General features: G+C 40.8%; 7 protein-coding genes across 16 annotated transcripts; 2 read left to right on the plus strand and 5 right to left on the minus strand.

Annotated features, from left to right (window-relative positions):
* Positions 1–1,736: 1,736 nt before the first annotated feature.
* LOC134285145 (thioredoxin reductase 1, mitochondrial-like) lies at positions 1,737–18,968 on the minus strand. 3 transcript variants are annotated; one of them, XM_062845318.1, is made up of 3 exons: positions 18,596–18,968; positions 3,789–4,009; positions 1,737–3,356 (listed from the first exon to the last, which is right to left on the minus strand). In XM_062845318.1, the coding sequence occupies exons 1-3, from the start codon at positions 18,609–18,611 to the stop codon at positions 2,100–2,102; spliced, it is 1,494 nt and encodes a 497-aa protein (XP_062701302.1). In that variant the 5' UTR covers positions 18,612–18,968; the 3' UTR covers positions 1,737–2,099. The 3 variants fall into 3 exon arrangements, with proteins under 3 accessions (XP_062701302.1, XP_062701303.1, XP_062701300.1); XM_062845319.1 differs by lacking the exon at positions 18,596–18,968 and adding an exon at positions 9,112–9,462; XM_062845316.1 differs by lacking the exon at positions 18,596–18,968 and adding an exon at positions 4,208–4,395.
* Positions 16,966–28,783, plus strand: LOC134285146 (C-signal). The gene is made up of 4 exons (XM_062845320.1): positions 16,966–17,507; positions 27,256–27,307; positions 27,396–27,586; positions 28,302–28,783. Exons 1-4 carry the CDS (start codon positions 17,382–17,384, stop codon positions 28,674–28,676), a joined length of 744 nt encoding a protein of 247 aa, XP_062701304.1. The 5' UTR covers positions 16,966–17,381; the 3' UTR covers positions 28,677–28,783.
* A 14,315-nt stretch (positions 28,784–43,098) lies between these two features.
* On the minus strand, positions 43,099–59,641 carry LOC134285147 (uncharacterized). Its single transcript, XM_062845321.1, has 3 exons — positions 59,373–59,641; positions 59,122–59,301; positions 43,099–44,097 (listed from the first exon to the last, which is right to left on the minus strand). The coding sequence occupies exons 1-3, from the start codon at positions 59,555–59,557 to the stop codon at positions 43,200–43,202; spliced, it is 1,263 nt and encodes a 420-aa protein (XP_062701305.1). The 5' UTR covers positions 59,558–59,641; the 3' UTR covers positions 43,099–43,199.
* An 11,444-nt stretch (positions 59,642–71,085) lies between these two features.
* On the plus strand, positions 71,086–90,301 carry LOC134285621 (uncharacterized). Its single transcript, XM_062846759.1, has 3 exons — positions 71,086–71,510; positions 89,078–89,790; positions 89,853–90,301. Exons 1-3 carry the CDS (start codon positions 71,131–71,133, stop codon positions 90,044–90,046), a joined length of 1,287 nt encoding a protein of 428 aa, XP_062702743.1. The 5' UTR covers positions 71,086–71,130; the 3' UTR covers positions 90,047–90,301.
* Positions 90,302–93,842: 3,541 nt separating this feature from the next.
* Positions 93,843–215,001, minus strand: LOC134285148 (armadillo segment polarity protein). Of its 8 annotated transcripts, none has more exons than XM_062845322.1 (7): positions 214,855–215,000; positions 198,701–198,763; positions 110,068–111,698; positions 109,342–109,545; positions 108,892–109,164; positions 103,785–103,878; positions 93,843–95,306 (listed from the first exon to the last, which is right to left on the minus strand). In XM_062845322.1, the coding sequence occupies exons 2-7, from the start codon at positions 198,729–198,731 to the stop codon at positions 95,041–95,043; spliced, it is 2,499 nt and encodes an 832-aa protein (XP_062701306.1). In that variant the 5' UTR covers positions 198,732–198,763; positions 214,855–215,000; the 3' UTR covers positions 93,843–95,040. The 8 variants fall into 8 exon arrangements, with proteins under 8 accessions (XP_062701306.1, XP_062701313.1, XP_062701309.1 ...); XM_062845326.1 differs by lacking the exon at positions 93,843–95,306 and adding an exon at positions 102,970–103,355 and having other exon boundaries at positions 214,855–215,001; XM_062845327.1 differs by lacking the exon at positions 93,843–95,306 and adding an exon at positions 103,369–103,546 and having other exon boundaries at positions 214,855–215,001.
* A 7,381-nt stretch (positions 215,002–222,382) lies between these two features.
* On the minus strand, positions 222,383–235,310 carry LOC109403518 (uncharacterized). Its single transcript, XM_019676339.3, has 3 exons — positions 235,152–235,310; positions 234,925–235,087; positions 222,383–222,922 (listed from the first exon to the last, which is right to left on the minus strand). Exons 1-3 carry the CDS (start codon positions 235,176–235,178, stop codon positions 222,567–222,569), a joined length of 546 nt encoding a protein of 181 aa, XP_019531884.2. The 5' UTR covers positions 235,179–235,310; the 3' UTR covers positions 222,383–222,566.
* On the minus strand, positions 222,850–232,228 carry LOC134285149 (uncharacterized). Its single transcript, XM_062845330.1, has 2 exons — positions 231,317–232,228; positions 222,850–231,040 (listed from the first exon to the last, which is right to left on the minus strand). Exons 1-2 carry the CDS (start codon positions 232,226–232,228, stop codon positions 230,936–230,938), a joined length of 1,017 nt encoding a protein of 338 aa, XP_062701314.1. The 3' UTR covers positions 222,850–230,935.
* Positions 235,311–288,358: the final 53,048 nt, after the last annotated feature.

The raw sequence follows: 288,358 nt of genomic DNA on the forward strand, positions 1-288,358 counted from the left end.
AATTTACAGCAACTAAATTGTATTGGAGAGGCTTAGACTTCAATATCCATTAGAAACATCTTTAATTTTAAAGGAACCTACAAAAAAAAAGTTTTTGAGATAAGCCTGCAAATCCCTACATGTATTTTGAAACTTTGAAGTAGCTTATATGAAACTTAGAAAAATTCATACAGAACTTCAAAGAAAATTTTCTGACTGAAACACCAACATTTGCATGTTCTACACTCCATTCTAAATCTCCAGTATATTCCTCGATGAAGAAAACTAAGTAATTAGAAATTCTGATAATTTAAAACAAATTAGTCTGTGAATCAGTACCATATTTTTTTCCCTTGAAGCAGTGACTTACAACTAAAAGACAATAGTATAATAAAATAAAATGTATGAAAGAACTGTTGAAGAGAATCTCATCAATAATGCGACATAATTTGCGACATAATTTAAATTGACATAATTTGACATAAATCGTCCATTGAGCCGCACGATTCCAGATCCGACTTGATGAGTTTGTGGAGCAAGCCAATTTGCCGGGACAGTCCTTTATCTTCAAACGCCGTTTCCAATTTGTCCCACGCGGCGCGGGCCGATTCCGCGTCTTCGATGTGGACGTAGATTGACGGGTCCAGAAGCAGGATCAGCTTCAACCGGGCTTGCAGGTCCTTCCGCTCTTCTACCGCTTCGAATGTTCCGTCGTCGTTCTGCTTGGGCTTCACGGCATCCCAGAGTCCTTCCAGCTGAAGAAAAGTTTTCGCTGCGAACTTCCATGACGACCAGTTTTGGCGTCCTGCCAGTCGTTCGATGGGCGGGAGGCTTGAAGATCCGCCGAAGCTTGATTGACTTCGAGAACTTTCCATCTTCCAGAACTAAACTTTTTTCAGCGACAGGCCCATAACCTGTAGAGAGTTAGCTTAAGACGTCTGTCTTCGGTAGTGGTTAGAAAGGAACTAATTTATTAAGCAAAATGTCATCTATAACTAGAATTATCAAGGCTTGCTGTGATTGACTTCAATATTCTGAACGCAATCCTGAGAGGATTCCGAACGGAATCCTCTGAGAGGATTCCGAACGGGATCCTGAGAGGATTCCAAACGGAATCCTGAGAGGATTCCGAACGGAATCCTCTGAGAGGATTCCGAACGGAATCCTGAGAGGATTCCGAACGGAATCCTGAGAGGATTTCGAACGGAATCCTGAGAGGATTTCGAACGGAATCCTGAGAGGATTCCGAACGGAATCCTGAGAGGATTCCGAACGGAATCCTGAGAGGATTCCGAACGGAATCCTGAGAGGATTCCGAACGGAATCCTGAGAGGATTCCGAACGGAATCCTGAGAGGATTCCGAACGGAATCCTGAGAGGATTCCGAACGGAATCCTGAGAGGATTCCGAACGGAATCCCGAGAGGATTCCGAACGGAATCCCGAGAGGATTCCGAACGGAATCCCGAGAGGATTCCGAACGGAATCCTGAGAGGATTCCGAACGGAATCCTGAGAGGATTCCGAACGGAATCCTGAGAGGATTTCAAACGGAATCCTGAGAGGATTCCGAACGGAATCCTGAGAGGATTCTGAACGGAATCCTGGGGGATTCTGAACGGAATCCTGAGAGGATTCTGAACGGAAACCTGCAAGGATTGTGAACGGAATCACTCCCAGGTAATATTACTATTCAAATATCGACTAGCAGGCAACTACTGCAGGAGAATGTTTCTTTCCGAATGAATCATCACTAAGCTAAACATTCTACTAACATTGTGATTTTATTGATCAGAGACGTGTTCTTTGTGACACAAAAAAAGTACACAAAATGATATAACCGTGCAACTCAAAGCTCTTTAAATTTTCAATGAACTTTGCTTGCTTACCTGTTTTTGAATGTTGTTCATTGCAGTCCTACAATTTAGCTTCGTTATTCTAAACTATCAGTTTGCTGGGTTTAGTGGTACGGTTCCATCGACAGAGAACGCAACGTAACGGTCCCAATTTGATTGAGACCCGTTGTCTGCCGCCGCCGCCTTAAGGAAATTAATTAATACAACAATACACACGAGCATCGAAAGGCAAAAATGTTGTTTTTCGTTCTGTTCGATTGGTGGTCTTAACTGCAGCACGTGGCCGGAGTGGGGTCCAGCCCGGAGCTCTTGGTGATCAGCAGACGGGTGAATTCTTCCGCCACGGTGGGGTGAATTCCGACGGTGTTTTTCAGAATCTTCATGGTGAGGCCGGATTTCAGTGCGGCCGCGAAGCCCTGGATGACTTCTCCGGCCACGGGTCCAAGGAAGTGCAGTCCCAGGACCTTCTGGTCGCCTTCCAGTAGGGCCACTGCCTTAAGATAGCAATACCGCACGCTTTTCTGGGGGACGAAGAATTCCGTCGGTTTGTAGTACGCGTGGTAAACTTCGATGTTGTCCTTGCCGAATTTGGCCTCTGCGTCCTCCTCGCTCATGCCGACACAGCCGTACTCCAGTGGAGAGAAAACCGTCGTGGCGACGTCCGTGTAATCCATGATATCGTTTTGGTTGTTGAAGAGTCGCCGGGCTAGCAGGCGACCGGCATGGATGGCCACAGGAGTCAATTCTGGCCGTTTGTATAGCACATCACCAACGGCGAAAATGTTCGGCACGTTAGTCGCCTCGAAACTGTCCACATCGAGCTTGTCGGACTTGCCTCCCTCGGCAGTCACAACACCGGCCTGATCCAGCTTTAGGTCGTCAGTGCACGCGGTACGACCGATGGCAAACAGAACCGTATCGTACACATCGGATCCCTCGGTTCCATCGTCGGATCGGTACTTCACCAAAAGACGACCATCAGCTTGCTTCTCCACAGATTGTGGCTGAGTTTTGTGCAGGAATTTGACTCCCTTCTCAACCATCGCATCGCCGACCATGGTGGCCATCTGCTGATCGAATCCTCGTAGCAGAATCGACCGAACCATGACGGTAGCGTCGTAGCCGAATCCTTTCAGAAACCCGGCACACTCCAGTCCGATGTATCCAGCACCGACGACCAGCGTCTTGCCGGGTTCGTTTGGCAAACTGAAGATATCGTCGCTCGTAATTCCGTATTCCATCGCTCCGGGAATGTTCGGATACCGGGGTCGTCCTCCCACGGCGATAACCACATTCTTGGCGCTCAGGACCTTCTCGGTTTGGTTCTTCATGACCGCAACCACGTTGTGGGCATCCTTGAAGTAACCCAGACCGTTAACATACTCGACCTTCTTGTCGCGAAGGTCCACCCGGGTCACCCAGTTAACGGACTTGATGTGATTCTGCACCGACTCGGTCAGCGTTGCCCAGTCGTGTTTGACCGATTCCGGTTCGGCAAACTTCCAACCGTATGGTTGGGCATCCTGTAATGCGAAAGAAATGGCGGGATTAGACAACACGCATATAGATTAAGAATACCTGAATGAAACTTTTTCCAAGTGAAAGAACCGGAAGTGATAACTGACGGAACCTCGGAAGGAGTTCAGGAGAAAATTATTGAAGACAATCGAGAGAAATGCCTGAACAAACCCCGGGTAGAATTGCAGAAAAAAAAATCTTTGAAGGAACCCTCAAGAATATTCCTGGATATAATCACAAAATAAATACTTGGACGAATACTAATTTCATCCTACTTTTTAACCCTCCTAAGATGTTAAGCTAGGCGCACCACGAGGACGTAGTGCACATTCAGCGAGCCTGTCTGAGTCATATATATTGACAACTAGGGATAAGACAAGGCTGCAAACTTTAGAATACAAGAAAAATAGCGAACTGAATACAGTGAATATACTTACATGGATGGCTTCACCCAACAGGGACGCCTGGTGCATCAACTTTTTCGGGATGCAGCCCACGTTGACGCAGGTACCTCCCAAGCCCCACTTTGTGCCGCGAGGCGATGGCTTTACAAAGTCCAGCACCGCAACCTTGGCGCCGAATTGTACGGCTTCCTTGGCGCAGGCCAAACCGCCGGATCCACCACCGATCACGACCAGGTCATAGTCGAAGTTTTCCTCTGAAATAAGAAAAGGGAGAAAGAAAAAACAGATGATTAGTGATGGTGCCAAAAAAATTCACATCACATCAAATTATCAAGAACAACTAGTTTGTGTCCAAATTTAGAGTGTCAATCGTTACCAAATAATAATCGTAATCTAAAAATACCAGACATGATAAGAGTATTGAGAAAAGACATAAAACCAGCGATAACTACCTATTGATGTGCTCGGTGACAGCGGATCTATCAGTGGGCACACATTTGTGGACAATGAAATCAGTAGCTGCTGAAGCATGAAAATCCGTACGCCAGGAGATACTGATGTTGACGTTTTGCTGGACATGGGCCCACGTTTCAACCATCCGCTAGTCCTTGATTCGCAGTGGTTCTTCGACAGATTGTTTACAATCGTACACTCCATAAATTCTTCACGTCCGATTGACGTGAAAAATCACGTAACCTCCCAATTTTGTTGTTTACAACCAATTCACATGACTCATGTGAACTTTACTTAGAGTCATGTGACTTTGACGTTGAATTCAGGTCAAAGTTACATGATTTTCCGGTCTGAAAAAAAAATAACGAGTGACTCTTCAAAGTGAGTGGACAAGATGGCGTCAACGAGAGCGTTTGTCAGTCAGCAAGTAAACAACAGAGTTTTTATCTATCAGCTAAACATAAAAGGGTAAGTTATAAATCGATCCAATTGAATGATAACTATTTTTTCATCTTGTTTGGTTTGTATTTTTTAGGAAATTTATAGTAATAACCCAGGATGATAATTTCGGCTGCGGTTTCAATAATGGTTTGGCATCGTCGCAGAAGTTTTGTTTATTATGACGAGCGCATCAAATTGAATTTAATTATTTATTTATTTAAATACATAAAACGAAATGTAAAACAGTCTCTCCTTTAATGCTTTTCATTTTCCCGGAACATAATCTTTAATTTTGGAATGGAGCGAGAAGCCCAACAGCTTCCGCAGGTTCCACATGAAAATCCGGTAGCATCTACATGAAGTTCAGGTGAACCTAAATCACTCAGCAGTGAGTACCTCCACCTGTGAATCACGTTAATGTTACATGGATAGTGTGGTGGACGAGAACTACATATGTTTTCATGTAAATCTGACGTGAAGAATTTTTGGAGTGTATTACTGTTATTGAAAAAACGAGTATTCGATATACATATCGAATTTTGAAAAACGTGTGGGTTAATTCAAAATTGTTGACAAGGAAACAAGTTATTGCGACTAAATGTACACTCCCGATCAAAAGTTGGGGGCAATCCCCTCAAAAACATGTCATTTTTTTAGGCAAATATCTCCGCCAATTTGCGTCCAATTTCAAAAGCCTAGATCTCATCCATATAATAAGTCAAAGAAAGTTTGAAAATGGTTTAATTGAAACTTTTTCAAAAATGTTCGTATGTAAACTTAAGCTAAAGTTGACTAATTTTCTAAAAAATGAATATAAACTTACGGCAGTGTCGCTGGAAATTGGGTCGACCAAATTTTAAGATGAGAACGGTAATATAATCTATTTTCTATTAGCTTTCAACTGCTTGTCATCTAGCTAAAAATCTAGAAAAAAAGTTATTTAGTAAATTAATTCTTGATTTCATCGACCAAAAGTTTGGGGTCACCCCTCAAAATGATGTATCGGCCAAAAGTTCCTTAGTAACTTTTTTCCTTGATTTTTTAGCCAAGTTCTGCAAAAAGCAGTTGAAAGCTAATAGCAAATAGATTATATTACCGCTCGCATCATAAAATTTGGTCGACCCTATTTCCAGCGACACTGCCGCAAGTTTATATTTATTATTTGGAAAACTTGGCAACTTTGGGCTAATTTTACATACAAATATTGTTGTGAAAGTTTCACATAAATCAAGTTAAAAGTATAAGTTACCTTAACTTAAATTTATTATCTTTTGAATGAGACCTAGTGTTTTGAAATCGGACGCAAATTGACTGATATATGGGCCTAAAACCCTAAGGCGACTAGAACAACCGGATGTCGCCTGAGCAGAGTCTCGAGGCCGCGTTGCCAGACGTGAGCGAGCTCGATGAGGCCCCTCTAGAGGACTGCTGGAGTACAGTGAAAACAGCCATTAACGACGCAGCCGAGAACACCATCGGGTACGTGGAACGGAATCGACGGAACGAATGGTTCGACGAATAGAGCAGAACGGTTTTGGAGGAGAATAACGCAGCGCGGGCGGTAATGCTGCAGCAAGGGACCCAACAGAACGTGGAACATCACAAGCAGAAGCGGAAACAACAGACCCGCCTCTTCGAGAGAAAAAGCGCCACCTGGAAGAGGCAGAGTGCGAAGAAATGGAAATGCTGTGCCGTTCCCAAGAAACACAGAAGCTCAATGCATCCCGCAACGGCTTCGTGCCGCATATCAGTCCCATCTTTGCTAGATTTCCTATGCAAATGGGACAGATATGCGATTCGCGGCAGTGCAGCGGAGGACAGAAATGAACCAACTCCCACGCCGAGGGAAGTTAAGTATGCCATTCATCAACTCTAAACAAACAAAGCAGCTGGTAAGGATGGTATCGCAGCTGAACTCATCAAGATGGGCCCATAAAAGTTGGCCACCTGTCTGCATCGGCTGATAGTCAGGATCTAGGAAACCGAACAGCTACCGAAGGAGTGGAAGGAAGGGGTAATCTGCCCCATTCACAAGAAAGGCGACCATTTGGAATGTGAGTACTTCAGGGCGACCACTATTTTGAATGCTGCCTACAAAGTGCTATCCCATCCCTAAAACAAATGAGTTCGTGGGAAGTTATCAAGCTACACCGTACGGCAAATCCTTCAGAAATGTCGTGAATACCAGGTCCCAACGCATCACCTGTTCATCGACTTCAAAGTGGCATACGACAGTATCAACCGCGCGTAAGGGGTTCGGGTGAACTATCCAGTTCATTCGAATCTCGCCGGGGACTGCGACAAGGTGATGGACTCTCATGTCTACTATTCAACATCGATCTGGAAGGTGTGATGCGACGAGCCGGGCTCAACAGTCGGGGAACAATTTTCACAAAATCCGGACAATTTGTGTGCTTTGCGGACGACATGGACATTATTGCCAGAACATTTGGAACGGTGGCAGAGCTGTGCACCCGCCTGAAACGCGAAGCAGCAAAGGTCGGACTGGTGCTGAATGCCTCAAAAACAAAGTACATGCTGGTAGGCGGAACCGACCACGACCGGATCCGTCTGGGTAGTAATGTTACGATAGACGGGGATACTTTCGAGGTGGTGGAGGAATTCGTATACCTCGGATCCTTACTGACGGCTGACAACAACGTGAGCCGTGAAATTCGGAGGCGCATCATCAGCGGAAGTCGGGCCTACTACGGGCTCCAGAAGAAACTGCGGTCGAAAAAGATTCACCCACGCACCAAATGCACCATGTACAAAACGCTAATAAGACCGGTAATCCTCTACGGGCACGAGACATGGACCATGCTCGAGGAGGACCTGCAAGCACTCGGAGTTTTCGAGCGACGCGTGCTAAGGACGATCTTCGGCGGTGTGCAGGAGAACGGTGTGTGGCGGAGAAGGATGAACCACGAGCTCGTTGCACTTTACGGCGAACCCAGCATCCAGAAGGTGGCCACAGCCGGAAGGATACGGTGGGCAGAGCATGTTGCAAGAATGCCGGACAACAACCCTGCAAAGCTGGTGTTTACAACTGATCCGGTTGGCACAAGAAGGCGTGAAGCGCAAAGAGCACGATGGGCGGACCAGGTGGAGCGTGACCTGGCGAGCATTGAGCGCGACCGAGGATGAAGAGCGGCAGCCACAAACCGAGTATCCACTTATCCGCGAGTGGTAATGGCGGAGGCGGGCACAAAAAACCGATTCGAATTTTGACGTTTCTTGGGGATCGCAAACGGTTGGCGCCACCAAACGGTGGGTGAAGGGGTGAGGAGTATAGACACTATAGATTCCATAGACTCGCGGAGACATGGTTGAGCAATAGGATTACCGTGAATTTAGAGTGTACCGTGCGAAAATGACGTCACGCAATCCATTGTCGCTATTGAAATCGTGACGTCATGCTCGTTTGGCTACACGAACTGACAGTTCGTTTGGCTACAGTTGTCTTCGCCTTCGCGAGTCTATGGAATCTATAGTGTCTATAGTGAGGAGGAGAGTGAAACTATTTTGACATTCCCCCAAGAAACGCCAAAATCCAAACCGGTTGGATATGCCCGCCGCCGCCATTACCGCTCGCGGATAAGTGGATATGTATGTATGTATGATTTCAGTGAAAAATTAACTAAATACTTAACGTCAAAGGAAAAGTATTCTAAAGAAGGATAATACATTAATTTTTCTAGATATAATATACAGACAAGGATGAATTGCTGGAAGCAACCATTGCCGGAATCTAGATTGCGAGAATTACAGAAATCTGACGACTGTGCCAGAAAATGAATTAGATTGATTTCTTACGACACACATAGTCTACAAAAACCAATGATTTTCTTTCGGAGATTCTATTAAATTTGACTACAAAATTGAACTAAATGTTTCTAAAAAAATTTCCGGTTGACGTCTTTTTGCAAATTCTACAAAATACAGCTTTCAGAACAACCATGAAACTCCAGCAATTATTTCAGAAATCTTGCCATGATTCAGTGTTTTTTCGAACCTAAGGCTCTACAAGTTCCATACAAAATTAAAATTCTACCTAAAATTTTATTCAAAAATTGATCTCGGGGTTACACATAACAGAAATTACTTCAAGAGTTTAACCAAGAAATTTAGAAGAGTATCTTCTCAGTTCTAGCACTTTAAGCAAGAATTTACTATTTTTACTCAATCACAATAAATTCCATAACTTTAATATGAAAATGTTCATTTTGTTCTGATAATGATGAGCTCCATGTTTAAATATTTAATTAAATGCAAAATCCGCACCACCTGTAACAGCCCTGCCATTAGCATTCTGATCATCCCTACCACACCAAAACACATCACTGTAGTAAACATTGCGTAAACGTACACACGCAGCGTGCCGGCACGGTTGCCACCCGCCGGTAACGGTATTTGTAGCAACTAACCAGTCACATCCCAACCTACCACTACTACTACTTACTCGCCAGCAACATAGTGTGCGTACTCAGCAGCCTCGTGTAGCGTACGCTAATGAGGTTTCCAACACGTCGCGCGACTAAAAGTGACATTTCGTGCAACACCCGATGGTATCTTCCAATCTCTTATGAAACTTTCCACCTTATTCTTCTAATCGATCCTTATAATTTCGCCTTATTTCAATCGTTCAAACAGTTTATTTCTATACATAACGAAGAGCTACCACCAACTGCAGTAAATAAGCAAATGTAACCACTTCCACCGCTACGACTAAACCATTTAAATGGGGAACTTTCTCCAGCACAAAATAACACTTTCCGTCACTGCGGACGCGAGCTCGACGCAAACCCGAGCAAACACACCGACCGAATGATGAAATAAACATCAGTGAGGAAGCAAGAACATCAGCGAGACAGGCGAGAAATGTTATTTTCAACAGTGTGAGTGAAACTGGCGAAGTCACCGTGATGCATCACATTCCTCCCATTCAGGGTTGCCACTATTTTTTCGAACTTATCTGGCAAGTCAGTAATAAAAAATCTGGCAAAATCTGGCGCTAGTCGCAACTTTGAAAATCTTAAATATTTATTTTTTTTTACTGAGTTCACAATTTGAATAATAAACAATGTTGTTTTTCAATAATTAAACGTTCACTTTATTAGTCCTCTCGAAAACATTTGATGACAGCATGGGATGTTGTCAAAAACAATTCCATGTGAAGTATGATAAAACATACGTATATGTAAGTTACAAAAAATTCAAAAAAAAGCGTTAGTATTGTGTTCAACGTACAAGATGTTCAAAGTTATTGAGAAAGAATTGTGCTAACTTGACCATTACCGCATTGAATATTCAAAACAAAAATGATATTGTCGATTCTCCTCTTCACCTACTCAGTTATTTCTTAGTCAATGAATGAAAATTCGATCGGGATTATCCAATCCAAAACCCAAAAACACTACATAGTAATCAAATTGAACAAAAGCTGCGTAACAAATCTTGAAATGTATATTGAACAAGTATTCATTGAGCCTTATTCAGCTGAAAAACAGGTATCAGGCAACCGATTTTGATATTTTGAATGTGCAAGAAAGCTAACGACAAAGAAGCATGGTGAATTTCAACGCACCTGCTCTAGATTTTGGCGCAATGATTGTGATGAAAAATGCATAGGTAAATAAGGTAAATTTCGTTGATCAATAATCTGTTTTGAAAATAAAAATCTGGCAAAATCGGTGGTTTCTCTTTTTGTCTTTTTGCCTCCTGAAAATCTGGCAGTGCCAGATAAATCTGGCATAATGGCAACCCTGCTCCCATTACTCACTCACGAATCATGAATGGGAGAGATGAGCTAGGATTAGGGATTCCGTGAATTGGTATTTAAATTCTATATTGATAAAAGCTAGGTCGTACGGTGCAGCTGACAACATCCACCGACCGTGAAGTTCCATTTCGCACGCTAATCCCAAAGGTGCGATTTTTTACGGTTTGTTCAAGGTCAAATGGGTACTAAAATTAGGTTTCCATTAGCATAGACAATAATAATATAGGATGCTGCAGCGACAACATAGCTTACTGACACTATTTGGTCGGAGTAGAGTACTATTGTTGTGCTGAGTACGATTCGTTCGAACTTCCTCCTATAGACAAGACAAGACTGTACGTTTGTATCTGCTTACAAGCCCTTGGAACAGATACAAGAAAACAATCAAAATGTATATTAAGCGTGACTTGCACTTTCTAAATCTAAAGCTCTTGAACCGGTTTTACAAAATAACGAGGGCCAATGGTTTTGTAACGTATACAATATGCCTATACAGCATATCAGTCCCATCTTTGCTGGATTTCCTATGCAAATGGGACAGATATGCGATTCACGGCAGTATAGGTATTACGTTTTACTATGCAATAGATCATTCACTTCAGGTTAAATAGGGATGGATATTCATATATTTTTTCTTATACTAACAATTGAACGACCTGTAACAATAATCATCTACATAGTTCCCTTACTTTGTCTCTCAACTATCCTTCTGACGAATATGCCGGCTTATTTTAATTTTGAATATTTGCGAAACCTTTGTCAAGTTTTCTACACAAGATGGCGATTTCTTGGTTAAATGTAGCACGGATTTCTTACGAGATTTTTGATAGATTTCTGGCAAAAAACAAGATTGCTGATGTCTGTTAAGATTTTATTGAATTTCGAAGGAAATTTGTCACAAATATTGCCTAAAATGCTCTGAAAATTCCACCAGGAATCCTCCAAGAGCCTTTCATCTTTTCTGGGATCTTGGAAGTACAGGTCGGACTCGATTATTCAGAGACTCGATTATCCGGAATTTTAGACTCGATTATCCGGAGTATTTTTATTGCGATATTTTTTTATTTCAATGATAAAATTTGACATGAATAAGTATTATAACATTGCGCTGAAATGATTTTGGAAGCCTCCGATTCCGTTTTCCTCCTAATTTGTCGGCTTTTGACACGATTATGTTAGCCTCTTACGATTTTTCACTCTGGTAAGCTAAGGTTTCGAAGGAGAACGTTGGCATCAGGGGGGGGAAGATGTACACGAGCGTTCGCGTATGAGTGAGAATTTTTTCGTTAGCAACGGAACAAGTTTACCCGAAGAGACCCGAAGTTGAGCCGAAATTTCTTATAGCAAACCGAGTCGGCTGCTGGTGAGTTTTCTTAAAATCTTGAAACATCACAGAAAAGTAGCAAACACCATCGATATTTGCTACCAGATCGCATCAGAGGGATGCTTGCTAGTAATTACCCTACAAATTCCTAATTTATTTGCACATTTGAAGAAATTTTCTGTTTTATGGTGCAAAAAGTTTCCATAATAAATTCCAATCGTGAACCAAAAGAACAGAAAAAGAATAAGAAACTCAGAAAGTTCACCAAAAAACGGGAAAATTCACCAGCAGCCGGCCACGTACACGACCATACTATCTTCATACCCGTTTACTTATATATATCCTGCGTTGGCATGAGTCTAGAAAGGCCTAAAAGCTATCACACACGATTTGGACGTTCGATTTCAATTATTCTCCTTCTTAAACCTCCTAGTATCAGTGAGTAGTATCGGTGTTCGAAAGTAACGCGTTCCATCTAGTCTGTTGGTTGGCCTACACGGAATGTAATACCGTATCCCTTCGCAACGATACCGTGAAACGATTGTGGGTTTCATCGTCTTGATCATCGTCGATTCATCATCGCGATAGCTGTGGACAGGAGTGCTGCTGGATTTAGTAAGTATTTGGTCTAGTCCTACCACAAGAAGAACACCACACAATCGTGCTGCCAATTGGAAGATTGTACTGACGCCCACATTTGGTGGCTCCAGAGAGGAGGAGCTACTGCCATCAACAAATTCCTTTAAAATGCCTTTAAGAAATCTCATGGAGTTTTCCTAGGTAATCTTAGGGATTTAAGCAGTAGTTAATTTGGGATCAGCCATGTAGGAGTGCTAGAATACCTCCCGAAGGCGACATCCATTTATTACGTAACACTAAATTTCGGGTCTGATCCTCCTGGACGTAGAAAAGGCATACGACTCGGTATGGCATGACGCTATTCTACACAAAATGCACCTCGGGAACTTTCCCATGCTCCTTTTGAAAATGATCCAGAACTTTCTCAAGGACAGATCTTTCCAAGTATCGGCTGATGGCTGTACTTCGGAGCGAACATCCGTGCCTTTTGGTGTACCGCAAGGCTCTGTTTTGAGCCCTGTCCTGTACAATATTTTTTCTGCCGACATTGTTCAAGTAGACGGAGTGAAGTATTACTTTTTTGCTGACGATACCGGATTCCTTGTGTCACATCGTGATGCCAATGTTGTGGTTGAGAAATTACAGCAAGCCCAGGATTCTCTTGAAGAGTACCATAGGAAATGGAAGGTGAAAACTAATCCTATCAAGTCACAGGCCATTTTCTTCACGCGTCGGCGGAGCCCAAGATACCTACCACAGGCTCAAGTTTCTTGCGGCGGAGTTGATATACCGTGGACACCAACCGTTGGTTACCTCGGTATGACCCTGGACCAGAAGCTGAACTTCGGTTGCCATGTGGCAAACAGCATTCGAAAATGTGACCTTCTCACAAAATCGCTCTACCCGCTTGTCAAGAGGCGCTCTCGGCTACATCCCACTATCAAGGTGCTCCTATACAAAACCGTTTTTAGGCCGACGGTGGCGTATGGGTTCCCCGCATGGTTCGAATGCGCGCAAAGTCACCGAAACAAAGTTAAAATCAAGCAGAACCGTATACTGAAAATGATGCTGGACCTGAGCCCGTTCCACCCGACCGACGAGGTGCACAGGCTTACTGGTGTTGAACGAATCGACGACTGGCTCCAGAGACTAGTTCCCAAATTCCTGCTAAGCTGCTCGACCTCTATAAATCCTCTTTTACAAGAGTTGACCGCATAGTTTTTGTAGTACTGTGATATTAGTTTTTAAGTTTCCTTTTCTATCCCGTTTTTCTGTAGTTATTTCGAAGGTTTTTGTTTGTATTTTCCTTCCATGTTCATTTGTAGTTGGTTCGTTATAAATACTAAATGTAGTCTTGTTTATATAATCGATGTAAGGAATTCCGTATCACGATGAAGAACTTTGTGTACAAAAATGTATTGGATAAATCTACGAAATAAACAATAAGTAACGCTAAATTTGACCTCATCCATCTGTAACGGAGTTAAGGAGTTTCACCGAGAACTTTTTTTTAAGATTCCTTCAGGAATTTATTCTTTGATTTTTATAATTCCTTTCTAGAGATGAACCAGCCAAGAACTGTGCTGAAAATCTCTTTAATAAAGATAATTAATTAATTCCTTTCTATATAGGTAATCTTTAGCGATTTTCTGGTAGTTTTCTGAGATTCCCGTCTAAGATTTCTTTGAGCATATTCTTTAGATTTCTCTCTAGGATTCTCGCTTTCTCCTGGATATTTTTTAGAAAGTGATCTACGGGATTGAAGGCCGTTCACACTAAAATCCGGACAAACAAAAATATTCTAGAAAAACAACAGTATGTTTTTGATCTATATTGTTCAATTGATATTTATAGACAAATGTGGTACTCTACACAACGGCACACAGATTTATATGGATTTGATTCCATAAGCTGCTGCGCGCACTTTCTTATTTACACCTTTCGTTTTCGTGAACTTGTCGATTATATTCTAAGCAGCATGTCACTCAGAACGAAATAAATTATTGAATCGTTGACACATCTCCACTGCTTTTTTAAGGTCGTCCTTCACCATAGACGGTTTGGTGGATAACAATCTTTGGGGATATAAACAACGTAATCGTACCAAATGATTGTATCTTTAACGTAATGGCAGCTGGCCAAATCTGACCAGAGCAAGTCCACATGTTTTTTTTTGGTCAGAAAACGTAAGAAACGCATGAATTTGAAAAAATCTCAGCGTACATGTTGTTACAAAAATTTTTTTTGGGTAAATTTCTGTGTAAAAATCCTGTCCTGTGAGATATTCGAGCTTTTTGAGGCAGCATGTTTCATCATTCATTACAACTCGACGGAATTTTGTGAGAACTTGTTAATAAAGAATACGAATTTTTCAAGCCTTTGTGCAAAATAGATTTTCTGCGTGCTAACTTAGATTGCGCCAAAGTTTCTTCTGGGGCTTTTGCCGAAGATCTTTACATTCCTCCATTTTTTTCCCGAAAATTCTTAAGCAGTTCCTCCAATCATTCTCCAGGAATTCCTTTGGGTTTCAGTGGTACCAGTAATTCCTCCATGAGTCTCTGCTTAGATTCTTCCAGGAATTCTTTCACTTACTGCTAAAGGAGTTTCTTCTGGGATACCTTAAAGAAATCTCATGGGATTTTTCAATGTGATCTCTTGGAATGGGGCACGTTCGGTGTAGTACTAGATTTGTAGTAATGAGCTGAATTTTTGTATGGTGAGAAGGTCAATTCTCCGTTTCTGCAAAGAAATGGTACAAAAAGCGTGGGTATTATGATTCCTTGCCTAATTTGATGCTGTTTGAGCAAAACATTGGATAACTATGTTGTTTATGTTACAAGAAATGGAGAAAACAACAACACTATTGCCCAACGTTTTGCTCAAACAGCATCAAATTGGGCAAGGAATCATAATACCCACGCTTTTTGCACCATTTCATTGCAGAAACGGAGAACTGACCTTCTCACCATACTAAAATTCAGCTCATTACTACAAATCTAGTACTTCACCGATCTGTCCTATTTCTCCACAACCACTTTTAGATTTTTCAGGGGTTCATCTGTGATTCTCCGAAAAACTATTTGTAATTAGCACAGGTAATTTCGACATCTCGTACGATTTGTATCGATCTCTTGGAACTCGATGGGAACTTTTTATTGATATATCTAAAGGAATTCCTGACTCATCAGATTTCTCCAGGTTCTTGTGTCATTTTGTCAGGAGTCTATTTCTGTTGGAATTAACCCAGATTAGCATTGATAAGACACTACACACCGTCTTCAACTAAAGGTTTTACGATGCACAGACTGGACGATCACTAACATGAGACAATGAACAACACAGAACATCCAATGGTCCAGAGGAGGATTTCCCGTTTGACGAAAAGTTTTCACCGAATGGAACGAGAATCTAACTTCGAGGGTTATGATACGGCCAGACGACTGACGTCCCAAACCACACTGCCACGAAGCCCATAGATTAGTATTGCGGCTGCGAGCCCCACAAATTTATAGGTGGTACAGTCCTAGACCGATGTTATGAGGGTTGACTCCTTCCCGTCCGAACCAAAGCACAAAGATTTGAAACTAATCTCTCACTCTTAGACAAGACTGACGCAATCCTCCAATGGTCGAGTGCTATCCTGGCCACGTTCTTGCGACTGCTGAAGGATGGGAAAGCATGGTTAGCTGGACAATCCTTTGGCACTAACCCAGATGCCTCTTTTTTAATTTCTCATGGTGGTTTTGTAAGAAAATCGAAAAATCCTTTATTCTCTTACTCAGTTTAGGCTTAAAGTGGGACAACTCATTGGCAATGGGTTGTCTCACTTTAAACGGAAATTGAGTAAGAAAACAAAGGATTTTTCGACTTCTGAGTAGGGTCAACTCAGCCACTGAGTAGAAATTTTTCTCGGTGTAGCATGGATTCTACCAAAAAATATTCGGAATTCTCTGACGAACTCCTCCTAACGCTTACCAAAAAGATCCTTTCGAAACTCACCCAGAGATTCCTTCTGATCTGCTTTCAAAATTCCTCCACAATATTCTCTGATGACTCCATATCTTTCTTTTGCGAATCTACCAAAGGTTCCTTCACGGAAATCCTCCAGGAACTCTTAGAAATCCGCAAGGAGTTTTTTTCAGAAAATCAAGCTGAAGTTTCTTTTGGTGCTCCCAGGAGTGTTTTAGGATTCATCTAGGAATTTCGTATGAAAAACATAAGGACTTTTTAGGTATTCGTCAGAAGCAACTCCTGGGATTTCTACAATAGTTCCTACATTGTATCTTTCAGGAGTTTCATTTGGAAATTCTTTATTCTTTCTGAGGCAACCGGAAATTTTCCTGGAAACTAAATTAGAAATTTTACGATGTATTCTGGCTCAAAGTTCTACATACTAAGAATTTCGCTAGATATTGTTCAAAAGACTAAACCATGAATTCTTTTAGAGCTTCCATAAGAAATTCATCTTAGGATTATTTTTGTAATTTTTATTACACCATTGAAAATGAGGCTCTTATCCACTGGGATATAATGGAAGAATAACACAGCGAATGCTAGATTGCTAACACTATGTACTGCATATGTTATGTACATTTACAATACGCGAGACACCTATGGATGTAGTGAACAGCTATCTGCGAGCAGACCGTGTATCGCCTGAGCATACAGCCATTCCTTGGCAACGAACAAAACGTCAATCAATAGAGTTAAGTGTTGTACACTTGAGAAGTTAAAGAACATCACATCTATTCGTGATTAGCACGACATATCTTCTGTGATCCATATTCACTGAAGACTTATTGCATTTATAGATTCCAGTAGTGGACAAATCAATCGGGTTTCATCTGAACTATTTAGATCGGTGTGAGTTTAGTTACGTCATTTCACAAACGCCTCTTTCGTAGTTTTTTTTTATTCCGTGCGACGGCGGTGTGTATTCGCAAATAAAAATACTAAATCGTCATTAACTCGCGGTGGGTTGCCTAGCGTCCGCAATATCCACCACAAAACGAAGAACATTCGCGATTTTTTTAGTGAGTGCTGAAACATGAATTCGATCCTAGTTACCGGCTGCAACCGAGGTCTCGGCCTTGGACTGATCAAAAGCTTCTTGAACCTATCGTCCCCTCCGAGGCACATAATCGCCACATGCCGCAACATTCAGCAAGCCGAGGTAAGATGTCTTATTACGATTTTCGCGAACCAAGACCGGGCACCGGAATGCGATACATTTTTCCAAGTGAAATAAGACCCTATGCGGGAAAAGTAGCTGAATCACGATTCCCGCAATTGTCTGAAACAACGTGTGGAATCGTCGAGAAGTAGGCTCTGAACGTGGGACACATGACATGCGGTTGAATCAGCCTCCTGTCACCGCAATACTGCCCCACAGGAAAATAACGAGCCAACATATCTGGTTCCCACTTCCAGCCGCCTCGTTGAACACAATAGCGGCGGCTCGGTAGCTTGGTTCCCCATGACAGCGCAAAGTTTGTAAACAAACATAATTCCAGCAGCAAAAATCAAAAACGGCGAAACTTTTTTTCACTACCAATTTTTTTTCACTTGAAAAGGTCGTTAGTTTAAGCAAAAAAAGATTTTTAATTTCGCAATTATTTATTTAAAAATGAAGTCGTAATAGTACCAGCTCGTCTTCGTCACGGGAGTAAAGCAGCCTCCTGTCACCGCAATACTGCCCCACAGGAAAATAACGAGCCAACATATCTGGTTCCCACTTCCAGCCGCCTCGTTGAACACAATAGCGGCGGCTCGGTAGCTTGGTTCCCCATGACAGCGCAAAGTTTGTAAACAAACATAATTCCAGCAGCAAAAATCAAAAACGGCGAAACTTTTTTTCACTACCAATTTTTTTTCACTTGAAAAGGTCGTTAGTTTAAGCAAAAAAAGATTTTTAATTTCGCAATTATTTATTTAAAAATGAAGTCGTAATAGTACCAGCTCGTCTTCGTCACGGGAGTAAAGTTTTCATAAAATTTATAATTGTTATTGATATGATTCAGCCACAGTCAATAATCGTTCCTGGATTTTGATGCTGACCTCAAAAACATGGCCGCGTGACAGGAGGCTGGAGTAAAGTTTTCATAAAATTTATAATTGTTATTGATATGATTCAGCCACAGTCAATAATCGTTCCTGGATTTTGATGCTGACCTCAAAAACATGGCCGCGTGACAGGAGGCTGGGTTGAATGTCCACTTATAATAGTGAAACGGAGATAATTGCACATGAGTCAACACTTACGATTGATGGGCGCCATGTTTTAATCCTTCCGTCGGTTTTTGTATGTCTTCTTCTCTTCTGTGAAGTAATTCCGTCTGTTTGTAGCAGCTGCCGCACAGTTTTACTGGTGCCTCAAAAATTCAACGAGTTATCACAAACTTTATCACTAAACTTCACACGAAAAACCTCGAGTGCAGAATCTCGGATTTTCACCACGCCAACTGGGTTGTTGTAAATACCACCGTGTATTGATCGCAGTGAGGCTTCGTCGTACACTAAACTGCGGTCCGGCTTTCGGTGACGTCTGCTCAACAGTAGTTTCTTTGCACGGGTATCGCTTCACGCAACAGAGAGACGACAAAACGTGCGGTGTCTCTCGCTTCGAACAGTGTGCTACACAATTTGGTTGAGAAGTAAATACCTTTGGTTTTATATATCCAATACAGTTACCCGGGGTTCGTATCTTTCGACGGCACGCACACATCCACATAATTTCATTCAACTTCCCGCCCGGTATGCGATCTACAGGATTGATAATGCTACCAACACATGCTCAACAATGTATTCCCTTTAAGTAGCGTCGTAGCGAGTTCCAGCAGGTTCTACGCTACACGACACTTTATGATGAGATGTATTGCCCATTGCACGGTGACGTCATCAAGAAATCGCTCTCTTTCTCTCCTACGGGAAATTAGAAAACAACAGGACCAACACCTGTCAAATTTGACAGGTACTGGACCTGTTGTTTTCAAACTCTCTGAAGGAGCAAAAGAGATAGAATTTCGCCGTGAGGTGGTCTATTTCACAATGATGTGTCACGCTACGCGCTAGGGTGGTTCCAGATCATGAAGGCCCTTTTTTATAGAACGAGAAAATCTGCTGATCAGATACCCAAGAGGTGGTTCCTCGGGTTATGTGGGGATCGACCCACTAAAAACTCATTCTCTCTCTTCCTTCGCGTTCCACCAGCTACTGCCTTAAGTTGTTCACTCTCCCCTAGAGGCTGGGGTCCTGGTTAGTACTTAGACTACCCGTTGAACTCATGCTCCCGGATGGAGAAAGGGGGATAACTCATTTAGCTGTTGTTCGGCTCGCCATTTTCTCTGTAGTTCCAAGTACGATTCGAGAAACCGTGGAAGTAACGGAATCTCACTAGTCCTCCCCCGTACAATGTTGTCAGTCGTGATATCTCTACCGCATGCCTCCTGCATACTCACCCTTTGCTCCACGAAACTTGGACATTAAAAGAGCACATGCTCCGCGGTCTCGTTGCAGTCTGCACACTCCGGACATGCGGGGAAGCCTGCATGTCCGGATCTGTGCAGATACCACTCATGGCCTGAGAGAAATTGAGTCAAGTGAAAATTCACCTCGTCATGGGGCCTGCTCGTCCACGCATGGTATGAGCCTGTGTGTCCATCTACCCTTGCCACCTCAGCATGGACGATGTTCTGGCGATTCGCCTCGCGCCTCTTATGCTGCGTCGCTCAAAGCATCGCTTCATTGAGCGCTTAGAGCTGATCGTGCATCCGCCTGTGGTGACCACTGTCTGTTGTTCAGACTTGCGGTTGTTTACCACCACCACCTCCGTTTTGTGGTGCGCGAGTGCCAAAAGTTTCGACCTCATCCAGTCCTCCACTACGCCAATTGCGTGCGTTGCTGTCAGTCCCACTTCCTCTATCAACTTGCCGTATACCACGAGGGCAATAGATATAATCGGCGAAGCCGACCAGCTTTACGCCCGGTAGAAGTTTAAGCCTCAACTCAATACGCCATCATACGCAGCGTTCCATAGTACCGGGCCCAGGATGAAGCCCTGAGGTGATGTTGTAGCTCCTCTCGCCTTCCTCGGTGTCATAGATTAGCACCTTGTTCTGGAACTCACTCTCCAGTATCCGACATAGGCTAACCGGGACTCTTAGGAGGTGTATGGTGCACTCGATGGCGGCCCAGCTGACGCTGTTGAACGCATTCTTTACGTCCAGCGTGAAAACCGTGCTATATCGGATTCTCGTTCGCTTTTTCTGGAGCGCTATCACGGCCGTTTTGGTTACAGCCCTAACAGTGTCCACCGTCGATCAACCCTACCGGAAGCCGAACCAGTTATCCAAAAGGGCAGAGTCATCGGGTGTCTCGGTATAGACCATGAGCCACGACAGAATGATCTGTTCCATTCCAACAGTTTGGGAACGTTCAAAAATTACGTCCAAGGTTTGGGGGGGGGGGGGGGGGTTCTAGAAAAGTGTGACAGTACGTGTATTAGGTATATATAAATAGCGTGACAGAGGGGGGGGGTCTAGAAATCCCAAAAAATGATGGACGTAATATTTGAATCTTCCCTTTCCTGGCGGTGTCCAGAAGGCAGATAGGTCTGTATGCCGACGGGTCGCCAGGTGGCTTCCCAGGTTTGAGCAGTCTTTTACCTTTTCCACCTCTCCGAAAATTCGCCTCTGTATAGATACATCTGCACACCTCGCTCACACTCTGTACCACAAGCGTGCTTTTTTTCGTGGTGCGAGTATTGGTCGTGCAGTTGAAAATCGGAATTTTTGACACGCGAAAATCGATTTTTCTCCTAAACCGTGTGTCGGGCACAGTGAGCTGGATAGAGGGCCAGGTCCGCTGTCCAGCGCACTACGTCCGACGTTAGTTTTCACGTATGGATTTTGAGAAAATTCGATTGTCGGGTGTGGGGAAACTTCGGGTTTCAACCACGACGACAATACACAATACACGATGCGACAGCTCCCGGATTAAGCCACTTCGCTATTGCGATGAGCTCTTCGTAAATTACCAGGGCGACCTCGCTTTGGCCGGTTCGACCATAGAGGACGGGAGCCCATGGTCTTGTATCGTGGCACCACGATCTTCTGCAGCATCTCGGAGGAGCGTTCTGGCGGAGCTGACGCGCCCTTCGTTTTGGCCATGACTACTCTGTAGGCATCGTCCCAAGGGGTCGTATTGGCTGCCTGGCAGAGATTTTCGAAACACGCTCGCTTGCGCTCCTTAATCTCTTTGTTCAGTGCCCGTTGAGTCGCCCTGTATGCCTCACTTCGCTCTATTCTACTCTCATCGGTGCGAGCTCCTTGCATCCTCCTTCTAGCTCTTAGGTAGGATGCGCGGAGTTCTGCGATTTCTGGACACCACCAGTATACCGGTTTGCGTCCATTTCTGGGTAGGCATCGCCTTGGCATTGCGGCGTCACATGCACGGCTTAGGGTTCCGACTAGATCATCGCTGGATAGATCATCGATGTTACCACAAAAAAACAGACGTATCAATTTGAACAAAGTGCGATTAAAATCATCGTCACAAAAGCATAAGCGCCCAATTACGCTGTGCTTCGCAAACTCATTGAGTAGATGGCGGTAGTGAGCAAATGTCAAACATGAGCAAAAACGGTGGGAGCGCCATGAGGGAGAGATTTGCGAACTACAGAACATTTGAATAGTCCGTTAAAAAGGAAAACGATGGGAAGTGGGTAGGTGAGACGTCTGTTTGTCTGTGATGTTACCCTCCATAAGCAATCGCTCCACAAATGCCGGCTTATCGAAGCGCGAGGTCAGTCATCCCCGATGGCGGTCGATGACCTTCGGCTGTGGCCGTTTTTCTACGTGTTCCACCCTGTATCAGATTAGGTAGAGCACTTAAACCTAGATTGAGTTTAAATAAGGGCGACCTGCTAACTGGCTATAGCTCAGTATCGAGTTCAACAGGAATTGCTCAAGAAACTTCTTGACCGATTCCTGGCAGAAACTTTCTACAGTGACTGGCATTTGAACTGTCATTGCTTCACACTGACTGCGATCAAAGAAAAAAACGGTTTCTTGAGCAATTCTGGCAAGGAATTTTCCATGCATCAAGATAGGCTGAGAAATTCCTTCTGCTCTGCAAACAGCCCTTATAATATCAGAAATATTTATTTCCTTCTTTTTAACATAGGCTATTCTTTCTAGTTTTACCATTCAGATATTAGTTGGCATTGAAACTGTCATTATTTTATCAGATAAACAGTGGCATTATCACTTGAGTTCATCATTCACTTTCGGCCGAACGGCATTCGGCCAAATGGCGTTCGGCCAAATGGCATTCGGTCTGGAAACTGGAAGGATTTCCTCACTTTTTGGTTTTTGATTTTTTATTAAATAACGAAGCAATATTTTCAAAATCGGTTTTCGTGCACATATAGAGTATGGATCAAGGTTTCTTCTGATTTTTTTTTGTAGTGGAAAATGTTTTTCGTTTTTGCAGAAACCATGTTTGAACAAAATTTCACAAAAAAATGGTTTCTGCAAAAATGGAAAACATTTTCCACCTCAAAATAATTCAGAAGATACCTTGATCCATACTCTACATGTGCACGAAAACCGATTTTGAAAACATTGCTTCGTTATTTAATAAAAAATCAAAAACCGAAAAAATGAGAAAATGCTTTCAGTTTCGCCTTAAGATCTACAAGCGTGATTAAGGACAAGGTATTTGGAGTACACAGCTCATAGATTCTCGTGCACAAATCTAGAGAACCATCAAACGGATTTGGCTGAAAATGCATATCATTATGTTACAGTTTTAGCCAGATACGTTTGTCGATTCTCTAGATTTGTGCTCGAGAAAATTGAAGCTATGTACTCCAAATGCCTTGTTCTTAATGGGTTGTTGTCTTTTGTTACCACATCGTTGCTGCGATGCAACATCCTACAGGTCCATGGAAACTGTTCTGTAGACCATCTAAGAACTCTCACGAATACAGTCCTTCAGTTCACGGTGGACCTAGAACATCTTTGGAAATTTGGACCTGTAGGATGTTGTACCGTATCAGTAAGGTAACAACAATCGATTGATTACGCTTGTAGATCTTAAGGCCTTTATTCATGTAAGTTCTTGGGGGGAAGGGGGGTTGGTAAACTATAGAACATCTTTGAAAATTAGTTCGCTGCGAAACAATGTTCCGTGGACCTGTAGGACGTTGTACCGTATTAGTAATATAACAACAATCCAACAAATTACAGTCATCCGCACCGACGCCCAGTGGCTGCTGCGTCGTAGATTTGTTTTTGTTTTCATTATCGTCTCGACAACCCATGTGCCACTCTCTGAAGTTCAAGCAACGAAAAATTCACTACCTCGCTGTCTGCTGAATTTCAACCACCCACTGATATTCAAAGTCAGCTTATTCATCTTCAATTCTAGACGAACATTTGAAAAGGGCTTCAAGCTATCTGTTAAGGGTGTTGATGTGCGTTAGTGGATGCAGATGGGCCCTACAGAGACAGAAACATGTTTGTTTACAAAAAGCAGATAGGCCCTTTTTAAATGTTCGTCTAGAATTGATATTTTTTGGTTTAGGCACGATTTAAAAGCAAAAAGTGCTGCTGGTGCATACCATTCACCTAAGGCAAGCATATTACATAAAATTAGAACAAAATATCGACAATTGCGTGCCTTAAATAGTCTAATATCACAAAAATTCATTTCCAATTTAAAAAAATCAAATTCATATTCACCGAGCCCGCGCTGAAGATCAAAACTGAACTTCAGCTACAGCTGATTACACTACGAGGCGTCGCTCTCATTGTCTTACTTTCTCTTTGTCATGTTTATTCTCGGCGTCATTCTGGTGGGTGACTGCGTTCGTATATTTGTGTTAGTTTTCGCACTGATTGAACTTCATTGGGCTGAATTTTGCAAGCACTGGCTAGTAGATCTTAAGGTATTGACTCGCGGACCTGTAGAATGCTGCACTGTAGAATGCTGCACGTAACAACAATCTTTTGATTGCCCTTGTAGATCTTAGGGCGTTCACCTGTGGATGTTCTTGGAGGACCTACTACAACTTTGAAAATTAGTTCTTTACAGGGCAATGCTCCATGGACCTGTAGGATATTGCACTGTATAAGGAAGGTAGCAACAATCCATCGATTACGCTAGTAGATCTTAAGGTATTGACTCGCGAATCTGTAGTTATGTGCCAACAATCTATTGATTACCCTTGTAGATCTTAGGGCCTTCACTCGCGGATCTTCTTGGAGGACCTAGTACAACTTTGGAAATTAGTTCTTTAGAGAACAATGCTCCATGTACCTGTATGATGTTGCACCGCATCAGTATTGTAACAAGAATACATCGATTACGTTTGTAGATCTTAAAATCTTCACTCACGGAAGTTCTTGGCAGGACCCAGAACATCTTTTGAAATTAGTTCGTTACAGAACAATGCTCGATGGACCTGTAGGATGTTGCTCCGTATCAGTAATGTAACAACAATCCATTGATTACGTTTGTACATCTTAAGACCTATTCTCGTGGAAGTTCTTGGAGGACCTAGCATATCTTTGGAAATTAGTTATTTACAGAGCTATGCACCATGGACCTGTAAGATATTGCTACGTATCAGTATTGTAACAACAATTGATCAATTACAATTTTAGATCTTGAGGCGTTTACTCGCGGAAGTTCTTGAAGGACCTAGAACATCTTTGAAAATTAGTTCTCTACACCACCATGCTGTTGGATGTTGCACTGCATCAATCCATTGATAACGCATGTAGATTATAAGGAGGAGCGAGAACATCTTTAAAAATTTGTTCTCTGCAGAACTATGCCTTATGGACCTGTAGGATGTTACACCGTATCATTTATGTAACAACAACCTATTTCTTACGCTTGGAGTCTTAAGTCCTATATTCGTCTTCAGACCTATATTAGCGAGAGTTTATGAACGACCATCAACATTTTTGGACAAAACTACTCTACTGAACCATGTTTCATAGACCTAAAGAATGTTGCGCATCAGCTCAGCAGGATAACAAAAACACATCGATAACGTATGTAGATATGCTGAAACTTTCCTGGAACATCCGTGAGCCTTATGTTCCATCCAAACAAAGTCTTATGTTCTCTTCGTGACAGTCTCATTGAGCCTTCGCTTCGTCCTCTAAACAGTCCTAAACATCCTCTGAAACTCTCCATAAAGTCACTATACAGTACTTCCTCCAAACTCTACACCTTCAACCATCCCTCGCTCCCCTCCCTACTAGCATCTTTCAACGTTGCATTCATTGTTCCCATATGAATTTTATTGGAATAGATATGATCAACTGCGTGCAGTTAAACGATAACGTATAATCACAATTGGCGCTAGAAGATATCCCGTTATATACGACGTCACCACTTTATCATGAAGCTCCGTCATGGTTATAGAGAGGGATCCACATGTACACTAGTATGGGACAAACATCAAATTCTCGCTCCAGTCGACTTTTTTGATTCCATTTAGGTCCCATATGAACTGTACAAAATTTCAGCGCAATCGGTGAAACTATAATTTAGCGCAAGCGGTTCAAAGTTTGCATAGGATTTACTAAGGGAAAAGTTACACTTTCAGATAAAAAATCCCAGAGGTCGCACCTTGTCTCCTTAATTCAAATCGATCAACGTTTCTTGTGGAAAAATCATTTATGAAACTTTCCTTCGAAGACCGCAAATCGATCAGAAGCTTGTGAAAAAAGTTATTAATTTATTACCGATTAGTGATCAAACGAAAGGCTTTTTGTTTTCTTTTATTAGCAGCACTGTAGCTGCGGCCTTGGCTGCTGCTGTTTCTGGGGGTGTTGATGCCTCCCGCCACCCCATGCAACAACGGCAGCAGCAGTGCTGCTGATAAAACAAAACAAAAAGCCGTTCGTTAGATCACTAATCGGTAATAAATCAATAACTTTTCCCACAAGCTTCCAATCGTTTTGCGGTCTTCGAAGGAAAGTTTCATAGGGGCCATCCATTAAGTACGTCACGCTCCAAGGGGGGAGGGGGGGTTGTGAAAGTGTGACAAGCAATGTATTAAGTATTGGAAAAACTCGTACGAAGGGGGGAGGGGGGTCAAAAATTCCCAATTTTAGCGTGACGTACTTAATGGATGCTCCCATAAATGATTTTTCTACAAGAAACGTTGATCGATTTGAATTAAGGTGTCATAATGCATCACGAAACTTTCAAACGAATCATTGACTTTTTGCTTTTTAATGATTGTTTGCCTCGCGTTTTTGAAGTGATAAAAAATTGTCAATTCTGCAGCAACGCAGCAGAAAAAGTATCATCGTAATCACTGCGAATGAGCAAATAGAGTGATACTTTTTCATACGAATATTCGCTTTGGTTGCAGAGAATCATCAATTTGAAATTTCGAGCCGCATATCCAACATGGCTGCCGATGCTGATGATGCCGTAAGAAGCCTTAAGGAGACAAAGGGTGACCTCTGGGATTTTTTGTTTGAAAGTATAACTTTTCCCATAGTAAATCCTATGCAAACTTTGAACCGCTTGCGCTAAATTATAGTTTCACCGATTGCATTGAAATTTTGTACAGATCATATGGGACCTAAATGGCATCTAAAAAGTCGACTGGAGCGAGATTTTATTTTTTCCATACAAGCGTGTCCCATACTAATGTACACGGTGACTTTCACTTTTCACAGTACAGGCAGCGGAGAGTGATTTTTATCAATGACGTCACTCTTAACATCTGTTTAATAAATTCACCAACCTGGTTGTGCAGTATGACGTGTACTGGGCGGAACACGTGCTCTGGATGTGCAGCATAGGAACGGCATTTTAAACACACTTGTTTACAACTATTCTCTAATTTTTAAAAATATTGAGATTCTCACTTCACTCTATCCCAACAGGAGCTCAACTCGCTGGGAAAGCAACACAGCAACTTACACATTCTGCAAATCGGTAAGGCTTAAAATGCATTCCGCGGCATTTGGCTTGGGTAGCCAGCCAGTCAGTCATCCTAACACGCTCGATTATCGCCCCTCTTTAGATTTGAAAGATGTCGACAAGTATGACCAGTTTGTCCAGGAAGTGGAAGCCATCGTACGAGATAACGGACTGAACGTGTTGTTCAATAATGCCGGCGTATCGCCCAAATCAACGCGTCTCAACTTTGTCAAGAGCGAAGATCTGATCGATACCTTCGTGACGAACACCGTTGCGCCGATAATGCTGACAAAGGTAAGTGTGCACAGATTGACTGGCGGCGGCTATAATCAGGTCAGTTGGAAGTTTTACCACAGATAGATAGACGTAGCCGTGTATTTCGATTTGAGACCGTTTGTCAAAAACGTAAGATGTGGATTCCACATGGTACCACGTGGCACTAAATAAACCACGGGACTCGAATAAACCAGGCCTGTACCTTTCTTTTTTGTTTGTATCGGTTCATGTTCTGCCGGGTTCCATGCTGCAGCAGGAATACCTGATCTGCGGGGACAAGAATGGCAACTTTTAACATGATAGCATATTTTGTTATTCTTTTGTTCTTGGTTTGTTATTCACCGCCTTTAATCTCTATAGAGCTATAGATAGCATCACCATCAATGTCGCTGTTGAAGTATCAACCTACAAACTATACACAGAAATTTAATTCATTTGGGCTTTGAACATATGTATTTCAAATTTAGTGAATTTGGAGTCTTTTTGTACGTTTTGAGTACCATTTTTGCTGGCGCCTGTTGGCGTCTGTTGCCGCGACAGTTAGCAACACAGATATAATGGATTACAGCTATCAATTCGAGTGCAAACCGGAATTTATGACATACGAAAATTGATTTGTTTCCTTATCATGCCTTAGACTAGTACATAGCGAAACAATAAAACAGAATTTGAATTAGCTAAAATATACATTTAGGGGTACCAAATTTTCAACCTTTTTCTTCCAAATCCACAGGCCTTCGTTCCGCTGCTGAAGAAGGCAGCCGAGGCGAACCCGTCGGCCCCCATGGGCCCTCTCAAGGCGTGTGTCGTTAACATGAGTTCCATATTGGGATCCATTGCTGCCAACACGGACGGAGGGCTGTATGCGTACAGGACTTCCAAGGCGGCACTCAATGCCGCAACCAAGTCGATGAGCCTCGACCTGAAGCCGAACCAGATAATGGCCGTGGCTTTGCACCCCGGATGGGTCCGTACCGATATGGGCGGTTCGAAGGCTCCGCTTTCGGTGGACGAGAGTTGTGATGGGATGGTGCAGACGGTGATGCAGCTGAGCGAGAAGCATAACGGAGGATTTCTGCAGTATGATGGTAAGGAGCTGCCATGGTGAGTGCTGTCCAATTTGGATTTTGTTGATGTAACTAATATTGTTAGAGATTAAATGTAATTCAAGAATATGTCATGAGTTGATTTAAAAATATACACAAAAATAACATGGCTGGGCTTTTTTGCTATAGAAAGAAATTCATTGTTTATAAATTTTTGAAAGAGCAATTCAAATGGCAGCAAGAATTGAGGTCTTGCTAAGATATCGGAAGTCGATGATGGCGGGCAAGCAGGACAATGATAAATTCATGGCAACAGCAGAGCCCGTGAAGCTGAAAATGCCAAAGTCCGTCCAGATTGAAGCTTTTGCATTCGCTGGTAACCCAAAGAGTAGACCAGACGGGATCGCTTATGACAAGCAATCGCAAAAGCGCGCGAAGCAGCTGTCAGGGGATGAGCTACCAAGTATCGCTCGCAAGGCCAGCAGGATATTACCCCGTGTGTGAGAGGCAATAATGCCAGTAAATCGGACCCCGATCAAGCGGAGAACAGAGAAAGTTGGGCCTAAGGCCGGCTTGTCAAGGGTTGAAGACAACAGAAACCTTTCAGTGAGTTGTTATTTTGCGTACATTCTCATCCACCATGAATTAGAGCGGATCAGGGAAAGTACCTTAGTGCAAAGGCGAAAAAAGGGTATGAAGCAAGATAGAGGAGCAGGAGCATAGACACGCAAACCCAAGGAGAGATAGGAGAGTAGGTGCCAAGCGTGACATGGGCGATGCACTCGTCATCAAGACAGACAAGGCTAAGTGCTCAACGGTCTTAAAGCGATGAGAAAGAGATACCAAAAACCAAACACACAGATCTTGGAACCGACATACGCAGTTTTCAACGTACTCGTTCAAGCGTCCGGAGGAAGAGGTGCTTGGAGAAGGTGTTGAGATGAGTGCTGTTACCGCTGAAGTGACTCGAAAGCTAAAACACCTGGATGAGATCACGGACGCCGTCATTCGTCACGGTACAGCCGTTCGTCTAAGGAAACGCCCGGCAGGGATACATGTGGCCTTGGTTCAGCTATCTATGGCGGACGCTAATAAGTCCATTAAAATAGGGATGCTTCAGGCGGGCCGGTTGGTATTCCCGATGTGATCATATGAGCCGCCGGGGGCTTGCTTCAGGTCGAGCTTCAGGTGTTTTGAACCAGGACACATGTTATGGGACTGCAAAGGCCCTAACAGGAACCAGCTGTGTAGGCGATGTGGAGGTAAAAGCACCGACGAACCGACGTGACAGCTAGAACAAATAAATTCAAATTTGTTGTCCGCGACGCCATGATGAAAAATAGCCGAACACTATCGCCACCTCTATAACGGCTCGCGATGATTTGATAGCTCGACACCAAACCCCCGTGTGTTCATATAGGAAACGGTTCGCGTCTGCGCTGATTTGACAGAAGCGATCGCTCGCTTCGCTGGCCGACCGTTAAATTAGGGGGGGGACAGTTTTGGATCGCCACTGTCACGTCGGTTCGTCGGTGGTAAAAGCTACAAGATGCAAGACTGTACGAACCCTGCAAAGTGTTATTCCGGAAAGTTATAGTTATTCCGGAAATCCACGAACACGTGCCTCCCAAGGTGCCCGGCTTTCAAGAAAGCGTTAGCTGACAAGTCACAGTGCAGATGACGCAGCTGAACCTGAACTACTGCGACGTAGCCCAACAACTGCTGTTTCAGCAGCCACTTGTCATCCAAATACTACCCCACAGTAAAAAAGCGAGCCAACATCTCTGACCCCCATTGTGCGTTGAACCCCATTTTGACAGCAAAAGTTTGTAAACAGTACACTTTTCTGGACCAACACTTGAAAAGCGCGTAATATTTTCCACAACAAAAAAGAAAATTTTCGAAAATACTAGGAGAATCATGAAAAAATCTAATTCTCTTAGCTGAAATATGTTACAATAAATAAAAACGTGTTTAAATTAGGCCGCAATTGGGGATGCAAAGAACTTTTTTGTTAAAGAAAAAATATCATTCGTAAACTACGCCTAAATCAAATGTTTGACCTGAAACAGATGATGACTTCAAAAACATGGCCGCATCGCAGCCGGTTGTGTTTCAGGCAGTCGCTGAGTGAGTGACGGATAGCGGCTATTTATATACCGAGTACCGGCCAGTGGGTTGCGGATGGGTTCATAATGGCGGCGATATGGGCAACGGCTAAATACCCAGCCCTATAGTTGGTGTCTTCAATTTACAAGGGCTTCATGGTCGCCAAAGTCAACGGAGTCTCTTTCTGTAGCTGTTATGCGCTTCCGTTGTCGTCGATCGAGGACTGTACGATGGCCGTGGTGACAGAGTGTGGGCTTCGTGGCCGTGCGGCTAGAGGCGTCAGTCATCTAGACGTTTCGTAAGCCTCGGAGTGTGGGTTCGATTCCCGCTCCAGTCGGGGAAAACTTTTCGTCAAACGGAAAATTCTCCACTGGGCCACTGGGTGTTATGTGTGTTGTCCGTTGTCATATGTTAGTGCTTGTTCAGTCTGTACAACCTCTGGTTGAAGACGGTGTAGTGTCTTTTTTTTTTTAATAGGTAGCAGGTGACTTCGATGCCTGGGCCGTGGAATGGGGAGCCGTTGCACGAACCGGTGCAATCAGATCGTTGCAGTTGCACTCAGGCTTATTCTACGCGGCGTGTGAGGTGAGACGGACGGTTTCGTCTCACGTGACGTGATACGACTAATGTAAATCAAATGGGGCGAGTCGACTTTTGTCACCTCATTCGACTCGTTTCACCTCACACGCCGCGCAGAATAAGCCTGACCGACCATAGTCGATGTCGATCTAGCTAATGGTACTAAAAGTATCTGGATACTAAAAGTATCTGGAACGGAGTTGAGTCGATCACTGTTGAGGTGCTGGCTAAACAAGCAGTTCAAACTGGAGGGTAGATAATGGCTACAGTCAGAACGATCGCCTGGCGGTTTGCTAAAGCATCGACTACAATAACACCAGGCAGCGGGCGGAGGAAAAGGCGATTAGATCAATTCCTCGCATATTCGAGCATCGACTACAACAAAAGCATGCACCTGGCGGAGGAAAAGGCGACTAGACCAAGGCCAAGTCCTCGCAGATTGGAGACATCACACTTAAGAAGAAACATCAGAGAAAACCAATATGGCTGCCACAATGGCCGACTTGGACCCCTACTCACGTTTTCAAGAGCACAAATCTTGAAAATTCGTAAACAAAATCGCTCGATTTGGAAAAGCTGCCTCTTTTTGCAAGTGAGCAAAGCCAGGATAAACAAAAGCAGCTTGGTTCGAGGCCTCATTCGTCAGATGTGTGCCTCTAAAGTTTGTATGCAAAATTGCAACGGGATTTGTTGATGTTTCACCTTAAACGATGAGGTATTTAGGGATGCGTCGCCGTGACGAAACATAATCGATCTAAGCGGTAAACAGCTCAACTAACAATCACCAGCCGCAAACAAGCATACATGCTGAATTGTTGCTCTATAATAGTAATTATAGCTGAACTAAAATTATGCTGTACACATTACTGTACAAATGCTATTTCAATTTAATAAGTAGCCAATATTCAACTTTTCGTATTTGTATTAAGAGCCAGTTCGCGAGAACCGCAACCCCTTCTTGTATCGATGTGCTCCGATTGAGCTGAAATTTTCAGGGTATGGTTTTCCATATAAAAGATGATATCTGGCCGATTTTCAGATTTTTCCGTTAGGGGGAAGTGGGGTAAAATAGCCCTCAAAGATTTCATGTCTAAAAATAGGTAAAATCACTAAAATCGCAATAACTTCCGCAAAAGTTAACGGATTCAGCTGAAATTTTGGATGGACACTCTACTCCTATGGCACTTCCATTTAAGCCAAGCGTTGGATATTCTTTGATATTTAATTTGAAGAAATAGGTTATTTTCATAATTTTTTTGACGATTTTCAGGGCGCCTGTTTTCGTACCAACAGAACTAGGATGAAAAACTGAGTACTACGTTTTGAAGGATTACCCAAGAGCTTTCATTTAATATGTGACCCAGATGCGCCAACTTAAAAACTTTCGAAAAAAAAATTTTTTTTCTCGGGTATGCATTTTACCCCATATTTTTAGCTCTCTCAAGAAGTGTTGTCGCAAATTATGACAACGTTATTCAACTTTCATGGGTTTTTCTTCAATATTAATTCAACAGAAAAATGATGACTAAGAAATGCAATTATTAGATTTTTTCATTTGGGGAAAGTAGGGTAAAACGGACTAACTCAACCTCCTTTCGAAATAACGTTGCTACGATGTTCTCTGATCGGTCTTTAATTTTCAGAGTTCTTTATTCTATTCAAGAATAGATGCTTTATCACATTTTGTTTTTCTTGAGAGGATAACGGGGTAAAACAATTCTCAGAAAAAAATGTTGAAAATAATCAAAATTTCAAAACCTACAAATGCTTTGGTAAAACTTGGCGAAATTTCATGAAATAAGAAAAAAAATCTTAATTTTTATTGCTTATTCAAATGAGCAAGTCTGACAACATTTTGACGTCGAGAAATGTCACAGATTAGCACGTGGTGTGTGATTCACCGGATTTTCTCTCGATTTTTCTTTTGGCATGTATCTCCGGTTCAATTTTCTCTTTTTTTCTCGTGAAAGTTGTTGCAGTGCACAATGGTCCACGACAAAGATTTACGAGGAAAGATGCATTTAGCGCATTCAAATGATTTTTTGGACAAATATGGTCTTCTACAAAGTTGTTCCCAAAAATCAGGCCCTCTTTTCAATGTACATAAAAATTAGGGTGGTCCATATTTTCAAAGAAATTGGGAACCAAACTTTTTTATTTGCAAAAATAACTGTATGCATTCTTCGGAAAAGTTGTAGATCTATCAATTTTGAGCAAGTTTCCTCAAGACTTTTTTATGTAACTTTGAAATTGACCGATCCAGAGATGTTTTTCTGAATAAGCTTAGGGTGGTTCAAGAAAAACCGGTTTTCTCACGTTAACTTTTTCAGTTTCGATTTTTCATCAAAGTCGCCCAAGAAACACTTGTAGAGAATTTGAAGACGCGTCGTTTCATGCGCTGAAATGGTCCTTATCTCTTTTGGTTCAAAAGTTACAGGTGTTTTTCCTAAAAAATCATTTTTTTTTAAAGGTGATATGACCGATTGGTGTGTGAAAAATGCTGGAAAAGTGCCTATTTTTTTCTAAAAAACCATCAATATATTTTGAACGGAATGACGAAGCAACATTCCCAGCGCACGAAAATGTGCGTTATTTTTGAGTTCTGTAATTGTTCTGAGACAACTTTGACGTGAAATTTGAAACAAAAAAGATAAAGATAAAGGGTGACGCTAGAACAAATCGTTTTATTGCTTTACCGTTTTTGTTTAAAATTTCTCGTTTAAGTCGCGTAAGAACCACTTTTACAGCTTCCAAAAAAAGTGCATTTTCGTTCGCTGAGAATGTTGCTTCGTCATTCCGTTCAAAAGTTATTGATGATTATCTAGAAAAAAAATAGGCACTTTTCAAATATTTTTCACTTGAGTTACAAAAAAACACTCCTCTAATTTTTTTATGTGTTTTATAACAACGTTTCTTCTTTTGAATGCGGGCAAAAGATAATTTTTATGGTTGCCCCAACCCGTCATAACACCTTTTAAAAAAAACTATGCTCTACAAGTGTTTCTTGGGTGGCTTTGATGAAAAATCGAAACTGAAACAGTTAACGCCAGAAAACCGGTTTTTCTTAAACCACCCTAAGCTTATTCAGAAAAATATCTCTAGATCGGTCAATTTTAAAGCTAAAAAAAAGTATCTTCAGGAAACTTTCTCAAAATTGATAGATCTACAACTTTTCCGAAGAAAGTATACAGTTATTCTTGCAAATAAAAAAGTGTGGTTCCCAATTTCTTTGAAAATATGAACCACCCTAATTTTGATGTACATTGAAAAGAGGGCCTGATTTTTGGGAACGACTTCGTAGAAGACCATATTTGTCCAAAAAATCATTTGAAGGCGCTGAATGCATCTTTCCTCGTAAATCTTTGTCGTGGACCATTGTGAACTGCTGCAACTTTCACGAGAAAAAAAAGAGAAAATTGAACCGGAGATGCATGTTAAAAGAAAAATCGAGAAAGAATCCGGCGAATCACACACCACGTGCTAATCTGTGACATTTCTCGACGTCAAAATGTTGTCAGACTTGCTCATTTGAATAAGCAATAAAAATTAAGAATTTTTTTTCTTATTTCATAAAATTTCGACAAGTTTTACCAAAGCATTTGTAGGTTTTGACATTTTGATTATTTTCAACATTTTTTCTGAGAATTGTTTTACCCCGTTATCCTCTCAAGAAAAACAAAATGTGATACAGCATCTATTCTTGAATAGAATAAAGAACTCTGAAAATTAAAGACCGATCAGAGAACATCGTAGCAACGTTATTTCGAAAGGAGGTTGAGGTAGTCCGTTTTACCCTACTTTCCCCAAATGAAAAAATCTAATAATTGCATTTCTTAGTCATCATTTTTCTGTTGAATTAATATTGAAGAAAAACCCATGAAAGTTAAATAACGTTGTCATAATTTGCGACAACACTTCTTGAGATAGCTAAAAATATGGGGTAAAATGCATACCCGAGAAAAAATTTTTTTTTTCGAAAGTTTTTAAGTTGGCGCATCTGGGTCACATATCAAATGAAAGCTCTTGGGTAATCCTTCAAAACGTAGTACTCAGTTTTTCATCCTAGTTCTGTTGGTACGAAAACAGGCGCCCTGAAAATCGTCAAAAAAATTATGAAAATAACCTATTTCTTCAAATTAAATATCAAAGAATATCCAACGCTTGGCTTAAATGGAAGTGCCATAGGAGTAGAGTGTCCATCCAAAATTTCAGCTGAATCCGTTAACTTTTGCGGAAGTTATTGCGATTTTAGTGATTTTACCTATTTTTAGACATGAAATCTTTGAGGGCTATTTTACCCCACTTCCCCCTAACGGAAAAATCTGAAAATCGGCCAGATATCATCTTTTATATGGAAAACCATACCCTGAAAATTTCAGCTCAATCGGAGCACATCGATTCCACTTCCTTTGGAAAGGGGGTCGCGGTTCTCGCGAACTGGCTCTTAACAATGATAATTTAAAACACTATTAAAACGTTCAATAAGATTTTTATTCGACTCGCGGTAATTTCTTTACAACATAGTTTAACAATTTTTTCTGCTTCTTGTTAAGTTCATGTAAAAATTAGCACATGTATCTGTATAATGTGTTTTTCAGAAGTCAAATAAGGGCTTTCGTTTCATCATACTTCGACTCAGAGTACATGATGAAAAACACGTGGTTTTTACTGAACAACAGCTGAATTTATCTGTTGTTCATTCGTTAACCATAATGTTGTGCTAATTCACCACTGCTGAATAGGAGTCAAAGTCTGATCATTATTAAACCGCAAGAAGTTTATGTTTTGATTTGAGCGCTGCAATTCATCATCTCTAGGATGGCGTAGATAGGAAGGCATGCGGCTGGCAATCGACGGGTCTCGAGTTCGAATCTGGATTTAGGTAAATTTGTGTGTAGTTATTATTTCACAATAATTGTTCACAGCATTAAGTTCCAATCATAAACTCTTGTGATAATGCAAAACTTTTGCATTTTTTTTATTTTTAATCATTTTTGCTCAAGTTGAATAACAGCTTTACTCTATAGTTGTAAAACGATTTAACAACAAACAGTACAGTTGGTACACAACACTATCCTTTATAGTTTCTCCAAATTTGTGTGAAAAAAACCCGAACAAAGGTTGTGCCTGAAAATTATCCAAATGTTATTCAGCATCATGCTAAATCAATTTGTCGTAAAGGTGCTTGTAAAATGAGTGATTGTTAGTTGGGAGCTCTCGCGTGCATGCGTTGTCATAATGAATAGACAAGTCCACCCTACGAATGGGAGACCACCGCCGTCCTGATTTACTCAAGCTATTGTGAATCTGCGCCGCGCCTGTCTACGGGCTAGGCTATGGATGCTGCGAGCACGTATTGATGAGGCGCGAGATGAACTACGGTTTGTGTTAGCAGCTGCCGAATTCGCACTCAACCCCTTCCAAGATAAATATGAGAGCAACAATACACGGAGCCGCCAAACTACCCAAATTTAAGTTCTTTTGACGCAACCCCATAGTTTGGCCCAATAACTCAAATTTGAGTAAATCGAATAAACTCACACTAGGTAGTTTGCCTTTAACTCCAGCAAAAAAATATACTCAAGCGTAAGTAAATTTAATCCAAACCTGAGTTTTTTCAACCCAATTTTGACAAAAACGGCATTTACTCAAAATTGGCTTATTGGGCCAAAGTACCCCCGGTGGGTCGATGCAGCTCGCTTCGTTTTTGACAACATCGGTGGGGGAGAAAGAGAAAACAACCTAATTTTGGGTAGAAAGTTTAATCGATATACTTAGTTTTGAGTAAAATAAACTCAAAAAATAGGTAGTTTTAGTTCTCCGTGTAGGCCTGCTGTGAGAGTCTCTATCAGAGCGCAACCATGAATCCGTGAGGTGACGACTACAGAGTCGCGATGGCTAAGACACGGCTTCCACTAAAAAGTTTCTAGAGATGCTGGAGAGGATCATCGAGAAGCTCTTCCCGCATCATGATCTGAGTTCTTAGCGTAGACGTCCTTGTCGAGGGTGTTGGCTCCCGCTGCCGTGCGGCTAAGGAAAGGCCCGGTATGGAAACAGATGGCCTTGGTTCAGCCATCTGTGGCGCGCACTAATAAGTCCGTTAAAATATGGAAACTTAAGATGAACCGGTCGGTGTGCCGGATGGGCATACATTGGTCAAGTTATTGGCATCATGCGTGGGGCAGTTCTATCAAAGGAAGACGAACCCACAGGTTGATTCTGAAGGTAGAAAGTGTGGGGTGTGAATAATGATTAGTGTTATTCCCCTTACGTGTCCTTCCCCTAGTAAGCATCGGTGACAGCAATCATCATGACGAGACAGTGAGTGTGTTGCTGCCTCATTGAGGAGTGGAGCTTTGGCAGAGCCAGTCGCCCGTATTGCGAGGTCCCGTATCATGCCAAGTGATTCTACTGCAGTTTGCTAAGAATGTCGGAAACGGAATGTTACAGCCTCCTGTCACGCGGCCATGTTTTTGAGGTCAGCATCAAAATCCAGGAACGATTATTGACTGTGGCTGAATCATATCAATAACAATTATAAATTTTATGAAAACTTTACTCCCGTGACGAAGACGAGCTGGTACTATTACGACTTCATTTTTAAATAAATAATTGCGAAATTAAAAATCTTTTTTTGCTTAAACTAACGACCTTTTCAAGTGAAAAAAAATTGGTAGTGAAAAAAAGTTTCGCCGTTTTTGATTTTTGCTGCTGGAATTATGTTTGTTTACAAACTTTGCGCTGTCATGGGGAACCAAGCTACCGAGCCGCCGCTATTGTGTTCAACGAGGCGGCTGGAAGTGGGAACCAGATATGTTGGCTCGTTATTTTCCTGTGGGGCAGTATTGCGGTGACAGGAGGCTGGAATGTTATATTTGTGTAATATTCACAGAAAGTTGGGTCATTAGGCGCCATGCGAAAGTTATATTCCACCTGACAATATCTACACCGCTTCGGGCTTTCTCAAGTGCACAGCTTGTGAGTAAAACCACATAATTACCATCCGATCGGATACAACTTCGGGCAATCTTGTTCAGAAGATGTGTAGAAACGCCATTTCACCGGCTATCGTAGATAAGTCGTAACCGAAGGCGAACCCTTGGTTTGGAAGTCGGCTACGCAGGACTTCTACACGCTTACCTGAAACTACCCATCGACTGGGTCGATCTTACCCGGATTTTCATGTTATTAGAAGTTGTCAAAATCCGGGTAACCGATCTCGCAACAGAAGAGTAAGCTTTACTCTGATTGTGGGTAAACGGGTCTTTGCGAAAATCCCGATACTCAGTTTATCCTGGTTGTACGTTGATGTCAGGATCTGGGTAAACATCTGGGTAAGTGGGATTTGTCAAAAACATTAACATTGTGCGCGGCGTGTATTCCATAAAGTTAGTGCTGATCGCTTATGTGTCGTAAGTCGATTTCAGCTGGCACGCATGCCATTTCATTGGAATTTCGTCTCATTTTAACAGGTAAAGGTTTTAGGTTGAAACAAATTCGGTTCCTGTCCTCACCATTGCTAGTAGTAACTATGGCCAGAGGAGAAAAAAAATTAACATTCTGTATTGGTGAAGTACGAAGCCGTTTTATGTTGTACAGTAGACGTTCGGTCGGTGCAAACGGTTTAACTGCAATGCTTTTTAACTGCAAGTCCGGTAAGTGCAACAAATTTGCAGTTATCGCACCGCTATCCGTCAAAACGGTGCGCCAAGTTAGCCCAAATAAACTGTCGAAAGAATTTTGCGTTCATTTAATGTCAATTGATGGGTTGTTGACGCTTGTCTGACGTTGCAGTTATCGAATTTTGTTCGCTAAGTGAAACGTAAACATGTTGCAGTTATCGAACGTCTACTGTACAAAATAAAACGTAAATTAAACAAAAGTGTCCATTTACCTGTTTTAATGAAATTTGTTGTGTTAAAGAAGCATGGCTGCATATTATCTTGTTGATTCACATTATTCTCACTTCTTAAACATGCTTGTGTCCCTATTGTGGTAAATTTTGTTCAAAATTTACGTTTTATGATGTTTATCTTTAACATAACGGTCATTTTCAAGGAAATCAGCCCAAGTTGAGCTTACTTGGAAATTTCTTACCATATCATCACTAAAACTGCTTAAATTTAACCTTAGTATATCCATTTGGTACAATACTGGGGATAAAAACTCAAAATTTAACCTTATGGACTCTATTTAGCTACCGTAGAATGAAGAACTTTTCGATCATTCTTCTTGCGTGCCGGAGCAAACGGATTTCAGAAAACGGAAGTGTACTGCTACACTGAGAATACTGTTCGTATGTTTTTCATAGTTTACATCTTATGAATCAGTAACTTTCATTGTTTTCATCATTTCATAGTTCTCGTATGCTTTTCATACTTTGAAATGTGAAATCCATAAGATTTGTCGTATGAAAAATCTCATAAGAAGCATCGTATGAAAATCATATGATGTGTTATGAAACACCATTGCTAAAAAAACAACAAAACTTTTATTGGCTTCTAATCACTTCATCTTCCGAAGCGTCGATGGGCGTATGAGTAACCCCACGACTCCACTAGACAGAAATGTCTTGCCATTTTGCTGCCAGAAAGAAAAAACGTAACAGAAATGATCAACACCGCTGCTTTCCATGCAAACAGCGAGAGAACATTTCTGTCATGACACATCTGTCCAGCAAAATGGCAAGACATTTCTGTCTAGTGGAGACGTCGGGTAAAGCACGCACTCGCCAACCTTGACCAGGGTTCGATTCCAGGTTGCGATTTTTTTTTTAATTTGTGCAAAATATTTCATTAAAATATGTATGATAGTCATAAGACATAGTGTCAGTTTTTATACGTTATCGGTATGATTTTCATACGTGAGTGTTATTAAATTTATACAGTAACAGTATGACAATAATAGTTGGCGCTTTGAATCCAAAATCATAGTTCGTAACTATGATTTTCGCAAGAAATTCTTGTGGCAAAAAATCATAGTTGATTCGTATGATTTTCGGAGTTACAGTATCCTCAGTGTAGGCTTCTAAAAACAAACAAAAAATATCGTTATTCTAAACCGCATGCTTTATTGAATCAGTATTATGTGGCCCTTTGATACATGCATTCATTTTGAAAATATGAATAACAGATGTGAAATAAAATTATAATTTTTAAATTTGTATTTTGTATGAGAACTTATTGGACACGGTGTAAGCGGATATAACCTTTCTTAATTACTTACTTACTTACTTACTGACTTTCTTACTTACTCACTTGATCGTAAGGAGTCATCCATTAATCACGTAAGCGTTTTTGTTGAGAGAGGGGGGTTTCAAAAATTTTACGTGCCGTACAAAAGTATTTGGGCTTTCATACAAAAAAAATCTTACCGTATGCGTGATAATGTTTGCACCATCGTTAAATAACGTTCCAGTTTTACTTGTGACTGAATACAATGTATTGGTTTGCAGGCATTTAAGCTATAACTCATGTCATAGTAGGCTGTAAATAAAAAGTGTTGATTTTCTTAGTTTAACACTTGCATAATGACTAAGTGGCAACCTAGCTCGAGATTTATCCATGCGCAAATGTTGAAAAGTGTCCGTGGTAGTGTCAACGTCAAGATTAACAATTTTTGAGTTTATTTTTTTTATTTTGACATAGCCTAATGGTGTAGACATTGACACACAAACAAAAGTTAATATAACTATTGATTCTGGAATTTGGTACGGATCGATAGTTTTCGGCGAGGTTTTCGGAAATCGAAAAAAACGAATTCAAGACTTACTTATATGGCGCTACTCGTAGCTCCTGGATGCCATTGGTAATAATGTAAGTTTTTTTTTCTATGGTCGAAGGATCATAAAGGCTACCGTACTATTCGATATGCCATGCCGTTAAGTCGTTGATTTCGCGTTTCTTTGCCATTTTTCTCATTGAGCGCATATAATTCACCCAAATCTTCTTTTTGGTGGCAGCGATAGCCTTCTTAATCCATGTTAACCTTGGACGACCAGTAGCCACCTTCGGGAATAGTTGCCCTTGCTTTTTTCGGTCTAAGACCGTTTTACGGTTCTCCTGAACACTCCTGGAATGTCTTTTTTAACATTTGCGCGTGGACAAGTCCCAACTACCGCTGCCACCCCTTCATGGTGCAAATTTTAAACTTAATAAATCGTTTATTTTTTACCCGCAACCTATAGGACAAATCGGTGAAGTACTAGATTTGTAGTAATGAGCTGGATTTTAGTATGGTGAGAAGGTCAGTTCTCTTTTTCTGCAGTAAAATGGTACAAAAAGCGTGGGTATTATGATTCCTTGCCTAATTTGATGCTGTTTGAGCAAAACTTTGGGCAACAGTGTTGTTGTTTTATCCATTTCTTGCAACATAAACAACATAATTATCCAAAGTTTTGCTCAAACAGCATAAAATTAGGCAAGGAATCATAATACCCACGCTTTTTGCACCATTTTATTACAGAAACGGAGAATTGACCTTCTCACCATACTAAAATTCAGCTCATTACTACAAATCTAGTACTACACCGAACGTGCCCCATTGTGATTACGTGCATGCAATAAAAACCAAGATATTGTGTGTGCAGGTGATATGGGTACCTTATTTGTACGATGGTGCAAACATTATCACGCATACGGTACTGTAACTCAGGATCTCTATTCATCAATAATAGATGGTCTTGAGTTCAGTCGATACCAAGGTATCTCAGTGACAAACATGTTACTGAGATAACTTGCGTACCTCACAGCAAAAGGGTAGGTATATCACAATAGTTCTAAAATCTGGACGCAGTGATTTTCACCCGACAAACGAGAGAATCGTTGCAATAAAAGACTGCAACGGTTTTTGACGAAAGTTTGCAATGATTTTAATTGACATCTGTTCCAATGTTTCAATATTAGAAATTTGATGTAACTCATCAGTGCTATACCAGGGAGGCAACTTCAGAATCATTTTCAAAATTTGTTTATCAATCAAAAATTTGTTTTTGCGACAAAGTTTTGATTTTCTATTAATAAGTAGGTATAAACACTTAATGTACTTATTGCACTTAGTTTGAATACTTTCTATGTGGTTTTTAAAAGTTAAGTTTTTATCTAGTAAGAGCCCTAGATACTTAACTTCGTCCGACCAATTTATTGGAGTTCCCCTCATAGTGACAACACGTCTACTTGAGGGTTTCAAATAAAGAGCTCTTGGCTTATGTGGAAATATGATAAGTTTAGTTTTGGAAGCATTTGGAGAAATCTTCCATTTTTGCAAATAAGAAGAAAAAATATCTAAACTTTTTTGCAATCTACTACAAATGACACACAAACTCCGCCCCTTGGCTGAGATGCCTGTGTCATCTGCAAATAACGATTTTTGACATCCCTTTGGCAAATCAGGTAAGTCGGAGGTAAGTTCTTAAACATTGAGAATATGTAGTTCCTTATCATTTTTAAGGTTTAGGCTAGGTAGCTTCAAGCCCCATTCATTGGTTCTTTGTACAATAAATTTATCTGTGGTACAACGCTATGACACAAATGTGCTTTGTTTATTTCTTATTTGGGAATTTTTACTTAAGCTAATTCTTTTTTTTTATCTGTATTAACGAGATTTTTAGCCCTAGGCTAGTTCTTCTCGGGACCCACACTTTACTACCGAAGGAAGAACCCACATTTTGTGAGTTTGTAGGGAGTGGGATTCGATCCCAGGTCCTCGGCTAAGGTAATTCTTAAAACATTGCAAAAAATGCTTTGACCCGATCTATCCAAAGTAAGGAAACTACTTTAATAAATTCGACACAACTCGCAAGTTTTTGAATAAAATCATATTTACTTTTTACTACAATATCTTTGTTTTGTCCAAAATTTAGTCAAGATCATAAAACATATTAACATATATTGTTACATTTAGACATCCAGCAGGTGCCTATCGTTGAATTGCTTCAGCAAAGGTCTCACAATCGCCTGATACTTCTTCCCGTTGTACTGGATCTTCCTTGATTGTTCCGCTTGCTTCTCGTCGACCATGCTTTCAAAGTTAACTACCATCGTGTCCGTCTTCTCCATCATAGTGATTGGTAGAATGGATACTACCGACACTATGGAAAAGAACTCCATTCGTCGGATTTCATACTGAACGTCGGCCATAGTTGGGATCCGTGGATAGTTGATCGACCCGAGCGTTTCGCTCAACGATTGGTAATAAATACCAATCAGTTCATCCACTCGGGCACGAGTTTCCAGATTGGGACAGTTGGACAGAGCATAGTTAATATCAATTCCCGGACTTGAATAGTAGCTGATTTGGTAGTCCACAAAAACAACATCTTGTAACTTGTTCGACGTTGGATCATACTTGAACAGCATGTTGTTGCACCACAAATCTCCGTGGTTCAGGACCTTGAACCCGTCTTCGAACTTCTGAGTTAAGCACGCTTCCAGCTTTTTAACGTACACCGGGTGAAGCTTTTTCAACTTCTCCAATATCGCCGGATCAAAATCGTGCCAGCTTTCCTCGATGATGGAAATCAGCGTTCCGAGGCCTTTCTCGAACACGACATTGATGCAATCGCTCCGAACGTCCACATCGGGGTTAAACATATTGAAGTTGAAATATTTCTTCATCACATCCATGTTTTCCCGCGCATATGCCATCGAGGCAGCGTGGAATTTTCCTATTTTCTTCATAATAGCCGCGCAATGATCAAAATCGAGCCCAGCGTGGCGGTTGGCCATGGTGTAGCCCAGCGATTTGAGGTCATGAAATATCAGCATGCGATTGGGAGCTTCCGTTGTGTGGAAACATCTGCAATGATAAAGAATAATTTTAAATTTGAAACAAGAAACTGTAAAGAATCAGCATTAGAAAAAAAAACAAGAAACACGACTACTGACAACATGACATGAATATAACAACCCAGTTAAAATTGTAAAAAGGGTACGCGATACAAAAATGCGGGGAATATACGTATGGTAATTAAGAAAAATGAACTGAAAGAATGAAATACTGAAAAATGCCACACTGGGAAAATTCTCAAAGGACAATGCGAGTAAATCTAGCTGGAGCCCCTTCAAGATTTTCTTGAGCCAGTTTGTTTGGAATTCATATAAGTTTTTTTCCTGGATTTTTTTTTGAAAAGTTATTCAAGGTATTGATAATGCATCTAAGAATGCCTGCAAAGATTCATCCGGACTTTTCTCAATTCTTGCAATGATTTATATGTGCTTTTGTATAAGTTTCCTACAGCATTCTCTTCAACAGATTTATCCGAGAATTTTCCGGAAATGACCTAGGTATTTCCAGTGAAACGCCTCTAGAAATATATAACGGATAATTCCGAAAATACCACCGGTAATTTGGACAGATTGTTTTTAACTTACTCTAACAACTTCTAGTGCATGAAATTTCTGAAAACAAATTTGATTTTTTAGAAATATTTCTATACTTACATACTTAATTTCACAAGGATCTGTACTCCATGTGAGGTGTCCAGGAAAGCTTGGAATCAAGAATGGTTTCGCCTTTCCGTGAAAAGAACAATAGATGTTTACTTGGATTAACCGAAAGGCCATATTGGCGACACCAACCCTCAACTACCTGAAGGGCGCTTTGCATCAGGTCGAAAATGGTGCTGATGCACATACCAACTAACAATGTTAGGTAGTCGTCGGCAAAACCATAATAAAACCGCTATTATTGAGTTGCCTCAATAGCGTATCTGCTACGAGGTTCCACAAAAGGGGTGATAACACTCCCCCTTGGGGGCATCCACAAACACTCAATTTCCTAATCCCTGCTAGACGCAATGCCGAGAAGAGATATCGGTTTTGAGCATTTGGTGAATCCAATTGAAAATCATTGGAGATATACCATGACTCCGTGCGGCTTCCAATATGGCATCGAAAGGCACGTTGTCAAAGGCACCCTCGATATCTAAGAAAACACCCAAACAAGATTGCTTTTGAGCGAATGCTTTCTCGATATCGTAAACAACCTTGTGTAAAAGAGTCACAGTGGACTTACCAGATTGGTAGGCATGTTAGTTCACATGAAGAGGCACGTTGGCCAGATGAACATCACGGATGTGATGATCCACAATGCGTTCTAAGCATTTCAGAAGAAAAGAGGTCAAACTGATAGGTCTGAAACTCTTTGCTTGTTCATACGACGCACGACCCACTTTCGGAATAAACTTTACAGTAATATCCCGCCAGGATTTGGGAATATACCCTGTAGCAAAACTGCAAACAAGTAGTTTTTTTCAAAACATGTTTGAAATAATCAAATCCCTTCTGAAGCAAAATAGGATAAATCCCATCTGCCCCAGGAGATTTGAAAGGAGCAAAGCTATTAAGAGCCCACTGAATCGATTCTATAGTTACAAGTTACAATACTCCGAGTCGAAGCGAAAGAATCATAACTACAACAAAAGACATCAGGTTCATCCGAAGATGTAATATCCACACATCCAGGGAAGCGTGTGCTGAATAAGCATTCCAGAACTTCCTCATCAGAGGAAGCAGACCGCCATTTGGTAAACGAAGTTCGTTCACCCGGAATCCTTAGATTTCGCAAGGATTTTGTTTAACCGACTGACTTTACTCAAGCCGAAAACATTTGTACAAAGGTTTTTCCAGCCGGATCATTCAGCAGACCGGAGAGCTTTCCTGTAGGCCTTGCGAGCCGACCTGAAAGCATCCGAACCAGCCGAACGTCGTCTGTTCCAACTCTTTCTACATTGTTTTCTGAGTTTCGCCAGATCAGAGTTCCACCAAGGGGTTCCTCTTGTGGTCTTCACAGACCGCAGAGGGCAAGCTTCTTCAAAAGCTTCCGTGATGAAGGCCGTTGTAGTATCAACGGCTTCATCTAAATCACTTGGAGTGTCAATTGATGGTGAGTATCCATGAAATTTGGCTGCAACCAAATCGGTAAAGAGATCCCAGTTGGTTAATCGGGGGTTCCTGAAACGCAAAGTTTGCGAAGTAACATTCACATGTTCAAACAAGATGTAGCGATGGTCAGATAAAGATTCTTCATCTGACACATGCCAATTGGTCAGCTCGTGACTAATTCTGCTAGAGCAAAGAGTTATGTCTAACACTTCCTCTCTAGCAGATACCAAGAAGGTTGGGCGGTTGCCTATGTTAAGTAATCCAAGATCTGTACTACTTAAGTATTCCAACAAACTAGAGCCTCTCAAATTGATGTCTGAGCTGCCCCAGATTATATGGTGAGCATTAGCATCACTACCAACAATTAGCGGAAGGCCTTTTGAAGTGCAGTATGCAATGACTTGCTTGAAAGCATCCGTAGGGGATGGTTCATCATGCGGTAAATAAACCGAACAATAAACGTATTTCCTGTTGAGGTTTCCAACAGATACATCGATTGTGATAGCACATACATCTCTAGTAGTTAGCTCAGAGATGAGTGAAGCAACGATTGCGTTGTTGACAAGCACACATGCTCGAGGCATGACACGTGAGTTTGCGATTTCAATTTTACTGAAAGTAGCTAACACCGGATTCACAAGGTTTCCTAGATAGAAATTCCCCTTACGAAAGTAAGGTTCTTGGACGAACGCCACTTGGGCTGTACCATTTTGCATAAGTCTACAAAGATTGGGTCTAAGTCGAAGATGGGTGCCGGTGTCATTGACCTTCATGAAGAAGTAATCATACTGCTGATAACAGTAACTTCCCAGCCTACATTTTTGCTGTATAAAAGTGGAACAAACGACTCTTAAGCAAACTTTAGCTTAAGAAACTGCTATTCAGCTAGTTCTGTTTCTTGGGTTGGCCCTCTGAAACATTTATCATAAAACGGATTTTCAATAGAATAAAGTTCCCCTTGAAGCAGTGATGATAATGCAATAATATATTCACAAATTCGGACAAATTTGGCTGATTATACTGATTTCAACATGATGTGCATTTTCGTGACGTTACAACGCGAGAATTTGAGTATTTGAAACTGAACGGGCGTTGTAACGTCACGAAAAGTAAAAGTCGATTATCCAAAAACAAATCCGAAATTTATGTGTTTTATTTCATTGAATTGACGAACAAACCAATAAATTTCAATGGTGGAAAAAAAATCAGAATAACATAAAAATCCGAGCAGATTTTTCAAGATGTTGAGAGGGTCGGGTTCTAGCGCGTTGTAACGTCACGCTACAAATATGCAATTTAAACACGTTTTTCAAATGAAAACTAAATGTTCAATAACAAGTTGTCTAAGAAATGTCTTCATCACAACCTGGGAAAAAATCGATAAAGGCATTTTCACAATATTTTTTCCGAGATCAAGTTTCTTATTTTTAAAGGTTTTCTACGGAACATCAGAACTACCACACAGTCTCTTAACTTTTCTGAGTACATTTAAGTCAAACTAATTTATTTTTTCAGCTCATTCGCCCCTTCAGATGGTAAAGCTTGCCATACCATGAAAACGAATGCAGTAATCAGTAGTTAACACATTCGTTTGCTTAACGTTTGGTGCTACTGGGTTTGCTGAGAAATTTGAAACAAAAATGTTGGCATTGAAAAGGCCCGTAATGATGCATCTTGATCAAATATTCCAGTGACAATTCAGTAACAAATTTTGAAAACGACGTAAAATCAATGCTACACCATTTATAATACGTCGTTTTCAAAATTTGTTACCGTCAAATGGGGTAACTTGCAATACTTTTCGACTTTGAAGCAATATCATTGAAAATCTAAACATTTGAAACATCCTGTGAAGCATCGTGTACGCTAATTACCCCGAATAGAATACTATGCAGCACTTGTTTTACCAAAATACGTTGCCACCTAATCAGGAGGTGCGAAATACATGCTTGTTGCAAGTTTCCCCATCTGTGGGGTAACTTGCAACATAGGATATGAAGCTAAGTTAACTATCATTAAACAGCACTTACATTCTAGTATTTAGTCGTATTGTAAATTTTTGATGTTATGCATTAAACATACCATGAAAAGATGTACACTAACCAATTGACATATAATTTTTCATGAAAGGATTGATAGTTATTGCAAGTGAGAGTATATCGTTTAGCAACAGGTCTCACGTCCCTCAAACACAAAATATATATGATTCTCGTGACTTAGCACTCATTACAAAATGTCAACAATGATTATTGTCATTTCTTGAAAAGGTAGAGTGAGTCATCTTCAAGTAGTTTTCAGTTTGAAGTGATGTTTGGCAATTTCAGCTAAATTAGCATGATTGAAACACACCTATTCTACTTTGTAAATGTCAAACTCGCTAATTTGGGTATTAAACTGAAATAGTTTACTCCATCTAGGTTCAGAATTGATGTTGGTAATTGCTTTACAGCGTTCATAAACAAAAATTGAACTTTTAACATGATGAAACATGAATGAAACTTCAAAATGTGGTATTTCCTAACAATGTTCGAAGGTCACGTGCAAAAAAATGAATTGTCATTTGAAAATGAACGCGTTACGTAATCAATAAATGATCCAATTCGGTTATTTCTGTCAAATATATCGTGAAATGAAGATAAATAATAAAAGGTTTCGTCAAATTCAACTGTTGCAAGTTACCCCATAGTGGTTGTCGAATATAAGAATGATTTTTTGCATTACTTAGTCGATAAGTTTATCAAACTTTTATCGTTTAGCTAAGCTTACTATTAGGTACCCTAACTGCAAGCAAGGTCATCAGACTTATCGCACTTACCATAAGGGAGAGTTCAAGCACGATTTTCATACTTGTTTTTATGGCATAAAATGAGAAATCCGTTTTAACAGTGTAGCTAAACCATAAACAAAGAAACAAAGCTAATTTTTATACTAAATCGATCTTTGATACACATAATCTCTATAACCGAAATAGTAGGGCATACTAGTTTTCATTATTATTAGAAAATGCTTCACATTTAGTGTATGTCATCGTGTTGCAAGTTACACCGCTGTTGCAAGTAACCCCGTTTGACGGTACTGAATTACTTTTACCAATCGAGAAATATCTTTTCTTTTAGATACAGTAACTTTTGTTGAATTTAGAAATTTAACATTTTATTTGTGAGATTTTTTTTCTTGTCTAATATGCTACATTTTTTGACCACTTTGTGCAACTTCAAATTTTAGTCATCACTTACAGAGCTCTATTTTATAACTTTTACAAGAATCATCCACAGAGTTGGTATTATTTGCTTCGTTAGAACGTTTACTACAAGAGCTTGAAGATTTTTTTTGGATAAGAGATTACTGATGGACATATACCGTTGTACATATAGAAGAATTCTAATGAGATTACTTTGTTAATTTTTTGAGTAAAGCCTGAAACATTCTAGTGGGGCATTCCTAAAAGAATCTTTAGATCATAATCCTTCAAGGAGATAGTAAATACTGACAAAATGTGTAATATTACTTTACTGCAGTTGAAACAGTTCACATAGTGTTTTTGTTTCTGGATTTTTCTTCCAAAGATTTCTCCAAGAATTGGGTTCTATAGGGGTATCCAGATTATTGCATAAAAATGAGTCGAAGTACAAGTGGTGCCCGGGAACTATTTTTTAAATGTATGCAAAGTTTGTATGAGGAAAAAATTTTGTTCAGGGTGAACTGTCACTTTATCGATTGAACTGTCATTCTATCCACGGTAATTAAAACTGTTTTGTTTATTTAACCATCAAAACAAAGGAATCGGAACACAAAAAAATCACATTATATTCAGAAAAATGAGCTCTTTCGATTGGGCCACAGAAAATGGCAATATTTAATTCACTAAACAACCCAATTCCTCCAATAATACATTCAAGAATGCCTGATAAGATTCCCCAGGCATTAGTTAGCGCGGGGGGAACGGGCCTCAATACACTTTGTGGGTCAGATGAATCGATCAATGGATGTGGAGATATTGACGAGTTTATGGGATGACCCTTAAAGTAAAACTTCCAAAAAATAAAGGAGATACATATGTATTCTTTCAATAAGAAGACAATTAAAATATTCCTTCTCAGCATACATTTGAACAAGTATTTGTGAGTGAGTTACAGTCAAATTTTCAGCTTAATCAAAGCATTAGTGAGATGTACGAAGTTAGCAACTTTGCTAGAAAATAGAACCAACATCGATTCTAAATCGTCAGCCTGGCAATGGGAAGTTTAAAAACAATTTCGCTCTTAACAAAATTCTATCAAATTGGCCTACCAGAAACAAATTTCTAGAAACTGTCAATTTCAACCTAATACGTGATTTAAAATGATTGAAATTCCTTTCATCCATGTTCACTTTGCCACCTTTGTTCGTATTATTTCATAAAATACTGCGGCAGTCACGTTCTCTACTTGCTAGCATCTACAAATCCCAATCAAGACAGTCAACATTCCTTTTGGAACGTGTTTCAATGCACGTCATATTAAAGATTCTATACAATGGCAACAGAATGCCATTGCATAGAATCTTTGAATGCTGAAACAAATGAAGATTTTTTTCTAATTACTATTTTTCATTAATTCTGTTGTTATTAAATAGAAACAGTTTAAATTTAAATTTCAGCGACACATTCTACCGTGACGTTACAACGTTTTGACATCTTCTTTGTCAGATTTTCCACTATAACTCGTAAATTCGATCGTAAACCCTCAATTTTTTTTTACATATTCTGATTCCTTGTAAAATTTCTAATAAGTATGATCTGTTGAACAGTTAGTTTTCATTGGGAAAACTTGGGAAATGGGAATGAGTTGCGTGACGTTACAATGTTGTAACGTCACGCTACCATTTCCCATTTTGAACATACTTACGATTCGTAAGTATGTTCAAAATGGGACAGTGAATCAAAATTAAACCATCGCGCAACAATAACGACAATGTCGCAACCTGAATTTGTTGCGACATTCTACCCAATGAGACATAGGTTTGTCCCAACTTGAACAGAATAGGACAAAGATCGTGCACCACTAGTTTAGAGATTTTCAAGGCTTGCATTGTGATTTTCGAGCGGTAACTTCTAGTCGGCAAACACTGCAACGCTGCTGAAGGTGTGTCATCAAAAAGATTCGATTTTGGGTTGGTAAATATTGATTATTCACGAGTTGAAAAGTACGCAACAAATTCAGCTTCCGTTTTGTCTGCAACAAAAATTTTCGAGATCATGTCATTATCTGTTACCAGTTGGGATAAAGAGTAATCGCCGCGTCTTCTTTGTTGCTTGTTTTGTGCCTCTTTTGTCTGACAATTCTCTTCACTGCTTACGATAGTTGGCCAACTATAACATATTGAAAAGACCGTTAAATCTGTGTACGATGGGAATTATCAGAGTGTTACGTCTGTTTGTCTGTGGCCCGATGATATGAAACGTGGTAAGATCTTTCAGATTATTTTTTGTACACTATATTGATGTATGTATTGTGGTATTACCATATTTCTTTATTCGCAGTTGTCACCATTCTACCATCCATTGAAGCCGATTCAGTTTTAGACGCTTTCTAAGTTGATGACAAGAATTATAAAATGCTTGCAAGGACTTGACCATGGCCAGGTGTTTGGAAATGAATGGGTCCATGTTATTGTGGAATCTATAATAGCAATGGATATGATCATCTTTGCAACTCCATCCACGATTTGTGCAAGTATTCGTGCACAAGACAATAGGATAGGCTTTTTTTATCAATTTTGAACTGCTGTAGCTTTGCGGAATATTGTCCGATTTTCAATCTTTTTGAAGCATTCAACGGGTAATATAATGTTGTTTTATGGAATGGTCTTAGAAGTGACCATGGTCAAAGGCCACCGGAGATAATACCGATATAGATAGGCCATGCCCAAGAGCCCAAGTTTGTCATGCAATTTTAGCAAAATTAACCCTTAACATTAAACAGTAAAATGATATTTTTAGTGAATATAAAGAAATCAGAATAAACTGATGATGAATCGATTGTATGATGAAATTACCTAAATGTTTCGCTACGCAGTCATTAATTGAACAAACGACGTTCTTTATTTGCCTGACGCACAGTGCTGCGACCTATAGACAAAAATGAAAAAAAAAAATCGACTTTTGTTCAATTTAGTATGCCATGCTATTCATACCAAGATTCATACATGCTTGAAGTATGTTGCTCGTCTATTAGAAGTTTGCAGATCGCGTTTATTATACAACCAAGATTATCAAACAATGTTTTCGTTGTCCATAGAAAAATAAGATTATGTAAAATAGATTCATCTTTGAACTAGCTGAATAATATTAAAGGTTTAAGTATTCAGTGAAAATCAAAATGGAGGGTCTCCAACACATCAGTAGAATCATTTTTCTCGTTTGGATCGGCAACATGTTTTGATATTTGTGAAAATAAAATATCATCATCTAAGTAATATATGGCATAGAGGAAAAGCGAACCCAAAATCCAAATAGATGAAACAAAAAAAAAATGACCTCAAAAGATCTCTCTTAATTTGTTACCATGTTTTCTTTATAGCGTCCGCTGAATACCGAATGCGACTCCAGCTGCTTTTATTTGCTAATTTGTTCGTAATCGAGCCTTTTCCGACTAGTGTATTTATAGTAAAAATTGAAGATATTTTCGATCAAGTGTTCTTTTCTGATCCATTCAAATAAAAAGTGTATCAGTTTATTTTTTACTCTCGTTTTCTTATGAAACTGCTGATTTCTACGAAGAATTTAAGGGTAAACTTCAACTATTTCTCCATGTTTAATGTGTGCAACTGGACAAGGAATGGTCAAACTCGCAATCTTCAAGAAACAAAGTATTCTTTGAAAACAAAGTTTAGTAAATAAGTAATTCTTGCAATTACCTATTTATTATGATCTATATGTTTATATAGTACCTAAACAGCATTTTAGAAAAAAAAACCAGCTAGATTAATAATAATTGGCGTTTACGACACTTAAGCGATTATGAATTATACAAAGGACATTTATGTAAATTGTAGCTTTTATCAAGTTTGACAACTCCACCGAAGACACTATTGAGAAAAAATGTATGGTATGTTAGTTATGATTTTTGTCCTGCCGTTCCACCCATTCGCAGCACTGTGCGACGTTTGGACACGGGGTTTGTGTCTTCCTCAGGGGGTTAACATTTGTATCGTTATTTAACACAAATCCTATGTCGAAACGTCGGGCAAATAAAGAACATCGTTTGTTCAAATGACTGCGTAACCAAACATAATTAGGAAATTAGAATCATTTCTTGAGACAATGGTCCATCAAGATTGAAAATCAACGGAGTTATGATAAATTGACTGGAATCGGTTCCATTCCCAACTAACATTTTTGATGTATAAGAGTTTATGCGAGCTTTCTTCCAAGAGTGTTTGCTCTATAAGCTATTATACAGCTAGTTTTTTTTAGTAGGGTTATGAGGCTCCGGAAGCGGCCAGACACATTTTTCACTCTTAACATATTGTGTGACAGCTCTTTCATCATGTTTTTACATGAATAACCGTAATAAAAAAGGCTTCTTGTGAGAAATCGACCCTGGCTACTTCTAGATCCACCTGTAATAGGCGGCAATCAGTGAAGTACTAGATTGAAAGTAGTGAGCTGGACTTTTGATTGTTGAGATGATCAAAATTTCTGAAATGAAATGGTGCAAGTAGCGTGGGTATTATGATCTCTTGCCTAATTTGATGCTGTTTGAGCCAAATTTTGGGTAACTGTATTGTTGAAGTTGCAAGGAATAAATAATACAACAACACAGCTTCCCAAACTTTTGCTCAAACAACATCAAATAAGTCAAAATCGAACAAGATCCAACTTTTGTCGTCTAACTGCATTAGTTTCCACGTGAATATGCCTAATTTGGACGAACAGCATCGATTTTGAGAGTATTTCATTGGTTTTGAGTGGCCTTGACCACCCCCTCCCCCTCAACTAGGTCACAAATTGGCGCTATGAGTGTATCCAGTTATGCACCTTTAAATTCCGCCCTCTTTTGCTCACCCTTTGACAGATACGCGTATTTTGACTACCACTAGTAATCTTCCTCAGTATCAGTTATCCACTATGTGTGTTATCCAGTGGATAACTGACACTGAGTAACATTACAACCGGTTGTCGAAATACGTGTATCTGTCAAAGGATAAGCAAGAGAGAGTGGAATTAAAAGGTGCATAATTGATTACACTTATTCAGAAATGTTGTATGTCTAATTTTTTTTTAATTATTTAAGCTTAGAGTTTAAGGCTCAATTGAAAATAGCATATTTTCCAAAACTTAAAAAGTGCTTTTCTTCAGAATGACGAAAAACCGAACATAAAAAAACGTCTATCAACCCTGTAAAGCAAGTCTGCTTCCTTTTTTCATACATTAGATAAACTTCTCTAGTAAAGGTTCCAAATGAGTTGCAAGTTTGCGAATTTTACTTGCGCAATATACAAACCACAATAACTAGCTTTGATTAACGCAGAATAACTGGGGCAGAGACTCCAATAGTTTAATCTCATTTTATATCAATTGACTTGAATTTTTGTACACAGTGAGATACCGCAATCTAAGGAGAAGTTGATCAGCGGGATAAAGTTGATCACTATGAGATCCATATGCTTCAACCTTTATTTTTTGCAAAAATCAGAGATTTTAAGAAAATTGCTTACTTTTAGTCGTTTAATGTTAGCCATTTTGTAGCTAATTGAACTTTATTTTATTACAGGTCGGACTCGATTATCCGGAGTCGGGTTCTGAACCTTCCCAAAAACATGTCTAGCGAACAGAATGTTGTACAAAGCTGAAATTTTGACTGATTACTAATCAAATTTGGTTTGACAAACTGTAAAAAATTTCAGTTTCATACATCATTCCATTCGCTAGATAGATGCTTGGAAAACTTCAGAACGCGACTCCGGATAATGGAGTCCAGGCTTGGCATTGGTCACGATACTCACAAGTGTGCTATGGTTTTGTTCTAATGATCCTTCATTAGCGGATGCGATGGTAGTAACCATAGATCGCATACGCTAATGGAAATGTCGTAACCAAGAAACCGTTGGTGACCGTAACGATTTGCTTGTTTGTTTGAAGGTCTTATACTCTGACCGTCAGCTAATTAACCGTCAGTCGTCAAGGGTTGTAAGCGTTGTAAACGTAGCTGAAGTCTACGTACACTCAGATTTTTCATGCGAAGAAAACCAGCACCACCACAAGAAAAACATTGTCCTTACATTAATGGATGAATGGATTAATAGTAAGATTTTATAAGCTACTGTCTCGAAATTCTAAATTAATCAATGTCAAACCATTATTCTAGTGGAATTAAATCTGGACCTAGATCTGGACTCATAATAATCGATAGTTGACTCTACCCTCTTGGTGTCGTTGGGTCAGATGCTCCAGCATACCGATGGAACGAACGTCTCCGAGTCAAGTTTGCCCAGATTCCACCAAATAATTATTGGATTTTTGTTTTTGCTGCTCAGTTCTATCTAGAACTGAAAGCTCCGGAAGAATGACGCCTCTCCTAGAGTAATGAATCCCTTTCTATAGATGTTAGTTACATACCCTAGTGTATTTTTACACTGCCCCACGCAATAAAATGTATGAAATAGATATTTTCCAGTGAACACGAAGCGAATAAATATTGAAGGGCAGGTTTTTGTTTTATCAATATGTAATTATATGAAAGATAAAAAAATATTTGGAAGAACCTGAGAAGATGATACGATGGGCATTACTCCGTCAGAGTTTGTCCAAGGTATCTTCCTCCCCGTCGTCCCGTTCCCGATTGTCCATCCGATTCAGGCAGCGCAATCCCTCCCGTCCAAGTCTTCGTTAGTCTTGGTTAGCCCATCAGTTCTCGTCGTTCCGTAGCTGAATACCGTGACTCAGGTTGAGAAGTCCATTCAACCCCTCCCTCAAAACAGCGCAGATGGATTCGACGTATCACATCGATTCGGAGGTACCGATCGAATGAGCGAGGTTCTGTTTGCCGTAAATATTCCTTTACTTGTGCCGTCATTTTGGGTTCAATTCCTTATTTTTCAATTATAATGTTGAAATGAAAAAGTAATTCCAAGAGCTTTTCGCGGAATTCACAGCGTCCGGGTGATTCAAATTAGCACGGTAGTGTTTAATGTAGCTGCTGCAGTGACCGTCTGACCATGACCATCAATTCAGTAACCGATGAAGTTCGTTGTTTGAAAAACTTCATTGACTTTTTCTATGGTTACTAAAGCGTTCGATTGAAGTTCGTAGCCCGAAGTGCTCCCGAGTAACGCCGTAGACGATTTAAAGAGCCTATTGCGATTGAACGACTGTGAACGCGAAAAGCTGGTTTTGGTTACGCGAAAGTGATTGCCAACGGTGATCAATGCCAAGCCTGATGGAGTCCGACCTTTATTTACATACGAAATACACAAGATGTATAAAATTTAAAAACTTTCACAGAATCAGCCATATTAGTTTGTTCAATAATTTTCCAATCTTACAATATTATATCGTTGGTTGATCAACTTCACCCCCAATTCAAAATTTTCAAATATGGCTTGCGATTTTTTCACAAAATGTTGTATAATTGATTACACTTATTCAAAACTGTTGTTTGTCTGATCTTTTTTTAATTATTTAAGCTTAGAGTTTAAGGGCCAGTTGAGAATCGCATATTTTCCAAAACTGGTAAAGCACGTTTCTTCAGAATGACGAAAAACCGAACCAAAAAAACGTGTCCAATTGTCATAATTGACTAAATGAATAATCGGACATTCTTATTTTCTTCGATTTTTTGAACATTTTGAGAAAAAAATGCTTTTTCAGTTTTGGAAAATTAGCAATTCTCGTCATTCAATAACCCATCAGCGAGATGATCGTCATTTTTCACATATTGTTTCAAGTTCGAAGCGTTATTTTTGACGAATTATAATACCTCTCACGTTGATCAATTTCACCCAAAATTACGGTATTTTAAAAAACACTAAGGATGTTGAACATGATTATACTACAATGAGTTTTAATTATGATGGTTTGTTATAATTATGTTATAATTGTGTTACAATTTTCTAGTCGGGGTAATTCTACATTGAAAATGATCTTCAGCTTCCTGAATTCAAAATGCTGTAAACTAGTTTTATAAAGAATTGGGGTCTTGCACCATTTGGGCAGGTGTACCTATTTTCGGCACTTGCCGATATAACTCAATCAATTTTATACCACCGTGTGCCAAAAATTAAGTTATAAGGAATAAAGTTGACTTAGTTACATCGGCAAGTTCCCAAAATAGGTACACCTGCCCAAATGGTACAAGACACTATGTGTAGGGTAGTGGAGGTATTTTGGACCGGGCAGGTATTTTGGCCCACCTAGGGAGTTTTATGATATTTATCACATAATCTCTACTAAATCTTGGTAAATTTTTATTGGAACACGAAAAGTATTCAACTGTGTGATGACCTTTATTTTGGAGTTGCTTCGTTTCGATTCGATTTGCGCCCTAACAACTTTTCGAAGTTTTCAGGTGTTCAGTCATCCAGTTTAGAAAAGTTGTCCTTTTCGGCAATTAGTTAATGACTAAGACACTGTGTTATCTATTATATGTTTGACAAATTATGTATCATCAAATTACTTTATTTTTGATGGCCTTTCCACTCCTTACAATATGTGTGGAACGCCTTTATATTTAGCAAAAACACTATACTTTCACACTTCCTATGAAGCGTTACGTAATTTATACATGGTGACTTACGTCATGAAATAGTTAAAAAGTATACGTTTTGCGTAACATTTTTTATGAAACATCATACTACAATGCGTAAAAACTGGCAATAGCAACAAAATTTCATCTTTTTTACCGTTACGTAACTTTTAAACGTTCCCTGCCTCAAAAAATGAATAGAAAAAATGTAATCGTCACGTACTTTTTACTATGTTTAAATTTTTGCTGAGGTGGCTTTCATTTCATCAATAAGTTGAAGTTTAATTTGGTGGGCCAAAATATGTGCACTTGGTGGTCCAAAATAAAGTCAGGTGGTCCAAAATAGAAGCCCGAGATCCTTCAGGAGTTTTGACATTTCTTGTATTTACTACAACAATTTTGAGTTCTGTTTGGCCTTTTTCGACAGAAAACATGTTGCTCTACGTAATGCCTACTGAAATTATCCATGTTCAGAAGTGGGGACCTTTTTTTTCGCTGAATTGTTCATCCACTTCCTAAAGCGGTCCAAAATACCTCCCTTACCCCACCACGCGCATTTTTATTGTTTATTAAATTCAATGAAGTACCTATTCGTCAAGATATTGTTGAAAACAATGTCTTTAGAACACACTTTATTTGTGACAATAGAAGGGAGAAGCGATCATAAATATAGGCTCTTAGGTGTACAGTACCGGTCAATACTTTTGCAACCTTTTCTATTTCTTCTTCAAAGTTATCAGTTTCGCAAGGTTTGGTTATTCACGAACTGGATTATTTAAATTTACAGAGTCTCAAATGTTATCTGTTATTTTATATGTTTCTCAAAGATTTTTTTTTTTTTCGCAAAACAAAAAACTATAACTGTATGGCCAAAATTTATTTTAAACAAAAAATTATAAACGATTTATCACAAATTTCAGAAACATATGCCGAAGGCATTTAAAAAAATGTATCAAGACAAGGCACCTTTGGGCTAGATTTTAAAATTTACAAGATACATATAGCAATATGAAGTTTTAATTAAAAATGTAGAATCGTTGTAACTTTCGACTACAAGAAAAAAAAAATCTTAAAAAAAAAATTACCTATATTAATTATAAAGTAATATCCGAGGAGCAAACCGAATCGATTATGAAAAAAGTGGCAGATGTATTGACCGATACTGTATTTGCTTGGAAGTTCAAGGATCAACCTAAAGGCTAGGTACTTACTTGGCCGCAAAAAACTCATCGCCGGCAATTTTCGACAGTTTAGGTATCACTTGGGTAAACATCTGGGCCTCCTTGTGGAATGCATTCAGCTCATCGATGACCGGGCCCCGGCTACCAGTATCAGGAAGGCACTTGACCACAAAAGATATGTGTTCACTCTTCTGCTCCGTCGGCGATAGCCTACAAAACAATTGAAATCACCTTGAGCGTGCTTTAAACAATCAACCGCCTTTTTGCTCGTCAATAAATACCGATATTTAACGGGTATTCTAAAAACATCGCTCATATAGTTGTCCCCAGCCGATGTAGCCGGAGAAACATCGAACTCTTCCACCACGATGTCCTCACTGTTAAATTCCTTGCGGAGCGTTTCCCTAATCAGTTCTTCATTCAGGTAATCCGGAATTGGACACTTGTTGATCGCCGCGGTGGACATGGTTCGGTTCTCTCGGCTGTAGGCTACTTGAGGAGGCGCGATGTTATCAGTCGAATGGCCGGTCACTTACTGAACAGTTCGCAATCGAGTCGGGCGAAAATTCGCTAGCAACACGCAGATGAGCAAATGATATTTAGAAAACGTGATTTTACACTTTTGTTATCTATATAGGTATATATATGCATACCTATTCTTATGAACGCTTGCGAGCATGACAAACAAAATACAATACTATCTACTAGTCGGTAATGCCTTGATTAGAATATATTTCAATTGAGTATTCCAAGTTACGCCTTTGCCTGACCGATTCCTACAGATTAAGAATGACAGTTTTATTACCATTGATGTGCAGCTAAGAGCAAATGGAATTCGCGAATATTAATATTCCATACGATTGTAAGCGCCACTAGGTTATATCGTAATATTTAGATATTATCATTTATCTTGACATCGCTTGATTTATATGCTATCAACCCTGTAAATAAAGTCTGCTTCCTTGTTTTATACGTTAGATAAACTTTTCAAGTAAAGATTCCAAATGAGTTGCAAGTTTGGAAATTTAACTTGCGCAATCTTCAAACGACAATATGTAGCTTTGATTAGTGCAGAATAAGTTGGGCAGGAGATCTTCTTTTGGGCCCTATCCGCTAATAACTCATCTCGTTGATTTTTCGTATACGAATAGTAGGGGAGACTGAGGAGACTTGATCCCTGGGGAGACTTGTTTCCCTCATGTTTTATCGGAATCAAAACCAGTTTTCTTCAAGCATATTTTTTAAAACTACTTTTGGACAAAAGACTATGTTTAACCCTTTAGAGTCGGAGGGGCCATACCTACATAAAGCTTGAGACCCTAACTAGAATCGGATGTATTAAGGCCCCTTAGCGTGTCATCGCGAAATGGCTTCTTAAAAATCATTGACCGAAATCAACTTTACACAACATTGTGCAACCGCCGCGCTCGAGCGATTGTACTGAAATATTAAAATATACTTTTCGGATGTGATATTTTGTGGAAAAGCTAAATGAATCCTTAAAATAAGTTATTTATTAGTTCTTATACTTAGCTGTGGTTTTCCTTGTCAGATTTCCAGGTGCTTAATTTCTACTCTTCCTGTTTTTCTCTTTTTTTTCACAAACAAAAAACAAACTTCCTAGTCTAATGCTATGTCTTCACTTTACACTTCAATATCACTTTCTAAAAACTCCCTAAATAACTTCTTAAACTCTGTTACAACTCAACTTCTTATAACAACTCTCGAAATAAATTCCTAATAACTTCCATGATCAAGGGTCCGGCAGCAGTTTTTATATCCTAAGATTTCAACCTACACATCAACTCTCATTACAATACATATGCACTACATTTTTCAATCATCCCCACTCTGGAATCAGAAAAGAATCCTGAAGTTCCTGAGCTGGAAAGAGATGTGCATATATCCTTCTTTCATTTGTGCTGTTTCCCCATATGATGTCTTTTTCAATCAGAGAGATTCATTTGACCAATCATATTCATCATATTTCCCCTTTTGGTTGATTACATGAACTCAAACGGTTCATTTGACCAATCCCATTCCAAAATTTTCCCCCGAACTTGCATGCGTTTCAGCCCCTGCGCCTAGAAAAAATCTTGAGCTCGGGATAAACTTTGATTTTTCATGGCGAGTTAAAAACAAACATTGAATCTAATGTAAACTTCGATTCTATGGGAACCCAACCCGATTCTATACACCTAAAGTATATTTTTCAAACCGATAGTTTTTCTCATCCTTAAAAACTAAACATCATTCCATATCACTTGAACCCATCATTTTATAATTTGAAGGCAAACCATCCTCATGAAGCCGACCCTAAAGGGGCCTTTTCTATTTTTCAATCCGACCACGTCCGAGATAATTATCTATGACGAAAAAAAAAGTTTTCGTTCAGGATCGGGATGATTCGGGTCCCCTAAAAACAATGGTGGGGAGAGATCGGGTCAACTTCGGAATATTTATCCGTGGCTCTCGCCTTGAACAAGTGGCTGAATCTATGCCTTGCACGGTCAGAAAATTCACTCATTTTGGAGCTAAAGTGGGACAACTCAAAAATGAGTAAATTTTATTTCCAGCGATAGCGCTGGCCCAAATGCGAAAATCTCATCTGTTTAAGTTGTATAATATTCTAGCTGATTTGAATGCAATTTACTCATTTTTTGAGCTGTTCCAGTTTAGCTCAGTTTTGTGTGAATCTTACTCATTTTAGAGTAGCTTTTTCTTAGCGTGTGTATGAATCATTGAATGGATTCCTATCTCCATCCATCGAAAAATATGCCATGTTCCATAAGTGGTAATCTGTTCTAAATGGAAGAACAAAAAGAAAACCCAAGACGGACTGTCGCTTGCAACACGCATTGCGTTTTGATCGCGCGTCCGATCGATATTTCTCCAAACATAAACAACTCTCAGCTAAGCGCCAAACTATCGGTGATCGTTCTAGAGGAAGAGTGTTTATAAATATTGTCGCATATGGTGTATGCAAAGTTTTCTACCCTTGAACTTGAAAAGTATTCAAAGTCAGGGCTATATGTGGCTTGTTATGCTCGCTGTGGCGAGTGGATCTAGGCCAAATCGATTCAATGCTAATTGATTGATCCAAAGTAAATTTGGACACTCAAAAACACTCAACTACTGCTTTTAATCAAATATGCCAACTTGTAACAAACTGCCTTTTTACAATGGGCAGTTTGTTGCAATTGCACCAATACATATTTGTAAAAAATCGAAACTTATCTTATTCTATAAAATAATCAATTTCACGCGAGATATTCGGCATAAAAATGTATTCACACTACTTCAAATACAAGCCTCTTTCCAAGTAATCACGAATAGGTACTAAGCATTATTTCAGTCGGAAGTCGAAATTTTTAACGATTTGTTTCGACCGCACTAAAAATGTGGTTGGCGGTGTTTCCACCCACCACAGTACCAACGACGACGGCGGCAGCGCGGTGATGTCTTTTGGCACGCATAGTCATCGATCATTGCACGCAGTGATGTCGATCCTGCTGGCCAAAGCATCAATGAAATTGATCGAAATCAATTAAAAAATCCAGTCAAACACATTGGTTATGCGTCATGAAATCAAAAATAATTTGTGGGGTGATTATTTTAAAAAATTTTACCACAATTGTTAGTGAAATAAGCAAAGCATTATAATTTACGAAATCTTCACCAAGCGGTCCGCCTCCGCCAGCACTGCTGTTGCAGCAAACATTAACAGTGGGAGAGCGTACCAAAATAATTTGATCATTTCTAGCTTGTTACATAAAAAATCTAACATTTTTCGTGACATTTGGATATGTTTCCTTGTTATTCATTGAAGTAGAGTACAGTAGACGTTCGATAGGTGCAACATGTTTACGTTTTAGTTACCGAATGAAATTCGCTAACTACAACGACTGACAGCCGTCAAACAGTTGTCAATTGCTGTTGGACGCAGCCAGAATGCAGTCTAAAACATCGCAATGCAGCTGTAGTGCATCCGAAAAACATCGCAACTCTGTTGACGTTTTGTTTTTGACAGATAGCGGTGCGATAACTGCAAAATTGTTGCACTTGCAGTTAAACCGTTTGCACCGAGCGAACGCCTACTTTAGTTTACTGCTTGAGTTGCTTTCAAATGATTCATATTCCCGAAATGTTTACATTGGAGATACCGAGACAAAGAGATGCTATTTTTATTTGTTTGTTTATGCAAAAGGTATAGAAAGGCTACACAACTACTATCGTGCTTGATGATTGTTTGGAATAACATTAAAATAAGAAGAGCAAAATTTGAGCTGACATGCTAAGGGGCCTTAATTCACACATTCAATAAAATAGAATACAGTCTTCGGCGAAGTTGTTGCCAAATTGAATCCTCTTAAGGAAAAATGGAAATGTTTGTATTTGAGACTTCACTGACAACTTAGAACATCCTGAACACCATAAAGTTTGGAGAAACGACATAATAGACATACTGAAAGATGAATTTTGATATGGGTTCATATGATTCATTTAACCTTCGTCAAGAATATCCAGGCCCGGATTAAGGATTATGGGGGCCCGGAGGTACAAATAAAGAATAAGGATTGTGGAGGCCCTAAAATGAGGGGAACCGAGGCACTGCCCCCCTTAGATCCGGCCCTGAAGATATCAAAGCACAAACAAACAGACGGATAGTCTGAGCTCAATTGAGGCTATTCGCTCAATGAGGCCGGTGAAGCACTCCCCGTATTTCCTAAGCGAAATTCGATCAATTTTGAGTGCTTTATCGTATCAAGCATATAATATCACCTTGGTTTGGGTCCCTTCGCATTGCTCGATCCCAAGTAATGAAAAAGCGGACTCGCTCGCCAAGGTGGGCGCTATGGAAGGCGATATTTATGACCGTCATATCGCCTTCAATGATTTTTTTTCGACTGCTCGTCAGCATGCCTTGGTCAGTTGGCAGGGGGGTCGCCGGCCTTCATCCAGGGGGTTGCGAGGGACAATAAATTACTTTACTGTAACAGACAACAAATGAGAGAATTTCTATGGGGGTCGCGAAAACTACGTCTGCTGGCAAAAGGGGGTCGCGAGACCTGAAAGTTTGGGAACCTATGATCAAGATGATGTATCGACTTATGTCCAATCACTACTCTCTGGGCTCGCACTTCTATCGAATAGGGCTCACAGATAGCAATCGCTGTAGCTGTGGTGTAGGCTATCAAGATATCAACCATGTTGTGTGGGAATGCCCCGAATACGGTATTGCCAGATCCGACTTATGTGCATCCCTCAGGGCCCCAGGGGAAACCAGAAAAGGAAGACATTAGAGATGTGTTGGGTAAACTTGATCTTGAGTACATGAAGCTTGTGTACGACTACTTGAAACAAGCTGAAGTTTTCGTTTGATACCCCCGTCTTGTTGATGCACTTGTCTACCTCGTGTCTACGTTTGATACCCAAACTCGTTGTTCTACTTGTCCACCTTGTGTCTCTCCGAAAATCGTTTGTTTGTATCGTTACAGGTTGTTTGTCCACTCTACGTTTGACCAGCAGCTATACACAACGCCATGCTGCCACGTGTCAACGAAAAGCCCCCATCATCCTATCCTTTCCTCAAATATTTTTGTTCTCCCTAACCTCGACCAAACCGCGAGTTTTACGGTTCCCCAAAACTAACATACCGTCGTGCGGGGCTTCTTTTTACACTTTTTCAACTTTATGACATTATAACTCCCAGAGTAGTTTATACTTACTTACTTTCAGTCCTGGGCACCCACGGTGGTACAGAGGGCCGAATTGAAAGATTTCCATCCCGGGCGATTGCCAGCCATCGCCTTGACCTGTGGCCAGGTCAAATTTCTGTCGACTTGCTTGATTGCGTTATTGAGGCTGCGCCGTCATGAGCCTCTGGGTCTGCCTCTGCTGCGATGTCCTGCTGGGTTCCAGTCTAACGCAGACTTCGTTTCCGCCCCTGCGTAGAGTGTGGCCGACCCACCTCCACTTTCGCTCCCGAATTTCTTTCGCTTTCGGCTTTCGATGACATCGACGGTGGAGCTCCACGTTGGAGATCCAATTGTGAGGCCACCATGCACGAATTATATACCGCAGGCATCTACAGACCTACAGCCGTTGAGTGTTCTCCACTGATACACACCAGGTTTCACTGGCGTACACGTTCGAGTTGAAAATTCGGATTCTGGTGCGTCGACTAATCTGGTTGCTTTTCCATACATTTCTTAAACTCGCAAAAGCAGCCCTCGCCTTCTTGATCCGTGCACCTATGTCGATCTTGGTGCCGCCATCGGCCGCCATTTGGCTACCAAGATATTGGAAGCTTTCAACATTCTCCACTGATTGCCCAGCTACCGTAAAGCTGGAAGGGTTGACCGTGTTTACATCCAACGATTTGGTCTTGTTGACGTTGATGGTAAGACCTGCCGCTGAAGAGCGATTGGCAAGATCATCGAGCTTGCTCTGCATATCAGAGCGCCGTTGAGCTAGGAGAGCAACGTCATCAGCCAGTTTGAAGTCATTTAGGTGCTCCATAGTAATGGGTTGCCACAGCAATCCACGATTTGGTTCACGGTCAATCGCACCTACCAAGATCTCGTCGATTACGATGAGGAACAGTAGCGGTCATATTATACATCCTTGCCTCACTCCAGCAACGACCCGGATGGGATCGGACAAAACACCGTTGTGCAGTACTCTGCACGAAAATGCTCTGTACTGTGCCTCAATGAGGCCGATGATTTTCTCAGGGACACCCTTGCGCCTGAGGGCTTCCCATGTGTTTCCGTGATTGAGACGGTCGAAAGCTTTTTCATAATCAATGAACACCAGGTAGAGAGACTCTTGGAATTCATTGATTTGCTCCAGAATGATACGGAGCGTGACAATATGGTACACACAGGATCGTCCGGCACGGAATCCTGCTTGCTGCCGTCGGAGAGTTGCGTCAATCTTCTCCTGTATCCGGTTAAGGATCACTTTGCAAAGGACTTTGAGAACGATACACAGTAACATGATGCCCCGCCAATTATCGCATACAGTCAGGTCACCCTTTTTGGGTACCTTTACTAAGACGCCTTGCATCCAGTCGGTCGGAAATGTCACGGTTTCTCATAAGTTGCAGAATAATTGATGCAGTAGTTGTGCGGATACTGCGGGGTCAGCTTTGAGCATCTCATCTGATATGCGATCTACCCCTGGGGCCCTGTTCGATTTCATGCTACGGATGGCTGTTTCTATCTCCTGCACTAATGGAGCTTCGGTATTGACACGGGTAATGCGTCGAACCCTTGGCGGATCATGCTGAGGTGTTGATGGCGTGACCGACACTTGAAAAAGGTTTCCAAAGTGCTCGAACCAGCGTTTCAACTGGTCAGCCAGGTCGGTCAGTAACTGTCCAGCCGTGTCTTTAACGGGCATCGTAGCATTCATCTTGGTCCCAATAAGGCGGCGTGAGACATCGTAGAGGAGACGGATGTCGCCTGTGTTTGCGGCTTTCTCGCCTTCGTCGGCTAGGGAGTCCGCCCACGCTCTTTTGTCCGGTCTACATGAGCGTTTCACTTCCTTCTCAAGAGCCGAATAGCGCTGACGGGCTACGGCTTTGGCTCCTCGTGTTTTCGCTCGCTCTATCGCGGCGTTGGCGTTCCTTCGTTCCTCTATCTTCCTCCAGGTATCATCTGGATCCACTGCTTTCTTCGGGTGCGTAGCTCACCCAAATTATTCTCGCCGGTGGCGATGAAGGCGTTCTTGATGGCGCTCCATTGATCTTCTGCGCTTCCACCTTCTGGAATAGGGTATCGCGCCACTTGGGCGGTGGCTTCTATATTCGTCTGTTTTCCACTATAACTCAGTCAATTTTGAACCAATTGACTTGAAATGTTGTGCACGGGTAGATACCATACCTATCTCACCACATTCCAAAAGTTTTGTCAATTGGTTCAAATTTGACTGCGTTATAGTGGAAAACAGACGAATATAGAAGCCACCGCCCAAGTGGCGCGATTCCCTATTTGCAGCACGGTTCTCTAGCTCCTCGACGATGGACCTTTTCACCGCAGCGTCTTCCAGTCGGCGTGTGTTGAACCGGCGCCCGATTTTCTTCTCCTGTCGCTGGATCCTGGCAATACGCTGTCGGATTTCGCCGATTAGGAGATGATGGTCGGACGCAATGTTCCGCACATCATAAAGGCTCCGTCTCCATTTTCGGCTGATGCAGATGTGGCCGATTTGGTTTTCCGTGACGCCATCACGGGAAACCCATGTCACTTTGTACACTGGTCGATGAGGAAAGAGCGATCCCCCAATCACCATATCATTGTTGATGATGATGATGATGATGATTCAAGTGTACCCACCATCAGCGCAAGGATTACCTATGGCTGCAGAATCTTTCCGGAAAGGAATGATCTACCTGATGGTTTGTTGTAGCAGGGTGAGTTAAAATTCCTGAATTCCTTCGGTAGTCAACAAAAAGTTGCTACCTCATGACAAAAGACTGGCTACTCCACGAACTTAGGTCCGGTCATCAGTTCATTTAACTACCTTAGGCTACCACCCCCACCCAGAGTTTCCCATTGCTCATGTGTACATAAATGTGACAGTGAGCCTCCCACCAAATTGTCTCCCAGCTCTTGAAAATCGCAGTGTGCTGCGCTGCTAGGAGGCTCACGAAAATCTGGTGGGTGCGAGCTAAGCACCTAGCTCCCGGGGAACTCGTCTCATGCGCTGCGTGAGCTGTTGGTATCTAAGGTGAAAAACAACTTCTTGGTAACGAAGAACCTCAACAACTTTTTTCCGTACACAACTCAAGTGTCTGGTTGGTCTATACGATACGACTAGGGACTCTCAATGCAAAGGTTAATGTATCAATTGGGTTTTTAAATTTTTAAAAATGTAATGATTTTTTTGATTTTATACGAAAGAGCACATTTTTCTGAGTCACAATGAATTTTTTCAGATTTTTAGAACTTTGTTTTGATACCTAAAATCAATTTCAAAGAGATTTTTTGAAATCACCTTTTGACAGGTGGGCAACTGTTTGACAGCTCCGCCCAGTACAAACCGCGACGAGGGGTGATTCGACAAATCGCTCCCATACAAACTTCAAATTGATTTTTAAATAGGTTCCCGGGCTCCAAAATCCATGAAAATTTGGATTTCGGCTTAGTTTGACATGCAGATTCAGAATATCGAATTATCTCAACACCGTTAAAGAAGCCAATTCTCGTTCGTTTAGGAAGTTTTTGTCGTGAAATTTTCTAATTTAATTAGCGCATGAGACGAAGCTCATGAGACACATCTTGAGAAAAATGAGGCACACAACTTTCAGTCTCAAAATGTGCAGAGCTCCTGGGAGCTCGCTTGCCATGTGGCTCCCGTACGTGTACATCAACCGAGACCATGGCGTCCCATGACGTGCTCATAGTCCGAGTTGTCGGAACCAACCTTCGCGTTGAAGTCGCCCATGAGGATCCTGATATCACCTTTCGGAGTCTTGTCCACGACAGCATTCAGTTGACTGTAAAAGTTCTCTTTATCTTGCAATTCGGCAGCATCGGTTGACGCGTAACATTGGATCATGGTAAGGTTTCGAACCCGTGTTCTGAATATGGCTACAATTATCCTCTCATTAATAGGTTCCCACTTCATGAGCGCAGCGTGGGCGTGAGCGCTGAGCAGGAAACCAACTCCACGGTGGCGAGGAGCGTGTTCACCTCGAGGGCCAGAGTATAGCAGAATTTGACCCGACGCCAATCTATGTTCTCCAAAATTCGGCCAACGGACTTCGCTCAGTCCTAGGATCCCAAGCTTCATACGGCATGCCTCATTGGCTAGTTGTGCCGGTTTACCCTGCTGGGCTTGGGTTAATACATTCCAAGTTCCAATTCTTGTCCGTTGTTTTGCGCTAAAAGTCGTTGCCGTTGAATCAGTTCGTAATCTTTCATTTTCGGGTTCAGTAACGTTTTTTTTTTGGGTTTCGGAGACAGTAGGTTGTTGGCCAAAGGTCCCCTATCCACCGTGGTGGGGCTGCCACCTGAGGTATAGCTTCCGGTGGAGGAGCATTTCATACTCTGCCGCTGGATGCCAGAACAGACGCTGTTTGAGCCGCTCCTCCTTGGTGAACAGACGCTCGAGACGTACATCCTCAATCTAGCTGAAGTCAGAAGGACAACAGTGCCCAGGCTGCACTACCAGCTAAGCACACAACTCTTAGCTGGCGGTCTTTGTCATCGCTTGATCCGTGGAAGCATGAGGTAGGAACTTGTGAGGATCAGAGCTATGTTGGGCGCTCTCCTTTTCGACTCACCGTTTTGCAGCCCAGACTAGTTTATGGATTTCCACAATTTTTACACACAGTAATCGTGAGTATGTATGTAGGATGTATGCAAAATTTGAACTAAATCCATCAATAAACAAAAAAGTTGTTCATACACCAATCGGACACATCTTATATAGAATTGGATGGGGGATACTTTGGATATTTTTATCTATAACAAAACTGCATTTCAAATTCCAGGGTTATTTAGAAAACTACTTTGTACCAATACTGTAGTATACTGTATCATACATAATTTCAATAAAAATATGCGTTTTAAGATGATTCTGTGCTACCTTTGATATTATGAGCAGCGTGATATTTCTTTATAGATAGCCTGAAAAAAAGGGACCATCAATCCGTTATTTAGGTGAAACGGTCATTTATAATGTATAACGATACAAATATTCGATTGTATATGCTACGGTGATATATTTTTTTTTATGAATTGACCAACCTTTTGAAATTTATGAACTGTAGAAACAATGCGTAATGCTTACAGACCAAATGTTCTGATACGTTATGTATATTTTATTGGTTTATTCGATGTTTTTTCCAGTCCTGACAAGGAATAAACGGTCTGTTTGAAAAATAATTTCAATCAGATGAAGGGAAAACTATTGCTTCATAAAAGCCCCAAGTACATCAAACAGATTTGAACCATATTCTGAATTTAAAAAATCCATATTCAAAATTGTCCAAAGCCCCTCCGTTCGACGGTAGTTTATAAGTCAAAAACATGAAATTGTAAAAAGTTTTAACTGAATTCGGCTCCGTTATGCCTGTTGGCGCATGAGCCTTAAATAAATAATTAAGTAAAAAAAAAAATATATAGTTTCACAATAACACACGAAATAATCAGGGAATCGCGCCACTTGGGCGGTGGCTTCTATATTCGTCTGTTTTCCACTATAACTCAGTCAAATTTGAACCAATTGACACAACTTTTGGAATGTGGTGAGATACGTATAGTATCTACCCGTGTACAACATTTCAAGTCAATTGGTTCAAAATTGACTAAGTTATAGTGGGAAACAGACGAATATAGAAGCCACCGCCCAAGTGGCGCGATACCCCACTTTTAGGCATTTGGCAAAACACACAACTCCCCCACCCCCTGACCCCAGTACAATCCGGAATATCTCTGGAATGGTTCCGGATACATATTACATGGCCACTTGAGTGTAATAAATTTGCACCAATTTATGTACGATTGACTCAGAGAGCGACTTTAAAAAAATCGGATGAAAATTCACGAAATGCCAGCATTAAAAAAAAATGTCGGGGGTCGGGTACGTGAAGGTTAAGTAATCCACTATCGTACCTATCTTCAAATGCCCGTACGGCAAGATTTATCTCGTATCATAAGACTCGCAATATTGCAAACTGACATTACACCGCACCTTGATGATTAAGCAGTAATGAGATAATTATACAGCATAAATAAACTATACTTTTAGCTGAATGACACAAATTAGGTAGTTATGATCGTACTTGAAACGATAATTACCATTCTGTTGGCTTATCCATTGTTCAAGCCACATAGAAATATTTTGTGAATTGCCGCCTTATCTCCGAATCCATGCAAAAACTTCGCATTTGAGTTGTATACGGTTAGCTGATTACGACCGTAATTACTAAGAAGATTTGCAACGTTTGTGGATTTCTAGGGATCGCCAGATCCGAGAATTTCCCTCCAGCTGAACAGTTCCTCTAGTTTCACTTTGACCACCGCAATGGCTGCTAGCAAACCCAACGTTCTGTTCCCGGAATACCTGAACGAAGCGTTGGTTCGCGAAGCGCTGGAATGCGGTCTCGAGTATCCCACGCGCAGCAGCGTGCACATCGATCAGTTCATCGTTCGAACGGCCACTTCCGCTGGCGATAATTATTTGAGCGATGTGTTTCGAGTGTGGGTTCGTTACAATCGGGAATCGTCGGCGAATGGGGAGCGTTCGGAAGAGGATATATCGTTGATCGTGAAGTGCATGCCCGATACCGGGTTTCGGGGACCCGTAATCGGAATGCTCAATGCATACGAGAAGGAGGTCTACATGGTGCGAAACGTGGTTCCGGAGCTGTCCCGTTTGATGAATGGGGAGAAATTTGCCGCCAAGTTAGTATAACGAGTATAGTGAAGCCATCAGACTGCACAAGAGGGTAGACCATCTGGATCACGCTAATAAAGTTCAATCTACCATGCGTCCATTGGCGTAGCTAGGGGGGGTTCCAGGGGTGCCTGGCACCCCCTAGAACAAATTTGGCACCCCCTAGAATTTTTTATTGACAGTCACCTAAAATTTAAAACTTTACACAATAATTCCAATATTTATAATTGGCACATTTGAACAAAACTTAAGCACACTCGGAATTACTTATATACCTGTTGTACGTTTTGGCTTTTTGGATATTGGTAAGAACAATCAACAGACTTCTCCCTGTATTCCTACAGAAATACCTCTCTTTAGGCTGCCTTTATGCATTCCTCCCGATATTTCAATAAACTTCTCTCAGGAGTCTCCAGGCAGTCCTGACGGGGTTGTACATACTAGAAATTTCTGCAGAGATTGATTCAACAATTTCTCCTAACATTTCTTTGGAAGTTTTTACTATGATACTTCCCGGAATTCTTCCTAGTGGGATTATTCAAGACAATCTTCCGGGAATCCTTTCAGAAGATCCTCCGGTGATTCATCTAGGAATTCCTTCAGAGATTTTATTCAGAGATTCTTCCAGACATTTCTCATGGAATTCCTCCAAAAAATCTCACTGGGGTACCTCAAATACCTCAGACAACTCCTCCTGCGGTTCTTCCAGCAATTCCTCCAATTCTTCTAGTGATTTCTATACGAAGTTATATTAGCATTATGGCTGGAATTCTTCTGGAATATCTTCCTAATATTTCTTCAGAAATTCCTCCTGCGATTCCTTCAGGGCCTTCTCTTATAGATTCTTCCAGAATACCTCTACCGGTTCTTGCAGGGACTTCTCTGGGTATTCCAAGGATTTTTTCTTTGGATTCCCCGTGGCATTCCTGATGGGGTTTCTCTAGAAATTCCTCCTAGGATTTCAGCTACAATGATTCATCCCATAATCCTTTTAAGAATACCTCCTATGCTTTTTCCTGTGATTTCTTCAGAAGCTCTCCGGTGATTCCTCCAGGAATTTTTATCTATGGATTCTCTAATAAATTTCTCATGGGATTCCTCCAGGAACTTCTCTTGGCCTTCCTCCAGGAATGTCAGCTGAATTTCACAAGTTATTCCTGCTACAGTTTTTCCAGCAATTCCTTCTAGGACTCCTCCAGAAATTCCTACTATAATGCCTCGAGAAATCCTTCTAGGGATTCTTCTAAGAATTTCTCCAGAAATTCTTTCAAAAACTTGCTGAGACTATTGAAGGCAATTTTCGTAGGAGACTTGCAGGAGTTCCTTCGGTGTTTCCTCCTGGAAATCCTGTTTTTTTTTCATGGGATTTCTTCAAATATTTCTCATTGGGTTCCTCCAGGAACTCCTCTTGACTTTCATCCAGGAACTCCTCCGGGAATTCAATAAGCTTCTAATGTTTCAGGAATGCCTCCAGAAATTCTTACTGTGATACCTGCAGAAATCCATCTAGGGATTCCTCCTGGCTTTCTTATTGGGATTCTTCTAGGTAGTTTTCCTAGGATACTGCTAGAAATGCCTTTGATGCTTCCAGGGATTTTTCTAAGGACTCATCCAGGAATTGCTCTAGAATTTTTCTCTAATAATTAATCATGGTATTACTCCTGGAGCTCCACTTGGATTTCTTCAAGGAATTCCAGCTGAAGGAATCTCAATAGAAAACTCAAGAGGAGTCCCTAAACGAATTTCGGGAATTGTAGGAATTTTCAGAGAAATCCTAAGAGGTATTACTAGACAAATCTCTAGTTAAAGCCTATAGTACGGATGCACGGGGAAACTTGTAATTGATTAGAAAGCACAGAATTTTGCTAATTGAGAGATGAATTTGTGAATAAAAAGTCGCGTTCCGGTGGGATTCGAACCCACGACTCCGTTTTCTCTAGACCAGTATGGCCATTTCATGAGGATTCCTTAGGCATGGTTGTGTCTTTTTTTTTAAACATCTGCAATATTTTCATTGTTATTTAATCAGCGGTTTCTCTGGATTTTTTTTTCTATTATTTCAATAACTATTCCTCTGAAATTATTTCAGCAATTTCTTTTTCATATATTTTGCCAATTTCTCTGGCAATTTTGTCGTGATTACTTTCGCAAGTAATGAGAAGTTTTATGATGTAATTGTATTTATATTAATTGCTTCTGAAAACTGCTAAATTGGAAATTCAGACATTCTCAACTGGGCTTGCTCAAAGAAAATCCTATAAAACTCACGAAAAACTCAATGACAAAGTCCCATAGAAATTACCGGAAAAATATCAATCAAAATTACCTTAGAATTTTCAAAATAGTTGCAAAAGGAATTCTTATACGATTTACTAGAGGAATTTCTGAAGAAAATATTAAGGCTTTTTAAAGAAATTGGCCAAATTTGATCTCAAAATAAATTATCAAAATATTATTATTTCTCCACAAACATTCACAAAAAATAAATGAAACAAATAAATCTATATAAATAAAAATGGAATGGTGTGTGTATGTCACGAATAGGCTCGGTAATGGGCCAACGAATCCACAAAATTCTTTCACTATTGCATTCGTGCAGGACTCTGACGTGTTCGTGCGGAAAAATAATTATGAAAATCGACCGGGAAAGCAAAGAAAACGGAAATATTTAAAATTGCACTTTTCTGGTTATTTCTCTCCAGAGCTGCATTTCAAAAACATAGTAGGCAGGCAGTACGACGTTTGCCGAGACAGCTAGTTTGTAAAAAAATAAATGCAAGTAACATTACCGAAGGTATTCCGAAATCATCTGCTGCAGGAATTTCTTACATAATTACTGAACAAAATTGTATAAAGAATTTTCATTAAAATTATAGAAGCGATTAATAAAAGATTTCCCGAAGGCGTTTTCGAAGAAATTGGCAAAGATAATAAAAGTCCATAGAATAAAAAAAAAATAAAAAAAATAAAAACAAAAAAGTAGAATGGCTTGCCGAAGACATTTCCAAAAAAAAAAAAAAATGCGAGGGAGTTCCCAGTCATTGTCGAATGAAATACCAAAGGATACACTAAAAAAATTCTCAAAGGAATTGGCTGAAGAGTAATTTGTGAATTTATAAAAGCAAATATTAATAGAATTACTGACATTAAATAAACAATGTTTGAAAGACTAACGGGTGGCCACTAAATAACGGGAATGCTTTGAATGTGCTCTTAAAAATATATGATCTTTAAAAATGGCAATCTGAATTTAACTATCATAAAAGTTTAACAATGTACGTCCATGGAAAATATAAAATTTAAGAAAGTTGACCGTAGTAATTTGTACAGTATTTTTTTTGCAGTGATGTTGGAGCAACTGCTTTGTACGACTTTTCAGAGTTTACTTTCACGCATTTTCTGCGTCTGTGAAATCGTTGGTCAAAATAAATGGTTTCTCAGCTACCTTTAGCATCTACACACTCAAACAGTAATAAGAAAAAATGGGGATACTGACTTGTTTTTTTTTGCTTTGGTTGTAGCCTTTTCCCGTAAATGACATTTATAGAAATTTCCAAAAAATGTTATTTTTCTGTATCACCAAAACGTGTCGATGTAATTTGTGCACTGCGGTTCATTGTTGAACTTTTTTTGTGCTATTTTTTTTTATAACGAACCATTTACATGTTGTTCAATGTGTAAATGTGATTTGATGTAAATATTTGTTATTTAACAAGGCATTCTATTGATTTATCCAGCCCATGTCACAAAAGAAGATTTTATTATGTGAAATGATATCATGCTTATTGGTTTTGCTAGTTTTCCTCTATTTCCTTCAGGATCTGTTTCTTGGGATGCCGAAATGTGGAATTCATTCAAAACCGGCAGGGTTCTAGTTTTATAATGGTTTACTATTAACTTTTTTTACGGTTGTTTTGAGCAATCAGTAGAGCCGTCCAAGGCGTTTTGGTAGTGCTTCCTGTTTCAATGTCGTTTTCTGCAGAACAGAATAAGTTGACACAAAATAAAAAATACGCTGACTTTGTGGATAGATAGACGATGGTTTTGTCTAAAAAATGTTTACTCTATGGACGCTTCTATTGTTTTTAATCAGCTGCTAAAAGCATTCCCGTTATTTAGTGGCCACCCGTTACTAAAAAATTGGCGAAGGAACTCCCAAAGAAAACATTTCAAAAGATTTTCCAATGAAATAAAAAAGCCAAATAAACTCCTAATGGAATTGGCGAAGTAATTTCCTAGATAATTGCTGATAAAATTTTCAAAGGATGCGTGAAAGGTGTTTAGTATGAAATTCCAAACATATTATTAAATAAATTCTTAAAGAAATTGCCGAAGGGGACCTTAAGATATTACCGAAGAAATTTGCCAAATCCTGATTCCTTTGGAGAGATTTACAAAAAAAGTCTTAATTGAAATAAATTGCAAAACAATTTCCAAATAAATTTCTGGGAATATTCCCTGAGAAATTACCGAAAGGTCGTTTTGTCGAAACACACATTTTTAGTATTATACGTACTAACCAGGTTTTACGTAAGTCAGAATCCCGAAGAGAAAATTTGAAGTTTGCTCGCACCAAATTGCGGGTTTTAATTGGATTGATAATATGTTCGTGAAGCTTCGAAATGGAACTCATGATAATCGAGTCCAAATTTTGGAGTTTTAGGAATAATAGTAACAATGTCTCTGTAGAATTATTTTCATGTCCACAAGGTAGTTAGTTGAACAAATGAAACAAAAACACTGTCGCCATTAATGTTGTGGTCAAACCAAAAATGCTTATATGTATCCTGATATTAAAATTTTATGTATTTATAACTCTTACAATTGTTCTTAAAAACTATTTTAATTAGAGTTGTTATCATGTAATGAAACAAAAAGAATGTCACAATGAATACAAGTTACACGCAAATTTGAGAATATTTTGTAGTTTCCAAGATTTACACTTCTAATTATTGCTCTCAAAATGTATTCTTACGGACCTGATTGTTTTCAATCCACAAAACAAAGGGGTTTTCACCAACACTGTTGAGTTCAAACTGATAATACAAATTCCATGTATTATACACAATCAAGTTATCAAGTTTTTTTAAGCCTCACATGATGGGGAAAGTGTCAAGTCAGTACAACGGTTGGGATTATCCAAAAAAAAGTTGTTCTTTAAAGTATAGCGCGTTTAAATTTGCGGACTAATTTCTCCCACGACGCAGTATATAATTATACTAAGAAAATGAGGGTGGATCGGTATTTCCTTTTACAAAAAAAGCAAAACAACCTGGAAGCTACTGAAACTGGCACCCCCTAGGCACCTAGGGAAAAATCCTAGATACGCCAATGCATGCGTCTCCACAACCGTCTTGGCGCAGTAAGATAGTGTTACGAATAATGCATTTGGGCATGGCCGGATTTACCAATGTGAGGGTCCGAGGCTACACTTTTGTGGAGCCATCTTACCAGTGGAATTATTTTTTTTAAACTATTCTTAAGAAAAAGTATTAAAAGTAGTAGAGCAAAAAATAGAAGAAAGGGCATTTCAAGTAGCTAGAAAAAATAGGTGCCCACTATGGTTTATTCATAGCAGTGGTTCGGATTTCAAATTCTAGCGTGAAAAGGATGAGAAAATTCAAAAATTTAAAAGATACATTTTCGGAAAATTTCGAGTAAAATTTTAAGCACAATCGCAGGGGTCATTTTTGCAAAAGCTTTAAAGATATTTTCTAGCGGAATTCCTGATGCCATCTCTGACCCATATTGTGCTTAAAATTTTACTGAAAATTTACCGAATATTTCTTGAAATTTATCTAGAGATTCTGTCAATCTTGCGAAAATTGTTTTTTCACTTAATATAATTTCTTTTATCATCCTTTTCACACTAGAATTTCAAATCCGAACCTTTGTTATAAATGAATCATAGTGGGCACAATTTTTTTTAGCTACTCTATTGTCCAACAGGTGGATTACCATCATGCTTTTTTGTGGAACTTAGGCATACATATTAATAAAGTGATTGCTAGTGCAGTTTCCGAAGAACTCCTAGAAGAATTTTCGATAAAATTTTGAAATGAACCTCTGGCAAAACATAACGGAGCAAAAAAAATCCGAAGCTATTTCTAGCGGAAACTTGAAAATGCAAACTGTTGAGGAAATTTTGGAAATACATAAACTGTGAAATTTCTAAGAAATTCCCGGGCGAATGTTTGATATATTTTTTTAACTTAGTAAAGCTTCCCAAATTTTCTCAAGATCTGTTGCAAATTTCTTCATCGGTTTTCTTAAGGAACCCACAGATTTTGATAGAGGTTCGTCATAAATTACATCCTTCATTCGAAAAATATCTCTGAAGAAGCCGACCATATTTTCTAACGAAACCTGGACAGAACATTTCATAATAATCTACCCTTATTTTTTGCAACAGTTACTTTTAAAAGGTTTCAACAGTTCTGGGGTTCAATTATTTATATTATAGGTCGTAATTTTGCTTATTAAAATAAAACCATAGAAATTCATAGATTCCTGCAACTCTGTAGAAAAGTCTCTAAAATGGTTCTTGCTTCCTTAGCAAATTTATACGTACTAGCTTTTATAACTAAACGCAACACTATGAAATTGAATATAATAACAAAACATCCCTGGAGAAACTCTGGAGAAATAACTTCTTGAAGGATTTCTTGAAAAAAAAAAGAATCTCAGAATTCCGGAAAGAATCGCAGGACAAATTTCCTGGAGTTCCTTTGCAGGAGCTGCAGGGGGTATTCTTGAAGGAATTCATGGATGGATTCCTGGACGAAACCCTAAAACTCCTAAAAGAGTTTTTGGAGGTAATTGTGATATAATTCCTGGATGACTTCTTGGAGAATTTTCTGGCTCCTGTATGCATCCATCTAAAATCATCTTAAAGAATTCCAATACAAATCACTGGAGGAATTTCTCTAGAAATCTTTCAATTAATTCAGAAAAATCTTTAAGTAAACCGAAAGAAATTCTTGCGTGTACCCCTGGAAAAGATGATGGAAGTTTTTCTGATTTTTTTTAAAGGAACCCCTGAATAACTTTGTGAGAAGATCCCGAAAGAAATTTCTGTAGGAATCACTAAAGGAATTCCTGAAATCATCCCTGGAAGAATTTCCGGAGCAACCCCTAAGGAAATTCCAGGATCCAGAGTCCTGGAGGATTCCCTGAAATTCTGGAGGAATTCCTGACGGAATTCCAGGAGTATACCTGGGGGAGTTTCTAAAAGTATACCTGGAGGAATCCTTGGAGAAATACCTGAAAAAAAATCCTGGAACAATTCCAGAAGGAACTCCTGGACGAACTCTCGAAAGAATCCCTGGAGGAATTCTGGAAGGAATACCTGGATAAATTTCTGGAGAAATCACTTGAGGGATTCCAAGAGGAATTTTTGGAGAAAACCCTGAAGAAATTTCTGGAGGAATTCCTGAAGGAATTCTCGGAATAATCCCTGAAGTAATTCCTGGGGGAATCTCTAGAGAAAATCTTGGAGGAATGCCTGGGGAATTTCTGGACAAATTCCTGGCGAAATCCGGTGTTCGGCCATTTGGCCGAACGCCGTTTGGCCGAAACGTGATCAAAAGAATTCAGAAGAAGTTTTTGACATTCTAACTGCCAATATGATCATCAGAAATATTACCTTCTTTTAATCCTAGGCTATTCTTTCTAGTTTTGACATTCAGGGATTAATTGGCGTTGAAATTGCCTGTTATGGCAACACTGGCGAATGATGGACCTGCAATTGTCACTTCTCGGGATGACAACGAAACGTCACTCAGAAAGTAAATAGTGATTTACAAGCTCGTGATTCAGCAAAATTATTTTCTATACGCCTTAAGTCTATATTCCAAACCAGTGTGAATTTATCATATTTCTATATACAGTGTTGAAATTCTAAAATTAACCTATAAAACTGAAATATTCTAGTGGGAATACGATCACTCTCCACTTCTACGATAAGTACACCAAATTTGTATGTTTAGTAAGTACAATTTGTTAAACACTATCTAAAATAAATTCATTATTCCAGCTAAAAGCACACACACGAAAAACACAGTGTTGCTATTTGGAGTTGGTGACATAACCCAACATAACTTTTAGAAATTTGTTCGGGTATCGGAAGCAATGTCAGATCGTGAGAGATCCCCTAGAAACTGCCAGTCCTGTTCACGGAGGGACTCAGCGGAAAGTGAGATGGTGCAGTGTCAATCCTGCAAACTCTGGGAGCATTTTGGCTGCGCCGGTGTCGACGAACAAATTCGACGGTCCGATGCCACGTACATCTGTAAGCGATGTGCACTACCAGGGGTCTCCAACGATGATCATCTCAACGTTCCCTTCGTCGATCCACGCTCCAAAGGAATGAAGGCGGGTTCGAAGGCAAGTTCCAAGGGGGGCTCAAAAAGGGGAAAGAAAATTCTCGACCCACCCGGCAGCGTTACGTCAAGCGTGCGTGTGGCAATGCTAGCGGAACAGCTTAAACTCGTCGAAGAACAGCAAGTCTTGGAGGAACAGGAACTGAAAGAACAAGAGGAAATGAAGAAACGCTTGTTGGAAGAAGAAGAAATTCAATTGGAGGAGAAGAAAAGGATCGCAGAGGAAGCCAAACAGATCCGTGAACGTAAGTTACAGGATGAACTGGAAGCAAAACGGAAACAACAACAAGTAAGGAGAGAGTCATTCGAAAAGCGTCAAGAGATTATCAGGCAAATGGCAGAAGTAAGCAGCAGAAGTGGATCGATTGTGAGCTCCGGTCAAAAAGTTCGTAACTGGCTAAATGACCAAGGTGCTGGAAGATCTGATGGGAATAATGTTGGAGAGCTTATTGATCCTAACATCAATCGGATTCCCGAAGACCCGTTGGAAGTACCCATTCAGACACGAGAACCGGTGTCACGGAAACCCGCCACTATGCAACCACTGCAACCGGTGATACAGGTTCCTGCTGCACCATTACCGACACCCGCACCCACACCTACGTATTCAGGTCGGTTGCTATCTCAGGAGCAAATCGCGGCGAGACAGGTTCTGGGGAAAGACCTTCCAATTTTCGATGGAAACCCCGAGGATTGGCCGGTTTTTATAAGCAACTATGAGCAATCAACAACCACGTGCGGATATTCGGATGCGGAAAACCTTGTCCGACTTCAACGATCGCTAAAAGGAAATGCTTTAGAGTCAGTAAAAAGCCGTCTACTCCTGCCGGCTAGTGTGCCACACGTAGTACAAACTCTGCGTACCCTTTTCGGAAGACCGGAGCTGCTCATTAGGTCAATGCTGAACAAAATCCACCAAATTCCACCGCCGAGACACGACCGCCTAGAAACGCTGATGCACTTCGGTCTGGCAGTGCAGAACCTGGTGGACCATCTAAAAGCAGCAAACCACTACACCCACCTAACGAACCCAGTGCTCATGCAAGAGCTGGTAGAAAAGCTACCTGGATCACTGCGTCTAGATTGGGCTGTTTTCAAAAACAAATATCACACTGCTACGCTTGACACGTTCGGGGAATTTATGTCAGGATTGGTGACGGCTGCTAGTGAAGTATCTTTTGCTCTTCCGGGGAGTTGTTTGAACCAGAAACATATAACGGACTCCCGAAGCGGAAAACAAAGGACTGGAAATACCGGAATACTCCAAGCTCACTCGATAGACGGACAACTCATCAGCCAGGATACCAATACCACCGCACGTTTTAAACCTGTAAAACCATGCCTAGCTTGTGGCCGAGCAGGCCATAGGGTCGCTGAATGTCAGCAGTTCATCGGAGCAAGCGTTGACGAACGTTGGGAGTTGGTACAACAAAAAGGACTCTGCCGAACCTGTTTAAACGGACACGGTAAATGGCCATGTCGATCTTGGAGTGGATGTGCCGTTGAAGGATGCCGTCAAAGGCATCATACGCTTCTCCATTCTTCTACGCCAGTGGAAACCGATAATGTCTCACCTAGCCACGTTACGTCCGGAGGATTTGAATGGCCATTATTTCGCATCGTTCCGGTGGTATTATATGGCCGTAAGTCTTCCCAGACTATCTACGCCTTCATAGATGAGGGTTCATCGTACACTCTGCTTGAAGATTCTGTAGCGAAACGGCTGGGCGTTAGTGGTAAGGTAGAACCGCTGACACTGAAGTGGACAGGCGACGTAACCAGGGTCGAAGCAAAATCGCAGATTGTACAATTCGATATATCCGGCAAGCAGGTCAACTCTCGCTATACTATTACACACGCTCGCACTGTGGATCGTTTGGTCCTGCCAACCCAAACCATGGAGTATAAGGATCTAGCACGTCGGTTCCCGCATCTACGTGGATTGCCAATTGAAGACTACGAGCTAGTTCAGCCAAAATTGCTCATTGGACTTGATAACCTCAGGTTATGCGTCCCTCTTAAACTACGGGAAGGTGGACCGTCGCACCCTATAGGCGCGAAATGCCGACTAGGATGGAGCATATATGGTTGCGTTCCAAATCAAGCAGCTCATTCTTCGGTCGTGGGTTTCCATGTGAAAGCATCTTCCGATTCAGATCAGGAAATGAATGACCTTCTTCGAGACTATTTCACCCTGGATGACGCTGGTGTCATCGACCAAAGCAGTCTCATTGAATCGGCGGAAGAAAAACGCGCCAGGTTGCTGCTGAAAGACACTACTCGACGTACGCCGTCTGGTTCTAAGTTTGAAACTGGTCTGCTGTGGAAGACCGGTAAGCCCGACTTTCCGGACAGTTATCCCATGGCTGTGCGGCGTTTGGAATCGCTAGAACATCGGCTTAAACGTGAACCCAGCTTGCAGGAGTGCGTTCGCAATCAGATTACGGATTATGAGCGCAAAGGGTATACTCATCGGGCCAGTCTAACCGAACTAACATCAGTGGAATCGAATCACGTATGGTACTTACCACTGGGTGTTGTTACCAATCCTAGAAAACCCAACAAGATACGGCTCATCTGGGACGCGGCGGCAAAGGTGGGAGACACCTCTTTCAATTCCCAACTTCTTAAAGGTCCTGACCTATTGACGCCTCTCCCAAAGGTTTTGTATCAATTCCGACAATATCCAGTGGCTGTGACCGGTGACATAATGGAAATGTTTCACCAGATTAAAATCCGCAGCCCAGATTGCCAGTCACAGCGTTTCCTGTACCGAGAAAATACGACGGACGTCCCTAGGATCTACGTGATGGACGTAGCTACGTTTGGATCGACCTGCTCCCCCGCTTCGGCACAATATGCAAAGAATCTAAACGCGGAAGAGTACGCCACAGAATACCCTCGAGCAGCGGAAGCCATTATAAAAAAGCACTACGTCGACGACTATTTGGATAGTTTCAAGACGATTTCGGAGGCAGTAACTGTTGTAAACGAGGTCAAATTGGTACACTCTAAAGGTGGCTTCACGCTCCGTCGATTTCTGTCCAACGTACCGGAGGTCTTGCAGGGTATCGGAGAGGAAGTGGAGACGGAAATGAAGGACCTAGATCTTGAGCGAGCGGGTAAGATCGAGTCGGTGTTGGGAATGAAGTGGGTTCCAGATGCGGACGTCTTTATATACACGTTTGGCGTTCGAGAAGACATCCTTCAAATCCTGCGTACCGATCACGTTCCTTCAAAGCGAGAAGTAGCTAGGGTAGTGATGAGTTTGTTCGATCCACTCGGGCTCATTTCCTATCTACTGGTTCACGGAAAAGTCCTAATTCAAGAGCTCTGGATGAAAGGGACGGAGTGGGATCAAGAAATCCCTCAAGACACCAACGTGCGCTGGCGACAGTGGGCAGAATCGCTGAAACAACTAGACCGGCTTCGCATACCGCGATACTACTTCCCCTCTAGTCCTCCGAAAAGCTTCGTATGTCTACAAATTCACCTATTTGTAGATGCTAGCGATGCAGCATATGCAGCAGTGGTATACTTCCGTCTGCAGACCGAACGAGACACGCAGGTGGCGCTTGTCGGTGCGAAAACCAAGGTAGCACCACTGAAGGCTCTATCGATACCGAGGCTTGAACTCAAGGCTGCAGTTCTAGGTACCCGTTTAATGGAAACAATCCAAAATCAACACACGTATCCAGTTACTCAACGTTTCTGTTGGACCGATGCAAACACCGTCCTGGCATGGGTTCGTGCTACTGATCATCGACGTTACCACAAATTCGTTGCAGTTCGAGTAGGAGAAATCTTGTCATCCACACAACAATCGGAATGGCGCTGGGTGCCATCAAAAATGAACGTCGCGGATTTGGCCACTAAATGGAACAACGATTCACAAGCGATGGCCATCAGTCCGTGGTTTCACGGACCAGCCTTCCTCTTTGAACCCGAATCACATTGGCCCAAGCAAAAAGTAACCACCACAACAGATGTAGAACTCCGTCCAGTCCACCCACATCTAGCCCACTTCTCAACTAGTTTTTTGCTCGAGAAATTCAACAAGTGGTCCAAATTGCTTCGCGTAGCTGCCTACGTGTTTCGTTGGATTGATAACCTCCGAAGGCGAAGAAGCGGTGAAAATCTGGAACTCGGTTACTTAACCTGTGAAGAACTTCGCGGCGCCGAAGAAGCTCTGGTCAAAATGGCTCAAAACGAGTGTTATACAGAGGAAATTTCCATCCTTAGGAGGACTCAAGGACCACCTGAGATGCGGCATCCCACTGTCAGCAAGTCCAGTACGATCTACAAGAAGTATCCATTCATGGACGATTCGGGAGTTCTGCGTAGTCGAGGACGAATCGGTGCCGCACCGTATAAGTCTTTCGATGCCAAGTTTCCTATAATTCTCCCAAAACGACACACGCTTACTTTTCTAATTGTGGACTGGTACCATTGCCGTTTTCGACACGCCAATCGTGAAACCGTGTTCAACGAAGTACGCCAACGTTACGAAATACCCACACTTCGTCGACTGCTGGACAATGTACAACGAGCATGCGTCTTCTGCCGCATTGCGAAAGCAACTCCAAGGCCGCCAGTCATGGCACCGCTTCCTGAAATGCGCTTGACGGCTTTCATTCAACCCTTTACGTATACTGGGTTGGACTATTTCGGTCCAATCCTGGTGAAGCAAGGCAGGAGCAACGTGAAACGCTGGGTGGCGCTCTTCACCTGCCTCACCATCAGAGCGGTACACATTGAGGTAGTGCATTCACTAAGTACTATTTCATGCATCATGGCAGTTCAACGGTTCGTGGCGCGTAGAGGACAACCAAGGGAGTTCTGGTCCGATAATGCTACCTGTTTTCAAGGCACGGGTAACGAGCTAGCAGCACACAACAAAGCTTTAGTCGAAAAGTTCACCACCTCTCGATGCACATGGAAGTTTATACCCCCATCGACTCCCCATATGGGAGGTGTATGGGAGAGACTTGTTCGTTCGGTGAAGGTAGCTGTCGGTGCTGTGCTGGAGAGTTCACGTAAACCTGACGACGAAACGTTGGAAACAATACTCATTGAAGCAGAAGGGATGATAAATTCGAGGCCGCTCACTTATGTACCTCTTGAGTCAGCCGACCAGGAAGCGTTGACTCCCAATCATTTCCTGTTGGGCAACTCATCGGGAGCGAAATTTCTTTCCAACAGTCCGCTGGATAATCACATGATCCTTAGAAAGAGCTGGAAAATGGCAAGACATATCGGAGATGAAATTTGGCGTAGGTGGCTCAAAGAGTATCTGCCGATGATTACTCGTAGGTGTAAATGGTTTGAGGATGTTAAGGATTTGCAAGTTGGCGACTTAGTACTAGTGATTGGTGGAACGACAAGGAATCAATGGATTCGAGGACAGATCGAAGAGGTTTACCCTGGCCGAGACGGTCGAGTGCGGCAAGCGCTAGTGCGGACATCGTCGGGACCTGTGCGTAGGGCAGCAGTGAAGCTGGCTGTATTGGACGTCAAGGAGAACAGTAAACCTGCCGCCGGCTCAACTGAAGTTTTAGACCCTCACCAAGGTTTACGGGCGGGGGTATGTTATGGCAACACTGGCGAATGATGGACCTGCAATTGTCACTTCTCGGGATTGCCTTAAGTCTATATTCCAAACCAGTGTGAATTTATCATATTTCTATATACAGTGTTGAAATTCTAAAATTAACCTATAAAACTGAAATATTCTAGTGGGAATACGATCACTCTCCACTTCTACGATAAGTACACCAAATTTGTATGTTTAGTAAGTACAATTTGTTAAACACTATCTAAAATAAATTCATTATTCCAGCTAAAAGCACACACACGAAAAACACAGTGTTGCTATTTGGAGTTGGTGACATAACCCAACATTGCCTATATTTTATCAAAGATTTTTCCTTCTTTGACTCATAGGCTGTTCTTTCAGCTGGGAACAAAAGGTATGGTCACTTAAGTTCATCATTCATTTTCGGCCAAACGGCATTCGGCCAAATGGCGTTCGGCCAAATGACCCGGAACCCGAAATCCCTAGAGGAATTTAGAGAGGCATTTTTGAAGGAACAGCTGGAAGAATACTTGTTGAAATTATTGGATGAATTACTGGAAGAATCCCTAGAGGATTACTGGGAGGAGTTCTGGAGAAATTTCCGAAGAAAACCCTTGAGAAATTCCTGGAGTAATTCCTAGAGGAATTTCTGGAGGAGTTCCTGGAGGAATCCTTGGAGAAATTCCAGAAGGAATTTCTGGAGAAATCCCTGGGGAAATACATGGAGCAATTCTTGTATAAATCTCTGGAAGAACCCCTGGAAACAATCCTGGAGGAATTCCTGGATAAATTCCTACGCAAACTCCTGCAGGAAATTCTGGAAGAATCCCCGAAGCGATCCCTGCAAGAATCTGTGGAGAAATTCCAATGGGAATGCCTGGGGGAAACCCTAGAGGAGTCTTTGGAGGAATCCCAGGCGAAATCCCAAGGGGAATCTCTAGAGCAATCCCTGAAGGAATTCCTGAGGAATGCCTGGAAGAATCCTTGAAAAAATATTCCTGGTGAAATTTCTGGAAGAATTCCTGAAGGGAGAAATTACTGTAGGAATTTCTGAAGGAAATCCTGGAGGAATTCGTGGAGACATTCATTCTTGGAGAAATTCCTGTGTGAATACTTGGAAGAATCCCTAGAGAAATTCCTGGAGGAATCTTTGGAGGAATGCCTAGAGGAGTTCCTGGAAGAATCCCTGGAAACTCCTGGAGGAACTGCTGGAGGAACTCCTGGAAGAATTCCTGGAGGAATCCCCGAAGCAATTCCTGCAGGATTCTCTGGAGAATTTTCTATGAGAATAACTGGGGGAATTCCTGGAAGAATGCCTAGAGAAATTCCTGTAGGTGTTCCTGTATAAATTCCTGGAGGAATTGCTGGAATCCCCGGAAGAATTCCTGATTTCTGGGGAACAGTTGAATAAATTTTGGAAAGAACACCTGGGGGAATTTCTGTAGGATTCCCTGAAGGATTTCCTGGAGAAATTTGTGGAAGAATTCCTGGTGTAATTCCTGTAGGAGTTCTTGAAAGAATTCTTGGATATCATGAAATAAATAGATAAATCCCTAGAGGATTCACTGACTAGAGGAATGCCTGAAGGAACCCCTGGAGGAATGCCTGGAGGATATCCTACAGAAATTCCTGGAGACATGTCTTTAGGAATTTCTGGGGGAATACCTGGATAAATCTCTAGAGGAATTCCTGGAGGAATATCTAGAGGAATTATTGGAGAAATCTCTAAAGGAATTCCCGGAAGAATCCCTGAAGGAACTCTTGGAGGAATTCCTGGAAGTATCTCTTGCGAAATTCCAGGAGATTCTCTGGAGGGGTTCCGGGTGGAATTTCTTGAAGAATCATTGGAGCAGTTCCAGGAGGAATCCTTGAAGGAAATCCTGAAGCAGTCTCTGGAGTCTCAAGGAATTCCCGGAGGAATTCCCGGAGGAATCCCTGAGGAATTCCCGGAGGAATCCCTGAGGAATTCCCGGAGGAATCCCTGAGGAATTCCCGGAGGAATCCCTGAAGGAATTCCCGGAGGAATCCCTGAAGGAATTCCCGGAGGAATCCCTGAAGGAATTCCCGGAGGAATCCCTGAAGGAATTCCCGGAGGAATCCCTGAAGGAATTCCCGGAGGAATCCCTGAAGGAATTCCCGGAGGAATCCCTGAAGGAATTCCCGGAAGAATCCCTGAAGGAATCCCCGGAGGAATCATTGGAGCAGTTCCAGGAGGAATCCTTGAAGGAAATCCTGGAGCAGTCTCTGGAGTCTCAAGGAATTCCCGGAGGAATCCCTGAGGAATTCCCAGAGGAATCCCTGAGGAATTCCCGGAGGAATCCCTGAAGGAATTCCCGGAGGAATCCCTGAAGGAATTCCCGGAGGAATCCCTGAAGGAATTCCCGGAGGAATCCCTGAAGGAATTCCCGGAGGAATCCCTGAAGGAATTCCCGGAGGAATCCCTGAAGGAATTCCCGGAGGAATCCCTGAAGGAATTCCCGGAGGAATCCCTGAAGGAATTCCCGGAGGAATCCCTGAAGGAATTCCCGGAGGAATCCCTGAAGGAATTCCCGGAGGAATCCCTGAAGGAATTCCCGGAGGAATCCCTGAAGGAATTCCCGGAGGAATCCCTGAAGGAATTCCCGGAGGAATCCCTGAAGGAATTCCCGGAGGAATCCCTGAAGGAATTCCCGGAGGAATCCCTGAAGGAATTCCCGGAGGAATCCCTGAAGGAATTCCCGGAGGAATCCCTGAAGGAATTCCCGGAGGAATCCCTGAAGGAATTCCCGGAGGAATTCCCGGAGGAATCCCCGGAGGAATTCCCGGAGGAATCCCTGAAGGAATTCCCAGAAGAATCCCTGAAGGAATTCCCGGAGGAATCCTGGAAAGAATTCCCGGAGGAATCCCTGAAGGAATTCCTGGAGGAATCTCTGAAGGAATGCCCGGAGGAATCGGTGAAGGAATTCCTGGAGAAATCCCTGGAGGAATTCTGAAGGAATCTCTAGAGGAACTTCTGAAGGAATCTCAGAAATCAAGTATTTCTAAAGGAATTAGAAATTCCTGGAGGAATCTTAAAGAAATCCCTGCAGGAATTCCTGAAGAAATCCAAGAAGGAATACCCGAGGAAATCCCAGGAGGAGAAATTCCAGGAGAAAGAACTGAAGAAATCGCAGAAAGAATTCTTGGACAATCCTGAAGGAACCCTAAGAAAAGTTCGTAAAGCAACTCCTCCAAATACCTTTTTGGTATTTAGCGGCCAATAAACTTCAACCGTACAGATCAACTCGCGTGGGTATTCAACAAAACTGTTGCTGAGGAGTATCAGGACCTTTTCATAATGGAGATATTTGAACTTCCTACAGTAAAGAGTATCTTGTGATATACCTATTAATATAAAATGGTCAACTGATACAGACAATCAAAGTTAATTACTGTGAAAGGGCTTACAGAACACTTAGGCTAAGAAGCAGTTTCTGTAAAAGAAAATAAGCATGATAACTTTTACGATTGTAGCTAAGATTAGAATATGGCATTACGGTCCAATCGAGAATTTCCCTATCGGAAATTTTCTCGACTTCCCAAGGCATAACGCATCTTCATGATAGCCACACGACTGACGACAAAGATGTTTCCATTTCAGAATATTCTACGCAACCACCGACCCGGTCCGTTTGATCATATTCCAAGATCTGAAGGCGCTAGAGTTCATAATGGCAGATCGTACGCTGGGAGGATTGGATCACGACCATTGCTGCACAATAATGCGCAAGATCGCAAAGTTCCACGCTGCTTCGATGATACTGGTTAGCAGCAGCAAATCGAAGGCCGCTGAACTTAACGAACACTTAGAATATGGCTTCCTGAATCCGCATATTCCCATAGAGGACAATACCATGCTGGAAATATTGGGAAATGGGTTGACTTCGCTCGTAACGTGTGCCGAAAAGCATTGGACAGGTTTTAGCCCAAATATCATAGCTAAGCTGAAGCAGATGATGCCAAACTACAAGTCTCGTATCCAGGCCTGTCTGAACCAGAAGTTTTCCAACGGTTATAAAGTGGTGAACCATGGAGACCTGTGGATCAACAACATCATGTTCCAGTACGATGCCAGCGGAACCCCGATCGATGTAATGTTCGTTGACTATCAGCTGAGCTGCTATACGAGCCCTGGAATAGATCTGAACTATTCGCTCGTAAATTGTCCCACCTACGATGTGCGCGAGAGCCGCAGAAATGACCTGGTAAACGTGTACCATACTACGTTGAAGGCAACGTTGGAAGCAGCTGACTACCCAGTTGTACCAACGTTGGATGATGTCAGAATGGAAATCAAAAGGATGAACTTTTTCGGTAAGAATACTTCTAACCTAATAAAAGATTTCCAAAGTGTAATTTTTTAACACTTTTCTCAGGATTCATTGCGGCGGTCTCCATTCTCCCGATAGTAATGATGGACGCGTCACCGGATGTGGACATTAGTTTCGATGCTTTGGTGGACAAACAGAAAGCGGATCAGTTGCGTCTTCTACAGTACAATGGAGAGCGGTATCGAAAGTCCATGACCGTACTGCTGGAACGGTTTGATCGGGAGGGTCTGCTTGATTAGATGCCTGTACGACGTACGTACATTACATATGCAATGTAACGAGTTGCTATTCGTACTGGATAATTATTAGGTTCCGAGACAGCTCATTACTCATAACGATCACTTATCATCTGTAGATGACAAAGCGCAAAATCACCATGATAAAAAGCTACAAATTGTTTCGATGCATGGGCGCTACTTAATTTCATTCACATAAACTGTAGATAATAAAAAAGAAGCACAGTATTCCCGGTAACTGAATGATTTGTTATAACACCATTGTTGACTCTCTTTGGTCTAATATATCACACAATATTTAGGTTAATAATTTTTCATACCTTACAGTTTGTTTTTCTTGGGGATGTATGTATAATCAAATAAAAAAACTCACAAAACCGGTTGGGGGACAGGTTTTACCTTGCTTCACTAATGGGTAATTCTTGCTGAAACCAGGCCGTCAGCAAGTAAACAAGAAAAATTCGAAATCCCAGACTTTATGTAAATCGGGTACCTTTGACAACGTTCCTTTCGCTGCCATATTGAAAACCACACGGAGTCATGGTATTTCTCCAATGATTTCCAATTGGATTCATCAAATGCTCGAAAAACCGACATCTCTTCTTGACATCGCGTCAAGCAGCGATTAGGAAATTGAGTGTTTGTGGATGCTCCCACGGGGGAGTCTTGTCACCGCTTTTGTGGAATCTCGTAGAAGATACGCTATTGAGCCAACTCAATAATAATGGGTTTTTACTTATAGTTTCGCCGACGACTACCTAAGATTATTAGTTGGTATGTGCATCAGCGCCCTATTCGATGTGACACAAAGCGTCCTTCAGGTAGTTGGGGGTTGGTTTCGCCAATGTGGCCTTTCGGTTAATCCAAGTACAACATCTATTGTTCTTTTCACGGAAAGGCGATACCGTAATGGCGTTCAACCTTTGTGTCTCTTTGATTGTTTTAGAAATCGATGTGACTGAACAGGTAAAGTACGTTGGAGTTATCCTTGATACCAAGCTTTACTAGACACCTCACATTGAGTTCAGAATCAAGAAAGCTTGCATGGCCTAAGGGCAATGCCGACGAACCTTTGGTAAAAATTGGAGTCTAAAACTCAAGTATAACAAATGGATTTACACAACTGTTGTTGGACCAGTACTGGCTTATGGATATCTTGTGTGGTGTAAAAAGGACGAAGTGAGAACGGTTCAATCAAAATTAGGCCATTTCTAAGGGGTGTGCTTAATGGCGATGTCTGGCGATGTACTCTTCAACTTCAACGCACTAAGGGCCAGAATCGCAATCTAGCGGAACTAAATAAATTACTCCAAAACGAAGCATTTCCGATACATGGTGTCTTCGACAAAGTTGTTTGACATCAGCAGGGGCATCTATTGCTTAAAACGTAGTAGTTCGCAACTCGTCCGCATAGGTGGCGCCACCATCTAACTTCTTTGTTATACGTCCTAGAGGCTTGGCGTCTTCGGCAAAATTGTTCATTTTGGCAAAATAAACAACTCTTTCTCAGACGTCAAACTTCCATGGCCTACTGTTTTCGAGTTATTTAAAAAATAAAAACCAATCAATGAAAAACAGTTTTTAAGCTTATTTTGACATTTTTACTAGAAACCTTGTAAGTTTATTTTTTTTCCTAGTGCGAATTTGTAAAACCAAACACATTGTACGGGAATATGTTGAATATTATCATTAAAAATAAAAAATAAAAATACAAATTCGAAAAAAACAGTGTGAATTTCATGCCTTAATATCTCACAAAGCGCAAAAAATCGCAACTTCAAATATTCAGCAAATACGAAGCAATACTAGGTGAACATACTGCCAAAAATTTGGAGAGGTATTTTTTGGTGTTTTTGAGATAATAACTTTTTAGTAACAGTATAAATATAAGTAGTGCCAGCATGTAACTTTTTGCTGTTACACATTAGAGAGTTTATGTCTTCGAAAAAGTTGTTCATTTTGACTAAATAAACAACTCTTTCTTAGACGTCAAAATTCCACGGCCTACTGTTTTCGAATTATTGCATACAAACTAGATTATATTGACGAAAAATGACTATAAAACACATTTTGATGCAATAGTATGAACTATTTTTATTGTTTTTACTTTTACGATACATTGTAGGTCATGAGCATGTCTGTTTCGTGGAGCTTTAGTTTCACAATCTTCTATCAATGTCCTTTACATCCAGGAACAGATCCACGAGCTTTTGACAAGATATTTCGCGCTCTAGAATTTAAAATGATTGACAAAATAGGTTAAGCTTAAAACATTTTGAAAATGACATGCAAAAAATTAAAAGATATCTTGACCCATGCTGACAATAGTAAACTGACATTTAGGTCAAGCAATGTATCGTAAAAGTAAAAAGCAATAAAAATAGTTCATACTATTGCATCAAAATGTGTTTTATAGTCATTTTCTATCAACATAATCTAGTTTATATGCAATAATTCGAAAACAGTAGGCCGTGGAATTTTGACGTCTAAGAAAGAGTTGTTTATTTAGTCAAAATGAACAACTTTTTCGAAGACATAAACTCTCTAATGTGTAACAGTAAAAAGTCACCTAGTATTGCTTCGTATTTGCTGAAAATTTGAAGTTGCGATTTTTTGCGCTTTGTGAGATATTAGGGCATAAAATTAACACTGTTTTTTTTCGAATTTGTATTTTTATTTTTTATTTTTAATGATAATATTCAACATATTCCCGTACAATGTGTTTGGTTTGACACTTATGCATTAGGGAAAAAATTAAACTCACATGGTTTCTGGTAAAAATGTCAAAATTTGCTTAAAAACTGTTTTTTCATTGATTGGTTTTTATTTTTTAAATAACTCTAAAACAGTAGGCTGTGGAATTTTGATGTCTGAGAAAGAGTTGTTTATTTTGCCAAAATGAACAACTTTGCCGAAGACGCCAAGTCTCTAAGACGTAAAACAAAGAAGTTGGGTGGTGGCGCCACCTATGCGGACGAGTTGCGAACTACTACGTTCTAAGCAATAGATGCCTCTGCTGATGTCAAATAACTTTGTCGAAGACACCATGTGTCGGAAATGCTTCGTTTTGGAGTAATTAATTTAGTTCCGCTAGATTGCGATTCTGGCCCTTAGTGAGCGCTGGAAGTTCTCTCTGACGTTGCCCCATGGGGCACTACACACCTACACATTTATCTTAATCAAGAAGCACTTTCTTGCACTTAGCGCCTATCGGTACTCGGTGTATTAGAAAAAATCCTGTGAACCACAGATCAACACACACCCCGTTTTTCCACTTTTTGTGGATTGGAACAAAGTTGTCCTGACTCCAAGTGATCTTATAATTGCAGGTTATTTTCCATATATGACATTTTCCAAGATATACACTCCCCCCGGGAAGAGTGGACACCTGCACAGAAAAAACTTGTAGTTAGAAGGCACAGAATGTTGCTAATTGACAAATCGAGAAATTATTTTTGTGGAAAAAAAATCGCGTTCTTTTGGAATTTGAACCCACGACTCCGTATTCGCTAGACCGGCGCTTTAACCAACTAAGCCACAGAACAGATAATGATTCTGCAGAATAGAAAGCCAAACTAAACCAGGGCCAACACCATGAATATTCCTTTTATTCACAAACCATCTCTCTTTCGGCTTAGGTGTCAATCCACCGCGTTTGAGGACGTCTGGTTATGGAGAGGAGAACCGATCCGAATAGGATTCGCACGACCCAAGGTCGTCTCCCTCCAGAATCTACACTTTTTTTTGTAATTCAGGGCTGTCATCAGGACCTTTCGGCACAAATTAGTTTGATCGCCGATTGTTGTATAGCATTTAATATATTTTTCTCCTCACGTTCTCTTATATACTGAAAGGAAGGTTCGTTTCATTTCATTTCATCGTCATCATCATAATGTATAATAATTTCAATATAGAATCAATTTTCAAAAAATCGTAATAGTTCACCAGTTTGCGTGATGCATTACTACAGAGCTTTCTCGTTTCTCGAGTCTAGAGGATCGCGTTTATGTCGGGTATAAGAACAGATGTTTTTCTCTTTATTTTGCGAAACAGTTGCTATCGTGAGAGTTAAAATTAAAATGATTATATGTAGAGCACAAACAAGGTCGGGTTGTTTCGTTATTTCCTCAATCAGCGTTGAAGATTCTTCAACTCGTTATGGGACTGCATTGGGTGTGTGTGTGTTTAATGAACTTGTCAACTACGCTCCAGTTTCCGTGTTACATATGTCGAAACAATCGCACAGATCGCGACGTTGTTCGATTTGTTTGTGTTACAAATTGATCAGAGTTTTCCCTTAGCTGCTTGATAACATTTATACTATTTTTTCTGAATTCTGTAGATTTCATTAATTTTTGAATCAGGTTTCTCTCTTCTATACCGCCAATACTGAATTACAAACGCGTCGAAGTTTGTCACATTGCGTTTGTTCTCGCCAATCGAAATGCTCAAATTTAGCTAATAGTTGCTGCTCCGTTGGTACGTTGGATGACCCAATGTACCATTTAATGTAATGCAGTAGTAAACATCAAAGTTTGAAAAATTATAAGAAGCTGCTGTCATTGTTTCGTGTATAAATATATGAATATAATAAAAATTCTGAAATAGTTCTAAATCGAACATTATCTTCCTAAATAATTTTAGATGCATTAGTTTGATTTCGATAGCTTTATTATGTAAAAATACATAAGATATATTAAGTTTAAAAGTAGATTTAAGAGCAAGCTTCCAACATACATTGATACGATACAAGCTGCTGTAGAATAAAGGAGGAGAGAATCTAATATTTTGTATCACAATAAACGTAAGAGATAGTCGAAAATCAACCGTATGATGTGTTAGAAGCTGCACTCTCTCGCGTTGAGAAAATCCTCTCAATATGTGTTGGAAGCACATCGTGTTACGAATAAAATGTATGTGTGTGTGTGATAAGAGACAAAAATAATACGCTACGCAGGAAAAAAGTGTGTAAAAATCAAGATCGCAAACCGTTTCTCTTACAAATCGGTATCGTACCAGGCGGCCACCTGGTTGTTGTCCTGCGGTGGCGATGGCATCACATCCAGATGGTCGAACGTCAGCTCGCTGGCGTCCATCTCGCCAACGTCCATGTCCATCGCGTACGGCGACGTTGGCTGGCCGGACGGGGGCCCTCCGGCACCCGGATTGTTGCCCGCATTCGGATTGTTGCCAGCGGGACCGGCGTTACCGCCGCCACCGATCTCCAGACCCTGCATCGAGTCTATCGGCAGTGTGTCATATCCTGTGAGGAAAGCAGGGCAATATGATAAATACATGATTATTTCAATTTATTTAATGTTCATGAAAAAAAGGATTTGTTTTTAATGTACTTTGATAAATATCTAACATTCGAAAGTAGAAGCGTAAATGTGACTAGTATGGACAGCTCAAACAGTTAAGAAGCTTCAATGCAAATAATTAAACAAATTATACATAGTTGAAATGCACGGTACCGACGTCTAAACAACAGTTTTTCGATGAATATGAATATGAATATAGGGCCCATATAGCCGAGGCGGTAAACGCACGGGTATTCAGCATGACCATGCTGAGGGTGACGGGTTCGATTCCCGGTCGGTCCAGGATCTTTTCGTAAAGGAAATTTCCTTGACATCCTTGGGCATAGAGTATCTTCGTGCCTGCCACACAATATACGCATGCAAAATGGTCATTGGCAGAGGAAGCTCTCAGTTAATAACTGTGGAAGTGCTCATAGAACACTAAGCTGAGAAGCAGGCTTTGTCCCAATGAGGACGTTATGCCAATAAGAGAGAGAGAGAGAATATGAATTATTGTCCAACCCATTAGTCTGCACAGTGGGCCTGGAAGGTACTTGTCTGCTATAGAATAGTCAATTTTGAACCAATAGTAAATCAAGTCCACTAATAACATTCGCCAGATTTTGTCCTCACTTCTACCAACACCGAATTCGGCGAATATTATTAGTGTTTTAGAAGTGGGTCCCAAATTTTTTTAAATTTTGTTTTAGACGGATTATGCTTTTACAAAGCTTTTCAGAACAAAAGCGATTAACACTTCTAATTCCCTGAAGAAGATATACTAAACATCGAAATGTGGGATGAAGTAGACTATCTGATAGTTTGATTGCAATTGCGACTGCCAGGCCGCAAATCGATCCAGGATTCACAAATTTACATGATATACCATATAAACCATCATAGCACGAAGTTTAAATGTCTATAATGAAGTTTACATAACGTGTAAATCTCATTATTTTTATTTGTGTAGGATTCTCGGAACGGAACCACGAAGAGTCACGGGAGGTGTCTCAGAAGGGATGCCTTACATAATCGGAAGGGATCCTTGTAGAAATCCCCGGAGGAACCTCTGGAGGGATTCCTGGAGGAATCTACAGGAACCCATTCAATCGGCTTTAATATTTTTCTAAGTGTCTCTACGCTTCCGTTACCTGCGGTTCATTCTGGGAATCCCACAAGAAAACCTCTAGAAATACCTCTATCGATTCTTCCAGGGATTTTTCAAAGTATCTCTTTATGGGTTCATCTAGATTATCCTTTAATAAACTTCTTTTAGGATTCCTCCAGGAAGTCCTGATCGGGTTTCACTAGTAATTGCAGAGATTTCACCAGCAATCTCTTCTAGGATTTCTCTTGAAATTGTTATTGGGATACCTTTAGGAATTCCTAGTGGGATTATTCAAGGCAATCTTCCTGGGATTTTTCTATAAGTTCCTTCAGCGATTTTCCCAGGAATTCCTTTAGAGGTTTAATCCAGGGATTTCTCGAGAAATTCCTCATGGAATTCTTCCAGGAGCTAATATTGGCCTTCCTTTGGGAATTCGAGCAACTATTGCTGCGATTTTTCCAGGGAATGCTCTAGAGTTTTCTTCTAGCATTCCTGCTGAAATTTTTTTCTAGCAGTATTCCTAGTATTTTTCCGGGAATCCCTTCTGTGATTCTTTCAGAGATTTCTGCAAGGATTTATCCAGGGCTTCCTCCTGAGATTTCATCCAGGAGTGCTCCCAGAAATTTCTGATGGGGTTTCTCCATGAACTCATATTGGTCTTTCTCCTTGTATTCCAGCTGGGATTCCTCAAGCAATTCCTATCGGGATCCCTCAAGAAATTCCAACTGGGGTATTTCCAGGAATATCCCACGAAGTATTCCTCCAGAGGTTTTTCCTGGTATAATTGCAGCAATACTCTCGGGAAATCTTACTGAGATTCTTCCAGAAATGTCTCCTGCGATTCTATCAGGTATTCTATCTATGAAGTCCTCCAGAATACTTCTACCGATTTTTCCAATGACAGGTATTCCTCCAGGTATTTATTAAAGGAGCTAGGTTTCCCCCGGTATCCCTGATGGGGTTTCCCAATAATTCCTGTAGTGATTCTTCCAGCAAACTCATACTAGGATTTCTCTAGAAATGTTGTCTATGATACCTTCCACAGTTCTACGAACATCTCCAGAAATTCCGCCAAGAATTCTTGGTAGGGTCATGCAAGACAATCTTCTTGAGATTATTCCAGAAGTTCCTCCGATGATTCTTCCATGATTAACTTCTGAGATTTAATCCTGAAAATTCCGGCTGATACTCCCTCAAGCAATTGCCACAGTGGTTCTACCATTCCTCCTGAAGAAAATCTTTGAAGGAATTCTTAGAAGCATTCTGGGATGTGTCATTGTAGTAAATTCAGCAGAAATCCTGGGAGGAAACTGTACAGTTATTTCTAGATAAATCCCATCAGGAATGCCGGGAAGAATCCAAAGAGCAATTTCTTGAAGAAATACCTAGAGAAGTCCCTGGAAGAACCGGTAGAGGTATTCTGGAGGAATGCATAGAGAAGGTCCTGAAGTAATCGCGGGAGGAATTTGTAAAGGAATCTCAGGAAGATTTCCCGGAAGAATTCCAGCAAGGATAAACTATATTATTGCTACGAGCATATTATATTGCAATCAGCCCACAAGCGCGAACGGCGCCAAACCTAAGGCGGATACATACGCTGAGGTGCTGAGGAGCAAGCGAGGCGAAAATCGTCTTTAGCCGCTGGGCGCGGATGTAAAACGTATCCGGCACCCCAGGACTGGAGAGATGATGCTAGTGTTGCAGAAGGAGGCGGCCAAGAAAGGCAGCTCCTACAAGGCACTGCTAGCTCAGAAGGTATTGAGCGAAAAAGTGCAGGTGAGAGCCCTAACGGCGGAGGCGACTCTCCAGTGAGCTCGCAGCCGCATTTAGCAGCAGTGCAGATGCACCAGTGCATCGACCCACCTGTGGAAGAGTCCTGCAGGCACGCAGATTGTCACGATCAAGGTGGACAAGGCGACTGCAGTCGGCAAGATCAAAGTAGGCTAATCAGCGTTAAACAAGTTACGCAGCTAAATCTGAACCACTGTGAAGCCGCACAACAGTTGCTGTGGCAGTCAGTCTCGAAGTCAAATCCATCGTCAAGACATCGCATTATCGGACCCATACCGCATCCCTCCCGATAACGGGAACTGGGTAGCGCAAACTTGCGTACAACAGGTCGTTTTCCGGTCCAAGCAATAATTTCCAATCATTCCGATAATCGGTGAAAACTTCAACGCCTGCGGCATTAATTGACTAACGCGAAATGCTGGGCTCTACTTAAAGCTATGGCTAGACTAAACGTGGATGTTGCAAACGTGGGCGACAAAAAAAAACCTACAGCAGGAACGGTGCAGAGTCCATCATTGATGTGACCTCCTGGAGCCCGGGTCTCAACCCTAGCTCGGACTGTAGGGTCGACGATGGATACAGGCATAGCGGCCATCTGGCGATTACAGGGTGGAACACAGGGGAAGACGGCCACAGCCGAAGATCATCGACCGTCGACCGTCGCTTCGATAAGCCGGCATTTGTTGAGCGATTGCTTATGAAGGGTAACACCGACAACTTATCCAGCGATGATCTAGTCAGTGGAGCGGACCTGGTGTGACGGTTAGAACACTTGACTATCACGCCGAGGACCTGGGATCGAATCCCACTCCCGACAAACTCGCAAAATGTGAGTTCTTCCTTCGGAAGGGAAGTAAAGCGTGGGTCCCGAGCCTAGGGCTAAAAATCTCGTTAAACAAAATGATCTAGTCGGAACCCTAAGCCGTGCATGTGACGCCCTACCCAGAAATGGACAACCGGTGGTGTACTGGTGGTGTCCACAAATCGCAGAACTCTGTGCATCCTGCCTAAGAGGTAGACGGAGAATGCAAAGAGCTCGCACCGTTGAAGGTAGCATGAAGCGAAGTGAGGCCCACAGGGCGGCTAAACTGGCACTGAACAAATAGATTGGGGCGCGTATACAGGCATGCTCCAAAAATCTATGCCCAGGCAGCCAACACGACTCCAATGGGATGATGCCTACAGAGTAGTCATGGCCAAAACGAAGGGCACGTCAGCACCCCTAGAATGCTGCAGAAGGTCGTGGAAATGCTGTTTCAGCGCCACGATACAAGACCATGGTCATAGCAAGGTCGTCCCGGTGACTCACGACAAATTCATTGCAATAGCGAAGTCGCTTAAGTTGAACAAGGCTCCGTACCCGGCGGTTTCCCGACAGTAGCTATTAAGACGGCCATCGAGGCTAGGCCTAGCATATTCAAAATGGCTATGCAGATGAGCCTAGACAGAGACGAATTTCCAGAGAGATGGAAAAGGCAAAGATTGGTTCTACTGCTCAAAACCGGGAAGCCACCTGGCGACCCATCGGCATACAGACCTATCCGCCTTCTGGACACCGCCGGAGAACTGTTGGAACGGATTATTATATCGAGGCTGATGGTCTATACCGTGAAACCCGATGACTCTGGCCTCTCGGATAACCAGTTCGGCATCCGGAAAGGTCGATCAACAGTGGGCGTTATTAGGGCTGTGACCATAACGGCCGAGATAGCGCTCTAAAAAAAGCGAATAGAAATCCGCTATTGCGCGGTCGTCACGCTGGACGTAAAGAATGCGTTCAACAGCGTCAGTTGGGCCGCCATCGTGGCCGTGCGGCTAGAGGCGTCAGTCATCTAGGCGTTTCGTAAGCCTCGGAGTGTCCGTTCGATTCCAATCGGGGAAAACTTTTCGTCAAACGGAAAATTCTCCACTGGGCCACTGGGTGTTATATGTGTTGTCCGTTATCTAATGTTAGTGCTTATTCAGTCTGTACAACCTCTGGTTGAAGTGGTAGTGTCTTTTTATTTTTTTATAAGAGCTGGAAAATTGCGAGTTGTTCAAAGTTCAAAGATGGGAGCTTTGTCTGAAACATGGTGCGTTCAAACTTAAGGCAATGCGGTCAAACATAAGGCAAGACTGGTACTGACAGGATTCCTACTAGATGGCTGGAGTCTACTGCGAAGAGACATTTGCAAAACTTGTCACCAACAGGACGATTCTCGCGATTGATGTGTAGGAAGGATTCCAAGGAAGGATGGTGTTCTTGCACGGAGACGACTTAAAGAAAAATTGTACATGACCATTCCTTGTCACTTGCTCAAGTCGCGTACGGATTCGAACAATTTCCGAAATGCTGGAACGAAATGTTCAACTATCGAACGCTACACTCCTACAGCCTCTACGTGCGGATAGTACCTAAAAGACGACCCCCGCCCCCACTCTCGTAAGATTTTTTGTATGAGAATCCAAATATTTTTGTATAGCGCGTAAGATTTGGGAAAAAGTCTGTTTGTTTCCAGAGACGGTTGAAGCAACTTAGGAACCATATAACGAGATTTTGGAAATAACGATGTATGTGATACTGTGTATCAGGCCTGACCTGTGTTTCCTCGTCGGTTTCGTGGGCCGTTACCAACAGAATCCAACAAGCACCCACTGGTATAGTACCTCAAGCGTATGGTTTGATATTTGAAAGGCACGAAGCATTTGAATTTTGTTCGTGACAACTCGGCGGAATCATTGGTTGAATATTCTGACGTGGACTGGAATTCGAATGTAGCAAATAGGAAGCCACTTAGCGGCTATCTATTCACCGTGTTTGGAAATGCTGTATCGTGGTCAAGCAAGAAGCAGATGACAGTGGCTACATCCTCAAGCGAAGCGGAGTATCGGTAATAGAGTTGTGCTGTTTCGGAAGCCATGTAGGGTCTTGTACCATTTGGGCAGGTGTACCTATTTTGGGCACTTGCCACTATAACTAAATCAATTTCAAACCGATTGATTTGAATTTTTGTACAGAGTTAGATACTGTACGTGCCTAACTCTATACAAAATTTCAAATCAATCGGTTTCAAATTGACTTAGTTATAGCGGCAAGTGCCCAAAATAGGTACACCTGCCCAAATGGTACAAGGCCCTAGTTACCAGGAGTATATGTATTATAGACAGCCATGCTGGAGTACAACAGTGCAATAAGTCATCAAAGACTACGTTCCACTTTGTGTACAAAAAACTAAATCAACGAAAAACTTGGTTCGGAAAGGAGTGTAGACAGGTTTTGGAGAAAACGAATGCACTGCGGGTGTTAATGCCTCAGCATGGTACGCGGCAGAGCAAGGAACGATAAAAACAGAAGCGGAAGTAGCAGACCTGCTTCTTTCTGGAGAACAAACGCCGCGTAGAAGAAGCTTGGAATTCCTATCATTCCTATACGGATTGGAAGTGATTGAAAAGTGGAAGCAGCACTTCGATGAACACTTGAACGGCACAGAGAACGTAGACACGGCGAAACGGGGCAACGAAAGGGACGACTACATCTGTGCAGCAGGTAATGGAAATGAAACGTGGGAAGGTAAAGTTAAAAATGATATCTACCAGCTCAAATACAACAAAGCAGCTTGTAAGGATGGTATCGCAAATTGCACTCATCCAGATTGGCCCAAGAAAGTTGGCCACCTGTCTGAATCGGTTGTTAGTGAGGATCTGGCAAACCGAACAGTTACCGGGAAAGTGGGAGGAAGCGGTAATCTGCTTCATTCACAAGAAATGCATCCATTCGGATTGTGAGAGCTTCAGCGCGATCACCATTTTGAATATCGTTTAGAAAGTACTATCCCAGATCATCTTTCGTCATCTGTCATCTAAAACGAATGAGTTCTTCAGAAGTTATCGAACAGACTTCATCAACAGCCGGTCGACAATGGACTAGATCGTCGCCGAATGGCTAATCATCCTGAAATGCCGCGAACACTGGATCCCAAAACAGCACTTATTATTGTTTGTCACTACAATGTGGAGTTAACGTTTCTCTACTTATAGAGTTTTTCAATCTTAAGCTTTGTGTTTGTGCGTATGTAGAACCAACTGAATAGCAACAGTCAATAAAAATGAAAAGATCGATCATAACAAAAATGGTCACACTAAAAAAAACAAACAGTCATGTGAAACTGGTGCAAACAACACTCTAGATATTCTAAAACACGTGAAACCATAAAAAAAAACTTTTAAAATCTAAAACAAATCATGAAAATTTGCTAGCAAACTATCAAACACCAGAACAAACTATTTGAAAAAAAAAGTGGTGCGCAAGCAGAAAGTCCAAAGAAAACGCAAACCCATCTTCTAAGCTTCACTCGTGCGAAAAGAAAAGATATTCACCTATGGGTAAGTATAGAAAGACGTTATGATGACCGATTCCGCACACACCAACTACTTCACTCACAAACGCATCCCCGTAAATAATTGGGGACTATGGTGTTGTGACGTGTGATGTTTACTACTGTTCAGCATCGTTCGGACGATTGAGTGCTGCTGCTACTACAACTCTGCTTGCCTGCTACATGTATAGATTCCCTTCTTCAGTGCTTGAAACGCATTTTTGTTATGATGTATCTCTATCCTTTGCTCTCCACTTCGCGTTTCGCTAGTTTCGTGTCACACCTCCAGAGGGGTTTTTCGTTTCATGTCGATAATTACAAAAAAAACTGACTCTACTGCGCATATCTCGACGGTTTCTTACATATTTCTGCTTTTTCATTAACAAACAACTTGCTTTATTTTGAGATTTGTTTTACACCATGTTGCTTTTAATTTATGAACTACCGTTAGGTTGTTTTTTTTCCTACCACTTTGTTCTGTTTCTACTGGTACTAGCATATAGAGATATCTGAGTAAGGGGGCGATGGGGACGCAGGGATGAACGAAACAGAAAAAGGGTCTGACTAGTTATTCAAGATCGCCCACTAGCTCGAAGTTATGCCAATGTAATGCTTTTATAAAACTTGTGAGTGTTGAGTGTTATATAAACAGTATGTTGACACTGACTAGCTGTGAAATACACCATAGAGCTAGTGGCGTCTCAATGAAGTTATTAAATTAACCGCATTTTCGAAATGTCAGGAAAAGGAACTGAACGCTAGAGAAAGAATTACGAAAAAAAGAAGAAAGGATGGTATATTACACAACTTGAAAAGGGAGAAATAATACAAACAGCGATGTTTTTGGAAGAAACAGGGAAATGAAATTAGCATTCTAACGCGTTACATCAGTATTATTTCTTGTTAGATCTTTGCTTCTTTAGTGATGATATATGTTAGGCTGGTTTAGCTGGAAGTACACAAAAGACAGAAAAAAGCAGCGATCGATGGGTTAGTATTGGATGTTCCACGGAAATGTTTCCGAATTTTTGCGCAGCATGTTTCACAGAACAATGTCAACATTATAAGATATTAGTACTCAACGGTATAAACAATCTAAGGTGGGGAGTTACAGGTTTCAGTTGTTAGTTTACACGTCTTTTTACATCATGTGAGGGATAACGAAAGATAAAGATAACTCTACATACCTTGCTGGAATGCTCGGCCACCGTGTGAGCTGTGCACACTGGGGGGACCTTGTCCGTAAAGGCCCTCATATGCTTGATCGGGCGAGAGGATGTCCTGCACCCATAAGGTGGCGGTGGTGGTGTGGAGGTAGTTGGAAGTGGTGATTGTGGTGGTAGAAGCGGTTGTGTTCGTGTTGTTGTGGATATTGTGTTTGGCCGATTGTGGTGTTGTAGATAAGTGTACATCAACGGAAAAACAACAGAAAAGAGGAAAGAAACGAAGAACGAAGGTGAGTCAAATTTCAATACTAAACTTAATCAAATTGAAATTTACTTAGAACAATTTATGTATGCCTCGACAGGCATTTACAATATAAGAAAGTTATTTCCAATCGTTTCCAATCTATTACAACAAAAAAGAAAAAAAAAACAAAATAGGAAGCCAATAAATTGTACGTCATTGCTCAGACTACAACAGTAATTGTGTCTGGTCTAAGATTATGTTTTAATGTTTAGCGTATTGATTTTCTAAAAAATGAAACGAAAACGACAAATGATATTCTAAAAAAGCCTTGCTTTGTTGAAGTTGTCCAGAGAACGTGGCAAGTATTACTCAAGGGATTTATCCAGAATTTGTGGAGTTTATAATTTTACTTCTTCCTCAAGTTATCCTGAAATACCAGCAACTACTTTCAGATAATACTAAATTAACGTGTCATGCCTCGAGCATGTGCGCTTGTCAACAATGCATTCGTTAAAACTTGTTCTATGAATTTTCGGGAATTTCCGTGTATTCTACAAAATTGATCTTTGTGATGAAGTACACCTCCGTCTGCCTTTTTCTGATTTATCTTATTGATAAACACAAGAAATAACGGGATGAAAGACAGGGTAAGTCAATCTTTTCCATCCTCCAACATCTATCTCGTTTTTGTATAGGAGAGTGCGTAAGAAAGAAGCTGATTCCTTCAGGGATTTCTACTAGGTTTACTTCGGGTTTTTTTAGAATTTTCTCAGTTCCTGTGGAAATCATATTGAGATTCCTGAAGGAATTCTCGCTAGTATTGCTCCAATTGGAATACTGCTGGGTTTTATTCAGAAATTTATGATATAATCCACCAGGAAACTTTGCTGGGATTCCTCGGAAAATTGCTGCTGGAAATCTGGAATTTCTGAAGGATTCTCAATGGCAATTACTGGAGAAATCCCAGTTGTAAATGCTTTAGACTCCAACATATCATAGTAGAAATATATGCTGATACTCTGAGAGAATTTTTAAAAGGAATCATTGAAGAAAACGCTGGAGGAATTTCTGTAGGAATCCTTGGATAAATCTCTGGATGTATCAAGTGAAGGATATCTAAAGGAATCCTTGCAGAAACCCCTGAAGCAATCTCAACAAGATAGTTTAGACTTTAGACTTTTTTTCTAGGGTTGTCTCCAGGCATGCCTGATGGGAATCTCTAGAAATCCTTGCTGGGATTGCTGAAAAAATACCTCCACGGATTCGTCCAGGAATTTCTCCTGGGATTCCTCCAGTCTTCTTGAAGTTTCTCCAGGAATTCTTCCTGTGATTTGTCCAGGGTTTTCTCCAACAATTTCTTCACGAATTCCTCCAGGGATTTTTTTCAAGAAATCCCGCCATAGTTCCTTCAGTGATTTCTCCAAGCATACTTCCAAATGTTCAGAGATTTTTTCAAGGATTCCTTTTGAGATTTATCCATAAATTTCTGCGAGCATTCATCCAAGAAATTCTTCTGGGAATCCTCTAGAGATTATTGTATGAACTACTACTGGGATTGTATCAGCACTGTTACTAAGATTCCTCTAGATATTTCTGGCAGGTATCTCCCACGATTTTTTCTGCGTTTCCCATGCAAATCATTCAGGAATTCCTGGAAGACTCTCAAGAGTAATAATTGGAGATATTCCTGGATTCCTTGAAAAATCTCAGCAAGAATTCCCGAAGAAATTCTCGTAGGATTTCCTGAAGAAATCTCAGTACATAGTAACTATTGGAAAACAAAGAGCAATTCTTGAATGAATCCTTGAAGAAATCTTTAACGTAACCATAGTAGGAATTCCTGGAAGTAGTTCAAGAGAAATCAATTGAAAAATCTCAGGAGGAATTTCCGGAGGAGCCCTAGCAGGCATCTCTGAAGGAATTTCAAGATGCAATGCTGGAGAAATCCTGTAGAAGTTCCTTCAGAAATTATTGATGGGATTCCGCTAGAAATTGCTGCTGGGATACCTCCATGAATTCTTACTGATTCCTTTAGAGATTTCATCAAAAAATCCTCAAGGAATTCCTCTCTGAATATCGGAATTTCTAGGATATGATATGTAAAGGATTTCTTGCAGAAACCTCTTAAGGCTCAACCATCCGTCATCATTTTTCGGAAAACGAAAAGCAGTTTTTTCACTGTAAATCAAAACAATGACCATGAAAATATATTCACTGTATTCCATTTCTCATGTGGAATGCAGTGAATACATTTTCATGGCAAAATCTTTTGTTTTGGACGAGAAAACTGCTTTCAAATTCTTGATGATGGCAATGATTTCAATGACGAATGGTTCAACGTTAAGCAATCTGAACAAGATTGTTTAGACTTGAGAGGAATCTAATCAGTTTTTTTTTTGACAATTTCCAAGAGAATTTCTCCACAGATTTTTCTTAGATTGCCTCCAGGTATACCTGATGGGATTATCTAGAAATCCCTGCTGGGATTGCTGACGAAAAATCTATAAGGAATTCTCCAGCAATTTTTCCTAGGATTCCTTCAGTTCTCATGAAGTTTCTCCAAGCTTGTTATTTGTTCAGTGATTTTCTTTAGAAATTCCTTCGGTTCTTCCATAAATTTCTGCGAGCATTCATCCAAGAAAATCTTGCTGGGATTCCTCCTGCTGCAATATATTCATTGATTTTTCCAGAAATGAGTGTCCCATGCAATATGTACCTGCAGGGAATTCAGGAATTCCTGGAGGGCTCTCAAGAGTAATCATTGAATATATTCCTGCTGTAAATCTTTGAGAAATCTCAGCAAGAATTCCCGAAGAAATTCTTGTAGGATTTCCTGAAGAAATCTGAGAATCCTTGAATAAAATTTTGACGGAATCATAATAGGAACTCCTAGTTGTACTTCATGAGGACTCAATTAAGGAACCCCGTGAGGAAATCCTGGAGGAATCTTAGGATGAATTTTCGGAGGAACCCCAGGCATCCCTTCCCTAGAGAAATTCCAAGAGAACTACTGGAGAAATCCTGTTGAAATTTCTTCAGGAATTCCTGATGGTATTCTGCTAGAAATTGCTGCTGGAATTCCTCCATGGATTTCTCCAAGGATTGTTCTAGGGAATCCTATAGGAATTCCTTTCGTAATATCTCCCGAAATACTTGCTGAGATTTCTTCATGAACTCCTGCCAGAATTTCTGCATCCATTCTTGCTGAAATATTTTCAGCATTTCCAGATGGTATTTCTGCAGTTATTGCTCGAAAGAGTACTCCAGAAATTCCTGGGAAATTTCAAGCAGAAATTACTTGAAGAAACCCAACAAGACTTATTGGAGGATTACCAGCACGAATGCCTGGAGATATTCCAGCAGAATTCCAGGTGCAATTTCAACAGAAATTCTCGAAGGAATCTGAAGAGCATTTCCAGTAAGAATGCGAAGAGAAATTCGTAGAAAGAAGGATCTTTAGAGGAATTCTGAAAAAAACTCGGTGAATTTCTGGAGCAACCTATACAGAAGTTCCAGCAGGGATTGCTGGATGAATCCCATCAAGAATGATTGGAGGACCCCGGCAAAAATGTCTGGAGGTAATCTCAGAGGAATTCTTGGATAAATTTCAACAGGAATACCTGGAAGAATTTCTGAATGAACTCTGCGCAGAGAAATGCGCAGAGGAATGTCAAGAAGAACTCCGGGAGGAATCCATGGAGAAATCTTTGGAAAAATCCAAATGCCTAATGGGAAATTCAGAGGTTTCTGCAAATATTCCTTTGATTCCTCCACCCTTTTGATTCACCCTTTGATTCCTCCAAGGATTGCTATAGAAAAATCTCTCCCAAATTTTCCCAATTTCTCTGTAGGAATTTCTCTTAGAATACCAACAGAAATACCTGTTAGCATTCCTTCAGATATTCCATCTAAGAGCTCGTCAGGGTTTTTTTTCAGTAATTGTTTTTAGGAGTCCTCCAAGTGTTTCTTGAGAATTCTCAAAAGGAAATTACTGATGAACCCCAGCAAGACTTTCTGGTGCATTCCACCAGAAATTCCTTAATGATTACCAGCAGCATTGCTGATAAATTCTAAGAATACACTCCAAGCAACATTTTGAAATCAGATACATTCCAGGAGTTTCGCAAAAAGAGAATATTTTTGGTTTAGTGGCTATTGTGAAACCCACTTTAGTGGAGCGGGCCTGGTGTGATGGTTAGAACACTAGACTATCACGCCGAGGACCTGGGATCGAATCCCACTCCCGACAAACTCACAAAATGTGGGTTCTTCCTTCCGAAGGGAAGTAAAAAGCGTGGGTCCCGAGATGAACTAGCCTAGGGCTAAAAATCTCGTTAATACAGATAGAAAAAAAAACCACATTAAGACTAACTAGACTTGAAATTATAAACAGGGAAGAGTTTATAACGTCATCTAGAATAAATCAGCTGTCGATATATTCATAGCGTTATTATGCAAAGGTAGATAGATAAGGCTCGGTTATAATAATTCAGGTAATGACGTACAATTCTCAGGAAAATAATTAAAAAATAATACTTGCGTTGAAGAATTTATAAAATTGCAATTTTTCAGTTATAGGATATCTGGAAATTAAGATGTATTTTATACAGGAGAACTACATACAAATTCTCGACAGAAAGCTTTAACTGTTTTTGTCAAGATATGTTCTAGCAACTGAACAATGAACACAGTACTGTACAACGGATAATAAATAGTAACATATTGCGTGAAATAAGATATCCTACCCGTTTCGAAGCGATTGGAAATCATTTAGAACTCTTCCCATGCTCACACCGGTGCTCCCAATACCACGAGAACCACGATTATTAGCTACACGCCAGAACAACTAGAGTTTGTTCAACCTTAGAGCGATCAAAGCCTTACCTGCAAGTCCGGCCCTATCCCGAGCTCGCCGTTGTTCCACATCGTGTCGTCGCGGAACACCGGCAGGGTGGTCAGTTCGCTGGAGAAGCGCTTCTTGTAGTCCATCGATTTGTCCTCGCTCATCTTGAACAGGACGGCGGCCGCATAGGTGGCGACACCCTCGTTGGCGGAATTGAGCAGTTCAGTCAGCGGTGCGGTGGCACCCTCGGCTTCGATCATCTCGGCCACCTCCTTGTCGACGGCCAGCTCGCACAGGACACCGGCAGCGACGCGCTGCAATGGAATTTCGTTTATTTATTATCACAGGATGTACATAAGCACCAACGATGGTCGATGGTGCCATACGAATGTGAGAACTGGGGAACAACGCATGCGCTTTCGGGCGAGGGACTTCAATGAATGATAGAACGAGAAACCCGAAGCAGACAGCACCACAACCCTTCATCCTACCTGAATGTTTTCGATGTCGTTGTAGAAGAGCAGCTGTACGAAGATCGAAATCACGTTCTGCTGGCGGATGAGCTGCCGGTTGAGTTCCTCCTTCGAGAGGATGTGCAACGCACCGACCGTGCCCTCGACAATCTCCTCCATGCGGACGCCATCGGCGTAGGCGCCCGGAGGCTGCGACCCGTTGGTGGCCACCGATGAACGTTGCTGCAAAGAGAAATTTTGCGATTATTTTATTGTGTAGCAAGTCTTTTACTACTAACTGACAGTTAAACAGTGATTTTAAGACCATTTTCAAGGAAATTGTGACCAAATAGTAATTTACAGATTGTGGAAGTCCAGGGAGTCCTTCCGAGATTTCCTCAGGAGTTTTCCTCGAGCTCTTCCAGAGCTTGCTACAAGGATTCCTTCTGAAATTCTTCCACTTCTTCTTACTAAGTTTCTACCCTGGAAGAACCCCTGGATTTCTCTTGAGATAACTTCAATGATTTATCTCGGGCTTAGAAATTTCGAAAACTGTCACAATTTCCGACTGGAATTCTCAATAAAAAAAAACTCCATTAAAAGCTCTTGCAGGTGTTCTTCTGGAAATCCTTAAGAAAAATACTAGATCATTGGGCACTATTTTCCCAACGAAAATGTTTTTTTTCGTTGACTATTTCATCATTATACAGCCAAAATAAATGTCCCGAAAATATGATACGAGCGTGTCAATTAAATCTAACTTACCCTCTGCGTATCCTGGAACGCCTTGAACAGCAATCGCACCAGCAGATGGATCGCTCCGTGCTCGCGCAACGGTGCCGCATTGGATGGGCAAAGAGCCAAATTACGGATCAGTCCGATGACGGCCTTGATCAGTGGCCAACGGGACGGTGGATTAAGTAGCTTCACAATCACCGGCAGTCCGTATCCATTGCGGACGATGTTCTGCGCCGACTCGGACTCTGGATGGCGCGAAGTCAGGTGACGCAGGGCGCACACGGCCGGCTCGGTGATTTCCTCGCGATCGCCAGCGTTGATGATGGTACCGACGAGAGCCTCAACGCCTCCGACCTGACATACCGTGACCTTATTGCGTTGGTTGTTGCACGTCAGATTGGACAGGATACCGGCTGCGCAGGTTACAACGTTCACATCGGACGAGCCGAGAACTGTTACCAGACCGGAGAGGAGCGTTTCCAATCCGTCAACCTTTGTAGCGGCATCCGAAAGATTGCGCAGCGTCCACAGGCAGTTCTGAACGAGACGCTGTGATGGGTTTCCTAAATGCATGGCCAAGGCTTGCATGCCACCGGCTTCAACGATGGCCGGCTTGTTGCTCGAACAAACTGACAGAACCTTCAGCACCCGTGAGGTAGTCCAGAGCAGCTTCTCATAGTCATATGAGCGCATGATGCGAACCAGCTCACTTGGGCCGGTGGAAGCAAGGATAATAAGTTTACTCTCTTGGTTTCCGTAGGCAAGAATCTGCAGACAGTCTGTAACAATGGCCAGGAATTTGACGTTGTTGCGCTGCAACAAAGCTACCATCTTCTGCAGGCCACCAGCCAAACGGACTGCCATTTTGCTGCCATCCTGATGGAGCAGCAGATTGTGAAGCGTTGTGATCGCGTAGAACAGCACAGATTCAACCGGCGACGAAAGCAGCTTTACGAGCGCTGGGATTCCTCCGGATTTGAATATTGCCAGCAAACCTTGGCGATGGTGTGACAAATTGTGCAGCGTTCCTACGGCTCCCTTAGTGGTTTCCAGATCGTTACTCTGTGACAAAGCACGCACCAAAGCGGCGACCATTTGCGGGCTGTTCATGATCGCGTGGCGTGAAGCTTCCTTCTTCGACAACTGGTGTACCATCATGGCAGCCTGGGAAACCACAACCTGATCTTCGTCGTTCAGCAGTTTGATCAACTCCGGAATAGCACGGGTTGCCAGATCGGCATCGTCCTGGTAGTTAATCAAGTTGACCACGGCATGCTTGAGCATCTGCGATGGTTCGGACAGTCGCTGCACTGCCGTCGGTTGCTGTGGATCGAACTGTGTCGATGGGATCTCGATACCCTCCTCCAGGGTTTCCGGGAACATGGCCGCTCGCACACGCTGCGAGCGGGTCTGGCTCAGCTGCTGGTTCATGTCGTCCACCTGGTCCTGGGTGAAGTTCTGCGAGAAGCCCTGATCCATGTCGAACATCAGCGGATCGTCCTCCATGTCGTCATCCTTGCCACTGAGCGATGGCACCTGTGTGACCGCACCCGAGTGGATGCCGGAATCACCCAAGTACGAGTTCTGTTGCCACATCAGCGTTTGCTCCTTCGCCGAGGGCATCGGCATATCCGATGAATTGTACGGGTTGTGGGACACTGGAGGGTGAGAGAAAGAGAGAGAAAAAAAAAAGCGAAATTAACAATTGATGGCACTGTGTGTGGGAACTACGGTGGGGATGGTGTATCATTCTAGGATTTGTTCGAGGGTTGTCACCACGTGCGAAAACACTACACATTCACAAAACGGTCACGCAACTGCGACATTTCGCATTAATTTGCTGTGAAGAACAAAGAAAGTCTGAGAAATGGTGCAACTAGTGCGAGTACAAGCACTTCTACTAATAAAGACATTAAAGGCGTTCTTTGATGTATTATTACCCTTGCGGTTTTCACCTGCCACTCATAGAGGTAAAACATTGAATTTTCAAATCAATAAGAGGTGGAAACGGGTTTGGATACCTTTTATATATTGGGGAGAAAGTTTAAGGCTATTTTAATAATTTTTATTTCACTTTATTATTGTAAAACATTTACGTTTTTTGCCCTCAACAAATCTCGCGCTCAGTATCATGCGGGCGTATCTACAATGATCGATTTCTCTTCATCGATTTTCTCTTCGGCTAATAACTTGGCCTGCAAATCATTTTTGGTTGTTTTTATTGTTTTAGATGCTAGTCCTAGTCGACCTTCACCGAAATACACCGAGAGATAATCCGAATATTGGTCGTATTTTTCGAAATAATGCGAAGAGAAAATCGACGAAGAGAAATCGATCATTGTAGATACGCCTGTATGATACTAAACGCGAGAAATGTCTAATGAGATTTTCTCTGATCTCGCTATTTAACAAAAGCCTTGGTATAGACACAAACAATATTAAATAGTTTAGAGAAACGTTAAAACTCATCACGCATAAGAACACCCGGAATCGGATCCAGAATACTAGTAGTTTACCAGTAGTCTCTAATATATTCTGAGCCTAAATTATTGCTAGCCGTTTTTCAAGTTATCAAAAAAGAAAAAAAAAAAGCGATTCGATGTGTCACGAGTGACACCCGGAAGCGGATCCGAAATGCTAAGGGTACTCTCAAATGTGTTATGAGCTTAGGAACCGTTCATAAACCAGGTAGAGTAGACCAAATGTTAGTAATCTCAGTCCCCCTCTCCCATCGTAGACTTTTGCCCATAGACTTTGTTCAGGCTCTCCCCCATAAAAGTCTGCGTGGTTTATGAACGCCCTCATTTTCTTGTTAATCGTTCATCAGGTTATCATTTTCTTGTTAATCGTTCATTAGGTTATCGGAAAAGTTCACTTTTAAGCTTGACAACTTACGGCGGGACACCCGGAGCCGGGTTCGAAGCACAAGCTGTAGTCTCAAATGAATTCTGCGCCTACTTATGTTCTTGCTAAGCGTTCGCCAGATTATCGAAACAGCCGTAATTCAGTGTATCGCAAGCATGACTGTGGCTCACTTCTATGTTTGATCACTTCCAGTGGGACACCCGGCGCCCTGCCGGACGTCTCAAACGTGCTTTGAGCCTATTTTCTTGCTAACTGTTCATCAATTCGTCAAGTTATCGATACAGCCGCAATTTCATGTGACGCAAGCATAACTTTTGTTCACCGAACACACGGAAGCGGTTCCGCAATACTACCACTAGTCTCAAAGTTTTCAAAGTCTTCAAAGTCTACGGTCCATACACATTAGGCCTGTCCACTTTTCAAAAATGTTCTCTGATTCTCAAGTCCACCCCCATATTTTGATTGGCATCCTAAAAGAAGTAACTGGTCAAAATTTCAGCCAAGTCCATTGAAATTAAGAGGTGCATCAAATCAATTTTGTGTTTTTCGACTATTTTTGAACTTCAAAAAATCATAACTACACTAAAACTTGTCAAAACTTAATTCTTTCGGCAGAAATTGAAAGCTATACTTGTTTGCTACAACTTCTCCGAACAACGTATGCCAATAATATTGAAGGAAACATGTGTAATTATCACATTTGTGATCAGAAAAACCTTAAAAAGTTGATTTTTTGATAGATTTTGTTCTGGAACACCCTAATATACGTAATAAGTTTGATGTTTTAAAACGGCATCGTATTCTCTCATGTTTTTTGGTTATTTGCTTCTTTGACACCAATGCTGTAGGAGTTGAGCAAAAAATATTAAAATTCGGGAAAGCTAAATGTGGCCTAAAAACTAGCTTTTTGGGGGCAATCACGCTGTGGCGCGAAATTGTACTGAACGTAGTAGCTTTGCTTCCTTGTAGTTTGCCTTGGCTACCCCCTATCACGGGTGATAACAAACAAGCGTAATGACAGGTGTTGGCTATCATATCAGTGCTGACGCGATGCCACTTTTTGCGCGCCAAAGCGTGATTGCACCCAAAAAGCTAGTTTTTAGGCCACATTTGGCTTTCACGAATTTTAGGAATTTTTGCTCAACTCCTACAGCATTGGTGTCAAAGAAGCAAATAACCAAAAAACATTGGAGAATATGATGCCGTTTTGAAAAATCCAACTTATTACGTATATTAGGGTGTTCCAGAACAAAATCTATCAAAAAATCAACTTTTTCAGGTTTTTCGGATTACAAATGTAATAATTACACATGTTTCCTTCAATTTTATTGGCATACGTTGTTCGGAGAAGTTGTAGCAAACAAGTATAGCTTTCAATTTCTGCCAAAAGAATTAAGTTTTGACAAGATTTAGTGTAGTTATGATTTTTTGAAGTTCAAAAATAGTCAAAAAACACAAAATTGATTTGATGCACCTCTTAATTTCAATGGATTTAGCTGAAATTTTGACCAGTTACTTCTTTTGGGATGCCAATCAAAATATGGGGGTGGACTTGAGAATCAGAGAACATTTTTGAAAAGCTGGACAGGCCTAATACACATATCAACATTTTTGTATGGACGAAAGTCTACGAGGTGGGTGGGGTGGGCGGTCGTCTGAGATGGCCAAAATTTGGTCTAAGTGGTTTTTGAACAGCCACTACTTGGGCTGATTGATGACCGCTGACGACGCCAGCAGAGAAATTCAGAAACGCATTGTGGCAGGAAATCGGGTCTACTTTGGACTCCGCAGAACTATACGATCGAATGAAGTTCGCCGTCACACGAAGTTAACTATCTACAAAACGCTGATTAGACCCGAGTCCTTTATGGACAGGAAACATGGACTATACGGGCAGAGGACCAACGCGCTCTTGGAGTTTTCGAACGTAAGGTGTTGTGTACAAGCGTTGGGAAAATTTAAATCGATGTTTGCAACATCGATGTTTTTGTTTCGATTAATCGATTTTTTCAATCGATGTTGAAGCCCCACAGAATTGACCGAATCGATTTTTTACATTCGATACAAAACTATTAAATTTTCATTTTACTTCAAAATGCATTGTCTCAACTCAACGTTATCGGACGCCTGATATGTGAATATGCAAATAGGCGTTGCAGTTTTGAGGAATCAAAATTACTGTTTTAGATTTGTTTCTAGTTTCATAAACTATATGAGTATGAGCAATTCTGTAACCGTTCGGTTCCAAAAGGTACTTGATGGCTCCGCCACAATTCCTATTTTCCCAAATTTCTTCCCCTAAATTAGACCCTGCAATAAAGGAACGCACACACTCCCTGCATGCAGGTAACGAATAGTGGTTTCTGCTTTTAGTGGTGTTGCGTGTACGAACACGTTGCATTACACGAACACTACTTGAGTTACTGGTTGAAAATAGTAAACAAAAATCAGCTGTTCCCGGCAAAATCAAATGGGTATATTTTCAACCAGTAGATTTGCATTAGTGTTCGTGACGCCGCGCTGCGAAACCACTATGAGTGCTTGTTCCACTTTCACGTCATACCGTGTCCATGAAATGCGTCCAAACTCGAGCAGTTTGAGCTCGGGCAAAACAAACACCAGCCCTGAAAGTCTTCTCCTCGTCCCATAGATGGTGCTCAACTACAACAGGATGGGCAAACATAAAATCATGAGCATAAATGTATAGGAAAAATGTTGGCTCTTCTTATAAAAGCCAAACGGAAACTGGGGAATTTCTCTTAAGGTGAATATATGACGAAGCCACACCTTGAATTTTCAAGAGCACAAATCTGAAGAACCGAATGTCGAATTGAGCTGAAAAGTTGATCGATTGGTTACCCGCTGGTGGTGACCAATCGATCAACTTTTCAGCACAAACCGACATTCGGTTCTTCAGATTTGTGCTCTTGAAAATTCGAGGTGTGGCTTCGTCATATCTTCACCTTAACTGTCAGTGATCCTCGAACAGAATCGTAGTAGCGCGCGTGTGTAATTTGTAATGTTGAGGTGAATTTTGTGAAAAACCTATTTATTGGTGAACGTTTTTTAATTGTTTGTGTTTTCTATTTCAAATTAGGATCAGTTTGTTCGTTAGAAAACCACGTTAAATGTTAAAATGTGTGTTAATAAAATGTTGTAAAAAGTAATAGTACGGACAGTTAATGTTAAAATGTGTTAGTACGGTTAGTAGTGTAAATAGTAAAATAATATGACTTAAAGCTAATTAATTGTTAAAATTATAGTAAAATCCACTACACAAAGAACAAACAATAGGACAATGAACGAAAAACAATGTGTTAACTAAAACAAAACAAGAAAAAGGTACGTAACAAAAGTGACAAGACAATGAGTGAAGTTAGAGGTTAGGTACGGTGGCGTCATAGGGTACTAATCCGTGATGATCAGGTCCAAGATTGGGACCTTTTTCTTTTCTACTCTTTTTGCTGAGTTTCCGACAGTGCGAGGAGCCGTGAATGTGTGTGGTGGAAGTGCGCGCAGTTTTCCTGTTCAGGACGCGACCCTGAACTCGGTCCAGCATTCCGAGGAGTAGCTCAGTGCCGCCATTGCTCTTGGCCGCGCGATTAGGCACTTTCGACGCAGCCAGCCTTTCTGCAGCCGCCATCTTCCCACACCTGCACGAGCCGATCAGCACCAACACCGACAATAGCCCGGCCTTTCCGAAGTCGGCATGCGTCCGTCGAACTCTCCTTCAACGTTCCCGACGCCTGCTTCCCAGACCAGCATCGATCGGCGATCCACGATCGACTAGCTAGCCACCAGCTACCCCTCCAACAACGATCCGGAACAACAGAAGAACAAATATGCATGCAAGTACCCATTTTGTGACGTCACTCAATAAATAATTGTAAATAGAAACCTCAGGTGTAGCGCGTTTTGGAAAGAGACACCAAAAGTTAAGATTTGTTCACCATTTTGTGTTTGTGTCGTTCTCCGGGTTCACAAAGGAACCTCCAAGCCTCGCTTTTCTTGGATCATAACCGTAATAGTATTCCCCCACCCCCCTTTTTAGATGATTAGTTTGCCAATTCTACGTAGTGAGACCTCTATGGGCAGGTTCCGGTTCCGCGATTGCTCCTGCGAGATTAGGCCATCAATGGCATGTGTATAGGGGTGAATGAAATGCCATCAACGACCCTGTAGATTCCCCCATCCCATGAGCTACCGAGTTACAAATTGGCGCCCAACAAAAATAACATTTCAAACCCCTTTCCTTTCTTCCCGGAAGGGGAGGTAAAAAAAAACAGTATCCTGTTTGCAATTTCTTTTCGTTCTCCAAACGAAATAGTAGTAATTTATTAAACTGTCTTAATTTGATTCTAGAACGTACGGATTCTCATATAGAATCGTCAATGAACCCTAGGAATATATGAAATGCGCGCGGAAATAATAGGTCGTATTTTTCTAATCCGATTGAACGCTACATAGAATAACAAATTTTGTTGAATTTGCAGGACCAATCCGTAATCAAAACGTAACCGCGAAATGTCTCACCGCGATGTCAAACGAACGCACAACCGTCGTGCAACGCGTTGGAAGTCTCGGTCTATCCGATGGGCTTTTGCTCATACAACCACGAAATGTCCGCGTTATGTCAGTTCCCGCGAAAATCTGGAAGAGCAATCCGTGCCCTTCCACCCCCGAACTCTATAGGACGATCTCGTCGAGCAAGATCGACCGGTCCCAACAACGATCGTTGCGGACCCTATCGAAAGTACGTCGCGATCACGGTCGAGAAACCAGTAGAACGCGAAGCCAGTTTGGCAGACATCCGGAGGTCTGTCCAAAATCCGCGAAGAAACCGGAAATTATAATACTTACCGCAGTAGATACTTACCCACGATCCGACCAACCGACGAAGATTTCCAAAACCACTACACATGCCGCGAAACTAAAGCAGACCCACCGATGTGGTGATCTGAAATTGATATCGTAGAGCGAAACGCGAAAAATTCTCCCAACCCGACGGAAATGCGCGAAAGATTACCGCGGACAGTTCCCGCGAACTGCTTTCCGATTTCCCGAACAACGATGGGGACTTTTCTTTCAAGGAAATGCACCCCAACCCCCCTAATCCAAATTTATTTGGTGATTCGAAGTGCTACCAATAAAGCACAGAAATAACAAACAAGTTTTTGCTCGGGTCTTCCTAGAAGTGCCTGAGGGTATCGGTCCGTCGAGGCCACAACAAAGTTTTGCTCGGGTCTTCTTGGAAGTGCCTGAGGTATCGGTCCGTCGAGGCCACCCAACGATCGAAGTAGGCTCGGACATTGCCAGCGAAGTTTCCTGGTGCGAGCTCTACGAAACAACTTCCAGTGGGACCAGTTCTAAGCGAAAGAACTGGCGATCTAATTTATCCCACGTCGTACGTTCCTTGGACGGTTAAGTCCTGCAACCTAGAATCAAAATAATCATCGATGAAAATCTTCAAGTCAGTCGTACTTGATTGATTGATACTCACCATTCACAGGTCCGGACCGCGCAATGAATGGGTCGCTCAATGAATGAGCCCCTCCATGAATGCACTTTCAACTAGAAATCCTATACATAGAGATGAGCGGAAGTTACATACATCGATTCGGCAACGCTGTTTGTTTTGTTTACAACAGCTGCCAACACTTGCTACAAAGCTAGATGTTCAAACTTTGTGCGTGACTTCGTTGTGGTTCAAGTTGTCTTGTTTACATTTTCTAATTATGGTAGTTTTTTTTTTTCAAAATTTTGTAGAAATAGCGAAGCAATCGAAGAAATCTGAAATTCATTGCAAAAGTGTTACGCTAATCATATCGGCAGAAGTGAAGCAAGAAGCAGCAATGGAAGTTTTTTCGACAAGTTCAGCAACAAAAGTGTCGTCATAAGCATGAGCTTTTGAAAGCAGAATTAATACATTTTTATCTTTTTACTAAACATACATATGCCGCCAATTTCTCGATATTAAAAATAAATAATTTTAATTTATTTAGTTCCGATTGCAATACCGTTCAAACGACGCCTTCCTACGAACGATAAGCATGTTCATTTGGCTCACACTTTGACAGTTCTCTCTGCACGATTGGCTCACAATGGCCGCCTCCGCAGATCTCTATAATGTAGGATTACTACTTTCAACTTCCTAGAAATGCATTAAAATGTCAAAATCAAATCAATGTTTACAATATATCTACTTACCAGGACAATCTTCCAAAACGTCTCCTGAAAAGAAATCTCTCTACGCCGACCGATTCCGTAACCGACAAATGGAACGCAACCGATAATTGATCGCGAATCGCGGTTATTAATGTGATCACTCCCGAGAGTTTTCGTTTCGCGGACATAGTTTTAATCGATTCACTCCCGAAACGCGCGATATTTCGTAGAAACTAGACGAGGAAATCGGACTCGCGAACCGTTTTACTCGTATCAAAACGTAAACATAAACATCGCAACAGCTGATAGCGATGACAGTTTTCAACACAACAGTGTTGGTAAATCATGAGTTACCACTCAAAATGAGAACCTTTTCTTCTCGCGTGAGCGACGAAGGTTAATAGGGTAGTCCCGCAAACAGAAATTTAAAATTTTTAATTCACCAAATCAGTGATGATGTTGGTTGAAATTAATAATTGAAATTGAAAACTAGTAAGTTCAAAATGAAATTCTTTCATTTTGAAAGAGGAACGATGGGGTAATGTAACCGTTCGGTTCCAAAAGGTACTTGATGGCTCCGCCACAATTCCTATTTTCCCAAATTTCTTCCCCTAAATTAGACCCTGCAATAAAGGAACGCACACACTCCCTGCATGCAGGTAACGAATGAGTGCTTGTTCCACTTTCACGTCATACCGTGTCCATGAAATGCGTCCAAACTCGAGCAGTTTGAGCTCGGGCAAAACAAACACCAGCCCTGAAAGTCTTCTCCTCGTCCCATAGATGGTGCTCAACTACAACAGGATGGGCAAACATAAAATCATGAGCATAAATGTATAGGAAAAATGTTGGCTCTTCTTATAAAAGCCAAACGGAAACTGGGGAATTTCTCTTAACTGTCAGTGATCCTCGAACAGAATCGTAGTAGCGCGCGTGTGTAATTTGTAATGTTGAGGTGAATTTTGTGAAAAACCTATTTATTGGTGAACGTTTTTTAATTGTTTGTGTTTTCTATTTCAAATTAGGATCAGTTTGTTCGTTAGAAAACCACGTTAAATGTTAAAATGTGTGTTAATAAAATGTTGTAAAAAGTAATAGTACGGACAGTTAATGTTAAAATGTGTTAGTACGGTTAGTAGTGTAAATAGTAAAATAATATGACTTAAAGCTAATTAATTGTTAAAATTATAGTAAAATCCACTACACAAAGAACAAACAATAGGACAATGAACGAAAAACAATGTGTTAACTAAAACAAAACAAGAAAAAGGTACGTAACAAAAGTGACAAGACAATGAGTGAAGTTAGAGGTTAGGTACGGTGGCGTCATAGGGTACTAATCCGTGATGATCAGGTCCAAGATTGGGACCTTTTTCTTTTCTACTCTTTTTGCTGAGTTTCCGACAGTGCGAGGAGCCGTGAATGTGTGTGGTGGAAGTGCGCGCAGTTTTCCTGTTCAGGACGCGACCCTGAACTCGGTCCAGCATTCCGAGGAGTAGCTCAGTGCCGCCATTGCTCTTGGCCGCGCGATTAGGCACTTTCGACGCAGCCAGCCTTTCTGCAGCCGCCATCTTCCCACACCTGCACGAGCCGATCAGCACCAACACCGACAATAGCCCGGCCTTTCCGAAGTCGGCATGCGTCCGTCGAACTCTCCTTCAACGTTCCCGACGCCTGCTTCCCAGACCAGCATCGATCGGCGATCCACGATCGACTAGCTAGCCACCAGCTACCCCTCCAACAACGATCCGGAACAACAGAAGAACAAATATGCATGCAAGTACCCATTTTGTGACGTCACTCAATAAATAATTGTAAATAGAAACCTCAGGTGTAGCGCGTTTTGGAAAGAGACACCAAAAGTTAAGATTTGTTCACCATTTTGTGTTTGTGTCGTTCTCCGGGTTCACAAAGGAACCTCCAAGCCTCGCTTTTCTTGGATCATAACCGTAATAGTATTCCCCCACCCCCCTTTTTAGATGATTAGTTTGCCAATTCTACGTAGTGAGACCTCTATGGGCAGGTTCCGGTTCCGCGATTGCTCCTGCGAGATTAGGCCATCAATGGCATGTGTATAGGGGTGAATGAAATGCCATCAACGACCCTGTAGATTCCCCCATCCCATGAGCTACCGAGTTACAAATTGGCGCCCAACAAAAATAACATTTCAAACCCCTTTCCTTTCTTCCCGGAAGGGGAGGTAAAAAAAAACAGTATCCTGTTTGCAATTTCTTTTCGTTCTCCAAACGAAATAGTAGTAATTTATTAAACTGTCTTAATTTGATTCTAGAACGTACGGATTCTCATATAGAATCGTCAATGAACCCTAGGAATATATGAAATGCGCGCGGAAATAATAGGTCGTATTTTTCTAATCCGATTGAACGCTACATAGAATAACAAATTTTGTTGAATTTGCAGGACCAATCCGTAATCAAAACGTAACCGCGAAATGTCTCACCGCGATGTCAAACGAACGCACAACCGTCGTGCAACGCGTTGGAAGTCTCGGTCTATCCGATGGGCTTTTGCTCATACAACCACGAAATGTCCGCGTTATGTCAGTTCCCGCGAAAATCTGGAAGAGCAATCCGTGCCCTTCCACCCCCGAACTCTATAGGACGATCTCGTCGAGCAAGATCGACCGGTCCCAACAACGATCGTTGCGGACCCTATCGAAAGTACGTCGCGATCACGGTCGAGAAACCAGTAGAACGCGAAGCCAGTTTGGCAGACATCCGGAGGTCTGTCCAAAATCCGCGAAGAAACCGGAAATTATAATACTTACCGCAGTAGATACTTACCCACGATCCGACCAACCGACGAAGATTTCCAAAACCACTACACATGCCGCGAAACTAAAGCAGACCCACCGATGTGGTGATCTGAAATTGATATCGTAGAGCGAAACGCGAAAAATTCTCCCAACCCGACGGAAATGCGCGAAAGATTACCGCGGACAGTTCCCGCGAACTGCTTTCCGATTTCCCGAACAACGATGGGGACTTTTCTTTCAAGGAAATGCACCCCAACCCCCCTAATCCAAATTTATTTGGTGATTCGAAGTGCTACCAATAAAGCACAGAAATAACAAACAAGTTTTTGCTCGGGTCTTCCTAGAAGTGCCTGAGGGTATCGGTCCGTCGAGGCCACAACAAAGTTTTGCTCGGGTCTTCTTGGAAGTGCCTGAGGTATCGGTCCGTCGAGGCCACCCAACGATCGAAGTAGGCTCGGACATTGCCAGCGAAGTTTCCTGGTGCGAGCTCTACGAAACAACTTCCAGTGGGACCAGTTCTAAGCGAAAGAACTGGCGATCTAATTTATCCCACGTCGTACGTTCCTTGGACGGTTAAGTCCTGCAACCTAGAATCAAAATAATCATCGATGAAAATCTTCAAGTCAGTCGTACTTGATTGATTGATACTCACCATTCACAGGTCCGGACCGCGCAATGAATGGGTCGCTCAATGAATGAGCCCCTCCATGAATGCACTTTCAACTAGAAATCCTATACATAGAGATGAGCGGAAGTTACATACATCGATTCGGCAACGCTGTTTGTTTTGTTTACAACAGCTGCCAACACTTGCTACAAAGCTAGATGTTCAAACTTTGTGCGTGACTTCGTTGTGGTTCAAGTTGTCTTGTTTACATTTTCTAATTATGGTAGTTTTTTTTTTTCAAAATTTTGTAGAAATAGCGAAGCAATCGAAGAAATCTGAAATTCATTGCAAAAGTGTTACGCTAATCATATCGGCAGAAGTGAAGCAAGAAGCAGCAATGGAAGTTTTTTCGACAAGTTCAGCAACAAAAGTGTCGTCATAAGCATGAGCTTTTGAAAGCAGAATTAATACATTTTTATCTTTTTACTAAACATACATATGCCGCCAATTTCTCGATATTAAAAATAAATAATTTTAATTTATTTAGTTCCGATTGCAATACCGTTCAAACGACGCCTTCCTACGAACGATAAGCATGTTCATTTGGCTCACACTTTGACAGTTCTCTCTGCACGATTGGCTCACAATGGCCGCCTCCGCAGATCTCTATAATGTAGGATTACTACTTTCAACTTCCTAGAAATGCATTAAAATGTCAAAATCAAATCAATGTTTACAATATATCTACTTACCAGGACAATCTTCCAAAACGTCTCCTGAAAAGAAATCTCTCTACGCCGACCGATTCCGTAACCGACAAATGGAACGCAACCGATAATTGATCGCGAATCGCGGTTATTAATGTGATCACTCCCGAGAGTTTTCGTTTCGCGGACATAGTTTTAATCGATTCACTCCCGAAACGCGCGATATTTCGTAGAAACTAGACGAGGAAATCGGACTCGCGAACCGTTTTACTCGTATCAAAACGTAAACATAAACATCGCAACAGCTGATAGCGATGACAGTTTTCAACACAACAGTGTTGGTAAATCATGAGTTACCACTCAAAATGAGAACCTTTTCTTCTCGCGTGAGCGACGAAGGTTAATAGGGTAGTCCCGCAAACAGAAATTTAAAATTTTTAATTCACCAAATCAGTGATGATGTTGGTTGAAATTAATAATTGAAATTGAAAACTAGTAAGTTCAAAATGAAATTCTTTCATTTTGAAAGAGGAACGATGGGGTAATGTAACCGTTCGGTTCCAAAAGGTACTTGATGGCTCCGCCACAATTCCTATTTTCCCAAATTTCTTCCCCTAAATTAGACCCTGCAATAAAGGAACGCACACACTCCCTGCATGCAGGTAACGAATGAGTGCTTGTTCCACTTTCACGTCATACCGTGTCCATGAAATGCGTCCAAACTCGAGCAGTTTGAGCTCGGGCAAAACAAACACCAGCCCTGAAAGTCTTCTCCTCGTCCCATAGATGGTGCTCAACTACAACAGGATGGGCAAACATAAAATCATGAGCATAAATGTATAGGAAAAATGTTGGCTCTTCTTATAAAAGCCAAACGGAAACTGGGGAATTTCTCTTAACTGTCAGTGATCCTCGAACAGAATCGTAGTAGCGCGCGTGTGTAATTTGTAATGTTGAGGTGAATTTTGTGAAAAACCTATTTATTGGTGAACGTTTTTTAATTGTTTGTGTTTTCTATTTCAAATTAGGATCAGTTTGTTCGTTAGAAAACCACGTTAAATGTTAAAATGTGTGTTAATAAAATGTTGTAAAAAGTAATAGTACGGACAGTTAATGTTAAAATGTGTTAGTACGGTTAGTAGTGTAAATAGTAAAATAATATGACTTAAAGCTAATTAATTGTTAAAATTATAGTAAAATCCACTACACAAAGAACAAACAATAGGACAATGAACGAAAAACAATGTGTTAACTAAAACAAAACAAGAAAAAGGTACGTAACAAAAGTGACAAGACAATGAGTGAAGTTAGAGGTTAGGTACGGTGGCGTCATAGGGTACTAATCCGTGATGATCAGGTCCAAGATTGGGACCTTTTTCTTTTCTACTCTTTTTGCTGAGTTTCCGACAGTGCGAGGAGCCGTGAATGTGTGTGGTGGAAGTGCGCGCAGTTTTCCTGTTCAGGACGCGACCCTGAACTCGGTCCAGCATTCCGAGGAGTAGCTCAGTGCCGCCATTGCTCTTGGCCGCGCGATTAGGCACTTTCGACGCAGCCAGCCTTTCTGCAGCCGCCATCTTCCCACACCTGCACGAGCCGATCAGCACCAACACCGACAATAGCCCGGCCTTTCCGAAGTCGGCATGCGTCCGTCGAACTCTCCTTCAACGTTCCCGACGCCTGCTTCCCAGACCAGCATCGATCGGCGATCCACGATCGACTAGCTAGCCACCAGCTACCCCTCCAACAACGATCCGGAACAACAGAAGAACAAATATGCATGCAAGTACCCATTTTGTGACGTCACTCAATAAATAATTGTAAATAGAAACCTCAGGTGTAGCGCGTTTTGGAAAGAGACACCAAAAGTTAAGATTTGTTCACCATTTTGTGTTTGTGTCGTTCTCCGGGTTCACAAAGGAACCTCCAAGCCTCGCTTTTCTTGGATCATAACCGTAATAGTATTCCCCCACCCCCCTTTTTAGATGATTAGTTTGCCAATTCTACGTAGTGAGACCTCTATGGGCAGGTTCCCGTTCCGCGATTGCTCCTGCGAGATTAGGCCATCAATGGCATGTGTATAGGGGTGAATGAAATGCCATCAACGACCCTGTAGATTCCCCCATCCCATGAGCTACCGAGTTACAATTCCTTCAGGAATTTTATGCTGCATTCCATCTTGAATTCCTCCAGAGATTCCTTTAAGAATTCATCTAGGGATTCCACCAGACATTTCTTCGGGAATTTGACTTGGGATATCTTTCAAGATTCCTCCAGTGATTGTTCAAGTGCTCTTTTCGAGGTTTCCTTCAGGAATTTCTCCAGAGATCCTTTGTGGTATTTCCTTCAGAGATTTCTTGAAGGATTTCTACATATATTTCTGCCGGAATTCCGCTAGAGATTGCTCATATATTCCACTTAGAATTATTTCTGCAGGAATGTGTTCCAGAAATTATTTCAGAAAATTTTACTATAAGTTATTCAATTACTCCAAATTTTATCCTGGGATTCTTAAATAAATTCTTCCAGGAATTTGCTAAGAAAGCCCTCGTGAGATTCCCTAAGGAATTCCGCATGGGATTGCTTCCGGGATTCATCATGGGGTTTCTTCACAAATTTCTCCAAGATTCCTTCAGGGATACACCTGGGAATTCCTTTTGTTATTCTTTCGGGAACAACTTCCAGGATTATTTTGAAAAATGCTCCGGGAACTCTTCTTGGGATTCCTTCAGGAATTCTTCCAGAAACTCCTCCAGAAACTGTTTAGAGATTCCCTCAGGAATTCCTTTTGTGATTGCTTTCAAGTTTCCTCCTTAGGTTTCTTCAGGAACTCCTCCAGGAACTGCTTCAGGGATTGCTCCAAAAGTTCCTTTGCGTACTCTTTTTATGATTCATTCAGTATTTCCTCTGGAATTTCAGCGATTTCTTCAGTACTTCCTCCTGGGATTTCTGGGAACAGAGAAATCTTCCTAGAACTCCCTAAGAAATTGATTCTTGGATTTTTCAGGATTTCTTCCTGGGATTCCTCCAGGAATTGCTCAAGGGATTCCTTAAGAAATTCCTCTGGGAATTACTACATGGATTCCTCTAAAAAATCTTACAGAGATTCGTCCAGGAATACCTCTGGCAATTTCTCTAGAGATTCCTCTGGGAAATTTTCCAGAAATTCCTATTGATATTGATCTTGAGATATCTCAAGGAATTCCTCTAGAGATTCCTCCTGAAAGTGTTCCAGCAGTTCTGCAAGAAAATGCTCCAGGAATTCCTCCAAAGACTTCTCTAAGGATTCCTCCAAGGATTCCCCATGGAATGTAGACAGGGATTCCTCCAAGAGTTCCTCTAGAGATTCCTCAAGGAACTTCTCTAGACATCCCAGGAATTCCTACAGGCATGTCTCCAAGGGGTTCCTCAAGGCATTCCTTCAGGGATTCCTCTTGAGATTGCTCTTAACCTACATCAATTTCTTTACGAATTTCTCCACAATACCTACGACAATTTCTCCAGAAATTTCTCCAAAAAATCTTCTAGAGATTCCGGGAGGAATTTCCCCAGAAACTCCTCCCGAATTATTTCAAGAATATCTCCAGCAATTCCTGCATGAATTCCTTCTAAGATTTTTCTAGGAATTCTTTCAAGGATTTCTTCAGAAATGTCCCTAGGAATTCCTCCCGGAATTCATCCAGGAATTATTTCTGGTATCCCTCCAGGCATTTCTCCAGGGACTCTTCCGGGAATTTTACCAAGAATTTCTCCAGGGATTACCCCAGGTATTTCTAGGAATTTCTTCAGAAATTTCTCCAGGAATTCCACCCAGAATTTCTCAAGAGATTCATTCAGGGATTTCTTTAAGAATTCCTCTAGGGATTTGTCCAGGAGTTCCAGGGAATTTGTCCAGAAAATCCCCCCAGGAATTCCTCCTGAGGTTCCTCCAGAAATTGCTTCAGGGATTCCTCCAGCGGGTTTTCCAAAAAAGTCCTCCAGGAGTTCTTCCAAGAATTCCTCCCAGATTTCCTATAAAAAAATCCTCATTCCTGTTAAATTTTCTCTTTTTGGTAGCAAAATGACAAAACATTTCGGTCGATCCCATTTTGTACATATTATGGTGTAGATCCAGGAAGAATTGAAACAACTAAAAATGCGAAAGTCATATAGGTATTCTACGAACCATCCCAAGCGAACCAACCTTTGCAAATCATTTCCCACAATAAATCACGTCATAACAAACCATACCAAATTGACGGCACGCATCATTACAATTATGAATTTTATGACAAATATTTGTCATGTTCCGGTTTGATGTTTTGACCCTCCGAATGCACTGTAACTAGGTATGTATACCATACCTACTAATAGAGGAAAATGTCGTCATAATTTACACTGCCTCCCTATGTTCCCGTGTGTCTCGATGACAGCATCATTAGAAGTGCACGCACCACAACACCCTTCTTCGCTCTCGAGTTCGACTCCGAGAGAGCAGGGATCTGTCGTCGGTACGGGCAGGACACCATTCAAGAGGGAAGAACCCCGCATGTCGTCCGATGCTCGCCTAGAAATTGCGATAATCAAGCCTAGCACACGTTCCTTTTGAAGCTCCCAGGACCAGACGCTGAACACTTCGGCCACATTACCAGTATTAAGGGTGAAATGGTATAGTTTTTTATTATCTTCTGTACAATATTTGCTTTTATCTCTTCTCTCGTTTTTTAAGCCCATAGGAAAATAACGGTGGAACCCCTTTCAAAAATTTGTCATTCGATGAGTGATCCGTTTCATGTTTGCCTATGGAATAACTCCTTTCTTGTTGACAAGATTTAAAATCCAGTCCGGTTGACCCCTCGCCTCGTGTCTATACGAACGTTGAATTCAGTACGACAGTCGTCGGAAGGGTCGTGTAATTGACGGCCAACGATGTTGGTTTTGCCGGGAGGGGTACCGTTTGAAGCTTCTGCACACAGTCCCCTGCTGGCGGTGCCAGCAGTGGTGGGTATTGTCGTAATTACTCAGTAATTGATATTTCTAATGCAGCCCATATTATCAACCATTTTAGTACAAATTGAACAATTTCGCATTGTGGCAAAAGGACACGTATATTTGTTTTTGTGACACACTCTGAACAGTGGACAGGTTTTGCGATGGGGATGATACTTTTATGTGTTGTGCAGCACTTGCAATATCACTTTTGGTAACTGTGGATGTTTTCATAGACTACTAAGCTGAGAAGCAGGCTCTGTCTTAGTTGCAATGCTACGCCAGAGAGAAAAAAAAGAAGAACATTGCTCATTGAATTATTCCTGTAAGGCCTTCCCAACAACACATGCAGAATTTTATTAAAACTAAGAAACTAAAACAACATAGAACGAGCTCACCAAACCTGTTCAAATAGTTGGAAAATCTTGACCAGTTAGCGAACCTTGTGCTTTTTATTTATAGAAATCATCCCTGCTACGCCAACCAATTCCAATCTCCTATTCAAGTCTCAACAATTCCTTCGGCCAATAACCAAACGGAGCCATGCCATTATCATTATTACCGGCAGAGAGCGTCTAATGTCCAATTTCCGGTCGTTTCCATTATTTACCGGTAAAGACGAACGTCTCAAGGAGCTCCTTCACTAATAACATCAATGAGACGCGAAAAGCTAAACATTATAACGAGAATTAGCTCACCCTCCCCCACCAACCCAATGGTAGCCGCATTCGCCGAAAAAGTCAAGAACCACAAAGAACACAAGTCCCACTGTAAGAAGGACATCCTCATTGTGGAGAGCTGTTGCTATTTGGCTACGATTAAACGCTTCGTAAAACAGACTGATGTCCTGCTGGCGAAACTGTAAGATGTTTGTTCTTTCTTTATATTCTGCTGCAGCCCTGGGCCTGAGGTCTTTCTATTGAATAGAAAGGAAATAATTTAATAACAAGGAGATTATGAAAAGGGGAGACGCTCCCAAGGGTGATTCCCACGAGATGCGATTTGGTCAACGACGAAAGCCCAAACCACACAACTCCTTACGATACTCTTCTATGTCGCATTGGCCTTTCGGGAACCCTTCAAAGCAACCCAAGGATGGATAGAGCAAATCGGCATCGACGAACGAGGAGAGAAAAGATTTATCTTCTTATCCTCGGTCCTTATCCTACTTAACTTGTTTGTGTCGCTCTTTACATTTCCGATTGAAGGCACATACAAGTGTGTTTGCCTGTCGCAATCTGTCTCTGGTTTACAATGAGCATATACAGATAGAGCGTGGTGGAACGTCTTCGTTCGCATATCGAATTCGAAGGGCTTCGGGACGTTTATTCCGAGTGCATTGACGAGAAACGATTGTTTTCCCATTTTGCGCCTCATGAAATTCAAAAGCAAAAATTTAAATAAGGTTTGCACTGGTATCGCTATGTCAGTTTTTTTTCTTTCTATTTTTTCCTAGAAGCGAAGAACAAAATGTAGATGTTGAATAAGAATGTTTGCTAAGGATTGCAAATAGCAAACATCTGTTTCATTCCAATAGTCGCAATAAATTAAGTCATTCATAGCAGAATCTTCATTATAAAATCATCATCTTTGCGGTTTATTTTACTGTGGCAGTACAGCCCAGAAAATTATGTTATCATTATATGTCACCATACTCTATCATTTGCGACGAGTTATACTTTTTGCATAATAACATATTGAAACTGCATACAATATTGCTAAAGCCGGGCAACAGCGCATCGAAACACTTGGCATTGTGTTGATGGACGAAGACAGGGTTCGGAATTTTCGCGACTCACTCAAAACAGAAGCTGGGAACACTGGAATCCCTAACATATAAATTTTCTTCAACCTTAACTTACGCTTGCTTGAGCCTCGATTAGCCACTCGTAGGTAAGGTAGATGATAGTATAGCCAGATTCGCTACACTCACAATGAGATAGTTGCATGGGATTAACAGGCATCTTCAGTGTGCGAGTATTGCTGTTGTTCTATTTTTGGCGAAAATGGCGCCTGCTACGTCAGATTGCAGGAAGCAGGAAAGTTGGCAAGGGGAGGAAAGTAATGATGGCTGCAAACGAATTACAGTATGGTGACGTCCCGGTTTTCCAAGTTTTTTGGAAACTTTCTCCGACTTTAAATTTTCGTAGCTTTAAGCCCACCCAGCCAACACAAAGTCGTATATGATGTAGAATAAGATGCTAAAGTAGAGGCCATATGTGTACATGCCTCAATTTAACCGCGTGTAAAGTAGGGTGGGGCGGGGCAAGATGGGTTACCTAGGGATGGATCACCATAACTTTGTAAATACAAATCGTATTGGTTTGTATTCGCCCGCTTCTCTTTAATGCACTAGTTAGCTATGCTAAGAATCGAAAAAAAGTTCCATAAATACAAAATGTGATGTTAAACAAGCAGTTTTAAAAAGTGATCGATTTTGCGTCGTGAAAAAAGTGCGGGGCAAGATGGGTCACCTTTTAAGTAATTCACATTTTCTCAACGAAAAACGTCAAAATATAAGATTTGTTCCGCATTCATATATGCTCCATATCCATACTGAGTAAACAAGAGCTACTAGTAAACATTTTATATATTTAGTTGGAAGATAAAAAACTTTACGATTTGAGTGGTCCTAAGGCGACTTGAAAATCGATGTTTTCACTAAAAAATTATCATAATTTTATGTTATAATTTTGAGCGTTCATTCCGCTTGATTGAAGTCATTTATGAGATAGTCTTGTAATAAAAAATAAATAACTTTTGAATGCTCCAAAAATACGTTCAAAATTGAAGGTGACCCAACTTGCCCCGCGGCTGTTTATATGGAGATTGTTACATCCTGGAGTTTTGGGTGGCCGAGACACTTGGTAGTGTATTGAAACTCCAGGTGTAAACGAAACACATTAAAACGTAACTTTATTAACATAAAAGATTACATTACAAGACGCGACACGTATGTACAAGATGACGACTACAATACTTCTAAATCTAATGTCTGCTTTTGTGCTTCAACCGATCGCATATTGAAATGCTATCGGCGAGCAAGCAGAGCGGCGAGAGACGCGAGACTGTTCAGTGGTTCTCAACAGAGATTATATGGAATGTATCGCATAAGAAAAATGGCTAAAAACCATTTTATTTTTCATTTCCAATGAGAGTGAATAATTTTTCAATCCTTGCCCCAATCTTTTGTATATTCATGCTGGTCATCTAACAAAATTATTACCATAATCAAAAAATAAGTAATGCGCCCGAAAATGACACTGACCCATCTTGCCCCGCGACCCATCTTGCCCCGCCCCACCCTATACGCATATCGCCTCCACTTTAGCATCCTATTCAACATCATATTCAATAGTGTGTTGGCTGGGCAGGTAGCCGCAACGGCAAACGCATAGATATTAAACAAAACCATGCTGAGGGTGACGGGTTCAATTCCCGGTAGTTTCAGAAACATTTCGTATGTAATGAACATTTTTTCCGCTTCCTTGGGAATAGAGTTTCTACATGCCTGCCACACACAAAATGGTCATGCTCTCAGTTAATAATTGTGGAAGTGCTCATAAATAGAATATTAACCTGAGAAGCCGGCTTTGTCCCAGTGAGGACGTGACATCAAAAAGAGCAGAAAGAGACATTAAAACTTGAGAGTGAGCATAAAATATCACGTACAGTTTAGTCTAGAATCCTACACGGTTGGTTCGGGGGTGCCGTAGGAATCCGTGTTGCGGGAATCACAGAGCTTATGGGATTTCGCCTAATTGGGGGTTTGAGCGAATATCTCAGGCGTATTACAAAATAGCAGCATACTTTCTACCCCACAATGCCAACTATCATCCATTTAGTTGGCAATTTGCCCGTTAGAGGCGCTATGTAGAAGTGGTTGCTATGTACACTCGCTAGTAGAAGCACTCTTAAGTTATCACATGCGATATCTCGAGATCTACTTTATTTGGAACAATGCTGTCTTGGGCAAAGTTGTTCAGTAGGTCAAGAACAATCTGTTGATTCAACAATTAGTTTGTGATTTCGACGCTAAGTGGCACTAGTCGTCAAGTAAAGTTTCAAAGTTCTCTATAGCTCGGGATCCAGAGCAGATAGAAGAGGGCCGTTTTTGGCAAAGTTCTTCAGGAAGTCAAGAGCTATCTGGTGATTCAACAACTAGTTTGTGATTTTGCCGCTAGATGGCGCTAGTCCTCAAGTAAAGCTTCAAACTCGCTATCTCGAGATCCAGAGCTGATAGAAAAGTATCGTCTTCGGCAAAGTTCTTCAGGAAGTCAAGAGCTATCTGATGCTTCAACAATTAATTGGTGATTTCGCCGTTAGGTGGCGCTAGATAGAAGAGGGCCGTCTTCGGCAAAGTTTTTCATGAAGTCAAGAGCTATCTGCACGCAAAAAAAAAAAACCGTTCCGATATACGTGAACTCTCAGTCACGGCAACAGGAAAAAAACGGGAATTATGCATAGCAACGATAACAACAATAAGAAATGCACACCGTGAACTAGACATCACGGTTTCTAGAACGCCCATATTGGCAGCTGGAACTAGTTCCAGTTCACGGTGTATATTTCCTTGTTCTCATATTTGCGTTTGTTTGTTCACGTTTATCAGAACAGATTTTTTCGCGTGTGTTGATTCAACAAATAGGTGGAATTAGAAGCACATTTATCAAAACAGCCAGCTTAGCAAGCAGCACAACCTTTAGAGCAATTTCTGGAGAAATTCCTACAAGAATGCCTGGATAGATTATTGAAGGAATATCAGGAGAAATTTCTAGAAAAGTCCCTTGAAGAATCTTTTGTAAAACTCTTTGATGTCATGACACATTAACAATCAGTGACTGACTATAGACATAACAGGTAAGCGTCCAGTAAACATTTTTACCGAAAAAAAATAGGAATTTATTCATACAATCACAACATATATTCAATAAAGAAAAGTAAGAACGTGAGTATAATGTTATTGCTCATATGTTAAACACCAAATTATCATTGGATGTTCTAGCAAACTTTTTTGATGGATTTTGATCAGCAATGCAATGTTTTGCTCTAGCATGTTGCTAGATATATTGCTGAAATTCAGTTTGTATTTTTGCTGATTTTGTTTCAGCAATTACTTTTCTGCTGCTAATCAGCAATTCGTTTGACATTCAGCCATTGATTTGACATATCGCCGTAAGTCAGCGAAAATGTTTGCTGAACACATGTCAGCAATCAATATTTTACTGAACGCCAGCAAATTTGTTTAATAAGTTTACTTTTCAAGCTGTCACTTGCAAACGTCAGAGACATTCATTCCATGTTTTGTGTACAGAACGCGGGTTTCTTGCTTTCTTTTTGTACATCTTGAAATTCTTAATGTTTGACCAGCAGTAATTAAAATATGCGAATTTTCGTTAAGAAGGCACAACATAAAGAGAGGAGACAGGTATGTTTATACTTGAAACCATCTGGTTTTTGTCATATGTATTGTGACTTATTTTTTAGTTATGCTCGCAAGTTTGTGGATCGACGTCAACGCCTAGATATCAGCGGCTTTACCATACTTGAACAAAATACTGCACAAATTGATGCAGAATAATGCGGAAACATGCATGAACAATTTGTTCAATAAACGGGCTTGGTGGTCTTGGTGGTCTAGTGGCTACCGCTTCTGATTTATATGCAGAAGGTCCTGGGTTCAATCCCTGGCCCGTCCCTTTCTTCCTACTTTGTATCTTTCTATATACTTTCTCTCTGCTCTCTACATATACAACTCATGTATATAAACATGTTCATAGCCGTCGCTAGAACAGAAACGGGTTGCAAAACCCGTTTCCCTTCCTTCCAAACTTTCACAGCACAGTGTCACAATCCTATTAGAAAACACCTACAAGTTATGCAATCAAGCGAACTGTGCCGCACATCTTCAAAATAATAAAAACACACAATTCTATCACCTTCCCCTGGTATCCACACACCAATGTGTGAACCTTCTGCCAACCAATTCCCACCAACAATCCAACATCCCCATGAATTTGTGCTGGCGCAGAGGTATATTCGGCCAGATGTGGATACAAACGATTGCAATCATCACTTCCTTACCCCTTCCCCACATTGACCTGCAACCTGACGTGGCAGGCGCCATTGTCGCCTAAAAATAGAAGATCACCAACGCTCACACACTGAAGATGCCTGCTAGTCCCCGGCAGTTATCTCATTGGTCCTTGTGTGAGTGTAGCTGGTCTGGCGATACTGGAGTAGTATCCACGGGCGGTCAATCAAGCTCAAGCTCTCAAGCTCAACATGCATGAACAATTTGTTCAATAAACAATTGTGAGAAACGCTAATAATATATTAAAATGGTGAACCAGCGTCTGGCTGAAAGCCTCTTTAATAAAGAAAAAAAATATATATTAAAATATCATATGAATATCCGCACATAACGTTAGCAAAACAAAAATATAAAATATAAATATATAAAATATAAAAATATTTAACTATATGACTGTATAACTATATAACTATATGATTTTATAACTGTATAACTATATAACTATGTAACTATATGACTATATGGGGTCGGGAGGGAGCATCAGGGCATCATTGAAGTTGTAACTGAGGCTTTCCACGAAGCAGCACGAAAAAAATCCATTTTTTTTAATTTTGCATTTTTGATTTGCGTAAAATTTTGCACAGCTGTTATAATCAATATAAATAACTATTTTTTCATATTAAAACTTTTTATTGAGTCTCGACTAACTTTCAAATAGGGCCTATGAAAAAATGGAACACATGCAAATGAAAAATCATATCTCTGAAACTGCTTGTTTGATCGGAAAACTGTCTTCGGCAAAGTTGTAGATTAATAAATAATGGCTCTCAGAAAAATACACATTGAAAAATTTATTTAGTTTTTCTTCTAAAAAAACTGAATTTTGTTACTAAAAATTAAATATCTCAAAAAGTTATTTTTTTACCTTCGTGATATTTTGTGAGAATAAAGTTCATTCTGTTAGCTACCATCTGTAGAAATTTCATAATGGTAAAAAAATGTACAAAAAAGTAATGGCACTATGAACATTTTCGGTTGTGTGTTTTTTAGAGTGTATGACGAATTCACGCAAACTCGCCGTAGGGGTTTGGCAAAACTGTCTCAGAATCCGATGGAATTTCTTAGTTTTAAAGACGTATTTTAAAGCAAGATTACATACGTTGTATTTTGTTTATTTACCTAGACTAATATTTGAAAAGGTCTAAAGTATTTGACCGTTTTTTACTCAATATAACTTAAAAATGACATTACCTACAAAAAAGTTATGTATGGGTGACTTTTAGATAATCATGTGAACTTTCATAACATTGAAAAATGTCAATACGCTTTAAAAGTAAAAAAAAATGCAAATAAGAAAAATTATTTCAATTTGCAAAACATGACATTTTTGTAATTATTGAAAATTTTGCCATATATCGCAAGATGCGCACTTTTGAAGAAAAGCATTTCTGAGGTGCCGTGATTTCGGGTGAAACTGATCAGTGGGGTGAAATTGATCGACGTGAGGGTCATGTTCATTTGTTAAAAATATTGCTTTAAACTTAAAACAATTTGTAGAAAATGACCATCATCCGGCTAAAGGATTATTGAATGATGAGTTACATGTTTTACAGTCAATTAGTCACATATTTCTGTATTAAATTCAATATTTTCCGTAATTGCGTGTTTGGCGAACCTCAAATACCCTTTCAAACTTTTGTTACCGTGGCTGTATCGCACATGCAATGAATATTCGAATGGATGCTTTTAGCTGCCAAGTATTTGCTAAACACGATTTCATAATCAAAAATTTTATAAATATTCAAATTTATACATAAAATTGCACTTTTCGGAAGTAATCACTTTTTCAGTATGAAAAGTGCATACTTTAAGGCGTTTTCATGAAATTTATCAAATTTAAAACTTGAATAATTAAAAATTGAGAAAACTCGTTAAACTTTTGCGCAGCATTTCGCATTCTGGGGTTGTTAATTCAGGTGGAAAACATATTTTTGGTACATGCAAAGGTATTTCATTTACTGATCAATTTCATCCCGAAAGCAAAATTATTGATTTTTTATTTTAAATGATACTTACCTATTGCAATAAAATGATTTGTAGTAAAAGTTTCAATCTCGTTGACTGATGAGAATCGTGGTCGTACTTGTTTATTGCTTTAAGTTTGACTTTTTTTGGGTGATCGACTGTACTTTGGATGATATCTTTAATTGGCAATTCAGTCTAATTTGGTCAATCAAAAAGAACTATATGTTTTCTTAACCCGACGTTTCGGTCCTTATTGGACCTTTTTCAAGGATTCTGTAATGTTTGAGTTTGACCATATCGCTGCATTCGAAATCACGGTAGCATTAGTAGAACATTTTTGACAGCTCCTCCCCTCTTAAGCTTAGTACTCAGATCGCAAGAAATGAGGTCAAGGAAAAAAGTGCATTTTTACCAAAGTAATTTTGACAGTCGATCTTGAGAGAGAAAAAAGAAAAAAAATCGACGAAACTCTTTGTTTACCAATCTGACTGACTTGGAATGGAACCGGGACAATCGGCAAGAACAAGCGAACTCCCCTCCCAGGAGCAGGCATGAATCTACTGATCTGGTCCACAGCAAACTGGAAGATTGACCAGCAATTCGAAACGCTCCAGCTCTATTTGACCGGTGATATTCTGAGCGGGCCAACTGGCTGTTTGCTGCAACCAGACACGATTTGTTTTAGAAAATATCGTGCTGCTGGAAAAATGTGATTTTGAATTCGAAAAGGAATTACTTCGGGTATTCGGAAAATCCACCGGAGCCTCCTCCAGGGATCCCTCCAGGAATTCCGTAGAGGATTCTTCCCAGAAATTCCTTCAGTGATTCCTCCAGCAATTTGTGCAAAAATAACTCCAGGAATTCTTCCGGGGATTTATCCTTAAAATCCTTCTAAACTTCCTCCAGGGGTTCTTCCGGGAATTCCTCCGAGGATTCTTTCAGAAATATATCTGAAGACTCCTTCAGAAATTCCTCCAGGAATTTCATCGGTGATTCCTCCAGGAATTCCCCGGGGATTCATCCATGAAATCCTTCTGAGATTCCTCCTGGGATTCTTCCGGGGATTCCTTCAGGAATTTCTCCAAGGATTCCTTCGGAGATTCCTCCAGGAATTCCTTCGGCGATTCATCTGTGAATTCCTTCGGAGATTCATCCGTGAATTCCTCTCCGGAGATTCCTTCAGGAATTCCATCGGAGATTCCTCCGGGGTTTCTTCCAGAGATTCATCCATGGAAGCCTTCTAGGATTCCTCCAAGACTTTTTCCGGGGATTCCTTCAGAAATTGCTCCGGGGATGCCTTCAGAAATTCTTCCAGGATTCCTCCAGGAATTCCTCCGGGGATTTCTCTAGGAATTCCTCCGGGGATTCCTCCAGGAATTCCTCCGGGGATTCCTCCAGGAATTCCTCCGGGGATTCCTCCAGGAATTCCTCCGGGGATTCCTCCAGGAATTCCTCCGGGGATTCCTCCAGAAATTCCTCCGGGGATTCCTCCAGGAATTCCTCCGGGGATTCCTCCAGGAATTCCTCCGGGAATTCCTCCAGGAATTCCTCCGGGAATTCCTCCAGGAATTCCTCCGGGAATTCCTCCAGGAATTCCTCCGGGAATTCCTCCAGGAATTCCTCCGGGAATTCCTCCAGGAATTCCTCCGGGAATTCCTCCAGGAATTCCTCCGGGAATTCCTCCAGGAATTCCTCCGGGAATTCCTCCAGGAATTCCTCCGGGAATTCCTCCAGGAATTCCTCCGGGAATTCCTCCAGGAATTCCTCCGGGAATTCCTCCAGGAATTCCTCCGGGAATTCCTCCAGGAATTCCTCCGGGAATTCCTCCAGGAATTCCTCCGGGAATTCCTCCAGGAATTCCTCCGGGAATTCCTCCAGGAATTCCTCCGGGAATTCCTCCAGGAATTCCTCCGGGAATTCCTCCAGGAATTCCTCCGGGAATTCCTCCAGGAATTCCTCCGGGAATTCCTCCAGGAATTCCTCCGGGAATTCCTCCAGGAATTCCTCCGGGAATTCCTCCAGGAATTCCTCCGGGAATTCCTCCAGGAATTCCTCCGGGAATTCCTCCAGGAATTCCTCCGGGGATTCCTCCAGGAATTCCTCCGGGGATTCCTCCAGGAATTCCTCCGGGGATTCCTCCAGGAATTCCTCCGGGGATTCCTCCAGGAATTCCTCCGGGGATTCCTCCAGGGATTCCTCCAGGAATTCCTCCGGGGATTCCTCCAGGAATTCCTCCGGGGATTCCTCCAGGAATTCCTCCGGGGATTCCTCCAGGAATTCCTCCGGGGATTCCTCCAGGAATTCCTCCGGGGATTCCTCCAGGAATTCCTCCGGGGATTCCTCCAGGAATTCCTCCGGGGATTCCTCCAGGAATTCCTCCGGGGATTCCTCCAGGAATTCCTCCGGGGATTCCTCCAGGAATTCCTCCGGGGATTCCTCCAGGAATTCCTTCGGGGATTCCTCCAGGAATTCCTCCGGGGATTCCTCCAGGAATTCCTCCGGGGATTCCTCCAGGAATTCCTCCGGGGATTCCTCCAGGAATTCCTCCGGGGATTCCTCCAGGAATTCCTCCGGGGATTCCTCCAGGAATTCCTCCGGGGATTCCTCCAGGAATTCCTCCGGGGATTCCTCCAGGAATTCCTCCGGGGATTCCTCCAGGAATTCCTCCGGGGATTCCTCCAGGAATTCCTCCGGGGATTCCTCCAGGAATTCCTCCGGGGATTCCTCCAGGAATTCCTCCGGGGATTCCTCCAGGAATTCCTCCGGGGATTCCTCCAGGAATTCCTCCGGGGATTCCTCCAGGAATTCCTCCGGGGATTCCTCCAGGAATTCCTCCGGGGATTCCTCCAGGAATTCCTCCGGGGATTCCTCCAGGAATTCCTCCGGGGATTCCTCCAGGAATTCCTCCGGGGATTCCTCCAGGAATTCCTCCGTGGATTCCTCCAGGAATTCCTCCGGGGATTCCTCCAGGAATTCCTCCGGGGATTCCTCCAGGAATTCCTCCGGGGATTCCTCCAGAAATTCCTCCGGGGATTCCTTCAGGAATTCCTCCGAGGATTCCTTCAGGAATTCCTCCGGGGATTCCTTCAGGAATTCCTCCGGGGATTCCTTCAGGAATTCCTCCGGGGATTCCTTCAGGAATTCCTCCGGGGATTCCTTCAGGAATTCCTCCGGGGATTCCTTCAGGAATTCCTCCGGGGATTCCTTCAGGAATTCCTCCGGGGATTCCTTCAGGAATTCCTCCGGGGATTCCTTCAGGAATTCCTCCGGGGATTCCTCCAGGAATTCCTCCGGGGATTCCTCCAGGAATTCCTCCGGGGATTCCTCCAGGAATTCCTCCGGGGATTCCTCCAGGAATTCCTCCGGGGATTCCTCCAGGAATTCCTCCGGGGATTCCTCCAGGAATTCCTCCGGGGATTCCTCCAGGAATTCCTCCGGGGATTCCTCCAGGAATTCCTCCGGGGATTCCTCCAGGAATTCCTCCGGGGATTCCTCCAGGAATTCCTCCGGGGATTCCTCCAGGAATTCCTCCGGGGATTCCTCCAGGAATTCCTCCGGGGATTCCTCCAGGAATTCCTCCGGGGATTCCTCCAGGAATTCCTCCGGGGATTCCTCCAGGAATTCCTCCGGGGATTCCTCCAGGAATTCCTCCGGGGATTCCTCCAGGAATTCCTCCGGGGATTCCTCCAGGAATTCCTCCGGGGATTCCTCCAGGAATTCCTCCGGGGATTCCTCCAGGAATTCCTCCGGGGATTCCTCCAGGAATTCCTCCGGGGATTCCTCCAGGAATTCCTCCGGGGATTCCTCCAGGAATTCCTCCGGGGATTCCTCCAGGAATTCCTCCGGGGATTCCTCCAGGAATTCCTCCGGGGATTCCTCCAGGAATTCCTCCGGGGATTCCTCCAGGAATTCCTCCGGGGATTCCTCCAGGAATTCCTCCGGGGATTCCTCCAGGAATTCCTCCGGGGATTCCTCCAGGAATTCCTCCGGGGATTCCTCCAGGAATTCCTCCGGGGATTCCTCCAGGAATTCCTCCGGGGATTCCTCCAGGAATTCCTCCGGGGATTCCTCCAGGAATTCCTCCGGGGATTCCTCCAGGGATTCCTCCAGGAATTCCTCCAGGGATTCTCCCAGGAATTTCTCCAGGGATTCCTCCAGGAATTCTTCCAGGGATTCCTCCAGGGATTCCTCCAGGAATTCCTCCAGGGATTCCTCCAAGGATTCCTTAGGTAGTTCCTCCATGAATTCCTTTAGGAATTTCACCACGATTTCTTCCGGTAATTTCTCCAGAAATTCCTTCGAGAATTCCTCCAGGGATCCCTCCATGAATTCCTGCAGGGTTTCTCCCAAGAATTTATTCGGGGATTCCTTCCTTAAGCTTAGTACTCAGATCGCAAGAAATGAGGTCAAGGAAAAAAGTGCATTTTTACCAAAGTAATTTTGACAGTCGATCTTGAGAGAGAAAAAAGAAAAAAAATCGACGAAACTCTTTGTTTACCAATCTGACTGACTTGGAATGGAACCGGGACAATCGGCAAGAACAAGCGAACTCCCCTCCCAGGAGCAGGCATGAATCTACTGATCTGGTCCACAGCAAACTGGAAGATTGACCAGCAATTCGAAACGCTCCAGCTCTATTTGACCGGTGATATTCTGAGCGGGCCAACTGGCTGTTTGCTGCAACCAGACACGATTTGTTTTAGAAAATATCGTGCTGCTGGAAAAATGTGATTTTGAATTCGAAAAGGAATTACTTCGGGTATTCGGAAAATCCACCGGAGCCTCCTCCAGGGATCCCTCCAGGAATTCCGTAGAGGATTCTTCCCAGAAATTCCTTCAGTGATTCCTCCAGCAATTTGTGCAAAAATAACTCCAGGAATTCTTCCGGGGATTTATCCTTAAAATCCTTCTAAACTTCCTCCAGGGGTTCTTCCGGGAATTCCTCCGAGGATTCTTTCAGAAATATATCTGAAGACTCCTTCAGAAATTCCTCCAGGAATTTCATCGGTGATTCCTCCAGGAATTCCCCGGGGATTCATCCATGAAATCCTTCTGAGATTCCTCCTGGGATTCTTCCGGGGATTCCTTCAGGAATTTCTCCAAGGATTCCTTCGGAGATTCCTCCAGGAATTCCTTCGGCGATTCATCTGTGAATTCCTTCGGAGATTCATCCGTGAATTCCTCTCCGGAGATTCCTTCAGGAATTCCATCGGAGATTCCTCCGGGGTTTCTTCCAGAGATTCATCCATGGAAGCCTTCTAGGATTCCTCCAAGACTTTTTCCGGGGATTCCTTCAGAAATTGCTCCGGGGATGCCTTCAGAAATTCTTCCAGGATTCCTCCAGGAATTCCTCCGGGGATTTCTCTAGGAATTCCTCCGGGGATTCCTCCAGGAATTCCTCCGGGGATTCCTCCAGGAATTCCTCCGGGGATTCCTCCAGGAATTCCTCCGGGGATTCCTCCAGGAATTCCTCCGGGGATTCCTCCAGGAATTCCTCCGGGGATTCCTCCAGAAATTCCTCCGGGGATTCCTCCAGGAATTCCTCCGGGGATTCCTCCAGGAATTCCTCCGGGAATTCCTCCAGGAATTCCTCCGGGAATTCCTCCAGGAATTCCTCCGGGAATTCCTCCAGGAATTCCTCCGGGAATTCCTCCAGGAATTCCTCCGGGAATTCCTCCAGGAATTCCTCCGGGAATTCCTCCAGGAATTCCTCCGGGAATTCCTCCAGGAATTCCTCCGGGAATTCCTCCAGGAATTCCTCCGGGAATTCCTCCAGGAATTCCTCCGGGAATTCCTCCAGGAATTCCTCCGGGAATTCCTCCAGGAATTCCTCCGGGAATTCCTCCAGGAATTCCTCCGGGAATTCCTCCAGGAATTCCTCCGGGAATTCCTCCAGGAATTCCTCCGGGAATTCCTCCAGGAATTCCTCCGGGAATTCCTCCAGGAATTCCTCCGGGAATTCCTCCAGGAATTCCTCCGGGAATTCCTCCAGGAATTCCTCCGGGAATTCCTCCAGGAATTCCTCCGGGAATTCCTCCAGGAATTCCTCCGGGAATTCCTCCAGGAATTCCTCCGGGAATTCCTCCAGGAATTCCTCCGGGGATTCCTCCAGGAATTCCTCCGGGGATTCCTCCAGGAATTCCTCCGGGGATTCCTCCAGGAATTCCTCCGGGGATTCCTCCAGGAATTCCTCCGGGGATTCCTCCAGGGATTCCTCCAGGAATTCCTCCGGGGATTCCTCCAGGAATTCCTCCGGGGATTCCTCCAGGAATTCCTCCGGGGATTCCTCCAGGAATTCCTCCGGGGATTCCTCCAGGAATTCCTCCGGGGATTCCTCCAGGAATTCCTCCGGGGATTCCTCCAGGAATTCCTCCGGGGATTCCTCCAGGAATTCCTCCGGGGATTCCTCCAGGAATTCCTCCGGGGATTCCTCCAGGAATTCCTCCGGGGATTCCTCCAGGAATTCCTTCGGGGATTCCTCCAGGAATTCCTCCGGGGATTCCTCCAGGAATTCCTCCGGGGATTCCTCCAGGAATTCCTCCGGGGATTCCTCCAGGAATTCCTCCGGGGATTCCTCCAGGAATTCCTCCGGGGATTCCTCCAGGAATTCCTCCGGGGATTCCTCCAGGAATTCCTCCGGGGATTCCTCCAGGAATTCCTCCGGGGATTCCTCCAGGAATTCCTCCGGGGATTCCTCCAGGAATTCCTCCGGGGATTCCTCCAGGAATTCCTCCGGGGATTCCTCCAGGAATTCCTCCGGGGATTCCTCCAGGAATTCCTCCGGGGATTCCTCCAGGAATTCCTCCGGGGATTCCTCCAGGAATTCCTCCGGGGATTCCTCCAGGAATTCCTCCGGGGATTCCTCCAGGAATTCCTCCGGGGATTCCTCCAGGAATTCCTCCGGGGATTCCTCCAGGAATTCCTCCGGGGATTCCTCCAGGAATTCCTCCGTGGATTCCTCCAGGAATTCCTCCGGGGATTCCTCCAGGAATTCCTCCGGGGATTCCTCCAGGAATTCCTCCGGGGATTCCTCCAGAAATTCCTCCGGGGATTCCTTCAGGAATTCCTCCGAGGATTCCTTCAGGAATTCCTCCGGGGATTCCTTCAGGAATTCCTCCGGGGATTCCTTCAGGAATTCCTCCGGGGATTCCTTCAGGAATTCCTCCGGGGATTCCTTCAGGAATTCCTCCGGGGATTCCTTCAGGAATTCCTCCGGGGATTCCTTCAGGAATTCCTCCGGGGATTCCTTCAGGAATTCCTCCGGGGATTCCTTCAGGAATTCCTCCGGGGATTCCTCCAGGAATTCCTCCGGGGATTCCTCCAGGAATTCCTCCGGGGATTCCTCCAGGAATTCCTCCGGGGATTCCTCCAGGAATTCCTCCGGGGATTCCTCCAGGAATTCCTCCGGGGATTCCTCCAGGAATTCCTCCGGGGATTCCTCCAGGAATTCCTCCGGGGATTCCTCCAGGAATTCCTCCGGGGATTCCTCCAGGAATTCCTCCGGGGATTCCTCCAGGAATTCCTCCGGGGATTCCTCCAGGAATTCCTCCGGGGATTCCTCCAGGAATTCCTCCGGGGATTCCTCCAGGAATTCCTCCGGGGATTCCTCCAGGAATTCCTCCGGGGATTCCTCCAGGAATTCCTCCGGGGATTCCTCCAGGAATTCCTCCGGGGATTCCTCCAGGAATTCCTCCGGGGATTCCTCCAGGAATTCCTCCGGGGATTCCTCCAGGAATTCCTCCGGGGATTCCTCCAGGAATTCCTCCGGGGATTCCTCCAGGAATTCCTCCGGGGATTCCTCCAGGAATTCCTCCGGGGATTCCTCCAGGAATTCCTCCGGGGATTCCTCCAGGAATTCCTCCGGGGATTCCTCCAGGAATTCCTCCGGGGATTCCTCCAGGAATTCCTCCGGGGATTCCTCCAGGAATTCCTCCGGGGATTCCTCCAGGAATTCCTCCGGGGATTCCTCCAGGAATTCCTCCGGGGATTCCTCCAGGAATTCCTCCGGGGATTCCTCCAGGAATTCCTCCGGGGATTCCTCCAGGAATTCCTCCGGGGATTCCTCCAGGAATTCCTCCGGGGATTCCTCCAGGAATTCCTCCGGGGATTCCTCCAGGGATTCCTCCAGGAATTCCTCCAGGGATTCTCCCAGGAATTTCTCCAGGGATTCCTCCAGGAATTCTTCCAGGGATTCCTCCAGGGATTCCTCCAGGAATTCCTCCAGGGATTCCTCCAAGGATTCCTTAGGTAGTTCCTCCATGAATTCCTTTAGGAATTTCACCACGATTTCTTCCGGTAATTTCTCCAGAAATTCCTTCGAGAATTCCTCCAGGGATCCCTCCATGAATTCCTGCAGGGTTTCTCCCAAGAATTTATTCGGGGATTCCTTCCTTAAGCTTAGTACTCAGATCGCAAGAAATGAGGTCAAGGAAAAAAGTGCATTTTTACCAAAGTAATTTTGACAGTCGATCTTGAGAGAGAAAAAAGAAAAAAAATCGACGAAACTCTTTGTTTACCAATCTGACTGACTTGGAATGGAACCGGGACAATCGGCAAGAACAAGCGAACTCCCCTCCCAGGAGCAGGCATGAATCTACTGATCTGGTCCACAGCAAACTGGAAGATTGACCAGCAATTCGAAACGCTCCAGCTCTATTTGACCGGTGATATTCTGAGCGGGCCAACTGGCTGTTTGCTGCAACCAGACACGATTTGTTTTAGAAAATATCGTGCTGCTGGAAAAATGTGATTTTGAATTCGAAAAGGAATTACTTCGGGTATTCGGAAAATCCACCGGAGCCTCCTCCAGGGATCCCTCCAGGAATTCCGTAGAGGATTCTTCCCAGAAATTCCTTCAGTGATTCCTCCAGCAATTTGTGCAAAAATAACTCCAGGAATTCTTCCGGGGATTTATCCTTAAAATCCTTCTAAACTTCCTCCAGGGGTTCTTCCGGGAATTCCTCCGAGGATTCTTTCAGAAATATATCTGAAGACTCCTTCAGAAATTCCTCCAGGAATTTCATCGGTGATTCCTCCAGGAATTCCCCGGGGATTCATCCATGAAATCCTTCTGAGATTCCTCCTGGGATTCTTCCGGGGATTCCTTCAGGAATTTCTCCAAGGATTCCTTCGGAGATTCCTCCAGGAATTCCTTCGGCGATTCATCTGTGAATTCCTTCGGAGATTCATCCGTGAATTCCTCTCCGGAGATTCCTTCAGGAATTCCATCGGAGATTCCTCCGGGGTTTCTTCCAGAGATTCATCCATGGAAGCCTTCTAGGATTCCTCCAAGACTTTTTCCGGGGATTCCTTCAGAAATTGCTCCGGGGATGCCTTCAGAAATTCTTCCAGGATTCCTCCAGGAATTCCTCCGGGGATTTCTCTAGGAATTCCTCCGGGGATTCCTCCAGGAATTCCTCCGGGGATTCCTCCAGGAATTCCTCCGGGGATTCCTCCAGGAATTCCTCCGGGGATTCCTCCAGGAATTCCTCCGGGGATTCCTCCAGAAATTCCTCCGGGGATTCCTCCAGGAATTCCTCCGGGGATTCCTCCAGGAATTCCTCCGGGAATTCCTCCAGGAATTCCTCCGGGAATTCCTCCAGGAATTCCTCCGGGAATTCCTCCAGGAATTCCTCCGGGAATTCCTCCAGGAATTCCTCCGGGAATTCCTCCAGGAATTCCTCCGGGAATTCCTCCAGGAATTCCTCCGGGAATTCCTCCAGGAATTCCTCCGGGAATTCCTCCAGGAATTCCTCCGGGAATTCCTCCAGGAATTCCTCCGGGAATTCCTCCAGGAATTCCTCCGGGAATTCCTCCAGGAATTCCTCCGGGAATTCCTCCAGGAATTCCTCCGGGAATTCCTCCAGGAATTCCTCCGGGAATTCCTCCAGGAATTCCTCCGGGAATTCCTCCAGGAATTCCTCCGGGAATTCCTCCAGGAATTCCTCCGGGAATTCCTCCAGGAATTCCTCCGGGAATTCCTCCAGGAATTCCTCCGGGAATTCCTCCAGGAATTCCTCCGGGAATTCCTCCAGGAATTCCTCCGGGAATTCCTCCAGGAATTCCTCCGGGAATTCCTCCAGGAATTCCTCCGGGAATTCCTCCAGGAATTCCTCCGGGAATTCCTCCAGGAATTCCTCCGGGAATTCCTCCAGGAATTCCTCCGGGGATTCCTCCAGGAATTCCTCCGGGGATTCCTCCAGGAATTCCTCCGGGGATTCCTCCAGGAATTCCTCCGGGGATTCCTCCAGGAATTCCTCCGGGGATTCCTCCAGGGATTCCTCCAGGAATTCCTCCGGGGATTCCTCCAGGAATTCCTCCGGGGATTCCTCCAGGAATTCCTCCGGGGATTCCTCCAGGAATTCCTCCGGGGATTCCTCCAGGAATTCCTCCGGGGATTCCTCCAGGAATTCCTCCGGGGATTCCTCCAGGAATTCCTCCGGGGATTCCTCCAGGAATTCCTCCGGGGATTCCTCCAGGAATTCCTCCGGGGATTCCTCCAGGAATTCCTTCGGGGATTCCTCCAGGAATTCCTCCGGGGATTCCTCCAGGAATTCCTCCGGGGATTCCTCCAGGAATTCCTCCGGGGATTCCTCCAGGAATTCCTCCGGGGATTCCTCCAGGAATTCCTCCGGGGATTCCTCCAGGAATTCCTCCGGGGATTCCTCCAGGAATTCCTCCGGGGATTCCTCCAGGAATTCCTCCGGGGATTCCTCCAGGAATTCCTCCGGGGATTCCTCCAGGAATTCCTCCGGGGATTCCTCCAGGAATTCCTCCGGGGATTCCTCCAGGAATTCCTCCGGGGATTCCTCCAGGAATTCCTCCGGGGATTCCTCCAGGAATTCCTCCGGGGATTCCTCCAGGAATTCCTCCGGGGATTCCTCCAGGAATTCCTCCGGGGATTCCTCCAGGAATTCCTCCGGGGATTCCTCCAGGAATTCCTCCGGGGATTCCTCCAGGAATTCCTCCGTGGATTCCTCCAGGAATTCCTCCGGGGATTCCTCCAGGAATTCCTCCGGGGATTCCTCCAGGAATTCCTCCGGGGATTCCTCCAGAAATTCCTCCGGGGATTCCTTCAGGAATTCCTCCGAGGATTCCTTCAGGAATTCCTCCGGGGATTCCTTCAGGAATTCCTCCGGGGATTCCTTCAGGAATTCCTCCGGGGATTCCTTCAGGAATTCCTCCGGGGATTCCTTCAGGAATTCCTCCGGGGATTCCTTCAGGAATTCCTCCGGGGATTCCTTCAGGAATTCCTCCGGGGATTCCTTCAGGAATTCCTCCGGGGATTCCTCCAGGAATTCCTCCGGGGATTCCTCCAGGAATTCCTCCGGGGATTCCTCCAGGAATTCCTCCGGGGATTCCTCCAGGAATTCCTCCGGGGATTCCTCCAGGAATTCCTCCGGGGATTCCTCCAGGAATTCCTCCGGGGATTCCTCCAGGAATTCCTCCGGGGATTCCTCCAGGAATTCCTCCGGGGATTCCTCCAGGAATTCCTCCGGGGATTCCTCCAGGAATTCCTCCGGGGATTCCTCCAGGAATTCCTCCGGGGATTCCTCCAGGAATTCCTCCGGGGATTCCTCCAGGAATTCCTCCGGGGATTCCTCCAGGAATTCCTCCGGGGATTCCTCCAGGAATTCCTCCGGGGATTCCTCCAGGAATTCCTCCGGGGATTCCTCCAGGAATTCCTCCGGGGATTCCTCCAGGAATTCCTCCGGGGATTCCTCCAGGAATTCCTCCGGGGATTCCTCCAGGAATTCCTCCGGGGATTCCTCCAGGAATTCCTCCGGGGATTCCTCCAGGAATTCCTCCGGGGATTCCTCCAGGAATTCCTCCGGGGATTCCTCCAGGAATTCCTCCGGGGATTCCTCCAGGAATTCCTCCGGGGATTCCTCCAGGAATTCCTCCGGGGATTCCTCCAGGAATTCCTCCGGGGATTCCTCCAGGAATTCCTCCGGGGATTCCTCCAGGAATTCCTCCGGGGATTCCTCCAGGAATTCCTCCGGGGATTCCTCCAGGAATTCCTCCGGGGATTCCTCCAGGAATTCCTCCGGGGATTCCTCCAGGAATTCCTCCGGGGATTCCTCCAGGAATTCCTCCGGGGATTCCTCCAGGAATTCCTCCGGGGATTCCTCCAGGGATTCCTCCAGGAATTCCTCCAGGGATTCTCCCAGGAATTTCTCCAGGGATTCCTCCAGGAATTCTTCCAGGGATTCCTCCAGGGATTCCTCCAGGAATTCCTCCAGGGATTCCTCCAAGGATTCCTTAGGTAGTTCCTCCATGAATTCCTTTAGGAATTTCACCACGATTTCTTCCGGTAATTTCTCCAGAAATTCCTTCGAGAATTCCTCCAGGGATCCCTCCATGAATTCCTGCAGGGTTTCTCCCAAGAATTTATTCGGGGATTCCTTCCTTAATTCTTCCAGGGATTTGTCAAAGAATTCCTCTAGGGATTCTTCAAGAGATTCCTCCAGGTATTCCATAAGAAATCCCTCATGGGATTCTTGCAGGAAGTCCTCAAGGGATTCCTCCCGGAATTCCTCCAGGGATTCCTTAGGAATTTCTCCGGGGATTCTCAAGGGAATACCTCCAAGGATTTTTCCAGGATTATTCCTCCAGAGATTCCTTAAAGAATCCTTAATGGGATTCTCTCGGGAAGTTTTCCAGGGAATTCTCCAGAAATTCCTCAAGGGAATCATCTATCAATTCCTTCAGGAATTTATCCTGGTATTTCTCTTGGGATTCCTCAGGGCTGGATCTAAGGGGGCCGGGCCCCACATCCGGGCCTCCACAATCCTTAATCCTGGCCTGAATTCTACCAGGACTTCTGCCTGATATTCCTCCATGATTTCTGCGTGGATTTTTTCCAGTTTGTTATCCTGGCATTCCAAACTATTTGTAAAATTCACCGATGGAAATCCTTGAAGAAATTTCTGAAGAAATCCCGAAAGGAGTACCTAAAGAAATCCAGAAGAAAATTTCTTTGAAAACGCCAGAAGCAATTTCTGGAGAAATCCCAGAAGCGATTTCTGCAGAAATCCCAAAAGGAATTCCAGAAAACATCCTGGAAGAGATTTCTGGAAGAATCCCCGAAAGAATTTCTGGAACAATCCACGCAGGAATTCCTGGAGGATTCGCAGAAGGAATTTCTGGAGGATTCCCAGAAGAAATTACTTGAGATACTTCCGATGGAATTCCCTGAACAACGGAAGAATTATTTGAGGCGTCTCCAAAGAAATTCGGTGAGAAATCCCGAAAGGAATTCCTGGAGGAATACCCGAAGGAATTCCTGGACGAATCTCCGAAGAAATTGGATTTTGAGAAATTCGTTGAGAAATCCCTATACGAATTCCTGGGGGAATACTCGAAGAAATTCCTGGAGGAGTCTCCGGAGGAATTCCTGGAGGAAACCCCGGAGGAATCTCCGATGGAATTCCCGGAAGAATCTCCGATGCAATTTTCGGAGGAATCTCCGAAGGGATCCTGGAAGAATTTCTGAAGGCATCCCCGGAAGAATTTCTGAAGGAATCCCCGGAAGAAGTCCTGGAGGAATCCTAGAAGGTTTCTATAGATGAATCTCTGGAAGAAACCCCGGAGGAATCTCCGATGGAATTCCTGGAGGAATCCCCGGAGAAATACCTGGAGGAATCCCCGGAGGAATTCCTGAAAGAATTCCTGGAGGAACTGCTGGAAGAATTCCTGGAAGAATTCCTTGAGGAATTCCTGGAGGAATTGCTGGATAAATTCCTGGAGGAATTGCTGGAAGAATTCCTGGATGAATTCCTGAACGATTTCCCGGAGGAATTCCTGGAGGAATCCCCGAAAGGAAATCCTGAAGGAAACCCCGAAGGAATTCCTGGAAAAATCTCCGAAGGAATTTCTGGAGGAATCCCCGAAGGAATTCCTGGAGGAATTCCTGGAGGAATTTCTGGAAGAATTACTGGAGGAATTCCTGGAAAAATTCCTGGAGGAACTCCTGGAAGAATTCCTTGAGGAATTCCTTCGGGGTTTCCTTCAGGAATTCCTTTCGGGGATTCCTCCAGGAATTCCTCCGGGAAATCGTTCAGGAATTCATCCAGGAATTCTTCCAGCAATTCCTCCAGGAATTTATCCAGCATCCTCCAGGTATTTCTCCGGGGATTCCTCCAGGAATTCCATCGGAGATTCCTCCGGGGTTTTTTCCAGAGATTCATCTATAGAAACCTTCTAGGATTCCTCCAGGACTTCTTCCGGGGATTCCTTCAGAAATTCTTCCGGGGATGCCTTCAGAAATTCTTCCAGGATCCCTTCGGAGATTCCTCCGAAAATTGCATCGGAGATTCTTCCGGGAATTCCATCGGAGATTCCTCCGGGGTTTCCTCCAGGAATTCCTCCGGAGACTCCTCCAGGAATTTCTTCGAGTATTCCCCCAGGAATTCCTTTAGGGATTTCTCAACGAATTTCTCAAAATCCAATTTCTTCGGAGATTCGTCCAGGAATTCCTTCGGGTATTCCTCCAGGAATTCCTTCGGGTATTCCTCCAGGAATTCCTTTCGGGATTTCTCACCGAATTTCTTTGGAGACGCCTCAAATAATTCTTCCGTTGTTCAGGGAATTCCATCGGAAGTATCTCAAGTAATGTCTTCTGGGAATCCTCCAGAAATTCCTTCTGCGAATCCTCCAGGAATTCCTGCGGGGATTGTTCCAGAAATTCTTTCGGGGATTCTTCCAGAAATCTCTTCCAGGACGTTTTCTGGAATTCTTTTTGGGATTTCTGCAGAAATCGCTTCTGGGATTTCTCCAGAAATTGATTCTGGCGTTTTTAAAGAAATTTCTTTCTGGATTTCTTTAGGTACTCTTTTCGGGATTTCTTCAGAAATAGTTTGGAATGCCAGGATAACAAACTGGAAAAAATCCACGCAGAAATCATGGAGGAATATCAGGCAGAAGTCCTGGTAGAATTCAGGCCAGGATTAAGGATTGTGGAGGCCCGGATGTGGGGCCCGGCCCCCTTAGATCCAGCCCTGAGGAATCCCAAGAGAAATACCAGGATAAATTCCTGAAGGAATTGATAGATGATTCCCTTGAGGAATTTCTGGAGAATTCCCTGGAAAACTTCCCGAGAGAATCCTATTAAGGATCCTTTAAGGAATCTCTGGAGGAATAATCCTGGAAAAATCCTTGGAGGTATTCCCTTGAGAATCCCCGGAGAAATTCCTAAGGAATCCCTGGATGAATTCCGGGAGGAATCCCTTGAGGAGTTCCTGCAAGAATCCCATGAGGGATTTCTTATGGAATACCTGGAGGAATCTCTTGAAGAATCCCTAGAGGAATTCTTTGACAAATCCCTGGAAGAATTAAGGGAGAATTCCCTGGAGAAATTCCGGAAAGAATTTCTGGAAGACTTCCTCGAGGAATTCCATGAGGGATTTCTTTAGGAATTCCTGGAGAAATCTCTAGAGGAATTCCTGAAGAAATCCCTAGAGGAATTCCTGGAAAAAACCCAAAAGAAATTCCTGGAGAAATCTCTAGAGGAATTCCTGGAGAAATCCGTAGAGGAATTCCTGGAGAAATCTCTAGAAGAATTCCTGGAGAAATCCCTGGAGAAATTCCTGGAGAAATCCCTAGAAGAATTCCTAGAGAAATCTCTAAAGGAAATCCTGGACAAATCCCTGGAGGAATACTTGGAGGAATTCTTGGAAGGATCTCTGGAGAAATTCCGGGAGGAATCCTGGGGGAAATCCCTGGAGGAATTCCTGGAGAAATTTCTGGAGGAACTCCTGGAGGAATCTCTGGAGGAATTCCTGGAGAAATTCCCGAAAGAATTCCTGGTGAAATTCCCAAATGAATTCATGGAGAAATTACTTGGAGGAATCCCCGAATAAATTCTTGAGAGAAACCCTGCAGGAATTCATGGAGGGATCCCTGGAGGAATTCTCGAAGGAATTCCTGGAGAAATTACCGGAAGAAATCGTGGTGAAATTCCTAAAGGAATTCATGGAGGAACTACCTAAGAAATCCTTGGAGGAATCCCTGGAAGAATTCCTGGAGGAATCCCCGGAGAAATTCCTGGAGGAATCCCCGGAGGAATTCCTGGAGGAATCCCCGGAGGAATTCCTGGAGGAATCCCTGGAGGAATCCCCGGAGGAATTCCTGGAGGAATCCCCGGAGGAATTCCTGGAGGAATCCCCGGAGGAATTCCTGGAGGAATCCCCGGAGGAATTCCTGGAGGAATCCCCGGAGGAATTCCTGGAGGAATCCCCGGAGGAATTCCTGGAGGAATCCCCGGAGGAATTCCTGGAGGAATCCCCGGAGGAATTCCTGGAGGAATCCCCGGAGGAATTCCTGGAGGAATCCCCGGAGGAATTCCTGGAGGAATCCCCGGAGGAATTCCTGGAGGAATCCCCGGAAGAATTCCTGGAGGAATCCCCGGAGGAATTCCTGGAGGAATCCCCGGAGGAATTCCTGTAGGAATCCCCGGAGGAATTCCTGGAGGAATCCCCGGAGGAATTCCTGGAGGAATCCCCGGAGGAATTCCTGGAGGAATCCCCGGAGGAATTCCTGGAGGAATCCCCGGAGGAATTCCTGGAGGAATCCCCGGAGGAATTCCTGGAGGAATCCCCGGAGGAATTCCTGGAGGAATCCCCGGAGGAATTCCTGGAGGAATCCCCGGAGGAATTCCTGGAGGAATCCCCGGAGGAATTCCTGGAGGAATCCCCGGAGGAATTCCTGGAGGAATCCCCGGAGGAATTCCTGGAGGAATCCCCGGAGGAATTCCTGGAGGAATCCCCGGAGGAATTCCTGGAGGAATCCCCGGAGGAATTCCTGGAGGAATCCCCGGAGGAATTCCTGGAGGAATCCCCGGAGGAATTCCTGGAGGAATCCCCGGAGGAATTCCTGGAGGAATCCCCGGAGGAATTCCTGGAGGAATCCCCGGAGGAATTCCTGGAGGAATCCCCGGAGGAATTCCTGGAGGAATCCCCGGAGGAATTCCTGGAGGAATCCCCGGAGGAATTCCTGAAGGAATCCCCGGAGGAATTCCTGGAGGAATCCCCGGAGGAATTCCTGGAGGAATCCCCGGAGGAATTCCTGGAGGAATCCCCGGAGGAATTCCTGGAGGAATCCCCGGAGGAATTCCTGGAGGAATCCCCGGAGGAATTCCTGGAGGAATCCCCGGAAGAATTCCTGGAGGAATCCCCGGAGGAATTCCTGGAGGAATCCCCGGAAGAATTCCTGGAGGAATCCCCGGAGGAATTCCTGGAGGAATCCCCGGAGGAATTCCTGGAGGAATCCCCGGAGGAATTCCTGGAGGAATCCCCGGAGGAATTCCTGGAGGAATCCCCGGAGGAATTCCTGGAGGAATCCCCGGAGGAATTCCTGGAGGAATCCCCGGAGGAATTCCTGGAGGAATCCCCGGAGGAATTCCTGGAGGAATCCCCGGAGGAATTCCTGGAGGAATCCCCGGAGGAATTCCTGGAGGAATCCCTGGAGATCTCCCCGGAGGAGTTCCTGGAGGAATCCCCGGAGGAATTCCTGGAGGAATCCCCGGAGGAATTCCTGGAGGAATCCCCGGAGGAATTCCTGGAGGAATCCCCGGAGGAATTTCTGGAGGAATCCCCGGAGGAATTCCTGGAGGATTCCCCGGAGGAATTCCTGGAGGAATCCCCGGAGGAATTCCTGGAGGAATCCCCGGAGGAATTCCTGGAGGAATCCCCAGAGAAATTCCTGGAGGAATCCCCGGAGGAATTCCTGGAGGAATTCCTGGAAGAATTCCTGGAGGAATTCCTGGAAGAATTCCTGGAGGAATTCTTGGAGGAATTCCTGGAAGAATTCCTGAAGGAGCTCCTGGAAGAATTCCTGGAGGAACTCCTGGAAGAATTCCTGGAGGATTTCCTGGAAGAATTCCTGGAAGAATTCCTTGAGGAATTCCTGGATGAATTCCTGGAGGAATTGCTGGATGAAATCCTGGAGGAATTGCTGGAAGAATTCCTGGATGAATTCCTGGAAGAATTCCTGGAAGAATTCCTGGAGGAATTCCTGGAAGAATTCCTGGAGGAATTCCTGGAAGAATTCCTGGAGGAATTCCTGGAAGAATTCCTGGAGGAATTCCTGGAAGAATTCTTCCAGGAATTCCTGGAAGAATTCCTGGAGGAATTCCTGGAAGAATTCCTGGAGGAATTCCTGGAAGAATTCCTGGAGGAATTCCTGGAAGAATTCCTGGAGGAATTCCTGGAAGAATTCCTGGAGGAATTCCTGGAAGAATTCCTGGAGGAATTCCTGGAAGAATTCCTGGAGGAATTCCTGGAAGAATTCCTGGAGGAATTCCTGGAAGAATTCCTGGAGGAATTCCTGGAAGAATTCCTGGAGGAATTCCTGGAAGAATTCCTGGAGGAATTCCTGGAAGAATTCCTGGAGGAATTCCTGGAAGAATTCCTGGAGGAATTCCTGGAGGAATCCCCGAAGGAATTCCTGAAGGAACCCCCGAAGGAATTCCTGAAGGAACCCCCGAAGGAATTCCTGAAGGAACCCCCGAAGGAATTCCTGAAGGAACCCCCGAAGGAATTCCTGGAGGAATCTTCGAAGGAATTCCTGGAAGAATCCCCGAAGGAATTCCTGGAGGAATTCCTGGAAGAATTCCTGGAAAAATTCCTGGAAGAATTCCTGGAGAAATTCCTGGAAGAATTCCTGGATGAATTCCTGGAAGAACTCCTGGAGGAATTCTTGGAAGAATTCCTAGAGGAATTCCTGGAAGAATTCCTGGAGGAATTCCTGGAAGAATTCCTGGAGGAATTCCTGGAAGGATTCCTGGAGGAATTCCTGGAGGAATTCCTGGAAGAATTCCTGGAGGAATTCCTGGAAGAATTCCTGGAGGAATTCCTGGAAGAATTCCTGGAAGAATTCCTGGAAGAATTCCTGGAGGAATTCCTGGAGGAATTCCTGGAGGAATTCCTGGAGGAATTCCTGGAGGAATTCCTGGAGGAATTCCTGGAGGAATTCCTGGAGGAATTCCTGGAGGAATTCCTGGAGGAATTCCTGGAGGAATTCCTGGAGGAATTCCTGGAGGAATTCCTGGAGGAATTCCTGGAGGAATTCCTGGAGGAATTCCTGGAGGAATTCCTGGAGGAATTCCTGGAGGAATTCCTGGAGGAATTCCTGGAGGAATTCCTGGAGGAATTCCTGGAGGAATTCCTGGAGGAATTCCTGGAAGAATTCCTGGAGGAATTCCTGGAAGAATTCCTGGAGGAATTCCTGGAAGAATTCCTGGAGGAATTCCTGGAAGAATTCCTGGAGGAATTCCTGGAAGAATTCCTGGAGGAATTCCTGGAAGAATTCCTGGAGGAATTCCTGAAGGAACCCCCGAAGGAATTCCTGAACGAACCCCCGAAGGAATTCCTGGAGGAATCTCCGAAGGAATTCCTGGAAGAATCCCCGAAGGAATTCCTGGAGGAATTCCTGGAAGAATTCCTGGAGAAATTCCTGGAAGAATTCCTGGAAGAATTCCTGGATGAATTCCTGGATGAATTCCTGGAAGAACTCCTGGAGGAATTCTTGGAAGAATTCCTGGAGGAACTCCGGGAAGAATTCCTGGAGGAACTCCGGGAAGAATTCCTGGAGGAACTCCTGGAAGAATTTCTGGAGAAACTCCTGGAAGAATTCCTGGGGGAACTCCTGAAAGAATTCCTGGAGGAACTCCTGAAAGAATTCCTGGAGGAACTCCTGGAAGAATTCCTTGAGGAATTCCTGGATGAATTCCTGGAGGAATTGCTGGATGAATTCCTGGAGAAATTGCTGGAAGAATTCCTGGAGGAATTGCTGGAAGAATTCCTGGATGAATTCCTGAACGAATTCTCGGAGGAATCCCCGAAGGAATTCCTGAAGGAACCCCCGAAGGAATTCCTGGAGGAATCTCCGAAGGAATTCCTGGAGGAATCCCCGAAGGAATTCCTGGAGGAATCCCCGAAGGAATTCCTGGAGGAATCCCCGAAGGAATTCCTGGAGGAATCCCCGAAGGAATTCCTGGAGGAATCCCCGAAGGAATTCCTGGAGGAATCCCCGAAGGAATTCCTGGAGGAATCCCCGAAGGAATTCCTGGAGGAATCCCCGAAGGAATTCCTGGAGGAATCCCCGAAGGAATTCCTGGAGGAATTCCCGAAGGAATTCCTGGAGGAATCCCCGAAGGAATTCCTGGAGGAATCCCCGGAGGAATTCCTGGATGAATCCCCGAAGGAATTCCTGGAGGAATCACCGATGGAACTCCTGGAGAAATCCCCGAAGGAATTCCTGGAGGAGTCACGAAGGAATTCCTGGAGGAATCCCCGAAGGAATTCCTGGATGAATCTCCGAAGGAATTCCTGGAGGAATCTCCGAAGGAATTCCTGGAGAAACCCACATGGGAACTTCTACAGGAATCCCCGAAAGGAATTCCTGGAGATATCCCTGAAGGAATTTCAGTAGGAATCCCCGAGGAACTCCCCGGAGGAATTCTTGGAAGAATGCCCGGAGGAATCTTAGGAGAAATCATTATAAGAATACCCAGAGGAATTCTTGGAAGAATTTTCAGAGGAATTCCTGTAGGAATCTATGGATGAATTCCTGGAGGAATTCCCGGAGGAACCCCTGGAGGCATCCCTGGAGAAATTCTTGGAAGAATCCCTGGAGGAATTCCTGGTGGAATCCCTGGAGGAGTTCCTGAAGCAATCTCTGGAGGAGTTCGTGGAGGAATTCCAGAAAGAATCTTCGGAGGCATTCCTGAAAGAATGCCCGGAGGAATTCTAGGATGATTTTTTTGAGGAATTACTGGAGCAATCCTCGGATGAATTCCTGGAGGAATCCCTGGAGGTATTCCTGGAGGAATCACTGGAGGAATTCCTGGAGGAATTTCTGGAGGAATTCCTGGAAGAATCTCTGGAGGAATCCCTGATGGAATCCCCTCAAGAATTCGTGGTAAAATCGAATTTCAGGAGGAATTCCCTGCGGTTTTTTTTTGGGGAATCACAGATAGAAATCTTGGAAAAATCACAAACTCAAATACTGGTTTTGAAATTCTAGAAGAAAAATTAGGACGAAATCTCAGAAAGAACTTTTAGGCGAATTCCAAAACTGCTGGAAATATTTGAAGGAATTGCTAAGAATTCACAACAGCTTCCGGAAAAAAATCAGGAAGAATCCCAGAAAGAAACTCCGGAGGAACTCTTGGAGGTTTGCCAGAAAGAGCTCCCGGAGGAATTCCCGTACTAATCACTAATCAACACCACTTCATTTTGAAAATAGTGGCTCCCCACACTCAATTTGTATGATTTGTAACAAGTTCCGGCGTCTCATCCAGTGGTCCATTCTAGCAACAGCTAACCGCAGTGTTCCGGTGATGGTTCCATAGAAATGTAGGCATTAGAATCCGGCAGAAACATCATCTAAATTCACACCAGCAGCAGCCGCTCTATGTTGTTTACATCTCGCACCTCGCACAAAATCCGAACAGAGCGAGAAACGTCACTTTTCCTTGCGGAATAATTGGTCAGGCTATTTTTCCCAAAAGAAAAATTGACAGCTGGCTTGATCGACACAATCATCACCACCCTTGTCACCATCATCATTGATCATCAAGTTCGTCGATTTTTCCGTTTCAGCTGAGTACCGCTCAAGAAATTTCGACAGAAAATCGTTTCTTGACCGTTTCTTGGCCTATCTTTTTACACAGTACTTACGAAGTGAGTATCACCCCTTAAAGTATTTTCTCCTATACCTAACAGAAGGCTCCTAGCAATATCATAAACTTCCTCTAAAATGCTACGTCTTTAATGGACGGTTCCTAACAACAAATACTTCATGTCATCATTTTGCGTGTTTCTCTTCGGTAGAAAACAAAAGATTTTATCCAGGGCGTTTTTTACAGATATTAAATTAAACATAGCTCCATATGTTTAAATCACAAGTCTATCTAATGCAAAGTATTTATTTTATTCTCTTATGAATAAGAAAACTTTTAAGTTGAAATTCGACTTCTGGTTGATGTTCTGAATTTCTGTGTAACAAATCTGGTGTTCTGGTTCAAAAGAGAATCCTAAATTATATTCTTTGTATTGGATAGATTTATAATTGAAACATGTAAAGCTATGTTCAATATCAATATGTGAAAATCCACGTATAAAAATACCCAAAAATTGGTTTGGCTCAAAAAAAAAAAAACATTTTGTGTTGGGTTAGATTTAGATAATAGAAATTTAATTACTTTGATCCATTTTGAATTCTATTCTTATTGGTTGGTGTGGGGTTTGGTTCTCCGAAATAGGATTAATTTAATTTCGCAAATGGGCATGTATTCCAAATTGACTTCAATTTATTTTTTACTTTTTTTAGCGTGATCGTTTTTTCAATATTTCAATTTTTTACTTGAAAGTTTACACAAATTCCTTAAAGTCACACATACCACACTTTTTTGCAGGTCATGTTATTTTTAAGTTATATTGGTATAAATAAAATAGTCAAAAACTTAAGCCCTTTTCAAATATTAGTGTAGATATATTAAAAAAAAAACAACAAAGTATGCAACGTTGCTTTAAAGTACATAGTCTTCATACCTACACAATTCCATTGAAATCTGAGAGGGTGCTGCCAACCCCAAAATCTAGTTTGCGGGAAATTCGTCATGCACTCTAAAAAAACACGCAACCAAAAATGTTCAAAGTGCCGTAACTTTTTTGTACATTTTTTTACCACTATAAAAATTTTACAGATGATAGCTAACAGCATGAACTTTATTCTCACAAAAAAACACGAAGGTAAAAAAATAACTTTTTGAGATATTTAATTTTTAGTAACAAAATTCAGTTTTTTCAGAAGAAAAACTAAATAAATTTTTCATTGTGTATTTTTCTGAGAGCCGCCATATATTATCATACAACTTTGCTGAAGACACCTTTCCGATCGAACAAGCCGTTTCCGTGTTATATTTTTTTATTTGCTTGTGTTCCATATTTTCATAGGCCCTATTTGAAAGTTAGTCGAGACAAAATATGAACTTTTGATATGAAAAAATGGTTTCTCACATGAAAAGGAATAGTATACAAAAATATCAAGTAAATTAAAAACATCGATTAAAATGGATTCGTGCTGGTCCGTGGAAAGCCTCAGTATTACGGCAAAATCGATGAAATTGCAGGAGAAAATCGGTGAAATCTAAGAAATCACCGAAGAACCGGTGAAATCAGACAAATTTACAGGAGACCTGTGAATATTTTTCCGAACAGATCGGTGATGGAACTATTTTACCGTACTACTGTAAAATGCGTTTGACAGCCACGCTGGCAGCTTCGAGCATCAGTTCTATTAGAATTTGCGCATCATCTCCAAGCAAGACTCTCTTGTACAGTGGCAGCAAGTGTGGTTCCTGATCAGAAGGTCATGTATTCAATCCCATCATCGACGTTTTTTATGAAAATATTGTTTTTTGTGCTCGCATAAAAACGCCGTAAATTTGTAAAATTTACCGTACGTTCAGTGATATTGAGAATTCATTTGTAAACAAACATACCGAACGTTCTGCGATTTTTACGATAAATTTGTAAAAAGTACCGAACGTTCCGGTAATTTTGACAGATGCATTTTCCTGAGCTTCGCAATACGTTCGGTGGTTTGAAAAATCACCGAAACTTTTACCGTAAGTTCAGCTGTTGAGATTACGGTAAAATTTTACCGTAATCCGTCATTTTTTCTAATTGTGTATGTAAAGGGCAACAAAGACATGTGTTGGAAAGTTTTATTATCTTTTTTATTTTCTTGAATTTTGATGATAATGCTAGTTCTTTACACTACTATCGAACTAGTGCTAGCTAGGCACATATATGAGTTACTTTACAAAATTTGTATATTATTGTCATATGTAACACGAGAAGAAGAAGAAGATATAATGTGAGATTTTTTCGTAGAGTAATTTGTAATGACGCCAAAAGACATCATCCTCAAATATTCGAGTCACCACTGTATTTAAAATTAAGTTACATGTAAAATGAATCGCATTACTTACAAAAATCCTGATTCCATCCCCCATCACTAGCAAAAACTTCTTCCCGTGACAACCGTGTAGATGCAGTAGTATACTGCCTCCACTCGCATAACTGTCTCATCTTTGCTGGGTTTCCTATTCATATGGGACTGTTATGCGAGTGAGGGCAGTACAATCTATCTCCAGAAACACTAACATCCCTACCCTTCATCAATGACCGTAAGGACGTGGCCGGCGATATTGACTTCATAAAATTAGAAACTCTCAAATATGAAGTTAAGATGGTAACACAAACAGACGTAACACTTCGAACATTTCACGATTCAAAGCATAATCACGGAAACGTATTCGCTAAATACTAAAAGGATTGAGTTTGGCCATTCATGAAGTAAGTGGCGATAGTCAGCAAGCGTTAAACTCGAGCAAAACGATGCGAGCGCCACGGATGACATTGAACAGTTGGCCAACTATCAAATTTCTAGCTATTCCGGTAAATCGCTGTACGATGAGATTTATTAGAGTGTTACGTCTGTTTGTCTGTAAATGTTAAAGTCGTAGGATAGAACTCCATAGAATTTTACTTTTGCAATATTATTTTTTTTTCAATAGTTCATAGCGAAATATAACAAAATTAGACAAATTCTACTGAAAATTGTGACAGACATTTGAAAATGATGATCATAGATCGATTTCATATCCCGCAAGGATTGATATTCGTCACACAACCCTTCAGCTCAAACCCATCTGCTGCTCAGCTCAGCTCATACTCACAGGACGAAATCCTCGCCCGGCGGTAGGCACCCGTACCACATTTTCCGCATTCATTCATTATGAAAGCAATAAGGGTTTCTCAGTAACACGGACATCAAAGCAAAGTACGAGTGTATTTCGTAATTATAGGCTCTGGTGACGACGAGGACTGCTCTATACTAGGCAAGGCAAATCCATCGCAATAGAGCAGAGCAGAGGATGAGAGACGAAGACGGCCCCGGTGTTGATTGCGAAGGGGGATTGTTGTCGACGCGGTTGGTTCCGGGGTAGGGATTACAATCTCTGCCCGTTTTTACAATGTACACTCGCCGCATACGTTCAAATGGGAGTGAAATTAATTTAAAATCCTTTTGTAACGCCGTTTTTGCCGGCGCTAGAGCAACATTCGCTTTGGCAAAAAAAAGGTGAAACTAATAGTGTGTTTCCACCCGCACAAAGCAGCCGTAAAATGCAACAATTTCCATGAATAATTAAACGCTTCGGTAAAATTTGCTAATTAACAAGGTCATGCCCGTTTGGTCAGGAACTACCTTCATTCATTGTTACCACCTTGTCCGCAACTGCGATTCGGGATCAACTATTCCAATGGAACCGGAACTGTAGCGTGCACCTGCTAGTAGATACGTAACTGGAAATGAAGCCATTCGACACCTCATTTTTTCACGGGTACTTGAGTGCGGCGTACATTTACATGGCAACCCCTTTCCGGGAGGAAAAAAAAGTACTAGAATGCTTCTTCAGTTTAACCCTTGGATTCGGTGTAGGCAGACCAGCCCAGCTATACATGAAAATCGAAGAAAAAAGTCGGCGTGGAAAATGAGTGCTGAATTGATTTCTATGCAATCATGGTAGAGGAAATAATGCATATTGCATGGGAAGTGAAATTCTTTGATCTTTCACCCTTAGTTTTTTTTTTATTGTGGCTCAAGTTGACGATTATGCGTTAGAAAAAGCAAACGTGGTAAATACGGGATGTAAAATCAAATACTTTAAGCAAGGATTTGGGAGATGCCAAATTGGTGGGAAAATAGAATTTTTTGTGTGCACTTTTTCGCAAAAAAAACATAAAACAAATATTAACACATTTTTTTTTCGAATGAGTGTAATCAGTTTTGTACCTTTTATTTATTTTGCATATCCTTTGGCAGATACGCGTATATCGATTACCACGCGTAATCTTCCTCAATGTCAGTTATTCAGTTAGAAGTGGATAACTGACACTGAGGAAGATTACAAGTGGTACTCGAAATAAGCGTATCTGTCAAAGAATAAGTAAAACAGGGCAGAATTAACCCTTAGAAGCCCTAGGCGAACTACTTCATTTGCAACAGCTACTACTCAGAGACCATACAATCAAAAAAATAAAAATAAGAACAGACTTGTTAGAATCCCAAAATGGCCGCCTACTCGACTACTCACGATTTCAAGCGCACAAATCTCTTCGTAAACAAAACCAGCGCACCTGATCTTCTTATTTTAAGTTTACAAGTGAGCAAGAAAAAAAATAATAGAACTCACTTGCACACCTAGAAAAAATCATGTAATTTTGGGTCTCCTGAACCTGACTTACGAGCGTCTTCAATCACACAAATTTAGAGGTCAAAACATGGAAATTTAGAGGTCAAAACATGTACGTCTTCCAAGACTAATATTTTCTTAGCGTCTAGCAATCGCTAGAACCGATCTGATGATAAAACATATAAAAGTAAAATAGTGACATGCCTGGATTCGAACTTCGGATCTGCTTATTGTGAGTCACATCTCGTACCTCTCGGGTGTTTCACCGAGTTAGAAGATGGCTGATAAATATGATACTAATTCTACGTTTCTGGTGAAGTGGATTTGCTGACATCTAATGCAACCAACCAGTACTTACATGATGCGCGTAAAATTTAGTCTAATTTGTGATTCAGTCTTGAAAATGTTTACCTTCTTTAATGGTTCTGTCTCGTGCAAATTTCAGATTTTTTAAGTGTGTGTTGTTTAAAGCTTGCTTCTTGAAATTTGTGCGTCTGAAGTTCTGATGCACTGTACAAGTGGGATTTCAAGACGTTTGTCCTTAAATTGAATGCGATTAGTTGGTCTTCCAATATCTGGGTGTGGCATCCCCCAGACCCCATCCTCCTTTCTGGGTATTGAAAAACGCCTTGCTTCGAGGATATTTTTCGGCAATTCCATTGCATCTTACGCATATTTTCGTTCTGAAATGTGTATTGTAAAATTTTGAATTTGACCATAAAATGGTCGCTCTGTGCTATGAACATGCCGCCGCTACAGAACCGGTTCCGGATGTTCCGGATTTCGATTCTACGTGGCCATTTTAACGCATAGGGGCAGTCAGCACAAACGAACTAAACATCTCATCGTTCCCTGCTGTTTACTAGATGTATTGCAAAAGGAATTCCAGTAGGAATCCCTGGATAAGAATCCCAAGAAGAAATCCTTGAGCAATCCTAGCAGGTATTTTTGGAGGAGCCCCAGTCATCCCTACAAGAATCGCCGAATTAATCTCTTAGAATTCCTTAAGAAATGCCTGATGAGATTCTGCAAGAAATTTCTGCTGGGATTATTCCGTTGATAATTCAAAGATTCCTCTAGAAATTAGAAATACTTCCTAGAGAACTCCCACCACGAATTCCTGGAGAAATTCCATCAGCATTCCAGGAGCAATTTCAACATGAATTATCAAAGGAAACGAAGAGGAATTCCAGGAAGAATCCCTAGAGGCATTCTTGGAAGAATCCCTAGAGAAATTCTGAAGGAATTTCTGGACAACAATTCTGGGTGAATTTCTGGAGGAATCCATAGAGAAGTGACAGCAGTGGATGCTGTCGAGGAATCCCAACAAGAGGTAATCCCAAAAGTATTTTTAGATAAATTCCAAGAGGTATTACTGGAAAAACGACATGAAGATTTCCTGGAGAAAACCCATAAGGCATTTTTGAGAAAATTTGAAGTGGAATTTGAAGAGTTTTTTTAAATGCCTGTAAAAATCACAAGAGGAACTCACTCTGCTACAACAAACCATCAGGTAGATAATTCCCTTCCGGAATGATTCTGCAGCCATAGATAATCCTTGCGCTGGTGATGGGTACACTTAGTCATCATCATCATCATCATCATCATCATCATCATCATCATCATCATCATCATCATCATCATCATCATCATCATCATCATCATCATCATCATCATCATCATCATCATCATCATCAACATCATCATCATCATCATCACATGTAGAGTATGGATCAAGGTATCCTGATTTTTTTTTTGTAGTGGAAAATGTTTTTCGTTTTTGCAGAAACCATTTTTGAACAAAATTTCACATAAACATAGTTTCTGCAAAAATGGAAAACATTTTCCACTAAAAATTCAGAAGATATCTTGATCCATACTCTACATGTGTACGAAAACCGATTATGAAAATATTGCGTCGTTATTTAATAAAAAATCAAAAACCGAAAAAATGAGAAAATGCTTCCAGTTTCGCCTTAATCAGCCGAATGGAAGTTTTACTTAATTCCAAAAGCTAGACTTTACAAATACTGGCGTGAGCATGAAATGGACAAATTGAGGTGAGATTTGCGAAAAAGTTACTCGTCCACTCGGTGAGACTCGAACTCACGACTCCTACTCACTAGACAGGCGCGTTGCCGCTACGCTACGAGAAGACTCGAAGACGTAGTGACTAACCTGAATTCAAGTCAACTCGAAATTCTGAGGTTATCTTTTTCACAAACTGCACCCCTTTTTGATGAATTAGATGTACACATCCACACTACGTATCTATTGTATATGTAATTACAGAATTACTGGGTACTGGATTAGGTGAAACAAGAGAAAATCTAAATTTGTGTCAGCCTAATTCCAATCACTAATTTGTTGTGGATCATAATTCCTTTTGCACCATCCAACATTAATTGAATTACCGGTGTTAAGAACCAACAAAAAGTGACATAAGTATAAAGCTGCCACAGTATCTGTATTTCGTACACGAAAAAGTTGGCACCCCCTCGATTATTTAACTCTCTTAAAGTACTTTATACAACGGCTGTAAGCTCCAAAATAGTTTCGAAAATATTCTATCTTTTGAGTAAATAAACTTGTTCCATTACTTTGCGATTTCAAAATAAACAACTTTTCGAAGTTTTTTCTCAGCACTTGTCGTAATAGGCTCCTAAAGTCCTACCTGAATTCTTGGTTCAAACCACAAACAATGGTCTATGAATACATATTTACTCATTTTTCGATGTGTTTATTGATTGTACGCCAGTAACAGAAAAGTCCTCCTAGTCTTAGTAGAAACCCTACAGAAAATCGCTAGAAAATTCCTTGATAAATCTCTGAATAAATTTATTGAGAAATCACTGCGCGAATCCCCAAAGATATCCTCAGAATAAGTCTTGAAGAAATCCCTGGAGAAATTTCTAGCGGAACACCTGTAGGAATTCTTGGAGAAATTCGGTGAGATATCTTCTGAGGAATTCATACCGCAATATCCCTTTGGTAACTAACCAACACAATTATGCTGTTGAGCAACTGGTATCCATATTTTTATCATCTGTTTAATCTTTGTTTAATGTGATGTAAATTGTACTTCTTTATGTTCAAGCAAACTTTTGTTAAAATTGCATGTGAGATTTACCACAACAAGTTAAACAAAAAGTGAACTAAAATCGTAAAACATGAAAACAAAATTATCTATCGCATATTTTTATTTCCGATTTATCAAGGTAGTCCATGCTAGGAATAACAACTGTTCTTTTGTTGGGAAATCTAAGAGTTCCGGAGAGCTAAAGTTGAGCGATTTGTATGGAGATTTCAAATTTCTAAAGAAAATCGTGGGATCATTATTACATTAGGCATTTCTCTTCTTCTTGTCTTTTCTTCTTGATATGGTTTGGATCACCGCTTACTTAATCTTGTTCCGAGAAACACCAATCCAAAACGAACAAGATTAGGCATTTCTGTAGAAATTCCAGGCAAAGTACAAGCAGGAATTGCTGGAGAAATTATAGATAGCTGCAGGAATCCTAGGAATAAATTCTAGAGAGGTTACAGCGAGAATTCATGGAAAAACTCGGGGGGAATTTATGAAGGAATTATTTTAAAAATCCTGGAGACATCCCAAGAAGAATTCCAGGAAAAAAGTTCAAGCAGGGATTCCAGGCAAAGTCCAATCAGAAATCTGTGGAGAAATCGCTGAAAAAAACCATTTCAGGATTTTTTGGAAGCATTACCGGTGACTCTTAGAAGCAAACTTCCAAGGAATCTCCAAAAAAAAAACTACGGAGAAATCACAGGAGTTTTTTTTTTCTAGCGTGCCTCTCTGGGTTAAAATGATCTCAATGCACGATTTAAGAAAGAAAGGAATAGGATTACAACCTCCGGTGGCGTGTGCCCTTTGAGCTTAACCCGGTTTTATCATAGGTTTATTAGAGCTGGCAAACTTAGTGAGCTCCAAAATGAGTTTTAACGATCTGATAGTAACAACCAGGGCCTAAAATGTTAGTGATTAAAATATATTGTGAAGTATTGCAGCTTTGTAACTAACAACTTATACGTATTTCATATAATCGATTATGACGGTAGTCTCACATAGACCTTCTTACAATCATTCGGCAACGGACGTCAAATCATCATTAGTGGCACTTTGCAAGCGTCGCCGATTTCTAAAGAAATTTCCGTTCACCAATTTTCCAAACGGAATACCGTCAAAAATGTTTCCTTGCTCATTTCCCTCCTTCAATCGTTCGGTGAGACACGGAAACGACAGAGAAAATTGGACGGCCAACTTCTTCCAAGACTAGGGTGCGGGCACCGGTTTTGGCCAGTCTAAGGGAAATCATTTTTATAAAAATAACCAATAATCCAATCAAAACTACCAATGTGTCAAATGAAAGGTTTCGATCTATACTTTATTAGAAAAATGCAGAAATCAAGCTTATACTTGATTTTTGTATTAAAAGTGGCACTGGCCAAAATAGAAGCATTGCCGCAGTTTTGGCCATATTCTCAGTTTTGGTTTCTATTTTGGCCAATCACGTGTATTTCTTATGGGAGTGGCCAAATTAGAAGCACCCTGGCCAAAATAGATATATGGGAGCTGATTTTTTTAAGGAAAATTATTTTTTTTCTTCCATTTTGATTAAAAATGTGTGGTTTTCACAGCTGTAATCATCATATTATATAAGAATCTACTAGTAAAGAATAAATTTATACTGATTTAGATCGTAACAGGCTGAATACCGCACTATGGCCAAAACTCCGGGCTGGCCAAAACTGAAGCTTCTACCCTATTGCCAACGGAGGTCGGTAGCGTCGTCAAAACAAAGACTAACGCAATTTGCCTTGTTATCACAGGGACACGTTTACCGTATCTGCTTTGCTCATCCAGGTGCGGCTGTTTTGCAGAGTGGTAGGTAGGTACCTGATTCGATGGAACTCGTTTGCAAGGGAGGAGCTCAAGCGTCATCGCTGTTCATTTCACATTCCACATAATGTCCGGAAAAAGTGGTTTCCAATAGCAACACAGCATCTTTGACTGGTCGTTATGTGTCTAGCTTGCTCGGAAAACTCGAGGCAGAATATTGAAATGAAATGAAAATCCTGCTCCGCTTCCCCCCACCAGCCCACAAACACGCCCGTCTTGTTCTACCAACTTCGTCCGTGTCACGTTCCTTCTCAGCGAGGTACAGTTCTACCATCGAACATTGTAAAATGGCAAAACATGGTTTTATGAAAACTTCAAAATACCCCAGGCTGCCGTCCCGCGCCACGGTTAACGCCACGAGCGACGTTGAAGGCCGCCGTCGTCGCTGACTGTTGGAATGGGTTCGTTGCGCACCAGAGACTGCATCAGAGTGGAAAAAGATCAAAGGAAAGTGCTGAATCTCATTGAGCGAGCGTTTCAATGGAAGCTGGGGGCGGCAGGCAGAGTGGCATCAGCCCGAATGGAGTGGGCGGCAGCCCGAGTGGACTGCCGGTGGACGCATAAATGTCACATGTGCAAAAACAGACAATCGAGAAAATCGCGTCCAAAGTTCGAAAAAGTAAATTGTCTCAACTATGAAGCATAAATGCCGAATCGTGTTCTAACATCAACCAATTTTGAATTTGAGCACTAATTTTTGTTTTAGAGCGATTTTAAAATTTCATAGCATTTCCAATGAAACGTGACACTTATGCGTCCACTTTTCAGAATGTGACAAATCGGCGTTGCATTTTTTCAACAGTTTTCGGAACAAACTACCTATTTTTATTTCCCTATATTATATTACACCATGATACATGGCCATAGGCTGCAAAATCTCAATATTGCCAAAAATGCACATGTGACAATTATGCTTCCACCGGCAGTGGATGATTTTGATGACATGTTGCTTGCCTGGCCCGGCTACACAGGAACAGGATGTGGATGCGGTGCACAATATGGAAAACTCTCTCTCTACGTCATAATTGTATACTACATCGGCGCCAGCCTCGGAAGCGATCGATAATGGGTGGAACTTTAAAGAAATTTGCTAACATTCAAGGCTATTATTTCTTGGATTTTAAAATCCTCTAGGTAGGTCTTCTATTTCTTTTTGGTTTGGCGTTCGAACTGGGAGAAAACGCACTTTCCAAATCAGTATCCATCCGTTGAGCACATCCACGGTAAAGAGCTGAGTGCTTGTTGCGCTAATGTTAACATTTTACTTGGGGTCGTCAATGCAATAGTAATGTAGGTAGCATCAGTAGGTCGGCTCCAGAGGCTGAATCGGAACGATATGCGAAGGTTTTATGCAACTGTCGAAGGTCCGTAACACAAGATTGAGCCAGTGCCCGCCATGAACCATGCCAAGAAACGGAAGATTCTGTCAGATAAAACAATAATGGTGACAGAGAAGTGGAAGGGGTACTTGGAAGATTTAGAGTCTGAGTGCCATTAGGAATCGAAAACAAACAAGTACGGCACCGATATATTTCGTTGTTTATGTTATCATACGTGCTCACTTTTAACACAAGAATAACAAAACAAAACAAACAGTGCTTCAACCGTTTGTTTCGGGTAGGAACAAACTGGAAATCTGGAACACTATGCTTATTGAGGGAATCGACACAGACAAACATACATTTTAAATATAAATAAAACAATTTCTATTTTATTTTTCCGTTCTTTTTTAGAAACTTGATATCAAGACACATATATTTTAACGTACAATAATGGATCACTCTGTCACAATTATTTGTCAGTCTGTTCATCATGTTATTAAAATGGAAATGACCCATAATTGTGGGTGACCCATGATTGTGCTATGACTGTAAATGTATGAAAAATGTCTGCAGAAAACCATTTTTTATGCATTTTTAAATTATGTTTCAATTCACTTCAAAACATGTAGGTTGACTTTGAGTATTTTCGGCAGTTTGGTTTTCCGTCGTCAACAACGAGGATAACCTGTTCCGTTTTCAACACCAATGTTATCCCAATGGAAATCTTTTCATCCCTATCCAAGCATTTTCCCAAGGCCCTCACACAAACCCAATGACATTCATACAGTTGCTTGACACGTTTCTTGTTCCTACATCGTTGGTAGGATTGGAACCAGGAAGCAGATCATACCGCCAAGCGCGAACCGGGAAGCAAACGGTGGTTTTGCCTCGGAACGGAGGGAACATTGTCGACGACATCATCGTCATCAACGTGATTAGGATTCCCTTTGATCTTTTCTGTTCTCTCCCTCTGTGCGCGGATACTGGGCTTTATGTTCGGCGGCCGCCACTTGGCAGCAGACTTATATGATATGTATGCCATCAAACAGCCAGCCAGTCAGCCAGCGGAAGAGCAAGTGAAAAGCAATGACAAATGTGAGAAGTACACTCATAATGGAAATTACATACCCATCCAAAAGCGAAACGACCGGCGGCGAGCTGCTGGCTGGCTCACGCCCTCGCGTTTTTGTGTGTGTGGTCCATCATGATGCCACCGCCAGGAGCCTTCCATGCCGATCTTCTGGACGAATCAAGAGCTCCTTTGCGATGTATGCTTTGTTTTGACGAGAAAGTTGAATTATTTCTCGCCGACAGGTTCTATGTTATCACGCTTGTCGGTGTAAACGGTGCATGGGATAAGCTTATCGTGTCCCATGTGCTCCTTTGAGCACTCCAAACTATAAAGTCAATAATGGCTTTGACTTTACGGTCATCAGGGAAGGGGAGGGATGTTAGTGTGACGTTCGTTGTTACTAGAGACCGAGAAGACCCCTGCATAAGCAGTTAGCATAAGTGCGGGATCGTGGATAAAACTGCGATTTCGCTTCGGATCGTGTCGACGTCTTCTGCGCACTTATTCGGCATCCTACAATGAATAAGACGAAAGGATGTGCAGGTTGAGGATCAAGGTCCGATTCTTCAACTTCAGCATAATAAACGTGCACAGCCCACACTCCGGAAGCACTGATGATGACAAGGACGCATTTTACGCGCAGCTCGAACGCGAGTACGATCGCTGCCCAAGCCACGACGTCAAGATCATCATAGAAGATTTAAACGCTCAGGTAGGCCAGGAGGAGGAATTCAGACCGACGATTGATAAGTTTAGCGCCCACCAGCAGACGAACGAAAACGGCCTTGTGACATGTGCTTCACACATGTCATCGAACGATGTCCAATTTCAATTCCTTCTTGGCGTCATGCTGAGTCAACGCTAGACATCGGCAGTCATCAACCCATAAGGCTGATGGCTGTTACATTGCATAAGCGTTTCCCAAGTAAGTGTCAACTTACGGGGTTATTGTTTTATGGCTGTTCCCAGGCAGGGCTGTTGCCAAGGTGCCATGCTGTGCGACAGCGCTGACTCGATGGTCTGTCTTTCAACATATTCTCTCTCTCCCGATCAGTGCATCGATCACTGATTGGTTAACTCGTAAATAAGGACTTCAGATACCTCCAGTAAATAGGGGTTAGCTTAAGTTAAGATTTTGAATAAAGATTCATTCGGGTGACAACCTTCAACAAATCGTGTCTTCTAAAATGAGATATCACGACCTGCTCTACAGCCTACGACTCATTTATTTCGCCGCCTTCAAAAATATGGCCATACGTAGCACCTTTTTCCAACATAACCTCCCTTATCGTTACACCTGGAGATCACCACAGCAGACGGAATCTCAAATCGACCACGTTCTGATTGACGGACGGCACTTCTCCGACACTATCGACGTCAGGACCTATCGTGGCGCCAACATCGACTCCGACCACTATCTGGTGATAGTCAAACTGCGTTCAAAACTCTCCGTCATCAACAATGTACGGTACCGGCGACCGCCACGATACAACCTAGAGCAACTGAAACAACCGGATGTTGCCTCAGCATACGCGCAGAATCTCGAGGCCGCATGCCAGACGAGGGCGAGCTCGATGAGGCCCCTCTAGAGGACTGCTGGAGTACAGTGAAAGCAGCCATCAACGACGTAGCCGAGAGCACCCTCGGGTACGTGGAACGGAATCGACGGAACGAATGGTTCGACGAGGAGTGCAGAACGGTTTTGGAGGAGAAGAAGGCAGCGAGGGCGGTAATGCTGCAGCAAGGGACTCGACAGAACGTGGAACGTTATAAAAAGAAGCGGAAACAGCAAACCCGCCTCTTTCGGGAGAAAAAGCGCCGCCTGGAAGAAGCGGAGTGTGAAGAAATGGAACTGCTGTGTCGTTCCCAAGAAACACGGAAGTTCTATCAGAAGCTCAACGCATCTCGCAACGGCTTCGTGCCGCGAGCAGAAATATGCAGGGATAATGACGGAGGCCTCTTGACGCACGGACGTGAGGTGATCGAAATGTGGAAACAGCACTTCGCACGGTGTCTGGTAGAACAAAATTAATTTAAAAAAATCGGTATCGCTAAAACACCCACCAAACGAAAGCTGAAGGTCTCCTCTTTCATTTGAGACTAAAAGGGGAAAGTTCTATCGGCGGTTCTAGAACATTTTTTTTTCAAATATTACTATCTTTGAGACTTGTGTTTTTTTCTTTTTTCAACCTTGAGTGTAGCCAAATGGGCTTGTATGAGGTCACAATAGAAATACACTAGAACTCCAATGGCGCTGTAGTCACTTTTCTCATTTAATTATTTTAATAACGTTAATGGCAATAATTCACTATTTTTTAGTGGCCATCTTGTACAGGACCTTTTGTTTTGGTAAACAAATTTAACTTGACACTTCAAGTACCACTGCTGACGCTGTAAGGCCGTGGCAAACTAGATGTTAGTCACACGAACAGCCGCGACATTGGACTTCTGTGGCTAGTTATTCTACTGAGGTCACCCATTAAACGTGGCCTTTTAAAAGAGTAAACGGGTCAAATCAAAAATTAAAAATTTCCCTTACAAAATATTGCTTAGACATAAAGTGCAAAAAAATATTTAAGGCAGTTCAATAGTATTTCAGCAGTATCTGGGCATATGTATAAATAAATTTCGCCTTTTATACATGTGGAAGTAGTTATTGCGGCTGCAATTTTCTTATTTTTTATTGACAGTGTCTCATGATTTAACAGTTTTACGATCGAAGTAGGCCGAGTAATGTCAACAAAAATGGAACATACATCAAAGTAGCTCGGATAACGGGGCACAACATTTGGAAGGTAATCCATTTCGGAAAACTGAAAGTTTTTTGATGTTGCAATTTAAATCGTTCAAAAGTATGAATAAAACGATCTAGAACTCCACACCAATTTTATCAATGTGAAGGTCTGTCTAATATCCTTGTATGCCGTGGCTTGGATATAATTATCACATGCCGGTATTTATTCAATTTGTGCACCTTTACGGTACCTATGACTTAAACATTTTTAGTTAATTTAGACTGTTGCAGTTAGGTATAGCTCCTTACTTTTGAAGAGACAGCTACGACAAGAACCCCCTAAATGACGAGGAAAACTAAACCAGAGAGTAAGTTTTGTATTTGAAGATGTGTTTTTCCGCCACAATTATCATCGAACGCAGTTAATATTCACTGTTTTAGTCATAAAAATATTAGCAACAGTATATCTTTGTGAACAGGTAGCCTTACTCAACTGACAAAAATAGAATAACACTAGTTTACAGCATTTTTGAACTCGGTAAGCTGATGATCATTTTTGGTGTAGAATCATGCCAAGGTTGATGATTTGAAATCGATTTTTGTTCTATTTTTAAGCAAAGTCGCTCACTTCACACATCTCATTCTCCGTAATCAATGCTCCGATCGAGCTGATTTTTTTACTGTAACTCACCCACCCACATATGATATGTCAAATAAACGTTGGAAAAGAATTTTTAAATTGATTCTTCATATTTTTTTTTGAAATTTTGCTAAAATTTAAGGAGATTGTCCCCAAAACTCACCAATATCTTGATTTTCATCAATCTGATGCAAAACCTGCATTCAGATAATCGAATGGTATTATATTCAGCTTTTAATTTATGGAAAAAGATTTAAAATTGGTTGATCGAAACGCAAGATATTTGAATTTTATTAAATTCTATATTTTAAAAAGTTGTAAAACTCGATATTGAGCTAAAACTCAAAAAACGGTTCTACTTTAATTTTTTTAAAGCACGGTTTCGAAATCAGCGCTAAAATATGCTTCAAAAATTTTGGTCGTTGACAGAAGTTCACGACTTTCGTTTTATTTTGTAAACTAGTGTAATTAATGCTACATGTCTAACGGTTGCACAATATATGTAGTAAGAACAATGTGTTAATCTGTCGGTTATCAATAGTTTGCTTGCAGAAGGCATCATGGCATTATAGACGAGTTAGCAAATTTTCATTCATTTCTACAGCTTTATTGACATATACACATTAGGGCAGTTCAGGCTTGTAACATGTTAAAAATTCGAAGCTCCCATATGTTCATTACAATCCTTGGTGCAAAACTAGAGTCCTGTCAAATTTTCAGCCATTTCGGTGGTGATTTAATGGTGGTGGTCCAAAAGCAAAATAGGTTTATATGGGAATTACTATGGAGAATTTTCGAAAAAGTTTCTCCGTGCTGTAGAGCAATATCCCATGGATGAAGTCATAGGGTCAAAGCCAAATTGAATTCTTCAGATCTCAATGGTGAATGTTGCCGAAGACCGCAACTCGTTTCGATTTACAAGACAGAAGTTATTAATCAATATTCATCCATGCGTGCTTGAACAGAGAATCGTAGCTCGATCGACACGGTTGACACGCAATCATAGAGTGCGTGTTATCTCCTTGCACACCTTGCAGAACATCGTGTATAAAGATGCGCCTGCGAGTGAGAATTTGTTTTTTTTTTTTTTTTTTTTTTTGTTTAGAGAGACTTTACCGTACTCGGCATTCGTCTCTTATTTGTTTAATATCTTTTTACCCTATTGTTGAAATAAATTCCGGTCTTCGGCAACATTCATCATTGAGATCTGAAGAATTCAATTTGGCTTTGACCCTATGACTTCATCCATGGGTTATTGCTCCACAGCGCGGAGAACCTTTTTCGAAAATTCTCCATAGTAATTCCCATATAAACCTATTTTGCTTTTGGGCCACCATTAAATCACCACCGAAATGGCTAAAAATTTGATAGGACTCTAGTTTTGTTCTAAGGATTGTAATGAACATATGGGAGCTTTGAATTTTTAACAAGTTTAAAGTCTGAACTGCCCTAATACACATGTTTTACATTAAAGTACATATGTCTGAGCACATACATATTAATCAGAACGGATTGAAAATGTCTTAACTTGTTCTTGTTTCTACTTGCAGGTTGTTGATATTATGACAAGTTTTTTTTTAAGATTTCAGAGATAGCAGTTAATACTACTCCACAAAAGAAGTTCGGACTTGCTCATTTAAATTTATCTCATTCAATGGTGGCGAATATACCCATTAGATTTACTCTCTATGAGCTTACATATTACTTGAAATCTTCTACATGGAGTTGCGGCCCTTGTTTGTGAAATATGTAGTCCTTCAAGAACTACAACTTCTCATAATGGGCAAACGTGGCAAATCTAGCGCTACTACCAGATGGAAACCGGCGTCAACGAGTGACCAGAACAGTAAACCAATTTTGTTCACCGATGATTTGTTTTTGATAACGAAAAGTGCCCATAAAGCCACAGGTGTTTTTCGTATCCGCGTTGTTTCTAAAGTAATCGGCCGAATCGTTTATGGTGGTGCTATGCCATCCGGATAGTTTTCCATTGAAAAACACTTGTAAAGTGATAAAAGTGTGATTCGCGGTGGCAATGCCAGTCAATAGAAGGAGGCAACCTTCGGTTTGGTCGCGCTGTCGTCGGTTTGTTAGTGCGTCGTCGTTACCTGTGTGCAGTCGGGCAGTTTTAAGTGCAGAAGCACATAGAAAGATTTTTTCTGATTTTAGATTCTACTGGGGAAATGGTGGGAATTACGAGTTCTAATTGAATGAATAGCCAGTTTTATGAAGAAATCTTTAAGTGCATAAGAAGATATCTAAGATAAATTGTGTTTCTTTGCTTTTGGCGGGCGCAACTGGGTCGTGGATCTCGAGCTATAACAATTTCGGCTGGTGAAAATTCATTTCTACTTCCAATGAATTTATTTTTTCATTGGCTATCACATACTGCGTCAAAGACAAAGCAGGTGTCTTTCGGAATGTGATCCAGATGAAACAAAATCGAGTTTTTTGGACTTGTGATCAAATAAGTGAAGTTTGGAAGTGCACAGACCCGGCATGTGGTCTGGTGATGACTGATTGTGTGAGTTGTGATTACTGCTTGGATGTTTCCATTGTGATGTCAGTGCCACAGCGGCTTCGACGTTTTACTAGAAACGCTGCTCAAGAAATGGCTGAGACCTTTCCAATATATATTATATGCCATCCAATATGATACATTTACATATTTTTTAACCATATTAGCTACATACAATCTGGAGCGTTTGGTACGGTATGTCCACGCATCCTTCCTCCCCTGTAGATTCAAGAATTATTTCGACGAAAGAACAATCGTTCAAAACTCGAGGTATTTCGAAGAATCATCTTTGCGGCAAATACAACGCAGTAGGCCTGGCCGCTTTGACGCTTGTGTCATATCTTTGATATGCTGCAAGCCTAAATATTGACAAGAAAAGTAATTCGGCATAATCTAACCCGATTACTTTCCAGGATGCTTTCTCGTACTGGCTGCGTTTGTATTAGATTAGATTAGATTAGATTAGATTAGATTAGAAAAGTGCCCATAAAGCCACAGCTGCAAAGGCATGAGTACCTTGCACAACCATGCTGAGGATGACGGGTTCGATTCCCGGTCAGTCCAGGCCTTTTCGTGAAGGAAATTTCCTCGACTTAAATGAGCATGCAGTATTTTCGTGCAAGTCACACGCTATACACATGCAAACTAATAATAGGCAAAAGAAGTTTTTAGCTAAAAACTGTGAAAGTGCTTGTAGGAGATAAAATAAGAAAATTTCAAACAAATCGAACAATTTCATTTATTCTTATTACATATCCTACAGTGCTCATAGAACAAGCTAAGAAGCAGGCTTTGTCTCTGTAGGGACGTTACGCAAAGAAGAAGAAGAAGAAGAAGAAGAAGAAGACGAAAGAAAACATGTGCCTTGAGTACCAGACGCGCATTGAAGTTGAGAAGCTGTTTGAGGAGAATATATGACGAAGTCACACCCCGAAATTTCAAGAGCACAAATCTGAAGAACCAAATGACGGTATGTGCTGTAAAGTTGGTCGATTGGTGACCTGCTGGTGCCAGTCAAATACGAGACCCTAAAGACGTCTACGCATCTGTCATAGGATGCAAACACATTATTGGAATCTAGATTTGAATTCAAAGGAACAGCATATAACTCGATTTTATACTCACTGTTCTAGTACTTTCACCACACTGTCCATAAACACAAAACTGTCATCTGCTGGATTTCACATTCACATGGGAATATTGTGCTTTTATGGGTAGAATAATAAACATAATATAAAAAATATATCTTTGGAAAGTCATGCTTGCTGTGGAAAAACAGTGTTTTGTCATAAATGTGTTCTTCGAAAAAAAAAAATTAAAAAATATCATTTGTTTTTCAAAAAAAAATGTTCTAGACCCGCCGATAGAACTTTCTCATTTAAGTCTCAAATGAAAGGGGGGATCCTTAGCTTTCGTTTGGTGGGTGTCTTAGCGATACCGATTTTTTTTTAAATTAATGTTGTCCACCAGACACACCGTGTTCGATCAGCACCTGAATGGCATGGAGAACGTAGGCACGGGAGACCACGGCAACGGAGGAAACGTCAACGCCGGTGCAGCGGAGGACGGAAATGAACCTACTTCCACGCTGAGGGAAGTTAAGGATGCCATTCATCAGCTCAAAACCAACAAAGCAGATGGTAAGATAGGTATCGCAGCTGAACTCATCAGAATGGGCCCAGAAAAGTTGGCCACCTGTCTGCATCGGCTGATAGTCAGGATCTGGGAAACCGAACAGCTACAGGAGGAGTGGATGGAAGGGGTAATCTGTCCAATTACAAGAAAGGCGACCATTTGGAATGCGAGAACTTCAGAGCGATCACTATTTTGAATGCTGCCTACAAAGTGCTATCCCAGATCATCTTGCGTCATCTGTCATCTAAAACGAATGAGTTCGTGGGAAGTTAACAAGCCGGCTTCATCGACGGCCGGTCGACAACGGACCAGATCTTCACTGTACGGCAAATGCCGTGAATACCAGAGGTCCCAACGTTCCCTGTTCATCGACTTCAAGGCGGCATACGACAGAATCGACCGCGTAGAGCTATGGAGAATCATGGACGAAAACGGCTTTCCTGGGAAGCTGGCTAGACTGATTAAAGCAACGATGGACGGTGTGCAAAACTGCGTAAGGGTTTCGGGTGAACTATCCAGTTCATTCGAATCTCATCGGAGACTGCGACAAGGTGACGGACTCTCGTGCCTACTCTTCAACATCGCTGTGGAAGGTGTGCTGCGAAGAGCCGGACTCAACAGGCGGGGAACGGTTTTCACAAAATCCGGTCAATTTGTGTGCTTTGCGGACGACATGAACATTATCGCCAGAAAATTTGGAACGGTGGCAGAGCTGTGTGTACACCCACCTGAAACGTGAAGCGGCAAAGGTCGGACTGGTGGTAAATGCCTCTAAAACAAAGTAAGGACTGTTCATTTTATAAAGAGGACAACTTTGCAAGGCTATAAAAAGAAAACGCGTAGTTCAAATTGTTAGTTGTTCAGTACATTATATTAGCAGATAATAACCATAAATAAATTGGGTTAAAATGATTGAACTTCATAGAAATGTGGAAAAGTGTTTCGAGAGATCAATTTTTCAATTCCCAAAAACTAAAGATAAACACAAAATTTCTGTAAAACATCGGTGTATCGTTTTTAATTGCATAAAAGTGTTTGCCATGCTGCAGCAGTTTGTGTGATACATATTCTGGCAAAATATAAACCTAATCGGAATAATGGTTGTTGAGATATTAAAGTTACAAGTTGGACTCGATTTTAAGAATAAAATTTATTTGTTAAACAAAAATGTATAAAAATATTAAATTTTGAATGTTTTCAATGGATCTAGTCGAAAGTACTAATAATGCAATTTCAAATGCAAAAAACCGCTTCTTGATAGCATTGTTGGCTTGGTTACTGTGCTTCATGGCAGTTACCGGAGATAAAACCGCTTCGTTCTTTGAAGGTTCTTCTGAATAACGATGTACTCTATTGCAAATACAACTTAACAATGATGTCGAAAATAAAAATTAACATGTAGTTATTTTCAAATAAGGTATATAATCACATAGGGTCAGACCTTGCTGAAAATAAATAATAATAAGCTTCTCTAGAATCAAAAACTTGCATTTATGGAGCAAAAAGTATGCAATTTTTCATTATGGCCATCATTAAGTATTAAATTTATGATGAAGAATGCACTTTAAAGCATATTTTTCTTCGGTATCATTTAGAATGCGATTCTCTTCTATACTGGACAAATTTTGAACTGATTCTGTAGTGTTATTGCATCACTGGACTTAAATAAGTATTTTTTATCAATTTCATTGATAACAATCAATTTCATTGATAACAAGGCAACTCACTATATCAAGCTGTATAATGCTTGGTGCATTATTACTGATCAACTATTACACTCTACCTTTAGAAGAATAGTATTAGATCCCAACACATTGAAAAGTTCATGAAAATTTTAAAGTTATGTATGTGGAAAGTTGTGTAGAATTTTGAGAAATGGGGTTTTATTGAGTTTTGATGAAAACCGCTTCAGTTCCATAACTAAGGACAATTTGTATAATGTTATGTTTTTCCTACACTGTAGAATAGCTATGGAAATTTATGCAAAAAAAACGATAATGATATTATTGAAAAATAAAAAAGATATCACATAAATAAGGTGTCCTCTTTATAAAATGAACAGTCCTTACATGCTGATAGGCGTAACCGAACACGACCGGATCCGTCTGGGTAGTAATGTTACGATAGACGGGGTTACTTTAAATTTAAATTTCGAGGTGGTGGAGGAATTCGACTACCTCAGATCCTTACTGACAGCTGACAACAACGTGAGCCGTGAAATTCGGAGGCGCATCATCAGCGGAAGTCGGGCCTACTACGGGCTCCAGAAGAAACTGCGGTCGAAAAAGATTCACCCACGCACCAAATGCACCATGTACAAAACGAGAGCGTTGGTCCTATACGGACACGAGACATGGACCATGCTCGAGGAGGACCTGCAAGCACTCGGAGTTATCGAGCGACGCGTGCTAAGGAGGTGTGCAGGAGAACGGTGCGGTGTGTGGCGGAGAAGGATGAACCACTAGCTCGCTGCACTATACGGCGAACCCAGCATCTAGAAGGTGGCCAAAGCCGGAAGGATATGATGAGCAGGACATGTTGCAAGAATGCCGGACAACAACCCTGCAAAGTTGGTGTTCGCGAAAGAATCGGGTTGTAACAAGGAGGCGTGAAGCGCAGAGAGCACGATGGGCAGATCAGGTGGCTTGCGTGGCTTGGCGAGCATCGGGCGTGACCGAGGATGGAGAACGGCAGCCACGAACCGTGTATTATGGAGATATTGTTGATTCAGATTTATCTTGAATTTTATGTAATATTAAATGAATGAAATGTGTTGCTGGAGTGTGTTTACCTCCACAAAAAACCACAAAAAAAGAAGCTGGTATATGTAATAAGACAAAATCTGTGGGTCGGACAATTCGCTTCGATAAGTGATAAGAGACTGATTAATGTCCATGAAAACTCGTAACAAATTACAGGTCTCCCTTAGTTCAACCATTTGCAGCCTTCCTATTTAACAATATTCCAAGCTATTTAACATCATGGAAAACGCAGCAAGATGCAACACTTAAATTTCCTCATCGATACCAGTGTAAAAGTATTCTAGCATGAAAGGAATTCATGAATCTACACATATTTAAACAAATAGAGTCTTGGACCATTTGGACAGGGGGAGGGGGTTGCCTTATTTTAGGTACTTGCTGCCATAACTCAGTCAATTTTTAACCAATTTGGCTTCAATTTTTGTACGTTGCTAGATACTGTGGGTTTCGCACCGTGTGCCATAAATCATCTCAATTGTTCCAGACCCTATAAGTTTTAGCGAAAATTCTTAAGAATAACTCTCATACTAATGCTCGACACAGAAGTCTAATCGTTGACTCCAGTTAACAATTACACCTAAAAGCCCTCGTCAGCAATACCCAAGGCAGACAGGTCGGGTTTCAAAATGGCGCTAAAGCGCAAGCGTTTTCCCCATTTCCTTTTACAGTAGAAACCGTTATTCCACTCACACCTCTTTCCCTCAGGAGCTCATGACTAAAGCTGAACAAGAGCAAAAACTGTCTTCTATCTAACCGTTGTCCCCATAGGCACCCCCGTACGTAACTCAGGCGGGTTTCACAAACGTGTGCCAGGCAGCCAGCGAAGGTGAAAAAGAGGAGAAATTTGTAAATATTTACCTTTACATCCCCCGCCCGCTTCTGCCTGCAATCAAACTTCAAAGGAACAAGAACAGCATCCCCAGCGCGCACTCCTGGCTCTAAAGCGATTTCGGGTATTACGGAATAAGTTATCCTCGCCTCGTCGTCACCCGGCGTCTCGCAAAAGCAGACACAATTTTAATCTTGGAAACGGAATCCTTAGAAGGATCATCGGAGATTTTCCCGAGGGGAAAACGTCAGCACCCAGAAAACACCCAGAGTAGAAACTGAAATCTTTAAAGCAGCGTCCCTCTTGCCGAGTGGGAAGATGAGTTACATGACAGGAAAAAAAAATGACCGGTGAGATGGAGGTGCACGTTGCTGCTTCTAGGGTGGCCGCAAATTGGCTCTAATCAGGCAAAACGAAGCGACCACTTGGGGGCCATCTGAAGTGGACACTCGCCAGAAATGGTCATCTTGTTTGCAGAGTGTGGCTTGGCCAGGGAGAAGATATCTTTCTTTGTTTGTAGACAGCTGAGCGTAGTGTGAGATTAGAGGAAAAAACTGGACTAACAGAGCTGTTTGCTTTGAAATTTAGATGTGACGACGAAGAAGAGGACTGTTGTCAGCAAACTTTCCGGAAGGCTGTTTGAAAAAAAGCTACTTTTGAATGTGTTTAAAGAATAAAATTATCTGCTTTTTGTTGTGTTAAAATTGTATTGTGTTGTGTGCGGTTAAACACTTTTCATGAAATCCGGCAAACTTGTTTGCTTCGCGGATAACATAGTATCGCCAGAACATAAGCAGTAGGCCTGTCCACTTTTTCAAACATGTTCTCTTATTCTTAAGTCTAGCCCCATATATTGATTGGCATCCAAAAGGAGTAACTGGTCAAAATTTCAGCCTAATCCATTGAAATTAAGAGGTGCATAAAATCAGTTTTGTGTTTTTCGATTATTTTCGAACATCAAAAAAACATAACTACACTAAAACTGGTCAAAAATTAACTTGAAAGATATCCTTGTTTGCTATAAGTTCTCCGAACTACGCATGCCAATAAAATCGAAGGAATTTTAATCATTTTTGCTCAAATCCTATACAGCATTGATGCCAAAGAAGCAAATAACCACAAGACATAGAAAAATGCTATGCCGTTTAAAATTATCCAACTTATTACGTAAATTAGGACGATCCAGAACAAAATCTATCAAAAATTCAACTTTTTAAGGTTTTTCTTATTACAAATGTGATAATTACATCTGTTTCATTGGCATATGTTGTTCGGAGAACTTATTGCAAACAAGTATATCTTACAATTTGTGCTGAAAGAAGTAATTTTCGACAAGTTTTAGTGTAGTTATGATTTTTTGATTTTTGAAAATAGTCAAAAAACGCAAAATTGATTTAAACCACCTCTTACTTGCTATGGATTTGTGAAATTTTGACCAGTTACTTCTTTCAGGATGCCAATCAAAATATGGGGGTGGACTTGAAAATCAGAGAACATTTTTTAGAATTTGACAGCCTAGAAAAAGAACGGAAAGAGCTTTAAGAGATTTCTCTTGACAATAGCTTTTTGTAGAAATCCCAAAATGTACGCCGTAATAAATCTTAAGAAAAAGTCCAGGATAAATTTAGAAAAAACTTTGACAGACATCCCACCACCAACAACGAAAGAAATCTTTTGAGGGAAGTCCCCGGAAAAATCCGTTAAATCTCAGGTGAAGAACATCTAACGAAATCCCTTGGCTGAAACTCCTGTAGAAATTCATGGAGACAAACTAGAAGAAATTTCACGGAAATTTCTTGAAGGAAATGCAAAAGACTTACGGAGAACTTCAAACAAAATCCCGCGAGGAACCCCTGCAGAAAATTCGTGAAAAACTCCTAGGAACAGCTCTAGTAAAATCTCTGGTGTAACTCCTGTAGAAATTGTGCGAGAAATCCCGGGAAAAGCTCCTGAGGAAGTCCCAAAAAGGGATCGTAAAAAAATCTTCAAGAGGAACCTCGAGAGAAATTCTAAGAAATTCTATATCTGAGATGTATACTGAAGGAAACTTTGATGGAAATTTCGGGATAAATCCTGAGAGAAATTCCACGACAATTTCTTCGACAAAAACGCAGGAGGACCCATGGTAAAAAATCAAATGAGGGACCCTGAGAAAAATAACAGGAAAACTTCTGGAAGAAATTGTGGAAAGAAATTCTGTAGGATTCCCGTGAAACACTTCTGGAGAAATCCTGGAGAACTCTTAAGGACGAATTTCGAGAAGAATTGTTTTTTTTTTGAAGCATCTTATCGGGATCGTCGACTTGCTGAAAATTTATGCAGGATCTACAAGCCCTCCTCTTGTTTATCTAGAGCCTGTATACGCAATGATCGAGACCCATAAATACGGCAGTAACCAGGTGGAGTGGACCTGGTGTGATGGTTAGAACACTTGACTATCTCGCCGAGGACCTGGGATCGAATCCCACTCCCGACAAACTCACAAAATGTGAGTTCTTCCTTCTGAAGGGAAGTAAAGCGTGGGTCCCGAGATGAACTAGCCTAGGGCTAAAATCTCGTTAATACAGATAAAAAAAACGGTAGTAACTCTGCAATGGATGCATTAAAATTGCCCAAATTTGTCCTGGTATTTAGACGTTCATGTGTTCATGTCATCTGCAAAATTTCATGTAAATCGGTTCAGTGCTTTTTATTGTAGCAATGAAACAGTAAATCACTTATCGTCTGATTTTGCTTGTCAACATTGCAACTTTTAAAATTGGCAAAGGAAATGGATGAAATTTTGAACACAACCCTCTAAATACATGTTTATTTTTATTGCTTCATATTCATTCCTTTCTCAGTTAATTTTTCTCTCACTCTCCACTCTGCAACTTTTGAGGCTGTTTTTTGCTGTTGTTTTTTGCTGATCCCGCTGAAATTGAGATCCGATCCCTCGGTTATCTGGTTGATGATAGTGCTGAACGCGCTACAGGATAAGCGATATATTTAAGGCTTGAGTAGCACACTGGCTTTTACTTTGTTGTGCCCCGGACAACGGTTCGAACAGATGCTGATAGGGTGCTGTTCATAAACCACGTAGACCAAAATTTGGCCATCTCAGACCCTCCCCCCCTCACCCCTCGTAGTCTTTTGACCATACAAAAATTTTGAAATTTGTATGGAGCGTAGACTTTGGTCAGACCCCCCTCCTCCCAAAAATTCTACGTGGTTTATGAACGGCCCCAAGTTGAATCTACCACATAAGACGCGATGGCATAAGAAATCAATAATGAAATTTATTTGGAAAACGTCTGTTCTTCCAACACAAGTAACACACTTGTCACCGAAGAGTCACGGCGGCGCAGGTTTTTGTTGCGCAGAAGTCACTGTGACTTACTTCTAACAAATAAACACTTACTTGCTAGAAGTAAGTCACAGTGACTTTTGCGCAACATAAACCTGCGCCGCCGTGACTCTTCGGTGACAAGTGTTTTACTTCCCGAGCAGGAGAAAATAGCTGAAGAATAACAAACTCAGGTATGGAAAACCCAATACCTACAACCTGGATGAGTTATTAATTAGCCCTGCATAAGAGGTAAAATACCTCAAATAATAACTGGAGTGTATTCTGTGCATAACTAGTGAATAATGACATCAGGTATTGCAATACCTAAATAATAATCGGCGATTTTCCTATACAAATTATCCATAATTGAATAATACTTCAAGCAGTCCTTAACATCAAACCAATAACTTGTTGAGGTATTTTATCAATACCTACAAAATACCAAAGTAAGTTATTTTCAATACCTGGATAACCGACCAATACCTTGTCTTGGTATGATACCTGACTTTGGTATGCTGCAGTTATGTGTCAGTTATTCGTTCCTGCTCGGGATTGGGAATGATTTGCTTCGTGCTACCAATAAATAATCGGACATAATAATAATAATTGGTCTTACAGCCGTGGCACATGAATTGAAAAGTTGAAATGTGTAGCAGTTTTAGCATCATTTATCTCTCTTGGCAGTTTTATGTCAATAAAGCAGCAGCTGTGATGCTTGTTAACCAAAACACATTGTGCATTTGAAATGCTACACAACGGCAGCAAATTTTGAACGACATTTAAATTGCTAATATAGGGCAATTTAGCAGTCGAACTGCTATAATACAGCAGCAAGTAGATGAAATGAAGTTTAAAGCTGAAATAAGGCTTATTTAAATGCTTATGAGTTACCTGGGCGGTATCATTATTTTTCTCTTACTTGCCATCTGCGATGTACACTGCAAAAGCGAAACGATCCGATATTGTACTTATTCACGCACCAGAAGCAGCTGCTTTTACAGCCGCTTTTACAGGGAGTTCAAAGTTGCTGCTATTCGCCACCCGAATCACCTGGAAATCGGTCGGAATAAACTCTGGGAACCAACAATCGTAGAGAGAACAAATTTTCCATTCGCACTATCACAATATTTGTTGAATTATTGTTCAATATCAAATCCGAAGATCAAAACGAAAACAAAAAATAAAGTTATCAAGTTTCAATAAGTGGTAAGGGTTACCAGTTACTCAAATTAAAAGTTTAACCCGGTAATTCGACAACAATCATTGTCGAATTAGCTAGATTTTACGATTCATGGTTTTAAGAGAAGTTTGAGACCCTTATGAGGAAAATGCAATTTCCGATCCTCTTCTTGACAAATAGACGCGGAAAAACAAGACAGCAAACTATGAAATAAGACAGAGAAGTTGCAGGCGCGAAGATACTCATGACCAAGGAAGTCAGCGAAATTTACATAATGAAAAGTTTCTGGACCGACCAAGAATCAAACCCGTCTTGCTGAATACCCAGCACCCACGCGTTTACCGCTGCGTCTATATGAGCCGTTAATTTATCCATGTCGAAAATGTAGGCGTTTGATGTTCAGGCAAACCTTTACTTTTTATCACTTTTTCATTGGGCACCATAGAGTATTGATTTTCATGCACAAAATATCTTGTCTCTTTAAGGATACACTGAGTCTACCCGAGTCTGTTTTAAGTTACATATCAAACGTACACGGACCAACTCCGTCTAACCTTTTCCACAACTCAACATGACCAGTGCAATGTTTATATATGATGGTGTTGAACACAGCTCACTGCTAGGATTCACCGCAAAATGCAGGTTTTACTAAATTTGTTTCCACCGAATCTCAATGCCAGTTTCCATTAATTTAACGTGAAGAAAAATCTACAACTACATTGTATCACTCGTTGCAGAAGCACAAGTAAACCATCTTACTTTCACCTAAATACTGTATAAACTCCATTATGTTCCGGTCCTGATCATCGCATCAATCCACACTTCCTTTGCTACTTTTATATCCAGGAGGTTTATCACAGTACTTTATCCATTAAGCGAGAGAAACCAACTTTTTTTCGTCATTTTAATTTTGGGACGCGTGCCAACGATGCAGTTCACTATAACGAAACTTACATAGCATCACTGGTCCAAAATATGTAATAACTGTTTTCAAACAGATACGCCCGAATTCGACACGCGTAACGACTGCTATATGCAGATATTCGCACTTTTTCACAATCACGTATCGGAAGTTCTCCAACTACTGCCGTGCAAGCCAACTGAAGCACAAGCAATTTCCCGGTGATCCGAAACCCGGACAGGAGTAGCTCCTGCGCGCTTATCGAGCGATAAAAGTTCAATACACAATTTTTCCCCAGCGCTGATTTAATTTATACGACGCGTCCTGCCTGGTTATCCTGCCCGGTTGGTGCTGTTGGTTGACAGCAGCCGGGACGGTGCATGCCTGGTGGACCTTATTCCTCCCCCTTCACAGGTTATCCTGGTGTGGCGGCAGCAGGTGGCGGAAGACTTGGTCTCCCTTTCTCTTTCTTATACACCCACACGCGCGCGGAGACGACTTATTCTTTTTCTCGCTCGTTAGGACGCCCCTGAAATCCCCCACCACTGTTGAATTGGAGCAGGATTTTTTTTTGTTATTCTGGCTGACTGCTATCGACGAAGGGTTGCGACGAGGAGCGGTGGTTTCAAACAAACAGTCAGGAGCTGCGAAAAAAGTACTGCAGCATTCCCTTTTCTTTTTTTATACTGCTTAGTGTGCTTGATAAATTTTAAACTTAACCAACCAAAACGTAGATTTTGTGGAATATTTTTTTAAACTAGTAGATAGGACATTAGGACATACACCATACATAATTTGATTTATTTGAGAAAATAATCAAAGAGCAGATGAATAGACGCGTTATCAGCAAGGTGTAGCCGAAATGATCGCTTTTGAACTAAGCGGACTCAGTGTACCATTTATGGAAATAGTCCCTCGAATTGACCATAGTTGATTTTCAACCTTTAAGGACAAACGTCTTGAAATCCCGCTTCAACAGTGCATCAGAACTTTAGCCGCACAAATCTCAAAATGCAAAGATTGAACAACAGCGCACTTTATATTTCGTTCTTGCTCGCTCGTTATTCTTCTTTTTTATGGCTCGACGTTCGCATTGGAAGTTGGCCTGCCTCTCTTCAACTTAGTGTTTTAGAGCACTTCCACAGTTATTAATTGAAGGGCTTTCTTTGCCTGGGGGTCTCCAGTTAGCCTAGTGGTTAAGGCTATGGATCGCCAATCCGGAGACGGCGGGTTCGATTCCCGTTCCGGTCGGGAAAATTTTCTCGACTCCCTGGGCATAGTGTATCATTGTGCTTGCCTCACAAGGTACAAAATTCATGCAATGGCAGGCAAAGAAACACCTCCAATTAATAACTGTGGAAGTGCTCAAAGAACACTAAGTTGGAGAGAGGCAGGCCAAGTTCCAGTGAGAACGTAGAGCCATACAGAAGAAGAAGAAGCTTTCTTTGCCTGTCATTGCATGAATTTGTACATTGTGTGGCTGGTACAATGATACAATATGTCCAGGGAGTCGAGAAAACTTTCTCGACCGGAACTGAAATCGAACCCGCCGTCTCCGGATTGACGATCCATGACTACCACCATGACCACTAGGCTAACTGGGACGTAGACTTAGGCCAGAATAAGTAATCCTACGTCCTACGCTACAACCATGACTAAATTAAACTAGCTAGGAAAACTAGATATCAAGGTATACACTACCCGTCATAAGTATAGACTTACAAAAAGTATTGCAGCAATATTGCATCACCCTAACTCGCCTCGATATCGCTAAAACCAGAACACCTATAAAAATGCCACCTTCAGAAAAAAATGTTGCTTTTGAGCTTCTGAATAACTTGCCTCCGAAACCCCGAAAACGACTATGTAACGTCTTGGAAATCTGCCGAAAATCCTCTGAAGCTTCTTGAAATGCTTTTGAAGTCAACCCTAAAACCCCCTAGGGCTATACAGGACCGCATGTAACGCACCTGAGACCCTTCAAAACCCCCGGAAACGCACCTGTAACGCTATGAAACCCGAATGGCCCCGAAAACCCCCTCAGTAGGGTGGATCAAGCTTGTACCTATGAAAAAAAAACAAATGTCAAAAAGGACACCCCTCTTATTTCGTTCTATATGACGCCACGATGCTCTGATCAAATTTTCAGCTCAATCCGATGACATTTGGGCAGTGCTAAACTCATTTCAATTTTGTATGGAAGTTTATAAAAGAGAACATCATTTTTCTTACATTTTTCTCTTAGGCTTGAATTTGTCTTAAACCACGTAATCGATTCTATATGAATATGGTCTAGAGGATACGTCGAAAACCGCAACAGAAACAGACACTTGTGAAAAAAGCTATAGCCTAGACCAGTGTTTCTCAAACTTTTAGAAGGTATCGTCCCCTTAGACTATCCCCACCAGTGCGTAGTAATTCGGTGAGTGGTGGATGTGTGCAAACCGGTTGTATTTCTGATACCCACCCATTTTCGCACCACGCGTTCCCATCATCGTTGGTAAAATATTACCTTATCTTCCCACCGGTGGTTGGTAGTAGTACTTCATATCGTAAACATGGAGTCAAATTTTCGATAGTACGGAATATACTGATCGTTGAACATGAATTCCGCATGACTTGCACTTCTTCTTGACGTAACGTCTCAACTGGGACAAAGCCTGCTTCTCAGCTTCTTCTATGAGCACTTTCGCAGTTATTCGCTGAGAGCGTCTTCTGCAAATGACCATTGTGTATATCGTGTGGCAGGCACGAAGATTCTATGCCCAAGGAAGTTCCTAAAGTGTTCTGTTCGATTTTTTTATTCCAGTGACGACGAAATGCAATCGCGGACAGGTACTGGAGGAATGACTCAAAGAAATCCAGGAAAAAAGACATAAGGAACTCATGGAGGAATTACAGAAGGAACTCCTCGACGAACTCCTGGAGAAATCACAACAGAAAGTTCATCCAGTAACTCGGATAAACTTCTTGAGGAACCCCTGAAGGAACTCCTGGAGAGTAATCACTGATGGAATTCTTGCGGGAATTCCTGGAAATCTACATCCGTGTGCAACATAGTTGGCCCATGTTAATACGGATTCCCGTAGAACATGGGACAACTATGCTGCACACCTCAGTCTATGAAGAAATTCCTAAAGAAATCCCTAAAAAATTCTCGGAGAAATCCCTGCTAAAATTCGTGGACGAATCTCTAAAAAAATATTTCAAAAATTCCAAGATGAATTTCCCGGAACTCCAGGAGGAATTCAAGAAAAAAAAATCTGGAAGAATCTTTAAAGGATCTTCTACAGGAATCCTTGAATGATCTCCAGTAGAAAATTTAGAAAAATGTTTGAAGGAGTTTTTGAATGAATCCCTGAATAAATTCCTGGAGGAATCACTCTAGAAACCCCTCGAGGAATACCTCAAAACTTCCAGAATGAATCCCTGATGGAATTCCAAAAGATTTTTCTGAAGGAATTTCTGAATGAACTGCAGGAGAAACCTCTGACGGAGCTATGAAAGTAACCCATGTAGGAACACGTGAATAAGCCCCAGGAGAACAAGCTGGATGAAACCCTGAAGAAATTCCTTCATTAATTCTTGAAAAATCCTAGAGGAACCTTTGAAGAAATTCCTGGAGAAATTCCTGAAGAAATTTTAGAAGACATTCCTGAAGGAGTACCTGGAGAAAACTCCAGTAATGCAACGAAAAATTCCACAAAGATTGGCAGGAAAATACCTAAAGAATCTTAGAGGAATCCTCGAAGAATTCCTGGAAAAATCTCTGAAGGAGTATCTAAAGGAATCCATGATGGAGTTTATGAATAAATTCGTTAGGAATTCCGGGAAGAATCCCACAAACAATTCTAGGAAAAATCCCAAAGAAATTCCTGCAGAAATCACTGAAGAGTTCCTGAAGAAATCTCTAGAAGAATCCTTGATAAAATCTCTAATGAAGTACCCGGAGAAGTCCCTCAAGAAATACAAGAAGAAATCCTCCAAGGATTTTTAAGGGAAATTCTCCAAACATTAGAATAAATTACAGGGGAAATATCTTTATCTGATGAAATTCCTGGAGGAAGGGTTAAACAAATTCCAGGAAAACCCCTCACGAAGATTTCAAAAGAATCCCTGCAGGAGATCCTGGAAAACTATTTTAAGAAATTCTTGGAAGAATCCGAGAAGAAAGTCAAGGAGGAATCTCACAAGGAACTACTAGAGAAATCTTTAAATTGATTTCAGTAAAATCTCCTGGCGGAATTTATGGAAGAATACCAAAATAAATTCCTGGTAGAATGGCAGATTTTTTCTGGAGCAAATTTGCTGGCGTTTTTATTGATTGAGCGCCATCTACTTTTTGTTTCGCTTGGAGCACTCTTTTTTGAATTTTCAGTGACTTTGTTTCGGTTCAAATTTCAAAGAAACTTCTAAAATATTTAATTTTCTATTGTTCAGTTTATTCCAATAATCGAGTTTCGGGACACTTCCAACAATGGGACGAATGCCATCATCAACGTAAGACGGAACAACGTTTTCAAGAGCTAGATATCACTTTTTATGTTTTACTTGTTAAACGTCGTCTTGTTTTGTTTTGGCATCGAGATCCACCACAAAAAGAAAATGATAGCAACGGTTTGATTGGGTTGCCAAATATATGAATCCACTGTTCACCACTGTTGTCATTTCCAAACCGATTTAGCAACGATTGGTAGGATTCGGCGTTATGATGGAGGTTGCCAATTTGGGTTTACTCACGTATGGGTGGGCATCGTCTTAGAGCTTCAAACAAACATTCTAGCCCCCATTGCTGTAGTAGAAGGCTTAAACTATGTCTAGCTAAGCACTACTGTGGCAAAGCTAGCAGTGCCATTTAATCTTAATTAGTTTCACTCTCGGGTCTCCAGCTAGCCTAGTGGTTAAGGCTATGAATCGCCAATCCGGAGACAACGGGTTCCAGTCGGTGAAATTTTCTCGACTCCCTGGGCATAGTGTATCATTGTACTTGCCTCACAGTATAGAAATTCATGCAATGGCAGGCAAAGAAAGCCCTTCAATTAATAACTGTGGAAGTGCTCAATGAACACTAAGTTGAAGCGAGGCAGGCCAAGTCCCAGTGGGGACGTAGAATCACAAATAAGAAGAAAGGAGAAGAAGTAGTAGTTTCACTCTCATTTTCATAAAATAGTTTTGTCAATGACTTGATTTTAATCAAATAAACTGAGTTTTAATCGTGCTTACATAAATATTGAAATCATGTTTGTGCCTACTTCTTAAACGGTTGTTGATTGAGCACGGATTAATCGAAATAGAACGGACTGTGAGCACCTATAAACGCTTGTTATTCTCAACCAGATGTTTAACCAGTGCTCTAAATGGGAGTTTTTCATCGACTGCGAGTTAATGTTTGGTCACACACAAGTAGTCAAATAAGACTGGTGGAGAATTGGAAAACAATTACAAAAACATTGTGTAAAAAGTGCAACTCAGAAAAATAACGATGTTTTCAAATGTAGTTGCTTCTCTCAGTATTCGAAAATTAGGAAAAGCCAGTGATCCAAATCGAAAGTGTTCTCAAATACGCCTGAGCCTCATTTTTTTATTTACAATTTCATGCAGAAATCTGTCTTTGAATTTAAAACCAATCTTGCTAATCATTTCGAAAAAAAAGCTAGGTTCCTTTCACACTTTTTGACAAAAACTAATCACGATTCACAAATGTTCGCCATAGAAGTCTCCTAATATTTTTAATTTTTTCAGATTTCCAGAATCACAAAAATCCTTCCGAAACACGTGTAGCAGTCTTACTTGTGTTTTTTTTTCTAGAAATTTCGTCAGAGTCCACATAAACACCAATTAAATCGATGTTTGACCCTCTTAGGATCTTCGGCAAGGTGCAACCCGCTGGCGTAGTACATATTCAGCCCGCTAGTTTCAGCCACAACAATTTTAGCGGACCCCTCGATTTTGGTCAATTTTTGGCTCATATAACGGTTCACCGTTATAACTTGAAAGTTTCTCTAGAAACAACTTTAAAACGAAATGTTGTTGAATAGAAGGTAGAGGTACTTTTTGCAGTTGTAAAAAGTTATGTCGGCCGTATTGATTTCTGCCGCCATCTTGAGTTCATACATGGAAACTTTTTTTCGCCTCCGATTTTCAAAATTTTTGAACCAATTGAAAGCTAGGGTTTGTGTTCCATCAGTAATCTCACGCTCCCAATTTCATCCTATTCGAAAACAAGCGATCACGGCACCGATTGATTCCGTTCTTTTTGTTTTCATGCGTGCTCACCCCTAACAAAAAATACAAAAATAAGAAACAAAACAAACAGAGCTTCATTCCTTTGTTTTTCGTAGGATGAAAATGGGAGCCACATGCTTAATAAGGGAACCAATACCCTATAACATATAAAGTAAGTGTTCCAGTTATCGCCATAGTGGTTCCCTAGTTGGCCATAGTGGATATTTTGAAAATGTTCAAGCTTTCACCAATTATGAAAGTTTTAGTAGCAAGAATTTAAATTATTTTGTCATTAAAACTCTTGGATCAATGCAAAATGATGAAATATCTCACTATGGCCAAATAGAGCACTACTACGGCGATAACTGATACACTCAGCCTATACAAAACATATCCAAAAAATAGAGATGTCTTTTTTCCTATCAAAAGTTATCTGCCGTTTTGTAAATCATGTCACTCCTGCGAACTGGGCCAGATGCCGGTTGTTTACATAAATGGAGCATTGCAAATGCGACATTTTTGAAGACAAGGTGTAAATAGGCCGGTCTCAGTGAGAATTACTTATTTATTTGCATGTAGTAGTAATTTTGTTACTTATGCCTTACTATATGATCTGAGAGTTCTACTACGGATCGAAAGAAGGGTTTTCGAGCGATATTTATACCCTTTATATGGGAGTAAGAAGGGTGAAAGTGAGTTGATGTGGCTGAACTCGTTTATTTCAAAGTACATTGCCTACATTCAGGCATGTAAGGGTCAATTTCAAAATTCAAATTTGCCTTCACGGCTTGTTCAAAACAATAAAACGCATGGGTAATTTTCAAACTGAGCATTTACTTATTCCAAAGTTATATTTCTTTGTTCACACTCAGAGTTTATCAAAACAACCCACTCCCATCATTCCATATAACGTTAAAAACATCATTTGTTTCTATAAAATGGGGACCATAAACATGACCCGGAAGCACTCACACATCTTTAAAATGCTAACCTCAACATCGCCACAACGAAAAAGGTGATGGATAACGCACAGGTACTCACGAAATCCCTCACAAAAAGTTGGTCGGTTTCAACTTTTTTGTCGTTTTTTAGTCGTTCTCTTTCCCATCTGCTTGCCGACGGTCTAAAAATAGATTTCCGATGTGCTGCAGTTGCTGCCGTCACCAACACAATCACATTTCGGGTTTGTTAGTGGCAAATGTGCAGTCGTTTTAAACAATCCATTATTTTATGTTGAAACTACAAAATCTCTGTTTGTTTTAAGAAACTGTCAAAAATTTTGACAAATGAAAATATTTGTATTGTCAAATAATGGAACAGTTCAGATTAAACTTGAAATCAGTTTGTCGCTATAGTAAACTGAAAATCGGTTGATTTGAACTAGAATTTAATTGTGTTTACAATTTATTTCTCTGCGTGCTTAACAGTTTGCCTTTAACTGTTGAAGAAGGCAATTTTCGATTCTCATCGATGTTCAATTGTACGCTGATCAGTTTCGCCAGGAATTTTCATTTTTTTTTTAATTGATTTTTGATGTTATTTAACTTTATTTTTAAATTTGTTGAACAAAATTCTGTCAAGTAGTTTCACTCACCCGGTACTGACCTTGCAGGTTTTTTTTTTTGATAATATATAAATTGATACCAATGTTATCCGCCTAAAACTACTAATGCTATTTCACTTAAAATGCCACACCAAGATTTCAGCAAGTGTTTCAAGACAGATTCCTCAAAATTACAGTAGTAGTTCTGAATTAGTTTTGTTTTCAAAACTTTGAACCCAAATTTCAGTGAGAGCGGTTTGAGTATATGAATTATTCAATTAAATAACTACAAATATACACCATACGAACTGACTTTTGAAGAAGTTATAAATATAAACTTATAATTTGGAAGAAATCTTAAACCTAATAGTAGATATCTAGTTTAGAAACATCTATCAGACCACTAGAAAACAAAAAGTAAAAAGATATTTTTATGAAAACTTAACATTACGATATTCAGCTGAGGTTCAATTAAAATTCATTAAAGCCCGGTTTAAAATATATGACCCGTCAACTAAAATCTATTTAAATATTTGGCCTGCAACCAAAAAAAATTAGGCTGGTCTGGACCAGTGCAACCCTCAGATTGTTAGGATGGAACCGTTGCAACATGCATACCTGGCCTCCCGTGCGTGTAAGCAACACTACTCTACAGAAGCAGCGAACTTTTCGATGTAATCCTTTCTAATGCGACGAAGCTTCTCGAAATCCACCAACCACGTACACCCCGGAGAGTGAGTATTGGACACTTTTTCACACACCACCGCGCGTGTCGACTTTCGCGCGACCGTTAACGCACGGAATACCCGGGAATCGCCGATATAGAAAAAAAATGGAACTACACTAAGACGTAACGTCTGCAACACCTCGTCTTCTTCCCGTTGCCACTGTTGCCTGGACTCTTGAAAAAAGTGTCACCAAGCTTATACCGTGAGCCAAACAACGGACCAGCAATAACGCTGCTCTTTTGCCACCACCTAATGCACTTCCTGGATTTTTTTTCGCACACAATCCACCCGCTGCAAAGACGCTTGCCAGGAACACCAGCTAAAAAAAGCCCTCTATATCCCCTGTAAGTATCCTGTGCCTGGGGCTGCTGTACTGGACTTGCTGTACAGGCAGTCTGTAGTCTGGAGCACTAACTCTCACTACCGTAAAAACCGGACTCACCGACACACCGAACGAAACGAACCGGGATATTCTGCAGCAGCAAACGAAGTAAAAGTGGCCCCTTTTGCCGAGTGGGACACAAGTCCTCTTGTCCTGGCGAGCCCGGGGTCAAGTGCGTCACCGGGCATGCGCAAGGATACGCCATTTTCCTACCCACGCAAACCCACCGATATGAGGGAAAACTTGCCGGCGAGGGTGAACGACATAGGCTCCACCCAATTTCGCAGTGCCGTTGCGCTTTTCGACTATGGTCGCAGGTGCTTTCAGGGGAATGATTTCCCCGCTTTTTTGGCGGCAAGGATATAACGGGTACATAAGGTATTGTGGGGAGTGCCGTTGGGCATTCCCAGAAGAAAATGGGGTTTACAGCGGTCGGCGTTTGGAGTTGAGTTGTAGTAAATGGTTGCCCAGTAGGGTGACGCGATAATCCTTCCAATCAGATTCATTGACGTCCTCCATTTGATGCAATTTGGAGTCAAAAGTCAACAAACGCCTAGGCTAGGGTGGTTCCTTAACGAATGATGTACACTTTTTTAAAATTAATTGAAACTGATTGGAAGATGTACATGTACATACATAACTGGGACACTTCATAACAAAAACCCATTTCCTTAAATAACATTTCAATTATCTTTTTTGAATGAATATGAATATTTCTGGTCTGAACCTTAGTGATATTACGTTCTTGTTCCCATTTCAATCTCATTTTCAAAAGCAATAGTTATGCAGTAACCGTCTGTTTGAAACGGTATGAATATGAGTACTAGAGTGGGTAAACGTTGCGTTGTATGGGAAAACTTTAAAATTAATCGCATCAACCCGGAACTAAACTTTTTCAATCTGTATTAGCGTCCAAAACAACTGTGCCAAATTTGGAAGCGATTGGTTGCGTCCCCGTATTCCGCATTGTGATTAAAATTTGTATGAAAGTTAAGTTATTGTGGGAAAACGTACTTTTTTGCATTTTACTCAGAAGTTGAATTATTTTGTCTAATACCGTGTAATTAATGACGTTAAAGTATAGCCTAGGATATGCCGAAAAACTTTGCCGAAGACCGCAAAGTGATCCGACGCTTGTTAAAAAAGTTATTCGCTTGGTAACTTAGGCCAAATATTTAGATTTTATTTTTGATGTTATATGTACCATTTCATGGTAAATGTTAAGCACCACCGGACAATCTGTGCGTTACAACCTTTTTCACAAGTGTAGGATCACTTTGCGGTCTTCGGCAAAGTTTTCCGGCATATCCTAGGCCAGTGGTGCTCATCCTGCGGCTCGCGGGCCGCATGCGGCCCTCCAAGCCTTAAGATTCGGCCCGCGGAGTACTTTAAGACGAATCGAAATTTTTGAACGATTATTTGAAATAACTCGTTAAATTTATTAGGAAATCAAAAAAAAAATTGCTGATCAATTATCACAGCGTTAAACACAAATTCAATGAAAAATAAACAAAAAGAACAATCCGTTCTGGTAAGATTCGAAATCGCAATTCCGAAATATTTCGGAATTTAAGTCACGAAGCCAGCTTATAGTTATTTAGGGTATTGGTTCCCTTATTAAGCATGTGGCTCCCATTTTCATCCTACGAAAAACAAGGGATTGGAGCGCTGTTTGTTTTGTTTCTCATTTTTGTATTTTTTGTTAGAAGTGAGCACCCATGTAAACACAAAGAACGGAATCAATCGGTGTCGTAATCGCTTGTTTTCGACTAGGATGAATATGGGAGCATGAGATTACTGATGGCACACATACCCTATAAGTGGTACGAATCAAATGAAAGTTTGTTAAAAATGTAATCTTGAACCATTCAAAAATAAGTTGCAGGTTTTGAGCGCAGCCAATGCAACGCTGAGCAAATATTTCACATTTCGCCTTTCCGAAGAACACAAAGCACGAAGTTTTTGACAAAATTCTCAGCAAATCTCAACTTGGTTGCCAATATTCTTTAATTTTCACTGTTTGTTTAAATTTCTATTATAAGATCCACACATTTTTTAAAACAAAACTTACGAATCCAATTTGAATTGTCCAAGCGAAACTCCTGAACAAACTTAAAGAAAAAAATCTCAGGCGAAATTCATAAAGCGGTTCCTGTGCCCTTTTGGAGAAACTTTTGGATGCATATTTGGAGAAACTCCAGGAACCATTACTGGAGAAAAATTTTAAGCAACTCTAAGCGAAATATATGGAGAAACTCAAATCATCCTGGAAAAAATAAACCTGAAGAAACTCAATGAGAAAGTCGTGGCGATACTGCAAGAAAATTATAGGAGCATCTCCTAGAAAAATGCTCTGGTGCCACTCTAACAGAAATTTCTTAAACAACTTGAGAATAAATTCCTCGAGCAACAAAAGAGAATTTTCAGGAGTAACTACAAACAAAATTCCAGGACCAACTGCATCAAGACACAAAAGATGCCTAGAACTACTGCGGAACATTTGAAGCAACTTATACAACAATTTTAGAAGATAATGTTGAAGAAACTTCCGGAAACAATTGTTAAAAATCTAATTTTTGAAGAAATTTAATGATGAAATATTTCTTCAACTTTAGAAGAGACTTATGGAAAGAATTTACTAAAATCTTCAAGGAACTCCTGGGAAATTTTCGGAAAAATCCGGAAGCTATTCTAGGAGAAATTCTTGGAAACGATTAATGAGGAATTCCTGAAGTAACTTCAGGGAAGTTCCAAAGGCAAATCTAAGAGGAGTTCTTGGAGGTGTTCCAAGAGAATTCTAGAAAAACTAAAATAAACTTCAAGAAATTTCTCGAAAACCTTCTGGAGCAACTCCACAAGTAATTTCAGGAGAAAATCCAGCAAACCTTTTTGGAGCGATTCAAAAGAAATTCTTGTAAAAGCTGCTTGACAAGTTCTTGAAGTGTCTTCAAGGATATTCTAGGGGCAACTTCTAAATTGTTTGTTTGAATTTCAGTTTGAAGCTCAAACGTTTTTCTCAACCAAACTTATGAATCTAAATTGAACAGTTCAGATTTTCAATAAATATGCTTTAGAATTGTTCTTTTTGTTGTTTTTGTGCATCGATGTTTTATGTGGCCCGCAGGTCGGTCCCGAATTGCAAATTTGGCCCGCGGTATCCTCCAGCCTGGGCACCACTGTCCTAGGCTATACTTCAATGTCATTAGGTAGATCGTTTTAGACTAAAAATTACAATTTGGGAGAAAAATGCAAGAAAACAGGTTTTCTTCTACTGAATTCTATACAAATTTCAATGGCAATGCGGAATACGGGAACGCAACCAATCGCTCCCAAATTTTAGACAGTTGTTTTGGACACTAAAAGGAATAGATTTTGTTCCAAAAAAATCGATTTTGTTGACCTAGTCTAATGGGTACTCTTATTCTATTAGAATTCGAACATTGTTGAAATTCTTAATTGTCTCTTTTAGTTGTGTAGGGACGTGGTGACAAATGTGTTATATTCCGAAATTTGATTAGAAAATGGGTACTTACTTGTTCGATTTTGCGGCATCTGATAGCTCATATTGGTATCCACGGGCGAAAAAAAATCCACACCTACATATACGAAAGAAAGAAGGGTAACAGAAGAAACATACGCAAATTAATAAATTTGTTTTAGATAAGCAAGGATGCCCTGGGGCCGGTGCGTACATAAATATACATGTTTGATGGTGTTTTCAGTGCGTTCCATTTTACGACCCTTTTTTGTCCGATGTCTCCACTAGACGGACATGTCTTGCCTTTTTTCCTGATAGATGTGTCAAGACAGAAATGTTCCCTCCCCGTTTGCAAGGAAAGCAGCGGGGCTAACCTTTCTGTAATATTTTTTTTCTTTCTGGAAGCAAAGTGTTAAGACATTTGTGTCTTGCTTGACGAAATTTTTAGCTCCTGCCTAGTTTATCTTCAGAATCACAGATTTTAATTCCTTTCGAAACAAGAGTTTACATGGGAATCGATCCCAGGTCTTCGACACGAAAGCTGATTGATTTATCTTTATTTGAGAGACTTTCAGGCCTTGGCTGGTTCGTCTCTTACACGAAAGCTTTAACCGTCACATCAGGTTCGGTTCGCAAGATGTCATCGCAAGCCTACTTGGGAAGAAACGCACAATCGAATGTCATGTGAAATACGAACAGGAAGAACGCATTCACACTCTAATTTTAGATTCCCTTGAACGACTGTTCAGATTTCGGTAGAAGTTTGGATTACCGAAGTTCAGCACAATCCTACCAAAGGTTTGTTAATTTTTACTGACCTTTCGGTAAACAGAACTGACAGTTTCTCGGTGGTTTGGTAATCTCTTGTTGTTTTGCTGCACTTCTACCGAAATTAAAAAAAGCTGAAAACGGTTATTTTTATTAAGTGGGCAGGGAGAGTGGGAGTCTGGAAAATCTGGTAAATAGTTGAATATGTTGTTGAAGCGCCGCATGATGGTCTTTGGAAGAAGATTGGAGCTTTGAGAGAATGATTTTGATTACAAAGGAAGTTGATTAGACTAGGACATCATCTTTGCGGAAGGAAAACCGAGAAACATAAGAAGAAATCTGTTATTGGCGATCCCGAAATGCTCTTGATGATTTTAGTAGCAAAATGCCGATCCCGAAGGAAGCAGTTAATTTCGGAATAGAGGGATTCATTGAACTTGATTGCGATGACAAAGTTAGTGGTTTCGGCAAGACTCGTAGTGATTTTTTAGTTTTATGTATTTGTCAAAGTAGCAGTCATATTAAGAAATAGGGATCAAGGCTATCCAGTCTCCCCAACAGTCAAAAAGCAAAAATATCAAATGTTTTAATACCGAATGCGATAGAATCTTTCATAGGTTTAAAACTTAAAACAATCTCTATAAAATGAGTTTAAAAGTCTTTTCTGAGATTTTCACAGAAAGTGTTTCTTTGATTTTCACAGAAACTCTTTCTTTGATTCTATCAGAAATTCCTTTAGTGATTCCAGAAATATGAGTGCTTATGGGATTCCTCTAAGAAATCTCTCAAGAATTTTTCATGAAATTTTATTTTGGTTTTCTCGAGGTAATCCTTGTAAAGTTTCTGTAGTGATTCCTTCAAGAATTTCCTGTAGGAACGCCTAGGGGTATTCAATCTAGAAATTTAGCAATAAGTTCTTGGACTAGCTTCTGAAATAATTACTGAAGGAACACCTAGAATAATTCCCGAATTAACGAATTTGCGAGTTAACTTCTAAAGGAAGTTCTGGTGGAAATCCAGAAGGGAATCCAAGATGAATCCTAGTGTTAGCGACGCAGCCCCGTGTTTGGCAACTCTGCCGAATACTGATCGTTCCTGTACAACGGAGACAGCGATGACGGATGGTAGACTTCGGAGACAACAATAGAATATAAATGCGTATAGATGGTGATGTTGCACATGCTCTCATTGTGAAATTAATTAGTGAAATTCTAATTTAGAATTGATTAGATTATCGCTTTAGAGGTGTGGATAGAGTGCTGATTGTGGGTGTATCAGATAGTGTAATTTTTGAGTGGATTGAAGATATGCATGGAGTCGAAAAGTGGGCCGAGTATTGATAGGTTGGACTGTATAATTATGCTTGTGAACCCAATATGCTTAAGATTGAACTCTTTCCCTATAGCAATCCTAGGAGCCAAAATTACCCGTAAATTGAATCGTAAATCAGCTTGTGAGCTGGCTGGAATTGAGTATGACACTATATTTTGTATTAAGCTATGATGGATCTTCAATTGTATTCTTATAATCCATTTTAGACCGAGCAAGCAGCAATCACTCTATTTGTTCGCGGAAGAATTTGTAACTAGGGTGAACCGAATTTGTAAGACTGAATTATACACGATGAATTAGAATGCAAACTGATAAGAATATATTTTCAGCTTTAAGCGTTATGCTCTAAAGAGTCGGCCTTATTCTTTCCCGAACAAAAATCTTAAAGAAATTCGGCACAGAATGTCGAATTCAACTTCTGAAGCTGAAGGCTCCGATGGCTACAAGTGCGCTGGATGTGATCGACCCGACACCGCCGACGACATCGTACAGTGTGACAAATGCACTGCTTGGTGGCATTTTTCATGCGCTAAGGTCGATGACTCTGTAGCCAACCGAACCAATTGGATATGCGTCAAATGTTTATCTCCGCCACCACCACCTCGATCGGTATCGATTAGAACGACGTCGTCAAACCGAAGAGCCCTGCTGGATATTAGCCTACAGCGACTGGCAGACGAGAAAGAGTTGCGGAAAAAAGAGCTCGCAATAGAGAAGGAGTTTATGAAGGCTAAGTACGATCTCATGGAGCAGTGTGCGCTAGACGAGGAAGCTGAGACTCGCAGCGTACGTAGCCGTATAGAGCGAATTGAATCCCGCGAACGAGAGAAACATGTACACGATTGGGTAGGGCAGGTAGCAGCGTCGCTCCAAGAGAGCAGATCGCTCACCGACCCGAAGATCCCCTCTATCGCCCATGACCCTTCAACGAACCCCACCAACCGCTCGCCGAACGAGGAAGAAGGTGCTGTAGGCACAACAAAAACAAACGCCGATCCCAATCGTTCTCTGCCGACCATAATTTCGCTGGATCAAACTGATGACGTCATTAACGACAAGTTGGGTGAGGTGAATGAACTTGATCTAAACAAGCATCCACCGAAGCGCGCAGTTGTTGTTAGACGGAGCCAAAAAGGACGCGAAGAAAGGGTGACCAAGGCAGTTCCATCCGACTTGCAGCTTCTGAAATCACAGCTGCAGAGGCAACAGGAAGCATCAAAGGTTGACCGTCAGGCCCTGCAAGATGTCCAAGAAGAGCTGCGAAAATGTCAGCTACAGCTACAGCAGCGTCAACCGCCACCGGTGGCCGAAGCGCTATGGCCACTTCGAGACGTATCAAAAGGAGCAATTCCTAGGACTACTTCGTCAATTCCTACTAGGCCAGTACCAGTGGAGATTCCGGATCACCAGTTCACTGCAGTTCCAGCTAGAGTAGCCGGAAATCCAGTTCCCGTGTGTGACACTCGCGAGTGCAGTTGGACAAACCCATTCCAACCGGAAGGTTCCGGAATACGTGAACAATCGCGAATGAATTTCGCACGATCAACGGATATTGGTCAAGCCAGTACTCCGCAGCAACAGCAATCAGGTGCTCAAGCACCGGCGGTAGATCCGTTGTTTCTGGAAGTGCGTCGACCGTCACCAGAACAGCTCGCGGCCAGACAGGTGATGCCCAGAGATCTTCCTGATTTCTATGGCGATCCGGAAGATTGGCCGTTATTTATTAGTAATTTCCGCAACAGTACTTCGGCTTGTGGGTTCAGTAGGGTCGAAAACCTGGCACGACTCCAGCGTTGCCTAAAAGGCAATGCATTAAAATCGGTACGGTACAACTTGCTGAATCCGGACACTGTTCCGGAGGTAATCCACACGCTTCAAACGCTGTATGGACGGCCCGAAGTTATAATTAGTAAGCTGATTAGAACCGTTCGGGAGGCCCCTGCACCGAAATCAGAACGTTTGGAAACCCTGATAGATTTCGGCATGGCTGTCAGGAACCTGGTCAGCCACCTTATCGCCGCAGACCAGCGTAATCATCTCTCCAATCCTGTTCTACTACAAGAACTGGTGGAGAAACTGCCCTCCGGTGTGAAGATGCAGTGGGCTCAGCAATTGATCCAGTTCCCAGATGCGAACCTGCAAACCTTCAGCACCTTTATGTCAGCCGTGGTGGAATCGGTGAGCAAGGTAGTTTTGTACACCGGTAATCAAAGCTACAGACCAGAGAAGCCAAACTCCAAGGAAAAGGGATATTTTCACTCGCATGTGGAAACTGCCGATATTGCGCGATCGGCTCAACGCAAAAATGAAGCTTTTAGAGCCTGTCCGGTCTGTGAAAAGGGCAATCACCGTGTCAAGGACTGCGAATCGTTCCAGAAAAGTAGCGTCGATAGTCGGTGGAAAACTATCTCTGCCTTGAAACTTTGTCGCTGTTGCTTAGGCCAACACGGGCGAAGACCGTGTAGGAGTTCAGCTAAATGCGAAGTCGATGGATGTCAGTATCGTCACCATCCCATGCTACACGCTTCGACGCCGGCGAGAACAGGAAACTCTTTGTCCACTGAAGCAACGGAAAATCACGCATACCATCACTGTGGGCAATCCGTACTTTTTCGCATAATTCCGGTAACAGTACGAGGTCCGTCGAATTCCATTGATACCTTCGCCTTCCTGGACGAGGGTTCGTCGGCCACTTTGGTGGAAAATGGTCTAGCAAAGCAGTTAGATCTACAAGGCCCCGTAATCCCTCTGTGCTTAAAATGGACTGCCGATATTACACGCTCCGAAGACAGCTCGCAAATCGTCTCACTTGACATCTCCGAGTTAGGCTGCCAGGAAAGATATCGCTTGAACAATGCCAGAACCGTTGAGTGCCTGAATCTGCCTACGCAAACGCTCTTCTTTGAGGAACTCCAAGAAAAGTACCAGCACCTAGCAGGATTACCGGTCCGCAGCTATAAGAAGGCGATTCCTCAACTCTTGATTGGCCTGCGAAATCTATCTCTAGCAGTTCCGCAGAAGATCGTACAGGGAACTGGTGGTCCTATAGCTACAAAAACGCGGGTAGGCTGGTGTGTATACGGAAGCCTGTCAGAGGATCATGATACGAAGCACTTCAGTTACCACATTTGCGAATGTGACACGAAGAGACTGGATAACCTGATTCGCGAGTACTTCGACGCAGAAGACACGGGACTACGTACGACGAAAGCACTGGAATCGGACGACGTGCGGAGAGCACGACGTATCCTCGAAGAAACCACTCGTAGGGACGGAAACGGCTTCGCAACAGGTCTGCTGTGGAAATTTAACCATATCGAGCTTCCCGATAGTTTTCCAATGGCCCTACAACGGTTGAAGTGCTTGGAGAGACGTATGTCGCGTGATCCGGGCCTCAAGGAAAATTTGTACAGGCAATTGCAGGAATATCAAGACAAGGGTTATGCCCATCCTGCCACGGAAGCGGAACTGAACGAAACCGATCCCAGACGTATATGGTACCTTCCGTTGGGTGCTGTTGTAAACCCCAAGAAACCATCCAAGGTACGGATAATTTGGGACGCGGCAGCAAAAGTCGACGGAGTTTCGCTGAACACATTCCTGCTCCCGGGGCCCGACCTTCTGGTTCCATTACCTGCCGTTCTATTCCGATACCGCCAGTATCCGGTGGCCATCTGCGGTGACATTAAGGAAATGTTTCACCAAATCCGTGTCATCGCAGATGACCGAAATGCCCAGCGTTTCCTTTGGCGTGACTCCGCTGAAGAATCTCCAAAAATATTCGTGATGGATGTCCTAACTTTCGGATCAGCGAGCTCCCCTTCGTCAGCACAATTTGTAAAAAACCGGAACGCGAAGGACCATGAAACCCAGTTTCCCAAGGCGGCAGAGGCGATCATAAAACGTCATTATGTCGACGATTACCTCGACAGTTTCGAGGACGAGGCGGAAGCGAAAATCGTTGCTGAAGAAGTTCGTCATGTACATTCAAATGGCGGATTCGAGATTCGAAATTGGTCGAGCAACAGTATGGCAGTCCTGCAACATCTAGGCGAAACACCGAAGGCTACCACGAAAAACTTGACAGCAGTGGGTTCCGGTGAATCCGAAAAGGTGCTCGGCATGCTCTGGGTGACAGAAATCGACACGCTGTGTTTCTCAACGAAGTTCAGGGCGGAAATAGAGGAACTCTTCCGCTCAAAAGCTGTTCCCACGAAACGGCAAATACTGAAAACCGTAATGAGCCTTTTCGATCCGCTCGGGCTTCTTGCGTCTTTCCTTGTGCATGGCAAAATCATCATGCAGGACGTATGGCGAAGCGGAATAAACTGGGACGAACGCGTAGGTGACGATATTGAACAGCGGTGGCGGAAATGGATCGAGCTGTTTGATCAAGTTGCGAAGATACAGATACCTCGGTGCTACTTCAAGGCTGCCAGCTCAGAGCGGTATGGCACACTGCAAGCACATCTCTTCGTCGACGCTAGCGAGGCGGCGTATTCTGCTGTAGTATACTTCAGGATCGTCGATGCGGAAGGACATCCGCAATGCTCAATTGTAACTGCAAAAACTAAGGTTGCGCCGATAAAATATGCTTCCATTCCACGTTTGGAACTGATGGCAGCCGTTTTGGGTGCACGTTTGCTGACATTCGTAGGAGAGAATCACACGGTTCCTATGCACCAGCGCTTCTGCTGGTCAGATTCTAAAACCGTTTTGGCCTGGCTTCGTTCTGATCATCGCAGATACTCACAGTTCGTAGCTTGTCGTGTTGGAGAAGTACTCTCGTTGTCATCGGAAAGCGAATGGAGATGGATCCCTAGCAGACTCAACATCGCCGACGAGGCCACAAAGTGGGGAAAGGGGCCCTGTTTCGATGAAGAAAGCCGTTGGATACAAGGACCGGAGTTTTTGGGCTTGCCGGAGCAGCATTGGCCGATTAGCTTAACAGACGAAGAACTTCGTCCATGCCACATGTATCACGAAATACTATCGCCTCTCGTCGATTTCGAACGGTTCTCCAATTGGAATAGACTACTTCGTGCAGTAGCTTACGTTTTCCATATTTTCACCGTATACAAGGCCCGAAAAACGAGCTCTGTCGTTGAGAAAGGACCAACTCACGATGAACTGAAGGCAGCGGAAGTTCTAATCTGGAGGATGGTGCAGTGGACCGTCTATTCGGACGAAGTTTCTGTTATGATGAAAAACCAAAAGCTTCCGGAAAACCAGCGCCGTTCACTGGATAAGACAAGCCCCCTCTACAAGCTAACTCCCATGCTAGACGAGTTCGGGGTCATGCGCATTGACAGCCGCACTGGAGTGGCACGCGTGGAAGAATACGACCTCAAGTACCCGATTATACTTCCACAGAAGCATCATGTCACCTATTTGATCATCAATAACTACCACAGTAAGTACCTACATGGTAACACGGAGACGATTGTCAATGAGCTCCGGCAAAAATACTACATTCCACGGATTCGAGTAGTTGTGAGGACCGTCTCAAGGAGCTGCCAGTGGTGCAAAGTCTATAAAGCACAACCGGCCGTTCCCAAAATGGGTCCATTGCCCGAAGCGCGACTGTCACCAGGGGTGCGACCTTTCAGTTATGTCGGGATCGACTACTTTGGCCCTCTTCTCGTCAAGGTAGGTCGATCCAATGCAAAACGGTGGGTTTGTCTCATTACATGCTTGACGATTCGTGCAGTGCACGTTGAGGTCGCCTATGACCTATCGACTCAGTCCTGCATAGCCTGCATACGCAGGTTTGTGTGTCGCTGAGGAGCACCGTTGGAGATATACTCCGATAATGGACGCAATTTTGTCGGGGCAGATGGAGTTCTGAGAGAGCAGATGAAGCGCATCGATGAAGCGGCAGCAGCAACGTTTACTAATACGAAAACGAGGTGGTACTTCATACCCCCTTCGGCCCCGCATATGGGGGGCTCATGGGAGCGTCTTGTACGCTCTATTAAGACGGCATTAACCAGTGTACCACAGGACAGGAAACTCGACGATGAAGCACTGGTAACATACCTGGCAGAAGCAGAGTCAATCGTCAATTCCCGTCCCCTAACTTATTTGCCGCTAGATGCTCCAGAACAAGAGGCGCTCACGCCTAATCATTTTTTGTTGGGTAGTTCAAGTGGCGTGAAACAACCCTCGAGAGAGATAGGCTGTCCCAACCAAGTACTCCGCAAGACTTGGGATACCCTACAGGCAAACTTGGACCATTTTTGGAAACGCTGGATTCGGGAGTATCTCCCTACGCTAACACGGCGTACAAAATGGTTCGGGGAGGTCAAGGCCGTTGAGTCAGGAGACTTAGTGGTCATAATCGAAGATACGAGACGCAACGGATGGACTCGAGGACGAATTTTAGATGTGGTGAGAGGTCGTGATGGCAGAGTTCGTCAAGCCGTTGTCCAGACATCGAGCGGAGTTTTTAGAAGGCCGGTTAGCAAACTGGCAGTGCTGGATGTCGCTGGAATCAGTAAAGCTGAGATGAATACTCATCCTTACGGGGAGGGGGATGTTAGCGACGCAGCCCCGTTTTTGGCAACTCTGCCGAATACTGATCGTTCCTGTACAACGGAGACAGCGATGACGGATGGTAGACTTCGGAGACAACAATAGAATATAAATGCGTATAGATGGTGATGTTGCACATGCTCTCATTGTGAAATTAATTAGTGAAATTCTAATTTAGAATTGATTAGATTATCGCTTTAGAGGTGTGGATAGAGTGCTGATTGTGGGTGTATCAGATAGTGTAATTTTTGAGTGGATTGAAGATATGCTTGGAGTCGAAAAGTGGGCCGAGTATTGATAGGTTGGACTGTATAATTATGCTTGTGAACCCAATATGCTTAAGATTGAACTCTTTCCCTATAGCAATCCTAGGAGCCAAAATTACCCGTAAATTGAATCGTAAATCAGCTTGTGAGCTGGCTGGAATTGAGTATGACACTATATTTTGTATTAAGCTATGATGGATCTTCAATTGTATTCTTATAATCCATTTTAGACCGAGCAAGCAGCAATCACTCTATTTGTTCGCGGAAGAATTTGTAACTAGGGTGAACCGAATTTGTAAGACTGAATTATACACGATGAATTAGAATGCAAACTGATAAGAATATATTTTCAGCTTTAAGCGTTATGCTCTAAAGAGTCGGCCTTATTCTTTCCCGAACACCTAGAAAAAAATGCAGGAGGAATAGGCAAATAAACTCTTCGAAGTATCTACGATAAACTCCGGCGGGAATTCATATACCGTCCAAACACAGTTATGGATCATTTGATGTTTGAAGTCAGATATCTTGCTATAAACATAAATTCATTTTTGATTCTGTTTGTTTTCTGTAATAAAAAGTGATTTACAAGAGCTTAATCTGAAAATCAAATGTATTATAATGCAACGATAGAGTTGTCTACTGACAACTATCAAAAAAAGCCGAATTCCATAAGAAGCTACTCATGCAGTGGTAAGTACAAAGTGTCGAAACTCATCGATTTTGATATATGTAAAAATCACTCGTACACCTTGGATAAGACATGACTGTATCTATTTAGTGAAGTTTCACTTGATTCTGGGATTTAAATACTAAAATGATGCAATCACTGTTCCAGATTGTGGTGCAGAAACTGATCGTTTGACGCTATTATGGATCATTTTAAACAAATACAGATTTTTGCTTCACTCAACGCTCTTGTTACAATATTTTTAGTCACATAACTTAAGCGGAATTCTGGCTCAAAAAGTTGATGCCTTTCCGATATCGTACGCTGGTATACAGCGCATCAAAATGTCAAATGCGTTATAATGGTTATAACATTATTACCAGTCTCGATTCGATCGTTGGCAGCTCGTTAGATGGGCTGTCTCGCTGGTTGGGTGAACTTCTGAAACAATTCTCATTAAAAATGTGCAATAAAATGTCGGAGTAACTCCTGGTCAAATTTCCGAAGGAAATGCAGAACCATTACCGAAGCAACTTTTGGAGCAACTGTCGAAAGCAATCGTGAAGGAAGGTGAAGGATTGCCCGAAGAAGACAACTCATCAAGGAAATCCTGAAGGTTTTCCCAAAAGAACTTTTGTAGGAGCTGCCGGAGGGACTCCTGGAAGATTTGCCGAACAATTTCTTCGAGAAATTTTTGAAAGAAGTCCTGGATAAATTTCCGAGAGTACCTACTCTTGGAGGATTCTTTAAGTAACTTCCACGGTTACTCCTGAAATAAATCCCGAACGAACTTGTACAGAAGATCTCGTAAGAAAGAATTCTTGAACAAGACCAGATGTAAATACTGCAGATGTTCTCTATGGACTTCTTTGAAGAATTCCTGAAGAAACTGGAGAAATTTCCGCAGGAACTGCTGGAGGGATTCTAGATGGAACTGATGGTGAGGATTAACGAAAGCATGTTTTGCAGGATGTTTGTGAGGATTTCTTAAATAGGAATATATTGGTGGTGTGGTCTAGGACTGTACTGCCTTGAATCACATATCTGTTGCACATGCATAGGCAGGCTTGTCCGCACTCAGCGCATGAAAACTCTGCTCCTTTTATTTACATTTACATACTATTTAATTTTCCTATCTTATCTGATAGAAGGATGTTGAAAGATCCTAAATGTCATTTCGAACAGTCAAAAACCGCACCGCAGTGCCACACTGTGCGCGCACAGAGAATTTCACCCGGGTGAATTCACCCCAGTGAATTTCTCTTTGCACGCTTAGGTGCCGGCCAGAGTGGGCGCGTTACGCAGCGCGACGCGGAAATTTGCACGCATAGGAATAACAATCAAAAATAAGGAGCAGTCAAATCGTATGGGAAATCCGCATCGCGTCGCGTGACGCGTCCACTCTGGCCGTACCCTTAGTGCGGCACTGCGGTGCAATTTTTTGACAGTTCCTTTTATCACGTAAGATAGTCGTTTACGACGATCTCAAAGATCTTAGACCCATCACTCGATGAAGTTATTTCACGATAGTTAGGGATGTCCCGTTTTGATCCCATTTTAAACACTGGAAACATGATGGAGCTTTTCCAAACCTCTGGAAACTTACGTTGCCTCAAAGATAGGTTGAAGACCTCCAGTTACCTTACCAGGAATTACTTGGCAGCACTGAAACGTGTGGTGCAGTTCATGAGGGGGTCACTACAATTGACTATGAAGTTCAAGAGAAATGAAAGCAGTCAGCCTCTGACAGGATTTGCTGACGCAGATTGGACAGGTGATCAAGAAGTCCGTAAATCGGTAAGTGACTTCATATTCAAAGTTTATGAGAATATATGGTGTTTGGCTGACTGAAATTCTGACTGACTTCGGCGTGAACTTCTAAAGAGTTTTAAAGACAACCATGGGTTTATCGGTATATGACGAAGAATTTTGAATCAAAACGTGCAAAACATATCGTCCTCCAGCCCTGGCTCTGCATCCTGCGAAAGCGCCTAGGATTAAGGCGAAACTGGAAGCATTTCCTCACTATTTGGTTTTTGATTTTTTTTAATAAATAACGAAGCAATATTTTCAAAATTGGTTTTCGTAGACATGTAGAGGGTGGATCAAGGTAACTTCTGATTTTTTTTCGTGGTGGAAAATGTTTTTCGTTTTTGCAGAAACCATTTTTGAACAAATTTCACAAAACAATGGTTTCTGAAAAAATGGAAAACTTTTTCAACACGAAAAAAATTCAGAAGATACATTGATCCATAAGCTACATGTGTATGAAAACTGTTTTTGAAAAAAATGCTTCGTTAGTTTTTGAAAAATCAGAAACTGGAAAAATGAGGAAATCAAGCATAACTTTTCAATCCGACGTAATTCGAGAATGTAAACAAATCCGGATTAACTGCTGCATGCATGATTCATAAAGCAAATTGAAGAACCCACATCACTGTTTGATGATTTATTGCTTAATTTGTTTAACCAAGCATATTTTTCGAAACGACGTATCTAACTATTTTGATGTTTACAACTTTACTGATAGATACACCGTTTTGATATATGAGAAAACCCAACGACGTATCTAGCCAAAATCAAAAGTAACAGATACACCAAACTGGCACCATACAAAAGCGACGTATCTGGCATGACGTATCTCTAACCAACCCGGGGTATGTGTATTTTTGTCAAAATTCATTGTGAAAATAATATGGAATGAGTAGGTTTTGTTTCTTACCTAGTGCGTGCTATATCCCTGGTGATGTTAAGCACGAAAAAACTTATGAAAAGTCTTTTTATAAAAAAAACTATTTTAGTAAAATGGTCGTCAACATTGACCATGAATTTACTCAGATCAGTGAAAAAGTTAGATACGTCGATTTGAAAAATTATGCTTGAAATGCTTCCAGTTTCGCCTTAACCCTTTGGAGACGACATTTTCACCTCTCTGGATGTAACCTCGCTAGTCTAGAACACGTTTGTGATGGTCGATTTTCACGGCTGGGCAAATATGACCCATCCGTTCCCGAAGGGTTAAATGATCGAGAAGGGGTGTAGTCCAAGATGCCTTTGATCAATAACGTGTAAGCTATAGGGCACTGCAAGCCTCCAGGCTCCGAAATTCCTCCACAAAAAAATCCCGAAATTCTCCTAGATTTTTTTTCTGGGATATCGTATGGAATTCCTTCTAAGATTACTTCAGAAACTCCTAGATTCCTTCATACTTCAGGAATACTATCCTAGATTCTTCTAATAGTTTCCTTTTGAATGTCTTCAGAAGTTTTTTTTTTATTTCCAGAAGGTATTCTTATGAATTCCAGCAATTTTACACAGGAGCGCTTTCTGGATTCTTCGGGGATTACTTTAGGAATTTGTTGCGATATTCTGTAAGAAACTCCTTCCAAAATTCTGTCAAAATTCTTTCTGAGATCCTTCCAGGAATCCTACAAAAACTTCTTTTAGTCCTTCTCAAACAAAAAATCGGGATTTTTTCAGGAGCTTCTACCGGGATTCTTTCAAAAACTACTTTTGGGATTGCTTCAAGAATTCCTTCGTGCATTTCTTCGGAAATTTCACTCGAGATACCTTTTGGAACTCTTTCAGGGATTGCTCTTGGAACTCATTACTGTAAGTTCTTCTAGAATTCTTTCAGAAACTGCTCCCAGGATTCATCTAGAAACTCTTTTCCGGTTTCCTCCAAGAGTTCTCTTTGGAATTCCCGCAGATCCTTCTGGGATTCCCCTGAAATTTAATTCTGGAATACTTTCAGATGTTGTTAATGAAAATCCTCCGGGAGTTTATTAGGGAGTATCTTGAGAAATTTTTCCTACAGTTTTTGTTTATGGAATTCCTCATGAAGTTCCTACAGAATTACCTTGAGGAAATAATCCAGCAAATTCCTCCTGGTTTTCATCGAACGCTATTAGGAAAACCTCAGATGAAACTCCTGGAAGAAAGCCGAAAGTTCATTAGAAATCCCGGAAAAAATGCATCGAAGTCCCAAAAGGAATCCTGGAGGGAGTTGCTGAGAATCTCCTGTTAGGAATCTCAGAAGAAACTCCTAGAAGAACCCTAGCGGGAACTTCAGTAGGAATCCCTAAAAGAATCTCATATTTAGCTCCCTGAGAAATTACAGAAATCCTAGAGGGATTCTAGAAAAATGGTTTGAAGAAACCAAGGAATTCTTGGAAGAGTCTCAAGAAAAATTGCGTGTGTAATTTAGTGATGGGATATTTTTTTAGAGATATTTCGGAACAATTTTTGGAAAAATCCAGGAACTCCTCAAGCAAATCAGGAAAGAATCTCTGAAAGAATCCCAAAAAGTACTTCCTGGAGGATTCCTGGCAAGAGCCTTTGAAGGAATCCCAAACGGAACTTCCTCAGGAATCTCAAAAAAACTTTTAGAAGAGCCCCAGAGGGAACTTCTGAAGGCATCCTAAATAAGCTCTCGGAAGAATCTCACCAAGAAACTCATGGACAAGCTCCTGGAGGACTTCTGGAACAAATTTGTGGAGAAACCGCGAAAGATTTCTGGGATCCTAGTGGTATCCCAAAATGACCCCCTGGAAGGAATTTATTCAAACCAACCATGAAAAGTTGGCAATTTTTTTTTTCAGAAAGCTGACTAATTTGTGTGACCAAATTGTTAACAACAAGTCTACGTAATGTCAAGGACTTCGAACAATTTATCTTTGCAACCGCGGCTTGCTTGCAGTGCCCTATTGTTACCACCCTATTGTTCATACCTAAACAAGCTCTCATGAAGTGTAGACATGCACTTGAAGCTAGTTAATAGAATAAATTATTCTTGTTCGTTACTTGCGTCTTCTTTTTGTGAGTTCCGGAAAGATTGATCCTCCTCAATAATCTTATACATGAAAAGTGTGAGATACTAAAAGATTATCATTTACAATGAAACAAAAAATACAAATTATACAAAAACTAATTATGAAAGTAGGTAATTCAAAAAAAAAATCAAGGAGAAAACAAAGGTAATGCTACTCCATCTCTCACCTTCCCTGGCAGCTGTAATCTATTGCTTAACCAGAGCCTACCGTATCGAATCATTTTGAGTTATTGCTTATCTATGTAGATGACAAATATTTGGATAAATGATTATCTTTTGCGGCAGTGCTTTTGTTTTCTGTGACTTTCGGCGATTGATTTCGCCGCATTTCGATAGTTAGTGTTAATTATCAAAATTTAATTAAACTCTAGGTGATACCAATGGATCAAATAAGCCGACACGGTCACACATTTGTGACGTGATCAATAATGTCACAACGGGTTGAATTAGAAAATAACACACCCAGTCAATCTAGCCTTTTTCTTGTTTTACAGGGAATAATCTAGGCAAAACATCTTTTCTAACTTCAATTTTTTAAACAAGATTTCAAATATTCAGAGCAATAGTTTAATTTGATCAAATAGGTATTGTATTGTATTGTATTTATTTTGCTAAACGGTAACATGTTAGTTAGTAGGTACGAATGCTGCTACATAACAAATATCTCCAAGACTTCCTGTATGTGAATCCATCACACAAACAGGTGAATGAACATGAAACGATCAAACGACCTAGACCGAACAAGACGATTAGATCCACGGCGATTACGACTAGAACCAAAATCATTTAATGATGCCCGAGGCACAAACGAACAATCGTAGCGACAAATAAAGAAACTCACTCTACGGGACTGGCTTAGCCCGCTTAACTAGCTGGTGGTGGATTGTATAGATCTGTAAGAGGTTTTTTTTTCTGTGATTATTCCTTTGGAGTTTTCTTCTGATCTCTGCCTTTCTCCGGACGTTCTTGGTCGGCTGTGAAGGTATTGGTCTTGAACGTTACTTATTCTCTTCTCTTCTGCTACAGGTTCCAAGAGAACTCCATTTTGAAAGTTCGCTGAGACGTCTATCGTTTTCTTTCTTTCCCTCAGTTCAGCTCGGCCGTGTTTCGACTTCTTCAACCTTATTACCGAAGGAATATCAAAGAGCTTCCGACTCCTGCCGTTGTTTTTTTATTCGTAACAATGTTTGCGTTTGAATAAACAAATAAACACTCACACACGATGATGCCAGAATGGCTCCAATCAATTCACACCAATTTAGAAATTATGGTTGAACGTAAATTTGAACGTTTTTCTTTTATCTGGCTTTAGATTTACTGCAACACTTCAGCATGATTTATTATTCACTCCGTTTGATGACAATCAATTATTCCTAGGAATTTTGCGTGATTACTCATCACGTCAATCAGGGCCAGTATTCACACACAGCAGTTCTTCGTCTGTCCATGCACAATCCGTACTTCGATCGGAATCTGCTCAAAACGGGAACGAAATTGCACCACTCATTGAAGCACTGAAGCAGCAGCCATTTTGATTTTTGTTTACTACTCTACTTGAGTGCACTCCGCGGTCCACCTTCACCGTCCTTTCCACACGCACCGCACATAAGAATGCTAGCAGCAACCAGCAGCTCGGCTCAGCCTCAGCCAGCGGAGCCCTAGGAGTAAGCATAAAAATCGGTTGCCCCCTTTCCAAACGTTTCGCACCACACCCGCACTTTTCAAAGTCGTCGCATTTTCCGACGCAATTTTCGCCCCGAAAACACCATCAAACGGTACCGAATTTATCACCATCGCGTTGCCCAACTCACCGTCTACCGAATTACTGCTACTTTGCTGGTTTTCGATGCACTTTTCACCACCAAATTGCACTTTTGTAACTTTCCACTCGATGGGTGAAAAAAACTTCGCCTGCCAACCAGCGAATGATTGAATGAATTTTTTATCTCTCTCCTCGATTCACAAGCAGAAGACGTCCCAGACGGACGGACGCACGCAAACATACGCGGTACGGTTGGTAAACAGTACACGCACACAGACACGAAACGTCTACGATTTTCGCGCAGTTTGACAGCTCGTCCTGACAGATGAAAGGAACTCAGCGGTTGAATGAACTTTCTAGACTGGTCCACCAAATCTCTGCACTGAACTACAAATCAACCCAAATTTAAGTTGTTTTGACGCAATCCCGGTCTTCCTTGGAATAACTCAAATTTGCGTTAAACAGCGAAAGTGGTGAGTGAGTAGTTCTCGTTTGAGAGCGGCAAAAAAAAATAACCCAGTGGTAAGTTATTTTCACCCAACGGAGGCCTCAAATGACGCAAATTTGGGTTAATTCAAGAAAACCCAAATTTGGCTTCTTCCACGGAAGAGCAGCGGATGCGTCGGTGCTTCTCTCTTTGTTTTCGACAACATTGCGGTGGGGCGAGGGAGAAAAAAACCCAACTTTGAGTTGAAACTTTAAGCAGTTTAGCCAAATTATTCTTTGGGTTATAATATTTTTCCGTGTGGGAAACATGCCACAAGGACTTATTCTGCATTAACATGTCTAAAGGGTCTAACTCGTTTTGTAAACAAACATTGTTTCTGTCGCTGTAGGGTCTATCTCGATCCACCCACTCATCTGGGGGCCGTTATCAGAAAGATCAAACTTCGCTCTTTCTGATAACGACCCCCAGATGCGTGGGTGGATCGAGATGAGCCCTACAGCGACAGAAACAATGTTTGTTTACAAAACGAGTTAGACCCTTTAGACATGTTGATGCAGTATTGATTGAATTTAAACAGACCCCCTCAACTCCTCCATTTTTTTGGAAACACGAACACAGCGCCATCGTTTAGCTTGCGGATTAATATAGAACCATAAAAGCAACACAAGTGTGCTTTGCTTCTCGTGGTTGTTATGGTTGTAATGGTGTTACTTGTTTGTTATTTCCTTCCAAGTCAGACGTGTGATATGAAAAACGCAGGTACGTTTGTACAGTTTTCACATTAACTAACAAACCATTTGCAATAAAGGTACTTTGCAATAAAAACTTCTTTTTATACTTTTTAGGACGATGAAATGATGAGATATAAGCTATTTTACGAGACGCTCTACCGGTGGGCCGCTCATTGTTATTGTTTACATTTGATGTTTTTGTTTTCGCGAAAAGTAGCATAACATTTGGTGAGCGCCAATCAGATTTTAGCTGGCAGAGATGTTTCGGTTTCTAATGTGGCATGTATAAATCCTCCGAGCTGCATCAAGTCACTAGCAGATGAAAAAACATCCCCGCGGTCTACGGGTATTGATTATAGCGGACGGATTGACGCATTTTTGCAGCTAAATAAACCCCGTTTGTTGGATGGGCCTGTATCACATGTTATGCTACCGAAAATGTAAATAAATGGGCCCAGCGGTTGGACTTCAAAACTGGTAAACATTCAAAAAACAGCTGATTTGAAACGTCTCATAAAATGCCTTATTGTAGTTTTTGTCGATCAAAATGGACCGTATCCCATTCAGAACGCGACATAAACGGGAAACTTTAGCGTCCGCCAGCTTCATCACTCCGGGATAGTAGGTCGAACAAGATTGATTGATGTCAGTGGACCTAATCAAGCTGAAGTCCGAAGCATCCAGATTAACATGCGCTGGGATATGGTTCACAATCAAGTAAGGGTACCGGTCGGAATTTATATTGGTTACTCCAACTACGAATTAGAGGAAATAGTTAAGGATCCGTTTGCGGTTTTATGTCTGAAGGACGCCTCCTTCAACCTGATGATTGGATTCCGTCGGACATCTTACCCAGATGAAGATGTGTTTTATTCTTTTACTAAAATTTATTGTAAATTTTAAATAAAATCATGACAAATCTGCGTGTTTTACTGAAATAAAATTGGAACGAAAAACTTCAGTAATGAAAGATGTTTTGCGTTTTCTATACATGACACTTTACAGGGTAATTCATGGGGTAATTTCGAGGGCAATACATGCAGCGTTGGTAAAAAATAAAGTGATATCATGTTGGCCAACTTTCAATCATGTTATTATAGAAAATCGGGGAAAGCGGCCATAAAGGTTCAAAAAATGTTCGGTTTCTCTAATAACTCACAACTGTCCAAAAAATCTCCACAACTTCGACCGGGGTGTGAGTAATGCATCTGATAAAACTGCTCCTAACCGCTTCAGTTGTTACCGATATCCTGTGAGTGTGCGAAAATTTGACCGTTGATAATTCATGAACTTCGACGTCGTTGTCGAATTTTCCAATTGCCGGATGTTATAAGGATACAGTTATTCGAGATCGTTGCCTAAATTTCATTTACTATCCTTGAAATCTTCAACCGCCAACAAAAAACCTGCCAAATTTGCCACCTATCCGTTACGAATCTCTTGGGCCGCCCAGATCCTGAAATTCGGATCGACCTCTTCAAAACAAGCCAAATGTCATTTGCGTTCTATAGGAAAAATCCCAGTATGCTTTGTAAAATGCCTCCTAGTAGTTCTATATTGCTACCCTGCGTGGCAGCACAATCGCAAAAAAGACATGTTTCCTATGATTAATATGGAAAACCCACTCACACGGCCATCTTGTTAATCGGACATCTTTGATTTAAATAAGGGCGAAAGTAAATAACATGGTCGATTTATCTTCATCGATCCTGTCATCGACGCCCAAATTGGGTTGTTTTGTGAATTAAATATTGCCATTTTCTTTAGCCTAATCGAAAGAGCTCATTTTTCTGAGTATAAGGTGATTTTATTGTGTTCCGATTCCTTTGTTTTGAGGGTTAAATAAACAAAACAGTTTTAATTTCCGTGGATAGAATGACAGTTCAATCGAAAAAGTGACAGTTCGCCCCGAACAAAAAATTTTCCCCATACAAACTTTAAATGCATTTTAAACATAGTTTCCGGGCACCAAAAATGATGAAATTTTGGATTTCGACTAATTTTTGGACGGAGATTCCGATTATGCAATAATCTGGATACCCCTAAAGAACCCAATTAAGTTACAAGATACAAGCACAGCCAAATAAAAAAATACCATTAATTAATTGCATGGCAATTGGCTTCTTTAGCGGTGTTGAGATAATTCCATATTCTGAATCTACATGCAAAACTGAGCCGAAATCCAAATTTTCATGAATTTTGGTGCCCGGGAACCTATTCAAAAATCAGTTTGAAGTTTGTATGGGAGCGATTTGTCGAATCACCCCTCGTCGCATTTTGTACTGGGCGGAGCTGTCAAGCAGTGGGCCAGCTGTCAAAAGGTGATTTCGAAAAATCTCTTTGAAATTGATTTTAGGTATCTAAACAAAGTTCTAAAAATCTGAAAAAAATCATAGAGGCTTAGTGCTCTTTTGTTTAAAAATATAAAATCATTGAATTTTTCTTAATTTAAAAACCCAATTGTTGAATGAAGAAAATACGAATTAAAAAGTGTCGAATTAAAAAGTAGCGGGATGATAAGACCCTATTATTGCTAATTTAGAGAAAACTTTCCGTTTTACGGTAGAACAAAAAGCTACCGCAGCTGTCAGACTACTGATTTTCACTGAGGTATCATCGATCTACCCTAGCGAGCCGTAGCGATGCCTTGGATAACCTTGGATACGACGCCGATGATCATTGTTTGTTGTTGGTTTTCAGTTCAATTCACCTTGCAAGCATGCTTTGATTTGACCTTCAGTTTCAATGATAGGATGATTTTCAAGCCTGCGGTAGGACTTTGACAGCTGCGGTAGAACTCGGCGGCTACCGCAGAGTGGAAATTTTTCTAAAAATCCGCAATACCACAGAGAACAGACGTCCAAGTCCGATTCCGAAACTGTGTAAGGAATTTAACGGCCATTTGAAATCGGCAACACAAGTGGCAATAGCGTGGCGCTGCAATCGGTAAATTTCCCATACTAATTTAATTCACCACTTGAAATGTTTCAATTCACCACTGACTGTGGCAATATGGTGTTTGGCGGCGTTAGTGATGTCATCGTGTATTGGTTTGCAACCTTACTCAAGTGAAGATGCAAATCCTTACACAACTTTCTGAATGAAATTTGTTCTAGCCTAGATGTCTGTTCTCTGTGCTATTACATACTGCAATGAATCCGGAAAAAAAAAACGCATAGGGATAAAGATTTTGTTTTGTTGTTTACGACGGCTGTTCGGGTCCGTATGAAGTTGATCATCAATATTAACTTCTTTTCCCGATCAGCCTAGATAGCTGTGTAGTGTCGGTAGCGGTTGTCTCAATTGGCTAAGAATAACACTACGGACCACCTGTTCCGGGGGTAAAAGTCCACTAAACAGGGAACCCCAATCCAAGGTGTCAGGCGACCCGTGCTGATGGATGAATGGTTGAGGGGGTTTAAAATATGCTCGATCTTTAACGGAGCCCGTAACGTAGGTAGATCGCCTTTATGTGTTGCGTTACGGTTCAAGATCTACCAAACCGAACCCTAGTGACATCCGGTTTGTCAAGTTGGGGTAATGTGTTTTGGTAATAAGGATTCATGGTACAAAGTCCTTGTTACTGGTGACAGTTTCTAAAATTGCATTTATTCTGCCTTGCTGATAGTTAAAGAATCGGACTTTGCCCACCCGAGACTACACTTGATGTTAGGAAAACAAACATGCTTTACGTATCTAATTGCGTACTAACCTATCAAGGACTGTTAAGTTCTGGTAATTCAAGGACTCACGTGCATTCTTATTGCAGAACACATTCTCTAATTTGACAGAGTTTTGCAACTAGCCTAAAGTCCCGGGTTTTTCTTTGTTGTCCTGGGACTAAACTAGAAGCAAGACATGGATGGGGCTAGAGTTCCGATGCATGGATAAATATCAGTACCACCGTTTTGTTCTTCTCAGAATTCAAATAGATTGTGTTTGATTAGGGGCGCTCTTTCACTGGGATTTAAATCTCTATGATAACGGGACCTTTTTATTGCAATCTATTTCTTGTACCTCTGGGATAACAAAACAGGAACTGTACAGAAATCGATGCTTCATTGCCTCTCAATGACAATGGAGTAGTACGACATGCACTAAATACTAAGGATACGGGTAATGCCACAAAAGATCAAAATACTGGTCGCAGTGGCTCACCCGAACAGAAAAAAAAAAAAAAGATTTTGTTTCTAATTTGCGAATTTTTGCCCCAGAGGGTGCAAATCGTTGCGATGCGGAACAAGTGCAAGCCACCGATTTGTCCATACAAGAAAAATGATTTTACTTCAAATGTGGCGGTGCCATCTCTGAGAAAAACAAGCTTTGTTTTTACTCTATTGTCAAACTCATCGGATTTGTTCAGAAATTTTCTCGACGACTCTTTTCATTTTAAAATTTTAAAATATCTTTACCAATTTATTTGTGTCCCCCTCAAAATGTCGAATTCCGACAAAAATTTTCCGAGGGGGGTTGACATAAGAGGAAATCGGAATTTGTGTCGGCCCATAAACTATTTAAAGGCCGTTTCATAAGGTAGACCTTTTAAAAATCTTAAGTTTATTTGGCTGAGCTTGTGGTTAATGCACATAGAATTTATCAGTCGATTGATTTTAGCGCAAAAAGCTGGATAAACTTAACGTTCTCTGTGTTATATAGGTCTTACTTTACCGGTCGGACCAAGGGTCGGACTAACGCCTGAGTGTCCTCTGCGGTACGTAGGAGACTTGGTAGGAGACGTTTCCAGTCTATTCGGTCCATGGCTGAGCGCTGAGCGTTTCCAGTTTAGCACTCTGCGAAGGGTCCGTAAATCGTCCTCTACTTGATTGACCCACCTCGCTAGCCGCGCACCACGTCTTCTTGTACCGGTCGGATAACTCTCGAGAACCATTTTAGTCGGGTTGCTATCCGACATCCTAATGACGTGACCCGCCCACCGTAGCCTCCCGATTTTCGCGGTATGGACGATGGTTGGTTCTCTCAGCAGCTGATGCAGCTTGTGTTTGTCCCGTCATCCATCTGCACTCCGCCGTAGATGATACGCAACACCTTCCGTTCGAAAACTTCAAAGACGCGTTGGTCCTCTGCACGAAGGGTCCATGCTTCGTGCGGGTCTACCAGTGTTTTGTAGATCGATTTGAAACCGATGATTTTTGGGCACGTTGTTTTCGCGGCATTTCTGCGGATGGCGAACATCTACATTAGCGTGGTTCAAAAAATCGTTTTTGCTGCACACCGCTTATTTGATTCGTAACCAGATTCTAAGCCTTCTCCCTAAAATTGAGCTGATTTGGTTGAAAATTGAGAGTGCACAAACTCGTCAAAGTTTGTATGGGAATTACTATGGGAAAAGGACGTTTTTCATTCAATTGACCGTATCATTTCCCCAAGTGCCCTAGAGTGTTAGTTGATCCTTGGTACTCCTAGGCTACTTTATCAGCTACAACTTTGCCGAAGACCATATTCAAATCGGACGCCTCATTAATTAGTTATCGATTTTTATCCAGAATGAAAATCTTTGATCATGATGATTACACTATTCGATGGGCATCACTGCAATTTGCCATGAAACATAGTAGCCATGTTTTATGTGTGCTATCTTTGGCGCCATGTGCAGCAATGTTGCCTGCTGGGAAGCTGAACGATCACTGTTAAAGTTTCTGCAGTTGTATGAAAATCGATAACTAATTAATGAGGCATCTGATTTAAATGTGGTCTTCGGCAAAGTTGTAGCTGATAGAGTAACCTAGGAGAACCAAGGGCCAACTAACACTCTAGGGCACTTGGGGAAATGCTACGGTCAATTGAATGAAAAACGTCCTTTTCCCATAGTAATTCCCATACAAACTTTGAAGAGCTTGTGCACTCTCAATTTTCAACCAAATCAGCTCAATTTTTGGGAGAAGGCTTAGAATCTGATTACGAATCGAATAAGCGGTGTGGAGCAAAAACGATTTTTTGAACCACGCTAATCTACATAGGTCCCAAGTATATATGACAACTTTTTTTCGCCCATTTTATGAAATAGGCTCTTGTACCATTTGGGCAGGTGTACCTATTTTGGGCACTTGCCGCTATAACTATGTCAATTTTAAACCGATTGATTTGAATTTTTGTACAGAGTTAGGTACTGTATGTGCCTAACTCTATACAAAAAATCAAATCAATCGGTTTGAAATTGAATTAGTTATAGCGACAAGTGCCCAAAATAGGTACACCTGCTCAAATGGTACAAGACCCTAGTTATGAAATCCCCTTTGAGCTCTGTGCAAAACTATTTACCACTACTGATGCAAAGGAGGATCTGGCATACCTAAGAGAACTGTCATCTATACTTGGACATGGGTGCACATATTGAAGGGATGTGATATTTGGAAAACATATATGTCACTAACAACAAATTTCAAAAACAAATTCTATTTAAAACATCTACATTACATAATTATAATACTGCCCTTTTTATGCTCAATTTACATGCTTACTTTAACACATTATCTTAATCACTTGAACCAAGTAGAGAGCCAGAGGCTTGACTTACTGAACTAATCCTAAAAACACAATAAAATACATCCCATTGAAGCACAATTACCGTCGTTGGCCAATCCAGCCGTACACTTTGGAGACGCCCAGATAGCCCACCAGAACCGCCATCCCGAATGTACCGAAAAGGCATCCCAGCCCTATCAGTACTCCGACTAGCAGCATCGAAGCCATCGTTATCAGTGTTCCTTCGATTAGCACAAATCCGGTGAAGGTCATGATGGCGGTACACAGCGTGAAGAACACGAAGATTACAAACGGCAACGAAAGGCAGCAAATTGCTGCTGCAATCGACAGGGCCAGCAGAGGGTGATTTCTTAACGCTTCGTAAGTTTCAATGGCGATCTCCCTCACACGATACCGACGAATCAGGTCGTTCATCATGTCGACGAATAAGTTCCCTGGAAAATGTGATGGAAGTTAAAATATATTTGACTATAGTCCATGGGTTGAAAAATAGGCTAAACGGGTCATGCTGAATCAGTGCTGGGAATGGTAACAGTAGTTTGCTTGAATTTGATGAATGTATCGCTGGCTCTTCATATGCGGGAGTAATTTTTTTGAATCAATATAGTAGGCGATCTAAAAAAATACTACAGTAGCAGATTCAACGCGGGAGCTCCAAATGAGTTTCATTGAAATTCATTTGTCGTACTAGCGTTCTTCATTAGGGATATCGTCTATACCCAAAGCACAGTATTTTCCGATGACACGCTCCCGATATCTCGCAAGTACCTTGCAGCATATTTACACCCATGGTTAAACCTTTCAATCATCGGTTTTCCCTTGGTCCACGTAAGCGTCATCCGTGATTCAGCAGGAGGAAACCTCGGAGCAGACTATCTCGTCTCATTATTCAAGTGATCGTGTACGCCGCCGCACCGCACCACACCGACGCGAAAGTGTGAAACAACGCAAATCGGCTTCCGGTTCCCTAAGCTCTCAAGAATCAAGTATATTATGTGCATGATGGTGTACTGGTGGAGTCAGTTTTTGATTATAATGTAAGACGCCGTTCCAGTTGGCATGTCGGTCGCTGAATACCAGGCAGCGTAAAAACCCCACGCCAATCAGCGTGCCATTTATCAAAAAAGCTAACACCATAAAAAAAAAATCTTAACCATAACTTCCTAGATGACCTCTTGTTTAAATACAATCTTTATAAAATAGTTAGTTTTGTTCTCAATTGCCTGAGAAGTCGAGAAGGTCCATCCCGTATGTCGGTCCGATTCTGCCATCAATAATCCTCGTCATTATTGTATCGATTCTCCAATATTATCATCCCGAGAGTCCTACCGATTCATCCAGCGAAGGTCTATCCAACATTGCCACCAAATCATTCTAAAGCCTTGTCTCCAAGCTTGACCCATCTAGAGAATCCCGTCAGAACAGCCACATAGCGATCTACTGTAGCAGACTACCGTAGCAACATAGGGTTTCTAATGAAATTCAACAAACTAGACTACCGTAGCGGACGGTTTTACATTCATAACCATGGGTAGCTGTGATTTGAATAGTTTTGACTCCGTCGTATGAACTTCGTGATTTTTTCCAGCACTGTGCTGAATAATGCCAAGTCGCGATAGAGCGAGCAAAACACGAGGAGCCAAGCCTATATATTTTGTGGGCTTCGTGGCCGAGCAGTTAGCGGCATCAGTCGTTTAGGTGTCTCGTAAGCCTCGGAGTGTGGGTTCGATTCCCGCTCCAGTCGGGGAAAACTTTTCGTCAAACAGAAAATTCTCCACTGGGCCACTGGGTGTTATATGTGTTGTCCGTTGCCTAATGTTAGTAATGTGTTCAGTCTGTGCGACCTCTGGCCCAAGACGGTGAATTGTCTTTTCTTCTTTTCTATCAGCGCTATTCGGCTCGCGGAAGGAAGTGAAGCACTCATGTCGGCGGGACGAAAAAGCGTGGGCGGATTCCCTAGCCGAAGGCGAGAAAGTTGCAAAATATCGACGACATTCGTCTTCTCTAAGATGTCTCACGTCGCCTTGCTGTTCACTTACCTGATGCTGGAAAACAGTTCCCCGGAATATTTCCCCTGTTTTCCCGTCATTTATCGGCATATTTTTCGCGAAAACATTCCAAAGTTTCCAGCGTTCTCCTGACCGCTGCCATATTCTCAAGCCGAAAAGTGACAAAGTGCCTATTACCCAGATCTTTGCCCAAATTCAACGAATCTGGGTTTTTGGGTTACCCGGATTTTGACAACTGATAGAAACAAACATGAAAATCCGGGTCGAATTGACCCAGTCGATGGGTAGTTTCAGCACAGACATACTACTCAAATCTAAATCATTGCACGATTTAACGGTCATTTTGAAAATAATGTGTGGTTCGGACTGTGCTCGCATGTGTCATGGTGGCGCTGCTGTGCCTACATCACTTCTCAATTTTGGAGAGAAATGAACGCGACGCCGATCAATGTTTACATAAAATGACTCAATCATGAACCTTCATTCATGTTTTATGAATGGATGACGCCACGGGGGAGTCATCACCTGCAAAATTGTTACATCGAGCCGAGGGAAACAACACCTGTAAATGAATGCTTCGGATTGAGAATTATAGAGGGTGCTAGTGAGATGCCAAACGATGTTTTTGAAGCAATTTTCTTCTAAGTAATATGTCTGTCTGTGCTATGAGTCTCACCGCGTACCAAAAATTATGTCAATTGGATGAAAATTGACTGAGTTATATTGCATCTTGCTTTGCTTTATAGATTTCCGTGCAAATGTTCAATCATCTAAAATATTTGTTCACACGTCAAACACCAAGGAAAGTAGCAAGTAAACAAACCGATTATTCCTTGCACCACCCAAAAAGTGTAACCGACGCTTAAAATTTCTAGCAGCGAAACGAACCAATGTATGCTGAAACTGGTGGGAACATATTGTGGTGTGACAAAAAATTTCTGCAGGGGGTCGAATACGGTGCAAAAAAAGCAATATCAGAAAAGTACCCAAAATAGAAGCCCTGCCGAGATGGTTCCAGCATAGACTAATTTCAAAACCCCCATGTACCAAAGAAAAGCATTAAATTTTATTGCCCGTTGTGAATATTTATAGATTCCGACGCAAATAAATGATTACGCTCATTGTTCGTATCACACGTGGGAAGCAATTTCGGCGGACTGTAATTTCTCGTCACGAAATAAAAACACGTCTGTTTGACGAAAATCCGTTTTAATACTAATTCTGCTTTGTTACAGGAAATGGTTACATAAATGCACTGAACTAGAAATGCCTCATTGGCCAAAACAAATCAAACGAGTTCATTGTTACACTGGAAGAAATTATCCCCCGTTTTCTATCCTAAACATACTCCCCCCTTGGGCTCCGCACAACTCATCATTTGTCCCCGCACTCCTCGTTGTCGGGTATCGGCAGCAGCGCAATCTGCGTCGTAGGTCTGCGGTACTCGCCAGTACTTGTTCACACCGTTACCACCCGGATCACTCCATCTTGCCCTGGATGTGTGTTAACGATTCCTCCAAGTCTCCAGCTCTGGGGAGGAGTGTGCTCCTTCTTGAGAATGACCATCATGCCGCTTCGGATGAACGATGACTCCTTTTTCCACTTGTGCCGTTTTTGTAGCTCAGTCAAGTAGTCATTGCACCACCGCTTCCAAAACGACTGCCTCCGCTTCTGAATTAACTGGTATCTGGATAACGCATGTTCTTTTACAGTGTCGTAGAGAGGTTCTGCAATTGCCGTCAATTCACGACTGATCAGGAAATGACCTGGGCTCAATGCCCGATAGTCGTGTGGGTCATTAGACTGTTCGCATAACGGACGTGAATTTAAAATGGCCTCGATTTGAATCAATAGCGTATTCATCTCCTCGTAAGTGAGATACGATTCATTGAGCGTCCGATAGAGATGATGTTTTGCGCTTTTGACCCCTGCTTCCTGTGAATACCGGGCAACCCACTGGAACAATCCGTTCCCAGCCATCTTAGCAAACTGCAGTAGAATCACTTGGCATAATACGGAACCTCACGGTGATGGCGACTTGCCCCGCCAACAGTCCACTCGTCAATGAGGCAGCATCACACTGACGACGACCCCGTCATGGTGCTGGCTGTCACTGATGCTTGCTAGGGGAAATACACGCATGGGAAATGCTACTCAGCTTTGTTCATACCCCACATTCTCCCTCTTCTCCGAAAAGAAAAAAAAAGTTTTCGACTAGCAGGCTTGTTATTTTTACGCTCAAACCCTCAATTTCGTTCTCTTCATCCTTATGGCACCAATGCAACAAGATACACTTCAAGATACAAGAATTAAGACGAATGGCCACATTTACTTTTTTGATTAGTAAACGCACTTTTGTTAATATCGAACCTATATCATTTGATTAATAACTTGCAATGCTAACCAATCATCTATACGACTTCGCACGTCTCGTTATGTAGCCGGCCCTGTTTTTCTCTCACTCAAATCAATCGTTATTCACGATTGCGAAAATTCGACGCATTCAACGAAAACGAACATATTTTGTAAGAATTATTTGTCAAAAAAGAAAAAAAAACAAGAGATTAACGAATTTGAGATTTATAAAAAGACAATTACACCGTCTTCGACCTTGCGGCCTCTACAGACTGAACATTACAAACATTTCACAACGGACAACACATATTACACCCAGTGGCCCAGTGGAGAATTTTCCGTTTGGCGAAAAGTTTTCCCCGACTGGAGCGGGAATCGAACCCACACTCCAAGGCTTACGAGACACCTAAACGACTGGCGCCGCTAACCGCTCGGCCATGAAGCCAACAATTTGAGATTTATCAGACTAAAGATTCCGTATATCATACAACTCCATTTTCAATGCTTCAATGTGATGGTACAGATGGACCATATATAACACACAAATGTCCTTCATTATACGAAAATAGATTCTACAAAACGAGTTCAAAAGAGGTTCTACAACATATTTTCAGTAGATATGTTTTCATTGCGTACTTCGAATTTTAAACTGTTTAACGATATGCAATTTTTATGGGCGGTTTTCATTACACGTCCCTGCATTTTCCTCACGCACAGCTTTCGGCAGTTATCATGCAACGCCATTTCCTTAGACGGGTTTCTTTACACATCGCTGCATTTTCCTAATGCAAACAATTTTCGGCAGTTTTTCAATAACGCCATTTCCTCGGACGGATTTCATTTCACGTCCCTGTATTTTCCTTATGCAGAAACATTTTCGGCGGTTATCCAACAACGCCTTTACCGTGGACGGTTTTCACTACACGTCCCTGCATTTTCTTTATGCAGAAAAATTTTCGGCGGTTATCCAAAAATGCCGTTTCCTTGGACGGTTTTCATTACACGTCCCTGCATTTTCTTTATGCAGAATAATTTTCGGCGGTTATCCAAAAATGCCGTTTCCTTGGACGGTTTTCATTACACGTCCCTGCATTTTCCTTATGCAGAAAAATTTTCGGCGGTTATCCAACAACGCCTTTACCTTGGTCGGTTTTCACTACACGTCCCTGCATTTTCTTTATGCAGAAAAATTTTCGGCGGTTATCCAAAAATGCCGTTTCCTTGGACGGTTTTCATTACACGTCCCTGCATTTTCCTTATGCAGAAAAATTTTCGGCGGTTATCCAACAACGCCTTTACCTTGGACGGTTTTCACTACACGTCCCTGCATTTTCTTTATGCAGAATAATTTTCGGCGGTTATCCAAAAATGCCGTTTCCTTGGACGGTTTTCATTACACGTCCCTGCATTTTCCTTATGCAGAAAAATTTTCGGCGGTTATCCAACAACGCCTTTACCTTGGACGGTTTTCACTACACGTCCCTGCATTTTCTTTATGCAGAAAAATTTTCGGCGGTTATCCAAAAATGCCGTTTCCTTGGACGGTTTTCATTACACGTCCCTGCATTTTCCTTATGCAGAAAAATTTTCGGCGGTTCGACACGCCATTAATTTGCCCAACCAAAAACCCGAGCAAAAACCAACCCAACCAACCAACGCCGCGAGTATTTTACGGCAACATTCACAATAGTCAAACACCTCTACCATCATGCACATCAACCTGTTTGCATTTACCGTTCAACCGAGCGACAACACGAGCATGTACGATCCGAGGAATCAACGAAAGCGCGACCATCCATGCCGAGCAAGAACATGAAGAAACATGCATGCAATCATCGACCGACCACCTATCCACAGCGTGCTACCAGTCGACAACAAAAATCAACCACGTCACCGCGCCTTTGTTCATGTGTTTGTGCTAGAACCAAGGCTAAAACAGAACGCTAAAACTTTCCGCGCTCTAGCTTTCGCCAGGAACCGCAGAATTGCAACACCCACTTCACTGTGTTTGCAGCACCACCACACACTTCACACACCAAAACGATTTGTTTACTCTCACTATTTTTATGCCAAGTGATTCTACCTATTTTATGATTAACTTGTTATTGATTATGATGCACTCCTGGCAGGATCGCCAATGTGAATACCGGGCAACCCACTGGAACAATCCGTTCCCAGCCATCTTAGCAAACTGCAGTAGAATCACTTGGCATAATACGGAACCTCACGGTGATGGCGACTTGCCCCGCCAACAGTCCACTCGTCAATGAGGCAGCATCACACTGACGACGACCCCGTCATGGTGCTGACTGTCACTGATGCTTGCTAGGGGAAATACACGCATGGGAAATGCTACTCAGCTTTGTTCATACCCCACACTTCCCATAATCCGCCCTGGTGGGGAGCCTTTGGTGGATTGAAGCTCCACGATATGCCACGCACCTGGCAGAAGTCACTCACCTTCTTCTCCAATACTTGCGAAGTAAGCAGCTCGTGCAACTCAGTCAGTTATCGATTTGCCCCGATAAAATTCTTTCCATTGTCCGAGAACAATTCGGCAACATGCCCTCGTCTGCCCACGAAGCGTTGCAGCGCAGAGAGGAACGAGTCCGCTGTCATCGATGTCACTAGCTCAATGTGTATTGCTTTTGTGGACATACACACAAATACTGCAATATATCCTTTGATCGGTGCTTTCATTCGCCCTTGCTTTAGCAAAACAGGCCCGGCATAGTCGATGCCAGTTCTGATGAACGGATCGGCGACTGTGACTCGGAACCTTGGAAGATTACCCATAAGCTGGTTTGTCTCCTTTGGCTTCATTCGGAAGCACCTTACGCACCGTCTCAGCACCCTACGTATGGCTCGTTTTCCCTTCTCTGGCCAAACATAGCGTCGCATAACTGCAAGCAACCCGTTTTGTCCCAAATGCAGATGTTCACGATGTAGAGTTTCGATTAACATTTCTGTCAGTGGATGTTTCTCTGGGATAATCATGGAGTGCTTCTGTTCATACGGGAGGTCAGAATATTGTAGTCGTCCTCCAACTCTCAGCAATCGCTCACTATCCAGCATAGGTCGCAGATTGAGAAGCCTTCCAACTACAGGTTTTTCTGATTCCACACACTTGATTTCATTACGGTATTCAGCAGCCTGTACTACCTTGACCATTACCTTCATAGTTTCTCGAAATTCCAAACTTGTCAATTGTCCTCGACGTCGTTTATCGTATTCCAGTCTGCAGTTCGTTACGAATCTCATTACATATCCTACGACTCTTTCTAGCTTGCGAAAATTGCTGGTGTTCATAATCAACTCCAACATGCGATTTTCTGGAACAGCAGATCCAACCGTTGCTTCTACTGGAGTAGTCATCGTTCGGTTCGACCCAGCCGCAGCGCACAGCAATACCACCGGTTCGCCCTCCATCGCACGTAGAAACGTAGGGCCTCTCCACCACATTTCATTATCTGCCAATTTTGAAGGATACACACCGCGGGATATCATGTCAGCTGGGTTCATGGTCGTCGGTACGTACTTCCATTCAAAGCCGTTTGTCAATTCGCGAATCTGCGAAACCCGATTCCGGACGAAAACTGGTGTTTCAGGTTTCACATGCTCAATCCAGGCGAGCACAATTTGAGAATCAGACCACAATACCACTCGATCCACCGGTAATTCCAAAGCATTCAGGACCTGTGTGACTTGCTCTGACAATAACTTCGCAGCGCATAACTCCAGGCGCGGTATGGTCAATTCAGCTGGATTTGAGTCATCAGTCGACTGTCGTCTGGTTTCCTTGATGGGGGCAATCCGAGACTTTCCGCATAGCAAATGCACCTCCGCTGTTTCTTCCTGATTAATGCTCCGCAAATACACGCAACTTCCATAAGCTTTCATAGAAGCGTCTGCAAAACCGTGTATCTCGAAACGACAAGCTCCATCGATGATCACCAGTCTCGGAATCTTCATCTTCGCTACCTCTGGCAGCTGGTTCCTTATTGTGTTCCACTCAACCAACTGCTCCTCCGACAGATCTTCATCCCAATCCAAACCACACTTCCACAAATCTTGCATAATCATTTAAGTTATCACTATCACCGGGGCAAGCAGACCCAACGAGTCGAATAGACGGGCAATCTCTGACATTACTTGTCTCTTCGTTGCCCTAACAACACTCACACTAGGCTTGACGGAGAAGGTGAAACAGTCTTCGACCGGGTTGCACAGTAGGCCAAGCGTTTTTATCGTTTCATTAACGTCACGATTTTTAAAGTCAAGTTGCTTCTCTTGCATTTCAACAGGGATATTGTCCAACAGGTTAGCATCATTTGCACACCACTTATGCAATTGAAAACCACCACGTCCAAGCAACTCAACCAAATCATTTTGTAACAGTTTTGCTTCTTCCAGAGTTGCAGCCCCGGATAAAACATCATCTACGTACGCACTTTTCTTCACCACCTTACTCGCGGCCGGAAAACACTCCTTTTCATCTTCGGCAAGCTGGTTGAGGGAACGCGTTGCAAGAAACGGAGCGGCGGCTGTCCCGTAGGTGACCGTTGTCAACTCAATCTCCTTCAGTGGCTGGGATCGATATTCGCGCCACAAAATCCGTTGAAACTTAGTGTCGTCCTCGTGCATCGAAGCCATTCGGTACATTTTCGATATATCCGCTGTGAATGCATAGCGATGAAGGCGGAAACGCAGCACGATGTCGAACAATGTTTCTTGGACTGGGGGTCCAACCATCAGCAGATCATTAAGCGATACCCCGGAGCCACTTTTCGATGACGCGTCGAACACAACTCTCAACCTTGTCGTGGAGCTGTCGGGTCGAAGCACACAGTGGTGTGGCATATAATAAGCCTCTGCATTATCGCTGACCGGACCCAGGAGTACTTTGCAATGACCCAAACGAATGTACTCACTGATGAATTCAGAATAAAGCTTCTTCAATTGTGGATCCTTGTCTAATCTTCGTGCCAGCTGGTAGAATCTCTTCTCCGCTTGCTGACGTGATTCACCAAGCTCCTGACAATCCCTTCGAAACGGCAACCTCACCACATATCTTCCGTCTTCGTCGCGATAAAATGTTTCCCGGAAATGTTGCTCGGAATCGTTGTCTTCAGGCTTCGGACTGTTTGACTGGTTGTCAATGGCCCAAAACAGCTTCAAAATGTGGACCAAATCCGTATCAGCTTCACGAACAGCAGCAGCTTGGAAAGACCGGACTGTGGATAACGTTGCAGATGCATCCACCGGGCCCGATACAAGCCAGCCTAGGACGCTTTCCTGCAGCAGCGGGAGATCTACGGACATCCTTATCTTACCTGACAGTAGAAGATCAAAAAATGCCTCTGCGCCGACCAACATGTCGACACGGGATGGTTCAAAAAACTTCGGTTCAGCCAATTCTATGTTGGGCGGTATAGGCCAATGATCCACGTTCAGCTTTGTCACCGGCAATGCACCAGTAACCTTGGGTACGACCAAATAGTCCAGGCAAAATGCTTCCTCGGATGGATTTCACCTTGCACTGCACTTGGAATTTCACCAACGTCTTCATCCCGTTCACTCCGGTGACGGGAACGTCCACATAGTTCTTCTTCAACTGTAGAAGGTCTGCCAACCGCTGGGACACAAAATTTGTCATGGCCCCGGAATCCAGTAGAACTCGGCATTTATGCTGATCACCATCAACGTCGAATACATTCACTATTGCAGTAGCCAGTAGCACATGCTTCGGTGACACAGCGGTGTCACACGGTCGTAGGCAGTTAGCGACCGTCGTTTCCGTAGCGGGTCTCACGCTGTTACTCGAACTGCCACCATCTTCGTCCGGCTTCTTCAGTGGAGGTTTCTGCTCATCCTGAGATTTCTGCTCTTCTTGGTGCAGCAACAGATGATGCTGTCGGGAACATTTCGGGCACTTCGCATTCGTCTTGCAATTTGCAGTTCGATGGCCCTTTTTAAGGCAAGCAAAGCACAGACCAAGTTGTTTAGCCTTGTAGAACCGCCCTTTTACATCCAGCTTTTTGAACACGTCGCATTTTTCCACAGTATGAACCTCGCAGCAGATTTGACAATCCTCGGATTTCTGAATCGTAGCCGTGTGTGCCTTTGTTGCTGCCGGCTGAGCTGTGCGAGTAGGAGGGTTCTTACCTTTCTGTGTCGACTTGAAGCTTTCGCAGCGCTCCAGTACATGTTGCTGGTTACGAAGAACAACAATCATGTTTTTGTACACGGGTAGCTTGCCGCGCTTCACGTTCGACTCCCATATCTTGCGTGTATCCTGATCCAGCTTAGTGGAAATCTAGGTGGTCACTATCGCTTCGGAGAGTTTATCCATTTTCAACTGATGAAACTCCAACGAATTGATGCTCTTTTCCACTTCGTCGATTAACGTCTTCAGCTGCTGAAAAGATTCGGTCGTCATCGGCTTCAGGTTCAGTAGCTTCATAATAGTGTAGTTAATGAGCACCGGGAGATTTTCTAATTGCTCTGTCAGGCTCTTCCATGCTCCATCGTAATCGTTGTCTCGGATGAGCTGAGGGTCAATGGCTCCCTGCGCCTTGCCAATCAAAGCTTTGTCCAAAAAGTGTAATTTGGTCGCAGCTGAATCGCCTGTGCATTTGTCCACAATGTCCCGAAACATTTGTTTGAATTTGAACCAGTGTTCATATTTGCCATCAAACGAGGGTAGTGCGGCCTGCTGCAGTACTATCGTTGGCGAAGGTCTAACGAGTTGACTGGCACCACTACCACTAGGCAGCGACGAAATTTCGGGCCAAGTTATGGCGGGCATCTGCTGTGTTTTCAGCGACTCTTCGTAGGCGTCAATGATTTCACAAAGCGAAATCCTTGTGTACTCATAGAGTTCTTCGAATTCTACGAATGTCGCCTCAAACTCATATTTCCTCGATGGAGCAGCTTGGTAGATTTTATTTTGGAAGTCGTTATACTCCTCGTATGCTGCATCCACCGTCTTCACGTACAGTCTTAGCGCATGTATGTTGAAAACCTTGTAGTCGTGGTTCGCAGTTTCAATCGCCTTCCGTATTCGAACAATTTTCCCCTTTGCAGTTTCGCAGCATCGGCTCAGAGCATCCACACTGGCATCCATTTTGTTTTTTAATTGCGCAGCTTTCTGTTCGTCCTTTTGTACACTGACCGACGGCACCTGCTCTTTGGGAGGCGGTGTTGTTCCCGATCCACTGTCACTGAACTGCAGCTTTCTTCGGTTTCCGGAACGATGCACCATTTCTTCACGGATTCTATTTCACTTTTTGCTAATTCGCAGGGGGCACGCCTCCCTGTCAATCCTTCTGTTCGGCGGATCACTTTTCTACTGTGCCGCAGCGCAGTAAGAAATCACTTTTCGACCACCTTCCAGTGATCGAATCACTTTTACGAACGGGAATCACTTTCCAACGCGAACTTCCCGACCCGTAATCAATTTTCGCGATTACTTCCCAAATTGTCTTTTATCCGGTTCGAATACGACCATTTTGTTCGTATCACACGTGGGAAGCAATTTCGGCGGACTGTAATTTCTCGTCACGAAATAAAAACACGTCTGCTTTGACGAAAATCCGTTTTAATACTAATTCTGCTTTGTTACAGGAAATGGTTACATAAATGCACTGAACTAGAAATGCCTCATTGGCCAAAACAAATCAAACGAGTTCATTGTTACACTGGAAGAAATTATCCCCCGTTTTCTATCCTAAACACTCATTTTCAGCGTAGTTGCGTTATAAATGTTTGTTTATAATGCAAAACTGTCACCAAATGTGTACCCAACAACACAGCGTACAATATCTGTGGGCCCACGCAACTAATTTTCGCGCAAGAGTCTAAACAGGTGGAATCTCCGCAATAAATTTCATCATCATTAAATTTTCTGTTCCACTTCCCTAAAAATAGTTTTGGCCAAAATTTATATTTTTCCGACCATTGTGAATTCACTGCGCATGGAATGACCGCTCCAGCCAAATCGACCAAAACACCACACAGGAATGTTTACGCTAAAAACAAAAAGAACAGAGAAAACCACTGATGGCACTTACAGTAAAACGTGAACCCGTCCACGAAGTTCCGGATCATGTCTTCCAGCTCCTGTTGATTCCGTTCGATCCTCATCGCATGCTGGAGGCCATTGCCGTCGGGGGAGTTGGAGCGCCTTCGCTGATGTCCACCTCCTTCATCCTCCGATATGTCGTCAATGGCGTCCTGTCCGTACAAGGAAAACAGCCGTAATTTTCGTAAGATTTGTACAATCTGAAGGCGCACTTACCAGATCATTTCCGTTGCGTAGTACCATTTTGGCGACTTGAAAATTGTAATTGAAAATGGATCAGATTTTTATATTGAAATTCCTAACGAGCGGAGTAGACGATGGCCGCTTTTCTAGCTTTTTCTGATTCTTCTGCAAATGTTTTTGTTTTTACTCTAGCTTTTCACCAGCGTTTACCAGTGTTGCCAGAAAATGTCAAAGTGAGCAAATGAACACCGGAACTCAGTTATAATTTTCGCTGAGTTCTGACCTCTGCTAAATGAGCAGGAAAATTCGAGCAGGAAAAAAGCTCCCCTAAAGCGCCGCCTATACCTCATGGCACGAACTTCGAGCAGGAAATATTTTTTTTCCTGCTGACTTCACATTTTTGAGCTTTTTTCCTGCTGGGTTCACAGTTTTGAGCTTTTTTCCCGCTAACTTCACAGGTTGAGCTTTTTTCCCGCTAATTAAAAAAAACATAAAATTCCTAAAATTCAGTTTGTGATTGAAGGTTGCATTTGCATGGCGATGTTGGTGATGTCCGGGTAAGTTTTTTATACAAAAATGTTACTTAAATATATTGCGAATATTTATGCTTTGCTTTCTAGAGAAAGTGCCCGCCAAACTCATGAAAATGAAAATCCTACTGGACGTGTGGATTTGAACCGCAAAATGTAACCGGCTAGCGTACGCAAACGAGGCATATAAATCCATTGATGTGTGAAGCTTGATATCGGACAATCATGACCAGAGCCCGGAGTACCGAGGATAGCACGTTTACAACAGCGTGCCCGGAAGATTATAGGGGAGGTTGTCAACAATAAGCTCGGTGAGTCAGCAGGAGCGATGTTGTGGATTTACCGGCTACTTGTATTCCACCGGTCACTTCAGTAGGGTAATTGTTCCTAATGTTGCGGTACATAATGGCAATTGAGCACTTTTTCGACTGAAATGTTACCAAAAGGCATTTTTGTGTGCTTTAAGATTTGCCAAAAACCTATTTAAAAAAAATCCTTAATATTTCGGCTGCTGTCTTCCTATTGTTCCTAATGTTGCGGTATCCCATATGATTTCAATGGGATACCGCAACATTAGAAACCGTAATCAAATATTACCTCCATAAAATCCTTGACCTCATGTGAAGTGGCAACCAGCAACAAAAGGTTATCGTTTACAATAATCAATGATCGAAAACAGAGAAACGATAGTTTTTTTTATATTATTTTTCCAAGCAAATTTGGAACTACCGACTAACGTTTTGAAACCCTTCATTAGATGGTACGATCATATTTTTTAAATTAATTTACCTTATTAACCTCTGGCCAAGTTCGCAGGGGTTGACGGTATTAAAGTGAAGGAGTTTCATTTTGATTATTGTAATGTAGTGTTCTTTAGTGAAACACATAACCTTTTTTTAACACTTCAACGGTTCATCACGAACCAGCGGCTGCAGATGGAGTATGGCTGATCATATGCATCAGACATGCCTCGATAAACACGGAGGAACCGCCGGAGCTCAGTAGAGTCTATTCCCAAGCAATAGTTTCATGTCGGTTGGATTTGAGAAGGTTTTGATGATCGTTACAAATCCTAATAAAAGTATTATAGGATTTGTGACAGGTTTTGGAACCTTTTACAACCAGCTGTGAGCTGTCTTCAAAATGTTGTTTGGACTTTCTTTTCCACGTTTCTCGGTTGATTTTGATTAGTAATGTATTAATGTCATAGTCGCTTTTTCGAATTTTGACTATGTTGGCCATATTTTCTTTAATAAAGCAATTCAAGCATAATTTTTCAAATCGACGTATCTAACTTTTTCACTGATCTGAGTAAATTCATGGTCAATGTTGACGACCATTTCACTAAAATAGTTTTTTATAAAAATACTTTTCATAAGTTTTTTCGTGCTTAACATCACCAGGGATATAGCACGCACTAGGTAAGAAACAAAACCTACTCATTCCATATCATTTTCACAATGAATTTTGACAAAAATACACATACACCGGGTTGGTTCGAGATACGTCATGCCAGATACGTCGCTTTTGTATGGTGCCAGTTTGGTGTATCTGTTACTTTTGATTTTGGCTAGATACGTCGTTTGATTTTCTCATATATCAAAACGGTGTATCTATCAGTAAAGTTCTAAACATCAAAATAGTTAGATACGTCGTTTCGATTAATATGCTTAGTTAAACAAATTAAGCAATAAATCATCAAACAGTGATGTGGATTCTTCAATTTGCTTTATGAATCATGCATGCAGCAGTTAACCCGGATCTGTTTACATTCTCGAGTTACGTTAAAGTTAAAGTTATGCTTGAATTAACCTTTCAGCACGCGCGCTGTTGTAAAAAGTACAACACTACCAAAAAATCTCAATCGTCGTATTCAGCGCGAGCGCGGTGCAGTTTTGGTTACTTGATAACGCGCGTGCTGAAGGGTTAAAATCAACCGACGAATTAATAGTGGGAAGGAGATTTGCAGCACTTAATTGGCCTCCTAAAGTGAGGTTATGTTTTGTGAAATCCCATTTCGTATTTTAGTGATTGAGTCGTTTCAGATAATCTTTTTTGAGGGATCGGGGTAGATAAAATCGTTTTATAGGTAAATTTACCAAAACATTAATGAATAAACTGATGGGGAACTGGTATTTCGCTAATTGTTGAACACTATTCAAATGTTGAACAGTTTCTGAAAATTTTAATATAAATCTTACTTAAGTAATTTTCGCTCAACGTAAACGTATGATGTAGATGCATATACATGTGTGTCACGATATTGGTCCAATTAAATTAAAAAAATATACATATTTCACGTCAAAAATATTGATTGAAAATTTTGTATCGCTGATGACAAGAAAACAGCACAATTCTTAAGGTTCATGTTAAGAAATTGCTGCGGGCAAATCGACCACAAATATCAAAGGCACACCATAGTTACAAGAACTGGAAGGATGTCCTTAATAGTTTAAAATTGTTCAAAATCACATTTTCATTGTACCGTTGGGTGTCCTTATTTCGCGCGGGTCCAAATTTCGCTCACTGATAATATTTAGAGATCATAAACATGAAACTAATTGTACAATTGCCCAAATTTCACTTTAGCTTCAGTATCTAAAGTGAAATTTGGACAATTCAACAACTTGTTCTGTTATTCTTCTTCTTCTTCTTGGCGTAACGTCCTCACTGGGACCAAGCCTGCTTCTCAGCTTAGTGTTCTATGAGCACTTCCACAGTTATTAACTGAGAGCTTCCTCTGCCAATGACCATTTTGCATGTGTATATCGTGTGGCAGGCACGAAGATACTCTATGCCCTAGGAAGTCAAGGAAATTTCCTTTACGAAAAGATCCTGGACCGACCGGGAATCGAACCCGTCACCCTCAGCATGGTCATGCTGAATACCCGTGCGTTTACCGCCTCGGCTATATGGGCCCTGTTCTGTTATTATGATCTCTAAATATTATCAGTGAGCGAAATTTGGACCAGCGCGAAATTAGGGCACCCCACGGTAATTTAATTTCAAAAAAAAAATTCTAATCAAACTATCATTACACAGCGTAACAAAAATTAACTTTTGGTCTGTCTCAAAAGCAAACTTATGTGTCTCTGACAGATTTTGGGCCGCTGAATCCGAATCCGGGCTCAGATTTTTGCTCTAACACGTCACAATTTTAAGCTATACCTCGATTTATAGGGCAAAATATGCGATTTTGGGCTTTTTTGACTGCAAGCCATTACGTAAAAAAATATTTTTTTTAATCAATCAAAAGGTTAATTGGTCAATTAACATCTAAATTAACGACTCATGCAAAAAAAATCGTTTTACCAAATCAAATTCAGGGTGTTAAGGGGGTCCCAGGAGTATTTCAAGGCGTTTCAGGAGGTTCAGGAGCAACTCACGGGTTTTCAAGGGATTTCAGGGTCGTTTCATGAGTGTTCTTGGGGGTTGAGTGGATTCCATGGGTTTCCAGGAGTATTTCAGTCGTACTTTTCTTCTGTAACTTTCGCTTCTAATCAAATCTTTTCAGCCATTTTTGCATCTAGTCCTGTTTAAAACGATTTCAATCCACTAATTGTCACTAACTGGGACTAGCTGAGCACAAAACACGAAAAACCCTGAAAAAATTCGCCAGAGTAAAAAAATGTCGCGTCAAATTTTATCAAATGTTGGACCACATCGGATAACTGTTTGGTCTACGTTGGGTTTGGTGCCCAAAATAAAAACAGGTGAATGATAGGTTTATGTCGGGTTACACGCCATCAATTACGAACAAGGCTTCAAGCGTTTCAACAATTAGCGAGAACCGTCCAACATTATGGGAGGTATGCACTTCAAACGAAATCGCTCAAGCAATTTTCGTTCAGTGCATTATTTTTCCGTGACTGGAATGGTCAAGAAATTTAACACAGCAAGCCCCATTTGATTTGACGTTTCGTTTCAGCTCCGTACTAGGATCCGGAATAAAGTGACGCTTTATTATTTCTTGAGCGATTCCTTGCCTGAATTTTCCACGCATCGAGATAGGCCAAGAAATTTCTTGCGATCAGCGTACTATCCATTAGGATGAGCTAGCTTGAGCAAGCGTTCAACATTTGGGTTACAGACCTCCCATACAAATGTTCTATTTTCTCTTAGAAAATGGAATTTAAGGGAATACAAATTCAATGGGCAGTAGGGTCTTGTACCACTTGGGCAGGTGTACCTATTTTGGGCACTTGCCGCTATAACTAAGTCAATTTCAAAGCGATTTATTTAAAATTTTGTCCAGAGTTAGGCACGTACAGTATCTAACTCTGTACAAAAATTCAAATCAATCGGTTTGAAATTGACTTGGTTATAGCGACAAGTGCCCAAAATAGGTACACTTGCCCAAATGGTACAATACCCTATAAGAAATAAGTAGATCTAGACGTTCACTGGATATTTGAAATTATGCACGGAAAAACAAACGAAAACCAAAATGCCAGTAGGGAATCGCGCCACTTGGGCGGTGGCTTCTATATTCGTCTCTTTTCCACTATAACTCAGTCAAATTTGAACCAATTGACACAACTTTTGGAATGTGGTGAGATAGGTATAGTATCTACCCGTGTACAACATTTCAAGTCAATTGGTTCAAAATTGACTGAGTTATAGTGGTAAACAGACGAATATAGAAACCACCGCCCAAGTGGCGCGATACCCTACTAACCGTTCAATAATTGGCGAATTACCCTACTTTGGTATAAAGAGTGAGAACAGGTTTCTTCTGCTCTACCTCTTCCTAGAGAAACATATTCTTCTAAGAAAGGTTTTTTTTTTCAATGCTTTGAAGTATTTCGTTTGCGATTGCCGATGTTGAATTATTAAAGCTGTAAATGTGTTGTTGTACGGCTTCATTGCATTTTTTACAATTACTCCGTTACTGACCAGAACAGTCAACATTGCACAGGGAACCAAATGGATGGGGCCTGGGTGTAGCTTTCCATCCTCAATGTGCAATTTTGAAGGTTCAAAACTTTATATTGTCAGTACCGGCGCCGGCCACGTCCTTACGGTCATCGGGGAAGGGAAAGAATGTTGGTGTGACATCCGTTGCTACTAGAGACCGTGTGTACCTCCGCATCCCCACGGTTGTCACAGGAAGGACGTTTGTTAGTGGGAAGGGAAGGGATAGAAAGTTACATAGATCTGGATTCACATTGGTAAGTGATGTGAGCTATGCAACCCTTGATATGGTTTAGTCTTCCGCCAGCCGGCTGTCGGAAGAATACAATACTTTTATTGTATGTTTGTGTATTAAATTTAATTATATACCAGGCATGAATATTTTTTAAACCACGCTTATGTCGGATCAACTCGAAATAACGCACGTTTTAAGCTTATCATTTCTCAGTCATAAAATAAACTGTATGCAATTCCGTTTAGTGTTACTGCCAATGCTGAAAATCCGAAACCCGCGCCGTAGCTTTACGAGAAAACTGGACAACTAAACAACTAGAATCGTTGCTTTTGAGTTTCATCTATGTTCTTGTATTACTTTTTTTTTCGCGTTCCCGTGTTAATAAGATTGCGGATAACAAAACCGTTGTACATATTTATTATCCGCGAATGTTCGCAACGCGTAATATAAGTTGAAGGTGTGATAACAGAAATACATTATCGTGAATGTTTGAAAAAGAAATCGAAATTATGGAACTCGGCACGAATAAATCGACGCGGAAAACGTGGTCTACTTGTCACTGTATCGTACGGTAATCTTGACCTTTCTAAAGAAAGAGATACTTCGCCGTTTTGATCGCTGATTGCCTGCTTGTAAATCTGAAATAGAAAAAAGTATTAAATTGTGATACGTTCTCCACTGTTATATTTTTGTAAATTGTTATTTATATATAGTTTAAAAATACCTCCATCCTTCTGAAACCAACGGTATATTAGCAGTGAAAATAAATAGAATAAAAAAGTAAATAAATAAATAGTGTAAAAAAGTACACCAAATCTTGATCCTGGAATGTTCCTGTATTTAAATAAACCAGGCTGGAAAATAGCAAGATCAAAACTTGAAATGGTAGATCTTACACCGTAACGCACCATTTCAAGGTGATCTACTCACGTTACGGGTTACGGGTTGTTTTACTAAGTATTTTTATGTCACATAATCTCAGGCATACTTCAGTGAGCAGAAGGCAATTATCTCAATACACAGGCATGCGATCATAAAACAGTGTACATATGTAGGATTTTTAGGTTGTACTTTTATCCAAAAGTAATCCAAATAATCCAAGTGTCACAATTGCAATCATAACAAATGGGAGTGCTATGAAGACAATATCGCAACATGGTGAATGCAAATTATAATCTTGCCATTTAGAATTTCGTTTAATGCTCTCTATTGACTTAACTATTAACGGCAGGTTACAATGTTCATTGAAGATTGGGAAAAAAATATACAAAGAAAGCTTCCATATTAGACTGTCCCAAAAAAATCGATGTTCGAAAAAGGTGCTCAACCCTTAATTGAAAGATATGCATATTTGAAGCATTTTTGTAGAACATTCCGATTTTCTAAAAAATCATTTAGAGGTTCCGCTAGGGCGATTTTTGAAAATTGGCCTTTTTTCATAAAAAGTCTCAAAAAAATCATTTTTTTTCGTAATATTTTTTCAACTTCTGATTTTTTTCAATATTTTTGTATTTTTCTATAAACCTCTAGGCATTTTTGAATAGAATTCTTAAATATTGTATTTATATTGACGGCAGAACCGTTTTTATGTTGATAAAAACTATTTTTTTGGAAATGTTTCATCTAAATTTGAGAAAAAAAAATACATGCACGATTTTTTATTTTCAATTTTGAAAGTTCTATCTGATAGTAGTACTATTTGTATGCGTCATTTCTCTAAAAAAAGATTTAAAATATCTTGTCTAGAAACTGATTGATTAGGATTTTAGTAAATGGAAAATTTGGAAATTTTTTGCAAAACTTTGTATATTTGGAATATTGTAAGGTCTTTGTGACACTCCAATGTTCGTATATTAAAAAAAAGTTAAAGGAGCAGCTTTTCTTTGTTGGATGATCAAGCTAGTTTAAATAAAGATATTTAATTCTGGGCTGGTTGGCAGTAGATTCATGAAGAGCTTTCTGAATAACTACAAATATGACGGGTATTGTGGTTACTGGTAGCAACGCATTTAATTCGAAATTACGTCGTGGAATTCCCGACTACTGCGCCCCCTGAGCAGCTTTTCCTTGTTGGATGGTCTAGCTAGTTTACACATGGGTCTTTTAATCTGGGGTGATTGGCAGTAGATCCATGAAGAGCTTTTATCTGACTAACTACAACAATGACGGGTATCGTGGTTACTGATAGCAACGCATAAATTTCGATATTATGTCGTGGAATTCTCGACTATTACACCCCTTTTCTGAAGTAGTAAAAACCATTTCATGCAGAGGTAACATAATAGTGATGAAATCATTAAAAAATAACTAAGTTAAGTCAAGACTGATTTTAAAAAAACTTAGAAAATAATAGACAATAAGAGGCTTTTGGGGAAATACGAGATCTTATGATTCCTAACCGTCATGAGTTTTAGACTTAACTATGGTTTTTTTTATTGATTTTATCAATATTATATAATCTCTGCATGGAATGGTCGTTCCTATTTCAGAAAAAAGGGGCGCAATAGTCGGGAATTCCACGACGTAATATCGAACTAAATGCGTTGCTACCAGTAACCACGATACCCGTCATATTTGTAGTTATTCAGATAAAAGCTCTTCATGAATCTACTGCCAACCAGCCCAGAATAAAAAAAAACATGTTTAAACTACCTTGACCATCCAACAAGGAAAGCTGTTTTTTTAACTCTTTTTTTAATATACCAACATTGGAGTGTCACAAAGGCCTTACAATATTCCAAATACACAAAGTTTTGCAAAATTCTTACTTATCCCCTTCAAGAATGCCTAGAGGTCCACAGAAAAATACAAAAATATTTTTAAAAAAAATATGAAATTCAAAAAAAAAATACGAAAAAATGTTTTTTTTAGACTTTTCATAAAAAAAGGCCATTTTTGAAAAATCGCCCTAGCGGAACCTTGAGCGGAACCTCTAAATGATTTTTTAGAAAATCGAAATGTTCGACAAAAATGTTTCAAATATGCATATCTTTCAATTAAGGGACCTTGACTTTTTGAAAATCGATTTTTTTGGGACAGTCTATTCCATATATTGTTTTGTGATTTACTGCCGGTGCAGAGGCTTTACTTCAACTTCACCCTTAACCTTCCGTTAGTCGCGCGGTTAGCCACCACCGTCAGCACCACGCGACTGCTGAGTACATAAAGTGAGCTTTTTACAACGTTTTTTTTTTTTTACAAAATACAGCAACGCGATTACTCAAGGGTTAAATTTAAATTAAAAGAGAATATGTATTAGACTGGGTCAACAAAGTCGACTTTTTGAAACAAAGCTTTTTTGATTCCTTTTAGCGTCCAAAACAACTGTGCAAAATTTTGGAGCTATTGATTGCTTCCCCATATTCCGCATTGCGATTGAAATTTGTATGATATTTAGTATGGGAAAAGGTGCTTTTAAACATTTTTCTCAATAATTGATTCTTTTTGTCCAAAACGATCTAACTAACGACGTTGAAGTATAGCCAAAGATATGCCGAAAAACTTTGCCAAAGACCGCAAAGTGATCCGACACTTGTGAAAAAAGTTATAACGTATAGATTGCCCGGTGGTGCTAACATTTAACATGTGAAGGAATACCATCAATAATAAAATCTTAATTTTTCGTCTAAGTCACCAAGCGAATAACTTCTTTCACAAGCGTGGGATAACTTTGCGGTCTTCGGCAAAGTTTTTCGGCATATCGTAGGCTATACTTTAACGGAGTAGTGTGCGGTAGTTCGGCAGCAGCAAAGCTTCGCGCGCTCGCTTTGCTAGATTTTTGCGATTTGTTTTTCTTCTCTGCGGGGCACCGACGACGGGAAGCCAAGCAGTCAGTAGTGTCAGTGTGCGGTAGTTCGGCAGCAGCAAAGCTTCGCGCGCTCGCTTTGCTAGATTTTTGCGATTTGTTTTTTTTTTTCTCTCTTCTCTCTGCGGGGCTCCGACGACGGGACGAGCGTGCGCGCGCCGTGGTTGAGTCGGTTCCGAATTTTTCGCTTTCCTTCGGCGCTAGTTTCCAATACACTTTTAGTTGATAATAAATATTTTCTTTCATTTTTTGCATTTACACAAAAGAGTGAAAAATGTTAGTTCGGGTTCGCCGGTCGAGAAAAAATCCGGGAGCCGACAAGTGAGTCGCGTTCAGTGTATTTCTGTGTGGAATAGACTAAAGGTTTCTGCTCCCTAGTGGAGTGGAGACGCGCGATAGAATTTTCTTTTTGGCTAGTTCTTGCGTCGAAAAGTGGTCGGTTGTTAACGGCGGTTTGTGTATATTGATCCATTGTCAAATCATATCACCAACCATAGGTGACTCCCGGACTGACAATGTACCTTACCCTACTAACAAAAAATTCCTTCCTGAGACAAACGTGGAGATGCAGCGATTCGCGGTCTTTTTAACAACGTTTGTCTTACTAACATTCCCTTCCATCCTCGATGACCGTAAGGACGTGGCCGGCGCCGTTATTGACCTTATTAAAGTTGAGAGCTCTCGACCTGTGTACATTGAGAATAGTAAGCTAGTCCCAAGCCCTATTCATTGGTTCCTTGTGCAATTTCGATTGCTCTGGTCAATCACGGAGTAGCAACTACGAATTGTGCGGTCATCTATGCTCATGCTCATGCTCATCGTAGGCTATACTTTAACGTCATTAGTTACATGGTATTAGACAAAAAAATCAACTTATGAGTAAAATGCAAAAAGTACGTTTTCCCATTCTAACTTCCATACAAATTTAAATCGCAATGCGGAATGCGAGGACGCAACCAATCGCTTCCAAATTTTGCACAATTTTGGACGCTAATAGGGTCTGGGACTATTTGGGCAGGAGCACCTATTTTGGGCACTTGCTGCTGTAGCTCAGCCAATTTTCAGCCAATTGACTTAATTTTTGGAATACGGTAAGATACGCATAGTATCTGGTCATGTACAAAATTTCATATCAATCGGTTCGAAATTGACTGAGGAAATTTGTTCTAGAAATCACGGGTAAAAAGTTCTATAGCAACCCCTCCCCCCGACAGAACATTTTCTTCCTAGCACCAAATGAAAGCTTTGACTTGGTGGGTGACATAGCGATACTGACACCGTGCTAATTTTCGGTTGCAATTCTGCGGCTGGCTCGCTGGACCTGACAAAAATTCCCTATTTCCCGTAGGACAATGGTGTACAGTTGAGCACAAAGTCATCTCTGGTAATCGGACATCAATCAACCACCCATAACATAATTAACAAACGCTGTTGTGAGCCGCTCTTCCTGGAGAACAGATGCTCAGGTTTGCAGAAGCAAACCCCCCCTTCCCTGTCAGCCTACGACCAAAGTTCCCACCGGGATTGGTTACCCGATCGTCTCTAAGGTTACTCGCAGTTTCCGGCCGGTACCACGGGGAGGTAGGGATAGGAGTTGCTGGGAAGAGGCTAGTGACCTCGAGGGTATCTGAATTACGCATTACCCAGCCTTTACCGTGCCATGTTTTTGACCTAACAAAATTTGACAAAGTTTAAACAGTGGATATCAAAATAGCGATTGCCTTTGTAGTGGTATGAATCTATAATATTATCAATCCAATTGAAATTCGGAGGTTAAGATTTTAGAAAATAGGGGGTTTCTTCAAATCTGTACATCGAACCTAACTTCAGAAGCGAAGCACTGTGTAGTACACTTGGATTGATAATATGTGATAATATTATCGGCCTTTTCACGAGTCGCTTCACAGTTCTACGGTGGAAATGGCAGGGATGTGCATGCAAGTGTTATTTCCTAGAGGCAAGATAGATATAACAAGAGAAAATGTAAAGTGTTGTTCAGAATTTCTCACAGTTGCTCAGATTTTCTCCCATTTATACCAAAGTGTGATCTGGCACCAATTTCAAACTGCAAAGTGTAGCGTGTACTGAATGAAAATTGCAGTTTTAGGAATGTTTTTCAATAAATTTCATCTATCATCGATAAAAAATGTAACTCCGAAATTCTCAGAGTTGCTCTCGTTTGCACAGTGCAGTGTCTTGCTGCAAGGTTATTCTACAGTTGTAAACAAATGAATACACATACTTTTCGAAGAAACACACATGAGAACCAAATAGATGATCGACTTATTTGACACGATCCATAAAATGGCAATACGATTGACCTAATATACAGAAATCATGAATACATTTTGTTAAGAATCTTTGAAAATAATCATTACAGTTAAATGAAATAGTTGATTTAATTTTCAGTTCAATTCGCGGGCGTCAGACGTTTAGGCAAAATATATTTTTCCAGTGTCATCAATAATAGTTTTCCAAAGAATGCTACATTTGTTGAGTTCATTGTAGTATTAATTTAGTAAACTTAGTCAAGTTAAATGTGTTAGAACAAACCAATGATGACTCATATCTGCTAGCTATCAGTTACAAGTTTTTTTCCTCTTAACAAAAAAGTGGGTGTTAGAAGGGTAAAAAGTAGAAACTGTTGCTTTTCAAGGACGTGGTTAGGGCAAGTTACTTCCCCAACTGACTACAGAGTATTCGGACAGCACACATAACACCCAGTGGTCCAGTGAAGAATTTTCCGTTCGACGAAAAGTTTTCTCCGACTGAAGAGGGAATCGAACCCACACTCCGTGGGACCGAACACGACTAACGACGCCATGTGGTTACCACGAGTCCACAAATTTCCATAAAAAAAACTCTGTGTTTTCTTGTCAAGGGTAACCTGAACATCCTAATCCACATTGGTCCAGAAATTTACAGTATTAATGCTACTCTATTTCTCTCTCCTTTATGTTTATGAAAAAAATACTGGGAATTGTTGCTTCCCATGGACGTGGTTAGGGCAAGTTACTTCCCCAACTGACTACAGAGTATTCGAACAGCACACCTAACACCCAGTGGTCCAGTGAAGAATTTTCCGTTCGACGTAAAGTTTTCTTCGGCTGGAGAGGGAATCGAACCCACACTCTGTGAGACCAAACACGACTGACGACGCCATGTGGTTACCACGAGTCCACAAATTTCCTTAAAAAAAACTCTGTGTTTTCTTGTCAAGGGTAACCTGAACATCCTAATCCACATTGGTCCATAGCATTTGAACGCTTTCAATGCTAATTTAATTATCTTTTCTACTATTTTCCCTTTTAAGCCACTCATCTTTTGAAATAAAAGATACATGGGCTCGTCCGAACACATACATTGAGTAACATGAATTTAAGCGTTGGAAACTCTTTAAAGTTTGTAGCATGTAGGTTCTAGGAAAACGATTACCAACTAAACTCAACTAAATAAGACACCGTAATTGATAAGCTTTAATTTAATACGAGTTTTTTTTTAATTATGATTGAAGTATATTTAGGTTTGAAAGTCGTACCATATCAAAGATCTAGAGAACGTGTTTAATAATTCATCATCTCTTTGGTCCTTTTTTAATCTAAAATTATTACTTTGACATTGTTGTAGGACTTCACTATTGCCAAGTTGAGCATATCAATGAAATTGCTTCTTCTGAAGGTAGTATGGACAACTGATTCAGTTTAAGAGAACTGTCACATTTTTGGTAGAATACTTTAACGAAATATTATTCGGTAAGTTGAGTGACGGCTTTGAATAGGTGCATCGTGTGTTACGGCTGAAGTAATTTCGATAGATACATAATGAAAGCAGCGTTACTTATCGTAACTTTTGATGCTTAGCTTCCTGTCCCAAGTAGAGTGCTCCTATAAAATTCCTCCTTTTTCCGCATATGATTTTGAAAAGAGATCTAGTTAGGGGCGAAATGTCAATTTTCCTTACGGAACACCAGACCACCCTATTTTTCCGCGCGGAAAAATGGTAGCTCCATTTGATTTGCACGGGAAGCGTTACCACTATTACACTGTTTTCTTTACTTAATATCTACGACCTGCTCTAGTAGTTTTGAAGCTGAAGAATTGCGTTTCTTATCTTATTATACTGTACGCACAAAGTGGAAACTAGCCATTAGGTGAGACATTGTGCTGTGGTAAAGTTGGAAACAAAAAATGTCGAATGCTCAGTCAGATGATATATAAATTAATGAACTATTTCCAGAAAAAGCCGATGAAAACGGAAGAATTTGCAAAATAGCCATTTGCAAAGCATTTAACTGCAAAAGTTCGGACGAGATAAATACACTATTTGTGGATAAATGGAAATATCTCATCACAAAATCACCTCTCTCAAAGATGCAGTCTTATGAAAAGTTAAAAGAATATATGGGGCACCTTGATTATATGGAAAATCAAATAAAGGATATTCAGGATAGTGAAAAAACTGAAGTAGACAGATTTTTTAGTAGCAGATTGATTACCAAACGAGAAACAATATACAGCTCTAGTCCGTACTATAGAAAGTGCCAGCAAGATTATGAGGAATCAATTACATTAGAATATAAAAACAAAGATGAACAAAATGAATTTTGTGCTGGCGCTCTACATAAATTCATTCAAACGTTTCTACAAAAATATGTAACTTACTTACAATTCTGGACTGCTTTGTTAACATACAAAAAATATCCAGATATTACTAATATGAAAATCAAACAACAGCTCAATCGCGCGAACGACGGTCCTATTGAAGAGTATCATCATGTTCTTAAGAAAAATATTGAAGAATGTCCTGCTGTGGGATCAGGTAAAATAAGAATTGATGATCACATAATTCATATTTACATTTCTGATGTCGAACATAAAATTAATAAGTATGAGAATGCTATTCCAAATTCAAGAAACACGCGAACCACAGCCAGTAAACGTGTAAAATGTACTCCTTTGGCGAATTCAACACCTCTACATGCAAAAACTATTAAACATGGCAAATCTAAATTAAAAACAAATAAAAGTGCACAAAATTCTATGAATAGCTCCAATACATCTTTGACAAACACAATTATCATGAAAGATCTGCTTGTAGATCAACTACCAAGGGCAAAAGAAAAATTTAGGAAGGATAACTCAAAATTTTCTTGCGTGAAAGGAAAGCATAAATTAACATTTTTTGATCAAAAACTGGAACCAGCCAACAAAATTGGTAAAATAGCAATGTATCAAAATGATGATTTGGAAAGCATATATGAATTAAATGTAACAGCGTCATAAGAAAACGTGTTTCTAAAGGCATCCGAAAAAAATGCCAACGTTTTTCGACTATTGTTGAGGAGAAAATGAAGAAGAAGCAGAAAAAAACAGAAGATGCTGAAGAATATTTTGATGAATTTTCAGATACACAATTATTTAAATGGTTTGATACATTTTTCCCAAATATGATAGTTGAAAGCATAAATTATTATTAAGATAATACTAAGGAACATTGCAATAATCTAAACCGTGTCGCTAAGACTATCAGATTTCAGAACAGTGTGATCAAACAGCTGGCAGAGTTGAGTTTCAAACTTTTTAATAGAATATTGTTTGCAAATGCTACTAATTTCAAACAATATTTGTGGATCTTACTTGGATTGTGATCAAGGTATGAATCTGTTTGGCTTAGGTCGTACACGCCTCTCAATTTTCTCGTGTACGTCAATTCGAAAACGATTGTTTGGTGAATTCGCTGTAGTAATTATTCCTATATTGTCTAGTAATCACTTTTCAGTAGCAATTATTGATAAAAGCAAAAATTTATTTACTTATATGGATTCCAAGAAAATCAATTCACCTAAATCGATGTTCGAAATACTAAAGACTCAAATATCGAATTATGAGCGAAAATATCAAAATTCACCTGATGAAAACAGATGATTCTTCAAAAGCTGATCAAAAATTAGAAAACACAAAGTGTGTCTTGTAATATTCAAGGAGACGAGTTACATTGTGAAATTCAGTTATTATCCAACGTGGAAAACTATTTGAAAGAGAAAGAAATATTAAAAAGTCATTGTTGTAATGATTCAGCTTCAACATTATTTGAGCAGATGGCAAGTCAAGCAAAAAGTGTAACGCCGGTATCGCTTCCTGAGGAAATCAAATGATCCTGTCACTTTTCCGCGCGGAGAAACAGCTTATTCTGTTATTCCGAAAGAAAAACTGACGTTTCGCTCCATACTAGATCAGTTGACAAATATACTTGCTGAAAAATTATGTATTTCACTTAAGTGTTTTACTTGGTAACAGGAAACTTACCTTTATGATGGGGAAGCAATCCCGTGCCCAAGGGGGGGTTTTGGAGGTTCACTTATTTCCATTATCGAAATTCCATATACTTGGCACCTCTCCGCCTTTTTCCGGAATCACGTAAAACCCCTCCCTTGATGCCTTTTCTGTACGCAGACCTGTGAAGAGAGAAACAATGTAAATTCAACCAAAAATGTTATATCACGATAATCTCGTGAAGTTCTTGCAGGATAGGACAAATAGTGGGTTTAAAAATCAAGCTGACGGCTATCGGGCCGTTGATTGATTATTATAAAATATGATAACAATATTATATTCCTGTTATAGAAAAAATAATAATTAAACTCTCTGTATAATCAAATAAACTCAGTTAAGTTGAAAAAAATAAGTATTACATTTTAAAAATGATATTTCCTTTATGTAAAAACAAGTACAACATAAACACTTGCCATCATTTTTCATGAAACATTGAACACATTAAACAATAAAATGGAATCAACTTGATATTTGACAAATAAATTGATCTTGGAAGTTTTGTGCATTTATAATGCCACCAACGCCGACAATAGTCACAGCGTATCCACTTTAATTGTAAACTATGTGTTTTATCTTCACTCATAAAAATGGATAGCTCATCGGACCATGATGAGTTATCAACTATTCCGCATGATGGGCACATGTTTTGAATGTTATCAGATGATTCTAGTATAACGTTCATCAAATATTGTCTATAACTGACAGGGTTGAACATATTCATTAATATTTCCCTCTCTTTCAAATAGTTTTCCACGTTGGATAATAAGTGAATTCCGCAATGTACCTCGTCTTCTTGAATATTACAAGATACACTTTGTGTTTTTAAATTTCTGATCAGTTTTTGAAGAATCAACCCGTTTTCATCAGATGAATTTTGATATTTTTGCTCATATTTCGATATTTGAGTGTTTAGTATTTCGAACATTGATTTAGGTGAATTGATTTTCTTGGAATCCATATAAGTAAACAAATGTTTGCTTTTATCAATAATTGCTACTGAAAAGTGATTACTAGACAATATAGGAATAATTACTACAGCGAATTCCCCCAACAATCGTTTTCGGATGGACGTCCACGAGAAAATTGAGAGTCGTGTACGACCTAAGCCAAACAGATTCATACCTTGATCACAATCCAAGTAAGATCCACAAATATTATTTGAAATTAGTAGCATATGCAAACAATATTCTATTAAAAAGTTTGAAACCCAACTCTGCCAGCTGTTTGACCACAGTGTTCTAAAATCTGATAGTCTTAGCGACAAGGGTTGACAAGAAGCCACGCTTAAATTATTGCAATGTTCCTTAGTGTTATCTAAATAATAATTAATGCTTTTAACTATCATATTTGGGAAAAATGTATCAAACCCTTTAAATAATTGTGTATCTGAAAATCCCTCAAAATATTCTTCAGTATCTTCTGTTTTTTTCTACATCTTCTTCATTTTCTTCTTCAACAATAGTCGACAAACGTTGGCATTTTTTTTCGGATACCTTTAGCAACACGTTTTCTTGTGACGCTGTTACATTTAATTCATATATGCCTTCCAAATCATCATTTTGATACTTTGCTATTTTACCAATTTTGTTGGCTGGTTCCAGCTTTTGATCAAAAAATGTTAATTTGTGCTTTCCTTTCACGCAAGAAAATTTTGAGTTGTCCTTCCTAAATTTTTCTTTTGCCCTTGGTAGTTGATCTACAAGCATATCTTTCATGATTATTGTGTTTGTCAAAGATGTATTGGAGCTATTCATAGAATTTTGTGCACTTTTATTTGTTTTTAATTTAGATTTGCTATGTTTAATAGTTTTTGCATGTAGAGGTGTTGAATTCGCCAAAGGAGTACATTTTACACGTTTACTGGCTGTGGTTCGCGTGTTTCTTGAATTTGGAATAGCATTCTCATACTTATTAATTTTATGTTCGACATCAGGAATGTAAATATGAATTATGTGATCATCAATTCTTATTTTACCTGATCCCACAGCAGGACATTCTTCAATATTTTTCTTAAGAACATGATGATACCCTTCAATAGGACCGTTGTTCGCGCGATTGAGCTGCTGTTTGATTTTCATATTAGTGATATCCGGATATTCTTTGTATGTTAACAAAGGAGTCCAGAATGGTAAGTAAGTTACATATTTTTGTAGAAACGTTTGAATGAATTTGTGTAGAGCGCCAGCATAAAATTCATTTTGTTCATCTTTGTTTTTATATTCTGATGTAATTAATTCCTCATAATCTTGCTTGCACTTTCTATAGTACGGACTAGAGCTATATATTGTATCTCGTTTGGTAATCAATCTGCTACTGAAAAATCTGTCTACTTCAGTTTTTTCACTATCTTTAGTATCCTTTATTTGATTTTCCATATCATCAAGGTGCCCCGTATATTCTTTTAACTTTTCATAAGACTGCATCTTTGAGAGAGGTGATTTTGTGATGAGATATTTCCATAGATACACAAATAGTGTATTTATCTCGTCCAAACTCTTGCAGTTAAATGCTTTGCAAATGGCTATTTTGCAAATTCTTCTGTTTTCATCGGCTTTTTCTGGAAATAGTTCATCAATATCTTTGAACATACATTTGGTGACATGTGACGTACACAATCTCAATATTACTTTTTCACAATTGAAATTCTTGTCCTTGTTTTTCAACATTAGCCAATTAGCACTTTGCTGTAAATATTGCGAAATTGACATACCATTACACGCCTCTATAAGGCTTCCGATGAGAGCAAATGAAAAATCTGTGGTTATAGTTCTTATAACATGATTAAGATTTTTAATGTTACAATTTACACGCATATATCTAATTATGCGGTAAAAGTTATTAGAGAGGTTATCTAAATGATGGTCATTGGTAAAGAAGACAGCAATCGGAAAAATGGTTGTTGTACTATCTGATTGAACATTTTTATATCTCATAATCATACTATAGTAGTATATATCAGATCCCGAAAAAACCTTTTTCCACTTTGTTCCAGTTGCATCAATGTATATATCTAACGCTGCATTGTCACGTTTTGCTATTTTTCGCATTAACAATACATGAGTTTTTTTCATTAAAATAACATTAAACGGTTTCCTGTCCAGCTGGAAAATATAGGTATCCTTTTGCTTGGAAAATTCAACTAACGAGTCCCAACAATCTTTACTGCCTCTGAGCTCACATCGAGCTTCCGTAGCAATTTGTCGAACAGAACTATGCGACACACAATTTTTCAAATTTTTATTAACTGCAAATTCTTTGGCAGAATTCAAAATTTCGTTGTCCGCTTCTCTTATAAACTGGCGAGGTCTCGTACGAAGTAACTGGTCTTTAACTGTTGCTCGCGTCTTTCCTCTTATTTGATTTGCCAGAGGTTCTGGATGATAAATTATGTCCATATCATGATAAACTTTAAAAATTATAGGTTCGGTTCCTGTTTTATGGAAGGTGCTACTATAAATGAATCGTTTACAAGTTGGATGAGAGCAAAGTGCATATATTTTAATGGTCCTTTCACTCTTTTTCTTGGGGACATAATCATCTTTTCCTTTAAAATATACAGTACATGTTTTGTTAGGACATCGCAAATTATCATGATGACTTTCATATTTGATTTTCTCACTCATAGTTTTAAGCTGTCTTCTATTGAAATGTCCCTCATTATATTGGAATAATTTTTTATTTATAGGGTTTAAATATTCCTCAAGCTGTTCGCGAGTCCAACTAAAGGATATGCCTGAGTACCAAAACTCTGACATTTTAAAATTTAACTGTCTATTATTTCTATCTGCAAACTTCATAGCAATGCTGTTTTTACTGTTTTCATCAATTGTATGTTCCTGTGACATTGGCTGGTCGAAATCACATGACGAAAAATAGGGTATGGCCGATAAGGTTTCAGAATTATCGATGATTTTATTCTGTTCTTCCGTAGGTGCATCTGCGTGACTGTATTCACGGAAATTGAAATCAATCATCTTTTTCAATTCTATACGTTTTTTGCTACAACACAATGGATCAACCTTTTCTAGGTAATTGATTCCATTTTCAATGCTATTGACGATAAATGTAGCATTATGAATGACAAAAATGCCACAATTGAAAGTGTCGCACTGGCGATCACTTTTCAAAGAACTCAAACTCCAACGCTTCTTAACCGCCATTCTTGCATTATTACTTTGCAGCGAGTACTTTTTCATTGAGTTAATAAACAAATCTAATATATTATCACGATTTACACTTTTTGAACTGCCTGAGTTCATCAAATATACCAAATTACTTTTCAAGTCTAAAACAATGAGAAAAAAATGTAAATCTTCGTGCATTGGTATGATCACAACATCGTGATTAAGTGCGTCGTCTACTAAATTCCCGTTATTTACAGCACCTGGAGTATACATAAAAGATTTTGACTCGTATATAGATAAAATTTTAACGTTTCTATTCGCCGAAAAAGCAGTATGCAGACAAATTTCTAACATACCGCTTGTAAGCATTTCTTTATCGTTCAATGATGAAATGTCCTCATCGCTTAGCATCAAAGACGGGAATTTTTCTGATGTAAATAATTTCGGTACAACAGATATTTGCGATTTTGATGTCATCGCGCAATCAACGGGGTATTTATTTTTGGCATCAACCACAGGAACTTTAACCTTCTCGCCAAAAAGAGGTTGAGTATCGACTTTTGGAAAAATGGCAGTTTTTATGTTTCGCGGTTCCATTGAAGACGAGATCGAAGTAACAACTTTGTTTTCAACACTTCCGTTAGAAACTTTTCTCGTACAATCGTCCCCTGAATTGTAAACTTTGGCCCTAACCGCAGGAATTACAACTTTCTTGTCGAAAATAGTTTGTGTATCGACTTTTGAAATATCTGTAACAACTTTGTTTTCAACATTTCCGTTTGAAATTATTCTCGTACAATCGTTCACTGAATTGTAAACTTTGGCCTTAGTCGCAGGAATTTCAACATTCATGTCAAATAGATTATCAATTTTAGAGTCGATTGTATTAACATCGAAAGGAGGTTGAGTATCGACTTTTGGAAAATCTGTAATTTCAATGTTGCTTGGTTCCAAAATCGAAGAAACAACTTCGTTTTCAACATTTAAAACTTTACCCTTAGCTGCAAAAGTGCCAACATTCATGTCGAAGAGGTGATCCATGGCCATTGTATTTTCCATTGAACACGGAATTTTAGGAAAAAGGTTGTTTTCACAATTTCCGTTAAAAGCAGCGTTGTTATCATCTTCAACACGATATTCAACATTTGCTGCATGCGGAGGGTGTTCAATGCTCATATCATAAGGAGACTTAGTAGTTGTATCAAGCCTTGCTAAACTTTGTGATACAAAAATGCCTGTCGAGGATGACGGAGAGATCGAAGAGTTAACAGAAGGACTGAATTCAGTAGGAATGATAGGACTTGTTGGTGTAGGGCCGTTGAACTGCATCGGAAACGAATCTGAGTAATATTGATGTGGGAAGAAAGTTGGTACAAATGGAAAGAAATACATTCCGGTCATCCAACCGGGATACACCGGATAAACGTACCCAGTGGTGGGGTCAATTGTAAATGGACCGTAAAAATACATCTTACCTGTATTTGCGCTTCACGACCTCACTGGAAAAGCACTGCAGTCTTTCGAACTATTGCCACAACAGTAATATTTAATTGCACTACACTCACGCACTCACTGGAAAGGAACTTCAAAAAACTGCGAACCACCTCAGTCAAAGGATGCAAAAGCAATGATTATGTCTGTAGCTATGCGAATTTTCCGCTTTCATTGTATCATTCATATTTGCTCCTTCTATGCATGCGCGAGCACGTGCTTGCGCATGGAAAGTTGGCGCCAACATTTAGCGGAGAGTGCTCCAAAACAAATAGACGTGATCAAATGGAAAATTTTCATTCGCCTATTTATGGTTTTCTTTTCCAAAAGGATGGAATCGAATGACCTTTCGGGATGCGTGTGAATAAAAAAATTCCGTTTCACTCATGCTGTATAAGTGACACATCATGCAATATCCCTCGCTCTGGAAAGATAAGTGCGCTTGTAGCATGTTTATAATATATTTGCCTCAAAGTTGTTCAGATGCAGATCATACACTGATTACTTTTACATGCGTTATTTGCTTAGAAGATGCCGTTTCTCAAAGAATACTTTGTGCTTAAATTCACATGTTTGACACTTAGTTCTGAAAGAATGCGACTAATGTTAAGACCAAAAGCTGCCCGTGTAGCTGCCGGCTTAGAATAGCACGACGGACCACCTGTTCCGGGGGTAAAAGTCCACCAAACAGGTAACCCCAATCCAAGGTGTCAGGCGACCCGTGCTGAGGGATGAATGGTTGAGGGGGTTTAAAATATGCTCGATCTTTAACGGAGCCTGTAGCGTGGGTAGATCGCCTTTTAGGGTTGCATTGCTGTGAAAGATCTACCAAACCGAAATCTAGTGTCGTCCTATTTTTCAATTTTGGAATATGTGTTCTGATAATTAAAGGCATTATAGTATTTAGTCCTTGCTACTGGTGTTGTGATAACTTCCAGTCTTAGAATGAAACTAAGTTTACCAACTTTACTTTGCATGTAGTTAAAAACCTCACCATCTGAGGCTAAACTCAATGCAAAGGAAATCAAATTGGGTTAGGGATCCATGTATGTACTAACTCTTCGAAGACTGGAAAGTGCTAGTACGCAAGGAACATACTAGAATGCTTATTACTGAACACATGTTCTATTATTGGAATGGTATTGCTGGTATTGCTGTTAAAACCCCGGTCTTCTTACTGGGGAGAATTTAACGGTAAACAAGGGTGATGCTAGGTTTCCGATGCTTGGCCAATTGGCTTCTTTAGTGGTGTTGAGATAATTCCATATTCACAATCTACATGCCAAACTGAGCCGAAATCCAAATTTTCATGAAATTTGGTGCCCGGGAACCTATTTAAAAATCGATTTAAAGTTTGTATGGGAGCGATTTGTCGAATCACCCCTCGTCGCATTTCGTACTGGGCGGAGCTGCCAAGCAGTTGCCCAGCTGTCAAAAGGTGATTTCAAAAAATCTTTTTGTAATTGAATTAAGGTATCAAAATAAAGTTTTAAAAATCCAAAAAAAATCATACTGGCTTAAAAAAAGGTGCTCTTTCGAATAAAATCAAAAAATCAATATATTATTCTTAATTTAAAAACCCAATTATCAGAGCTCTTGTTTTGTTTTCTATAAGAAAGTAATTTCTAAGAAAGCAAAATAAAAACTGTATCGAAATCGATACCTAAATGCCCTTTAATGCAATTGAGTAATGCGACATGCACTACACTAAGGATACGGGTAATGTCACAATAGATCTAAAAACTGGTCGCAGTGACAGACCCGAACAGGAATAAAAAAAATACCAAAAGCTTCGTTTAAGCATATTTGGTAAACAATAGAAAATGTAGCATAAAAAACTTCTCGACCAATAACTCATAGAATAACATGAGTTTGAAGTCCCTTTGAGGCAACAAAACTCATGAACGGCTGAACCGATCAGGATGACTCTTGCACGGTTCGGTTCGTATTAGTGGTGGCTGTGTTCATATGTACAAAAAGTTTCGAAAATCATCTAGAAAAGTAACAAAATTGAAAAATTTTGATTTTTCATGAGCTGGGAAGGAAATTAACACGATCGAAATGAAATCAATCTAGAGTGCGGTGACGTTATGAGCTCAACAGTTGTCAAACCACCACAGCTGGGCAAGACAACGTTTGCCGGGACAGCTAGTAACTCAAAGAATAACATTATTATTAATCCACGTCATTACACTTAGTTATTGCGACCAAGAGGATCACTTTATAAGGTTCGATAAGCATATTCTTTGATTAAGCATAAACGTTCTCAAGAATGCCTCGTAAGACATTTATTTGAATTCGTACCATTACATTAATAATGCAACCGCTATTAAATTATCATTGAATTAATAGCCCACTAAAAGCATTGTTTGAACATACAGAGGATAGATAAAATGATCGAGACAGGCAAAATGTTCTCTTTTCAAAAAATGGTTAACTTGCTGTAAACCCAAGCTGTTTGTTGGCTCTGGTGATAATTTCGGTATAGTGGGCTTTGAACGTGAGTGCACTGTCTAAAGTAACGCATAGGTCTCGAACTTGTTCAACTCGTTGCAGCAGTACTCCATCCATTTGGTAGTTGAATATCACCGGTCTGAACTTCCGATGAAAGGAAATGACGAAACATTTCTCTACGCTCAGTATTAGAAAGTTCCGAGTGCACCATGCTTGAAAATCGCTAATTTGATTTTGGAGTTCCAAACACTCGACAAACGATTTGATCACCATGAAGATTTTAACGTCGTTGGCATAAAATACGCGGCATCCCGGTGGCAGAAGTTCAGCAATTTCGTTGATAAAAATAACGAAGAGCAAAGGACCGAGATTGCTCCCCTGAGGAACTCCAGAAGTATTGCTGAATATCTCCGATTTTTCTGAGCCAATTTTATACACACCGTCCGTTCCGTAAGGTAGGATCTGAACCAGCAGACCAACGGAGTCGACATTCCAATTCTTTCGAGCCTTCTAAGTAGGATGTCATGGTCAACCCGATCAAACGCAGCCTTCAGATCGGTGTAAACAGCATCTATTTGATATCCGGAGTCCATGCTTTTGAGACAACTTGAAACAAAGTTCACCAAGTTAGTAGAGACTGAACTAATTTGCATCTTGAATTTTGAAACGATGTTGAAATTTTGGATAATTTGGTGTTTTATTAGAAAAATAATCTAATCGTTATAATTTTCTTCCGTGTTCAGAATTTTAAGTTGCGTCAACGGTTTTTCATAGCTTATTATATAAGTCATGAATGGTCAAAATTTCATTGCATTCGGTTCCTTGAATCCGGAGATATAACAGCTCAAAGTTGGCTATCGGATAATTTTACATTTTCCAAGAATCTTTATAACTTCGTGGAGAATGGCCCGATCTTTCCCAAATTTGGACCACTGATTGATACACAACTAGTTGATGAACTTACAGTAAAAATTTAAGAATGGACTTTTCGAAAAGTCACAGCTAGTTGAACATTTTGTGAAAAGTGAAAATTTTGCCTGTCCCGATTATTTTGTCTATCCCCTGTATATATATATGTTATATATATATAAAGTCAAAGCTTTTCAAAGCTTATTAAAATCATGAATGCTCAAAATTTTATTGCATTCGGTTCACAGAAATATAACAGTTCAAAGTTGGCTATCGGATAATTATAACTTTTACTAGAATATTTCTAACTTCATGTAGAATAGCCCGATCTTTCCAAAATTTGGACCATAGATAAACAGTAAACCAGTTGACAAACTTACAGCACGAATTTAAGAGTTTTTGAAGCACTTTTCGAAAAGTTATAGCTAGTTGACCACTTTGAAGCACTTTTCGAAAATTTATGGCTAGTTGGCCATTTCTTGTCAAGTGAAAATTTTGCTAGTCGCGATCATTTTGTCTTCTTCTTCTTCTTTCTGGCTCTACGTCCCCACAGGGACTTGGCTAGCCTTACTTTAACTTAGTGTTCTTTGAGCATTTCCACAGTTATTAATTGAAGGGCTTCCTTTACCCGCCATTGCATGAAATTGTATATTGTGAGGCAAGTACAATGATAAACTATGCCCAGGAAGTCGAGAAAATTTTCCCGACCGGAACGGGAATCGAATTCGCCGTCTCCGGATTGGCGATCCATAGCCTAAACCACTAGGCTAAATTAACTGAAAATTCAGCAGAAAAATCTGCTTCACAAGTACCTCGTAGAGCAACATTTCGATTTCGCACCGTTGCAACTGATAGAACCACTAGAAGCTTCGTTTAAATTCAAATTCAGTACATAGTAAAACACTTCTTCACAAATGATACTTAGAACAAATAAGTTTTATATTCAGTATTAATGAATTCATTTTAAATTTCAGATTACAAGCGGCGTGCGCGTTTTATTGCCTCGCGCGAATGTGATTTGAGCAGGAAAAAAATGTTCTGGACGGCTGCAAGGTGTGCGCCTCACTCAAAAAAGTCAAATCGCTTTATAAGTTTGGAGCTTTAATCATTACAACTAATGGAACCACTAAACGCTTTATTTAAACATTCATGAAACAAAATTAATTGAAAATCAGTAGAAAAAATCTTCTTTACGAGTGCCTTGTAGAGCAACATTTTAATTTCGCACCTTTGTAACTGATAGAAACACTAGAAGCCTCGTTTAAATTCATATTCAGTAGTAAAACACTTCTTCAAAAATGATACTTAGAACAAATAAGCTTTATATTCAGTTTTAATGAATTCATTTTAAATTTCAGATTACAAGCGGCGTGCGCGTTTCATTGCCTCGCGCGAATGTGATTTGAGCAGGAAAAAAATGTTCTGGACGGCTGCAAGGTGTGCGCCTCACTCAAAATAGTCAAATCGCTTTATAAGTTTGGAGCTTTAATCATTGCAACTAATGGAACCACTAAACGCTTTATTTAAACATTCATGTAACAAAATTAACTGAAAATTCAGTAGAAAAAATCTTCTTTACGAGTGCCTTGTAGAGCAACATTTTGATTTCGCACCTTTGTAACTGATAGAAACACTAAAAGCCTCGTTCAAATTCATATTCAGTAGTGAAACACTTCCTCAAAAATGATACTTAGAACAAATAAGCTTTATATTCAGTTTTAATGAATTCATTTTAAATTTCAGATTACAAGCGGCGTGCGCGTTTCATTGCCTCGCGCGAATGTGATTTGAGCAGGAAAAAAATGTTCTGGACGGCTGCAAGGTGTGCGCCTCACTCAAAATAGTCAAATCGCTTTATAAGTTTGGAGCTTTAATCATTGCAACTAATGGAACCACTAAACGCTTTATTTAAACATTCATGTAACAAAATTAACTGAAAATTCAGTAGAAAAAATCTTCTTTACGAGTGCCTTGTAGAGCAACATTTTGATTTCGCACCTTTGTAACTGATAGAAACACTAAAAGCCTCGTTCAAATTCATATTCAGTAGTGAAACACTTCCTCAAAAATGATACTTAGAACAAATAAGCTTTATATTCAGTTTTAATGAATTCATTTTAAATTTCAGATTACAAGCGGCGTGCGCGTTTCATTGCCTCGCGCGAATGTGATTTGAGCAGGAAAAAAATGTTCTGGACGGCTGCAAGGTGTGCGCCTCACTCAAAATAGTCAAATCGCTTTATAAGTTTGGAGCTTTAATCATTGCAACTAATGGAACCACTAAACGCTTTATTTAAACATTCATGTAACAAAATTAACTGAAAATTCAGTAGAAAAAATCTTCTTTACGAGTGCCTTGTAGAGCAACATTTTAATTTCGCACCTTTGTAACTGATAGAAACACTAGAAGCCTCGTTTAAATTCATATTCAGTAGTAAAACACTTCTTCAAAAATGATACTTAGAACAAATAAGCTTTATATTCAGTTTTAATGAATTCATTTTAAATTTCAGATTACAAGCGGCGTGCGCGTTTCATTGCCTCGCGCGAATGTGATTTGAGCAGGAAAAAAATGTTCTGGACGGCTGCAAGGTGTGCGCCTCACTTAAATTAGCCAAATCGCTTTATAAGTTTGGAGCTTTAATCATTGCAACTAATGGAACCACTAAACGCTTTATTTAAACATTCATGAAACAAAATTAACTGAAAATTCAGCAGAAAAATCTTCTTTACGAGTGCCTCGTAGAGCAACATTTTGATTTCGCACCTTTGTAACTGATAGAAACACTAAAAGCTTCGTTTAAATTCATATACAGTAGTAAAACACTTCTTCAAAAATGATACTTAGAACAAATAAGCTTTATATTCAGTTTTAATGAATTCATTTTAAATTTCAGATTACAAGCGGCGTGCGCGTTTCATTGCCTCGCGCGAATGTGATTTGAGCAGGAAAAAAATGTTCTGGACGGCTGCAAGGTGTGCGCCTCACTCAAAATAGTCAAATCGCTTTATAAGTTTGGAGCTTTAATCATTGCAACTAATGGAACCATTAAACGCTTTATTTAAACATTCATGAAACAAAATTAATTGAAAATCAGTAGAAAAAATCTTCTTTACGAGTGCCTTGTAGAGCAACATTTTAATTTCGCACCTTTGTAACTGATAGAAACACTAGAAGCCTCGTTTAAATTCATATTCAGTAGTAAAACACTTCTTCAAAAATGATACTTAGAACAAATAAGCTTTATATTCAGTTTTAATGAATTCATTTTAAATTTCAGATTACAAGCGGCGTGCGCGTTTCATTGCCTCGCGCGAATGTGATTTGAGCAGGAAAAAAATGTTCTGGACGGCTGCAAGGTGTGCGCCTCACTCAAAATAGTCAAATCGCTTTATAAGTTTGGAGCTTTAATCATTGCAACTAATGGAACCACTAAACGCTTTATTTAAACATTCATGTAACAAAATTAACTGAAAATTCAGTAGAAAAAATCTTCTTTACGAGTGCCTTGTAGAGCAACATTTTGATTTCGCACCTTTGTAACTGATAGAAACACTAAAAGCCTCGTTCAAATTCATATTCAGTAGTGAAACACTTCCTCAAAAATGATACTTAGAACAAATAAGCTTTATATTCAGTTTTAATGAATTCATTTTAAATTTCAGATTACAAGCAGTGAGCGCGTTTCATTGCCTCGCGCGAATGTGATTTGAGCAGGAAAAAAATGTTCTGGACGGCTGCAAGGTGTGCGCCTCACTCAAAATAGTCAAATCGCTTTATAAGTTTGGAGCTTTAATCATTGCAACTAATGGAACCACTAAACGCTTTATTTAAACATTCATGTAACAAAATTAACTGAAAATTCAGTAGAAAAAATCTTCTTTACGAGTGCCTTGTAGAGCAACATTTTGATTTCGCACCTTTGTAACTGATAGAAACACTAAAAGCCTCGTTCAAATTCATATTCAGTAGTAAAACACTTCTTCAAAAATGATACTTAGAACAAATAAGCTTTATATTCAGTTTTAATGAATTCATTTTAAATTTCAGATTACAAGCAGTGAGCGCGTTTCATTGCCTCGCGCGAATGTGATTTGAGCAGGAAAAAAATGTTCTGGACGGCTGCAAGGTGTGCGCCTCACTCAAAATAGTAAAATCGCTTTATAAGTTTGGAGCTTTAATCATTGCAACTAATGGAACCATTAAACGCTTTATTTAAACATTCATGAAACAAAATTAATTGAAAATCAGTAGAAAAAATCTTCTTTACGAGTGCCTTGTAGAGCAACATTTTAATTTCGCACCTTTGTAACTGATAGAAACACTAGAAGCCTCGTTCAAATTCATATTCAGTAGTGAAACACTTCCTCAAAAATGATACTTAGAACAAATAAGCTTTATATTCTGTTTTAATAAATTCATTTTAAATTTCAGATTACAAGCAGTGAGCGCGTTTCATTGCCTCGCGCGAATGTGATTTGAGCAGGAAAAAAATGTTCTGGACGGCTGCAAGGTGTGCGCCTCACTCAAAATAGTCAAATCGCTTTATAAGTTTGGAGCTTTAATCATTGCAACTAATGGAACCACTAAACGCTTTATTTAAACATTCATGTAACAAAATTAACTGAAAATTCAGTAGAAAAAATCTTCTTTACGAGTGCCTTGTAGAGCAACATTTTGATTTCGCACCTTTGTAACTGATAGAAACACTAAAAGCCTCGTTCAAATTCATATTCAGTAGTGAAACACTTCCTCAAAAATGATACTTAGAACAAATAAGCTTTATATTCAGTTTTAATGAATTCATTTTAAATTTCAGATTACAAGCGGCGTGCGCGTTTTATTGCCTCGCGCGAATGTGATTTGAGCAGGAAAAAAATGTTCTGGACGGCTGCAAGGTGTGCGCCTCACTCAAAATAGTCAAATCGCTTTATAAGTTTGGAGCTTTAATCATTGCAACTAATGGAACCATTAAACGCTTTATTTAAACATTCATGAAACAAAATTAATTGAAAATCAGTAGAAAAAATCTTCTTTACGAGTGCCTTGTAGAGCAACATTTTAATTTCGCACCTTTGTAACTGATAGAAACACTAGAAGCCTCGTTCAAATTCATATTCAGTAGTGAAACACTTCCTCAAAAATGATACTTAGAACAAATAAGCTTTATATTCTGTTTTAATAAATTCATTTTAAATTTCAGATTACAAGCGGCGTGCGCGTTTCATTGCCTCGCGCGAATGTGATTTGAGTAGGAAAAAAGTGTTCTGTGGGGCCGCCAAATATACACCTTAAAATTTTTATGTTAGTTCGTGTTATAATTTCGTGTATATCTTCTTAGTTATTTACATCACTTAATTAATAATTTAGTTTAACGTAGCAGTTCAGGTTTGTAATGGTTTAGTGGGAACTATCAAATGCTAATTTATTGTTTTTTAGTAGAATATCAATGTACTCTGAGTGGAGTTTTTTAATGGTGCTGCTCGATATATAAGCTCCCAAAAGCTCCTCAGTTCATTGTTTCACACACAGATGGCGCCACAAGACTGCTCGAAAAAATTTACCTGCTCGAATTTTCTTTCCTGCTCGTTTAACAGCAACCGTTTGACGGTGGGTTGTCAAATGTATCGAAAAAAATATCGATCAGAACTCAGTTGCTGTTAAACGAGCAGGAAAGAAAATTCGAGCAGGTAAATTTTTTCGAGCAGTCTTGTGGCGCCATCTGTGTGTGAAACAATGAACTGAGGAGCTTTTGGGAGCTTATATATCGAGCAGCACCATTAAAAAACTCCACTCAGAGTACATTGATATTCTACTAAAAAACAATAAATTAGCATTTGATAGTTCCCACTAAACCATTACAAACCTGAACTGCTACGTTAAACTAAATTATTAATTAAGTGATGTAAATAACTAAGAAGATATACACGAAATTATAACACGAACTAACATAAAAATTTTAAGGTGTATATTTGGCGGCCCCACAGAACACTTTTTTCCTACTCAAATCACATTCGCGCGAGGCAATGAAACGCGCACGCCGCTTGTAATCTGAAATTTAAAATGAATTTATTAAAACAGAATATAAAGCTTATTTGTTCTAAGTATCATTTTTGAGGAAGTGTTTCACTACTGAATATGAATTTGAACGAGGCTTCTAGTGTTTCTATCAGTTACAAAGGTGCGAAATTAAAATGTTGCTCTACAAGGCACTCGTAAAGAAGATTTTTTCTACTGATTTTCAATTAATTTTGTTTCATGAATGTTTAAATAAAGCGTTTAATGGTTCCATTAGTTGCAATGATTAAAGCTCCAAACTTATAAAGCGATTTGACTATTTTGAGTGAGGCGCACACCTTGCAGCCGTCCAGAACATTTTTTTCCTGCTCAAATCACATTCGCGCGAGGCAATGAAACGCGCACGCCGCTTGTAATCTGAAATTTAAAATGAATTCATTAAAACTGAATATAAAGCTTATTTGTTCTAAGTATCATTTTTGAAGAAGTGTTTTACTACTGAATATGAATTTAAACGAGGCTTCTAGTGTTTCTATCAGTTACAAAGGTGCGAAATTAAAATGTTGCTCTACAAGGCACTCGTAAAGAAGATTTTTTCTACTGAATTTTCAGTTAATTTTGTTACATGAATGTTTAAATAAAGCGTTTAGTGGTTCCATTAGTTGCAATGATTAAAGCTCCAAACTTATAAAGCGATTTGACTATTTTGAGTGAGGCGCACACCTTGCAGCCGTCCAGAACATTTTTTTCCTGCTCAAATCACATTCGCGCGAGGCAATGAAACGCGCACGCCGCTTGTAATCTGAAATTTAAAATGAATTCATTAAAACTGAATATAAAGCTTATTTGTTCTAAGTATCATTTTTGAAGAAGTGTTTTACTACTGAATATGAATTTAAACGAGGCTTCTAGTGTTTCTATCAGTTACAAAGGTGCGAAATCAAAATGTTGCTCTACAAGACACTCGTAAAGAAGATTTTTTCTACTGAATTTTCAATTAATTTTGTTTAGTGAATGTTTAAATAAAGCGTTTAATGGTTCCATTAGTTGCAATGATTAAAGCTTCAAACTTATAAAGCGATTTGACTATTTTGAGTGAGGCGCACACCTTGCAGCCGTCCAGAACATTTTTTTCCTGCTCAAATCACATTCGCGCGAGGCAATGAAACGCGCACGCCGCTTGTAATCTGAAATTTAAAATGAATTTATTAAAACAGAATATAAAGCTTATTTGTTCTAAGTATCATTTTTGAGGAAGTGTTTCACTACTGAATATGAATTTGAACGAGGCTTCTAGTGTTTCTATCAGTTACAAAGGTGCGAAATTAAAATGTTGCTCTACAAGGCACTCGTAAAGAAGATTTTTTCTACTGATTTTCAATTAATTTTGTTTCATGAATGTTTAAATAAAGCGTTTAATGGTTCCATTAGTTGCAATGATTAAAGCTCCAAACTTATAAAGCGATTTTACTATTTTGAGTGAGGCGCACACCTTGCAGCCGTCCAGAACATTTTTTTCCTGCTCAAATCACATTCGCGCGAGGCAATGAAACGCGCACGCCGCTTGTAATCTGAAATTTAAAATGAATTCATTAAAACTGAATATAAAGCTTATTTGTTCTAAGTATCATTTTTGAGGAAGTGTTTCACTACTGAATATGAATTTGAACGAGGCTTTTAGTGTTTCTATCAGTTACAAAGGTGCGAAATCAAAATGTTGCTCTACAAGGCACTCGTAAAGAAGATTTTTTCTACTGAATTTTCAGTTAATTTTGTTACATGAATGTTTAAATAAAGCGTTTAGTGGTTCCATTAGTTGCAATGATTAAAGCTCCAAACTTATAAAGCGATTTGACTATTTTGAGTGAGGCGCACACCTTGCAGCCGTCCAGAACATTTTTTTCCTGCTCAAATCACATTCGCGCGAGGCAATGAAACGCGCACGCCGCTTGTAATCTGAAATTTAAAATGAATTCATTAAAACTGAATATAAAGCTTATTTGTTCTAAGTATCATTTTTGAAGAAGTGTTTTACTACTGAATATGAATTTAAACGAGGCTTCTAGTGTTTCTATCAGTTACAAAGGTGCGAAATTAAAATGTTGCTCTACAAGGCACTCGTAAAGAAGATTTTTTCTACTGATTTTCAATTAATTTTGTTTCATGAATGTTTAAATAAAGCGTTTAATGGTTCCATTAGTTGCAATGATTAAAGCTCCAAACTTATAAAGCGATTTGACTATTTTGAGTGAGGCGCACACCTTGCAGCCGTCCAGAACATTTTTTTCCTGCTCAAATCACATTCGCGCGAGGCAATGAAACGCGCACGCCGCTTGTAATCTGAAATTTAAAATGAATTCATTAAAACTGAATATAAAGCTTATTTGTTCTAAGTATCATTTTTGAGGAAGTGTTTCACTACTGAATATGAATTTGAACGAGGCTTTTAGTGTTTCTATCAGTTACAAAGGTGCGAAATCAAAATGTTGCTCTACAAGGCACTCGTAAAGAAGATTTTTTCTACTGAATTTTCAGTTAATTTTGTTACATGAATGTTTAAATAAAGCGTTTAGTGGTTCCATTAGTTGCAATGATTAAAGCTCCAAACTTATAAAGCGATTTGACTATTTTGAGTGAGGCGCACACCTTGCAGCCGTCCAGAACATTTTTTTCCTGCTCAAATCACATTCGCGCGAGGCAATGAAACGCGCTCACTGCTTGTAATCTGAAATTTAAAATGAATTTATTAAAACAGAATATAAAGCTTATTTGTTCTAAGTATCATTTTTGAGGAAGTGTTTCACTACTGAATATGAATTTGAACGAGGCTTCTAGTGTTTCTATCAGTTACAAAGGTGCGAAATTAAAATGTTGCTCTACAAGGCACTCGTAAAGAAGATTTTTTCTACTGATTTTCAATTAATTTTGTTTCATGAATGTTTAAATAAAGCGTTTAATGGTTCCATTAGTTGCAATGATTAAAGCTCCAAACTTATAAAGCGATTTTACTATTTTGAGTGAGGCGCACACCTTGCAGCCGTCCAGAACATTTTTTTCCTGCTCAAATCACATTCGCGCGAGGCAATGAAACGCGCTCACTGCTTGTAATCTGAAATTTAAAATGAATTCATTAAAACTGAATATAAAGCTTATTTGTTCTAAGTATCATTTTTGAAGAAGTGTTTTACTACTGAATATGAATTTGAACGAGGCTTTTAGTGTTTCTATCAGTTACAAAGGTGCGAAATCAAAATGTTGCTCTACAAGGCACTCGTAAAGAAGATTTTTTCTACTGAATTTTCAGTTAATTTTGTTACATGAATGTTTAAATAAAGCGTTTAGTGGTTCCATTAGTTGCAATGATTAAAGCTCCAAACTTATAAAGCGATTTGACTATTTTGAGTGAGGCGCACACCTTGCAGCCGTCCAGAACATTTTTTTCCTGCTCAAATCACATTCGCGCGAGGCAATGAAACGCGCTCACTGCTTGTAATCTGAAATTTAAAATGAATTCATTAAAACTGAATATAAAGCTTATTTGTTCTAAGTATCATTTTTGAGGAAGTGTTTCACTACTGAATATGAATTTGAACGAGGCTTTTAGTGTTTCTATCAGTTACAAAGGTGCGAAATCAAAATGTTGCTCTACAAGGCACTCGTAAAGAAGATTTTTTCTACTGAATTTTCAGTTAATTTTGTTACATGAATGTTTAAATAAAGCGTTTAGTGGTTCCATTAGTTGCAATGATTAAAGCTCCAAACTTATAAAGCGATTTGACTATTTTGAGTGAGGCGCACACCTTGCAGCCGTCCAGAACATTTTTTTCCTGCTCAAATCACATTCGCGCGAGGCAATGAAACGCGCACGCCGCTTGTAATCTGAAATTTAAAATGAATTCATTAAAACTGAATATAAAGCTTATTTGTTCTAAGTATCATTTTTGAAGAAGTGTTTTACTACTGAATATGAATTTAAACGAGGCTTCTAGTGTTTCTATCAGTTACAAAGGTGCGAAATTAAAATGTTGCTCTACAAGGCACTCGTAAAGAAGATTTTTTCTACTGATTTTCAATTAATTTTGTTTCATGAATGTTTAAATAAAGCGTTTAATGGTTCCATTAGTTGCAATGATTAAAGCTCCAAACTTATAAAGCGATTTGACTATTTTGAGTGAGGCGCACACCTTGCAGCCGTCCAGAACATTTTTTTCCTGCTCAAATCACATTCGCGCGAGGCAATGAAACGCGCACGCCGCTTGTAATCTGAAATTTAAAATGAATTCATTAAAACTGAATATAAAGCTTATTTGTTCTAAGTATCATTTTTGAAGAAGTGTTTTACTACTGTATATGAATTTAAACGAAGCTTTTAGTGTTTCTATCAGTTACAAAGGTGCGAAATCAAAATGTTGCTCTACGAGGCACTCGTAAAGAAGATTTTTCTGCTGAATTTTCAGTTAATTTTGTTTCATGAATGTTTAAATAAAGCGTTTAGTGGTTCCATTAGTTGCAATGATTAAAGCTCCAAACTTATAAAGCGATTTGGCTAATTTAAGTGAGGCGCACACCTTGCAGCCGTCCAGAACATTTTTTTCCTGCTCAAATCACATTCGCGCGAGGCAATGAAACGCGCACGCCGCTTGTAATCTGAAATTTAAAATGAATTCATTAAAACTGAATATAAAGCTTATTTGTTCTAAGTATCATTTTTGAAGAAGTGTTTTACTACTGAATATGAATTTAAACGAGGCTTCTAGTGTTTCTATCAGTTACAAAGGTGCGAAATTAAAATGTTGCTCTACAAGGCACTCGTAAAGAAGATTTTTTCTACTGAATTTTCAGTTAATTTTGTTACATGAATGTTTAAATAAAGCGTTTAGTGGTTCCATTAGTTGCAATGATTAAAGCTCCAAACTTATAAAGCGATTTGACTATTTTGAGTGAGGCGCACACCTTGCAGCCGTCCAGAACATTTTTTTCCTGCTCAAATCACATTCGCGCGAGGCAATGAAACGCGCACGCCGCTTGTAATCTGAAATTTAAAATGAATTCATTAAAACTGAATATAAAGCTTATTTGTTCTAAGTATCATTTTTGAGGAAGTGTTTCACTACTGAATATGAATTTGAACGAGGCTTTTAGTGTTTCTATCAGTTACAAAGGTGCGAAATCAAAATGTTGCTCTACAAGGCACTCGTAAAGAAGATTTTTTCTACTGAATTTTCAGTTAATTTTGTTACATGAATGTTTAAATAAAGCGTTTAGTGGTTCCATTAGTTGCAATGATTAAAGCTCCAAACTTATAAAGCGATTTGACTATTTTGAGTGAGGCGCACACCTTGCAGCCGTCCAGAACATTTTTTTCCTGCTCAAATCACATTCGCGCGAGGCAATGAAACGCGCACGCCGCTTGTAATCTGAAATTTAAAATGAATTCATTAAAACTGAATATAAAGCTTATTTGTTCTAAGTATCATTTTTGAGGAAGTGTTTCACTACTGAATATGAATTTGAACGAGGCTTTTAGTGTTTCTATCAGTTACAAAGGTGCGAAATCAAAATGTTGCTCTACAAGGCACTCGTAAAGAAGATTTTTTCTACTGAATTTTCAGTTAATTTTGTTACATGAATGTTTAAATAAAGCGTTTAGTGGTTCCATTAGTTGCAATGATTAAAGCTCCAAACTTATAAAGCGATTTGACTATTTTGAGTGAGGCGCACACCTTGCAGCCGTCCAGAACATTTTTTTCCTGCTCAAATCACATTCGCGCGAGGCAATGAAACGCGCACGCCGCTTGTAATCTGAAATTTAAAATGAATTCATTAAAACTGAATATAAAGCTTATTTGTTCTAAGTATCATTTTTGAAGAAGTGTTTTACTACTGAATATGAATTTAAACGAGGCTTCTAGTGTTTCTATCAGTTACAAAGGTGCGAAATTAAAATGTTGCTCTACAAGGCACTCGTAAAGAAGATTTTTTCTACTGATTTTCAATTAATTTTGTTTCATGAATGTTTAAATAAAGCGTTTAGTGGTTCCATTAGTTGTAATGATTAAAGCTCCAAACTTATAAAGCGATTTGACTTTTTTGAGTGAGGCGCACACCTTGCAGCCGTCCAGAACATTTTTTTCCTGCTCAAATCACATTCGCGCGAGGCAATAAAACGCGCACGCCGCTTGTAATCTGAAATTTAAAATGAATTCATTAATACTGAATATAAAACTTATTTGTTCTAAGTATCATTTGTGAAGAAGTGTTTTACTATGTACTGAATTTGAATTTAAACGAAGCTTCTAGTGGTTCTATCAGTTGCAACGGTGCGAAATCGAAATGTTGCTCTACGAGGTACTTGTGAAGCAGATTTTTCTGCTGAATTTTCAGTTAATTTAGCCTAGTGGTTTAGGCTATGGATCGCCAATCCGGAGACGGCGAATTCGATTCCCGTTCCGGTCGGGAAAATTTTCTCGACTTCCTGGGCATAGTTTATCATTGTACTTGCCTCACAATATACAATTTCATGCAATGGCGGGTAAAGGAAGCCCTTCAATTAATAACTGTGGAAATGCTCAAAGAACACTAAGTTAAAGTAAGGCTAGCCAAGTCCCTGTGGGGACGTAGAGCCAGAAAGAAGAAGAAGAAGACAAAATGATCGCGACTAGCAAAATTTTCACTTGACAAGAAATGGCCAACTAGCCATAAATTTTCGAAAAGTGCTTCAAAGTGGTCAACTAGCTATAACTTTTCGAAAAGTGCTTCAAAAACTCTTAAATTCGTGCTGTAAGTTTGTCAACTGGTTTACTGTTTATCTATGGTCCAAATTTTGGAAAGATCGGGCTATTCTACATGAAGTTAGAAATATTCTAGTAAAAGTTATAATTATCCGATAGCCAACTTTGAACTGTTATATTTCTGTGAACCGAATGCAATAAAATTTTGAGCATTCATGATTTTAATAAGCTTTGAAAAGCTTTGACTTTATATATATATAACATATATATATACAGGGGATAGACAAAATAATCGGGACAGGCAAAATTTTCACTTTTCACAAAATGTTCAACTAGCTGTGACTTTTCGAAAAGTCCATTCTTAAATTTTTACTGTAAGTTCATCAACTAGTTGTGTATCAATCAGTGGTCCAAATTTGGGAAAGATCGGGCCATTCTCCACGAAGTTATAAAGATTCTTGGAAAATGTAAAATTATCCGATAGCCAACTTTGAGCTGTTATATCTCCGGATTCAAGGAACCGAATGCAATGAAATTTTGACCATTCATGACTTATATAATAAGCTATGAAAAACCGTTGACGCAACTTAAAATTCTGAACACGGAAGAAAATTATAACGATTAGATTATTTTTCTAATAAAACACCAAATTATCCAAAATTTCAACATCGTTTCAAAATTCAAGATGCAAATTAGTTCAGTCTCTACTAACTTGGTGAACTTTGTTTCAAGTTGTCTCAAAAGCATGGACTCCGGATATCAAATAGATGCTGTTTACACCGATCTGAAGGCTGCGTTTGATCGGGTTGACCATGACATCCTACTTAGAAGGCTCGAAAGAATTGGAATGTCGACTCCGTTGGTCTGCTGGTTCAGATCCTACCTTACGGAACGGACGGTGTGTATAAAATTGGCTCAGAAAAATCGGAGATATTCAGCAATACTTCTGGAGTTCCTCAGGGGAGCAATCTCGGTCCTTTGCTCTTCGTTATTTTTATCAACGAAATTGCTGAACTTCTGCCACCGGGATGCCGCGTATTTTATGCCAACGACGTTAAAATCTTCATGGTGATCAAATCGTTTGTCGAGTGTTTGGAACTCCAAAATCAAATTAGCGATTTTCAAGCATGGTGCACTCGGAACTTTCTAATACTGAGCGTAGAGAAATGTTTCGTCATTTCCTTTCATCGGAAGTTCAGACCGGTGATATTCAACTACCAAATGGATGGAGTACTGCTGCAACGAGTTGAACAAGTTCGAGACCTATGCGTTACTTTAGACAGTGCACTCACGTTCAAAGCCCACTATACCGAAATTATCACCAGAGCCAACAAACAGCTTGGGTTTACAGCAAGTTAAACCATTTTTTGAAAAGAGAACATTTTGCCTGTCTCGATCATTTTATCTATCCTCTGTATGTTCAAACAATGCTTTTAGTGGGCTATTAATTCAATGATAATTTAATAGCGGTTGCATTATTAATGTAATGGTACGAATTCAAATAAATGTCTTACGAGGCATTCTTGAGAACGTTTATGCTTAATCAAAGAATATGCTTATCGAACATTATAAAGTGATCCTCTTGGTCGCAATAACTAAGTGTAATGACGTGGATTAATAATAATGTTATTCTTTGAGTTACTAGCTGTCCCGGCAAACGTTGTCTTGCCCAGCTGTGGTGGTTTGACAACTGTTGAGCTCATAACGTCACCGCACTCTAGATTGATTTCATTTCGATCGTGTTAATTTCCTTCCCAGCTCATGAAAAATCAAAATTTTTCAATTTTGTTACTTTTCTAGATGATTTTCGAAACTTTTTGTACATATGAACACAGCCACCACTAATACGAACCGAACCGTGCAAGAGTCATCCTGATCGGTTCAGCCGTTCATGAGTTTTGTTGCCTCAAAGGGACTTCAAACTCATGTTATTCTATGAGTTATTGGTCGAGAAGTTTTTTATGCTACATTTTCTATTGTTTACCAAATATGCTTAAACGAAGCTTTTGGTATTTTTTTTATTCCTGTTCGGGTCTGTCACTGCGACCAGTTTTTAGATCTATTGTGACATTACCCGTATCCTTAGTGTAGTGCATGTCGCATTACTCAATTGCATTAAAGGGCATTTAGGTATCGATTTCGATACAGTTTTTATTTTGCTTTCTTAGAAATTACTTTCTTATAGAAAACAAAACAAGAGCTCTGATAATTGGGTTTTTAAATTAAGAATAATATATTGATTTTTTGATTTTATTCGAAAGAGCACCTTTTTTTAAGCCAGTATGATTTTTTTTGGATTTTTAAAACTTTATTTTGATACCTTAATTCAATTACAAAAAGATTTTTTGAAATCACCTTTTGACAGCTGGGCAACTGCTTGGCAGCTCCGCCCAGTACGAAATGCGACGAGGGGTGATTCGACAAATCGCTCCCATACAAACTTTAAATCGATTTTTAAATAGGTTCCCGGGCACCAAATTTCATGAAAATTTGGATTTCGGCTCAGTTTGGCATGTAGATTGTGAATATGGAATTATCTCAACACCACTAAAGAAGCCAATTGGCCAAGCATCGGAAACCTAGCATCACCCTTGTTTACCGTTAAATTCTCCCCAGTAAGAAGACCGGGGTTTTAACAGCAATACCAGCAATACCATTCCAATAATAGAACATGTGTTCAGTAATAAGCATTCTAGTATGTTCCTTGCGTACTAGCACTTTCCAGTCTTCGAAGAGTTAGTACATACATGGATCCCTAACCCAATTTGATTTCCTTTGCATTGAGTTTAGCCTCAGATGGTGAGGTTTTTAACTACATGCAAAGTAAAGTTGGTAAACTTAGTTTCATTCTAAGACTGGAAGTTATCACAACACCAGTAGCAAGGACTAAATACTATAATGCCTTTAATTATCAGAACACATATTCCAAAATTGAAAAATAGGACGACACTAGATTTCGGTTTGGTAGATCTTTCACAGCAATGCAACCCTAAAAGGCGATCTACCCACGCTACAGGCTCCGTTAAAGATCGAGCATATTTTAAACCCCCTCAACCATTCATCCCTCAGCACGGGTCGCCTGACACCTTGGATTGGGGTTACCTGTTTGGTGGACTTTTACCCCCGGAACAGGTGGTCCGTCGTGCTATTCTAAGCCGGCAGCTACACGGGCAGCTTTTGGTCTTAACATTAGTCGCATTCTTTCAGAACTAAGTGTCAAACATGTGAATTTAAGCACAAAGTATTCTTTGAGAAACGGCATCTTCTAAGCAAATAACGCATGTAAAAGTAATCAGTGTATGATCTGCATCTGAACAACTTTGAGGCAAATATATTATAAACATGCTACAAGCGCACTTATCTTTCCAGAGCGAGGGATATTGCATGATGTGTCACTTATACAGCATGAGTGAAACGGAATTTTTTTATTCACACGCATCCCGAAAGGTCATTCGATTCCATCCTTTTGGAAAAGAAAACCATAAATAGGCGAATGAAAATTTTCCATTTGATCACGTCTATTTGTTTTGGAGCACTCTCCGCTAAATGTTGGCGCCAACTTTCCATGCGCAAGCACGTGCTCGCGCATGCATAGAAGGAGCAAATATGAATGATACAATGAAAGCGGAAAATTCGCATAGCTACAGACATAATCATTGCTTTTGCATCCTTTGACTGAGGTGGTTCGCAGTTTTTTGAAGTTCCTTTCCAGTGAGTGCGTGAGTGTAGTGCAATTAAATATTACTGTTGTGGCAATAGTTCGAAAGACTGCAGTGCTTTTCCAGTGAGGTCGTGAAGCGCAAATACAGGTAAGATGTATTTTTACGGTCCATTTACAATTGACCCCACCACTGGGTACGTTTATCCGGTGTATCCCGGTTGGATGACCGGAATGTATTTCTTTCCATTTGTACCAACTTTCTTCCCACATCAATATTACTCAGATTCGTTTCCGATGCAGTTCAACGGCCCTACACCAACAAGTCCTATCATTCCTACTGAATTCAGTCCTTCTGTTAACTCTTCGATCTCTCCGTCATCCTCGACAGGCATTTTTGTATCACAAAGTTTAGCAAGGCTTGATACAACTACTAAGTCTCCTTATGATATGAGCATTGAACACCCTCCGCATGCAGCAAATGTTGAATATCGTGTTGAAGATGATAACAACGCTGCTTTTAACGGAAATTGTGAAAACAACCTTTTTCCTAAAATTCCGTGTTCAATGGAAAATACAATGGCCATGGATCACCTCTTCGACATGAATGTTGGCACTTTTGCAGCTAAGGGTAAAGTTTTAAATGTTGAAAACGAAGTTGTTTCTTCGATTTTGGAACCAAGCAACATTGAAATTACAGATTTTCCAAAAGTCGATACTCAACCTCCTTTCGATGTTAATACAATCGACTCTAAAATTGATAATCTATTTGACATGAATGTTGAAATTCCTGCGACTAAGGCCAAAGTTTACAATTCAGTGAACGATTGTACGAGAATAATTTCAAACGGAAATGTTGAAAACAAAGTTGTTACAGATATTTCAAAAGTCGATACACAAACTATTTTCGACAAGAAAGTTGTAATTCCTGCGGTTAGGGCCAAAGTTTACAATTCAGGGGACGATTGTACGAGAAAAGTTTCTAACGGAAGTGTTGAAAACAAAGTTGTTACTTCGATCTCGTCTTCAATGGAACCGCGAAACATAAAAACTGCCATTTTTCCAAAAGTCGATACTCAACCTCTTTTTGGCGAGAAGGTTAAAGTTCCTGTGGTTGATGCCAAAAATAAATACCCCGTTGATTGCGCGATGACATCAAAATCGCAAATATCTGTTGTACCGAAATTATTTACATCAGAAAAATTCCCGTCTTTGATGCTAAGCGATGAGGACATTTCATCATTGAACGATAAAGAAATGCTTACAAGCGGTATGTTAGAAATTTGTCTGCATACTGCTTTTTCGGCGAATAGAAACGTTAAAATTTTATCTATATACGAGTCAAAATCTTTTATGTATACTCCAGGTGCTGTAAATAACGGGAATTTAGTAGACGACGCACTTAATCACGATGTTGTGATCATACCAATGCACGAAGATTTACATTTTTTTCTCATTGTTTTAGACTTGAAAAGTAATTTGGTATATTTGATGAACTCAGGCAGTTCAAAAAGTGTAAATCGTGATAATATATTAGATTTGTTTATTAACTCAATGAAAAAGTACTCGCTGCAAAGTAATAATGCAAGAATGGCGGTTAAGAAGCGTTGGAGTTTGAGTTCTTTGAAAAGTGATCGCCAGTGCGACACTTTCAATTGTGGCATTTTTGTCATTCATAATGCTACATTTATCGTCAATAGCATTGAAAATGGAATCAATTACCTAGAAAAGGTTGATCCATTGTGTTGTAGCAAAAAACGTATAGAATTGAAAAAGATGATTGATTTCAATTTCCGTGAATACAGTCACGCAGATGCACCTACGGAAGAACAGAATAAAATCATCGATAATTCTGAAACCTTATCGGCCATACCCTATTTTTCGTCATGTGATTTCGACCAGCCAATGTCACAGGAACATACAATTGATGAAAACAGTAAAAACAGCATTGCTATGAAGTTTGCAGATAGAAATAATAGACAGTTAAATTTTAAAATGTCAGAGTTTTGGTACTCAGGCATATCCTTTAGTTGGACTCGCGAACAGCTTGAGGAATATTTAAACCCTATAAATAAAAAATTATTCCAATATAATGAGGGACATTTCAATAGAAGACAGCTTAAAACTATGAGTGAGAAAATCAAATATGAAAGTCATCATGATAATTTGCGATGTCCTAACAAAACATGTACTGTATATTTTAAAGGAAAAGATGATTATGTCCCCAAGAAAAAGAGTGAAAGGACCATTAAAATATATGCACTTTGCTCTCATCCAACTTGTAAACGATTCATTTATAGTAGCACCTTCCATAAAACAGGAACCGAACCTATAATTTTTAAAGTTTATCATGATATGGACATAATTTATCATCCAGAACCTCTGGCAAATCAAATAAGAGGAAAGACGCGAGCAACAGTTAAAGACCAGTTACTTCGTACGAGACCTCGCCAGTTTATAAGAGAAGCGGACAACGAAATTTTGAATTCTGCCAAAGAATTTGCAGTTAATAAAAATTTGAAAAATTGTGTGTCGCATAGTTCTGTTCGACAAATTGCTACGGAAGCTCGATGTGAGCTCAGAGGCAGTAAAGATTGTTGGGACTCGTTAGTTGAATTTTCCAAGCAAAAGGATACCTATATTTTCCAGCTGGACAGGAAACCGTTTAATGTTATTTTAATGAAAAAAACTCATGTATTGTTAATGCGAAAAATAGCAAAACGTGACAATGCAGCGTTAGATATATACATTGATGCAACTGGAACAAAGTGGAAAAAGGTTTTTTCGGGATCTGATATATACTACTATAGTATGATTATGAGATATAAAAATGTTCAATCAGATAGTACAACAACCATTTTTCCGATTGCTGTCTTCTTTACCAATGACCATCATTTAGATAACCTCTCTAATAACTTTTACCGCATAATTAGATATATGCGTGTAAATTGTAACATTAAAAATCTTAATCATGTTATAAGAACTATAACCACAGATTTTTCATTTGCTCTCATCGGAAGCCTTATAGAGGCGTGTAATGGTATGTCAATTTCGCAATATTTACAGCAAAGTGCTAATTGGCTAATGTTGAAAAACAAGGACAAGAATTTCAATTGTGAAAAAGTAATATTGAGATTGTGTACGTCACATGTCACCAAATGTATGTTCAAAGATATTGATGAACTATTTCCAGAAAAAGCCGATGAAAACAGAAGAATTTGCAAAATAGCCATTTGCAAAGCATTTAACTGCAAGAGTTTGGACGAGATAAATACACTATTTGTGTATCTATGGAAATATCTCATCACAAAATCACCTCTCTCAAAGATGCAGTCTTATGAAAAGTTAAAAGAATATACGGGGCACCTTGATGATATGGAAAATCAAATAAAGGATACTAAAGATAGTGAAAAAACTGAAGTAGACAGATTTTTCAGTAGCAGATTGATTACCAAACGAGATACAATATATAGCTCTAGTCCGTACTATAGAAAGTGCAAGCAAGATTATGAGGAATTAATTACATCAGAATATAAAAACAAAGATGAACAAAATGAATTTTATGCTGGCGCTCTACACAAATTCATTCAAACGTTTCTACAAAAATATGTAACTTACTTACCATTCTGGACTCCTTTGTTAACATACAAAGAATATCCGGATATCACTAATATGAAAATCAAACAGCAGCTCAATCGCGCGAACAACGGTCCTATTGAAGGGTATCATCATGTTCTTAAGAAAAATATTGAAGAATGTCCTGCTGTGGGATCAGGTAAAATAAGAATTGATGATCACATAATTCATATTTACATTCCTGATGTCGAACATAAAATTAATAAGTATGAGAATGCTATTCCAAATTCAAGAAACACGCGAACCACAGCCAGTAAACGTGTAAAATGTACTCCTTTGGCGAATTCAACACCTCTACATGCAAAAACTATTAAACATAGCAAATCTAAATTAAAAACAAATAAAAGTGCACAAAATTCTATGAATAGCTCCAATACATCTTTGACAAACACAATAATCATGAAAGATATGCTTGTAGATCAACTACCAAGGGCAAAAGAAAAATTTAGGAAGGACAACTCAAAATTTTCTTGCGTGAAAGGAAAGCACAAATTAACATTTTTTGATCAAAAGCTGGAACCAGCCAACAAAATTGGTAAAATAGCAAAGTATCAAAATGATGATTTGGAAGGCATATATGAATTAAATGTAACAGCGTCACAAGAAAACGTGTTGCTAAAGGTATCCGAAAAAAAATGCCAACGTTTGTCGACTATTGTTGAAGAAGAAAATGAAGAAGATGTAGAAAAAAACAGAAGATACTGAAGAATATTTTGAGGGATTTTCAGATACACAATTATTTAAAGGGTTTGATACATTTTTCCCAAATATGATAGTTAAAAGCATTAATTATTATTTAGATAACACTAAGGAACATTGCAATAATTTAAGCGTGGCTTCTTGTCAACCCTTGTCGCTAAGACTATCAGATTTTAGAACACTGTGGTCAAACAGCTGGCAGAGTTGGGTTTCAAACTTTTTAATAGAATATTGTTTGCATATGCTACTAATTTCAAATAATATTTGTGGATCTTACTTGGATTGTGATCAAGGTATGAATCTGTTTGGCTTAGGTCGTACACGACTCTCAATTTTCTCGTGGACGTCCATCCGAAAACGATTGTTGGGGGAATTCGCTGTAGTAATTATTCCTATATTGTCTAGTAATCACTTTTCAGTAGCAATTATTGATAAAAGCAAACATTTGTTTACTTATATGGATTCCAAGAAAATCAATTCACCTAAATCAATGTTCGAAATACTAAACACTCAAATATCGAAATATGAGCAAAAATATCAAAATTCATCTGATGAAAACGGGTTGATTCTTCAAAAACTGATCAGAAATTTAAAAACACAAAGTGTATCTTGTAATATTCAAGAAGACGAGGTACATTGCGGAATTCACTTATTATCCAACGTGGAAAACTATTTGAAAGAGAGGGAAATATTAATGAATATGTTCAACCCTGTCAGTTATAGACAATATTTGATGAACGTTATACTAGAATCATCTGATAACATTCAAAACATGTGCCCATCATGCGGAATAGTTGATAACTCATCATGGTCCGATGAGCTATCCATTTTTATGAGTGAAGATAAAACACATAGTTTACAATTAAAGTGGATACGCTGTGACTATTGTCGGCGTTGGTGGCATTATAAATGCACAAAACTTCCAAGATCAATTTATTTGTCAAATATCAAGTTGATTCCATTTTATTGTTTAATGTGTTCAATGTTTCATGAAAAATGATGGCAAGTGTTTATGTTGTACTTGTTTTTACATAAAGGAAATATCATTTTTAAAATGTAATACTTATTTTTTTCAACTTAACTGAGTTTATTTGATTATACAGAGAGTTTAATTATTATTTTTTCTATAACAGGAATATAATATTGTTATCATATTTTATAATAATCAATCAACGGCCCGATAGCCGTCAGCTTGATTTTTAAACCCACTATTTGTCCTATCCTGCAAGAACTTCACGAGATTATCGTGATATAACATTTTTGGTTGAATTTACATTGTTTCTCTCTTCACAGGTCTGCGTACAGAAAAGGCATCAAGGGAGGGGTTTTACGTGATTCCGGAAAAAGGCGGAGAGGTGCCAAGTATATGGAATTTCGATAATGGAAATAAGTGAACCTCCAAAACCCCCCCTTGGGCACGGGATTGCTTCCCCATCATAAAGGTAAGTTTCCTGTTACCAAGTAAAACACTTAAGTGAAATACATAATTTTTCAGCAAGTATATTTGTCAACTGATCTAGTATGGAGCGAAACGTCAGTTTTTCTTTCGGAATAACAGAATAAGCTGTTTCTCCGCGCGGAAAAGTGACAGGATCATTTGATTTCCTCAGGAAGCGATACCGGCGTTACACTTTTTGCTTGACTTGCCATCTGCTCAAATAATGTTGAAGCTGAATCATTACAACAATGACTTTTTAATATTTCTTTCTCTTTCAAATAGTTTTCCACGTTGGATAATAACTGAATTTCACAATGTAACTCGTCTCCTTGAATATTACAAGACACACTTTGTGTTTTCTAATTTTTGATCAGCTTTTGAAGAATCATCTGTTTTCATCAGGTGAATTTTGATATTTTCGCTCATAATTCGATATTTGAGTCTTTAGTATTTCGAACATCGATTTAGGTGAATTGATTTTCTTGGAATCCATATAAGTAAATAAATTTTTGCTTTTATCAATAATTGCTACTGAAAAGTGATTACTAGACAATATAGGAATAATTACTACAGCGAATTCACCAAACAATCGTTTTCGAATTGACGTACACGAGAAAATTGAGAGGCGTGTACGACCTAAGCCAAACAGATTCATACCTTGATCACAATCCAAGTAAGATCCACAAATATTGTTTGAAATTAGTAGCATTTGCAAACAATATTCTATTAAAAAGTTTGAAACTCAACTCTGCCAGCTGTTTGATCACACTGTTCTGAAATCTGATAGTCTTAGCGACACGGTTTAGATTATTGCAATGTTCCTTAGTATTATCTTAATAATAATTTATGCTTTCAACTATCATATTTGGGAAAAATGTATCAAACCATTTAAATAATTGTGTATCTGAAAATTCATCAAAATATTCTTCAGCATCTTCTGTTTTTTTCTGCTTCTTCTTCATTTTCTCCTCAACAATAGTCGAAAAACGTTGGCATTTTTTTCGGATGCCTTTAGAAACACGTTTTCTTATGACGCTGTTACATTTAATTCATATATGCTTTCCAAATCATCATTTTGATACATTGCTATTTTACCAATTTTGTTGGCTGGTTCCAGTTTTTGATCAAAAAATGTTAATTTATGCTTTCCTTTCACGCAAGAAAATTTTGAGTTATCCTTCCTAAATTTTTCTTTTGCCCTTGGTAGTTGATCTACAAGCAGATCTTTCATGATAATTGTGTTTGTCAAAGATGTATTGGAGCTATTCATAGAATTTTGTGCACTTTTATTTGTTTTTAATTTAGATTTGCCATGTTTAATAGTTTTTGCATGTAGAGGTGTTGAATTCGCCAAAGGAGTACATTTTACACGTTTACTGGCTGTGGTTCGCGTGTTTCTTGAATTTGGAATAGCATTCTCATACTTATTAATTTTATGTTCGACATCAGAAATGTAAATATGAATTATGTGATCATCAATTCTTATTTTACCTGATCCCACAGCAGGACATTCTTCAATATTTTTCTTAAGAACATGATGATACTCTTCAATAGGACCGTCGTTCGCGCGATTGAGCTGTTGTTTGATTTTCATATTAGTAATATCTGGATATTTTTTGTATGTTAACAAAGCAGTCCAGAATTGTAAGTAAGTTACATATTTTTGTAGAAACGTTTGAATGAATTTATGTAGAGCGCCAGCACAAAATTCATTTTGTTCATCTTTGTTTTTATATTCTAATGTAATTGATTCCTCATAATCTTGCTGGCACTTTCTATAGTACGGACTAGAGCTGTATATTGTTTCTCGTTTGGTAATCAATCTGCTACTAAAAAATCTGTCTACTTCAGTTTTTTCACTATCCTGAATATCCTTTATTTGATTTTCCATATAATCAAGGTGCCCCATATATTCTTTTAACTTTTCATAAGACTGCATCTTTGAGAGAGGTGATTTTGTGATGAGATATTTCCATTTATCCACAAATAGTGTATTTATCTCGTCCGAACTTTTGCAGTTAAATGCTTTGCAAATGGCTATTTTGCAAATTCTTCCGTTTTCATCGGCTTTTTCTGGAAATAGTTCATTAATTTATATATCATCTGACTGAGCATTCGACATTTTTTGTTTCCAACTTTACCACAGCACAATGTCTCACCTAATGGCTAGTTTCCACTTTGTGCGTACAGTATAATAAGATAAGAAACGCAATTCTTCAGCTTCAAAACTACTAGAGCAGGTCGTAGATATTAAGTAAAGAAAACAGTGTAATAGTGGTAACGCTTCCCGTGCAAATCAAATGGAGCTACCATTTTTCCGCGCGGAAAAATAGGGTGGTCTGGTGTTCCGTAAGGAAAATTGACATTTCGCCCCTAACTAGATCTCTTTTCAAAATCATATGCGGAAAAAGGAGGAATTTTATAGGAGCACTCTACTTGGGACAGGAAGCTAAGCATCAAAAGTTACGATAAGTAACGCTGCTTTCATTATGTATCTATCGAAATTACTTCAGCCGTAACACACGATGCACCTATTCAAAGCCGTCACTCAACTTACCGAATAATATTTCGTTAAAGTATTCTACCAAAAATGTGACAGTTCTCTTAAACTGAATCAGTTGTCCATACTACCTTCAGAAGAAGCAATTTCATTGATATGCTCAACTTGGCAATAGTGAAGTCCTACAACAATGTCAAAGTAATAATTTTAGATTAAAAAAGGACCAAAGAGATGATGAATTATTAAACACGTTCTCTAGATCTTTGATATGGTACGACTTTCAAACCTAAATATACTTCAATCATAATTAAAAAAAAACTCGTATTAAATTAAAGCTTATCAATTACGGTGTCTTATTTAGTTGAGTTTAGTTGGTAATCGTTTTCCTAGAACCTACATGCTACAAACTTTAAAGAGTTTCCAACGCTTAAATTCATGTTACTCAATGTATGTGTTCGGACGAGCCCATGTATCTTTTATTTCAAAAGATGAGTGGCTTAAAAGGGAAAATAGTAGAAAAGATAATTAAATTAGCATTGAAAGCGTTCAAATGCTATGGACCAATGTGGATTAGGATGTTCAGGTTACCCTTGACAAGAAAACACAGAGTTTTTTTTAAGGAAATTTGTGGACTCGTGGTAACCACATGGCGTCGTCAGTCGTGTTTGGTCTCACAGAGTGTGGGTTCGATTCCCTCTCCAGCCGAAGAAAACTTTACGTCGAACGGAAAATTCTTCACTGGACCACTGGGTGTTAGGTGTGCTGTTCGAATACTCTGTAGTCAGTTGGGGAAGTAACTTGCCCTAACCACGTCCATGGGAAGCAACAATTCCCAGTATTTTTTTCATAAACATAAAGGAGAGAGAAATAGAGTAGCATTAATACTGTAAATTTCTGGACCAATGTGGATTAGGATGTTCAGGTTACCCTTGACAAGAAAACACAGAGTTTTTTTTATGGAAATTTGTGGACTCGTGGTAACCACATGGCGTCGTTAGTCGTGTTCGGTCCCACGGAGTGTGGGTTCGATTCCCTCTTCAGTCGGAGAAAACTTTTCGTCGAACGGAAAATTCTTCACTGGACCACTGGGTGTTATGTGTGCTGTCCGAATACTCTGTAGTCAGTTGGGGAAGTAACTTGCCCTAACCACGTCCTTGAAAAGCAACAGTTTCTACTTTTTACCCTTCTAACACCCACTTTTTTGTTAAGAGGAAAAAAACTTGTAACTGATAGCTAGCAGATATGAGTCATCATTGGTTTGTTCTAACACATTTAACTTGACTAAGTTTACTAAATTAATACTACAATGAACTCAACAAATGTAGCATTCTTTGGAAAACTATTATTGATGACACTGGAAAAATATATTTTGCCTAAACGTCTGACGCCCGCGAATTGAACTGAAAATTAAATCAACTATTTCATTTAACTGTAATGATTATTTTCAAAGATTCTTAACAAAATGTATTCATGATTTCTGTATATTAGGTCAATCGTATTGCCATTTTATGGATCGTGTCAAATAAGTCGATCATCTATTTGGTTCTCATGTGTGTTTCTTCGAAAAGTATGTGTATTCATTTGTTTACAACTGTAGAATAACCTTGCAGCAAGACACTGCACTGTGCAAACGAGAGCAACTCTGAGAATTTCGGAGTTACATTTTTTATCGATGATAGATGAAATTTATTGAAAAACATTCCTAAAACTGCAATTTTCATTCAGTACACGCTACACTTTGCAGTTTGAAATTGGTGCCAGATCACACTTTGGTATAAATGGGAGAAAATCTGAGCAACTGTGAGAAATTCTGAACAACACTTTACATTTTCTCTTGTTATATCTATCTTGCCTCTAGGAAATAACACTTGCATGCACATCCCTGCCATTTCCACCGTAGAACTGTGAAGCGACTCGTGAAAAGGCCGATAATATTATCACATATTATCAATCCAAGTGTACTACACAGTGCTTCGCTTCTGAAGTTAGGTTCGATGTACAGATTTGAAGAAACCCCCTATTTTCTAAAATCTTAACCTCCGAATTTCAATTGGATTGATAATATTATAGATTCATACCACTACAAAGGCAATCGCTATTTTGATATCCACTGTTTAAACTTTGTCAAATTTTGTTAGGTCAAAAACATGGCACGGTAAAGGCTGGGTAATGCGTAATTCAGATACCCTCGAGGTCACTAGCCTCTTCCCAGCAACTCCTATCCCTACCTCCCCGTGGTACCGGCCGGAAACTGCGAGTAACCTTAGAGACGATCGGGTAACCAATCCCGGTGGGAACTTTGGTCGTAGGCTGACAGGGAAGGGGGGGTTTGCTTCTGCAAACCTGAGCATCTGTTCTCCAGGAAGAGCGGCTCACAACAGCGTTTGTTAATTATGTTATGGGTGGTTGATTGATGTCCGATTACCAGAGATGACTTTGTGCTCAACTGTACACCATTGTCCTACGGGAAATAGGGAATTTTTGTCAGGTCCAGCGAGCCAGCCGCAGAATTGCAACCGAAAATTAGCACGGTGTCAGTATCGCTATGTCACCCACCAAGTCAAAGCTTTCATTTGGTGCTAGGAAGAAAATGTTCTGTCGGGGGGAGGGGTTGCTATAGAACTTTTTACCCGTGATTTCTAGAACAAATTTCCTCAGTCAATTTCGAACCGATTGATATGAAATTTTGTACATGACCAGATACTATGCGTATCTTACCGTATTCCAAAAATTAAGTCAATTGGCTGAAAATTGGCTGAGCTACAGCAGCAAGTGCCCAAAATAGGTGCTCCTGCCCAAATAGTCCCAGACCCTATTAGCGTCCAAAATTGTGCAAAATTTGGAAGCGATTGGTTGCGTCCTCGCATTCCGCATTGCGATTTAAATTTGTATGGAAGTTAGAATGGGAAAACGTACTTTTTGCATTTTACTCATAAGTTGATTTTTTTGTCTAATACCATGTAACTAATGACGTTAAAGTATAGCCTACGATGAGCATGAGCATGAGCATAGATGACCGCACAATTCGTAGTTGCTACTCCGTGATTGACCAGAGCAATCGAAATTGCACAAGGAACCAATGAATAGGGCTTGGGACTAGCTTACTATTCTCAATGTACACAGGTCGAGAGCTCTCAACTTTAATAAGGTCAATAACGGCGCCGGCCACGTCCTTACGGTCATCGAGGATGGAAGGGAATGTTAGTAAGACAAACGTTGTTAAAAAGACCGCGAATCGCTGCATCTCCACGTTTGTCTCAGGAAGGAATTTTTTGTTAGTAGGGTAAGGTACATTGTCAGTCCGGGAGTCACCTATGGTTGGTGATATGATTTGACAATGGATCAATATACACAAACCGCCGTTAACAACCGACCACTTTTCGACGCAAGAACTAGCCAAAAAGAAAATTCTATCGCGCGTCTCCACTCCACTAGGGAGCAGAAACCTTTAGTCTATTCCACACAGAAATACACTGAACGCGACTCACTTGTCGGCTCCCGGATTTTTTCTCGACCGGCGAACCCGAACTAACATTTTTCACTCTTTTGTGTAAATGCAAAAAATGAAAGAAAATATTTATTATCAACTAAAAGTGTATTGGAAACTAGCGCCGAAGGAAAGCGAAAAATTCGGAACCGACTCAACCACGGCGCGCGCACGCTCGTCCCGTCGTCGGAGCCCCGCAGAGAGAAGAGAGAAAAAAAAAAACAAATCGCAAAAATCTAGCAAAGCGAGCGCGCGAAGCTTTGCTGCTGCCGAACTAC

Source organism: Aedes albopictus, chromosome 1 (genome assembly GCF_035046485.1).
Source record: "Aedes albopictus strain Foshan chromosome 1, AalbF5, whole genome shotgun sequence".
Classification (NCBI taxonomy): domain Eukaryota; kingdom Metazoa; phylum Arthropoda; class Insecta; order Diptera; family Culicidae; genus Aedes; species Aedes albopictus.

Coding starts and splice junctions, on each gene's coding strand:
- LOC134285145 (XM_062845316.1), bottom strand. CDS start 4,334: ATGTCCAGCAAAACGTCAACATCAGTATCTCCTGGCGTACGGATTTTC. Junction 4,010..4,207: donor GTCACCGAGCACATCAATAG/GTAGTTATCGCT, acceptor TTCTTATTTCAG/AGGAAAACTTCGACTATGAC. Junction 3,357..3,788: donor TGTTGGGTGAAGCCATCCAT/GTAAGTATATTC, acceptor TTCGCATTACAG/GATGCCCAACCATACGGTTG.
- LOC134285146 (XM_062845320.1), top strand. CDS start 17,382: ATGAATTCGATCCTAGTTACCGGCTGCAACCGAGGTCTCGGCCTTGGA. Junction 17,508..27,255: donor GCAACATTCAGCAAGCCGAG/GTAAGATGTCTT, acceptor CTATCCCAACAG/GAGCTCAACTCGCTGGGAAA. Junction 27,587..28,301: donor CGCCGATAATGCTGACAAAG/GTAAGTGTGCAC, acceptor CCAAATCCACAG/GCCTTCGTTCCGCTGCTGAA.
- LOC134285621 (XM_062846759.1), top strand. CDS start 71,131: ATGGCTGCTAGCAAACCCAACGTTCTGTTCCCGGAATACCTGAACGAA. Junction 71,511..89,077: donor GGGGAGAAATTTGCCGCCAA/GTTAGTATAACG, acceptor TTTCCATTTCAG/AATATTCTACGCAACCACCG. Junction 89,791..89,852: donor CAAAAGGATGAACTTTTTCG/GTAAGAATACTT, acceptor CACTTTTCTCAG/GATTCATTGCGGCGGTCTCC.
- LOC134285148 (XM_062845322.1), bottom strand. CDS start 198,731: ATGAGCTATCAGATGCCGCAAAATCGAACAA. Junction 109,546..110,067: donor CGTTCCAGGATACGCAGAGG/GTAAGTTAGATT, acceptor TTCTCTTTGCAG/CAACGTTCATCGGTGGCCAC. Junction 103,879..108,891: donor GGATAGGGCCGGACTTGCAG/GTAAGGCTTTGA, acceptor TTATGGGTGCAG/GACATCCTCTCGCCCGATCA.
- LOC134285147 (XM_062845321.1), bottom strand. CDS start 59,557: ATGTCCACCGCGGCGATCAACAAGTGTCCAATTCCGGATTACCTGAAT. Junction 59,302..59,372: donor AGAATACCCGTTAAATATCG/GTATTTATTGAC, acceptor ATTGTTTTGTAG/GCTATCGCCGACGGAGCAGA. Junction 44,098..59,121: donor GATGAGTTTTTTGCGGCCAA/GTAAGTACCTAG, acceptor TTATCATTGCAG/ATGTTTCCACACAACGGAAG.
- LOC109403518 (XM_019676339.3), bottom strand. CDS start 235,178: ATGGTACTACGCAACGGAAATGATCTG. Junction 235,088..235,151: donor TACGCAACGGAAATGATCTG/GTAAGTGCGCCT, acceptor TTGTACGGACAG/GACGCCATTGACGACATATC. Junction 222,923..234,924: donor GGACGGGTTCACGTTTTACT/GTAAGTGCCATC, acceptor CACATTTTCCAG/GGAACTTATTCGTCGACATG.
- LOC134285149 (XM_062845330.1), bottom strand. CDS start 232,228: ATGTTGGTCGGCGCAGAGGCATTTTTTGATCTTCTACTGTCAGGTAAG. Junction 231,041..231,316: donor GTTTTCCGGCCGCGAGTAAG/GTGGTGAAGAAA, acceptor TTCTCCGTCAAG/CCTAGTGTGAGTGTTGTTAG.